We start from the raw sequence: 285,122 nt of genomic DNA, 5'->3' as shown, positions 1-285,122 counted from the left end.
TTGAAGTCTGTAACAGCAAGATACAAGGACAAGATACGTACAAACAGAATAGATCCATAGTTCAACTCAACTAAAACCTTCTCAGCTGACAAAATTGTCTGCAAAAGGAAAAATGGGTATGGAAAGCTTCATAAAAGAACAGACCAATTTTGAGTTACATGCCAGCAAATGTTGAATAAAACCAATTTTAAACCATAGTTATTTTTATATTTCCTCTAAATAAAAATGTCATTTATTAAAAAAAAAAAACCCAAACCCAACCCCAAAATTGCAAAGTTTCCAAAATACTGTGACAGTTTTACGATACATGAAAAATGTTTAGATTAAACCAGATAACTCGAGACAAGTCTTACACAGTGAGACTTTTTTATGTCTAACATTTAGCCTGCCAGATAAAAACCACATTTTTTGTTGCACACAGTTAAAAGGAACTCAGAGTGATTAGGTTTGGGCTGTTTGATTATATTTAGGGAAGTATTTCTGCTAGCAGTGCAAGAAAATTAGTCTTTAAATCAAAGTTTGCAATGCTAATGTTGCAGTATTTTGGGGTATTTGGATTGGTTTAGTACGACCAGCTAAATATATTATTTACAAAACTATTTAAATTTATAATCTGAGTTTTCACTTGCTGCAATTTCTTCAAATGATGTTAATATGAAATACTTATGTCGTAGGAGTTTGAGGCCTTTGCCTGCATCTGTGCTTGAAGGGCTTACTGAATTCATAGATGTTCCACAGTTACTTCACCATGCTTGCTTTCTCTATTTGATTCTTGACTCAATTCTATGACACTCTTCAAATAAGCTCAGAAATTATTAGTCTCTTTGGTCTTTGTTTAAATGAATATCTGTAGTCAATTAACTGAATGTGACAAAATTAAAAGGATAAAGATATTGATGATAACTCGTGCAAAGTGAAATCTCCCAAAGAGCAGCGCTTTCACAGGGTGTGCACATTTAGAAAGAAGGTGTAAGACAGCTGTAATGACCAAATAAAGCAGGATTTATTTGTGCTGTAATGCATGGGAGTGAAAGTGAAAAAAATCATCTTCAGCCTGACCTCTGCAACACAACAGGGTTTGACTATTCTTTTGAAAGAACAGCTGCATTAGAAGCCCTTCAAGAAGGAAATCGTTCAAGAACAGATGAAATGGATTGATGCTAGAGCATTCTCTCATTATGTACCACCAGCACATCCCTCCACATGCAAAAACAGTGACTTCAGTTAGGCATGGAACAGATTGTTCAGCTCATCTTCAGTAATAACATTATTTAGCTGCTAATGAATTTAAGGAAAAAGAAAAAAGAAAAAACTTCTGATGTCTGTGCAGCACATCACCAGTAATTGTAAGAAATTATATGTACTGCATGAAAACAGCTATAGGAGCAGTAATAAGATCAGGCTTTTTTATCTAAAATGATGTTACAGATAAAGCTACATCACAGGCCTAGTCTCAGGCACTACAGACTGTCAGTCTACATGACTTTCACATATGTCTGTTATGTTAGCAGTTTCCCTCAGACAGCTGTCTTCATATCTGAAGAATATTAATTTATTTCCAAGCCCTTATTAAAAGTACTGCATGTGTTTCTAACCAAACCTTTGGGTCTTCTGTAAAAGCTTCTGTTGTGGCAGGATTTTCCTACTAAACCATTGAAAAGTAGAGCTCTCTCTTTATTTTGGGCATCCTGTGCCTTCCATCCTGAAGATCACATCAGGAGCAGGGCTTGCTATGAACCACACCGGACTCTGTACACATCCAGACCCTGAGGCTTCAACTGCACTCCTGTACCTCAGTTCTTGTGGCGAGTGTAAGACAACAGAAGCTGCCTTTGCAGCAGTTTTGTTACAAGGGAGAGCTGTGTCCCCAGAGGACAGAAGTGAATTTGTTTGATGCTTAGAACATAAACCAGAGAAGGCACTCAGCATCAGCCATAAATCCCAAACCTTCACGAGAACGCTGGATAACCTGCTAAGTCTCTCTGATCCCTCTTCCAAACCACAAGAAGTAGGAGCAGGATGTGCAAGTCATATGCTGTCTATATTAAGACCAACATAGAGTTTTGTTTACAGGAGCCAGGCTGGGTGATCTTTGCTCTGTAGATGCTCTTAAAAGCTTCATAACTTATTTATGAGGAGAAAAGAAGTAAAACTTGTGCGTTTACATCACATCCCTGCGTGTTTCCAAGAAAGGCCTAAGGGCAAGTACTTTCATTTCAGCCAGCATATAAAGCTTATTCTTTTGTGGTTTTATTTCCCAAGGTTGATTTTGTAAAATGAACCTGCTTGAATTTTAAAGAATGGATTCTGGTAGAAATATTTTTAAAGACCTATTTAAAATGAGAGACATAAGGCAACAAGGTATGAGCAGCCTTGTCCTATGTAGCAGACTTTAAACTGTAACGGGAGGCCACCAAGCAAAGACAAAAATTTGGTACTACTGTGATCAATCAACTCCACTGTGCTGCCTCATTACCAGAGGTTAAAAACCCCACAGCAGACCTAAAGAATTAGAGCAAGGAAATCATGCCTACCCAGTCATTTTCTGATCACACCCTGAAATACTCTGAATTCTTACAGGCAATCTGCATTTGAGCTTTGAGAATACCTGAAGACATGCAGCAGTACGGAAACAAAACTGTAACTAAAATTCCTCTGTGCTTCAGGAAATACCTGCACAGGCCACACTTTTCTCTCTACAGTATCCCCTTTCATATTTATATGAATGCTTTTGCTATTCCTTCCCTTGTTTTCTTCTCAGGAATCTCTTATTCAATTGTCCTTTCCCTCTTGTTTTATTGCCAGTGCTCTTTCAAAAATGCAGCAACTGATAAAAATCTCTCTTCACTGCCCTCTTTTCTCAATGCATTTTGAGCCTGATTAGGAGTGTCTTATGAAAAAATTGTTGCATAACTGACAAGGATGAGTTTTACAGCTCATGGCTGTATTTTAAGTTACAGGTCTATCACAGAAGTTTAATTCTAAATTAGTAGGTCAGGCCAAAAAATATATCCCCCAATCAAAATCTAGAAGATGAAAAAAAGCTGATTCACACCTGAAGCTGTGTGAAGTGAAAAAATTCCAGTACTGGGCACTGGAAATATCTTTTGATAACATATATTATAATTTCTAATATTTTGATTAGAAAAATAAACTGATATTTACCTCAGTCATAATAAAGACTATTTAGTAACTTGAAGGCATCCTATTAACAAATGAAAAAAAACTGTATGAATGACAAGTTTCTTACTCTCTATATTACCTTCTGTAGTCAGAAGGAAGTGTAGCTGATCCCTTACCAAACATGAGTCCACTGACTTAAATTAATTTGGCCCATGAACATGAGCTACAACTTCTTATTTCATTCTGTAAGCCTGTAAATGAAATTTGAATTTTAGACAATGAACTTTAGGAAGCCTATTTCCTGATTCTATCTAGTACATCTCCATTGTAGTAGGGATTGGCTTCATTCCGTCATACACTTTCAAAAAACGTGACTGTAGAGCACACAGGATCCAGTGTACAGTGCCTGGTTTAGCTGGAGCTACACAGAGAAATTCAGAAGTATTCTCTTATTCCCAAATTAAAGGACAGCACTTCATGTGAGTAACAGTGAAGAGGAATACCTGGACCAGAGAAGACAAACAGATTAATGGCACTGAGAATGAAAAAAATATTCTTGATATTGACCAGAGAGGCAACACACCTAATACAGAATTTAGATCTAGATTCCAGAATTTAAAGTTTGATTCTAAGCAGTTTTCCACTTTTTTTTTTTCCCCCCCAATTTATATTGCAGTTAATCCATGACATCTGTACCTGTTTTGTATGGCAGTCTTCTATTAGAATAATCTGCTTCTGGACATTGTACAGGAATCAGTCCAAAATGAACCATCAGGACAACCAATGCCATTCTCCAGTGGCCTCCCCTGACATTTGACCTGCCCTGCAATCACCAGCTCCTATGGGCAGTTAGAATGGGAATTAGCATCTAGCTAAGATTTAGGGATTTAGGTCTAAGGTTTTGTTTGATTTCAATATGCACTTCTATGTTTTGCTTCCCTATTTCACTTTGTGAAAATTGGATCAACCAGCTGAATGAGATTGATCAGATATGGTAGGAGGACAACTGCAATTTCCAATGTCTTGGATCAAAGACCAACACTGGACTGAGAACCAAATGCCATGTCTAGATGGATGAAAGGGGATACCATAAAAAAGTGATACAGGAAGGCAGCAAACACAGAGCTGTACTAACAAACCAGTGAAAGTGCAGCTGCATTCTTAATGTGAGAGGCAACTTATCAGTTTACCAAATTCAAAACACAAGGCTGCTGAGAGCAGCAGAGGGCCTTGTAGAAGCTGCTCCCCACTGCCCTTCAAGCAGCCAGGTTGCATTTTCCATGTGGACAAATGCAAACTCCCAGAACAGAGTAAGGAATCTGAGTTTCTTCTCTGGAAGATATTAACCCTAAATAAAAATGGAACCTTCCAGTAGGCTAATACAACTCTATAAATAAAAGGAAACTTCACAAGATTTTAGGAGGTGCTGAAACATTTGTTTTGAAGTTTTATTACAAAAATATATTTGCAAACATACAAAATTTTGGATGAAAAAAATGCTCATTCTTAAACATTTATGCAATAACTTAATAACTGCGAACATACATAGGTGCTATAAAACCCACACCATACCAAAAACGTTAATGATGCAGTATCTACATTTTTTGACTTACAATTATTCAGGTTTCCAGAAATCTTTCCTTGAAGCCCCCCCTTCCCCATGGTCTTCATATTGAAAGAACATGCAAATGGCTACAACTGGTGCATACGCAGAAGTGATAAAACTCAGAAATTACTAAAAGCACATAATGCACATAAAAGAACCTAACTAACCATATGCCCATACACTGAATAGATAAAAATAAATACACCACCAAATCAGAGATACTGCAATTTTTCCAACTGGAAGTGAAAGGAAGATATTGCATCTTAACATTTTCATAACATTGCCAGACAAACATGAGGTGATACATATTGCACACATTCCTCTTGTTAAGATATGCTGTACAAAGCAACCCAAATACCTGGCAAAAAAGGTGGCTGATTTGCTTAGAATACTTTTAAAAACCAAGAAGTCCCAAATTAAAGTTTGCTTTCCAAAACATTGCAGAAATTCTATCAGTGACTACACATGGCATAAATGGATTTCAGAAATAAATCAAAATGAAGCAATTATAAATGCAAGCAAAAATGATACATCCAGCAGCGAGTGTTTAAATATTGAGTACTTATACACAGAATTACACATTTTATATTAAATCAGGATGAATCACTTGACCTTTTTTATCACTCATTCTGCAAATCTTGTTTAATTTGGAAAGATATTCTCCTTCTAAAGTTAATAACTGTTAGGCACCTTTCATATAAACTTTGCATTGTTAAATAACAGATAAAGTCTAACTACAAAACTGAGAATTTTGATTTTCCTGAACATTTCAGCAGCTATAGGTTTTAAAACTGTCTTCGATTAGGGAAAAAGTAAAAACCCAAACTCAAACCTAAAGTAACTTAATGTGAGCCACAAAAAACATGCTTAGATAATAATCAGAGGAGTGTAGTCTGAACTAATAATCTTTTGATTCCCAGAAAGAATAGATAAAATCCCCATTAAGCCAGCATTTAAAAAAACAAAAAAAAACCAACAACTTTAAAATGGTCACAATCATTTTCTGTGATGCCCCAAGGTAACTTGCTACACACTGGTTATGCCTACATGCAGATAACACAAGTCAAGCACTTTAACAAGCTGGTCATTTCAAACTTATACAAAAATTAAAAAAAAATTAGGGAAAAAGGTTTTTAAATACAGAGTCCACATTAAAAAAAAAAAAAATCAGCTTTTACACTGTAATTTAGCTTGTGTTTTACAATGAGCTTTTTTACTAAAGGAGTTGATCTGTTAGAGCCACTCCCTGGCACTTGTCACACCTCTGCACTGGGGGGTTCCTGTGTCTGCTGGCCCCAGGCAGAGGCTGGAACAAACACATGCTGTGAAGTTCAAGGTATAGAGTCTGCTGTGGACTCTGCAATTCTAACTCTGGTTCTCTGCCAGTTCATTTGGAAAGTTTGGGCAGGGAAGTAAACCATCAACCTGTTGCTACAAGGACACTGCAAAACCAAAGAGAACTAAGGATCTGCCAACTGCTTGTTTCCAGCTGCACAGGAACCCTCATAAGGATATTGAAAGTATTATTACTTTTGTATATGGCTGAAGAACTCAAAATACAACTCCTTCCTATCATTTCTACAGATCTTTGGATATGACTGTGTTTAGCAAACAGTACCAACATGCATTATCAGCTTCCAACATCTCTGTTCGTCCAAACCTTTATCAAATCTTTCACTGAAGAAAGCAGAAGCTGTCCATGAGAAGTGAGAAGTTACAGACACCATCTTTGCTAAATCTAGGTAAGAGCCACCCTCTATTTGGCTTAGACTATCCATTTTTGTTCAGAGGAACTGCTCCCTGGTTTGTCCCTTTCAGTGAAACTTTTCCTAAAAAGCCCAACATAAAATCAGTTTAGACCTTGAATCTAACTTGAGTCTCACTGTTCATGTGCATACACAGGATTGTAACTCCAGAATTTATGGAAGAAGTTCCTATCTTCCTTAAGAAGGCTGAGTTTGTATTGCTGAGTTTAGATGCTACCATTAAATCAAATACATTTCTTGATGAATGCACATCAGCATCTTTCCCTGAATCTTGAACCTTTTTCTAACAATACACTATATATTTTAATTGGAAACGCTGAACTCAAAGGCTGAGAAGAGCTTTTCAGAAGGTGGGTAGTGCTAAACAAAATAGATTTTCCAAAAAAAGCTAAGAAAAAAAGCTACAATAGTTCAAATACATAAAAATATTTGAATGTATGTAAATATTTTTTGTATCTAAAACATCCTGATTTGTGAACAAGTCACAATTAAAGCTCAATTACTAGTTTCCAATGAAATGGCCATGCACCTTGACTATGTCAACATTAACTAATCCTTAGGAGACCTACACTTACATATATGTTGTAAGGAGCCAAACAATATTTTTCTTCATATTTCAATAGTGCTTGAGGGAAAAGAATGAAGCAGTGCATCACAACTCACTACAGATTATCTTTTTACTCAGTAACCCAACACTTTTCTACTGAAAAAGCATCTTTTAAAACTACTATTGCCGGAAAATGTTGGGACCTGAACCCAGATTAATTACCTTTGCATGCCTTTAAGAAATAAATACAACCCATGGGTAAACCAACACAGCAGCATAAGAAAGTATAATTAAAACTTTTCTGATTTCAAATGGGAAAGGACCCAGTTAAATTCTGAGTGAATAGTGACTTACTAAATCACATATACAAAGCAGTAACATTTTAATTAGATTAGCTTCAGACTATGAAGTGTACACTAATTATTTGGGGAGAGGGCAACAGAAGAAAAGCATGCATTTGTTTCCCATCTGCATAGCTTTAAACACTGCAGTTCCAACACAACTGAGGAGTGAAAGCCATCTATGGTGTGGTCCATCCTTAAGCTAAACGGAAACAAAAATGTTTAAATTTTATCAAACACTGCTGAACAGGAAGAGAGTCTTCCAGTGGTGGTCTCCTAACTATAAATTTAAAATGAGAACTTCAACATGCAACTCATTTGCTGCTTAAAAAAAAAAGTACAAATCACTGAGGATTTTGCGTATTTCAAATTTTGCCTCTTTAGAGAAAATGGTCTTACCCACTTGGGTGTTTTATGTCAGTAACATAAAACAGAAACAAATAAGATTAATGAAATATTGCAAGGATGAATTTACATGCATTAGCTAGAGACTGCCAATGAACTGAGCTAATCACATTTTTAGACTTTTCGTTAAAGATTTAGCTCCAATGGCCTGGCTTCCAGACCCTTTCCCTCCCCACACCTACCAGCTTAATCACAAGGCATTTTGCTCTCATTTTCCTTAGTCCTTCAAAATGGAACTAAGTTCCCACCACTGAATTTGGTTCTGGTGTGCTGTAGTGTATTATAGTGTGCATTTGCTGGTTGAAATAGTTTTGAGTCTGTAATCCTTGAACAATGAATACAGCCAGGAATGAGAGCCAGAGCAAACATTTGCACATTCACTTAATGCTAATGAGAGCTCAAATGCAACTTAAGTCCCCTCCCCAATAAAAAAAAGGTTTGCTGGTGATGATCACAGTGAAAACCTAGATCATTCTGAGAACATTACTTTCATAAGTATTTAAGGAATAATCTTTCCTAACAGGTTCAAATTCAAGACATTGAAAACTAAATGTTCTTTTACAAAAATATTAGTTTTATAGATGAGGCATAATTGTTTCTAAAATGAACATATTTTAAGTAGATTCAGCTTCAATTATAGCTTAATGTTGTCTGTACTCTTGGTGAGGACTTGCAAGTAGACTTCATGGATAGTGCTGAGAAAACGAGAATCATTCTGCAGGATAAACAGAAACAAATGAGAAACATTAGTGAAAAGATGCCAAAAGAAGTTTAATTTAATGTCACTTTAGTTGTGATAAGGCTTCCTTGCAGCTGGCAAGGGAAGGAGCTGTGTGCCTGCACAGAAAGTGCTTTTGGAACACAGGCTGTGAACCATGAATCTGGGCAGCAGCTGAAGGCATCACCAGGCACTCTGGATGCTCAGACACACAGACAGGGTCACTGTGTCAGCCTGGCCACATTTTGCTTCCCTCCAGAGCCCAAACCATAGTCTTAGGCACAAAGAATCCCATTTTGTGTACAGCTCCCAGATCAAGTCTGCCTGACTGTCAGATGTGATGCTGTTTGCCAGGCAGAGCAGCCTGAATGGGGATGCAAAGAATTCCCAAGTCAAAGCATGACTGGGAAGTGAATTGGTTTCATCTATGGACAATATTTACAGATATTCTTGAGTCTAATTTCTTCAAATGACAAGTTACAAAACTGGTATATCATCAGCTTGAGAGTGTAACACTCTCTTGACAAGTCCTGAACAGCAATTGGTATCATGCTTAGAGTGCTGTGTGAGTACTCCCATGCTGCAGGATGTGTCTATTTTGGTCTTCATTCAGCTCTCTCTCTCTCTGTAAAGACTGGAGACAAATATCCCTGTCAGATCTCTAAAATCACCACTCAGAATATCAGCAGGTGAGCTCAGTTCCAAGATTAGTTTAAGTCTTTAATTAGAAAACCCATACACACCAGTAGAAGAAAAGGTTATGTAAAATGGAACAGATAAATCAGGCAACCTAATGATGGGATCTGGTAATGACCTTTTTGGTCCTAACAACTTGGTCACTGGGAAGATGCTGTTTGTTATTTTTACACTTGTATTTTGGGTATAAGCTCTACTAGCACCAGTATGGAGTGAGCAAGAGAATCCTGAGCTAAGAAATAACTGTCATTCATGGCAACTTCACCATGACATTAGAGGTCAAAATCATCTTAATGCACAGCTGCTCCCAACATCACAGATTTAATTAAACAGAACTTTTTAGTCCCTAAAAATAGCAGAGCTAAAACTTGGCAATTTCCATTTCAAAGAAACACACTAAAAGTAAAGATGAGGAAAGGTTCTAGGGAACTGAAAACAGGAAATCCTTCCTTGAGGAAGTGGAACACTTCAAAAGACAGCAAAATCAACTCCCACCCCATACCAGCTTCTACTACTGCAAGTTATTCCTCACTTGTCTACAAATTCATATGGATGTGAAAGGACACACCAACCAAAAGGAGCAAGCTGTGCCATACTCTGTGTACAGTGTGGAGTAATCTGCCCCTTCCAACAGAAAAGAACATCTTTTGTAATCTTTCAGGGCAAAAGGAGTTACAGGGGTACAGAATTTGTCAGCGCTGCCTTCTGTGCTTGGAACCCCATCCCTCAGAAACTCTGAGCTCTGTATAGACACTACCTTTATTAGATGTATCAGTGCTTCTTGAAGCTGAGACCTACTGAGAACAGTAGGAGGTGTAGTCTGAATTTCTGTTGTTCCAAGTGTTAAAGGCGAAGAAGAACTGGCTTTATTCTCCACTTCAGTAACTTTTGTAGCTGATTGCTGAAACACACTTGGAGACAAGAGCACTGAAGGTGTTACTGTCGTTGTGGCTGTAACAAACTGTGGAGGTGCAACCTGTAAAAACAGAAAATTAATAAGCACTGTGTTCAGTAAGAGGGAATGACGCTGTAAAGGCTGGAGAGATAAGCATAAAGCAAATGAAATAAATTGCAGCCACAATTATTCAGTCAGATATTGCAGAATAGCTGCTCTTAATCAAGAAATATCTACCTATGAAGATCAGTATTAGTACCAATAGTACTTCTCATTTTCAGAGCTGAAGAAGGTAGCAGCCTTAAATATTCTTGTATGCAGACTCCTTCCTACTCATGTGGTTGCTACCTTCCAGAATTTTTAGAAGAGAACACATACAAGGAAAGTTGAGCTTTTCACCTAAGAAACCAAAGGAGCCTGTAGCTGTGTGCAAATTATTTTTCGTCAGAGTTTTCAGAAAGATCAGTCCTGCTTCCGGCACCCCCCCAATTCTATGGTCTCCCACAAATACTTTACTTCAAATTTGAAGTGCATCTCAAACGTATTTAAAGAAACTGCTGAATTATAACTAAAGCATTGGAATACACTGAAATATTCTTGTTCTGTTTTCCCTTGGGGAGATGTAGGATGGAAATATTTTGAGGACCATCTTCCCAGCTCATCATTCCACAGGTCTGTCTCCATTTTGCTACAAAAATGCACAAACTGCCTTTACTACTTTTTCTTTTAAACATAAATTGCACATTTATAGGACTATTACATTTGCATCAACTGGACAAAAATAAACATCCTCTTTGAGTAACTCTGCCATCTCCTGATAACTGCAATTGCTACTCAGGCTGATAATCTGTGTCTTGCTCAGGCTTCCAGGATGACCAATGTGATGAAAAAAAAAGAAAATAAATAAGCCCATCTCATTCCAAAGAAAAGCAACACTAAATTTGTAAAGACATTTGATATGTCAGCAGAAAGAGATGCCCTTGGATAACCAACAAACTTCAGAGGAAAAAGCCCTCCAAAGCCATCTAAAGTTAATGTGTATAAAATAACATCAACAACAGCAGAACTAGAAAATTGATCTTCTTGTAGTCAAAACTGTGAAGACTCACAGCGTGGGATTTCAGCTGAAGACAATGTGTTTAAACTGACAGTTTACTATACAACATGCACATGCTTCTTAAAATTCCCAAATCCATATAAAAATGCTTTTAATTAGGTAATTATTTACTAACTGGGTCATGAACAGACTGTAGAGCTTATTTTATAGCAGCCCAGTAGCTAAAACAGCATCTTACTTCAAGTAGGGCCATTTTTTTTGCCTTCACAATCAGACCTGGGCATGCTACTAAAGCTGCTTTCATGGAGAGCAAGTTTGACAAGAATGAGGCAAGAGATCTGAAAAAGGAGTGGGTGCATAAGGGAAAAGCAGAAATAAAATACAGATGGTGTCCTAAAATGAATACATAACAAAAAGGTAATTAAAACCAGCTCTTGAACACTTGACTATTATCAAGTTATTTTGTAACTGTAACCCGAAACTTAATATTGACATTATTTTAAACTGTTATTCAAGGCAGTTCTAAGAAGTTAAAACCTGCTTTTAGCTCGCTAAAATTTGCTATCACAAATTTTGCAGTAGCAATTACTGGTTATTCTTTTTCTCCATCTTCTTTTTTTTCTGCTTTGTATCAGTTCATAAGATACAAGGTTTCTCAAGAAAACTGAGACACAGCAAGGCAAGGATTGCATTTTAAGCCTCTGGGGTGCTTAAGGTTGGGCCAAAGCTAATGTACCCTACTACAATACTATGGCATTAGTACTCCTGCTTGCAACATAAAAAATCCCAGTTCAAATGGTGCAAATTCAGTGCAGGGCTGCAAATCCAAAATGTGTTTTCATTTCTGCATTAGAGCCAACAGTAAGAGTGACTGTACAAGAGCAGTGCATTGACAGCAACTCCCCCTTCCTCCAGTACTGTTTCATAACAGCTCCTTCAATATGGGCAGTGACTATTTGAGATATCAACTGGGTGCTGCAGCTGGGTTCCTTCCCCCTAAGAAAACCTCTGAGACTGATTAGCAGAGGTACTTATCCACTTACTTGACTTGCTTTAGACAAAGTTTTCGGCTGTGGAAATACTTCTGCTTCCTTGTTTTGTTGAACATTCTGAGTTAAGAAAAAAAAAAAAAAAGCAAAATTCACAGGTTACCATCCACAGCTCAGTTTCCAGAGGTGGTTCTCTGTTTTTAAGAAAGCCACAAAAATGCAAATTTCAAGATTTTAGATACAATTCAATCAATTTTGTAAAACTGATATAATCAATGGGAAGCTGGAAAAAGAGAAAAATCCGAATTGATGTTTTATGCTTTCAATATTATGGCAAACCTATAAAGCCATATCTCCATGTAGCCCATAGGTACCCATAGAAGAAGTGGGCCAAAACGTAAGGAGTACAAAACACTCAAAGCAAAATAATCAGAAAAAGGCAATGTTAATTGTATTGTAGACTTCCACACATCATCTCTCATCACAGTGCTTCAGCCCGCAACCTTCCATCCATTCTCAGATCCCCAGCTCTGAGCAGTACTTTTCTGACACAAGATGCAATCTTTAGGACTTATTCACCCACTAACAGCAGCAGTTTGAAACACCTCTCCTTAGAGACAGGTCTGTCACTGACAGTAGATGCTAATGATACAAAACTAATGGAACTGGATTTCTAATTTCAATCAATACCACACAGTGCAAATCCTCCATTATTTTCAAATGGCTAATATATAACAGCACAATTTTCAAGGGAAAAAACACAAGTAGTCTAAAGCTTCATGGATATCAAAGCCCACAGAATACCTGAAGGGGAGAGATTATCTTGCTGTTCAAGGCTGATGGCTTACTGTGAGATTCTTTGAAGCTTTCTGGTGTTGCAAGTTGGCCAACCGAGGCAGAGATGTTTGGTGTTAAGGGACTCTTAGTGAGAGACTGCTGCTGTGTTTGGTCATGCTGTGGGGTCAACCTGAGTTTCTGGAGAAGATCAACACTTGTATGAGATGCATTTGAGACAGTCCCTGTGTTTGCTGCAGTCAAGGGTGCTATGAGCTGGCTTTGGCCAGCCATTAGATTCTGTGGAGCGTGGTTCACTTCAGATGGCGGCTGATTCACCAGTGGGGATATGGGCTTGGCAGCTTGCTGCATAACTTGCATTATACTGTTGCTTTGTTTGAGGCCAGGAAGCATCTGAGCAGGGGCAGCTTCCATTGTCGAGGCTGAATTAAGAACAGGGCTTAAACGAACTGAATAGCTTGAAGCGTTTTTCAGATCAGGCTGGGAAACTGAAGCTGGAGGTATTATCATAGGTGTCAAACAGTCCTGCTGGCTGGCACTGGGCTTAACGCTCGGACTTTCACATTTCCCCAGGGATTGTTGCATTACTGGTGACTGGTCAAAGGAAAAAGGCAAAAGCAAACTGTGCTGCTCTCTGGCAGATGCCTCTGTCTGCAGCTTCTCCATTCTCTCTGGAGTGGGATATGGAGCTGCAGGCTGTTCCTTTTGGACAGAGGTTCCAAACAGTTCCTCCAAAGTCAGATGCTTCTGCCTTGACTGAAATGGCTAAAAAGAAAGGAGAAGAAAATTTCAGTTTAGAACTAGACACAGCACTGTGCAGCTCACACAGTCTATTATATTTTCAAGGAAGTTAGGAGAGACAACTAGGTCAAATGCATGTAGAATACAGTTTGGATACCAAGGGTGCCCTATTCATAGGAATTTTAAAATTAATTTAATTTGTGAGGAACATCCTGGCTGTGTATGGCTTTTCCTTATGGCCATCTCAGGACAGTCTCCACAGTAGCAGTCAGGAAGGGGGATGGCTATGGATTCTGTCAGGAACATGGCACCTGCTATCATGCATCAGCCCTAACTACACAAGGCACTTTAGGGAAGTGGAGGGAAAAACATACATGTTGGAAAAATCCTCAGAGAATTTACAGAATTGGAAATAGTTAAAAATGCTCTTAAAGATGGGAAAGGAACATGAAATGCAGAAACTGCACAACTGAACTAGCAATACATGCCTAGACAGTTTTCCTAGCCCTAGTGCAGTAGATGTTACAACAGGTAAGAGAATTTCTATAAACCTAAATATGTATCTCCTTGAAAAGTGTGTTATATGTACACAGATACATCTACCAGCCCTTTAGTCTCTCCCAAAAAATTACATCTAGCCTACACCACTGATATTGTTAGAAAAACATGGTTTTAAGAATATATTTTGCTGAAAATATTTTAAAATGTGTTTCAGTAAAGAGAAAAGAAACAGCTATTAACACCAGTGATCTCAAAATTTTCTTTTTTTTTTTTTTTTTTGAGGTTGCACAGAATCAGAAGTTATGTAAAACAGCTGGACTGAAATACAACATTCTGTTCAGAAGACTGAATGGCCTGAAGCACAATTCCAGTGTTATTCTGATGGTATGTCTAAACAAAGATGCTACTTCACAATGACAACCACTGCACCATGACATTGCTCTGCTGGCTTTGATTTCCCCAGCACAGAGAACAGGACAGCACAGCAGCCAAGGCACAGCAGCACAGGTGCCACAAATAGCCCAACAAGAGCCCCTTGAGCTTGAAGTCACACTGTCTTTTACCCAGGTTCCTCATCTCTACTGTCACTGTTATTCAATTTTAGCTAGTTAAAGACAGGTACCCTTTCATTTTGGGGCTGAGACATGCTTTAGTTTATAAATCTTGTTAGTTATGTTAGGAATATTTTCCTAGAAAGTTGTTCTTACTTTTTTCCACTGATTCTACTGTTCTGGAGACCCATCCTTCAACCATAAAGATTCCATTAAGAGAAAAATCACTGTTCCAGATCATTTCAAACTCAGCTGTTCACTTCAGTATAGTTAATTGACCAGCCTTCCTTTATTAATACATTACAATAGTCAAGTAATAAACTGAAATCTCTACCATGCCCTGATCCAAGTCAGACTGGACAGTCTCAAACATCAAGTTACTTTCCAGCATGGAGTATAAAACACCTCTTTTGCTTGTCTGGCTGAGGTGTACCTTGAGCATTTCATCAACCCAGTGTGTTTATGAAGACCTTTATCACAAGAGGCTGCATAAAGGCCACAAGATCACTTTATTTCACAGAAATAGAATGCTGCTGCTCAGAGGGTTTCTCCAGAAATGATTTCAGATAAATTAAGCTTTGTAGTCCCAGCTCTGCTTATCCATGGTTCAATACCAGTGGTCTGGTTCAGTTTTGCAGACTGCTGGCACAGAAGCATTTCATGATACAAATTATTTTAATTTTGAATTGCTAAGATACAACACTTAACTACACAATATCATACAGGAGACATTTATTTTTATTCCCAAATGTGTGGTATCTTTACCATGAAATGAAGTTAATCAACATGCAAGTGTGACATTTTGGAGGGAATTTAGCAATCTCACTGTACTTATCATATGCACACTATTTTTTTATTTCAATGGCCATCTGTTTTAATTAGATGAAAAATGTATATTTTTATAGTTGAAACAGAATGTTTTTCCAGTAGTCTCTCAGTTGTCCATGTTACTAAAAATGTGACTCAGAACCAACACATTTGAGATATATTTGAACCCAGTTAACTGGCTTTATAGAACTATCACTTATGTTACCCAATTAATCTTTTCCAATACCTCTGCAGTACTATTTTAAATAGCACAACAGAAGTAAAAATATGACATTTTACATGTTCTACTTTAATTACTTCAGAGCAATTTGTTAGAATCTTATCTTTCCAGTTTTTCCTTTACTAGTTGATTGGTTCCTGTTCTGCAATTCCATGCACTGTCAGGTGGAGCATTTCAGCTGATTTTGGACAGTCTACATGGAATGACCCAAAGAAAATATGTGCTTTGAAAGCAAAGCCTCAGGCAGCCCTGGTGCCAGGTCTCCAGACATGGCATGCAGCAAACAGAGCTGGCTGCCAGGGGTCACTCCATCATTGACCCAAAAACAGAGGACCTGCTCAGGGGCTGGAAGGGCTGGGATAGAAATAATCCCAGCAAACTTCCCCCCCTCATTTTAGTTCATTAACTGTTACTACCCTACCCCTAAATCAGTTTCCTGCCCGCCAGCCCCAGCTCTAACCTAAACTAGGAACTACAATTACTCCTCCAAACTGTGTATTTTATTTACAAGTACTAAGTGCCACATTTGCCCACATTTTCCTAGGGAATTCCACTTCTCGGGCACAGTGATTCATCGCATCAGAAGCACCCCAGTGAAGCACGGCAGGGAGAGGAGTTTTCCATGGGGCACTTCCGAGGAGCACCAGCAGTGTCTGTCCCGTGCCCACTGGGTGGCACTGCAAGCAGGCCCACGGCACCTCCTTGCTACAGGCAATTCAGGTACTGCACTGTTCACTTACTTTTTTCTCTAAATTTATCTCTACAAAGTCTTGTGTGAAGCCCCAGCTTCCTTGTGCAGGACCACAGCTGTGGCTCTGAAGCACAGACAACCCTTCAGTAAATGTCTGAGACAGAAGACCAGGGCTTGAGTTCCTGAGTGAAAGACCTGACCACCAGGCATGGTCAGCTGTTCTTGCTTCCTGTCTGTCCAAGTAATCCCACACATTATCACAGACTGACTTCTTCTAGAAGCCAAGATGGCCCATTTAAACATGGATATTCACATTAGTGTGGACACAGCCTCTTATTTTTAAAATGCTAAATCAAAAGACAGAACTTAGGATTCTAAAAGTCTTCAAACTCATTTTTTAGAGATAATACATTGGGCAAACACTGAAAGCATCTTAAGAAAAAAAATCAATTTTACCAAAACAAAGTACTACATGAAAAAAAAACCCCTCAATTAGGGTTGGATGAAACATACCTGCTCTTGCACTTGTAATGAAGGTTTCGGTTCTGAAGGCTCTGTGCTTTCTGGCTTTGGAGGATTTGAATTCTGTTGCATTCCAGAACTCGATACAATACTTAGGTCACTAATCTGATTCTGAGGAGGGGAAAAAAATGAAAAAAAAAATTAATATCAATACATGAGTTTCAGTCTACATTTACCCACTATACAGTCCTGTTTACATGACACTTGGGACTGAAATACGGATGATGTACAAAGCACTGATTTTTGTAAGACACAGTGGAATTCACAAATCTTAGGAAATAAAAATCATACCAAGACATCCAGAATCTGGTATGCAGTCATAAAAGTTTTACTCTTTATTATTATAAGAAAAGCAACAAGAAAATACAACTGATTTTATACTTTTTCACCAAGAACAAAAATGATACATTAAAGAAAAGGTAGGCTTTTCACATCCTGTATCTGCATTGGCTGCTAACAGAGAAGTCTGCTACACTTCATTCAATCAGGACCCAAACTACAACTGCTTAGAAAAAAAAAAAATCCTGTCAAAAAGCACTCTAAGTGGATGGAAAGACAGCTAGTCACTGATTTACTTCCACCAGATTTAACCAACCATGTACATTTATCTTCAGGCATTAATTTGGTTTTCTGTGAACAAGACAAAACCAGGCAAGAGAGTTGCATTATAACACAGTATGTTTCAGATGGATCTGATTTTCATCTTTAATAAACATAAAAAAACCCAAATACAGATATTCTATTACTGTTAAAATCACCAGAAAAACCCAGACTGTAGAATAATCCACCTTTCAATGGGTAAACTACACCTGATGCATATGATAGAGCTCAACCATTGGTACAACACAGGGTGATTGCTCTGGTATCTTACTCAAAGCAGTAAAATATGGGTTAAACTTTTTAGCAATGGATTAAAAAGCAACCTTTATTCTGAACTTTATTCTTTTGTTTTCAAATCCTAATTGAAAGCAATAAATACAAAATCAAGCTTATATATTGCCATTTAAGGACACAGGAGAGAAGCAGACTCTCGCATCTTTCTGACTTTTAGCCACTAACTTAAAGGTCAAAACTCCTTGTGCCTGAAAGGCTGGAGGCCTTTTAGTTATAAAATCAGGAAAGGCAGAGTCTTCTTTTCACTAGAGGATAAGCTGCAGTATGTTTCCCTGCTCAAACTGAAATACAAACACAAAACGACACTATAAAAGCATCCATTCACTTCATTTAAAACAAAAATCTGAGTTCATTCATTTTCACATATGGGCTTGATGTAGTGTGTACTTGAAGGATTAAGCTGATTTGGAATCCTAGATTAAAGCACTCAGACCTTCATAAATCTCTTTTTCACTCCCTCTGCCCCCTTCTCATGCTGACACTCTGCCAATCTCATGTGGGCTGCACACAAGGATTACTGTATGATCCATCTGGAATGTACCAGCAGATAAGTACTTTCTGCTCCTAAATACAAATTCATGCATAAATATCAAGTGCCATACAATTATTTAAAAAAAATAAGTCAGTAAAGGTCTCTCAAGAAGGCATCTTCCAAACAAGTTGGTTATTTCATCACATTAATATTGGCACACATTGGCTACATGAGCTCCAAAATGTGCCAGGGGTTTGTTGCTAAAGCTGAGTCGGTCAACAGAACATTCTCCAAAGAAGTTTGCTTGAAACGTGACCAACATTGTTCAGATCTGCTTTTCTGACAACTGCACAGCGCTACAATCACCACAGGCTCTTGTGGGATCACCACGGACAGGATCATTTATGGTTCATGTACACACAAAAAGGAAATGAAGTAATTATTCCAGTTTCCCTGGTGTTCTAAAAATATCAAGAAACAAACACACACATACACAACAATAAGAAGAAATAAAGATACAAACCCCCCAGTTTTAAAGTAGCTCTGCTGTAGCCCATGCCCTGCCTATTTCACTGCTGTACTACTGGCACCACAGATGGCGTCTGTCCATTAAAATATCTTTATCTGTTCCTGTTCATCAGAATTTCACTTGTCTACAGAGCTTCATCCATGATGTTTAGGAACTTTGTTTCTAGCAAAAGCTTTTCAGTACTCTCATATGTAGAAGATCTGAAAATTAGAAGAGAAGCTGGAATATCCCAAGTCATCCAAAAGCCATCTGTTGGAAATATGCATTATCCAATACTGCAAGGACAAAGAGAGAGAAAGGCTTCATCACACCCAGGAGGGTACTACCAAAGAAGTGCATTCCTGTGGTATGGGTTTTTTCCCTTCTTTGCAAAAAGACTTCGATTTCTTCAAATCTGTTTTGATTGATACAACACTGAAAGATGAATCATACTGTGATGTTTCCTTCTGTGATCTCACAAAAGCTGCAACCTGCACAATGCTGGCCTTCATACAGAGACACCTTCTCCCCAAACAGCACTGACACATATTTGGAATTAATTTTGTTTTCATCTGTATTTTAAAGCATTGAAAGAATGTAGGAGTGATATCCAGGAATGAGTATCTAGCCTGGGTCAAAGACAATGTATTGTTCATCACATTGCCCTGACCTCAGTACATCAGACAGTGACAGGTTAAGTTGGCTCATACAAGGTTTAGTCTACATGCTTACTCTCTTCTCCTCACCCCACACTGTATTGTAACCATCCAGAATCTCACAAAGATTCAGTTTCAAGTACTCAAAGGAACTCTGCAGCACAAGCAACTCCTGGAAGGAATCAAGCACTGTACTAATGAGCTCCCTCTTCTCCCAGCAGCACAGGCACAGAAGCCACACCATGGTTCTGCAATGCAATACTCACACATTGCTTTACTATGGCACATTCCTGTATTATTACTTGGGGGAAGAGGCATGTTCAGAATCTCTGCTTCCATTTTTGGATCTCCCACACATTACCTTTATATTCACCCTGCATGTATGAATTTGGTCCTCATGACTATATAAAGTAATTCTTTCCTAAGAGAACTAACATTCCTCATTATGTAATCTCGTGGATTTAGCACTGGCAAAGGATAACAGGCTTTTCCTTCTGAGATGAATTATTTTATTAAAGGGAGAAACAGTAGACAGGACACAAGTAATAAACTGGAGAACAGAAAGACAAAGAAACAGTATTGTTACACTTAGTCTACAGCTAGTAACAAATATACTTCATAAAGTCTACAAATGAACTGAATGCCTCAGTCTCTAATACCACAGTTCATCTTTTGAGACTAAGAAGAGACAGATGCTGTTTGGTATCATTTTTATGTGCTATTCCCAGAGACAAGATTTTCTCACAGCAGGAGAAACCATTATAAAATGGGCCCACCCTGCTACACTTCAAGTTGGATCTAACGATCAGGATTCAATCCATCTTGCCTGAAATCACAGAATGCTTCCTAGTACAGTGTTCCTGAGGGAGGGAACAACAAATCACTCTGAAAACAAGGCTGCTGGAACTATTGCAGACACTGCCCACCCTTTAAACAAAGCACAGCTGATGTGCTAAAAACTCGTTTCCAGAAAAGAGACATTTACTTACTCGTTCATATTCATCCTTGGCTTTACTAAGCATCTCTAGGATGTCAATGGGCCTGTTTTCATTGCAGCCATTGGTCCTGCTGGGACTTTTTCTGTCCTGGGAAACTTGCTGCGACCTCTGAGCTTCTTGTTCAACCACTCTGTAAATGGAAAGGAGAAACAGGATTTAAAAATTTAACTAGAGTTAACATCTTGCAAAAAGCAGTAAAGAAAAAAGTACTCCCAGCACATTAACCCATTTTTCTGCCTGAATAAAAGCCTAACACATAGCTGACCAAAGTTACACAAGTTTTCATTTGCACAAGGTTCATACAAGACAAACTGTCAAATGGTCTGCACGATTTATCTCCTATTCACAGAGCACTGGTCTGTCTCTCTCAAAGTTTGCCTACAGTAAACACTACTCCTATAAAACTCTCATGTTTAGACTTTTTTTAGAGTGAGAGATGTGGACATCCAAGCATGTGATACACAAAAAGCACATGTTTTACACCATAGACTAAGACACAATTTCTACTCTTTACTTCCTAACATGCATTTTTCCATATTTAGGCAAGTCAAGCCATGTCATTCAACAAAATCTATTACCAAACAGTTCTAGTTCAGGATGAGGCCTACCATTATGCAAGAGGGGCAGTAGGAAAGAAGAGAGCTGGCTCACACCAGATGTCTCTGGAATCAGTCTGCAAGAGGACTTAGAGCAAGTCACCCCCCACACCCCCACCTAAGGCTCCGGAAAGAACAGCAAACCATTTCCTCTTCAAGCTGCCCTGCAGTCATTCCAATTACCTGCATTACCTCTGGCCTCTGATTCATTCACCATTTCTACTCCACCCCTTCCTGCCTCAAGTATCCAAAACCTTCAATCTGAAGGACAGGTAAGAGATGTAAGAAGCTGATGTGTACCTGGTGATTTCATCAATAAAAGTAAAAGCAGCATATACTCCTAATCCATACGCAGTTCACAAGATATACATGGCTGTGCAATGCGCTGAAGCTTATCCTCTTGAAATAAACACACACCAGCCTGTAATCCCTTCTTTTTTAAGCCTCCATTAATCAAATATGTTAAGAAAAAACAAGCACTGTAAACAGGGCAGAACTCTGGAGCTAGCATGTCACTTGAGAACTCTCATGCTGTGGAACTGATGGCTGAGGGGGGAGCCAAGAGGTGCCATCACAACAATCACAGAAAGTGTCAATCATTCCAGCCTCCAGTTTCTTTGGGTCAGTTAGGATTCAGGACAAACTCTAGATTTTACAGACTATAATTATTTATATGTACCTCTACGTTTACATTTCTGAGGAAGAAATAGTTCAAGTTTTGGAAGTTTCTTCCCAGCTTTCTAGCTACCAAGCTTCTTTACTTCACTAGAGTGTAGCTGAAAAAGGGTTAGATTTGGCTTTTAATAATTCAATGTTGCTTTCACAGTTTTTCATCATACAAGCTGGTTATTTAACCAGCTCCTGATTACTTCCAGCCTTCTCTGTAAGCAGCAGTCACCTGGCAAGGTAACTCACAATAGGGAGGCCAATGTAACCCTGATAATTTCTGAGAGCTGCAGCATGTGCTCGTTTGGATGAAGCAGCTCAATACTCCACAAGTGTTTCTATGGTGACACCCTGAGAGAACATTTTGTTCTAGCATCTCACGTGGTCACCAGTCCTGGCTTAGGACTTCTCTAAACTCAACTCCAAAACTAATGATGAGAAAGCAAAGCATTCTGATTCTCTTATCTTGCTCTAAGTGCCAGCATAATTGTATAAGAAAAAAAGAAACAATTCAGTTAAAGGGAAAATTCTGGGCAAAGTGAAATCACCCATGATGCCTGGCAGGCAAAGCAAACGCTTCACTCTTGAGACTTTCATTTTGCCTTAATTAGTTGGCCCAAAAGGTTTCAATAAAACATCCTCTCCTGAAAACAGTACTTATTGAACTCACAGCAAAACACCTTCAAGGAGTGCTGGCAATTCACAGAAATTTTTCTTAAAAATTTCTGAAAAACAGTTCATAATATTTTTCTCTTGTTCATTATGAAGTGTTTGTTACATTTTTAAAGTTTAAAGTTCACTTTCTTTTTGAAGGATAACAAATTCCCTTCCCATCTAGTTAATTGTCTAATAGCTCAAACTCCATCTTCTGTCTTGTGCATGTTGCATTTCAACATTTCATGGTGCTGATGGAAGACAATGTGAAACTGTATCCCCAGAACTCTGAGATTCTTTCCCAATTCTAGTCTGCTTCCTGTATCTCAGAAGCCACTTCGGGTCTGACTATTGAAACAGGGTAAAACAAGCTTACAATCTAAACTGAAAATAACTCCCCATACAAACTGACAGGTCAGAATGCAATAGTTTTCTCAAATATTTGAAGCCCTCCAGTTTCTGTTCTACTTCTCCTAGAAAGGCCATCCCTCAAGCAATCAGCTTGACACAAATTAATTGTTTCTGAAATCAGGAGTTTGACTCCCATGAAATGTTTTAATTTCAGAAAATTCTAGAATTATTAAAAAAACCCCAAAAAAACTGTAAATCAAATACCTAAATACCCTTCCTGGCGGGGAAAAAAAGTCAACTACTGCAAATCTGTACTCTGAACATGCTCCATGTGCAATCCAGAATTAAATCTTTTTTAAGCAAGGCCTGCTGTTTCTTTCCACTATATCAGATAGTGGAAGAGGCACACATTCCTTCAGGGACACAGTAGCTGCTCTGACAGTTTGTTGAAGAATATCTGGAGTTACAGCATTGAAAATACACCTGGAACAACCTCACAGAAGGGCAGGGGAGGGAGAGAATGTGAGAAGTGAAGTCTGTGATTACAAAGCCTAATTTACTTTTCTTTTCAAAGATAAGCCACCAAAATACAAATGGATGGCCTCCAATCTTGTTAACTCAGTCTGGCACAATAAGGTCAAGTTAAATGTAGGGAAGAGAATGTAAATCTCCTTGAAACCTTTTATGGCTATGTTTTTAAAGTGCTGAAGTATTATAAAAGCAGCACTCTTTCTGATCAGTGATTAAGAAAAACTCCACCTTAACAAAAGAGTGCAAATCCAAATTTCCACCTCTAAGACAAAAAAACTACAGAACAAAATTAATATTCTTGGAAGAAAATGTAAATATTGCAATCCAGCCAAAGGAGTAAATGTGCTTTATGGACTGCTGTGCCATTGCTAGACTGGTCTGTTACCTGACCACACTTTTTAAGACCCCTGAAGTATCCGTAGCCCAACATTTGTGCTACAGTGACCAGACCAGTTCAAATGGACTCAAGGTTTGCTGTCTAAAGTTAGATCTGCACTGCAGCTGTGTGTGACAGAATAAGAGTAAGGTAGAGTTGGACAGGTTCAGCCCTCTCTCACACTTCAAACATTAACTAATGCTTTTAGATTAGAAGAGAAAGCCATGTCCCTCTGAGGCTCTGTTTATAAAGAGGAGAGACAGTAGCTGTTCTGTTATTTGTTTTGGTAACAACATCCAAGAGTCAGTTTCACACAACTGTTTTCCATTAATCCTTATAGTTAATCCTTAGATACAGACAAACCAAATAACAGTAAGAAATCTAACATAACTAGGAAGAAAAAAATAAAAGTGGGAAATGGGGTTAGCAGGGTGAGAAAAAAGGAAAAATAATTTAGAAAGAGATCTTGAAACCAGTCTGTAATTTGTGTTTTCTCTCACTGCTTCTGTGTGAAAATAATAATTTAAAAAAACCCCACCAAAATAATCCACACCAAACCCCCTACACTAAGAAATCAGAATTCAGCTTAAAATATCTACACTGTGACTAGTTTTTATATAATTAAACATTATATATTTCCATGTAATTAAATTGTGCAAGTATTCAGGATGGCCTGACTGGCAAGCCCTGACATGCTGCTGAAGGCATGCAAGAGATAAGAGGCTTCAGGAAAGCAGTGTGATAGCAAAGAGGAGCAAAGCAGAGAATGAGGGATGAGAAGATAGCCTGGGTAGTACACATACACTCTGCATTTCAGCAAGAGGAACTATCCAAAAATCCAGAAATTAGCAACACCAAGCTCTTATTATTTCACATTTTTGCTTACACTCCTAAACCCACTATAATTCTAGAAAATTCTACCCAGTTCTCCTACTAGTCTTTAATCACTTCTGTCAGGAATAACACCCAAGGCTTATAAAACCAAAACAAACCAGAAACTCCAAGAAAAAAACAGCTCACCACAAAACAAGCAACAACCCCCAACCTTAGTTTATTTCATTACACTCTCTGCATTAGAAAATCTTTTGCCAGCACCCCTATACAAAACAGAATATAAAATAACACACAGTGCACACAGTTGCTTTCTTTGGAGAATGCCAACTAATACTTCAACTATTTTTTTTTAAATTATTTAACTGAAAAATTTAATGCTGCAGGTTTTTTTAAAAAGAAACCTGTAATTTTCATTAGTTAAAAAAAAACTTGTATGAGCAAGAATGTTGTATTCCTCCATTTTCAGGAGAGGAAAAAACCAAACACACTTAATCTCTAAAAGGCTTACAGAATAATAAGGGCCCAGTACTTACTTAGCCATGAGCTTTGCTATTCGATGACAGTCATTCTTGTCATAAAACCAAATACTGTAAATTGACACTAGAAAACAAGAAAAAAAAAGCAAGTTTAAGACAAAAAAAGTAATTAAATCAACAGCAAAAAACCAGGAGTCCATCAGATCTGCAACATACACATTTCTATCAGTTTTCACTGAAATACTGTGTGTCATCACCTATTATTTATGAAGTAATCAGAAACAGCACATGTGCAAACACAAATACAACTTCAGTCAGATTAAATGGAAGAACTATAGAATCTTTATACTGTTTGTAAATAAAAGTGGCAGGAAAATGTTTTAACCTTAAGGTGCCTTCTCACTACAGTTGCAACCTCCCCTTTTGAATTGACTTTATCATTTAAGCTAGGCCAAGGAATACCCATTTTAAAAAAACACTGATTTTTATATTTGTCAAATTCAAAGACCAGCATCAGCATTTGAATTATAGCATGACAGTTCAGTCAGAGCCTCTCTGAGGTTCCCTCTCCAGAAGGAAGCAGTACCAAAGCTCCCACCACACAGTCACATTCATGGAACAGCTTAAAACTACACTCACAGTGACCCCTGCTCTTTGAAGGTACCAAGGACAAAGCAATGAGAGCAAAAGGGTTCCAGCTCAGCAAGACAGCCTCATTCTAGTTTCAGAATAAGTAAAATTCCATTGAAAGTTTGTAGAGTTGGAGCTTGACCAATGAGGCTCCATCAGAGGGAGAAACTTTGTCAGGAGTGCCACGAGCTGCTCCTTCCCCAGCAACCCTCCCAAGGGCCTTTTCCCCACACAGCAGCTCCTCTCCCCACTGCCTCCAGCTCCACCAACATCACAAAGCTCCACAACTCTTTTCAGAATTATTCTGAATCCAGCCCACGATGCAGATTACTTTAAATCTTAGTTCACCTGTGAAGTTCGTCAATGCATAAAGTGCTAGAACATCAAAGGCAATTGGACACTTTACACAAGTTGCCATTAAAGTACTTTAATTTCTGGAAAAATGCTTTCAGCCTTTTAAAACTCATCTTTATAACTGCAGTTCATGTGAATGATTTTATGTAGTTGAAATCATTGATTATAAATACACTTACAGTGAAGGAAAGGACTGTTTGAAAAAAATTACATAACCATTTCCCGTTACAGGTAGATTTTTATTTCACAGTGAAATCATTTTTCTTTCTTTACTCACTTTTTTTCCTCCACAAGATACTCAAAAACCTTAAGCAAAGCCCACACAAAATAATGTCAAGCCATGGCAAAGAGGGCAATTATTTACCAAACTATTTCTGGCCCTTCAACTTATCCCAGGTGTACTCTGTTGGGCCAAAATCCTCAAGAAGTCAGGTACACATCCAATTTCTAGAAGAATATCCTATGACAAACTGAAATTCTTGACTTTCTTTCTTTTATTAAACAACAGCTGTATTAATCTGAGTGTTTGTATCTTTAGAGGTTCCAGTTTAAGTAATACATAACAAAGCTTTTCAAGTCATTAACAAAGAAATCAATGCACAAAAGACATAAGCCAATAAAAAAGCACTTCACACGTGTGGCCAATGCTTATGAAATGCTTCTGTTAAACTTTGCAGTTTAATACAACTGGATTTTCTGCTGCATAGAAACCTACAAAGTTTCCAGACTGCTACATGACTGAAGAAGTAGCTCATACTTTAGCACTGAAGAAAAGACTTCATTATCAGACAAACTGCTGAGAGGAGAAAGCCTCTTCAAAAGCATACTGGCTGAAGAAATGAAAATATGGCACTCATAATAACATTTAAATGGGACAAATGATAAAAGTCACAGTAAATTCTGCCAGAAACAGGCCTAGACAAGACCACAAGTAGATCCAAATCTCAGTTTGGTGTAGAGAATGAGGCTTTTTTCCACTTTGTACTACTGGCAAGCAATCACAGGGAGTCACTGCAAAACAATTTTACACAGTATCACGAAGATGCAAAGCAGATTACAAAAAAAAACTTGGGCATTAATGTAGGTACAGTCCACAGGCTGGAGTGTTCACCTTCCTCTTCCCAAGAGCCCTCCTGTGCTGCCAGTTCAGCTCCCTTCCTCAGAAGTGTGTGTCCCAACAGCATTACTATTACTATTTAATATATATTTTCCTATACACTTCCTTCCATGCATGCAGCTTCAATTCAGAACATCCTTATAGCAAACACAGAGTTGGTTCTTACCAGCTCTTCTAAAATATCTGATTTTTTGCTACACCTGGCATAAATATTAGCTGAATATTCCTATGTCTGACAACACCTTTCTACTGCAGTTTTGCAAGAGTTTCACCCAACAGAAGCCGCTGAATTTTTCCACCCAGCTTTTCTACACTGAATGCTGGGCAGCATTCAGTACTTTGTCATCATCAGCAGCAATTCTTTCAGTAGGATTCACACTGCATTTTGACACCCCTGGAATAATGAGTAACCCATACCACAGACAAATCAGGTTTCATAAAATTAAAAGAAGTCATCCATTTTTGTAACCTATGTTCTTCTCTGACATATGTAGTTTTTGTTAGAAACACTGACCCATATTTATCTAAACACAACATTCAACTTCTCTCCAAACTTGTCTGAATCAATCCTTAAAACCTGATTAAAACTGAAATGGGAAACCAAAGAGCTTTTGAGAGAACAGAAGGATTACGGAAGACTTCCTGCTCAAGCCTAACAGCTGAATAATACCAAAAGGAAGGTCTTGGACTCTTCTATAATCTGGATTAAGAGTGGGAATAGCCAAGTGCCACTGCGAGATGAAAGCCTCATCCTTGGCAACATAAAATGAAGCTGTATCCCCAAATTGCAGGTTCACCTCAGCACTCATTTTAAGTAAGCAGCAAGAGGCAGTGTCCTCACCCTCTCATTCCCACAACTTTGTTAACCCATTGTACCCCAAGGAGCCCCTCTCCCTCATGTCGACTGGGTACATTCTAGTCCAGAGTAGATCCTTGATCCCATTTCTGCATCAGCTTCACAAAAGGCCATTGGAGCATAAGAGAGCACAAACAAGAAGCTTGGGACACACAGCAAAGGAAAACTTACAATGGAACTGTGTGCCAGAGGAAGTGCACAGGGACTCATCAGCACTGCCAGTTTCAGCAATTCCAGACACTGTCTCTCCCTTCCCCCAGGCAGTTTAGCCATTTGTACAAATACATCCCCAACACACTCAAAGAGATGATTTGCTTAAAACTTCCCTTAACTATCTGGAAGAGGTGGTAGAAGGGAGACAAAAGTTTTATTTTACAGGTCCAATTTAGATGTTGCCACACAATGAAGCAGAACAACTGGAAGTGGAGTTTTTCAAACTCTTGAATGAAAAGGAGTCGTACTTTGAAACCCCTCCTATAATGTAACCGTGGAAAACAACCCCATCTCACTTCCAAGAAGAAAAGCACATATATACATCATTGTACACCTCAAAGAGAGTTTGAGGCAAAATTACATAAAGCTCTTTCTCTTAAAGCTCATATTTCTTCTACTAGCAATGTCAGGTGAAACGCCACCTCTCCTCAGTCAGTCACCTCTGTATCACTGACATTCTTCATATTTATTTCCTACATGTAGATATTAGCCTGCCACAGAGACTTACAAACCATTAGAATGAATGGGAAAAGTTCCTCCCTTTCCTGTTGTTTTTAATACCTAAAGGCATTTCACAAACACATCACACAGCACAATCCCAGAAGCAGGAGCATGGAGTAATTCAGCAGGGGCCAAGCAGCACCCAAGCTCAGGAACACTTTAACTGCCACCTGAGTATTATATGGAGGGAGAGGGATTGCTTCTTTGCAACCTGAACCACAGAAGAAAACCTCTTGTAGTTAGAGTGCCATCTTTCAGGTCAAACAATGTATTTTTAGAACTTCTTTACAGTTTTCAGTCATTCCTCCCCTCCCCCAGCTTGCATTGCTTCTTCTGCTATGAAGAAAAGGCTCCTTTCTTATCTCAGACTAAACCACTGGGTTAATGTGCTTGCTGGAGAGCCAGGCAGCCTCAGCAATCACAGATATGTTACACTTAATGGAACATGTGTGATAAGAGACTTTCCTTACCAGCTTTGAAACCAGTCAGGAGCTCTTTGAAACACTTCTAATGCAACTCATTTCTCTTTTGCTGTTCAGGATACAAGTTGTTTTCATCAACAACACAAGACCAGAAGACAGCACTTTGTAACTGAGTTTTCCACTTATATGTATTAACCTCTCCAAAATCTATTATTTTTGTATTACTAACTCTTACCTTGGACAGGAATAAGAAGCAAGGAAAAAACCACACCACCACAAAAACCCCACACCAAACAAGGATCATTTATTTTAATACCCAACTTTTATGCTAAACATCTGTCTTTTCTGTATCATGGAAATCAGCCTGCCTGACCTCCCAAGTGAACTGGCTTGGATTAAAAACCCTTTTTATCAAGACCAACACCACCGATACAAGGGAAAAGTTATAAATGAGAAAGGCTCAGAGGAATCTTTCCTGCAGACTTCAGGAGGTAAGTTCAATAGTGCTTAAAACTTTGACTAATTTTCCTTAATTATTAAGCAAACTATTAACTAACAGCTCCAGATTCTCACGTTACAGACTGAAAGGAAGCACTGAACTTCAGACTAGACTGTTATTACTGTTACTGGCTGAACTGTATGCGTTTTTTAAAATAGAGTTTAACATGCTTTCCACAAAACATAGACAAGAGAAAACAAGTTTATGTTCATTAAAAAAAAAAAAAAAGTCAATGGGATTCAGTATTTAATTAATAAATAATCTGAGCTCTCTAAAGAATGTGCATGTGTCCAGAGGGAGAGTTCAACAAGGATCAAATATACCCAGCAATACCTATTCCAGACTAAGAAATAATAATGGCACATTAAGTATGGAGTATAATCTCAGAATTGTTACCTTTTAAGAGTAATTCTAATTTTAAAATATGTTACTGTAAGTCAAACAATCTCTTTTCAATTTGGTAATTTCTTGATCTGTTCATGTTTGGTGATTATTTGCTTTCCTTAATTCTTTATAACAGTGAAAACAAGAATACCTTTTTTCTATTTACCACTGCAAGTGGTATAATGTCTCACAGTTTCTTAGTTACATTCTTATCATCTTTGTTTTAGGGTCTTATGCCCAACAAATAAATGGTTTAAGTTTTGAGGCAGCATTATATCCAACTTTTTGCATTTGGTATTCTTTTGGGGTTGGAACCACATTATGTAGCCAGAATAATTTTGAGAACAAAAATTCTGGAGTGAGGAAAGATTTCCCCATTAAAAGCTGAAATATGAAAATGGTAGGATTGGGATTGGGGGGAACCTCACAGAATAATAACAAACTCCAAATGTCTTCCATTGCACTCAGAGAACAGGAAAAGGCAGATATAGGAAAGGTACTGTATCTGCTCTCCTTCCAGAATGCCCATGGAAGTTTGCTTCCTCCCTCACTCTGCCAAAAATGGGAGGATTCCCCCCAAGAGCTGTGAAAATCAGTAATTTCCCATAAGAATAAAATGGCAATTACCCAGTCTTGGTCTGAGAGTATGAAAATGCCTCTGTGCAATTGGATAAAGTATCTCATGTCTACAGCTTTACAAAGTTCTGATATACAGCAAACCAACAATGTCTTTGTATAGTAAGAGTGTTTGAAGAAATCAAACTACAAAAGAACAGTAAAACCCTACCAAAATATTAAGATCTAGTACAACAGGCAAATCATTCTTACAGCCTCCAGCCAAGCAAAACCAATGTTTGTAGAGTGCTTGCAAAGTTCCTCACATAAGTCATCAGCAGCTCTGCAGAGAATGGAGCAGGTTACTTGCTGTCCCAGAACAGCTCTTGTGCTGCTGAAGACAGAAATGCCAGAGGTCTGATCTACTGCACAGAACAGACTTGGCCTCATTTTTAAGTCAAGACAGAATCCCAGAACAAAGTGAAAATATGAAGTTTGTAAAACAGTAGTACCACATTGAATAAAAATATTGTTGACATGGAACCTTCCCCAAATGCATGATGACATAATTTTGCTTTGATCATCTTCTACTGCTTCTACCATGCCCTGGTGAAGTGCTAATCTCTATTTGTTACTCATCCTGTTACAGTGTAACTACAGAGGCACAAAGTACTTATTCATCTCTGCCAAACAGCACTATTAACATGATTTTAGGTTTTTACTGGATAGTCTGAGCCATCACCCCTTTGTAAGCTAAGGAAACAGAATCAGCAGTTCAATCACTCACAAAGGGTTTCTAATGATGACAGGAGATTTCTTCAAGGACGCAGTAAAAGCCACCCTACGAGACACAGCGTTGTGTAAGAGGAAGCTTTTCCTTACACAAACTAGCAGTCCATCTTCTTTCAGTCACTAAGGGATCTCAGAAGAACTTCACCTTAAGCCATTAGAGACACATGACATTAAGCCCTTGGAAATACACATTACAGTAACCACTGGCTTAAACCTCTGATTTGAATTAGTTCCAAAAATGCAAAGGTTTTTCATGCCAGCAGGCAACTAAGCGGAAGTGGAGATCCTTCCGCATGAAGAGAACTCGGACAAGAATCCCCTGATCCACCCAGACAAACAAAACACACACGTGTTGAAATCTGCCTGCAAATCCAAATTTGCCTGCAAATTCACAAATATTGTGCAAATAGAGACAAACAGCTTTTCACACAATTAAATCATATAATTTGTTTTCTAACTCTTTCAGAGGACAGAAAATTTAGAAAACCTTATATAAGGAAAATAATCCAAAACAAAACAGCTTAATGCAAAATGTAAGGGAGTAAGTGATGTGGAAATTATAAGGAATAAAAAGCTTAGATGCCATTTTCAATGCTTTTAAGCTTGTATTTGAACAAAGTGAACACTCTCAGAGGGCAAGAAAACTCATCTGCAGTTTATTTGTGGCACTGAGAAGATAACTCATGACATTGGACATCTTCCATCTGCAATCACTGGAGACAGGATGGGGTAATGAAAGAAATGATAGTTTCTGACCAAAGTATTTTAACATGTCAATGGCACAGAAATAAGAGGAAAAAAATACTGCTGATTACTTCAGAATCAATTCCCACATCAGGTCCGTATGTTTTTCCTTGCTGACCTTTGTATGATTTCCTCCCTTCCTTGTACTATTCTGTCATCTCTATCCTAAACCCATGAGCTTTCCACAGATCTTACACTTGTGTCCCACAGGAAAAGGAGAGCTTTTATCAAGGAAAACAACTGGCTTCAGGGGTTTCTAACGAACTCACAACAGCACAACTCACAACCTTCTCTGATTACAACTACCTGAAAGGACGTTGTAGCAAGGTGGTGCTCGGCCTCTTCTCCCAATTAAGAAGTAATGGGACAAGAGTAAATGGCCTCAATTTGTGCCACTGGAGGTTTAGATTGGGTATTAGGAAGTTTCTTCACGGAAGGGTTGTCAAGCCCTGGAACAGTGCCCAGGGCAGTGGTGGAGCCACCATCCCTGGAGGTATTTAAAGGATGTGTGGATGTGGCACTGAGGGATGTGGGTTAGTGGTGGACTGCACAGTGCTGGGTTAATGGTTTGGTGTGATGATCTTAAAGATATTTTCCAAACTAAATGATTCTGTGATTCTTTCTCTGAATGATCCTCTAGTCACTGGCAGACACCATGGTGATTCCACAGCAGCTCCTGTTTCCTTATGCCATCAGCAGTGCCAACGAATGAACCAACTTCTTGCTTCCCTTATGTCACCAACCTCAGAGCTGCAATTCTTTCCTGACACCTTAAGGTCCATCTTATCCCTACTGCCTCCATCTACAGCTCCCCTTCTTTGCAAACCAAGCAATCTGCTTAAACACCCAACTCATTACATTATTTTTACCAATCTGTTGCCAGTCACTTCCCTAACCTCCTAGACTTTTGAATTTGCTGATGAGTTTTGACTTTTTCCTCTTCGTGACACTTATGGAAGGAAGATTGCTAAGATTATGAAACGACGGAGACCATCTGCCTTAGGCTGTTCTTTGTCACCAGGATGGAATCTATCCTGCTTCTTACAGATCCCAGAGGTCTTCCATGGGGAAAAAAGGAAGGGATTAACATTTGACTGGTCTATTAGGTACCCCAAGGCACAGCAAAAGCAGTGTTCCCTAAGGGGACATTCTGATGGAGGAGGGAAATAGGTTTAGGTTAAACCTATCAGATCATTAATTAAAGACCAGAGCACGTTGGTAGTATATTTGCTTTTTACTGAAAGCAGGCAATGATGATAATATAATAGAACAGATATTTAAGTAAACTTAGCATTGTAGACAGAAAACATCATCAGATATTTCACTGGAACCTGCCCCATTACATTATATTTGAAACAGACATCACAGTAATCAGAAGTGATCTAGGTTATAAAACTGAACCTGAAGTTATTTGGATTAGAGAAAGTTATACTCACAGCTGGCATTTCTGTAGAGAAGAAAAGGTTCATGGAGCTGAAACTCCAAATCTTTATTTACTGGCTCAACCAGGTTGTGCATATTCAGTCGATTCACTATCGTAAAACCATGATAAGGAGAAGCTGACCTATTGTGTCAATTAAAACAAAACCAAGGATTAATATCTTCATCAACAAAAGCAATTTTCTGAAACCAAGTTATGATTCATCTTCAAATTTCCATAGCTTTATTATGTGAAGCTTTAGCAGTCCTGCAGCTCTCAAAGTTGTTTTTCTATGCCATTTCTTGGCATGCCACCTAATTTCAATTTCAAACTACACTTACCTCAAAGCAGGATTAGGATTAACATTACAGTTCTACACTGTTAAACTGCTGAATCAAAGATATGCCTCTGAAAAATCTATTAAAAAAAAACTAGGGCAGGTCCACCATTAAAATGCAAATACATTCAATACTTGACATAAGATCATTTTGAGGCATTTCACATTTTTTTTATTAGAGGAGAAAAACCAAACCACTTCCACAGCACCATTACCTTACTGTAAATAGACATGACAATAAAAAAGAGCTGCTATCTTAAATAGCATGAAGTACACTTACAGGGGGAACCATAAACACTAATTTCCTCCTAAAGGGATACTCTGCAAATAAGGACTTAACCCAGTGTCCTGAAAGTAAATTATTCAGAATTGTATTGCTTAGTGAAGCAATTTTTATTTATCTAGATTTTCTCTGGACACCAAGTGGAAAAAGAGAACACTGAGCAAGCATTGAAAGTTCAAGATAGTTTTAGATCTGTTTTCTCTTGCTGCATGAATGTCCTGCCAGCAATCAACCGTGCCTGTAAATTGGTGTATAATCAACAACAATGAAGGCAGGCTAAAAATCAGACACAATTAGCTGGTAAATACAAAGATTTCTGTAACAGTGTGGCCATCTTTGCCTAACGATTGACAACAAAAGTCTGTCAAGAGCTTCCAAGGACAGGGTAAACAACCATTACCATCACAAGTGAGTCTCTTAATGCACCTCACAGAACTTGTTTGAAATCATCAGCTAGTGACACCGAAAGCTTTTGCTTTGGTTTTTGTTGTGATTTTTTTAAAGTTTGGTTCACTTTCTTACACTAAGTATTTCCAAGCTGGAACTGAAGTAGCAGGAAGTGGTTACTCAAATCCCTACATAGTGCCAGGATAAAATATTGTAATGACCAAAATATGACAGTCTGCTTCAGGATGGCTTAAGTCCGCATTATTTCTATTTCTATTTCTTACCTTCAACAAATTGTTACTTCATTTAGGTTTTTTAATTTAAATTCCTATAATTTAAAACTTGAACTTATGATTGATTTTATGTGCTGGTTCTCCTCCTCACCCCTTTTGCCTGTCCTAGAGAACTGGAAATTTCTTCCATGGTTTTGAGAGGAAATCAAATAGCCCTCAAAACCAGACACTACAAAATCTCCAGCTTCTGGGCAACTTCATCCATTTACAAAAATTTATGCCATATTCCAGAAGTAAATTAAAACATATTATTTAATTTCTCATCTCTATGGTTTTCACAATCAGCTTCATGGATTTTAGGAGACAAAGGGAGACTTGGCATTTAACAAACTCAATGCACTAACAAATGCTACTGGATTAATAAAATAAGCTCAATAAACCAGTTTTTGATGTGGGTACACATGTAGCATTCAGGTTTTACGCTTTCTCAGCAATACTTTTAGGGGCTTTTGACAGAGTTATTTACCCCTGTGCAGAGTTTATTCTTTTTTTAATGAGCACACAGCAGTTAACAGCTGGACAAACAAAAAATGATGAGTATGAAAACTCTGCAGGAAGCCATCTGGAGCTTTTTTTCTTAAGGAAAGAAAACAAACATCACCACCACTATATCCCCCCTCCCCAAAAAAACCAGCCCTTACCTTTTATACACAAATAAGGTCCCTTCTATGTCGGTTTTCTCCTACAAAAAGAACAAATGCACTTCAGGGATGAGCTTGTTCACACAGGTAGGTTTGGACAGTGTTTTAATTACAGACTTACAATATCCTTATCTTTCCATAAGGTTTGACATCACAGGCCTAAAAATATCATCTGCTATTTTCAGAAACTACCAATTTTTTTTTTAAATTTTATTAGAAAAATTAGGAAGTTAAACTCGCTTCCAAAAGACTTTGCTCTCTCTCTCTATTTGCCGATGTGTGTATTTGTGGAACACACAGTGTTCCACAGCCTTCTGCTGAACCTGACGGGGCAGACTCCAAATATCGGAGAGGCTGTGTTCCATTCTACTCCAAGGACAGCACCAGCAGCGCAGCACGGCAGGGCTGTGGGCCATGGCTCCGTGTGAGACTCCGGCTTCCAGAGCACCCCTCACCACGGGCGTGTGCGAGGAAAGCTGGGGCAGCTCCAGGGCTGCCCGTGACAGCGCGGAGCTCCCCGTATTCCCGTTTTTATGGCTCCGTGACCAACCCGGCGGCCAAGCCAAAGCTGTGCTTTAATGCAGTGACAAACACTCACGTCTCTTAAATCCCCCCCTTCCCGAATTAGGGCTCTGTGCAACAGGCGCGAGCGACAACAACAAAGTACGATTAAAAAAGAGAAAAAGCCAATGGCCACCAGCAGCCAAAGCGCCCCCAGGCCCAGCGCTGCCCCGCTCCGAGGGGGAACGGCGCCGCCTCCCCGAGCGCACACTCGGCCTCTGCCTCTTCCTCCTCCTCTTCCTCCTCCTCTCCCTCTTCCTCCTCCTCCTCCTCTTTGTTTCTGGCCCCTCTATTCTTCTCTCTCCTCTCCCCCAGCACAAGCGGGGGGAACGCGCCCAAGCCCCAAACTCCCTCTGTGCGAGCGCAGCCCCGCGCGGGCCCCGTGCGGACGCGCCGGGCCGGGCGGCTGCCGGGGCTCGGGCACGGCCGGGCCAGCCCCGCCGGACTCACCCACTCGTTGTCCTTGGGGCTGAAGCTGTAGAGCGCGACCTGGCCGGTCACGTCGGCGATGCCGGTGATGAAGGGGTCGTGCCGCCGCAGGGCCGCCAGGCTCATCTCCTGCCCCGCTCTGCCCGCCGCCTCCATCTTGGATCCGGGCAGCCCCGCCCGCGGAACGGCAACAGCCGCGCTGGTGCAGCGGCGCGCCCGGCCCCGCCGCCGGCCGGAGCGCCCGGCCCGCGCCTGCAGTTCCGCCACCGGCAGGGCCTACGCTCCGCCCCGCCGGGTCCTTCCCGGGCCCTTCGTCTCAGCTCGGGACCGCGGCCCCTTCCCCGGTCCCCGCTCTCCCCCCGCAGCTCGGGCGACTGAGCGCTTGCAGGGCCGTGGGCCCTTGGCGGAGCCCCGGGGCCGTGGGCCTTGGGCAGGGCCGCGCCCCGGCCGGCACGCGTGGGCACGGCTGAGGCTGAGGGCCGGCCCTCGCATCTTGTTTTTATTTATTTACCCCATTAGTAACCCAAAGGCTCCGGAGTTTACTGCAGGCTGCTTTGGGAAGCGCGATGAGCTGTGTCACAGGCTCAGGAATTGTCTTGCAGCACTTGGAGGGTGATGCTGTTTGCTCCCGTGTCTGTCATTTTCTGGTGTGTCAGTATTCACAGTCTGCAGTGGGATATGGAATTTTCAATATTTTAGAAGAATTTGGGGATTAAATATTTTTTTCAGGTAGAGTAATCATCCACAGGTACATTTTTCAGGTAAAGGCACAGAGGACAGTAAACTGTCGTATGTAAAGTAGAGTGTGTGTAGTATGTATCTAGGTTGGCTGAAACAAGAGCAAAGTAACATGCAGGGTGTTTTCCTGCAGTTTCTTTAATTGGTGGTGATTTTAGTGGTAGGAAAGTACAGAATATTCATCAGAACTAAGGTATTAATTACTTCCAATATAAGATCGCTTGGGTTGAAGTGCCTTTGTAGCATTTTGTGCAATGTGACAGGGAAAAGCCAGGTTTGTAAATTTCTAAACAAAACCTTGTTCATGGCAAGCTCCTGACCCTCCTGAGAATTTCAAGAATGCGTGCTATGCTGTGTTTTACCACAGGTCATGTTGTTCTTTGTTGCAGGTGGACAAACTTCTGATTTTAATACAGCTTAACAGGATAGCTGTCCCATGATGGCTGACATTTAATGCACAAACCATAAACAAGGACCCAGCAGTTGTGTGGTTCCACAAAAAGTCTCTCTGTTAAGAAGTGGAAATATCAAGTTCCAGTCAAATACATATTTTTAAATATGTATTTAAAAATACAGAACAATAATGCCTGTTTCGGTGTCAAACAGTTCTAGTGTAAAGTAAAAATGCATTTCTTAGGAAAAAAGTAATCTAGACAGAAAACTTCATCCCAGTAACTCACCCTTGAACCCCAGAGCATAAACATCAGTAAAAAACCTAAACAAAAGTCATATGGAGTGTTTTAGAGCTCCATGAATTGTCCACATCTTTCTAATGGTTTCACCACAGAAGAACCTAATCCATAAAATTTGGGTTTTCCCTAGTTCTGTAGGGTTTGCTATTAAAGGCAATACTTTAGTGTAAAACTTCTCATTGTTCACTAACAGTTTAAATTAGAGAAAGACAATAAGAGGAAATGAAAGTTTGAAAATTATTTTATAGAGCAACAACATTCTAAGAACTCAAACAGAAAATTACAAAAACTTTTTCTAAATGGCATCTTAAACGTCTTGCCCCTTTCTGCAAGATTACTGTAAAGAAAAGGTATCTTTCAAATTTAAAAACTTACTGGCAAAGGAAATTTTCTGCTGTGTGAGATCTCAGTTGTGAAAACTCCTTGGCTTCATCTTGCATTAAAAGTGAATCACAAGGAGCAGCAAGAAGGGGAAGCAGTGCTTTCTGCTTATGGATTGTTTTCCTCCTTCATCTGCTAGTTCCAGTTCTGCATTTCAGTGAATTTATTCTCCCTGCCTGTCTTCACCGTTGTTGCATTGGAATAAAATATTTTGTATCAGAAGGGATGCACAGCCTGTCCTCAGCCTTGCAGCACAAAAAGTGTGTGTGCAGGCAGAGTCTCGGGGTACGCTGGGGGGTTGCAGCTGCTCGGGTGTGTGCTGGGGGTGTTGTGGGGTGCAAATCTCCCCAGGCCTCTCCACAGCTGTGCTGGGGAAATGTTCCTCTCTCACTCCCTGCTCCTGGTTCTTGCACAGAGCCAGGCACAAGTGGGATGATGCACAGGATGCCCTTTTCCTGTTTGCTCTGTGAGTGGGACACATTCCATTTGTGTTTCAGCTAGTGAAGAGAACATCATGCTTTATAGTTCACTTATTCTGCTGAGGCTTTGTAGGACAGATATGATAATTTATTACCCTAAGTACTGTTGTCTACTTAGTCTATGTAAATATTAAGGTAGATGAAGTAATAAAGACCCTCTTTTTCTCTTTCATGGCTGGGTCTCTGTTGCTCTGCTGTTGGCAGTTCTGTTATACAAATGTATGTATACATTTCTGTTATAAATGTTATGTATATAAATGTTATATATATGTTTCTGGCCCCTCTTTTTACACAGTAGATTACTGATGTATTCCCACAGTTTATTTGGGCTGCAGTCACTCCTTTAAACTTCCCACAGAAAAAATCTTAGTTCTTCAGTACTTTTCTTTTCCCCTTGTTGGCTGAATATCCTCAGCAAAAGATTTATTGCTGCAGTTCAGATGAGGGAGAAGTGCAGCCAGTGCTCCCAGTCAGTGCATTTCCTGTTATTATTCCAGGCTGAATTAGGGTCCAGGGAGTCCTGCAAATCTGAGTGACTCACAGAGCTTGTATTTTATCTTTACAGTTTTCCACTCAAAACAATTGCCAGATATTCCTGGTTTCATGAGCTCTTTTGCAAATGACACACTTCTGTTGGTTTGTTTGCAAATGCTTTCCTTGTTTTGTAATGGGAGGCAATTTCTGGGCTATTGATTAATAATTGCATTGTTATCTATACCCTAAATTTCAGGATAATGGCTGTAATTCTACAGACTGTTTATTTGGGCTGTTCTGGATAGGACGAAATGTGCTGGTCATAACTTCCTTAATAACTAAATGAACTTTTATTTTGCATTTTAATTATTAAAAAAAAAAAAAAAAAGGGCAGGAGATGCTTGAATTTCTGAAGTGCTGACATTTTATTTGAAAAACTCTTTGATTTCACAGGTGGCATTACTTGAGCATTTTCCTCATTTGTGTAAATATGGTATAAACTGCTCAGGGTCTATAGTTACCTTCCCTGGCAGTTTTTCTTCTCTTTGGAGGGCCAAGTGGATCAGCAGCCTTCCCTGGGAGTTCCAGCTTGCACTGTGCTCTCTCTGCACCAATGCTGCAGCCACAGGTACCTTATTGCATATTCATGGTGGCAGATACTTGTTTTTACCTGTGCAAAATCTTCTTCCTCTTTCAGGGAAAAGTTTTCCAAATTGCTACATATTAACAGTGCCATAGGGCAGCAGTGTTAATCAAACAATTAAAATTGGTGGGATAGGGTGGTGTGTAAAGGGACTCCAGGTTTAGCAGGATCATCACATGGGAGTGACAAGGTTTAGGAAGATTGTTCTGGGACTCCTGACTTACCCAGCTGTAGGTAGGGATTTTTTTCCTGTTTCCATGCTCTGTAGAAAACAGAGGTAACACAGAACTGCTTTTCATAGCATCTGAGTTTCTCTGCTCTTGCAATACTGAAATGTGAATTTAACTAGAAGTTTCTTTCTTTGTAATGAAATAATTGCAGTAATGATTCTGTAAAGGAATGCATAACTTTCATTTTTCTTCTTTTTTTCCCTCCTTGTACAATTGGAAAAATCTTCTAGAAAGTGTGAAGCATGAAACATTAAAAAACCAGCACTTTCTGAAATAATGTATCTTAATAATGTACAAGAAAAATGACAAAAAAAGCTGCCATCTGTGTGTCCACTGACATTTTGGATATGAGTATAACCAACAGTTATGGTCCTTCCAAGAGATTCTGAAATAATATTGAAAGAAACAGAGAAAAGTCATTAAATTACAGTTACAATTCAATAAAATGAAGAATGAAAATACTCAATTTGATTTATACAGTAAAGCTACTCCCACAACAGTGTAAGAGGGTGAAATAGGTCACAGGCAGCCCTCCTTACATTGCTCAATAACATTAGAAGGCTTAATCATTTATGGATTATCTCCTAGAAACAATGATCTGGTGCAGACAGGTAATCCAATCTCCTCTATCTTTCTAACCTGGTTTGCCATTTCATAGGAGATTGTGGAAGGGTGGCAAGTTTTTCTAGGAAGACATTGCCTACCAGCTTGAAACATGTAAATTGCTGGAATTTGCATCAAAATATGACAGCTCTTCTCTGATGAAGGTAGGTAGTGAAATTAGACAGGTAAATTTTTTTTTTTTTTTAACTAGGGCACAGAGGTTCAGCTCCAAATTGTATCGTGTTCACCCTTAGTTAGAATCTGTCACTGACAGAGGAAAGAGAGAAGTTTATCATTGACATAAATCAGAATGAGAGAGAAAATGGTATTCCTGGGACTCTGAATTTTGTGTAATATCCAGCAATGTGTTTTTTCTGAGTAAATTTGTAGAAAAATTTAAATACAACTTATTTTTGAATGCAAGCCTTTCAGTGCTGGCAGCCTCTGTAAGTCCATTGGATGCAGGTGTGCAGCCTGACTTTTACTGATTAATGTGCATAATGTGATACACTGGGCTTTGAACAAACATCTTTAGCTACTTCTGGGATATTTTATCTGGCTGTAGCCTCAAGGCCTGATGTTGAATATATTAGGCTGTGCTAATTTCATTGCTGAAAATGAGCTCCATTGCAAATACTCATTGGTCAAAATATTGCAGTAGCAAAAGTGCACCATCAGTGATTTTCAAATGCTTATTTGATTTTGCACATAGTTGCTATTTTATTGCTATAATAATGTTAGGGAAAAAAATTCAATTACTATTACAAGCAGAGTAAGCTGTTCCCCTAGGTCTCCTTGTACAGTTAAAAAAAAAAAAAATTAGATTAGCAAGGTCCTGCTCTGTACAGAACTGAGAAATACATCAGGAATAATAGTGCATCGTGGTAGTAACCCTGAGCCTTGAGAAAGCTACTTTAGTAGAACTATGTTAGTTTTTAACTCAGTCAATTTTTAATTACTGACTGATTTACCTTAAATATACTGTGTCAGCTTTATGGTATTATTGTCTACTTATATTTTTGTCTTCTTAAAAGATCCTTTTTTTCCTGAGCCACATTTGATGGCGCCATGTTGCTGGCCCTTTAAATACTGGGACTGTCACATAAATTTTAAAATGTAGGTTTCTATGCTGCTTTATCTCTGAAGCCTTGCTGTAAAATAGCAAGTCAGTATTCCTTTAAAATATTTTAATAAATATTATTTTTATTTGTCAATATTTTTCATTTACTATTTTGTTTTAATATTTTATTTTAATATTTAATTAAAATGTTTTGTCTTCTTGCAAAATATGCCCATATCAGAGCAATCATCTCCAAAATAGGTTAGATGAATTTTTTATGAGCAAATGTGTATTTTTCAATAGACTTTTCTTGATGTGGTACTGTGGTGCTAATAAGGAAGATACAACACGATTCTGAGAGTAAATGGCTCCTAGAGCTTTTCAGACATGACTGAAAACAAATAAAATGTAAAACAGCCCTGTGGTTTGGGCTGCTTTTGATGCTTGTTGGGTTTTCCATGTCAGAGGAATGGGAATCAGCAAACCTGCATTCATTTCAGAGGTTATTAAACCACTGCAGCTCTCTCCACCTTCATTTTCCCAGCCATAAAATGAGTGCAATGTATTTACTCATCATCTTAAATTTAATTGGAATACTTTCTGAAGAGCAGTAGAAGCAGTAGGCATTCTGGTGGTATTTCACTCATGCAGGGAAGGGCTGGTGGGATGCTGAAGGATCACAGAACCTCTCTGGAAGGTGAGGACAGCAGCTGCATTGGGTGCTGTCACCAGGACAAAGGAGCAGCTTTGGGTGTCCTGGAGCCCCTCAGTGTCAGCCAACACCTCCTGTGGGTCTCATCTTCTGTGGGCTGAAAACAGGAACAGCCACAGGTGTAGTGAGAGCCTGGAGCACAGCATCCCTTAATTCCTGCTGTGAGCACAGGGATGTTTGTTCTTTGCTTTGGCAGCTTTCTGCAGGTTGTGTCTTGTCCAAGAGTATTCAGAGACACAAACCATGAGGACTGAACGTGTGTCATGTGCTAAATTGTGCCTCTGTCAGTTGCAGTCAAGAATCCATAATGTGCTCCTGCTTTGAAATGGAGTTCTGAGGTAGAGCCACCCATTCTGGATGGCCTTCTGCAAGGGGTGAGGAGGACAGGTGGGAGAGGTGGGGAGGAGTCACTGTTACATCATGACTAAGGAAATAAACTGGATGAGATCCTCACCTCTTTTTGGCCTCTTTCCTCCAATTTAGTTCTGGCTGATGGAGAATTCCTTTGCTGCAGTCACCCAGAAAAGAGCCATAAAGTTGTGTGATGATCACCAGGGGAGCCCTGTGGATAAGATGTGTGAGGAGTGGCACAGGAAGGGCATTTCAGGGGAAAGCATTCACACACAGTGCTGTGGAAATTTGCAACTAAACTGGAACAAAGCTTAGCTAAGACACAGCTGGAGCTCAGGCCTGAAGGGCTGTGGTGGGAGTGCAATTGCAGCTTTTTAATTTTGGGACCTCGTGTCCCTTGACATTGGTGTTAGAAAATAAATGATCTAATAGTAATGAAGTATTAAAGAACAAAAGCATCAGCATCTTATTTAATTAATTTCAAGTGGGTTGTATGCAGTTGCATGTGTAAAGAGAAACGGCTGTTTCCTACAGAATCTTCTACAAAATCCTGTGCACAAATTACCTGAATTTTCATTTGGAAAATAAGTATAAACTGGGAGATTAATCTACAAATTAGGTTGCTTGCTTTGGTGTGTTTTCAAAGGAAAAAAAAACCAAACCAATAGTTGTGTGTTGAAACCATCCCTTGTATTCAGACAATAATTTTTTTCCCAGTGCTCCATCACAATAAAATTACTTTTGCATGTGGAATTAGTGCATGGAAATGCTGAATATAAAGAGCTTGTGTAGGCGTGATAGATTTTGTCAGGTAAGGATTGGCAAGCTGATGAACAGCTCTCCAATAGATTGTAATAATCTCAAATAATTATTTCAAGACCTCTTGAGTACCAGTTTTCATTTCAGGCTGTAATAGGTTATTTCAAGACTCTCATGGTCAGTACAACTAGTTCTCATTTTCAGAATTACTACCTCATCTAAAATCTGTACAAACCATGTGATTTTCAAAACAATTAAATGTAACAGACTTTGAGAGCTGCAGTGTAAACAATGCACATATGCACCAACAGCTGAAGGACCACATCTCCTCTTGCTTTTTCCTTCTGCTGTGACGCCTTCCAGAGTTGGCAGGTTGAGCTGGGCTCTGCAGTCCCGCGGTGACACAGTGCCTGCCTGCCTGCCCAGCTCCTGCTCTGCCCCCGAGTGCAGTCTGTGGCTGCTGACAGCTGGCACAGAAATCAGGGATGGGGAGGTGAGGCTCACCATGCTGGCCTTTCCCTGGCCCTGCGTGCACCTGTCATTGCTCAGACACAGACAGGGCGTTGTTACACAGTTTGACACTTCCATGACAAAATAGCCCTGTCAGCCAGGAGAACAGAATTCCACAAGTGATGAGCTGTCCCACAGCGCAGGAGTGGCCAGAGTCCACCATTTCTCCAACAGAAAAAGACTCAAAATCAGCTACCAAAACAAAGAACAAAACATTGCCTCTGTAAAGTGTTTTCACTCTGAGATAAAACTGGAATCCTTTACTGGATTAAGAAAAATTCTGATCAGCTCTGTTTTCATGATGGATTAGTTCTGTGAGTGATCAGGGGGTGCTGTGTCTGGGAGGTAAGCTGGGTACAGAGGAGACTGGTAGTGCTCCTGCAGAGCATGCAAAGGGAGCTGAGGGAAAGGCTCTTCCTCCTGCCCTTGGCAGCAAAAGTGTCCACACAGGAGCAGCAGGGGAGCTCAGGCTGAGGGGAAGGTCTAGGAGACAAAACCACGCATGTCTTTGTAAGGAGTTTGTGTGGGAAGGGGACTGTTTGACTGGTCATATCATGGGCATATATTTTGGTAAGATTCTCTCTTTATGTTCTGTTTTGGTGTTTGGTTTTTTTTTTGACTTGTTCTTAAATTCCAGCTGCAGTGGGGGCTGGCCAAGCAGGCTGTCTAAACCTTTAAGATTTAGCACTTCAGGGCCACTGTGTGATTCATGAGCTCCTGTGACACAAGAGCCAGGCAATGCTGTTGGCTTACAAACAGCTGTTGGCAATGCTTAAGTTAAAAGGGTTATTCTTGTTCCTTTATAAAATCCCCCTAATATTGTGTAATATCTGGATTTTTACTTTTATCCAGCCTCAGACATTTCCTTCATAGGCTCTTGTCTACTTCATGGTGCTTCTTTAGTGGCCACACTTCTGCCAAGTGCTGTCTGTGGCTTGATGGCACCAAGCCAACTGCTGAGATGATTGAAGGGTAGTAACTATTTATTTGAGTTTAAACAATTAAAGGCTCAGTAAGGGAAATCCACTGCAAGTGAAAGATGGTAACTGAAACACTGACTTTACCAGAAAAGCATGTCTGCCAGAATAGGGACACTTTGTCCAACACTTTGAGAAAGAAAAAAATAAATGAGTAACAATGAAGATAATTGTACAATGGTATTTTATTACCATCATGTCAGAATAATAGAGAGACTTATTAAACTTACTTCAATCCCCATCAGTTCTTTATAACCTTGAAAAAAAATCATAGAGGAACATAAGGAAATTGTCTGTATTCTGTTTCTTTAAGCTGATTTTTCATATGGATCTCTAGTTGGAATTTAATTATTAATGTTTGCAAAAACATATTCTGGTCTATGGGCTATTTGCAAACTGTTCACTGAGATTATTATTTAAGATTTCTCTTAATTGTAGATTTAAGCAGAATTGTGCTGGTTTTTGAAATGCTCCCAAAACCATCAAGTGCTCTCCAGAGGATGTGCTAATGAAGCATATAATGGGACATTAGGATGAATTTTTTATTTTAATTTATTCATAAGAAGGTTATTTTTTATACTTTTGTTACCTGTGTCTCATTAGAAATAAGCTCACAATAGAAAATGTTTGCCTTGTAAAATTATCAGAGGTGAATGTCTTTCTTATCTGAATGTAGGCAAGGGGATACATTAGCAGCAGGACATCTGTTATAATCAGCAAAAAGGCAATAGAGGAAAATGGCAACTGAAATGTAGATCCTGTAACAAGATCTTCTGTTAGTTCAGGGATTTTTGAGGCTTCTGTAGTCTCTGTGGGACCCTTTTTTTAAAAAAATATACTTCATCTGGAATCGCCTTTGTTTGCATTTCCACTGAGCTTATGCAAAACAGGAACTTTGCAAATCTGTATAACTTAATTTTTCCAATGGAAACTGCAGATAAATTGTGGCTATCATGGGCTTCACTCATCTGTGTAATCCAGGGGAGCTGTTCCCAGCTTTAGTCTGGATGTGGCTGCCTCAGAGTGACCTCAATGATGGCTGAGAAGGACTGGTGGCTGGGCTGACCCTTTCAGCAAGTCCACAGCCCAGGAATGTTCCCAGTGCTAGCACCAGTGCTGTTTAGGGAGCATCCAAATCTGTTCACTGACTACTCAGTGGCTGAGGTGTGTGGCTATTTGAAAACACTCATTTTGTGACCTTTGGCTTGCATCCAGGACCTATTTCAGTCCTAACCTTTGGCTTGTATCTTGGTTTCTGGCTTGGGCTCTTGACCTTTGGTATTTAGCCTGACTGCTGACCTTTGAGTGCCAGATCACCTCTTGTCCTAGCCTTGGATTCCAGTTTTGGATATTAGCTCTAACAGCTTCTTGCAACTTGGCACTTAAATCTTATACGTGCTTTTGAAATTTTCCCCTTAGGGCACCAATTGTACTTCTTACATTTCTTTTTCAGCCTTTATTTAAAACTCTTGTAATCCGAACAGCTCGATTCTAAATGCATCCCTTCCCTCATGGGTCATTAAATGGAGGATGCAGAGCTGTCTGGACACTCTTCCAGGAATCCCTGATTCCTGCTCACCATGGGGAGTCTCTTGGTTTCCTTTGTGCTCACCCTTGTGTGATGTGCAGGTGGGTGGGTGCCCACCAGCACAGCCTCAGCCCCAGCTGGCCTTGGCAAGTCTGCCTGATGGCTGGGCATCCAAAAAGCCAAAAGGAGTGCAAGCCTGATAAATCCCAGCATCCTGTTTGCTACAAATCTGTTGTTGAGATACCAACCTGGAAATTTCACCAAATGTGTAAGAATAAAAATCTCTCATAAATTAATATTGCATCAGCCAATTTCCTCCTAAAACATGATATGTGAAATGACAGCAAAATCATGTCTAAGGAAGATAAACAAAACCCCAAGGTCCCTATGGTATTTTCAGTAAAAGCATCACAAGGTTCTGTTGCTTTTGGAGGTCAGATGGCAAGCTCCATGTTCACAGTTGTGACTACATGCTCATGTGAGTTTGTTTCCCTGGCTTTGCAGGGACTGTTTGCATGAATAACCACTCCTGCAGAGTGAATAAAGGCATTTGCAATCTGGTCCCAGCTGGAAACTTATTTCTGACGCCAGTTCACTCTCTTCATAAAGCACAGATTCTTTATTTTATCTTGTTCTGTGTTTAGTTCACATAATTTCAAATCTTTAGGTTGATTGATATGCCATTCCAAATCGCTTCCTACTGGAAGAGATGTATATTTTATAGTTCTTGATTCTTTCCCAACACATATTTGGAATAGACATGTTCTTGTCTGGGAGGAGAAGGGTAATTGCTGCGTGCCTGGATATCAGTTAATTAGCAGTCTCCTCACCAGTGGACGCCTGGCTAAATTCACTCTTTTGCTGAGTAATTTATTAAATGACTACAAGACTATTCAGGCAGCCCAACAGTATTTTATAACAAAGCACTAATTACTTGGTATATTTAATACTAAAAGAGATGTGAGGTGAGGAAATACTCAGAATATATTCTCAATTGCTTACCAACCTTTGTCTCACACCTTTCTCTTGGAGCACAGAGCTCAGAGAATTAGACCCAGTCATTCCTCAAGTGAGGATGTAGGCATAATTTTACAGGACTTATTGACTATCCTTTTCTTCTCAGTTAATGCAGTCTTGGCCTTGTTTGGAATGCAGAAGAACATTTTAAACAGGAATCCCTGTCATAGCCTCAGCAAGGCTGCTTAGATAGGGAGAATCAGCTCTGCTGAGTGCTGACACTTGTGCAGAGGCTGGGGAAGTGGACAGAGGAGGTGCCAGATAAACCCAGTGCTGGGCTGCCCTGTCACATCTCGTGTGGTGCTGCTGTCCATTAACGTGCCACCAGCTCGGGGACAGCACTGGGCTCAGCCCACATCACTCGGCAGCTGTCAGGTGGATGAGACAAGCTGGCTGGGGAATGCACCGAGATAATCACAGGAAGGTGAATCTCACACGCATGCTGCACTGAGTGCTCCGAGCAAAGGAGGCTTTATTCTGCAGCAGAGAGCAGATGGACTCTGTGACTGTTCTCTGGGTTTCTGGGGGAGAATTCAATACATATGGTCTGGAATCAACACCTCATTTGTCAGCTCTAGTCACACCATTACACCCTCCCACCACCCCCTAATTTTTGCTGTTGTTTTACAAACAGAACATCTCCTGGTAGCAGGTATGTGTTAAGGCAGCATTCTGAAATTTGCCAGCTCTTTATCCCTTTTGCTGAACCCCTGCTGGAATCCAAAAGCCCAATTTCTTTTCTTCTTTTCCTGCAGGGTACAAGCAGCTGTTATTTTGAAAAGAGAGGCTCTGTACCATAGTCATTCTTCTCAGCAATTTGTAAAAAAAGCACAGGCTTTTTGTTACTTTTAATGTCTTATCAGATGATTTCTGTTTTGATCTATAAAACCTACTACCGTATAAATAGTGAAAATGGAAGGTCGGCAGATTTGAGGGTTGAGTCCGACTCTGTTTTAAGACTAGTTCTGGCAACACATCTAAGACATCTTAGTACATAAAAGGTATGCACAGGTGTTTCCTAGGTATTACTGAGAGTCAGTTTTAATGCTGGGATTTGCTGAGTGGGGAGGAAGCACACTCCTATTTTTGGGTACTCCTTTCCACTACATGCTTCCTTCAAAACTCAGCACTTTAATAAGTGTTAAAACATTATTCTACACAGCATCATAGTTCATCTGTTGCAGGTTTTTGTTTTTGTTTTCCTTCAGGGAAACCAAGTTTTGACTCCACATTTTAGTGTACTGAATAGTTTAATATCCTGCAGATTAATTTGAAGAGACCCCTCATTAAAAGTAATTGTAATAAAACTGGGGACCTGTCTTGCTAACTCTAGTTTACATGTATATGCCTGTATTTCATGGTATGGTCATAGAAAAGCATGAAAAACCATCAATTTTTTATTTTTAAAAATAATTTACTTTTTATTTTCTTAAAGAACTTTGCTGCTACATTTTGAATTTCTGTTAAATCATGGAGCTTTGTTTTCTATGAAATGTGTAGGGTACAAAGAAAGAAACTATCATTTTAGATCTTCATCTATAATAGGCAAAGACCTAAATGATATATTTTGATGTCTGTTAGTTCTTCCTTGACTAAACACCTGCCCCTTCTTTAGAGGTGTTTGTGTTGGGGAAGTTTTGCTGTTGTTTCATCCAAAAATATTAGAATATTAAAGCAGTAAACAGCACAGAAAAGGAATTTTTCATAATGAAGAAAACTAACTCACACCAGGACCAAAATGTGTTAAAGAGCAACATTCAGACTGTCATATCGACTGACATGGCACTGTCCTCTTGTTACAGACCAGAAATCTGGGTCTGTAAAAAGGCGTGGGCAACACAGACCTGATCGTCTTTGGGCTTTAGCAGGTTGGACCTTGAGTCAGTTCAGAACATTTTTCATATGAGCAGCAAAACTGAACTGGTCTTAATAGTAAAGGAGAAGCAGGACCCCATGGTCCCATAAACACATTTTAAAAAATTTATTTAAAGGAGTAGTCAGTTTTTGAGGCAGAAGGGGTTTAATAATTAATGGTATTTTAAAATTATGATGATTCCTTTCTTATTTTATATAAACCTCCTTACTAAAATGTTATTAAATGTTCTTTAGAATGCTTTCATTAAAATTAAATGGTTGAGTGGAATTAGATAAAGGGTTACACTGAATAATTCAGCAGTCTTTCAGATAGAGGGTCCAGTTTGCTTTTTGGGAAGGTCTGGAGGATTGTTCATCACTTTTGTAGCTCCTGTACCTCACTGACCATGGAAGTTGCTGTATTTTGTTTTTGCAAAAGAAGCTGAAGTTTTATTTCATCCTGAGTTGTTCACACTGACTGGATGCACACATTCAGGTGTTTCAGCAGTGTATATAAAGATCATTACTTTGAGAGAAGCAAGTTTTATGGATTCCTTATATTTGATGTTGCACAGGACTTGTACCATGCATAGTAGACTTTGTAACTCAGTTTTAATTCAGATATTTTAGAAAGCACACCTATAGCTTGAGAGACAGAAAAGTCATTGAAGCTTTCCTTGTCCTTTGCTCTCAGGCTTTGATTTCTCCCTTGCATTTCTCATTATTCATTAATACTGACATGCTGACTGATAAATTTTATGATGCACAGACACTCCATATGTATGAGAAAGACCTGTCAAAGCCTAGGAGGCTTTTTTTTTTCTACACTGAATTGATTATCTTCAAAGTCCTGGCCCATATCTATTTTTAATTTTTTTTTTCAACAAGATCTTTCTATTTGTCAGGGGATCAAAGATGCCTTTAAACCAGCCTGTGTCCACAGCTGAGGAATCAGCCTTAAGAAGGTGTTGGTTTAGGATGTCCTACAGGGTTGGACATGTGAGAGGTTTTACAACTGCACAACCTCCACACTGATGGCAGAGGTTAAATTGCCTTTAATCTCTACATATATACTAGTGATGGGTCGTTCTGGCTCCTAATTTTTTCATTTTAGTTCCTGTCTACTACATAGATTGTACACTTAGAACTAATCTAATGATCTTTAGGAAGACATTAATATAATTTTTCAACTAGACGAACAATTGCAAAACTATAATGAAATATTCCATTTTGCCTCATCCATTTGTGGACAAGTATCTGTATTTCAGCCTGGCTCAGAGGCACTTGCTCTGCTCTGTCACTCCATGCACAAGCAGCTGGAATGGCTCCATCCCTGCATTCTGCATGAAAGTGGCTCCTTTTCCTCTTGCCACAGGTGGGCTTTTGTTCCTTGGCACAGGAACAAAACAGTGGCTGCAGCATCCACCATAACGTCATTTTGCTGCTGTTAAAGTCCCTGCATGTACCAGGATGGCTTTCCCTGCTGTGAGTCTGGGTGCATTGCAGGAAAAGCTGATGATGCCTTTCACCAGAGGATTCCCACCTTGCAGAGCTGGGGATGAGTGCTCTCCATGACCTTGCTTCTCTCAAATCCCTTTTGCACTGTTTTGAAACTGCACTGAGACCAACCAAGTGGAAGTTCCAACATCACTTCCAGCTCAGGCAGAGAGCATGCTGACCTTGCCCAGACTTCATGCTTGAATGTCTTCTGTTCTCTCAGAATTCCAATAAAAAATCTGGGGTTGGGAGAGCAGTACAGCAATAGGTACTGCATAATTTGACACATGTTTCTGACTGGCTGGAGGTCATTTAAGGCTTTGAAATTATGCAAAAAAAAAAAAAAAAAAAGGTGATGTGGAAGCTGTCTTTGGAATAAAAGCAACCTTTAGATGTCTTTAGCAGTTCACAAAGATTAATCTTGTAAAAAATAGTGTTTGTTTATATCTTTTCAAGAGTGTTATTGTAATGACTTTTTCTGTCAACATAAAATATTGAGTTTAGAAAATGCCCACTGCTTAAAAAGCCACATTGGCTTTTTAACATCTTTAAACTTCATATTCTATGAATTTGGTGCAGGTACCAAATGGTACCAGCTGTTTCTATTCTCTTTTTTTCCTCTCTCCCTGAATATGGATCACAGATGCAGATTGCATGATTTATAAAATATGTGCAAGTGCAGACACGTTCCTTAAAGTCAGGACAGCTTCAGTGATTCCATCTTATTTTACTGCTTCTTTGAAAGCTGATAAAATTTAAAATTTCCAGTAAGCTGTAGAAAAAAGATTTTTTACTCTTGAAAAATACCTTATTCAAAATCTGTCAAGAAGAATTTGATATGGAAACAATTCAGAATGTTTTAAAAAGGAAATTGAACACCATAGTTCTATTTTTTCTTGTGCAAACCCTTAGGTGTATGGGCTATAGTATTTCAATATTACTGTAAAAATATTTCAACGGGACCTGGCTGATATTTCCAAATTAAAAGACTGTAATCTACATTTCACTGAACATTTTTGGGTTTCGATATTTTTTTATCCACTAATGATGGAAATAAACTTTGAAATGCCTGAATTTCCCAAAAGATATTTCTCTAACTAAGTGTGTTTTGCCACACTGCTCCCTGAAGTAGGATCTGTGTCCTTATTACACAGCGTGCTTCCTCTTGCGGTCTTGATGATCAAAGCACGAGAGCTGCCAGATGAGCAGAAATGTGTAGCATGTAAGACCTGTGTATCAGTAACACACTGGCTGAAATAAAAGGAAATCAAGACCCAAAAAATCATGTTTCTTTTCACCTTAAAACTAAATCAAGCCAATGTTAATTAAACTTCAGAGACAGTAGTAGCTTCAGAAAATAATGGCTTTTCTGGGATTTTTATCAGCAGAAACCCCTTGGCTTCCAAATACATAGCACAGAACTGTTTTTACAGTTCCAAGGGATTATTTAAAGAAAAAAAGAAGTTGCATCAAGATTTTTAGTCTCACTGAAGTCCATGAGCATTGGATTAGGTCCTTAGATCCGGTTATGTAAACATTTCTGTAACATTTTTAGACTGCAATGTTTGGCCTGTTACTACAGAGTGCTGCAGTGCTTTTCATAGCTTGATGCTTTAATACTTACACTTGAAGAGCTTATCATTTATTTTCTACCTGACACATCCACTTCCCATGTTAGCATACACACTGGTATTCAGGAGTATCACTCTTTCCTTTCTGTACTCACTGAAATATGTGAAACAGCTGCCTGAGGTCTGACAAAATGTTGCTGGATATCAATGATTTCTGACCCACAGGAGAGGAGAAGTTATTCTTTGCATTTCTTATTGCAGCTATTTCTGATTTACCCGTGGGTAAGAACAGGTTTTTATAACCCATTGTCTTTGCTCCTTGTGAGGTGATAAATATGATAAATAAATAAACCACTCATGTGAACACTGTTTTGAAGACTTTCAACTTTTTCTCTCCTTTTCTTATTTTTTGTAAATTTTATCCTTGTATTGCTTTATCTTTGTATAAATCACAAAGTCTATGTTAGGCCCAAAAATGTTTAACCTCCTGTAAAACCTGGCTTCAGGTGTTGGTTTGGACTTCAGTGGCACAGGAGAGTTATGCTTTGCAGAGGAGACCTGGGAGCAGAGGATTAGGAAATACCTGGGTTTGATTCAGGGAGCTCTGTGGTCAGACACACAATGAAGATGGTAACCAGTGATGGCAATCCTGCTTGAGGGGAGGAAGGACCTCAGGTTTAAAAAGTTCTGACTCTTCTCCCATTAATTCTGCATGCTGCACTCACATTTTACCTAATTTTTCAAAAGATGTATCTCACTGTTAACTGGTTAGTGTTAACCAAAGGGAGCAGATTGATTTAAAAAGAGTGAATAATAGATAGCTTGTATCAGGAGTGCTGAAAGATTGCACACTGAACAAAGTGAAACATGGCCATTGTTCATTCATTCTACTCTCCTGTGCCATCTGTTCTGCCAGTGCAGTGACACGCTAAATCATTGCAGCTCAACAGCATCAGCGTTTTGCACAAAGGCAAAAGACTGAGAGTACCAGGAAAATGCTTTTGAATGTGTGACCTGTATCTTATGCAAGCAGTGTGCCCTTCCCTGACAGCGCAGGCAAGCAGGAGAGTGGTGCTCCACCTCTTTTCTGTGATAAATGACAATACATTTTATATTATACCAGGCATGCATGACCTGACAAACTTAGGACAGATTGGTGGTTCTTAGGCACCAGCACTGTAAATTATTACAGTGCCTTTGCTACCAAATTAAACTCGTGTTGTGTGGGCAGATGTTTGTTTTAACATTGCTTTTAGTACTCTGTTTCTTACAGCCATCAGAGCTCTCCTAAGATGAGCACAGTGTCGTTTTTACATGTTCAGCAATAGCACTGCTCTAAGAATGATGCACTAGACTTTCTCAAGCACTTGAATGTTTATTATGAAGGATGCACAGCTGCCCTCCTTCAAAAGCTTCTGGGAGAATATCACAGTCCAAACCTTCACTCATTTAGGAAGTCAAGGAAGATGTGACCCTAATGAAGTCAGTGGGATTAGATGACCTATATAATTGTTATCTTACAGTGTTTTTATAACTAATTCTGAACAGGGGAAAGAAGCATGCTCTTTTTTGACTTACTGGAATTCTTCAAATCCTCATAAAAAATTACTGAGATAATAATAGCAATCATATGTTGTATAGATAGTGCAGTTCATCTCTAAGTGCTTTTTAAAGATAAGAAGCATCTTCATTGATGCTGAAACAAAATTAAGGAGTCTTGTGATAAGTCCCACAGCACCAACTGACAAAGATGGGGAATGATTAAACCATCCAATGCACTAAGTCTGTGCAACAGTAACTTTATCTTTGTTGTTCTTTTAATCAACCCAACTTAAAAAAAAAATTAGTAACTAACACGGTAATCTGTTTACAGTTAGCATTAGCTATCTCTGTTACTGCAAGAAGTGGTCCTAAGTCTCTCTGACCTCTGTCATAGCTTAGTTCTGGTCTCAGTTCTTTACTCTGGCTCATTGTGTATCCACATGGGTATCAGGTGGACAAAGGAGCTGAGGGGAATTGAGAGGTGAGTAATTCATGCCAATAATGTAAGGGTTACTACTGGAGTATAAGAGGTAATTTGGTCTCATGCTTAGTCCTCTTTTTTTCTTGTATTTTGGACATTTGGACTGTTGGAGCAACAATCTCAATGCTGAAAGGAGGCAGAGAGGAAGGTACTCTGAAGTGCTTGAGAGCAATTACTGATGTTAGTGGACTTGGCACCCCAAACCAGTCCAAACAGGCACATTTTCCTACATTCCCAAAGTGAAGTCTGATCTCTTCTGTTCAGATGTAATATTTGTCTGTGGTCTGCCTTTCCTTTCTAACTTATTTATTTCCCTTGTGCTGAAGCATAAATTTAACTGAAATTACTCTACTAATACTTACCCTTCTGGACTCATTGTAGTTTTGTAACAATATGTGTCACTGAGCCTGCAGTACAATCCCGTCTCTGTGACACCATCTTAATGAGAAGAGATAGTTTTCCTGGCTTAATTTCTTGCATCATGCTTTGTAAGAAACTGTTTTTTCCTGACATGTAAAGGTATCTTAGGATCTTAGGATGCTGTCCTTGAAACCTTTGCTTTCCTTTTTGCTGTGTTCTTATTGTGTCTGTCTGGGCTTTAAGTTTTATGCTCTGCCAAATTTCAGCCTGGAGTGACAGCAGAGGAATGAGCATTATAATGAAAGTGCTGACAAACCCTTAGCTGTAATGACGTGAATGGTGCAGCTATCATTTGAGTTTGCTGTGTTCTTTACTTTAAATCTTTAATGCTATTTTCTCCTTTTATCCCGTGTTGAGCAGTGGGATTACTCAAGTGGTTTATGGCTTAGAAGTTGTGCAGTTAAGTGAGTTGTTCAGTGGGGTGGAAGGATCTCTCTCTGGGGGCTACCTTCTTTTTAGAGGTGTGGAAAAGTTTAAGGTTTGAGAAGGAAAAACAATGTCAGCAAGATGGCCAATACTGTTGTGCCATTCCAGCACTGCCATCAACTTTGACTGCTGTGATCACTCCCTCTAACACCTTATTTTATATTCACTGGCTGAGGTAAGGCCCTGGACCTTTGAGGTGGGAGAAACAGCACATTTTGTATTGTAAATTGGAAAAGAATGAAGATCAAAGAGTGAGGAAAATTTAGCTCATAGTAAGGAAGTGTTAGTTGATGTTGTAGGCTTTAATATTTTAGCCTGTAAGTAATTTGAAGCTGGATGTCTGCATTCCTGTGTGAGCAGATGTTGTCCAAAACATTTCTGACATTACACAGAACAAATAATGTATGGACTGGATATGAATCTGTACTGCAGCACCCATTCCCTGTCTGCGTGTACCTGATGTTGCTGCAATGGAAGTAACAATCCTGTGGAGTTTTCCTTTGATTGCAGTGAAAGCAGAAACAAATTTTTAAGATGCCTTTTGGATTATATGTCTAGCTTTTCTAAAATGGCAGAAGTTGTTTCATCTTGAATAGGCCCTGCTGTTTTACACTAGACAAGGATTTGGCTCCGGGAATCGCCTCTGCCTGATTCCAGTCAGCTGCAATTAGCATGTGGGTGGATGTGTGGCTCTCTTCTGCCATGTGACCAGGTAATGCTAAAGAAGAGGGAACTATAATCCCTTTAGCTCCACCATACATCTCCCCATACTGCCTGAGATTAACTGAGGGGTAATTTGAACAAAGTAAAAATGGTATGCAAATATTTAAAAAGATAAAACAAGATGTATGTGCAGAGGGATTTTAGCAGCCCACAGACATCCACTGATATGAGCCTCATAAAGCTCAGCCCTATTTCTCCATCAGGGAAATGAAATCTGCATCTTTGGATGTGGAGAAGACTTGACTGTGCAAGGCCATGAGCATTCTATTCCAAAATGGTTCTGCTCTGAGCAGGGGATAGGACCAGGTGACTTCAGAGGTCCTTTTCAGCTGATATTGCTCTACCAGTCTGGTCTGTTGAAGGGAAGATTTGTGGTGAAATAATTGTCCTTTCTTTTGTGACTCTGACTCAACTACTGAACCAGTGCTTGTTTAGACCTGCCTACAGGGAATTGATAGCTCTGGCAGAATCATTGAGGCAGACCCTTCAAGTGTGTTATACTAGCAACGAATTAACTCATTGCTGTCAGCAAAGTTAGGGTACCAGCTTTCCTTTGATCTCCTGTGCTTCCCTGTCACTGTGAGATCTGTATTTCTCTCATCCTTTATTACAATCTTTGAATCAACATGCTTATGTCTCAAAAGTTCACCTGCTTTGTCTGAAATCCTCCCACTTTTCCTTTGCTTTACTGTATGGAAATGATGTTGATTCACAAAGAGAGGATTGTGCATCATACCTACGTTTGCTCTTATTTTCTTTTCTGCTTTTCACACACAACAGCATTGTATCAGGGCCCTTGCACCTACTTCTCAGGCTCCCTGGAGTGTGTATGTCTTGCGGGGCTCCTGGAGCTGTGCTAATAGAAGTGCAGCCCTGGGGAGCACTGCTGCAAGCTGCTGTCCCTGAGAAACAGCACAAACTCTTCAGATCATTCTCTAACTCCCCTTGCTCTTTCAAGATTCCACTGCCTAAAGAAGGCACACAGACACATTGTCCCTACAACTGTGTGTAACACTTGATTTCTTGAGCTGACAGCTACCACCACTTACTCATTAACAGTCTTTTGAGGGACAATGCTAACAAGTGTGAGAACAGCAGCAGTGGGAGTGATATCATTATTCTCTGAGTCAGGTTTGATTTACAAAGGTAAAAAATCATCAGGAGAAGCTTCTGAGAATCAGAATTGCAAACTAGACGATAACAGCCTTCTCTGGGTTATGCCTCCATCACTCTTCAGTTAAAACAGATTTCTGGGCTCTTCGTTGACAACATTCTGCTGATCATAAGCATATGGGCAAAAGAAAATTTATGGGAAAACCCCCAAGTAACCTCCCTGCTTTATTTGGCTTTACCATCATTGTACTCTGGGGCAGATCACAGCAGATGAAGGAAAGTCAGAAATTTGGGAAGTTTATTCTTACCAAGACCTGTCTGTGATAGCAACAAAACTTGTTTTGTCTCTCAGTGCCTCATCTTATCTCCATGTAAAATGCAGTGGTTTTGATTAATATTAAAAAGGAGGATTAGAAGCTTAATCCATTCATCTTTGTACATTATTTTGAAACATTTAGAAGAAGACATGGGAGTCCAAAGGTTTGCTGGTTAAGAGCCTGCTGTGCTGGGTGGCAATGGTAGTAAAATCTAAGTGTGGGTCTTTTTGAATGATTTTCTGGACTCTTGGTTTGCAGTGTGACATGAAGAATTCATAAAGAGTCCTTGGCAGAAGTTATACAGCACCTCCAGAATAGATAGATGATCTCAGTGACTCCAGAGATGAGAATACACACAGGAGGCAGATACACTTTTTCTTGAGTGTGCAACCAAAGTTATGCAATGATTTGAGTGTTGAGCATTATTCTGATTTCATTCTGATTGCACTTTGAGACACAGATATGATCTGGTGCATTAAAAAATACTGATTTGTTGAGTGTCTAGTAAATGTTAAGAAAACTTCCAAAAATACCAGCATAACTATAAGTATAATAAATTCTAGACTTTTTGGCCCTTGTACTGCTTTTCCACATAGCTTATGGGAAGTGGAAAGCTTTAGAAAACCAAATATATATATATATATTGCTCAAGAAGTAATGCAATTTTTCACCCCTGCACACAGAGCCAACATTAGACAGTAGGATATTCTGGTATTTATGGCAATGTGTCAATCTGTGTTGGTTATACAGACACCAAATTTGTGGCTTAGCCAGACAGCCATGGAAAGAATTGCTCTGCAAAGAGACAGCCAGGTATGTGGCTGTGCTCTCAGCCACCTCTGCCCAGTGACCTTTTACTGGCGGCCTCCTTTTCACTGGATGCTAAGGGAAAACTACAAATTCATTTTCAGAGGGACTGTGGCAAAGGCCTGTGGGAGACAACAGTCCCTTCCCCTGCCTCCCGTTCTCAGGGCTCACTTACCGACTTGATTAACTGCTGCTGAAACTTGTCCCAGCTACTTTAGCTCATTTCCCTTTCCCCCCACTTAAATGTATGTGTTAAATCATCAGCAAGCCTGCATTCTATTCTAAGAATTACTTTCCTGCAGATTTCCCTATGGAGAACTCGCATGTATCTTGCAGGGAGAAGAAGTGTGTTGATGTCTGACACATTGCATTTCCTTCTATATTTGCCCTTCGTTCATGTACAGCAAGAGGATATCCTCAAAATTGTTGAGGATATTTGTTGGTTGTCACTCTTATTTGTGCATGAACATGCACATACAGCCTTATGCAGGGACATGGAAACTTTGAATTTTAAAACAGTGAGAAAAGGTTTTATATCCTTGTTTATCCTCTAGGCACTGTGCTCTCACTTCTCTTGATACTGATGGGAAACAGGTTATTAATGGGCTGCTTCAATAGACTTGTTAAAAGATTTTCTTTATAATAAAAGGAAAAACCCAACCTTTTTGAAATCCCATCATTGAATGAAATTACATCACTGATTTAGTCTTTCTTTTCTGTATGACTAAACATCTCATTTTTATACAGAATAAAAATTCTTGTCAAGAAAAATTGGTCACAGTTCAGATGTTTTCTAACAAGACATCAGCTGCATCATTAGGATGGTTTTTCTCTAAGCTGAGCATCAGCTTATATGAGAAAGAAGGGATTTGCTGAGCTCCACATTCTTCTTCCCTCTCTGATCTGCATATCGTGCTCCATTGCTGTGGTACATTAATTCTCTTGTGACCCAGCCATTCATAAACTAGCTCTCTTATCATCACTGCAGAGAGCACAGAATTGCAAACTTCACTGAGGGGAAGATCTTGTAGGTCAGCCCACACCAATTCCTCACCATTCTGAGATTGAGCTGTGCTTGTGAAGGGATGGGGGGAACTAGTGGCACTCAGGTTCCACATTATTCTGGTGGCAGAGCTGGAAACCTGGACAACTACCACTGAGATACTTTCCACCTCTGAAAGGCTCAGAGGCTCTTCTGTGTTCCCATGGAAGACCTGATATCCATCTGTTTAGAGGTCTTTAAAGTGCAGAAAGACAGAAGAAGGATCCTTATTGGTCAGAACATTTAATTCTGACAAGTATATATTTGGCATGTGAGAAACAAGTTAAATATTTGTTCTGTATAGTTTGAAATTAAATACATTAGTATTATCCCAAATGTTCTGAAGTTAAATACAGTTTTGTGGCAAATGTGGTCTTCAGGATCTTTTTCTGGTTTCTAAGAATCAGTCTTGTACAAATTCCATTTGTTTAATTTTCAAGCCCAGTCTTGCTTATACTTTTTTCCCTGCATAAAGCCTTGTGACACAGTGACAGATACATTCCTGTGTTTACAGACACTCACCCTTCTCAGATGCAGGCAGATGAAGGTAATTTTGTAATTTTTTAGAGGTGAATCTTCACACAACTATTTATGTTCTGAAATATAATCCCCCTAGTTTTTATGTTTAGAAGGTCATTTAATAAATTGTTTGTTGATCTTGTCTGCTCCTACAATTATTAGATCCACTGTTGTACTGTGCACTGTATGTGGTGTGCAAGAGTTTGGGATGCTGTGTTGGGTTCACACATACCATATGGAAATTTCAGCCCAACTTTAAGGGAATAAACCCATGTAATTGTCCTAATGATGCCATAATTTCATGTAAAATTCTTAGTGCTTTCTGTTTGAGAAAATGTAAAAGCTTCAGCTCTGGTTATATCTTTTACACCCATTTGATAGTATTCTGACTGAAAACCCTGCAGAACATGATGGTTCAGCTTTCAAGTCACTCTTGTGCTCCTGGGCCATAAAAGTGAAAATGTATTTTGACAGTGCCATTCAAACTGTACCCTGACTCACAAATGCCAGTTGGCAAACATCTGCTTCATTTCTCTGAGGAACTGTGCTTTACTACTGAGTGTTAGTGGGTGGCCATACAATATATCCTGTGAGCAGCCAAAACCAAAAAAGACTATTTCATACTTTCATTTCTTACATGCAGTGAACATCTCAGTGCCAGTGTTCATAATGATGGGTTGTGGTCACTGCTACTGAAGTGAGAGCCCATCTCCTGGCAAATACAATTCTTTAAAAGTTTTGCATTTTCTTGATTATAAACAGCAGCTTTATTCAGGTCAGGCTTTATTTAATCAGCTGAGCTCAAGGAACATTTTGAGATATTCCTCCCAGGCAGTTAAGAAAAGTTGAATTCATATTACTTCTGCACAGGTTTGTACATTGTATTTCCATCCCAGACTGATGTGCAGGGTGAGCTCCAAGGCAAATGTTCATTGGAATTTTAAAGCTAGTTCAGAATCCAGTTCATAAAGAGGATAAATGGAAATGGCCAGTTCTGAAACTGGCTTCACTGGTGTCAGAGCTAATCCTAAATTTGTGCATGAACTCCTAGTTCAGATAAAACCCTATAGGAGCTAAACTAAGTAAGAACATTAAATTTCTTTAGGAAAGGCTTCTCTTTATGGGTGTGAAGGAAAGTTCAGAGAACCAAATGGAAGAAATAATTTTCTCATGGTAACTAAGCACCAGAATCACACACACACACTGAGCTGCCAATTGTAGCTGCTGTTCTGGATGCAGTTTAAGCAACCATGACTAGAGAGGACTTGAGGGGCAGGAAAAATAAATAGTTATTTAACTTTTCTGAAAGCATTTAATAGCTAACAAAAGTTCAGTCATCTATGTGCCTTTATATGAGAGAAATTTTTCTGTTGTGATCTGGCTGCATGGTAATGTGGGTTATTATCTCCCTCTCACTCATATTGTCAAATACACATAAACTGAATGAGAGTCTTGTTTAGTGAGAAAGAATAGAAAAAGAGGATGAAAAACACATAGACAACATCTACTTTAAAAACAACCTAAAATTATTGGATACTCACAATAGATACTAATTAACAGCTGATGGAGAATTTAAACCCTGCAATTTGGTGTTAATTCCCAGATTTACATAAGCACTAGGAAACAACTGGTGAAGTATCCAGATGACAGAAACTGCTTGGTGGGATATTCCTGTGTTTGAAAAATGTGAAAAATACACCACAACAATTCTGAGATTAAAGGCATAGTAGACTGAGCAGACCTATTTTGGCTTCCGCTTTGTTAACCCTCTTTACACTGATTGACTCCTTATCATCTATAAAACTATTTTTTGAAAAAAGGAGTGTTTATGGTGTGAAAAATTACCAGAAAGGGACAGAAACCTGAGGAATACTTTAACCACATTTTATTGCTCCTGCACATATTTAACTGCTTTTAGTCTAAGACTGTTTCTAAAGTTTTATTACTTCAGGTTTTCAGTACTGGATAACATTTATGGGAAGTGATGTGAAGTTCAATAGTTGCTTCTTTTTTTCACAGATTTTTATTGAATTGTTCAGCAAAATGCTTCTTTTTAGAAGATGCCTTCAGGAAAATGTCTTTTACTTCCTCTGCAAAAGCATATTGCTGTGAACACTAAAATATGAGTTTGGAAATGAGAGTAGGTAGCAGAGTAGGTAGTAGAAGATGAAGTAGCATTGCTGCTGTTTTGGGAACAGGAAAAAGGTGTGATCACAAAGCAACAATTTGCTACTTTTTTGAAATCAATTCACTACATTCTCTGGCTGTTTCAGGAGTAAAGGGAATTCAACATGTTACATATGAAGAAGCTATTTCTAGTTAGTTTTGCACCAGTGTGTGGTCATAATTTTGGTGAAAATGGTATTTGACTATTATTTTAAGAAAAGTATAATATGTATAATAAATACATAGTGTGTAATCTTTTGAAAATCTATTTAACCTAGCTCTGCATTAATGTGGACAGATGTATCAGTTTGTGTCTTCAGCACTGTGAGTGAAGTGGCCAATTCAAGCACCATTGAAGAATGTCCCAGATCACTGTGATAGGACACCTTTCTCTCTCTTTCAGCACCTTTTTCAATTGTAAATCCCAAATCACAGATGCAGGCAGTGTCCAGCAAAGCCATGAGCCTTTAGCTGCAGGCACCTGCAAAAATCCAGTTTATACTCTGACTTCCAGAACTGGGAACAAATTCCTTCTGAGACACCTGCCCCAGGTGAATTAGACAGTCACAGTGAATTTAGAAGAACCTTAAAGACAGTATTTCAGTAAAAAAGGAGACAGAGTAAATAAAGTATAGTGCAGAGTAAATACTCTATAAATAAACTGTGCATTAATAAAGTGCAAAATGTGCAAACCTACCAAAGTCAGAAGCGTTTTGTAATGGGCTGCTGCTAGGAAGGAAAGCTCTCCCAGCTGAGTGCTCTGGAGGTCTGTGAGAAATACCTCCTCCCAGCAAAGCTCTTATTATCTCCTCACAAATGTAAATGTGCTTTAACCTCACAGAGCACACAGGCACGGGTACTTTGTCACTTGCAGTCAGGTTTACTTGTGCTAATGCTCAATAATTCTTTTGCTTCTTGCCTCTGATGCCTTGTGGCTCTTCTGCTTCCTCCTGGCTTAGCTGAGTGGAACTCTGTCTGTCTGAGCTGTCCTTCCTGCAGTCACTCTGGGAGCTCCTACAGCCACATTTCCTACAGTGGAAATTGCTTCAGGTGGTTTCTTACGTGGCTTCATGTGCTTGGCTTTTGTAGTGGATATCTGTGGTTAGACCAGAGCTGCACAGGCTGAGGCAAATATTTGATTGCTTGAAATGATTTAATGTAGACATTAAAGAGGAACAGTTCTCTTCAAGAACTGACCTCCTTTTTTTCCTTAGATGTTTTTGAATACCTTCCATAAAATCTTACAAGATCTAGGATTTGTGCTTTCTAGAAGATAAATATATCTACTTATAATGAAACAAGATTTCTGTTGAGATACTGATGCATTAATATAGGTCTAGACATCTGTCAGACTTACTGCATTACCTATACTGATTTTTTTTCTTCTCATTTTCCTTCTTAATTCATAATGTTACTAAGGTTATTTAGTTCTTAAAACTCAGAATACAAAGAAGAAGAAATTTCAAGGTTTTTTAGAAAACAGCACAATCCTACCTGCCCACAAATAGCCTTTTTTGCCTATAGTAATAGCATTTGAATGTGTGATACTTGATACATGAACCATTAATTTGTGCCTTGGAAAGATATTGAAAGAATGATCTCCACTTAACAGTGATTCTACATGAGATTATATAAAATGTAGATTTTGTGAGACTGTTGTGACTGTCTGTTTTGAACTATGTAATTTTATGAATGAGTCATTGTAGTATGTCCAGTGGCAATGACTGAGAGAGAACTGAGCTTTTAGGAAAATAGTCAGTGATGCAAAGTCCTTTGCAGGCCCACAGTTTGCACTTCCTGCCTAAGGGACATCAGACAATGTTTAATCCATTGTGTGACACACTGATATCATCCTGCCTTAATTACCAAAAGGACATGTCAAATACCAGAGAGAAATCAAAATATCATTTTACCAAGACACCTCTTAGTCTCAAAGGGTAAAAGCTGGCTAGGTGGTCTGAAAGATTTATTTTCCATTGGCCTATGCTAAATTGTATAAATCATGTTGCCTCCTTAGTTTTACTTAAAAACTCCATTGCTGCCTTTCTTATTATTTTGCTCAGGATTGCGGTCAGGCTGACAGACATAAAATTACCTTGGTCCTTCCATTTACACTGTTTGGCACGACTTAGCTTTTTTTTTTTCCTCTAAAGCTGAATTTTAATATTAATTTCTCCTTCCAAGCTGGGAGTCTGTCCTTGGAAAATTTAAAAATAATATCTGATACGGTGTTGTTCACATCCTGAAACCACAAGCATATGTAATTGAGATATAAAATGGTTTTCTATATAATTAGGCTTTACATCTAAAAGGAAATACCTGCAGCAGTAGAGAATGACTTAAAATATTATTTTCTTTTGGCAAGAATTAACTTGTGTGCAGTTAGAATTTGAATACTTATTCTCTTGAGCTGCTTAATCCAGTGGCCAGTGAACAAAGGATGATTTTGCAGCACTGGAATTCCTGCACACAGGAGTGCAAGTTAGGGTGATGGGTTGTATTATTGCATAAAGGTTTATTTAGAGGTCAAATGATGACAAGTTAAAACATGTTAAAACATCTTGCTAGTTATTAAGCAATTTGCAAAAGCAAATTAGTGCTCATGAGAACTCAAAACCATCATGGGTTGATTATGAAAATTCAGAAGGTCCTTCAAGGGAGCATTCTGGTTTATCAACATATGCATTGCATTTTTAAATATAAAAGAAGTGAAAGACTACTGAGGACTTTTCTGAAATGGCCACATTCATTCTTTATTGCACATGCAAAAAAAAAAAAAAAAAAAATCAAATGTTAATTTTAGTAGTGCTTTGATTAAAATACACTGGCATAGTGAGAATGTCTTTATAGTGAATAAAATCTTTATACTATTAAAAAAGCAGAAGGAAAAGCAGGACTTAGGAAGCTTCTAAAATTAATATGCTGTCTCTTAGATTTCTCTGTAGAATTCCAGAGAGTTACTACTTTAATACTTTACATCCCATGCTAAATAGTAGGCTATGATTAAAACTGAGCTCTAATGTTTCTCATGGCTGCAATTTCATTGCAGAAGTACTATGAGTAAAAGTCTGTTTCTCCAATAAAAAGTATTACTTTATTCAGCACAGTGTGTTTTACTGAAGATTTGGTGGTTTATCTTAACAAACTTGATTCTACTTCTGTGCCCATTTTAATGTCTTTAAAGACATTAAAAGTTTCTTTGGTAGTATCACATATTTTTTCACTTTTAGTCTATCATAGAGGTATTCTTTCCTCTTTCCACGAAAAACTATTTAATATTAAAAGATGCCATTTTAATCTCATTAAATAATAAATTTTGACATGATTTATTGTATTACAATTACTTGTAATAGTGATTATATTGAAAACCGTAGGATCAAGGTGTATTTTATAGTGTGTAGAATCTATCATGACAAATCTTACGGAACATATTCTTTATAACATAAACATAGTTATAACTTATAACATAGTCTTATAAATAAGACTATTAAAAATATGAATCTGAATTCCACCTGCCTCTTCACTGCACTATGACTGAGTTGCTACCTAACATCAGTGAGTTGTCTTTCATTTAATCTTCATTGCACTGCTGGAATAGTTCCTGCAGCAGCAAGTCCTGACACTATTGAAATTAGCAGCAGAGCTCCCTCTGCTTTCAGTAATTCCATGATTTTATCCTAAATGCATAACCTTTCCTGATGCTGATAAAATCAATACAAGGCAATGAAAGCTGCTGTGGAGGGATGCCCACAAATGATCAGATTGATGGTAATTAAACCAGACGATTGCTGCTGTGCTTATGTGCGATGCAAACCTACAGAAACCTTGTTCCTTGGTTTCATAAGCAGGTCCAGAAGCCTCTGTGCTGGCTGTCATTGCAGGGGCAGTTCTGGCCCAGGGAAGAGGAGCCTTCAGTGGCATTTTGCCTGCTTGCCCCAGCAAAGCACTTGGCTCCAAGCTCTGCACTGCCTGGGAGTGCTCTGTAAAGCAATTAGCTAACTAGCCTTGTTCTTCCAGCTATGCTGACATCAGCAGTGCTGCTGGTGGCCAAGGAGTTTTGGCATGGATGTCTTTGATGTAATGTCATCAAGTCGAGCATCCATAGTGGCTTCAGCACAGCCTGAAGCCCAGGAGAGTGGAGGCTCCCAGGGAAGGTCAGGCAGGAGGTAAGAAGCATGTCCAGACTTTTATATTAGGCAGCATTCAATGACATAAAGGTGTCAAGGTTGTTTGAATGTGCACTCAGAAAATGGGGTAGGTGTAGAGAAAAAGAAATGCAGCTTGCATAGTGGTGAGTTTATTTAGTGTGGAAAACCTGGGCAGAAGTATTCTGAATCTGATTAAGAGAATGGTTGGAGAAAATGTATTTTGGAACCCTTTTTTGGCAGTTCTTAGGCTTCAGACATTACTTCAACAACCTCTCCACAGCAGAAAATGTGTGAATTAATAAAAGAAGCTACACAGTGTTACTGCATGCTCAGGTGTGGAGAAGCCAGGAAAGCACCAGCTTCTCTTTTTCTCTGGTTGACTAAGTTACTTACTTGATACAAAGGATTTAATTAAACTAACTTTAAGTTACAAAAACCATTTTATATTCTTTAATTTTGTCTGATATCATGTGAATCTAAGAGGGTCAGTGACTTCCTTCCTTCCTGCTGCTAAATCTAAGGCCAGTGATCTGAGGGCCTGCTGACCTTTTATATAAAAAGCAAGTAGAATACAAGATAAATACCGTGTTGTGAAGAACTTTCAGCTTTAGGGTTATTTTATGGTGCTGAAATAGGGCTCATGACAGATCCTGAAGCACCCATTCTTTCAGATCTGCTGTCACATTTTCATAAGATTCCCACTGAAAATATGGGTACTGCTGCTCTGCTTTGGTTCTGCCTAAGTAGTGAACCACTGGTTTCTGTGGGAAAAGAGACAGAAATCAGGGGAAGATTGCAAACTGTTGCCTCAGATTGACTTCACTACAAAGTAAAGTTGGAAAATGAAATTTGAAACATCCTATATTTGCAAAGGATGTCCTGTTGTGGATTGCTATGGAAGGCTTTTTATTTCTCCTAATGCCATACCTGGTTACTGATCTTCTGCTTTAATATCAGTAGGATCAATGGGCACTCAGGTTATAATGAGTCATCTCTGCTTTCCCTGCCCTTTCAAATTCTGTTTCTGAAGGCTGGAGTAACATTCACTTACTTTTTGTGTTCAGCCCGAGTTCTTTCTGCAAAATCACCATTGAAGGGTCACTGTTGTTTGACATTTTAAGTATATTTGTTGCAAATAATCTATTCTCACAGCTTCCTTGTGTTACTGGTTATTCTAGATGGCACAAAGGTTATAACTTATTTTATTCTTCTTAAAATCTTATTTATTCAGTGTCCTCTGCAAGCTGTGTTCTGTTTTCTGGCATTTCACTTCTCTTAACTGCATAGATATTGAATAGAAGTGGGCATTTACATTTCTTGCTTTATCTTATTGTTTTGTTAACTCCTGTCATGCACGGGTTCTGTTAACAGTTCAGGAGCTGTTTCCCTGTTGATCTTCATATCACTTCAGTATTTTGAGATCCTTTACTGCTTTTCTTTGCAGTCTTCTCACTTTGTCAATTCTGGCAGTCTTACACAGTGCTGTTGTTGGGTTTGGGGTTTTTTTGCATCCTTTCAGTTCCAGTTCATAATTCTCTTAATCCTCTTCAGATTTCATGTTCTTTTATCTGTCATATACCCTCTATTTTTCCTCAAGAACTCTTTTGACATTCTTAGTCATCCACATCAGTCTCATCCTTCTTTTATGCTTAGAATAGCTGATCTTTCTCATGCTCTTGCAATCCCTTGCCCTCCCTTCCTTGCCCCAGCTCCTACTTTGTCCATTATTTAGCACTGGATATGGCTGGATTGAAAGAAATACCAGATCTCATGGAAGTCAATGATATTGAGTGTCTGCCTATTTCGGGGAAGCATTGATGTTTGGCTTCAGTGGTTCTGAGTCAGCCTTTGCCCCCAGGCCACTGCTGCATTGCTGGCTCATTTGCACAGCAGAGAAGGTGGTGCTTGGTGATGCAACAGGCACAGGCTGAAAAGATCCAGATTCTGCTTGCCAAAAGGTAAATCTGTATATAAGCAGGATGCTTAGGCAGAGGTAAAAAAATAAACTGCTGCGTTTTTCAGATTATGTGCTGTATTTCTAGGAAGCCAAATCCCATCCTTCTGCAGAGTGTGTCAGCTAATGCACTATGAAATGTGGCATCTGGTTTTATAGTGGGCACCTCTCCATCAGAGGCAAGATCAAATCCATTTTCTGTGCACACATTCCAACCCCAAACTTTCTTTTTTCAATGTAATTTAATTAGTGTTTCTGATGAAGTTGTAACATTGCAATATTGTATCTGAAAACAAAATTATATTTGAAGGATGGAGAAAAAGAATAATTCACATGGATCTACAGGGTAGATTTTTGACAAAAATTCAACCTAATAAGGGAGCTTTCCTGTCTGTTTTTGTATAGCTTTGTTCTCTATGTTTTCTATGTAGCCAAACAGCTTATTATTCTAAAAAATATGTTCACAACCACCCTTTTTGGAAGCCCCTGTTATATTTGCTCTCTCCAGAGTTCTGAAGCTCTCCCTCCCGGGCATCGCAGCACCAGGTCTCACTGCCACAAATGAGGAGCAGTTGAATGCCTCGTTTTAATCAGCTGCTCCCTGGCTGGAGTGAGTGTCCCTGTGGGGGTGGATTCGAGCTCTGTGTTCCTGGGTCCCTCCTGCAGAGTGTTCCCATGTGAGATCCACAGTTCAGGAATATGGGCAGGGGGGAAGGCAGCATTAGCCACCTTTTCTTGTGCCACGTACTGAAAGCAGTATAAGATCTGCAGTCCTCCTTTTTTCTTTTTCTTTTTTTTTTTTTAACTTCTTGTCAAAACTGCCTGAAATATTTTTGAGCTCTTCTTATTCCTTTCCTCTCTAAAAGAAAACTTTCAGCTACAATTTGTTCTTCAATTAGAGCTGCTCTGTGGAGACATGGCACGGATGGAGAGAGGTACTTTATGTATGTCTTCACATTCTGGCAGTCCAGGACTACGTCTAGGGGCTGGTCCAATATCTGACATGCTTTAATTTACCTTGCAGTGTATGCCTGACTGCAAGATGCTAAGAAACTGTATTGTTAGCCAGGGATCTCCTTGGCAAAGGTCACAGCCATTTGGATTTCCATTGAGAACACAGTGTACTGAGGGCTAAAGCAGTTCTGAGGTTCCTCTGAGACACAAAAATTTCAAAAATAGTGATGCTTGAGACAAAGCCTTTCCTATAATTTTTGAAAGAACTGTGGTTTTCTCTTTCAACTTTGTTTATACCTTGAATTCTTAAATATATTTGTGCTTGAATTAGTGAAAGACTGTGTAAGACACAAAATACAGCTGTAACCTGCCCACACTGTGTGACTCTAGAATGGGATTATGATATGATAGGGTTATAGTTTATATTGCTAAGTACTATATTAGCTATATTAGCTCTCAGGGGGCTGAAAATGCTGGAAATTATTTCACTGTCATCAAGTGTTATTTAACCCACTGTATTGTACACAAACTAGGTCAAAATGTGCTGCAGCTTTGCAGAGCCCGTAAACCTAAATCAACTTACCTAAATTGAACCTTTAAGGGAAATTCACCATTTGGTTTGTTTACAATTTTCTAAATTCAGTATGAGGCAAGAGGAAGCAGTCTGTATCTTTAAAGAATTAAAATATGCCCGTAAATAAGCTCAGTCACTTGCCTTTGTAGAGAACAAAACAAAACCCCCTCATCTACTAAATCGGCTGGAAGCTGAAAATAAATGTTGAGATTTTACTCAGTGTTGGTTTTGTTTGTGGTTTGGTTTCTTTTTTTTTTTTTTTTTTTAACTGTGTATTTATATGGAACAGCAAGCACAGATTATGCCTTAGTAATTTTTATGGATTCGGCATCTGTCCCTTTGCTTTTATTCACATATTTTCACAGCCATAATCTCTAGTTTCTTATTTGATGATGCAAACCTTTCAGACGTAGAAATGAAATAATAAAAAAAAGATAAAAATCTTACTGATTCTAGTGAGAGTCATTTTCAGGAATAATCCCTTTATTAGACAGGAAATAAAGACCCCAGGGAAAAAAAAAAAAAGAAAAAGAAAAAAGGCAACATGTATATTAAATGACTGAAGATACTAGTGTCCAATGTTTGCATAGCTAGGTTCCTGCACAAAGAAATGCTTGGAGAATTCTCTAAAATAACAAACTAGAAAAGCCCCAAGACATAATCCACCTGATCCTAAGTTTTATTTTGCATGCATAAGAGAGCTCTGTTGTGTTTGAAATTGCAGAGTGAGTTGACAGGTCTGTCAGCTGTCTCAAGCTGATATCCGTGGTGGGGTACACCCCCTTCCCTGGGAAGTGGCACCCTACCTTGAGACCCCAGTCCCACAGCCATTGAAAGGAGCCTTACACATAAGTTCAAAGCTGTAAGTGAACTGCATCAACAAGCCAACTGTGTGAGGCAGGTGATTAAAATATTGAGATTTGGCTGCACTTGCTGATTTTCAATTAGCTTCAAGGGCATGCAGAAGAAAGCAAAAGTGTGACTGAATTTGTTAGTTGTTTTAGAAATATTAATACGATGCAAACCTGGAATATTTCCATGGAATTAAACACATCACAGCACATCCTCATTTGATGTGCTTGGGCAGTGATGTCTCTGATGACAGAAAAATCCCCAAACTCTCTAAAGTGACAAAGTGCATTTCACAAACCCCTTTTGGTAATTGCACCTGCTAAATGAAACACATAAAGAGAGAATCCATAGTGTGCTGAAGGAATTTTGTTATTTGCATCTCCTCTATTACTGATTGAAAGCTCCTCTGTTGCCCTGTCTACTACTAACGTGATCCCTCAGTGCTTTTCTATAGGGATTTGTTTCCCTAGTCTATTAAGCTGGTCTTTGTGTTGTCAAGAGCCACAACAGTAAAGTCTCATGATATGATGGGATATTTACTTTGCTTCCTCATTTGTGCTTTTGTCCTTTCAAGCTCTTTGAACTCCAGTGAAAGCACCGTTGTGAGAGGTTTGACCTAACATGGTCCTGTGTTTTGTTGAATGTCGCCGTAAAGCCAGGAAGAAGACTTCTTGGTAGGGTAGAACTCTGGACATCCTACAGCATTTGGAGAGACAGGGAATGGAATTTTTGAATAATGTATAACTCATACATGTGTTTAGATACTCATGAAAACAAAGACTGATCATTTATTGCAGGTCTTAATGTTAAAGCCAAAGATGGAACCTTTGCGTTACAGTCTCCGTTCTACCTGGTGAGACACTTGAAAAATTATTGTCGTATCATTTAGCATTGAGATTACACCACACTTCCTAAATTATTTAACTGCAATCTTTTACTCCTGTGAGTAATGCAGCTCATTGGATCAATTTGTAAGACTGACAGATTTGAAAGAAAAATTACATTAAACGCTTGCTCTAGATCTGAAATCTAGACTTGTGTTCCTCTTCGGTAGCGTTGTATATTTGCCTCCCCCATTCTCTAATGCAGTTACTGTCTCTCCCCTCATTCTCTGGGCCCGTCATCTTCTCATATCTGTGGTTCCTGTTTCAAGGTGGGGGGCCAATGCCAACAAAGAGACATGACTGCATTTCCCCCAGTAGGTACCAGTTAGCACAGAGAGAAAGCTTTCTTCTTACAGTTGTTAATTCCTACTTTAAAACCAGTTTGTGCTTATTTCTAGACCTACTCATTGTGAAACAGGTATGGGCAAATCCTGTGTGCTTTTGCTGCAGTAGAAAATTGCCTTCCAACAAAATAAGTTTGAAATACATTTTATGTCATTTCCATTGCTGGATACATAAATTAATTAATGGTTTGAAAAGATAAATATGAGAGTATTTACCTTTCATTTCTGGCTGTAAGTGCTGGCTGTCCCGCATACGGCGTAGCGTGTATTCCTGCAAAAGGCAGAGTGGATCATGTGAAACTGTGTCATGACACAGCCCCAGAATGAAGTAGGACATTTCTTGACCTTGGTGTGCTCAACCATGCAGCTGTAGTCTTCTTATGACAAGAAATGTCTCCCAAAGTGATGTTTAAAGTCAGTTTGGGAAAGGTTCTACAGAGAAATTTGCTAAATTCAAGTTTCCTCTATCTGCCAAGAGAGAAAGATTTTTTTGAAGCCCAGGTAATGTGTGATGTTTAGTAACTGAAGAATTTGATTAGTAACCTGAGAATTTGATTCCTGTGTTCTGCTAAGGGTTAAAACACGCGAATTTTTACACATTCCCTAATATCTGTGTCAGTTTGTTAATATTTCATACAGAGCTAATAAATTTTACTTATTCTGGCAAAAACACTTCCAGGTAGCGCAGCAGATAGAGCTGGTTTAAAACTGCAAAGCAAGTTTACATTTGAAAGGGCTCATTTGGGCTTTCGGAGGAGAAATCAAAGCGTTCTGTAGGAAGCGCAGGGAATGTGCCCTGAAGCGTGCGCTCCTTTGGGCTGGGCTCCGCTCGGGCAGCGCCTGGAGCAGCTCCGGGGGGCGGCGGGAGCGGCTCTGGGGCCGGAATTCCCGCTGGGGACAGGGGGAGCGGCCCCGGGGATGGAATTCCCGCTGGGGACAGGGGGAGCGGCCCCGGGGCCGGAATTCCCGCTGGGGGCGGCGGGAGCGGCCGCCCCCGCTGGCGGAGCCTCCCCCGGCCCCGCCGAGGGCTGCAGCTGCCCGGCTGCTGTCTCCTCAGGCGCCGGGGGAGAGCCCCCACACGGATGTGTTTGCTTGTCTAAAGTCTGTGCAGTTTTTAGCAGTCTTCCAGCCTCCGGTGCGGGGTTTTGAAACTCCATCACAAGCCACCAGCAGAACATTCTGAAAAAAACCCGGAGTGTGGCTTGTATTTATAAAAGTTATTTGTTTGCATGAGGCACATGTGCTGATACTGTGAGTCATCCATCCATTTTGCTGTGACATTTTCAAGCACAATTATGTGTAGTGGAATTTTTTTTTGGTAGCTGGCTATGTTGCCCATCTGTGAAATCATCATTCTACCGAGCACTAAAAATAGAGATGAAACTCTTGAGAGAAAATTTTGAATCTACTTAAATGACAGTTTGAAATGTGTTCCTGCAGTCAACAGTTTAAATATTTTCTATCCTAAATATGGATACTCTAAATTTAAGGTGATGTAGTCCTGCTGTCACCACTTCAATTCACCTTGCTAGCACAGTAATAGAGCTGGAAATAATTTCTGGCTGGAAACCCGGTCTGGTGCCCACCAAAGCCAAATCACTTGGGCCCCAAAGGAGCAGGACTGGCACAGACATGCGAGAGCACTGGAAGGTGGATAACGCACGGAGTGAAAGTATTTATTAATAGCAGGGGATCCCTGGAGAAAAATGTGAGGACAATCCATGACTGTAGATCAGAGGGGAACAAGGAGAAGATGATTTTTTTCATTTTTGATGGCTAGGAAATGAAGCTTTGAGATAAAGAACAACAGAATATCCAGCAACTTTTAATTAGTTGTATTTTCAGTCAAAGAAAGTTGGCGAAAAAATATGGTAAACACTGAAAATAGTGAGGAACTGCAGCTAGAAGAGAGAGCTGCTGGAAGAATATAAACTGTGTTGCTGAGTAATAGCATCCTAATTGAAGCCACACAAAGCCAAAGAATCTAATTAGTCAGGAAAATACATTTCATTACATTCTTAGTAATTTGTTTTGAAAAAGTCCAACTGGATTTTAAATTTGACAGATTTCATTGTGTTCAGAGCAGATTACACTGTTTATACTTGCATATAGAGATAATGAAAAATATAGTTGCAGACTATATGTCTTTTATAGACATATATAAAAGAAATGTTTAATTCAAAATCATGTTTGCAGTTATTCCTTGCTATCTGGGTACCATTCTGTGAACTTCTGCAGAGGGGATGGACAAAATAAATTGGGCTTTTGTTGAGTTGGTAAGCAATACTGGAGAGCATCACCCAATTCTTTAATCCACTTGAAGCTTCAGCTCAGTCAAACAAATGAAAAGAGCATTGTTCATGCATCCTGCTGCCTTCCCTCCTTCTTTCCCTTCTCCCTCATCCCTCTCACTCTCCCTGTCTTTGTACAAGTTTTCACAATGAGATTTTTTTTCCACAAAACATAGAGCTAAATCTCCATCCAGACTGAAGTAGTGTTACTTCATTTATATTCACCTTTCAAAAATTTGTATTTCTAGTGAACTTACATGCAAATGATTACATGGCAAGACCTCAGTGTGGTAGGTTTCTTGTATCTGGAATTTTTTTTTTCAAGTGCTAAATAGGAAAGAAGAAAATAAAAAATTATGCTTAGTGTCAGGATACCTTGGTCATGCAAATTAGTAAAAAACCCAATGATGCAAAACCATAAAAGACTATTCTTGCAGAGGACATATAAAAATTCAGTGTTATATCCTCTTGAAAGTTCTTTTACTTATTAAATCTCAAGTGTGGATAAGGTCAATAACACAGACAATTAAGCCTCCCTCTCATCATTTTTATCCTATGGTGGATTAATGTATTTTAAAATCCATTTATGTACATTTTTATCTACTTTTGAGATCCAAGTTAATGGGTTTTCAGAAGTCTGTACTTTTTATATTTTTCTATGTAAACTACATCCACAATAACAATGTGCTATTTTAAGTTCTTTAAAGAGTCACCCTTACTCACAGTGACATCAGAAAGGTGATATTCACCGATCTGGCATAAACAATATAAAGACATATTTAAATTTCACCATGGTCTTTTTTAAATAAAAATTTGAACTAGATCTTCAAATTCAAACTGTAGCTCCATCATACTTTAGATGAGAAGAATGAAAATATAAATCTTTAGACAATAAGAGAGCCTGCACCTGAAAATATATACAAAATTAAAAGAAAATGCATAACATGGACAAGAATGAATGCTCCAAATCCTTGTTTGCAACATAGCCACGTTTCCTTAAAATATTCCTCCCATGAATAAGGATAGTAATAGTTTAGTATATATTAGCATAGTAATAACTTCGGCTGGACTATTAGAATTAATAATGGATTAACCTGCATGAGTGAGAATCTCTCCCTTGTTAAGGATGAGGCTACTTCTGCAGCTTCCCATTTTTTATAAAATTACATATTTGTTACGTAAGTTCCTCCCACATGCATTGCAACTGGATTTGGTTTTGCTTCCTGCAGTGATCTCCTTCACAGTATTGCTGTGCTCCATGAGTTCACTGTGGCAGAAGTTTTGGTTAAGCAGGTTTATCCTTCTGCACAGCACCCTGAAATTCTTAATGGGCTCTCTGTGATATCCCTTAGTTTCTTCATCTGCCTCTTTCCCTTAAGCAGAATAAACCCCTGAGAAGTAGTTAATGTTATCAAGAAGGGAATGATGGTAGTTTAGTTGGAAATCTGCAATAAATGTATTATAATATTGGATGTATCTAGTCCCTGCTCTACCAATCTATATCATATAAATGAAGTACACTGAGTATGTTGTGGCACAGAGGGATGACAGATGGGGACATCCATATTTCTTTCTTTTCTGGACAATGGTTATTTCCATTCAAAATGTCATCACTTGTTATAGTAGCTGAGACATATTCTAAAACATCTACAGAATGCTGGCCATTTCATTCAGGAGTGAGTAACCAATATCAAAGTGACAGAAAAATGAAGCAATCTTAGGGAAACAACTGGACACCAGTTTCTAGAAGAAGGGAAAACCATTCATAGAAGAATTGATGGCTTCAGTAATTACCACTTTCGTAACTAAAGACTGTCAGTGTTCCTGAATACTTCCTCAAAAGTTTCTAAACAGACTTGTTTTTCCTTTTTAGCTCTAATTTTGATTTGAAAAGGTAGTAGGTAATTTGATCTAGCAATAAAGGGACAGTTAGCTTTTGAAATATGCACAATTATATGCTTACAAGTTTGGACCAACTGTGAAATTTTTTCTGTTTCATGGTTTTATTGATTTTGAGGAGCATTTGATAGCTTTCAGTACATATTGCTGTGGTCATTATAAGGATTGGGGGTTAGAAAATAGACATTGGTGAGGCCAAAATCAGGAAATTTATGAAAACATTTGCAAGGGAAGCAGTTTTTTGGGGGATGTTTTGTTTATGTTAGACCCAGACCTTAGTAGATGTGAATTTCTCAGTAGTGCCTCAGTGCTTAAATTAATGAACCTAATTAAAAAAAAAAATGGGATGCTGGAGTCCAGCTTTGCCAAGATACTTCTTAGGTACTTGGGTTAAGCACTGACTCCTGCTAAGCACATGAGGTGACTTCTTCAGTGCGTGCAGTGGTTGTTAGGCAACTAATCTTGATTTAGATACTTTTGAAAAAATCTACCAAGCATTTTTGACACCTCAATATCTGACTGTTGAGAGTAGAACTGCTAGTTAATCTCTGAACATGTAAGGCAAGTACCTAAGTACGTTAAGACTGTTTAAACTGGAAACACCTGAACTATGATGACACCTGTGAAGAGGGTGTGGTGCCTTCCCAAATCAACCAAACCTGCAACAGCTGAGCCAGTCAGGTCAGAAAACTGGAAAAGAGGTCAAGGTCAAGAAGCATCTGTGGAAGGCTGTTCTCTAAATCAGCCTTGCTGCTATTTTTTTTTTTTATTTTTAAATTCTTTAATTAACAAAGGTAAAGCCAAAAAGGATAGGCTTTACCTAAAGGAGAGCTTCTTATAAAGCTGCTGGCTGGGCATTCTTCACTGGATCCCTGGAGAATATCAGCAGTATTAAGGTTTTATTGCTCTTCTTCTAATTACTGTCTGTAGATGTTATATATTATTAATTAGATGGAGATAGTTGTGGATGAAGAATGGATGAAAGAGTGTGTAGGCACATGAGTAAGAAAGTGGCAGAGGAAAGGTGTAGTAGAAATAGTTTAATGGAAAACTTTTCTTAATACTTTTTGTCAAAGATAAGGGTTCACACCCACCGAGTTTGACTGTGGCTTGAAATACTCCTTAAAAATATGTGGAAACGTTCATTGCAGAGAAAACAAACTATAGTTTTGAAGCATCAGTTCTGTTTCAAATTGGAATTTATGTCTATAGTTCTTATCGGACTTCATTAATCACTTTTTGTGGTGATTGAAGCGCTGCCTTGCTGTAAGGAAAGGTGGATGTCCCGAGTTTGCTCCTTTGTGGTAGCAGCTCACGGTCCCTCCAGGCACGGCACTTCTGGGGCAGCTTCACCAATGAGACAAAACCTAAATGAGTGTTCGAGGGCTCTGCAATGGAAGATAACGCCAAAATGGTTTTTTTTCCCAAGTCAATTTATTTATTTGGCTAAACTTTGAAGATCCTATGTTCGCTTGAAGTCAGAATGACGGCATTTCAACAGGTCAGCGGAGAGCTCGGCGTTGGGATAACTCGGGAGTTTTCCTGGAGGTGAGGGCAGAGGGTGCGGGCAGGGACGGAGCGGGCGGGGAGCCTTGAGCCGCCAGGAGCGGGGACACGGTGCCCGGAGCGCGGGAGGGGGGGACGCTAGAGCCGCTGCCGCCGAGGTCGGTGCCCCGGGCGTTGTCGCTGTCCCTGCCCTGGGCAGGAGGCTGCGGAAGGACGGAGGCTCGGGCCGGGGCAGGCGCGGCGGTGATGGGGTTAAGGCGGCGGCGGGCGCGGGTCTGCTGGCGGTGCCGGAGCTCCGGGCGAGCGGAGCGGCCCCGCGCCCCCGCCCGGCCGCAGCAGCAGGTGTCGGTGACGGCGGCGGCAGCAGCGAGGGAGTTAAAGCCCGCGGCGGCGGGAGGAGGGGGACTGCGAGCGAGCGAGCGGGCGGCGGCAGCGGGAGGAGGGGGCCGAGGCGGAGCAGGCGGCGGCGGGAGGAGGGGGACCGGGGAGCAGGCAGCAGCGGCAGGAGGGGACCGAGGAGCCGGCGGCGGCAGCAGCAGCCGGGTTGCTAGGGATGGAGAGATCCCGTGTCACCCGGATGTGAGTGTCATGTTGGCCCAAACTCTGAGGGATTTGGCAGCGGCGAAGCAGCAGCGGCAGGAGGAGGAGGAGCAGCAGCAGCCCCTCGCACGTCTCTAGTCACTACCATGGGGGTCGGGTAGCGGGTAGCGCAGGGGCAGCGCGCACCTGGCTCGGGGTGGGGTTGGGGGGCGTCTCTGCCCTTTTTTGTTTTTTCATTTTCCTCTCACACGCTGGAGAAAGTGAGAAAAATGCACCAGCAGCCGCAGCCCGAGCAGCACCCTGAAGGTAAGAGCCGGGGCGCCCACCAAGGGCAGCGGCGTGCTTGGGGCTGAGGGGAGGGTGGGGGCGGGGGAGGATTTATGAGGGATTTGGGAGTCGGGGATTGGGGGGGATTAGGGAAGGGGTTGAGAATGGGGTCGGTTTGGGATGGGAAAGGAACGAGCGGCTGTGTTCGAGGAGGGACCGTGAAGGGCAGGGGATGAGGCGAAGGCGGGACAAGGTGCTGCCCTCGGCGTGTGACCAACGTGCGAGTGCGTTTATGCGCGTTGGTCCCTTGTCCTGGGGCCATTAACATCAGCTGCGGGATGACACGGCTGGGGCTGCGTTTGCCTCATCCAAGTGTAACTGGGGCTGAACCTGCCCAGAGTTGCGGCTCCCGGAGGCTGCCCCGCTCCGGGCGGGAGGGCGGCGGGGCCGAGGGCAGGGCGGCGGGCGAGATGCGCTCGGCCCCTGCCCGGCGGAGCGCACGGGGGCGAGACGCGGGGCTCCGCGCCGCTAATCCGCTCCGCCGACGGGCTCCGGCGCTGCCACAGCCCCCGCTGTTGTTTATAAATGATTCCTCTCTCCTCAATCAGCAGCAAGTTTGTGTTGCCCCCGAGGAACGCAGTCACCCGGGCTTTGTTTCCCTTTCAAGCATCCATTTAAAAAGACGATGGCTATATAGATAGATGAGTAGGTGGGTGGTTTATTTGCGCCGAGCCACGTTTCATGGCATCCCGAAGGGCAGGCGGAAGGCGGGGGAGATGGCTGTGCCATTGCATTTATATCTGGGGGAGGAAAAAAAAAAAAAAAAAAAAAAAAGAGGGGGCGGGAGGGGAAGCAGGGATGCTTTGGGAAAATGTTGGAGGCAGATGTGCCACCTTTGCCCCCGCGGCGGCTCTGCCCCCCGCGTCACCCAGCTGTTGATGCGCCGCCGCTGGCCAGCGCTCGCCGCGCCAGTGCCGCTCCCCGCGGCAGCTCCGTGGGGGCCCCGCCGTGACCCCCCCACTCCCCGCCGCCATCCCGGGGAGCCATCTTAGGGCTCCCGCGCCCCCGGAGCGGGGGCCGCCGCCGGCCTCGGCCGCGTCCAGGCGCGTTCGCGGCGCTGCCGTGGTCTGTGCCCCCCGTCCGGAGCAGGGGGGCTGTGCTTTCCCTGCCTCTCCGCTGCTTGACGGGGAGCGATTTTTCCTCCCCTGCCTGAGTAGATCCGTTTCACAGTCATCTCTCTTGCCAGCCCGAATTCCCAGCACGTATATTGTGCCGTTCCTCCATTTTTTTCCCCACCCAGGCATCAAGTTTTGAATCGCACTCAGGAGCCTCTCCTTCCTACAGGTGCATGTAGGAGTAGACTGTTGCGCTAGTCAAAGAGCTCGCGAGGAAGGATCCTTGCGAGGAGGTGGTGTTTTGCCTCTTTGCTGTCATCTGCATAAAGAGCACTCAATTATTATTTGGAAGGTGCAGTTTATTTTTTATATTCTCATGAAGAAGCAAAACCAAACACCATCCTTTTACAGAACCGGAGCTTATCCTTTTACAGTGGGTTCGTGGTTGTGATTCCTTGTGCACAAGACAGCAGAGCTTTATGAGCGTGTTTATCACAGACAGTATTGGATCTTCGCTTGTGGGAGGCATCCACGCATTTTTCTTTGAGAATGCAAAGCAGGGCAAGATTTAACTTGCTTACAGAACTTCCCCCTCTACCTTGCTGCTTATTCTTAATTGAACAATGTGTAAGAATTTGGAACGACTATTCTTTTAACCAAAATAAATTGGGAGAGTAGTAAATGTGAAGGTGTTACGGCAAACTTGATCTTAAAGGGTAGGTATGGTTTAGTGAATAAACACGAGGACAGGAGGGCTTCCATCCAGTTAGAGAAAGACACTGTAAGTGGAAGAATCAAAATGACAAGTGTTTGAGTCTCAATACTTACATCAATCTTGAAGTTGTAAACCTGATTCCTGAGCATATTTCCTACTGTTCAATTGCATATACCACAGCACAAGTGTATGCATATGTATCTGTGCATGTAATGCAAACATCACACTGCCAGGAGCTCATAGAGCAATCTTTTTAGATTACACCATTTTAGTGTAAAGCAATTATAACAGAGTACTTTTTTCTTTTGTCCCACAGAGGTGAACTATGCAAGTAGCACCAGGATTCCTCTCCCTGGTGACGGACCAGCTATTCAGTCAAACAGTTCAGCACCATCCAAGCAAACTGTTCTATCTTGGCAAGCTGCAATCGATGCTGCTAGACAAGCAAAGGCTGCCCAAAACATGAGTACCACCACAGCCCAGCCTGTAGGATCTCTGTCCCAAAGAAAACGCCAGCAATATGCCAAGAGCAAAAAACAGGGTAATACATCCAATAGTCGGCCACCCCGTGCCCTTTTCTGTTTATCCCTCAACAATCCAATACGAAGAGCCTGCATTAGTCTAGTAGAATGGAAGTATCCTTTGTTGCAGTTTGCTTTTTGAATGATTTTCTTACATTTTCTGATCATATAAAGGTGATTGTTTTACAGGATCTCTTAGAGCATCACAACTTACATGTTACATCACTTGTATGTGTGGGTAACTGTCATTAATGTCAATGGGAGTTAATTTGGCTTCAGTTGCTGTTAAAGATAGTCTCTTGTGTCATATTGACACAGAATATCATTTACTGAAGTAGGCAGCTCAAAGTCAGAGGAGAGCTCATAGCTGTTCCTTTTTTTCTGGGAGAAGTTGGGGGAACATTTTCAAGCTAACATTACATTCCAGCAAATCTCTGCATTGCATTTTTTTGCCTTTCCAAATAAGGAAGAATGGATGGGAATGTATTTAGCCATCCAGTATTAGGGAGATGTCCAAAGATGTCAACCCTATATCTTCCATATTGCAATTTGGGGTACTGCCATTAGGGCAAATGAGTCAGATGTAGAAATCTTTTTAAAAGGTTGTTTTCCCGGTACTAAAAGAAGGGAAGATTTTTACTTAAGCCAAGGAAATGTTCTAAGTACGCACAAGTGTCTGAAATATAATAATCTTCTGAGCCTGTACAACTTATGTCTACCACCAAAAATATTTGGAAGCACATACAGCTAGATGGGAGAGCAGAGATACTGCCTTGTATTCGTGATGATCTGTGTGATGGGGAGAATGGCTTTTCCTTCAGTTCAGTGGTTATGGTGTGGAAGTATGTGCATTTCTCTGCCAGAACCGATAGCATGTTGGTTTGCTATATTATTTAATTACCAACAGAAGCTTTGAAATAGGAAATAGTTTTGCTGGGGTATAAGGAGAAAAATGTTAGCCTATTAGCCATGGCAACATCCCTGTAATGGGAAACAGCTGTTCAAGACAGTAGATTACTGAAGTAAAACTCAATTTGTTACTATAAACAGAACAGCCAACCTGGCAATAAGAGCTGTTACTCATTTATGGGGTTGGTGTTTCTCAAATCTTTGTACAAAATTCAATTGCAAATTAAAGATAGTGAAATGGCTTCTTCTTTCATTTAAACTGGTAGAAGTCCAACTAATTTCAGTAAATTGGCCTCTCCTTGGCTAAGGTCAGGTAAATGAAATTACTATGGATCTGGAGTGGAATAACTCAGCGAGAATTTGTCCCAGCAGCACCACATCATAAAACAAGATTGTCAGTCTTGTGATGGTATCAATTGCTCTCTCCAGTCTGGAAAATGCTGTTGTAACTTTATTTTGTACACAATGTAGCAGCTGTTCATGTTGATCTGCTTTGTAGACATAAAAGTGGCCCACAAGGTGACAAAGTTTTAATAGGCCAGCAAACAAAGTGTAACACATCTTATAGGACATATGGGCTTTGCAGGACATTTTTCACCCCCCCTATTTTTTCTCAGGGAACTTTTTAAACTAGCAAAAATATGCTTTTGAATATATTTAGTACTCTTACCCCAGTCTTTTATTGGACTCTTATGGAAACATATCCAGAAGTTGTGCATCAAAGGATGCCAAAAATTGTAGCTGAGGTCCAAGTACTTCTTTTCCAAGCTCCCACAGATAGGCTCATCTCAGTACCTCCATGTTTCTGGTAACTGAGAATAATAAAATACCTCATGAAAAGGAAAATCAATGACAAACAGAAGGATGAGCTTCATATGCATGAATTTTAAGAAAAGGAAGAATTTTTTTCTGGAAGACAGAAGGTATCTCCACGTTCCCACTGCTGTTTTCCAGCCCTAATATAGAAAGCAGAGCTTTCAGTCCAGGCTGTTGTCCTTGTGAAAGTCTGTAGCCTCTCTCTGTGTGGCTGCCAAGCCAGCCATGATATACTTTTTTCTACTCAACTCACCTAAACTTGCATCTGTCTTGGCCAAAGCCAGGATTCAAGAAGACAACTGCCAGAGACATGGAGTGCCACAGAACTTTCCTGTGTCAATTGTACAGATTTCTAGCTCTCCTGTAAGAGAACAGTTGTGGTTTTCTGGGAATCTTTCTCATATCCTATTATGAGCTGTATTTCCAGTGGTTTTCCTCCTTTGGACAAGTGTATATTTATGAAACCTTTATATGAGGACAGAACAGTTCCATGAGTATTCCTTGCCCATTATGATGGCCTGCATGTAGATTTAAGAGTGGATAATTATATTCATCTTTGGAATTTAATGTAAAGTACTCTGTGACAGCATGAGTAATAGTTTTCAGTCTTTTCAAAAGGAAGAGGACGTTGAAGGATCATTGTGATGGAAAATAATATGGTATATATAGTGCTATAACTAAAGGTGATGGAGTGTTTGTCAGAGTTATCAGTCAAAAGATTGCCTTAAAGCAAAGACTTGCTTTACCATTGTTGATGCTGGAATGGAGAACTAGACTTAAAAGTTTGCAGATACTCATAAGTCATGAGTTCCTTAACAAGATTTTCCAGACCATTTGACATATTTATACTACTGTCTATTTTTGCCAATTGTGTGGCCTTAGCTGTTTACATCCCATTCCCAGAAGATGATTCTAATTCAACTAATCATAATTTGGTAAGTAATCTTGAATTTTTATTTTTTGTTTGCTGTGCTTTTAACATGATTAACTGCTAGTATTTGAGATTGCACCAAATATAGGTAATTTCAGTAAAAAAAAAAATTGGTTTACAGTGATATATAAAAGGTATATGGAATTGCTTTGTGGTTTCCCCCCCCCCCCCCCCCCCAGTATTAAGTGTTACTTTGTCATATGTTCAAAATTAGGTTTTTAATCAGTAAAATTCTTTGAAAAGAAATGTGCATTAATATGCTGTGTATGTCCATATATCTGTGTGGCAAAAAAGTTCTAATTTGTTTCCCTTGCTTATATTGATTACATATATTTACTAGCTGTTACTGTTTCTGACACTTGTTTCAGACTTGAAGGTTTACTGCCTTTCCTAGTGTACTTGTCTACTCTGTTTGCAGTTTTTAATGGTGTTATTTGGCTGTTTATTTTACTGGGTATTTTAATGTTTAATGAGAGGATGGTGGGAGATTTTGCATTAATACATTTTAAAGGGATAGAAACATCAGTGTGAATTTTCAAAACAATCAGTGCTGGTATAAATGATCTTTCAAAAAAGGGATGGTATTGCAGTAAGTGGTGTGTAGAGATGTATTTCTTTGGTTGAAAATAATATACTATGGTTGTACTTGAAAAGTTAAAATGGAAACTCATTTTTAAAAATTCTCTAAAACTTACAAAGGCTGTCACTCAAGGGTAATATTGAATTACATTGCAATGCTTTTATTGTTTATATTAAACTCCTTCTTGAAATGGTGGAATGGTCCTGTGCAGTCATAATCTGCATGTGACTCTTTGGATGGGAAAGGATGTTCATGAAATAAAGAATTTGGTACCAAGAAGTAGATAATTTTGTATTAATTTACTTGGAAAATTAGAGTTGATATGAGGTCTTCTATTTTATGGACATGTTTGTGTAATTTGTGGTGTGTATATGTTTATTTTTCTGAAAATAATAATTTTGTGCAGATGACTTTTTTTAAATTGCAATTAAGTAAATATGGACAATAAAAATTGCTGATGAAAGGCAGAATAATTCAGGTCAGTGTAAAGAAAGGGTTATGCAGCTGTGTATCCAGCCAACCTACAGACTTTCTTTTTTTTTCCCCTGAGAAATTCAGGGCACAAATCTTCATAGCTGTCAGTCCACCCTGAGATCTGCTAATAACTAATTTCAGAAAGCATTACAGGAAAAGGGTAAAGTAGTTACTTGTGTCAGAGGCTAATCATTTTGAAAAATGTTTCTAGCATTAGTTTTGTTAGGTTACTGTCTGGTGTTTCTGACCCAATTTCAGTTCTACCATGTGCTGATATTTAGAAAGACAATGGACATTTTCATCCCTGATGATTTATTTTTTTATTTGATGTGGCCAGGCTAGTCTAAAGAATAATAATTGAGGTCTTTTTTTTTTTTCTTTTAGTAAGAGATTCTTAAACCTTATCTATTTTAAGTAGAAGGGCACTTGAACCCCTCCAATTATATGTATATAAAGTTTAATTGGCCATTAAATGATCTCAAATTGTCATTTAAATGTGCATCCTGTTTATCCTGAAGTTGAGTCATTCCACTAAGTTTGCTCAAAGGGCAGAATTTATACTGGCTATGTATTTTGAGCTGCTGGGACAGATTTAAACTCGATAAGGGAGCACACAGACACAACCTGTGTTCAATCTAATAAAATGAATAGTTCTGGAATGAGCAGCATTGGCTCTTCCTATGATTGGGGTTCTCCACCATGAAATATGTTACCTGGTGGTCTGGGGCCATGTCTCTCCTCTGGTGTTTCACTGACAATTTTCCTTGGTTAGTGTGGATTCAAGTGCACTATGAGGGAATATAGTGGAAGAGCTGAGTGAGAAATCTTCAGGCTTGCTTGGGAGCCTGCTGGATCCTGTGTTTCCTGCTGCTTGAGGTGCTTGTGTCAATAAGTGTTGGAGAGAGGACTGTCTTACAGTGGGAGTAGGGATTATTCTGTCAGTACTGTTCAGACCTTTCGTCTGGTTTGTGAACAGACCAAATATTAATCATCATTGAACCCTATAGGTTTGGCAGGATTTTGGCTCCCTGCATGCAGACCTGAGCCCTGCACTCTGATCTTGCTAGGAGACCCCACTTTGGCTCTAATTCAAGTTCATCTTCATACATTTTAGTTTGCATATGGATATTATATCTAGCTTGGTTCTCTCAATGTTGCTGCATTAAATTGAATAGATGAATTGCTTTCCATCAGCTAGCTGAACTGGCTCCTTTTCTTAAAAATTTGTAAACAGAAAAATGAACTATTTATACACGTGGGTTTTTTCTATGGAAACGAAATAGACATAATTTGTAATCAGCCTCAGGAAAAACCAGTGGAACACCGGTAAATGGGAACTAGAAATGTAAACTTGTCCATTTTTGGTTGGGCTCATGAGAAGGTAAATATGTGAGAATTTGAGCAGACCAAGTGTTCATTCTTTATGACTTAAGAAGTTTGTCAATGCAAGGATGTATGTGCAGAGCAGGTGGTCACTCCTCTCTGTGGTGGGAGGTTAGAAGGCAGAGGCTGTATGATGGAGTTTCCAAGACTTGTAAAAGAAACCTGAGAGGGTTTCTGAGTCTGTCTTTGCCTGTGGCTGAGCCAGGGAACCACTGACCCTGTATCAACCACCCAAACTCTGGTTGTGAGTGAGCCATGTTCTCCCTTTCCCATTGATGCTTCCATGTGTGGTACCTAACCAACACAAAGTCACTTATATGCTGCAGTAGTAATGGCAAAATGAATTTTATAACCAAATATATAACAAACATTGCAAGAAACAGGTATATGTGTCTTAAGACAAATAGTAAATCAAATGCATACTTATGTAATTTTTAAAAATAGGCTGTATCTTAGGTATAATTTATTCTTGGAAATGAATCTATCTTTAATCCTGAATATCTTAAGATAAAGGTCTGTGAGAGGGTTCCAAACCCTTCCTTTTGGAACAGTAGACTATTTATAGAAAACTGATATGCAAGGATGGTTTTACTGTGTGTTTCTGTGTTGGTCACTTGTCTTTGATTTGCAAGTTGTGATTGCTGATGTTTTTGTGACAGAGCCAGCAGCATGCTATGTGATATTTATGATAATTTAGGGAAGAAAGAAAAGGTTTTTTCAGTATATTGGTGACTGCATTAAGCAGATGGTAATAATAAGCAATGATGTTGTAGGAATAGGAGTCCCTTTCATTATTAGGGTTTTTTTTAATATGTCTTTTTGTGTTCTGAATGCACAAGTTCTGGTTTGTGTTTGGCCTTTTTGCCTGTCTCTGGGATCAAGGGTGCACTACAGTTACCTCCTTGCTCAGTGGATTCATGGTCATGCTTATCCTCTGTCAGGCTAGAGGTGTGAGTAGTGAGTGATACAAAATATTCAAACAATGCATTCAAACAAAGCAGAAGTCAGAATCAGATTCAGATTGGGCTGTGCTTGCCCACTTGCCAAGTGTTACAGCCCCGTGTTCTGTGGGAAATTTTGTGTAATCCTTTGCCTAAAACACCTTGATGTGTCTCTGATATGTGCCAGGAGAGGCAGGAGGAAGGGATCCTCTTTTCTGTTTTTAACTGGAGTAGTTCTCTCATGGCCGTGTGTATTGCATGGACTGCAGTACAGAGTGATGCACTTAAGCCTGAATTCTGCTTCATTAATAATGAGTCCCCAATCACTGAATGTACTGACACAAGTGGGCCCTCTCCTTCTCCAAGTAGATGGGTGAAACTATTATGGAACTGAGAAGTTTTCTGTTAGTGCAGAGCAGGGGCAATGTACTTTGGGACGAAGTTCTGCTTCACAATTTAAGGTAGTTTATTTCATCTGCCTTCAGAAGTTTCAGGTGATCTGAACTTTCCATGCTTGATTGAGCTCTTCTTTTTGGAATTGTTTCTTGTCTGAGCTTGATAAGAAGCAGTTTCTAGCAGAAAGGGCTTTCTGTATATATGTTTTATTTCTGTTTCTGTCTTTTCCTTTATTCCTCATCTGTGCTATCTTATTTCCCTTAATGTCTTTTGTCTTTTACTTCCCACTCATTCCTTTCTTGTTATCTTTTGCCTCTACCCTCTGGCTTCTCTCTGTGTTTTCTCTTCTGTTTGTCCTCTTGTGCAGCATGCTTTTCTCTATCTCCTTCTCCCACCTCAATTTGTCTTCCCGGTGTCACCCTGCTGTCCCATGTTCTGTTCCGTGCTTTGCCTCCTGCTGCCTTTCTTATTGCCCAACTTGCACTGGACTTCTTCCTTTATTGTGTGCAGGCAGACCAGCAAAATACAAGTCTGGATTTTGGCCGTGGTCAAGACACTGTTGGTTATTCTTTTTCTTTCCTTCTTTTTAATAAGTAATTATGAACAGTCAGAAGGCACCCATCCATCCAGAGTTGCTGACAATGGCACCCCTGAAGTTTGAGTTGAATTTTTGGTTGCACTGCATCTCTTGTGACTAGACCCCCAAGGTTTGTGTGGTGACACTCTTCTACTTGAGAAGAGATTGACAGCAGAGGCAGGGGTGGGAGACCCAGCTGTGTAAATGACAGCAAATTGGCAAAGTCCCATGAGTGAAGAACTTGCCTCTAGTGCACAAAGGGCCCCTAATGTTAATTACAAGTCTCTGTACCCCGATAACAGGATTCTTCAGCGGTGTCTGAGTGCCACAGTCTGTGGGGAAGCCTCTGACATGTGCTGAAAGCTGTCTCAGCCTGTGCTTGCAGAGCAGGACAGTGCTGATGGCCCTGGATGCCTCCTCTTTATCCCAAGGGCTGGGAGAGCCGTAGTGGGGGACACTGCTAGAGAAAGGAAATGCTTGTGTCCTACTTTCAGGCCAAGATTTCCTCTGTAAGTAGCTTTACGTGGCTCTTTGAGTCCCTTCAGCAGGAGGAAAGCCAGTGTTGTGCCTTCAAACTAGGGCACAGCAGGAGAGTACTCTGAGAAGAACCGGCTGAACTCTTGACTTCGAGGTGTCAAGCTTCCTGTCCTTATCTCATTAGCAACTCCATGACTCATTCAGTTCTGGGGCCACATGACTAATTAATCCATCCATTGAAAAGGTTGTTGGTTTTTACCTGGCACCCAGTTGTCCTTTATAAGGAGATTATCTGAAAATATTGTTGTAGAATTGTATAAATTTTAACCTAATTTAGTAAATAATGCTGAAGATTTTTTGTATAATTGCTAAGTTTTCAATGTTGTATCTTAGAAGGATTTCTGTGTTTATCTACTGTCTTTGCCATGTTTACTTTTTCAGCTCAAGGGTCTTTAAGGCCTGGCTCTCTTTCCACTCACTTAGAAAAATCTTCCAATCTAAATAACTTTTTGATACTGTGTTTCTGATATTTTTCTATCTTTGGATTCTTAGCTAATGTGCTCTCTTAATGTCTCTGTTAGCTGGCATAAAAATCACCCAAGTAAACTTTTGAGGAAAGATGTGAGATAATTTGGACTCTACTGAAAATACTTCATTTTGCTTGGGAAAACATGGTAGAGACCATATAATGACTTATGTATACTTAGCCAAGCTACCCATACTAAAGATACCAGATTAATTTGTTGTAAGAGAAAATATCGTTAGGTTTTATCTGAAAAAGAGTCAAAAGTATAGGATCTAATTGTAACTGATATACCATAGGAATTTTATATTGTGCATTGATTTAAGTCAGTGGATATTTGCATGTCTGTGGATGAATAGGAGGTGCCCGTGAGAAAGTCATTAGCTCAATTTTGAAAAAAAATAATATCCTCACACACGAAAATTAGGAGACTTGGGTCAGTTTTTTTGTCTATATGCAATTGCTCTGAGGAATAGTTCTGATAATGTTTTTTTGCTATTTTTCATGTACATTGATACCCTGACATGTATTTTCTTGTTCAAAAACCCATGAAATAACTATTTAACTACAAGAACAACATGCTTTATCTCTCTGAAAATTAATAATAAAGTTATTTCATGGTTATTAGGTGAAAGAAAGTGCATCAGTAACCTTTGCACATTTGCAAGAATTTCTCAATAGATGACATTTCTGCAAGGGGATTATAAAAAATCATTGTAATTCAGTACTCATCCCCTCATCCCCGTTTTCAATTTCAAGTCTTTGTTTAATATTACTGTCAGCCCAAAACTTCAATAATATGCATTAACTAATTATTATGGATTACTTTAATTTTTCAATGCAGATTTTGAATTTAGGAATTTTTTTTCCCTTTGTATTGTAATGTACACCTCTGCAAAACAGGTGAAAATTCTGAGTTAGTGATTTAGTCCCACTTTATCCTGCAGTAAGTTCTGTGCACTGTCTGTGCTGCACTACCCCAGTAATATGACATGGCTCTTGAATTTCTCTGGTGAATGTAATTGCATGTGTCAAGTCCATCTCTAGCTGTGAATGAAACAGAAATTTTATTTCACTCTGGTGTAGGAAGAGGGACATTCCCAAGGGAAAGCTGTGACCGGGATGACTGGCAATTTCCAACTGGCAGAAAGGTCATTTGGGTTTGTAGAGGTGTGGGAATTACATAGTCAAGTCCTTGTTCCTCTTTAGTTTGTTTTGTGTATCCCAGTACAACTTAATCCATGCTGAAGTAGCTGGATCCTAAATACCTGTTTGGATTATGAGGGTATGGGAAAATCTGCAATTTGGTGTTACAGATGTCAGGTAATGACATTACAAAACTTTTTTTTTTTTTTTTTAATATGCAAGAGGGAGTTTCTTGGTTGTCCAGACCAGAAGGTCTTACAAAAAGACGTACTTAATCATTCCCATTTGAAAGGAAATGTTTTTTCCATGTTCAAAGTTGCAAGCTTGTTCCTGTGGGGAATTCCTACTAAGGGCTTGTCTCTCCATAAAGAGGTTTGCTGGTAGTGCACTGCTGGCAAGCTGCCTGGGGAGAGAGCATACACCAGAAAGAGTTCTTTTTTCATTATAGCCTAAAGTCAGTCTCCCAAACAGAATAGTGCTGCACTGGTAGAGAAAACTGTTTTTTTTGTGTTTCTTTATGTGGAGGGCAGTGATTCCCCACTCTTTTTCCCTTACTCCCTGCTTGATGAAGATATGCCTGTGAAATATTTAAGTACAGACTGATTGTAATAAAAGTAAACCTGTTAATTTAAAAACATAGAACAATCATATTAGTTACTGTATCATTTGAGTGGTCAGTGGGGAAAGTAGATTTAGTATTAAAATAGCTGAAATTGAAATGTAAATTGAGCATTTAAGATGAGTGGGAGAAGTTTGTACTTTACATGCACACTGTTTGAATAGAGTAAAAGTAGATTTTGAAATACTCTGAAAAAACCCATGAAAAATCCTGGTGATAAAACTATTTTACTGACTTTATGTAAAGCATGTGAATTACTTGTTTACCACAATATTGACTATGTAAACCTAACAAAATACTAGTTATGGTTTTGTTCCTTGACAAAAGCTGCTATGCTAAAGGAAACCCTGCAAGTTATTTCTGGAAGTTTTACTCAAAAACTGAACACCATAGAACTGAGAATCTTTCCATGTTGCCATGTATTAATGCCACACCAAATGCAGATTGCCATAAATATTTCTTGGATTTTTTTTCTGTAAACCCTGTTTTAAAACTCTAGGTGATGCAGAGTATGGGTGTTTACTTTCTTTTAAAAAGAGGTTCAGATCAGATGTATCTTAGGCTGTCAGAACTGTGTGTGTTTTTATGGTTTGTACGTGAATGCTGTGTCTTGAAATACCAGCGTTGGGATCCACGGTTTTTGCAATGCTGGTCAGGATGGCTTGCTTAATCTGAGCAGAACTGGAATAATTCTGTGTGCTTTTAGAAAGCTGGTCCCTGATTATTTCAAAAGATTCATGTAGCTGTTAAATCAACTGAAATGCAGTTTCTAATCTGGTGAGCTTTAATGACAAACTGTTTTTGGTCATGGTTAATTGAATGTGTGATTTGGTTTACTATTCATTTTGCAAGAACTCAGGTTTGTTTATCCTTCTGTCATGCACCAAAACCTGTATTTTGCTGGGCCATCTGTAAGAATAGGGCCACAAAGAAAGGTTAAATGAATGCACAGTGATAGTGGGAGAATATTAATTACGATGGAAGTGATTTTTTTTTTTTTGGTCATTGTGTAATCATTTGTGATAACATTTTCATTTAATGAATTGCAAATTGAATATCATTGTGTTTCCCCCTCCCTCCACTGCCTTCTTCAGAAGAGATTGAGGCTGAGTGTTGTTTCTGCTTGTAGAGGATTCACTTGGTAAAACCAATTAGCCACTTACAACTGTTTGTGATTCTTTTCATGGTTATTTTTATGAAGGACAGGGCTTTAGAGTTCCTTTTGTTTTTTGAAGAATCCTTTGATCAAACAGTGTGGTATTTCTCAGAAATGAAGGTGCTTGTCTTCAGCATTTGAAGCAAACTTAATCTAAAGATTTGAAATGTATGCTCGTAATTCTGTGATTTTTCAATAAGTCAGCATGGCTGACCATGATGCATAATTTGACTTTTCAATGTTTTTAGGGATTAATTAAACTTTGAAATGATAAGCAGATTGAGTTGCATGGATTTGTTTAGTTATGAATCAAGGTTTCCCCCCTCCCCTTCTTAAAAGGTATTGTGCCAGTATATTTTTTGTTTAGATGCATGGCTAGAAGTTTGGGCAGTGTCTAAGTCTGTTGCTGTTACAATTTCTTTCACCCTGATCATTATTCAAGGGAGTAGAGAGCTGTTACCAGTTTGCAATCTTGTAGAATTCTACCTTTGGGTGATGCTGTCATTAAGGACCTGAATCTAGCTATTTGTTAGTGTGGTAAATCAGATAACACAAGCCATGGTCTCTGGGTTGGTAAAGTGAAAGCATCACAATAGACAAAGAGCCTGCAGAAGCTCAGAATTTAGTCTTCATATTTATTTTTGGTGAAAATTTCCAGTAACTGAGACACATAAAATATTAGTTTGAGGGAAATAGTTCAGCTCAAAGGTTCATTTGCCCACTTGTTTTAGTAGTGCTTGTCTCTTGTGATACAAACCAGGTGATATGTTTGGTTTAATCACACCTGACAGCTTATGTATGTTGTGCTGAACTACCAGCCAGCATTTCAGTAAAATCTTCTGGGAGATCCAATGGCACAAAGGAGACCACAGAGCTGCTTACATTTGCTCAGCATAAAGGAAATCTCTTTACAGTGTAAGAATATGAGCATGAGAAGTGTTTGTTAATAAGGTTCAGTAGTTTAATAATTATACTTTTCTGGGTTGCTGACGGTGGCTGCAGAGTGCAGCAGCCTCCAGCAAGACGGCATCTTCTGCAGCTCAGCTAATCAGACAAATGCAGCCCTTCCAAGGAACTGAGTAGCAAATACCCCAAAGCTCTGTTATGTTTATCAGACATTTTGTTAGTGCAGTTTTCACTCTGTTGGATTTATTATGATGCCATTATTTATTTTTTCATGTATTCATCCAGAATCCTTTAAAACACATACCAATGATGTGTGGCATTAACGTTATTCATAATGAAATTATATTTAAGTGATTATATGCTTATCTTCATCACAAGAATACTTAGTAGTTCAGAGTTCAAGTAACTTTATCTCATAATGTATTTCTTGCTATATATATATTCTTCACATAATAATAGAAAAGGAAAAATCTGACCGAAAGCAATCCCCAAAATTATGTCCATCTTGTATGTTTATTAAAATAAGGTCTCAAAATCTCCTGACAAGACTGACTTCAGAAAAACGAAATGAAAAATTCAGTGATAAAAAGGAACGATGTTTAACTGAACTGTACCTACAAGTCTCGTGGTATTAAATGATGCTTCCTAGTTTGAAAGCTAGAGATGAATAGTTCCAGGTACAAAGTCTGTGACTGGCTCTGTTGGTGCAGTTGGTGTGCCTCAGCTGCTCTAATTCTCAAGGCACAACGTGGACCAGAAAGATTTTCTCCATTCTAGTACCAAGTTAAATGGTACTTAAAATGTTTTGCATTTTTTCCGAAGTATAATTAAACAATCTCATTGAAGTGAAAGTCACTAAACCGTGTTTTTGGCAAAGGCCATGTTGTTTGCTGGCCCTTGCTGCAGCTGTGTCTGAGTGGTCACGGGGGCGTTGGTGCAAGCCCACCTGGAGCCGGGCACGTGTGCCATCTGCATTCCTAATGCCATAAGAAGACCTTACCCTGAACTCAGGAACTTGCTGCAGGCTTTGCAGCCTTAACACCCACAGTTAATGCAGATTGAGCCCAGGTAGGCTGAGCATGCACAGACCTGGCCTGTCAGCACGGGTTAGACTTGTGACTTTATTAAAGGACTTGGTCTCCTGTTGTGAGACTGCTTCCCACATCTCTGTTTTCCCTAAGCACTGCATGGCTCAGAGTGTGTATCAGTGTGGATGAAAAATGCATGGGCTGCTGATTTAGCTTCAGCTTCTGAGAGCATCTGATTTCAACCAACCAAAGCAGAAACAAACATTTCCAAGTTATTTTTACATGACTTTTGAGAATAGGGAGAGGAACTTTGTGTTTCCTCTTTTCCCCACATGCAGGTCACTTGTCATCCCAATACTCAAAAAATGGCAGGCTGAAGGGATCAGGCTTTATTAATTTTCATACTTACAGAACTGGTTGTTTTCTTTAAAAGGAGCACTGAACTATGTGGGCTAAGAAAGTCAACTAGTTTGGTGCTAAAAGGGAAAGGGTAAGAGAACATAGGCAAGAGTTTAGCCAAGAACTTCAGGCATGAGCATTGAATGTTTTAGTTTGCCCTGAACTTCTTGGTATTCTTGGACAGCATATTTATCTTTTTAGAATTTTAGTTTCCTGCCTATAAAATAGCTTTCTGCTTTAAAAGGTTGTAGAAAGAAAAAGTAATTTTGAGGCTGTGAAGAATCCAGATATGGTAAATAGGGTTTGTGTAGACAGTGGAATGATATCTAGGGAATTCTCTTAAAACAGTTACTTTGTCTTTATCTGGAAATGGTTTGGCTGACGTTCTGGTGAATGCTTTCTGGAGAATTTTGTTGTTAGAGGCTATATTTTAAATTTGAGTACGTAGAGTGTTTGGCAGCAAATTTTGGCGAAGAAAAAGTGATTGGGTAGTGGCAATATGGGAACAGAAGGAACAGCTACTGTTCCCATAGTGATACAGCAGAAGCAGTGACATTTAGGTAAACAGCAGTAGGACAGGAAATTTGGGGGAGTTAATGTTAGATGTCTCAGAAGATACAGTAAGCTTCCAGGCAGTGCTTCATGTGTATCTGGAAATGCTAATGTTAAGCCTCTATTTGCTATATTGGTGGCAAAAGCACCCCTCAGCATTTAGTTGGGAAGTTCAGTGATTCCTTGAACAGGTGAACTGTCAATGAAGCCAAGGCAGATCACGCCCCATTCAGCAGAGATTGCACATGACAAAAGAAAGGGTGATAATCTGAGTAGTCAAAATTATGAAAGCTGTCCAACTGGTGGGAATGGTACCACTGAAGGTGTTTTTGAATTGCAAGATTCTGTTTTCAGAAATGTTTGAATACTGCATTTCATCACTTAGCAATAAAAAGATAGAATCACAATCTTGGCTTAGGTTGGAAGTGACCTTAAAGATGGTTTAGTCCCAGTGTTCCTTGCAGTAGATCAGAGCCCTATCCTGCCTGTCCTTAAACACTTCCAGGGATGGAGACTAAATAGTAACGTTATCTTATTTGATATATTGCTTTGTAAAATACTACTAAAGCCATTAAATACTTCACCGTTGTATTTCACAACCACAAAATAATGAAATGCTGCTGATTTTGCTTTTACAGAAGCATGAAACTTCGGATGTTCTTAGTCAAACATTTCACTTCTAGTAAATAACAAAGTTGGCATGTAGGTAATTCAGTCTTTGGATTTGGGATCTTGGGAGCTCAGAAATTTTTTTTAGGAGATGGATATTTGTCATGTGAAGAGGACTTACTCTTTAGAAGAGATTATTAAATTTTTCAACCCGCTGTGTAAACAACATTTTTGCAGAATGGGGAAGAAAAAGTGTAAGCCCACAGAAATCTTACTTAAAACTTCAGACTATTAAAATGCAAGTCAGCGTATCCATTTTATCCCACAAAGCACAAAAGTATTTAGGATCAGACTCTTGTTTCCCATATGAAATTTTGAAGAATTTGTGTTTGAGATGCATGGCTATTATTAAGCAGCAATCTCAGAGTAAGTCCCTGGCAAGTGTGAAGGACAAATTAAGGTGCCAGAGGTCCAGGTACCAAGGCTGTTTTCCACTGAGTTATTTATTCATTTCCTTCTGCCACTTTTCCTCATTTTTCACGGGAAGAAAGCTGGTAGTAGAGGCCCTAAGTTGATGTTTTCACATAATAATATACTTTTAAACCTTGATAAATAGTGGGAAGCTTATCTGTTCTTCTGAGAACTAGATCTTGAGTGATATGAACTGAAAGGTAACCTCATCATTAAAGGGTTTGGGTGTCTCTCCATGGTCATGGTGTGCACACTTAGTCTCTGTAATTACAGAGTAGGATGCTGATGCCTGCTCCTTGCTAAACTATTAGAGAGGTCACTAATAATAGAGATGCTTTGGTTTCTTGGGCAAGGGCAGATTCATGGGCTCACATTTGTCTGCAGGAGGCATTTCCTCAGCTGACAGGCAGCATTCAGAGTGCCAGGCACTCCAGTGCAGGGTCAGTGCTGAGCAGGGGGACCCTGGAACATCAGCTATTCCTGCACTGCACAACTTGGAACCCCCTTGCAGTGCCTGAAGAGAGGAAATCTATATATAGATTATAACAGCACATCCTAGCCTTTCTCCTCCAAAACTTTGGAAGAGTAACCATGAAAAATAAAGTCTGTGAGTTTCAAGTCCATGGTTTACTGTTCACAGAGTCAGTTCAGGATTTTCCCTATCAAGCTCTGACTGTATTTTAGAAAGGAGTTGCAAAACTGCAAATGCTGCCTTGCTTTTACTTGCTGTGACTTCAGTCATGAATAGTGCATATTAGAGTCCTACTGGAATGAAAGGAAATCCTTGAAGTTGAATCCTTGGATTTGAATGTTGCTCTGCAAATTTAAGTTTGTGGTGGAATATTTATTTCCTGGAAAATTGAAAAGGGGTAATTAGAAGCCTTTATCTTGACTTAGACAGGGAAGTTAAAAGGGCTTATCATGATCATTCTATCTAGAAGACAAAACTAATTTTTTAAATCCTAAAATTGTATGTCCTTATGAAAAGACCAATTTATATTTATTTCTCTTAATGTATTGAATTGATTAGAAATGACTAGGTGGTGCTCTGAGACAACCCCAATTGGAAGATGAATCATCTTAATGCTACTTTTTCATGGCTGCTCATATTTTAAGTGAATGCATTTTACTTGCAGATTAGAGGTGTTAACCATGAGCACTAAAAATATAATGACTTAGCTAATGAGTGATAAACTGCTGTGGTCTTATGATCACATGAAAATACTGGACTCCCAGGGAGCAGAGAAGTTTTCAGCTTTCAGACTGTAATTAATTAAATGTTAGAATTGTTATAACTCTGAGTAGGATGTAGAGTCTCAAGGGATTGTAGATTTTTTTTTTAAGCCAAGCCTAGAGTGTAGATATCATACACGGAACCTACCTGTCTAAGTACCTAGTGTTGTAATTTAAATACTGTACCTGTTTTCAAATCAGAAGCAGCTTATCTAACTTAGTATGTTGCTATATCCATCATAGACACTTTTTCTAGCATCTAGTGAACTCTTTCCTGAGGCTAAAGACTGGAGACAAAAGGCTGTGGTTCCCAGAAACTGATTGAAGAATTCACTCATCTTTGAAAGCCTATAAATAAGTACATGTTACAGCAAATTTGTACAAAAACCAGAGGCAAAAATCAGAGTTGGTTAATTTTTTTATAAATGCCACGACTTCATAATGGAATTTACTCTGTCAGTAGCTGTTAGGTTGATAAACATTCTTGAGAATTGATTCCCTCATTTGTAAGTTAGCCATGTGTTGCGTGTATCTTCACTCCACCAAAATAGTTGGATTCTGGCACATTTTATTCTAAAGCTTTTCCCAATACAGTTTTTCTTCCCATACTAAAAGATTTTTATAAGCAGTGATATTTTGATGATGAAAATAATAACACTTGAAAAGACGTTAAAATTGGTGATTGATTTCCCACAACTTCAGAAATAGTTGGATGCTGCCACAGGCGATGATTTCTTGATAATTTGGTGCTATATCTATGCAAGCATGCTCTGCATGAGTTAAGAAAAATAGCACATATTTTAGCTTTGAGTTGCTAGCTGTGGTTTTGTATAAGCTGTAACAAGCAGTAAAATGTGTGCTCTGTGGTTTGCAGTGACCTTCATTGTTGGATAAATCGCAGAAAAAAATAAAAATCAAAGACATGCTTAGAAATTCTTTGTTTGAGGGCTAAATCTGGCCTGTATTCTGCTGTCCTAATTGTGCATAGGGATTGGAGACCTTTTCAGCTTGGGCAGACACAGATTTTCCAAAGGGGACAAGCAAAGCACTCAGGTTTTTTTCGATTTTACAATACTCTGTGTGTGTATATGTATGCCTAAAACAGAGCAATGTGCTTGTTCTGAGCTGTAGATTTCTACTCTGCATATATGGGTTTTATGTAAATTTGAAAAGCATTCACACCTCTGAAAAGATAGAGAAGGTTATTTTTATCAATAACTTAAGCACTGTAATTATTTGGAAGCTAAATATCAAGAATTATCTGTGCCCCAAAATTAACTTGGGCATGCTAGAAGCAACTTTTGTTTTATCAAGATTTTCCTTAGTGTAGGAACAGCAAATTATGGCAGCTGTACTGAATGTGTAGGATCAGCCCCTTGATCCTGGCTCTAGCACTGGCCAGTAGAGGATGTCTAGGGAACAAAATAAGCGGCCAGTACGGGATCCAGTAAGCCTCAGCCCCAGAAGTTCAAGCAAGAGGTAGGGCCTTTGTGTTCAGTGGTCTTAGATGAGGCAGTTCACATCACACTTAATAATTCACACCATACTTTGTTTAAATGCTTTGACAGAACGTAATCTGGTCATTGTCCTTCATTGTTATAATTTTGATTCTACAGATGCTTCAGCAGAGACAAATATTCTAACATCTTGCCTTTAAAAAAGCCTTCTGATGTGGAGCAGGCTCCAACTCACCTGCAATTTTTTGTTACTCTCTCCTTTAACAAGCTACTTTAGCTTTTTATATCACTGTAGTAGATATTTTTCTTTTCTGTCAGGAAGTGAAACTTAAGAATGCAGTGATTGCTGTGAAGGTATTGTTCAAAAACAATGTTTTGAATCAGAAAACATCATGACACAATGACTTTTTGACTCCTTGGGAAGATGATCAGAGGTGCTGTCATATACAGTGTCACACTGTATATGGAGTATTACACCAGATTGAGTCTGACCCAATATTTACCAAGTAGTGATCTGGGTTACCAGAATGTTGTTGGGCTTTTTTCCTGCCTGTGAAGCATTTCTAGTTTCATTTAGTGTGTACTGGATAGATACTATTTATTCAGGATCAGATACTATTTTTCGATGGACTATTTTCTGTTAAGAGATGCCTTGTAAAAACTGTATTCAGTAGTCTGTTTTGTCTGTTTATTATTTTGGCAAATAAACTTTGAAGTTCAAAGTAGTCAAAGTTTTCTTTGTCAGGTGATGAACAGAAGCCAACAACAAATTTGATCCCTATACCAATCTCATTTTCCTCCCTCCGCTACACCTCAAATTTAAGTTACATTTTGGATACTACAACTAGCCTCTAACACTTCATGTTCTGTGCTGCTGAGCTTCTGAATTGTAGTGGTGTTTCTTGTATAATGGAAAGGTTGGTAAGAAAGGTGCATTTTGAAGAAGTGTAGCAGCTGTGATAATGATATATCTGCTTTTGTACCACAAATAAACAGAATATGCATGTGGAACTTAAAACATCATTTAAGGCTGTGTCAGCTGTGCCTTTCAGATCTTACACTGCCACAAGTTTCTCATTTTGATTTAAACATTTCATTGCAGCATTTCTGAGTAATTTCTTTGGTAGAAGTTAAAGCCAGCAGGTGTTGGACATATTCTAGTAATGACTTCAAGTAAATCAGCTTATCTGCAGATATTTAAACATAATTTCTGTACATTATTGGCAATAACACATTACATATTGCCTAGATATAATGCTGGCTCAGAACACTGTTGCTAAGTGTACTGTTGCATGCAGTATTTCTCATTAAAGTGTATCACAGTATTATAAATATCTTTCTAGTTTATGTCTTAGTAATAGAAACATATTCTGCATCATGCCACCATAAATTTATTCACATTCTCTGGTGTTTTCTGTGAAGGAAGGCAGCCAGTAGTGATGAAGTAAACTATAGAATATCCAAACAATTTTCTCAAATCAAAATGTGTGGTAGACACAACTCTCTCTTGCTTTATTTTCTTGTCCCAAGGTTTTAGTCTTAATTTTGTTTCTTAATTGACTGATTTATAGTTTTCTTGAAAACAATTTTCTATTGCCAGATTACTGAGTTAAGATGTATGTACAAAAGAAATCAAGAACCTTCTTAGTGTTGAAAGATGGTGAAAGAAGCTGCTGATTCAGCTGAAGTAGGAGGAAAACACAGTTGGACTGAAATTGGTCAACAGTAGGCAGCAGCAACATAATCAAGTGTTACACTGTCTTCATTACCTGATGAATGCTGAATTAGTCAATGAAGTGAGCATGGAAGTATCTAGGAGAAAATAAGATATTGTACTTAAACAGCAGAAAACAAGTTCAATTGAAATTACCTAGTGCCAAAATGTGTTTGCTTGTTTTGTTTGGAAAGCTCTCTTCGCTCTTTATTTCCTAAAAATAAAAATCTTTGTAGAAGTCTTGAAGGCAGGAAAGGGACATTATTTCAACACTGATTCATGAAACTCCTTTTTCCCCAGTCCTGTAAGAGATGATGATGACAACAATAGCATCACACTTGTGTTTTCCAGTGGGATTGGTTAAAGTCTCTTTATGAGGTGCAAATTGATGGAATGTTTATAATTATTCATCAGAAGAGGTTTGGGATCATGTTCAGGCATGTTTTACATTATGATGATGCTACATTTGCTAGTAGGAGCACTTCATTCAAGGAGGAATGGAAATTCTTCTGGGGGGCAGCCTTCATTATCAGGGCCTTCTTTTGGCCAAATGTTGTCTGTCTGCAGTGCTGCATTGGTTTTAATAAATATCCAGCCAAGCTAGGAAAAGAGGCATTGTCCTCTTAGTGATACAGATGACTCCACTCTAACTCTTCTCCTGGCTTGTCCAGCAGTTATGTTAGCCTTCAGTTCTCCTAGATGCTAAGAAGGGGTGGACTGATAATTTATTTCTTCTGAGAGTTCTCTTTTATGCAGAACCTTCCAGTTAACTGATTGAGAAAGGCAGCTGCAATAAAGCAGAGAAGCTGGATAACAAACAAGGATAACAAACATACAGCCTGAGAGCATGCCTCTGTAAAATTATTAACTTCAAAGTCTTCCAAACTCTAGGAGCTAAAGCTGTGGGATTTTTTTTGGCAGTTGGTGCACACCTCCAGGAGTTCTTTCCCTTGCCTTAATTGTTTAATGCAACTCAAATTTTAAGTGGGAGATTATTCTACTCTTTTGGAAAGAGCTCTCTTCAGCTGCTGCTGCTGAAGTATGTAGTAATCAGTACAGTAAAGAGGAAGCTATGTTACAGGAATTTCTTTTTCCATTAGATGCTTTTGGATCACTGATAAGAACTTCCACAAGTTCCCAAAGGAGACTCTGTCTCCAAGTGGTGCAGATTCCGAAGTAAGGAGCCATCTCATGAGCAGCTACATTGCTCATGCAAGGTCAGCAGGCTCAGTGAGGAGTGTCTGTCATAGATCCTCTCAGCTGAGCTTGGTGGCTTTTTCTGTAAATGTACTTCTTTCTAAATGCACATCCCTTAGGAGGCAGGACAGGGGTCAGGGAGCTCCCTGGGTCTGTTTGCTGTGCCCACACTGTCAGTGCAGGACTTTAGCACAACATTATTGGTATAATGCAGTTTAAAAGGCAGTTTCTATGCAGGATGCCTACACATTTCAGTTGCTCTGTGGGGGTCTCCCTGGGAAAGGCCCCAAAATGAGCTCTCACAGGGCAGGGTGGGAGGCTGGTCATGCTTTTCCTGTTCTACACAGGTCACAGCCTTCCATCTGGAGACAGGTGAGCAAGCTGGGAGCCTGATGGTGTGGTGCTCTCCTTCAGCACCATCTCATGTCCTCCTGTGGTGGGGATAAGAAGGTTGGGCTCAGCTGTTAAATGGAGTCTGAGAGAATCAGGGATGCTTGCTGCATTTGTGCTGGCAGCCTACCGTGATAGTGATGCTTGCTGGGATAAGCATTTTGCAAAACAGCCATCAATAATCTTTACAGCGTGATGGACTGCTAAGGATGGGACCTCATTTTGACCAGAAACAGTGAAACTGTGGCAGGCAGGTTGGAACTAGGTGGTCTTAAAGGCCCTTTCCAACCCAAACCATTCTATGATTCTGTGGAGGTGCAGGAAAATGAGGGAATACATTCTGGAAGTCGTACGGCATTTTTCAGTCATATAAATCAGCGTGTTTGATAGCACTTTCTTATTTCTATTCTGTGTTTTTATGTTTTCTGTCAGCCTCCAAAATGCAGGTTAGTGCAACTTTTGAAGTTGATACTGTAATTTTTATACAGTACAACTCATCCTCTTTTTTTGAAGTAGAAAGTTATTCTGTGCTGAAGGCTGATGTCTGTAATAGTTTGTGTTCTTGTGAGAAAAGCCTTTTCATTTAGCTCATCAGTCAGCTGTACCTCTCATTTTTATCTTCAGATGGAGACAACAGCTGGGAGAGGCACGCTCTGGGTTGCTTTCACTGCTGAAAGCTTTCACTGCTAAATACTTCAAAAATCATTAAAGAGAGAGCTCTTTCATGCTGAGGAAAAGTCCTGCGTTGTTTCCTGTCTTCCATAAAAGTGTAGAAGGTTTAGTGTGTCTCATTAGCATTAGTTATCTGTTGCAAGTGTGCTGACTCCCTCTGGAAGAATAAAGCAGCAGTTTTTAGTGTTTTCTCAGCTACCATAATGTCATTTTATCCCTTGTTTTGCACAGTGAGCTTGGACTCAAACTCTGTACATGTATCCAGTTTTGTCTGGGGTGCAGAGGGGGAAGGAAGTAGCCAAGTCCTTAGTGGATGCTTTGTGAGGAATTAGTATTAAGGTCATATGCACTAAACCCCCTGGTGAATATAGAATTCATTTATCTGAAATTGTAGTCCCAAAGCTTCTCTTTTTGGACCAGAACAATTTCAAAATTTTAGTTTAGGTCAGAATTTTGGCCCATATGAAGAGTTTCTGGATAGCTTGTAAAGAAATATCTTTACAAGCTATCTGTTTTAATGTCTGTTTTGTGGTGTCACAATCTGTTAAAGGCTGGGTTGTACAAAGTCAAGATGCTTATATGTGTTCTGTGATTCTTTATTTGGGTCTTTTCCTAAAATTAGATTTTTAATACCACCTTTAATCAACACTAGTGTCACGGAGCTTGCTTGCTACTTCAGTTGCTTTATGGAACATTCCTAGACAAAAATGTGTTGTGATATAAGAATTTATTTTTCATATTTTAGACAATGACTACATACAGCAAATTAGGTCAATAATATGTTGAATTCAACGTGGAATTTAGTAATTTGCAAAAGGGAGCTCATGGCTGGCAGTTCATAAAACAAGTGCTTTTATGTTGTAATCCATTCTAAAATTATATGATTGAGGATTTAAAAAGTCACTAGTAAATGCATATTTGAAGCATTAATTTCTGTCTTAGTGGTATAGTCTTCAATCTGCAAGCTGATTTCAGCTGTCCAGCTGTGACAAGGATGTGGTTCATCACCTTTCAGTAGGTGAGGTGTCAATGACATGCAAATTTTCAGTGAGTTTCAATACCTGAACCTGCAGTGAGGGTAAGGGGGGATAGAAGGATATTGAAATGTGGGTACTCGATTGACAGTGGAGACAGTGCACAGGAATGGTGTTGTATCATTTTATCTGTCTTTTATTAAGAATCTTGCCAGACTTGAGGTGCAAATGCTTTCTGATTATAGTGTTGCATTTGCTTTTAGACTTTTAGGATTTCAGGATTATGTAATTGTAGATTTCAGGTGTTGAGCTGTGCCATGTAGGGTGGATTTGTGTACTTGTAAGTTACGGGTCCCAGTTTTTGTTTTACTCACTGGCATTTCCTAGCTATTGTTTGATATTTGATTTCTTCCTGACTGGTGATATTTATATAAATTATGGTACTCCTCTCCTCAAGTTTGAAACTAGTAATGATTGTTTGGCTGAAAAAGCAGTTCACTTGCTAATGCAACAAAGCTGTGAGAATGGGAGCCCTTCTGTGTCTTTGGAGAGTGACACTTCTGGCAAAGTGGAGGCTGGGACTAAGAAGGGCCAGCAGGAGAACTCTACTGCCTGTACAGCCAAGGAATCTCATGTGCAGAGTCTCAAGGACATTAAAAATGCTTAAAAATGGTTCACATTAGGTTTCCTTGCAGAACAGAGCCGTGATAAGGGTGATAAGGAATTTAGGGGTGAATGAGGTGAGGCTGACACAGTTATTTGTGAATGAATTCAGAGCAAGCTCAATGTATTGCTTCCAACCTAACATTCTTACTAAAGCTAGATTTGTGCCTGGGTACTTGGTGAGAACTGTTTTTAATATTCTTGGGTTTGAAAGTCAAGTATTTAATAAACTTGGATATTTTGTTCAGTTCCTGGGCAATGTCCCAGTTCATGACGCTGTTGAAACGAAAATGTTTTTAATGAGTAGTGTTGACAGCCACAGCAGAGATCTTAATATTGATAGTATTTAAGTATTAATCAGGAACATGGCATGTAGTGGGAAGTAACTATGTTCTTATATAAACTTTGTTACTTTGATATGACAAGAGGTTGTTTCTTTTGAAGATAAAAGACCTGGATTGATTCCATTTGTAGTCATATGAACTAGGAATTTGCTCATGAGATGTCTATATACAAAAATATTTTCCTCTTGTCTGAATTAAGTATTTGTTGGTGTTGGCTTTATTAACCATTGTAATTCAATTTAAAAGGCCCAGATGTGCCTGCATAGATTACTTTGCATAAATATCACATTTGTGCTATTAAGCATTTATGGGGACAGTGAAGTGACTCTTCTGACTTCACTGGTTGATGTGAAGTTACTTCAACAGTGAGGAAAGGGAGGTACCCTTCAGGAGAGTAAATGGATATTATACCAGTAAAGTTTCCATACATGGGTGATTCAGGAATGCAATCTGAAGAGTTTCATAGCTGAGAAACCAGGGATGTGGAAGGATTTTGATTAGCAGTGAGGAGGACTACTTACTAAATTTCTGGCTTCCTGTTTTGATTTTGGCCAATTAAATGACCATATATTGAATCAATTGTTCTTCTGGGGCTGAGGAGGAAAGCACAGAAAGAAAAAACCAAACAAACATTAAATTTTGGAAAACCCTAAACATTTCCAAAACATTCAGAATTGTTGAAAAGGTTAGGACTTATTTGCATTATGAATATTATAAATACAAGTGTTACATAAAGCATTTATGATTGCATATTCAGGAGAATGGCCCTATGGAAGGCCTTACTTCTTTTTCTGAAATCCAAATGCTTCTAAAATGTAACATGACCTTTAGCTGGAAAAGTAGAATAACATCAGCAAAGGTGGGATAAATGTCTTTTGTATAAACTCATGGAGATGTTTTAGAAACCTGTTAAGACTGATGCTCAGATTTGAAGTCAAATTTAATTATACATATGAAATGTTATAAGTAGTTTTAAAAATGTATTGAATTATGTTAGAAACCAGATTCATCATTAGATCTTGTCTCCTCTTCCCTGCTGGAGGGAACTTGTTCTCCTGTCTCCCAGAGCTGTCACTGTGGTTCTTCCCTACCCTCATGTTTCAAAGTGAGTTAATTGAAATAGTTTTAATGATAAGCCTCACTTCTTTTTCTAAACTAAGCAGTGATGAAGAGCTGAGAATGATAGCCTGAATGGGGTTCTCCTTTCTGCTCTTCAGATGGATCCAGATGTTTGCCCACAATTTCATTTCCAAGTTTGACGTACAATATTGGCAGCTTTTCCCCTCTGTGAGGGACTCCACAATCAGAATCTCCCTCCTTTTGTGGAAGCACAGGAGGGGAGTGGGGCTGAGAGCTTTGTCATCACACAGCAGCAGGCACTGGACCAAATTAGGCAGAAGTACTTGAGCAAGGGGCTTGCATGAAATTTCACATGGTGGATTGCAATCTACAGTCTTCCAATACATTTACACTGGCATTTGAGTGCTGGTCCTTCAGTTGTGGAGTGATGCAGTTTTGGAATGAGTAAAGAAAAAGAACTAAGACTCTGGAAATGGAAACCTGGGTTTTCTTGTTTGTTTTTGTTTTGCCCTCTGTGGACTGGTTGTTTTGTGGATAAATGGCACTTACATTAGCACATGGCCAAAATGTTAATTGTACTAGTTCAGGTAATTCAGAATTAGTGTCTCCTTTTATGCCTCAATGCATTTTCAGAGTAGAAGCCTTAATACATACATGAGCATGCAGCATTTGGTAACAAGACATTATTATCAATTTGTTAAGCGCACAGATGGTACCTTTAATGCCATACAAGGCATGAAGAGACATGTTGCCAAGTTCTTATTTTAGTTATACTGATTGTGACTATAATTCTGCAGTTCTAGAATGATATCTGAATTTAGTCCTGGCTTTGGGAGGAAAAAATAAACATAGCAGCTGAAAAATAGTGTCTTTTTTCCCCCACACCCAAGACCCAATGCACACAGATGATTTAATTACTGAATTTAATTTATCCTGTAGTGAAAATTACTTGAAGCATACATGCAATGAAGTGAGTTCGAGTCTCCTTTTTTGGGGGGCTTAATTTTAATTTTGCTTTATTTCTGCATTATTAAGCATGTGAGATTTTCAGTTAGGAGCAGCTTCTCTATTTTGGTGTTTTTAAAGGTAAGCTGACAAATGCCTATAACAGCCTGCATACTTCCATGTGACACGTGTGGATGTCATTTAAAGCATGTTGTGTCAAGCTGCTGTTACCTCAAAGAGCAGAGTGCTCTGCCAGTAACAGAGCATCTGCTCTCTGTTGACATTGTCAGAGGTCGAGGTCAGTAATGGTATTATGATCTCCTGTATCCTTAGCAAAGAGCAGGGCAAAGCTTTTCTGTCTCTAACGTGTTTTGTGAGCTGTGTTTGCCACCACTATCACTGACGTGTCTGATTATAAAAAACTGCTGTTTGTAGTTTCCTTAGGTGAATTTGCACATTGGTTTTACTGTGCTCTCAGAGATTTGAGCTCCTAGTATTGCAGTCTGATCATAAAATAGAAAAGGTGTTGTCAGACACACTTCTGGTGAGTTGGATGTCTTTGATCATCAGGATAACTTTCTCATCTTTGTAGCCTGGGCCTTGGGAATGGAGATCTGTGCTCTCAAAGGTTCTATCACAAAGGTGACAGCGTTGGGTACTGCAGAGGAGCACTTGGGAGGGCTTAGATGGCATCAGAGAGCTGCTGGGGGTGACGGGAAATACAGGTTTCAGAGTACCCAGGAGATCCTTGCACAGCTCATGAATAACATGTGGTGCAGCTATCTGTCCTGACAGTTTTAAGGCAATAAACTTGATTTGCTTCAGAGAAATGCAGAGGTTAATAGAGCAGTTGAGTCCTAGATACTCTCAGATTCCTTACTTGAATATGGAGGTACAATGTGGGCAGTGTGAGTAGAGCCTCGTGTGCAGCAGGAAGGGGATGTGATCAACAGTTGCTGTTCTTGTCTTGTTTTAGTGACATTTTGCTGATGCAGCAAAGATGTGCCCAAAGCAAATCACACAGAAAAAAAGTACTTTGCTGGTCTTGTTTTGCCGATGCTTCTAGAGGAAAGGAAACCTAAAAGATATTTCTGTTCCAGTGAAAGCATGGTTAGTAATACTGTACCAGAAATAAGTGTGCTTTGTATCCTCTATGAAAAGCGTCAGAAACTAAATTGTCCTTCCTAATGAGAAATTGTCACTGGTCTCTGCTTTGGTCTAACAGAATTCTAAGTGATTTAATGATAAACCAGAAGAGTTTTTCATTGTCATGGTGTATTTAATTAAACAGATTTAGGAAAAAATAGGACGCAAGTTTTGCGCTTAATTAAAATGTTAATTTGTAATTACAGGAGGCACATATGACCTTAAGTTATTGTGTAATAATCTGTTTCTTGTCAGATCTTGCATCTAAATGGTGTAGTAGCAGTAACATTTCTTGTTAGAGTGGTTTTGGTAATCAAAAGAAGCTCCAGTTTGGTTTTTTGGTAATCAAAGGAGCTCTAGCAGTGCTCTTTGTTAGGTAGCAAGGCACAGACTCTCTGAAACACTACCAAAACATAATTTGTGTCCTGCAAGCTGATCTGGCCACAGCAACCCCTTTCCTTGGTGAGCTGCTGGTGAGCTGTAAGTTTTGCTGGTTTGCCTGGAGAATGGAGACGTGCCCACACAACATGGGCTCACTCCCAGCCGTGTAAGCAAGGTGCACAGAGCTGGAAGGTGTTACCAGGGACCTCTTAAATACCTTGGATAATTGGGTCTTATTGATTACTCTTCATGTCCCTCTGTGCTAGGTAAATATTTTATTAAATTTGCAATGTGCATACTGAGGTACTGGGGGTGTCAGGCTTTGGGTACTTTGTGTGTTTATGCTGCTGAAACTTTTGCTGACTGGCAAGGCAGGGGCAGTTCTCCCCTGGGACTGCAGAGCTCAGGCTTACTTGGTATTGCATGTGTGAACCAGGGGCTGTTTGATGGTTTCTTTTCATTCTAGGATCTGCTTGGGGATCATTTTTACAAGTTTGCTTGTACTTTTAGATCCTGCTCTTTCTTCAGTGCTCTGCAAGCTCTGTAAAGCACACAAAAAATACACTGTATTTTCTATATACTCTTTGCTCTCCATTACCCTCAAATTGAATTGTCCCACTCCAAACTAGGCATGGCTACCTGCTGTTAGAAACAGTTGTTAGAGCTAAACCAAGTGGAAGGAAAGCATCAGGTGGCAAAGACAAGTTTTGGTCCAGACTCTGCACATTGGGTACAGAGCCTGTGCCCTGTCCTTGGCAATTCTGTGTTTAAAGGGCTACAAATGTCTTTGTGGTGTGACAGAGAAGTCAAAGTGATCCTGAAAAGTTGGTATTTGAGAATGGATTGCAATCATAAGAGTAATGTAATTTTTTTTTGTGGATGCAAACCTGTACAGCTTCCAAAATGCTCTTCCAGAGATGTGGTTGTGAGGAGCTGTGTGAGTTACTTTGGCAGCAGATGGTTTCCCAAAACTCTCATTTATCAGAAACTGTTTGGGACTAGTGAGGGGTGTGCATGCTCTGAGGAGCACAACTTGCAGTTGTGTTACAAATGTACAACCTCCTTCCATGTTACATAAATTCTTTTTCTGCTTGGAGTTATACTCTAGAAATGCAGTGCCTGTATGTGAACTGCAAAGAAAAGTTGAGAACCACTGCAGTGAGGTTGTCACAGCTGCTCCCAGATGTGCTGTGGGACGTGCAGGTGATAACACTGCATTTTGGGTCGGTGCCTTTGGGGACAGTTAACTACAGGGAGGAAAAAAGGACCAGTGCTTTGTACTGACCACTGCTGCTGTGGTGATACAGGAGTGTCTACATGTGGAGGCTGATTAGAGAATGGCCTTCAGCAAGTGTAGCTTGCAGAAGATAATCCTATTTCTTACTCTGTATCTTTGTTCTGTTTCCTCAGATTTGCAGGCATATCTTCATGGCAAACTGCATGCTGCTCTGAGGGAAATATTTTCTACCACAGCAGTGCAAATGCAATGATTAAAACCTCTTAGTTAACTATTTAAATATTAACTGGGAGCCAACTGCTAATACAGTGAAATGTGGCATGTTCAGCTGTTCTCTTTCAATACAGGTTTTAGAGTACTCAGGAGATCCTTGCACAGCTGATGGCTAACATGTGGTGCAGGTATCTGTCCTGACAGTTTTAAGACAGTAACCTTGATGTTCTTCAGAGAAATGCAGAGATTAATAGAACAGTTGAGTCTTAGGAACTCTCAGATTCCTTACTTGAATATGCAGTTAATTTCAAAGCAGCAATGTTATTCTTGAATAACTTCATAGCTTCTAAGTGTTGCTGCAATAGTTTTCTAAATCAACATTGTGAACAGTTATAGTTTTTTAATGTGATAATCAGATTCTTCATCTTATAAAGAAACTAAAATGCACATAAAATGACAGAAAACAGCAATTTTGATGTTCACTGCTCACACAGGATGAATTTTCAGTTCTCTAACAAAAGTCAAAGAAATTAAGATGAGAAACCAGAGTTCTTATGTGCAGTTGTTTCATTTATCAGGTTCTGTTTACTTCTTTGTTAATGTCATCAGAGGCTTGGATGCCACATGGAGCAGAAGGACTACACCCAAGACAAAATAAATGTTGTCCTCTCATCTGTTGACTGCCCTCATGATTATTTGCAGGATCAAATACTGTGGTTTTGTCCTTATGAAATGTGTTGTACATCCACAGTGTAAGAGCTGCACTGTATGAAAATTCTCATAAATGAAATGAGGTTACAGGATTTCTTTCTTTAAGGAAGTAAATTATTTAGCCCTGTTCCTTATACAGGTATTCCTTGGCTAGGAGTGGTTCTTGTCTGAACTCAGTCTTCTTTCAGTGTCACAGAGAAAAAAAGAAGAATATGAGCTTGGGAAGAGATGCTTCCTAAGTCCATTCTCAAAAGCAGTGTCTTTTCTCTAGCAGGAGCAATGGAAAAATTGGTCACTAATAAAAGTCCATCTTACTGCACCAGATTAATCAGGAGCACAAAAATGTGGAAACTGAAACTTTGCAGGAAGAAAGAGGAAATCTGTGTGTGTGCTGTGCATGACTGCAGACTGAATAAATACTGAAAAAACTAAAACTTGAAAAATTTCACAGTTTGAATAAAAATATAGTACCTAGTGTTTATAAACACAGTTCCCTAATTTGTCTTCTATGACCATACCAGGTCTATAATTCCCCTCCATAGAAGATTTCCATGCTATTGCAGTAATAGGGGGTGAAAATACTGAAATATTTTAAGAGTGGTGGAAAGTTTGTTAGTACACTCATTGAACCTGCTTTATATTGCTGAAGAATTGTGAGATATCATTTTTTTTACATAGTATAACCAAATGGATTAATGTTTAATATTTTTCAAAAATGCCATTAATTAGTAGCATTATCCTTTAGGATTTTTTAAATGTCTATTTACACTTTTAGTGAAAAACAAACCAAGTCATTGTTTTGTTCAACTGGAATAAAGGTACAGATTAATAAACTTGGATTAACTATTACTGTGGTTATTGCCAAATAAATATGCTAGACTTGTTTATGCCCGTGGCTTTAGTTCAAATTTAAGTGTATTCTAAAATGACTTGGAAACTACTGGGTACCTATATTTAAAGTCTCTATTGGAATTTCTATATCAGAAGGAATGAATCATCTTGAGTAACTTGTGTTCAAGTAATGTGATCCATACAGTTTTTGCTGACTGTGGACCAAGATATTAATATTGAAATGGTTATGGTTTATGCATTGTCACATGCTGTATCTTCTCAGGAGCTGGGAAGTGGTGCCTTTGAGTACTTGTTAGAGACTCTGCCTATAAAGTTCTGTACAATTACAGAAATCACATTAAAAGTAAAGTTGATTAGATTGGAAGGAGTGTCATAGCAGTCTGGCATGGTGATTCACTGGCAGAACACATTTTTTCTGGAATTTAAATTTTTTCTTCTTTAACCTTTTGGTCAGGCTATCTTTTTAAGGAAATGAATTGCACCTCATGTAAGGTCAGAAACCCCTGAAAAACTGGAGTTCCCTTCTGTATGACACTAAACTTGTATATGAAAGTGCTACAACTTTATATTTTCCCAAATCTTCTGACATTTTTTTCTTACATACAGTTATGAATTGCAAAAACCCAAATGACTCATCATTGTGACTTGAAAAGCAAGCGATCCATTTCTGTTTTCTATTTTGGCCGGGTCTGTCAGCTCAGTTAATGCTGTGTCTGATATAGAAGTCCAAAGAAGGAATTAGGAAGAATTTAAAAGAGAAAAAGAAGTCTGTGATTGAAAAAAAAAAAAAAAGAGTAGTAAGGAAATTATTGCATTTCTACATAGCAAATAAGCAATTCTTAAGGAAGTTTGAGGAGTTCAAAGACAGCAGCTGTTGCAGCAGTTTAGATTTTTCTCAATGGAATGTACTCTTTTAACTGGGTTTTCTGTTTGTTGCGGTGCTGTTGTTTGGGTTTTTGTTTGTTTATGGTTTTGCAAGCCAGTCACCAGGAATGCAATTATATAATCCTAGTTTAATCACAGGCTACTGTAAAATTGAAAGAATATTTTGCTTGTGAATCCAAACATATCTGCCTCATTGGCAAAGACATGATTTTCCAGGAAGACTTTCAGGTTTTGTAGTAGCACAGGTCACAAAAATGTGTAAAACTGTCATTCCTTCTGCAATAACTTTGAATGATTCAATATTTTGGAATGGACTCTTTTAACATGTACTAGGAGAATAAGAAGCGTGAATCTCTTGGTTTTGTTCATGCCTGAAAATCAGAATCTCTGAATTCTGGTCACATCACATGGTTATGGGAGAAAACACTTTTATATCTTAAACAGAAAAAATAATTTAAGGCAGGGCCTTATAGGTTTTAAGGCATTACTAAGCTTCTGATTAGGACACTGTGATACAAGTGGCAACTATTAATAATACTTAATCTAATAGAAAGATGATACATTGCTATCCTAGAAAAAAGATTATGCATGACACGTGCATCTTTCTTGTTATGGACAGAATCCTTTTTCTGATTTCTAAATGCACTTGAAAAGCCACATTTTGGGACACTTTGAACTTTTTGTTTCTGTATATTTGAAAATAAATAGCTAAGAAGTTGCAGGAGCATCATCTAGATACTTTTTAAAGACTCTCAGGGTTTTTTGATTAAAATTGCTTTATCTAGTGACATGGTAAATCAAAGATAGTTTAAATATATTCTGTCTGAATTACTTTGCATTTCTCCTTCAGTAGGTACAGTGTAGAAGTTTGCCTTGTGGAGGATTAGAAGGAAGACAATGAATGCCAAAGTCACATGCCCTGGGAACTCGTTAGCTTTCCTGCAATCTTGTAATCAGAGCTCCATAGAAAGAAAACTTCCCTGTGCATGTACTAATCTAGGAAGCAGGCCCATATTAATTATGTAAGGGAAGTTGCTTTAGATGCAGTTTTCAAATGTTACTTTGTTACAGATGACTCTTTGCTCTTGAAGTGTTATTACGTTTACTAATTGCTGAAGAACTCTAAATTATTCTTATCAAAAATAGGTCACTTACTTTGTTTTCTAGCAGCAGTATTAGGTTTATATTTTGACATCTCGTTGTACGTTTTTGGTCTAGCCCAGATTAGGAGAAATCTTTGAATTGATCTGCTTACTGTCCCTTAGGTTTTCTAAGCTACTTTTGTGCTTCCATGTGTATAAAATTTTTGGATTGTAGTCAAATGAGTAGAACATATGACCAAATCAGGAATTTGGTAGAAAAGGTACATTTATGTTGAATTGTGAGGTAGATGTGTATTTTGATAGATAAATTACTAATGTGGGAATAATATGTTCCGTATTCAATTGCAAGTTTATTTTTATTTCACCATTTATTGATTCAGAATATTTTGTTAGGTCACAGTTTAAGATACCTGGTTTTACTTACTATACTGTATTAATTTGAATTTAGATCAGAGATGGTCAGGAAAAGGTTCCACCCATCCAAGAATTCTCTTCAGCATTGTGTTAACCAATTTTGCAAGCAAGCTCCCAAATTTGAAATGTTAGTGCTCAAGAATGCTCTCTTAACTTTGCTTAATTGCTCTACACTTTATTTTGGAGTCAGCACTATGGGTATTGTAGCAAGAGTTGAACCAAGAAAATTCTGCACCTGGACTGGCCATTTTTAATGCCTTTGTCTTTTCTCTGTGCATGAAAACAGCTAAAGCAGGAGTATGGCTATTCCTGCTGGAGAAGGAGTTTAAATATTAACTCGTGTGTACAAAATCTATCAAGTTGAGCTGGTAGAGGAACTTTATCCTGGCTTTTATCATGATTTGTTTTATGACCTCCACTGTAAATTGCATCTCTGTAGAATAACAAATGCTCCTAATTAGAATTGCTAGAACTGCTTTTATTAAATAAGACAGCTTCTATAGGACTTTGCTTAGTCATCAGAACCTGTATTCAAATGTAAATGGATACAGAAGTACAGTCAATGAGCACACATTGGCATGAATATGGATTTCAGCCACTTTTATTCTAAATACTCAGTTATTGTGGTGTTCATTTAAATTGAGGTGTCTGAAAAGTTTTCTGGCATGAATAATGACAGAATATTGATCCAGAGAAACAACAAGAACAGGTTGTCATATAGAGTTCACAACAGTGTACTTGGATCTTGACAGCTTTCTTTTTCATTGACATTTTATTGTAGGGATACTAGAGAGAAAAAGTTCTCAAACTTGTTTATAACATTTTGAAATGAAAAGAACAATACAGTCAAAAATCTTGACTTTTGTTTTTCAGTTGTTCCCCACATGTTTTTTTGCCATGTTTTGTTTGAAGCATTGTGAATATCAGAATACGTCAAATAAAACATTCATATATCTGTTGAATCCAATGTAAATATTCCATATCCCTTCCAAATAAAGAAATGTTGATATATTTGAAGAAACTAATTAAAAAAAAAGTATTTTATTACAAATATTGTGGAATGCTCTTGGAAACTCAGGGAAGACTTTAATAATGGATTTTTTTTAGTCATCTTGGCAGTTGTGATAGAGGAGCTCATTGAAAGTGTGCTGGCCTGTTGGACCCTCACTTGTGGCTAGGCTCATTAAGAGGTCTTAATGCAGAATTCTTAAATTAGATTTTTGTGTAGGAATGTACTTCTAACATATCAGTAGTTTGTTCATTAAATATTGTGAGCAATGTTTCTGAAAAGAAGAAAAAACAATTTTTAAAGTGGTTGCTGATTTAGGTATCTGAAATGGAGGCATTTGTGAAAATTGAGTTGGAAATCAAAATGTTACTCATTAAATACAAAATTTATTGCACTGAGTTATTAAAAGAGAGGGGAAAGCATTTGCCTTCTGGGCTTGGGCAGAAGTAAAAGGCAGAGTGGCTGCCTAACATCATTCTGTATCTGCCCTTGTGGTTCCCAGAAAATCCTGTTTGGTCTTATTCCGGCTAACCTGACGGTTAAAGTTGATCCTGTAAGGGAAGTGTCCAGTTTCCATCATTCTGCCTCCAATGGGCAGGTTCTAACCATTCTTTGGGGCCATTTGGCATTAACTGGAGAGGTTTGGAATATTTCTGCTGGCATTTTTATTCACTAGCCTTACACACAAGGTACTAGGCTCACAGTCCTGTGGACTTGTGTGAGCCAAGGTCAAAAAAATTTCTCCCCCAAACTGGCCTTTGCTTGGTCTCCTTCCCAAAGGGAGCAGTACCTACTCCTGCCAATTTTTCTCATTCATTATATGCAGCAAATGAGTTGGGATAAGTGGGTTCTTTAGCAAAATTTAATTAAGTTCATGTCCCACACACATTCTAACGTCCTTCCAAAATGAGAACCAGTATTTCAAGCCTTCTTGTGATGTGTATCCCGCTGGAAGTAATGAAAGTCTTTCTGCACACAATGCAACCTTTTAAAACTTGGGCTATGATTCAGCTGTTCTTGCATTAAATAGTACTTACTCAAGGTGTAATTCTATTTGTTTTGATTATTAGATGGTTATTGTAACACTTGATCAGAATGACTCCACTTTTAATTGGTCTCCAAGGACGTGATGATGTGACTCATCTTCATGCTGAACTATTTTTAGTAAATATTTATATTCTTATGTAGTACTGAAAGGAAATGGACCCCAGTATGTTGACAGAGGAAGGAGTCCTTTCTCTGGAGGTGTTCTAAAGTGTAGATTATATAGTATCATTTTTTTTTGACATGACTATCCGGAGATGAGAATTTTCTAGACCACATTATCATTGGATGTGACCAGGGATGTGACAGTCGGACATAAATGTAATCAAAGAAATTTCAGATTCCTGTTTAGTTTCAGGTACACATTCTTTGCTCACTGGTGATTTTCAGGGATATTTTATATATATATATATATATATATACACACATCTATGGCTGTATATTTGCAGAAATATGAGAGGTGACTTGTTCAGCTTCTTAGAATCAAGTTAGAGGATGAAAAATGTAACAGTGCTGAGACAGAATTTGTTGAGTATGCAGTTTTGAGGTTTTTGGGAATGTTGATATCATTCAGTGAATACTGGCCTAACATAGGTGGTGGCAGGAGTGTATCTCTCTGCACTGCCATTATGCAGACAAAGCACAGGTTTTTGAGGGCTTTTTTTCCCACTTTAGTGTTGCAGTGACTTGTTCTGGTGCTCTTCCGGCCGTGGAAATTTTCACTTCTGTCATCAGGTTGTAAATTAAAATTCATATAACAGGTAATGAAAGAATATTCAGCATTTACCTACATTCCATTCTGTACAGTTGAGGAGCTTTTCTCCTGTGTAAGATTTTGATCTCAGTATTCCCAAATAAGGTAGTAATATTTCAAAATTGGAAGGAAGTCATGCTGTAAAACGTACTCACAGAAATAGTAAAGTTGTCAACAGCAGCTTCTAAAATACATCCTTGTTAAATATTTTAGGATTCCATCGTGTTCTCGATCATTTCCTTAGAAGGGACTGTGATCACAGTGGAGAATGTGTTACTTTTCTTTGAGCAACGTGTCTGTAGTCAACAAGAAATAGTTTGGGGCTCATGACCTTCTAAAGACCTGCCAGAATTCTCGTTAGAAAGTTATTCCATGGCTGTAAGGAGGGAAATAGGAATCCTGCTGTATGAGAAGAGAAGCCTCTGGAAGCAGAAGGTGATTTACATGGACTGTGTTCTTCCTGACAGGACTTTGTTAGCCTGCTGTATTTTAAGCAATAAACTTTTAAAAATGCTACAAATAATTTCTGGGGACAGGTGATTTCCATATTTCTTGCAGAATTCACTGTTGGACAAAGCTTCCAGAGAATTTGTTTTATATCCACTGCACCAAGCTGTCAGGAAGGTGATTTGATCACATTTGTGAGCAGATCTTTGTGGTTATTTGCACTTGGGTGTTCATTATAGGAAGAAGAAACAGTACTAGACACTTAGTGTTTTAATGGTGCAGACATATAGAGAAATTAATTCTGATCAATTTTGAATTTTATATTTGTGTTTTCAGGGCAGTCGTTTTACTCAAAATATCTGCACTCAAGGAATTAAAAAAAATCATATAGCTATAAGAACTTCGCTAAACTGTAGTAAAGATTAATAAAAGTTGATCTAGTAAAAAAAGCATCTCTATTTAAATAATATTCAACAAATGAAGCTATATTTTCTTAAGGCCATTTGACATAAATATTGATGTATTAGTATAAGCTGTTAAAATGAGTCTCCAGTCTCCTTAGCATGAATCTAGTGAAGTTTCAACAGTTTTTGCTAGTTTCAAGAAGTAAGATCAGTACTGTATAACCAAGATGCAAGTGATTTCTTGGTGTTTCAAGAATGTGGTTATTTCATGGTGCATTTGAAGAAACTTGTTACAGCAAAATACTCTAGTGCAAAATTTGTTTGTAAAGAGAACATGCAGCATTTGTCACTAGTTGGCTTTTTTTGGGATTCTGTGGTGTGGTTTTGAGTATACTGAGTATGAAGCATAGAAGTGTGTGCTTGAGTAAAGTGAACTTTTGCTGAGCTCTTCGTTATGAGATTAGAGAAATACCTGTAGGAGCAAAGAGAACCTGAAGGACTTCTGGGGAACAAAAGAAAGACAATTCAAAGGAAAAATAATTTGGTCAAAGTCTTGTATTTTTTAATTTTTGCTTTCCAACTGGGCTATAAAAATCTTTGTCATGTTTTCTTAAGCATTAAAAAAGCATTTAAAATTCTTCCTAAAAATGTTCACTTTCCCCTGTTAAAACCAGGTTCTCTTAAACAAGACTTTCCCTGCACTTACTGAAACAAGCTGGGTTAATCTCTGCAGTCCCAAAGAAAATCATTGCTATGAAAGCAATTTGCATGTCTCTTTCCTCTTTGAGTACTCCTGCATTTAATTTCCTTGCAATTGGTGCTAATCCAATTTGTTCCCATTATACTTTAGATCTCGTGATGTTTAGAGCAAATTACTGCCTGCAAAATTATGGTAGACTCACTCAGTTCTTCCAAACTTACTTCTGTGTAGGCTGACTTAGTTGTGACTACTGTTAACTGTGTTCATTCATTACATTTTGTTTTGCTAATCAGATTTTTTTCTTCCTAGTCTAGTTAGTTATATTTGTATCCTCTTTAATGTTAATTGCGTTACCTCTCATTTTATCATGCAGCTCTTTGCTAATCTTGTAATTCTTTCCACTTTTGTTTTTAGGTAGGTTATTGTGCATTGTGTTTTAGAGTTCTGGAGGTCATTTTAGGATCTGTCAATGCCTACTTATCATAGAACTGAAAGAGTCCTGGATAGGCCATGAAAATTTTGGGCTGGATTATTGCATTGTTTTTGTCCAAGTTGTAAACCTTTTGGATATAGCAAAACTTAATATCTTAATGCAGGATGGGGAAGCTGTACAAAGTTTGAGATGTGAGGTGAAAACTTTGAGCAATAGCACCACAGCAGTATGGGAGAGGTGACAGGAGATGCCCCTTGTGCATCTGACCAGTCTGCAAGTCCGGATGGGATGGTCTTTGCTGCTCAAAGAGGGCAGAAGAAATTCTACACTCTTGGAATTGAAGAAAATCTTTGTTTAGGGGCCAGTCAGAGCTTTTGACCCATCCCTTTAGTGAATGGCATGAGTCTCTGGTATTCACTCTTAATACTTTAACACAGTTGAGCTTTTCTCCTGACAAGTTTACATAGGATCTCAGCCAAGAAATAGCAGATTTGGCAAGAGGTATGTTTGGAGGACAAAATGGAGTTACTAAACTTATTAAGGGACACTTATTTATTCATAGATTTTTTTCTTTCCTCTAGGTTGCTTGAAGGGCACTGCTTTTTGGCCCTGAGGAAGGGAGAAGATTTTATTAATTGAGCTGAATTGTTCTTGTTTTTATAGCAATAAAGTTGTCTGATTATAAAACATTTCCCTGGGTTTCTTTTGGCAGTCATTATTTCAGGCTGGCAAAAGGCTTTTGTTATGTGAGGTCAGATAATGATGATTTCTGCTTGAGCTTTTAGCTGTGTTGCTGTTATTAGTAACTTCCATGGTCCCTTCTTCAAATTCCTGGAAGATGAAGTCTGGTATCAAGCTGAATTTGCTTTCTTCTTTTCTTCTTCTGCTGAAGTTACTTAGAGGATCCAGCTCTTGATACTTCTTCAGCAATTTCCCTGATAAAAATGTTAAATATGCCTCCTGTTTTTATTTTCTTGTGTAATTTAATATTTTGTATGGACTCTTACTCTTTGCAAACTCCTCCTTTATTTTTATTTTTAAAAAAATTTTCCCCTGAAGATGGATTATATAAGATTTTAGCTTGATGAGCAGTTTTCAGTCTCTTTGCTTAGTTGAGCACTGCCTTCATCCTCCAGTGCATGTTTTTCTGCTTGGACTGTGCTGAACTAACTGTACAGTGTGAGGGGAGACAGATCAATGAAAAAAGCTGTGTGAAAATGACCCCTCCCCATGGTTTTTAATAAACCTTTTTACTTAACTGGGTCAACACATGCCCAGTATATTCTCATGTAGTTGAAATGGTTTTGTCTTTGTGAGAAAGAGTGAAAAGATGGAAGTGGAAAAATGCTTTGTTTAATTCAGTACTCCTGCTGGAAAAAAAAGGGTTGTCAGTGTTCTTCCCCACGTTTTTTATCCTGTCACAGGCTGAATGTACAGCCATTAAGTATTTCATTGTATGTAGAACTAATGTAAAATGAGGACCTGTGGAAATCTTAGCCTCCAAGTCAAAGTCCAGCAAATAGAGTTTGGTTTGGGGGCTGAAAGTGCTAAATGCAACGTGCACATGGTGTAGCACTCCCAACTTGTGCAGCTCATGCAGCTCTTTGAAATTTGGTAAATGTTTCTTTCAGCTGATAAGCTTTTCAGTGACCCTTCATCCATGGCAGGTATTGCCTCCTTGCTCTCCTAGGGATCTGACATGCTCCAGAAGTCGAACTTTCTAATAAGCTCCAGGTTGAGTAATTGAAGATATACATTATCATGTCCATGTCTGATGTGAATCAAATTTTTACTGCTGTCTGAACTGGCATGGATATGCTGTAAATGTACAGCCTCAGCTCCCAGATTTTCCCTGGGTTTGGATTCTCTGAGTAGAATTTTAAGAGAAGAACATGGGGCCTTTTTGGTTTAGATCTCCCAGCTGCGGGTTTCTGGAGCTTGAATGAATGCATGTGAAAATGTTACAAAAATATTCCCCAAAACTACAGTAAAGGGGAGAGGATCCCTGCTTAACACATTGGGGTTTTCTTGCTGTGTGATTTTAGAATCAATGTAAGAACATCCAGTCTACAGAAAGTTAAGGATGTAGTCTCATTGTATGCAGTACTATTGAGGGGTGGAAAGTCTTAAAATTTTTTAAAGTCTTAAACATTTTTAAATGTTATAAGGGCTTTATGAATTTTTTAAATGCACTTTTTGGTAAGCTGAAGTAGCTGAGGTTAGGTAGGACACAAAAAGCTAGCACAGTTTTTTACAGTGAAAAGTTGAAATATGTTGTATTTAGGTCTGATCCCATAATAATAAATAGTCTCTTGCAAATTATATGCTAAAAAATTGAATTTCTGCATAGCTGATGAATAGAGAAGCTGCTTGCTTAAAACTTTCATGTAAGGCCAGTACAACATTCATCTTGTTGGTATCTAACCATCTGCATTCTTCATGGAAAGTGAATTTATTGCTTGAAGCAGGCTGAACTTCCTTATCTACAAAATGATACTATCCAGGCAGTCTTCATGCAAGTTGTCAGATGCTTCATTGTGAGCCTCAAGTACTGCAGTTACTGTTATCTACTAAGAACTTGGTCTGGTTGGGCAAGTGATTGAAGACAGATATAAGGATGGATTCTGAAGAACTTGACCTAAACTTTTATTAAATTGACATTTTCCAAGTAGACACAGTGTAAGGATTACATGGTTCCTGCCATGTAATCCAGAATTTAGGGCAGATCTCACTCAGTGTACCAAAAGGATTCAATTCTTTTTTTGAATTCCTCAGTTATCATGCTTCATAGAAGAACAGAAAATAGACAGTTATGATTTACAAAGTTATTTCCTTTTTTAAGTGTGGGTATGATCCTTTATTCCATTTGAGTTGAAATTTATTATTTAGTCCTTTACCTGCACTGAATCTGGGTATTTGCACAGCTAAATGCAGTATCTAAACTTCAGTGTATATATTAATATTTTAATTTTAGTTAATGTTTGCTAAGTAGAAAAAACTTCACCCACAGTTCAGTCAGTAGATTGAGGTTGGCTTTTCCACAATTTCTGCCAAACAGATTGTCCAGCTGTTTGTTTTGCAGGCACTCCTTGCAGGATTTGCTGTGAGTGTGGTGGTTGGTTATACTGGAGCTGCAGAAGAACATCCAAAGAATCCAGTTTCAACCCTTATGCATCTAAATGGAGTTTATAAAAATGATTGAAAGGTGGTTGGATCTATATCCTGTTTTAACCTTCTTTTCACCTATGTTTTAATGTTTTAATCCTCTACTAATCTTTTCTTACATGAACTTTGTGTTTGTGTTTATCCTAAACTGAACACAAACAGGATTTTCAGACTTTTTGTCCATTTAGTGCTGAAAATCAGACTTCATGCAAATCTCTATGAATAGAGTGTTAGTGATGAAATTTTAATATTAACAGCATCTGGGGTGGGGAAGATTTATTTTTGTGTTTTGTTTTTAAAGAGCAAAGATAGTAGAAAGCAAAAATAAAGGAAATAGAATTTTTTAAAAGAAATATTCATCAACATTATATTGGTCTGGCAAGGAGGTATTATCAAGATTAATATCAGGGCAGGAATAATTTAGATATAAATAAAAACAGCTCTGTATTTTCAATTTCAGTTTCTCACCTCTGCCTGCTTCCTCTGGCTCTTTATGTGAGGGTACAGCAAACATATGGAAAAGTTTTTGATGGATGTATATTTGCAATGTCTTCCTTGCAGTCTGCAATAGTTGGCCAGCATAAACATGTCACAAAACACAGCCAGGTCATATTGACCTACTTTGTTTTTGAAGGGCAGGAGAATGCTCTCCTATCCTTGTACTGTGCTTTAGATGGATTTGGGAACAAGCCCGGCTGAGGGGCTTGGCTTGAAATCTCCCTTTCTCCCCACTTTTCAGCACAAGCTGCTGTGAGGAGTCACTGCTGCTTACAAGAGCTGGAAAGTGTTGCACCTTCTGTTCCCCACAGTGCCAGTCGTTTGTGCATTACCTGTATACAGACTGTAGTGCATGTAATTACATCTATTACTTGTATACAGACTGTAGTACACGCAATTACTTATATAACCTGTATACAGACTGTAGTACATGCAATTACTTATATAACCTGTACCCAGACTGTAGTACATGTAATTACATCTATTACCTGTATACAGACTGTATTACATGTAATTACATTTATTACCTGTATACAGACAGTATTACATGCAATTATATATATTACCTGCATATAGACTGTATTACATGTAAGCAGACTGCATTCTGTGCATATGTGTAGTCCATAATATACAGGCTGTGTATTATGTATTTTTTCTAAGTTAGCATTAAAATATGAAAGCAAACGAAATGCAGGTAGAATTTGCAGAGAGCAGCCTGTCAGCTGGCCCAGCTGCAGAGAGAGGTGTTGGGCTGGGTTCCTCTCTCATTTGCAGTCTGATTTCGTCCCTGCCATGTAAGCAGTGCTGGAGTTTGTGTTTGTGCATATGGTTCTTGGGTGCTGGAATAGAGGTCCTGGACACCAGAATGCTGTCATGGATCAGACTGCTTGATTTGCCAGTACCAGGTTTTATGGTGCTTGTTGGGTCCAGCTGGTGTTCACTGCAGCCAGAGGTTTGATTACAGGATAGGCTGGGTGGATTTAAACCTCACTGGCTTGGGCAGGAAGATCAGTGCAGCTGCAGAGTCAGTGACTTGCCTCTCAGGCTGCAGGTTATCAGCCTGTGCTGCTGTCTTGCTCCTACAATTTTAAGGTTGTTTCTCAGCTAGATCCATTTGATACTAATCTGCCTTTTGGTCTTATGGTCACTTTGCTATTCATAAGATAAACACATCTGTATGCATCTTTCCCTGATGCATTTTATAATATACATGTGTATTAATTATTTTTGATTCCATAGAACCAATTAAAAATGTGATCAAAGCTAAAGGGAGTTTAGAAATAAAATACCTGTTGTCATAGACAGCCTAAAGTAATGTCACACCAAGTGAGCACAAAGTAATTATTCTCTAGATTAGAGCAAGCACTCTTAGGAATGTGTATAAGCAATTATGGTGTATTTTTACTTCCCTGTTTGTGGAGTTTGGTGAAACTTGGAGGTGTAGGGAAACTAGGGAGATGAAGGCTTAGTATCAGTTTGTCTTCAGTTTTCTGTCCTGAGCATGCCAAGTGAATTTTCTTGTGCCATTACTGTACTAATATTTTGCTGCCTGACTTCAGATTTGGCTTCTGGTGTCTCAGGTCCTCTGAGGAAGCAGAGCTCTGCTTGGCCAGGGTGGGGGTATTGGTCTGGAGAATACCCTGGGTCACTCAGAAGCTAAATTAACCTATCGTGGCCTTTTCTTGAGACTTTTTATGCTTTTCCAGAGTGGAAGAATAAATAGTGTCTGAAGACATAATTTTTCAGAATTAAAATATGTCCTGTAATTTAATTTTATTTGATAACACATCTGTGCTGCCCTTTATTATGTAATGAACCAAAATCTAATTGAGGCATAAAATGTCATTAGTCCTCCAGTATCCTTGTTTAGCAGATGGGATAATAGATTAATAATTGATGATCTAACTTCTTTTACCTGGGCTAAGTATTATCAGAATGATTCTGTCTGAAGTAGGTTTATTATTTTTGGGAAAGCAAGTTAAGGTGAAAGGGTGCACATTCAAGAGAGAGGGAAGGAACAAGTGACAGCATTTAAAATGACCTGCGCCAGTACATGCAGTAAAAACCAGAAAAATAAACAGCTACAGAGCATAACCCCTGATTAATCATACTTCTAGAAGACTGCAAGCAAAGGTTAAGAAAATTATTATTTCTTTCAGTGTGAAGTATTTTTTTAAAGAAATGTCAAGTGTTTAATAATCACACGAGCTGACTGCCTGACTAACGTCTCTCTGCTCCTCTCATGGCTTGTTGCTGTCACAGAATTGAAATGACAAAGTGTGTAGCCCCAAGACCTAATCCAACCATATTTTGTAGCAGTAGTAAAAAGGCTTTACATTTGTTCAACATATTTCATCCAAAGAAAACATTACTACAGCTGGATGCTTTCCAGATTCTGGGTTCAGACCTACTCCTTTTGACTTAAAAGACAATGCTGTTTAACTCTGGACATGAGAAATACTTGACAACACAGGCATCAAGGTTTATGTAACAAGGGAAAAGATGACTTTATGTGAACCTACCACAATAATGCTTTTCTCCTCCAAGAAAAAGGATATATTTTAAGCATCCCTATGGAAAGGGCTCCCCACACATGAAATATTAAGAAGCTCTATGTGCTTATATAGAAATGATAAATGCTTCAGGTGCCCTACTGAAATGGAAGTCTGCGGAGCTTCAAAAACTAATGTAATGGATTTCAGTCAGAAGTGATTGGAGAAACTAGTGTTGATTCTTTGGTGGAGCTCAAGTGGTGACAATTTTGACCCTAAAGTGAGGATTTGAAGGCATGGGGTTTGCAGAGATTCATAGAAACAGACACATAAGAAATTCATATTTTAAAGTTACGTAACAGATTTATGTGCATACTTCGTCACAGTGTGGAAATTGCTTTCTGACAGAGGGCAAATTAATCATCCTCTTGTGGATCAATTCAAATAAATAGGTGCAGAGGAAGGATAATAGCATGACTGTGTAGAATAAACTTATTTCATAAGAGGGAACTAACAGCATGACATTTTTCAGCTTGGAAAATTGAAGAATGCGAGAGAATTTCAGTGGGGGAACATGAGGGGGAGAGGAAAGCTGCTCTAGCTAAAGGGTAGTGCTGGCACAAGAACAACTGGGTATCAACTAGCTGTGGGTAAAGTTACATTAGTGATTAGAAGAGCTTTCTAAATGCCAGAGGGGTGAGATATGGGAACAGACTTCCAGTAGGAGTGAACAGGACATTCATTTTGGCAGGATTTGGCCCCACAACTTCACATCGCAGGGCTGTCAAATCTGCTGGAAAAGAGTGCAGCAAATAATGAAGAAATAAAGTAGGAAAAGGGAAAATGTGAATTCCTTGCATATTGTCTTGATTTACCCTCAATCCTAATAAAGTATTAGACTGTATACTCCTTGTGAAATTATTGTGCAAAAATGAGCTTTAGAATATCTGCAAAACCATGTTCAGCATTTAGGCAGACTGGTTAATAGTGCTGCTGCTTCTTTTCAACAAAAACTTTGAAATTAGTGATTGATGATTTATTGAAGTACAGGAAGAGTCCTAAGCAAATAATAGACCTGCTTTGAGTAGCTGTATTTCATAGGACTCAATAGGAGTGCATGTTTTATTTCCTAAATTTATTTTTTCTGACTTATTCTTTATAGAAGAGAAAAGAGAATATTTCTAAAGCAAAATCACTTCCCTGGTTAGAAAAGCCTATAGTTATTTAATTATGTATACTTTTTGTGGTGCTGAGGTATTAATGGTAATGGTGATTTATTGGAATATAGTTTCACTATGACTTTTGAAGCTATTTTCCTAAGTGATACTATATTGGAAAAACATAGATTAATGACAACCTTGGAAACTAGGAACAAAAGAAGTGCTGAAATGCTTTTCTACAGAGAAAGAAACTGATGGAACTATGATGCAGTTAAGGCTGGACGGGGAACTAGTTGAAATGTAAATCATGTTTTTATCCTTGTTGACATGTTTGGTACAACAAGCACCATCGAGGCCATGGTAGATACTGGCGCAGGACAAATATTACACAATAGTGGGGTAATAATGCAACATGAAGTGCTTACCTGTTTGGAAGAACAACCTAGAATAATTTCTGAGAAATTTTAGTGATGTTGCTAAAAAGATAACACTTAATTGTAGGTAAGAAGAATAAGCATGATATGACTTTTTTTATTGCAGTGAGGTCATGCATTTGTTGTTTTGGTGTTTCAGGTCATTCAGCAAACTTTTACTGCAGGGCTCACAGCAATGTTTTGTGTATCTCCACACCAAATGCTATTGTAGGAAATTACACAATTGCTGGATGCCTCACCAAAATTAAATGACATTGTCAAACAACAGAAAAATTGGTCTCTGAAAGAATCAATTTTATTTATGCCTGAATAGTTGTGTTCTGTGATAGATAGTGAGTCTGGAGTCTTTCAACATCGATTCTTCAAAAATTCATATACTCATCTAATTTCTTTGGTTTCAGTAGCATTATTACTGAGTTATACCAAAGGAAATCAAACAACTGATTTTCTTGTGGCTTTATGATTAATTTCAAATAATTGTAACTTCAAGGCTAATTTGTCTTTCAAAAAATAGTTATTCTAAGCTATTATAGAAATGAATCTGTCCTCCTGTTTTTATGTTCTTCACTTTTTAATACAATATTCTGAGAGTCATCAGTGAAACTTTTTATCATTAATATTATCAGTTGTTGTTGTTGTGAGTAAATGAAAATTTATATTTTGTGTTCTCTTAAGGGTCTGTTAGAAAAAACCCAAACTCTAAGCTTTTACTTCTGAGTTAAGATACCACTGAATTTTTCAAGGAGAAAACCCAGATTCTTGGTCAACCCAACCAAAACAAAACAAGGAAACTTAGATTATTGTTTGGTCAACAAGCACGTCGTACTCTTGCCAGTGAGTTTTTACATTGCACTTCTTCTTCAACATCTTTCATCTTTTAACTGTAATTCAGGATAAACTAATCATGCAGATTAAAAGCTTTCCACTTTTTGTAAGCTGTGTTAATTATGGAGTGCACATGCATTCAGTGCATTCAAGGGCCTTCTTCAGGTGTGTAGCTTTGTTAAATAGGGATCAAAAGATTTTGACTTGCACACTATAACGCCCCAAATAACTGGTTAATATTTATAAAGGAAATGGTGTCCTAGTTGAATTATCAGTTTTGAAATATACAGTCAGGTTGAGAATGGAGGTCATTCCCTGGCATGTCAGTATGGAATGTAACCATTCCAAAATAAGTACATGGCTTACTGTGGGGCTTTATGATTCCTAAATCATAATATATGTAAGTATTAGGAAGAAATTAATGCATGTAGTCCAGGGGGTCATTATGGAGTGTGTTGTATTTTACTTACTTTTTTTAGAATATGGCCTATATGTATTTATAATTTAAGAATTGTTCCAAAATAGCCAGATTTCAGGTCATAATTTTTTTCAGGTCAAATCTGTACAATTTTTGGAGATCAGGGTAATTCTAATTATTGTTGGATACTTTTCTGTGGGATGACTTTATCACCATGCACGAGGCAGAATTTGTTGCTGGTGTTTTTGCCTGTTTTTAGCTTAAAAATCCAATAAACCCCAAACAAACCACAAAACCAGCCAAACATAAAAAAGTTCAGATACTTAAAAAGGATGTGAACTAAGCCATGTAATATGGCTGAATTTCCCTGAAGGAGGAGGAAGGTGTCAGTTACGATTAATGTGAACAACATTTATGGCCCTGGAGATGTGACCTCTCGTTACAGTAAATGTGACAGCACGAATTACTTTCAATTACAGTGAACTACATTCAGCTACATTAGTTCTGACACACCTCACTAGGAGAATGTTGCTGTGGTAGCTTTAACCAAAATAAAAAAAAGGCAAAACTTCTGAGTGCAAATGTGTGTGTCACTTGAGCAGAGCCATTGGGTTCTGACTGCGACGTATTCTTGCCTCAGGTTTTGCACACTTCTATTACTTCATTTGTTATTTCCACTGGCACTTTCACGTTTATGCCTTGGGTGCTGGAGAGTATGAAAACCACCTTTTAAATATGCAGTGTATAATAAATGTAAATGCAGAATTATTTTAAAAAAAAAAAGATTAGGTGAATTATCCTTTTTATTTTCATCTGGTAGTAACCTGCACAATTACTTGGAATGGTAAGTGGGGCCTACTAATCTGTCAGCATGTCCAACATGTCCCATTTTGTATGGCATAACTACCTTTTAATCTTTATTAACACTATGAATTTATTTGTACAAATTAAATATATCATATCACTGGATATTTATCACTTGACAGAAAGCAGTTCTTATAATGTCACTACTTTTTCCTTCAAGGTTCAATTATCATGCTTCAGTTTCTACCTCTAAGCTTTCACAAAAAATAAAAAATGCCCAGGGCTGAAGTCAACCTTTCACTTTTGCTACAGAGGAGATGCCATCTATTTCACGCTGTGCTAAGTATTCCATCGAAACACGAGTAAAACAGTGCCTTTGGCAAACCATAAATTAGAAATAGCACTAAGCAAAGGAAATAGCTTTAATTAAAGCATTTTGTTGCACTTTGAGGACTTGATTTGCAGAGTATTGGGCATTTTTCTTGTGCAGAGATGCAGACCCTCTTTCCAAATTTGAGGCATTGGTGCTGGAATCAGAGTAGAAAACTTCTGCCGTCAAATTGTCAGTTTGCAGAAGGAAACAAAAAATGGTGGTTGCTGACTCCAAAGTGATTCTGAATTAAGCCTGTGGAGTGTAAATTCCTGTTAGTCCTCCTTGCATGTTAAGGACTAATTTTCAGACCTTAATTTTTCCAATATTTTCACTGGCCATTCAGTGTGTTGTAGTGAATTGTGAACATATTTGTGTTTCAGTGGTTATTTTAAAAACCAGTATGCAGTGTAACGTGACTCCAATATGTCATCAACTCCCAGGCCATCAAGGTACAAAGATTTGTATTTTATTTGCACTCACTGAAGTAGAATCAAATAATTTTTAGAGCTGTCTTCAAATCATTGAAACAGTGGGAGACTAATAGAATTTTCAGTTCAGCTCTTCTGGCTGTGAAATATCTTTACTTAGGCAATCAAATTACCTTGAATCCTCTGTCCAGTTTTGGCCCTTTCATTTCAAAAGGAGATTGAGGCATTGGAGTTTGTCCAGAGAAGGTCATTGAAGCTGGGGAAGGGTCTAGAAAGTCCTGCAAGGAGCAGCTGAGCTTGTTTACTCTGGAGAAAAGGAGGCTCAGGGGTCCTTACCACTCTCTGCAACTCCCTTAGAAGAGACTCCTCTTTTGTCCTCTACCAAATCTCAAGAGAAGAGACAAGATGAAATGGCCATTTAATTATGTCAGGGAAGGTTCAGATTAAATATTAAGGGAAAAAGATCACTGAAAGAGTGGTTAGGTTTGGAAGAGGCTACTCAGGGAGGTGGTGGAGTCACCATCTCTCCAAGTGTTCAAGAGGCATCTGCAAGTGGCACTTGGGGATGTGGTTCAGGGCTGGTTATGGTGGTGGTGGGTTGATATTTGAAACAGGTGATCTTGAAGGTCTCTCCCAAACTTGATGATTCCGTGAACTTCAGTAAATGTGTGGTTTTTAAATTCTGTGCATATAACTGAAAGAGACAAAAAACATTTTTCATTTTTGGCTCTTGGTCTCTGGCATTTTTATCTGATCTAAGCATTTTTTTTTTCCTTATCTATTTGAGGATAGTAGAGACTTGGGTTCTTTAGGAGAGAAAGCCTCATTTTTCCAAAAGGGAAGTAATGGCTCTTGTTTAATGTAATTACTTTGAAGAACACCATTTGTAAATGTGCTTTAGGGGCTATTCCATTGAATAGATGGTGAAAAATCACAGGGACTATGGCATTCTGTGTCAGCTGGAAAGCAATTTTATAGGTGGAAGAAAAGCAAGTGTTGGTGTACTCAAACTGTCTTATAGTGATAACAGAAGTGAACTTGAAGCAGTGACAGAGCACTTAGGAATATATTGTTGTGGACAGTGAGTTCTCTGGAAATCAAAACTGATATTCCAGATAGGGGAATAAATTAAAACAGGCTTAGATGCAGTTCAGATGGGAATAATAACAAAATAATCTTCTTGATCAAGTGCTCTGTGTGGAGAAGTGGAAAATGAAATAAGACATTCAGAACCTAAATACATCTCCTGGGATGCCAAATGGTATGGGAATGAAAGGAAGAAAATGATTTTGCATTGTAACTTAGAGAGTACAAAGATGCACTTAGAAGCATTTGCAGAATCTGGAATTGTAATTGTAGCAGGCACTGGAGGGACCCTAAATTATGTTGGCTACATTCAACAAGATAGAGGGAAAACTGATTCATCCATGAAGAAACAAGAAATGTGGCTTTAGGGCAGGCAAACTCATATTTTACTTTCTATCAGGAGTTGAAGATTTTTATCACTAAGGTTTGATCTGCAGATCAGAGGAAATGAACAAAAATATTTTCAACTTTATTCAGGTATTTCTGTTGTTTCTACTGTGGCGAGATTTCCTGATAATTTAGCAGTGGATGTCAGTAGTATTTAATTGGTTTTCTTTATTTCAGTATTGGTAGGTTTAGGGTTACTTTGAATGCTTTTCTGGCATGGTTAGAATGGTAACTTAGCAGTGGATGTCAGTAGTATTCCACGGTTTTCTTTATTTCAGTATGGGTAGGTTTAGGGTTACTTTGAATGCTTTTCTGCTATGGTTAGAATGAAGAAAATAAGAAAGCTTTATGGTGATACTATTAGTAGAAACCAGCCAAATGCTTGAATTTTTATTGAATTTTCCTAAGAGTGGATCAATGTTGTACCTGAGCACTGCTGAAATTAAAGCTGGTATATCATGGGTCTTGTTTGTAGGCTGGATACAAATTGTTGGTTTAGCTGTGCTATTTTTTGAATTTTTCTTGCAACTCATCTGTATTTATAGAGAGCCATTCCACCTTTTAATATTTCTTGTCCATGAGCTCTATATTTGCAGTGGAGCAAAGAGCTTCTGTTGAACATGTCATAGCAAAAGAGCACATTTCCCTTGTATTTTCTCTACAGATCCTCATTTTCTTTGTTATGGAACTGCCAGAGCAATCTAACCCTCAGAAGTGTGATGAAAATGTTTCTATGTTCATTTAGCCTCGTGTTCAAGATGAAAGAACTTAGAAGGCTTTCCTTTCATAATTATCCAAACACTCAGTGGATACACAGAATGTGAATCTTCCTGCATTTTGTTGCTGCAGGGAAATATCAATTTCTACAGCCACATTATATTTCACATATCTGGAATTTACTATGACATATTATTCCAAAACAAAGTCTTTTGTTAGTGTGTTATTTGATTTTTGACTATGAAATAAAATTTTTATTAAAGAGATACCTCAAGCATTTGGCTCAAAAGCTACCACAGGAGAAGAAAGCTGCAAAGGAGAACTTTTCAGCAACTGAGACACTCAAGAATAAAGTTGTGCTTTAATATTTTCATGACTACTGCAGACCATTCTCCTGTCAGTTTGGATAAATGCATTTTTTTTTGGTTCCTCACATTGTTGTTCTGAGCAGTGTCTACCAGGAATATTCTATCCTGCCTTCTCTTTCAGTTGAAAATGTATTTCATCAGCACCATTGCTGTTGACATTTCTGTAGTTTATGGCTTCTAGTGCTCTGGCAGGTTGTGTGCTCATAAATAATACAGTCTTTCTAGATTTGTTGGAGTGATTTTTAGTGCAATACTTTGTTTTACCTGTTAACAAATATATAGAGTAAATCAAAGTGTATCCAAGGAGTTAAGAAATTCTTTCTAAAAGGAAAGAATTGTGAAGAGGTAATAGAGTGTGCAGCATGTAGTTCTCAGAAAGGCATTAGATATTTCACACTGGAATTTATTTAGCAATCATACCTTTCTCTCAGTGTAGAATCATCATTTCCACATCATGTATTGCATTCAGTGTCTTCTGTATGAAATTCTAGTGCTGAGCTGATGTTAGAGTGTGTTAAGAAGAAAGTCAGAACTAAATACAGATTTCTCCAAAGATATTTCTTAACATTGTTGTACCACTGTAAGGGATTCACATTCTCTAGTACTTTTTAAACCCCTTGAAAATTTTAAAAATATTTTACTTCTGTAGCCAGTCCTGGCACAGATACCCAATCCTGGTACTGGAAGTTGACCATTCTCCAAAGGTTGAATAAAACATTCTTGATGCTGCTGCTTTGCAAGGGGCAATAATAGACCACAAGTGTAGGACGTAGCTCCCAGATTCACCTCCGGTTTGGGGCTCTTCTGTTTCAAACTTGGAAGGATGATTAGAAAAATTCCAATGAAGTATCAGGCCTAACCATGTTCTCCCTTTGTATTCACCTCAAGGTCAGACCAGAACATGGGGTAATATAGTGTGTTTGAGTTTTTGAAAACCTTATTGGTGGGTGTTTGTTAAACTATTTCCACTGTAATAAAAAAAAACCCAAACAAAAACCCAACAAAGAAACCCTGCAAAACCAGAGAAAAGAAACAAACTCAAACCAAACCCCACCAAACTAAATTATTAAGCCTTACATGTGCAAGTTTCTACCCTACTAAAGGTATTTAGGAAAACAAATTGTCTTCTTGGGTATGTTCTTAACAAATCATTCTCTAGCTCTTAAACTGACAAAAGCAAAGAGCTGATGGAGTCATATATCTGGCAGATTAATGAGTAAAGCATTGTGATAAAATTATTCTATCAGTTTTGTCCAGTTCTTTCGTAATGAAAATGGAAATTAGATTTGCAATCAGATGAATAAATCAAGGAAAAAAAAAAAAAAAACACCTACTCAAGGAATGTCATTTTTCTGTTTCCTGGCTGACACTGCCAGTGCAGAACAGAACTACAGACCCAATCTGTTCTCCATATTGTTTTAATTTTAGATTTTTTTTTTTTTAATGGAAAGTCCTTGACATTCTTAAAACACAGCAGTGCATCATTATAGAGCTGTGAATGAATAAGTAACACACAAAAAACCCGACCTGTTTGGTCTTCTCCCTTTCTTTTCGCTTGGGATGCCATATTCCTTCAGAGCCACTCGGAATTGTCGATCTCTTGGGACAGACTCTTGCTTTGGCAAGCTCATCTCAGAAAAGCTGAGTGCAAAGTGACCAGGACTGGGGTGAGGCCACTCCTGTGCATTTCAGGATTGTGTTGGTCAAAGAAGGAATTACATGGGTTGGAAAACCAGGGAAAAAATGGACATTGTTTGTGGGTAGGTTTAAATCCAGGCTATTGCAGCATCACCAGAATGGTTAAGTTTTTATGACAGCTGAAAGTTTTTATGGCAGCATTTTAAGAAGCATACAAATGGTATCAATATGTGCTTTTTAAGTATGATTAGCAAAAAAATACAGGAAGACCTCACACATTTTTTTCATCTGTTTCATAACAAAATGCCAAAATAATTACAGTTTAATTTGAGTGGTGAGATTTTGGTCTGTAGTTTTTCTCTTATAAGGAAAAATATTTTTTTTAGCTTTTGGAAGTAATTTTTTTTTTTTTTTCACTTACCTTGCACTTAATTCAGTAAAGGATTTAATGCTGTCAGTGCTCCTCTGTTTTCTACTTTTGGGTTTCTGCTTGGTGAATGAATGAATTTAGAAGGATTATAAAATTCTCTTGATTTTTGAAATTTCAGAATTTTAGTATGTTCACTAAGCTATCTGAGACCTACTACTCATACCCTGCCTTCTGGCCAAAACCTGGTGTCTTATAAGTAAATAAAATTGATAGTAGCTATCAAAATATATTTGACATTAATGCTGTTTTATGACTATATGTAGATTTGATTCACCACTTGACACTAATTCTATTCAACTATGAAAGGAAAATTGTGAGACCGTATGCCAGTATACACAAATATTCTCTTCTACTTTCTGTGCTGGCCTTGTTTTCCTGAAAATCATCAGTTAGATGGGGGCAGAAAGACACCCAAGTAAATTGGATTTTATTCCAGGTATATTCTTTGTTGCTTAGTTGGCCAGTTTACATTTGTGCAATTCTTTGGAATACTGTGCTCAGTCTTCAAGTGGTTTTAGGACTGAAGCTCATGTGTTTCTGCTGGCATTCCCACAACCTGCCTTTCACACCTTGCAAGATTGCAGTCATTGCCAAGTGATTGGTTTGTTTGTGGGCCCTTTCTTGATAATTTTTAGTGGATGGTCAATTTGCAGGAGTTCAGTTTTGCTTTTAGTTATTTATGATCAAATTTTCAAAAGCCCACCATTTGTCTCATTTCTTCACAGCAATAGGAAGCAGAAGGGTTGTCTGTGCCTCTACGAGGGTGTGCCAGGCAGTGCCAATAGTGGATTTAATAATTATGTACACACAGAGTAGATGTCTGTTTTCCCCAGCTGTTGCTCAGCAGAGCTCTGCATTACCTGTCCCAGAGCAGAGCTCTGCCTAAATATAAAGGAGGAAAAACCAGAAAAGACATTGGATTTTTTTTTTTAATTTATGGACTGAAAATACTTAATGTGTACTAAATTGAACTTTTACATGAATAAAACAAATGTGGCTCCACACAGAAGCCTGCAATCTCTATGAAAAATTGTAATTTGGATGCAACATTTTTCTCTCTGTACAAGTGCTTATTTACAGAACAGAGGTGTTTACATCTCCATTATTGTGTTACAAAATAAAGTGCAAAATACATATGAGAAGCAATCACACTCAAAGATGAAATGCAGGTCTACAGTGCATTTAGAGGAAGTGATCTCAGGAAATAATGAAAAAAATACTCAGTGTTAAATATGCTCTGCTTATTCATCTACCTCTGGCTGCCAGAACCTGCCAGATGAAAGTAAAACTAAATCTGTCTTTGAAGCTTGAGGTACTATTTCAGTGATGCAAGTTATTCAAGTGCTGCTTCCGACTACATTGATAAAAAGGGACTTAAAGAAACTTAACTGCAGTTCATTTTAATTACACCTCAGTGTTTAGCTTGCACATCCATTTTGCTCCTTTGCTGTGCTCAGTGTTTGAGATGTTCTTATTGCATGTTCTGTTCCTGCAAACACAAATGCCTGCTTGAGATCTGGAGGGTGCAGCTGTTGTTAATGGTGAATCTTCAGTTCAAAAACGATGAAAGGATTTTGTGTTCTCTTTGAAAACAGTAAAAATGTTGTGAGTGAGAGTTGTTGCTTGGCAGTGGTACTAGGAATGTGAAATCCTGTTTATTTAATATTGAACTGGTGTAAGACTGTTCTTGCTGTGTAACATCTACTTATTTCTACTCCTAAGTATGAAACTAAGTGTGGAGTTTGTACTTGGTGTTGACTTTCAAGTACCAGCCTTGCCATGAGATGCACCAGAAATGCCAGAGCATCTGGATCTGCAGCAATGTGATGGTGTCCTGTAAAGCCCCTCAAAAGACTGGAGATGTTTCTGGGCCTAATGCCAAATTCCTGCCCAGCCTTGCCCTGGGTTTTACATGTATTCAATGTATTCAAACATAAAAGGTCTCATGTACATGAAATGTGCTCTTGAAGTACAGAAACAAGGTCTGTTGCCCAGGCCTATATTAAAGGCAAAGTAGAGAGCAGTGGTTGTATTCCCTCCAGTGGGTCGGGACTGATGAGGATGCTGAAACATGGTTTACTTGGATTGATCAGGACAAGAATCCTTAAAATATGTTTTTTAAACTTGCTGTCCTTGTTTGTTATGTATCTAAAGGCGCAGTTAATCCAATAGTTATCACTGAATTGTTGAGTGATAAATAATTCCAATTTTTCTAATGAATAGAGAGCAATTTCCATGTCTAATCTTGATACTACATGACTTTGTTTCTGCTTTTAAAGTTGATGAAATAAAGGCAAGTATATAGATTTCTTTTTGCCAGGTGTATGGATTCCATTTGTGTTTCATTTTTTGTACTGGGAAACTACTATAACATTTTTTCACATGTGGGAATAAATAAGTTTACTTTCCTGTTGTTAATTGTTACTGTGCTGCATGTCACAGATGATTTTCAGAGAAATACAGGTATATCATATATATACAAGTATACAATATATATATATATATATACAAAGTGAAAAATTTTATCATTGTATTTTAAAATTCAAAACTCAATTTACTTTTCTGTCTTGTTGATAGAGTGTTTTCCCAGTGCCAAAACTTGAAAAAAATTGCTGATTGTCAAAAAGATAAATGCTTTTGTTGTGTTGTCCAAGCATCAGTCACACAACTTATTAAACAGCATGTGATTTTTTTCTTGTTTTTGTTCCCTAAATCAATAATCTCAAAGTATCTTGTGTCTAAGCTTCAGAAAGTTGATCAGTCTGCTTAATTTACTTAAACTGAGTCACTTTATCTGCTAAGCAGTTTTTTTTACTCTAATGCATGTTTGTTAGTCTAGATGCAAAAATGTATTTCTTCACTTAAGACATAATTCCCATCTCTGATCCTAAGGGAATAGAAATTTTAGTATAGTAAGACTTAATTACCTAGCATAATAGATTAAGGTTTTGCAAATTAATGACTTCCTATTTTGAAACAGTTATCTTGCGAAACATCTTAACATAAATGCAGAATTTTGGTGTGTCACCTTCTGACATGTAACAGTAGCTTTGCATATTTCTTTCAGAGATTTTGAAAATATGAAGATAATAAATGATGACTAATGTACACCATCTGGCTAGGGTGGGGGAAAAAAGATTTCCTGAGCAACAGGGTTTCTGCTAAGCTGATTTACTTAAAATAAGAAAGCAAATGCTTGCTTTTCTTTTCTTTTTTTTCCTTTTTTTTTTTTTTTTTTTTTTTTTTTGAGAAAATGATGAGGATCTAATGATTCCACCTAAACTTATAGGGTAAGGGTGGCCTTTATTTTGTGCTCCATCATCAATATCAATATCAAAGGCAAACTCCATGGATTCCATGAGAAAGGCAGTTTACCTTATCTCAGTCTGTTGCATCATATATTCAGAAAAAGATTGCTGAGGCTTGAAGATTTCGAGCAGCATTAACCACAGTGTCAGACAGCCGTGCTGGAATCAGCTGCCTGTGAGGAGAGATGACCTAGCTTTATCAAATCAGTGAACAAACAACTATTAATCTATACAGCCTCAGGATTAGATCCTTCAGAATGCAGACATATTGTTGTGCTTCATAGCTTCTTTAGGTTTACAGCTGTCACTTTTTTCTGCTAATTTTATGATGCAGTGTAGAACTAAATGCAATAATAGATATTAGAAATTACATGTAAATTCTGCAATAATCTCTGCAGTTTCTCAGAACCAAAACTGCCCTCTTGGTTTCTTTTAATAGAGATTTTCTTTTGCAAGCACTCAATACATACACTTAGGTATTTCCTTATTATTTTGTTTAGTTGTCTACTTTTTTGGTGTACCTACTGCCATTTTGAATGAAGTTAAGTGTTCATTTAAAGATATCAACTAATTTGAACAAAATATGATTTCACCACTGTGGAGAAAAGAGAGCAGATAAGTGTGTGCATGATATCCTGCTAAAACTGCAGTCTTGAGTCTATATTTTGAATTTATCTCTTACTTTTTTAGTTTTATTTTCGCAAACCACCCCTGCCTCTACAACTCTTTAATGAATACTGAAAATTGGATGTTATTTACTCTTGAGTAGTGGTTGCCTAAGCTCTGGACATACAAGATGATGTGTGGCTTACAGATGTATCAGGGTTGCAGAGGCAAAAATTGATGTCCATAGTAACCAGCAAGAAATTATGCAAGTGTGAGAAGAGTCTACCAGAACCTTCCTGAGGGTGAGCAGGTTGTTAACTCTGCAGTTTGTGTGAGAACATCTGTTGGGTGCCTACTTATTAAAGAGCCAAAGTCTGTGAAGAAAGCACAGCCTGTACTTTGTGTGTTAACTATGGGACCAAGTCATTCATCTGGCCTCTGTGGAAGACACAGGTTGTGCTTTAAAAATAAATAAATAAATAGGGTGTGTGAGAGCATGAATGGGAGAAAAGCAGGAAGGGAGGGAAAATGAAACAGTGAAGTTGTGGAATTTATCTGATTTAAATGAGCACAAATTTAAATTGGTATGTGACTTCCATCTCCTTTCTCAGCCCATATTGGTATGGGATTATTTAAGCCAGGGTGGAGCACTTCCCATTTTTCCTTGCTGAGTTTCATGTGTCTTCTGTTGGTGCAGCTCTCGAGGTTTCTTATGGTCCATCTGCAAAGTGACACACACTGACCTTGAGCCCACCGGTGGGTTTAAAAATGAGATTGTCCTACATTACATATGGCTCTAATGGAATGTTTGCAATGCTGTCTAGGAAATAAGAAACACTCCTGCTTCCATAAAAGAGATGAGATAAACAGGATTGAGACCAATACTATTTTTCAAGGATGGATGGGAAATGATAGGGGAGAGTTGTTCAGATTTGAACTGTCCCATTAAAATGAGCTGCAGGGCTGTGTGACATTAACAAAGTTCTGTAACTTCAGCACTGGGGCTCCTGTTTAGCCCAGAAAGCAGAAGAGCATTGGAATATTTTTGAAGGGGAGCAGTGAAGAGCAAAGATGGTTTTTAGGATGGAACTGGTACTCTAATGGATGGAGTTAAATTACATGGTTGCCTATAAAACTCTGGACATAGGGACCCATGAGTTTATTTTGCCTCAAAAGGACCCATCTAGTCCTGGATCCTGTGTTCCTTTTAAGTAAAGAAACTATTGATATTTGGCATATATGAAACATATATTTTGTCTCACTTTTTCTTTAACTAGTATGATTTTGATCTATATTTTGCCCATGGCAAATGACAACAGTAATATTTTTCTCTTCCTTATGTTTTCCTACATTATTTATCTTCCTATAACTTAGCTGCAAATTTAGTTGTATGCAGGGAGACAGAAATAGCTGTTATGGTGGAATGTGTATGTGGTAGGATTTGTTGTATTTAAGCATTTCTGAGTGTGTTTCTCAGGAATGCTGGTAATTCATATTATTATCATCTCAGTATTGCTCTCTAGCCAAAGAGATCTGATGGATTTTGGTGCACAAGACATTCACATTTCTTGTGTGAGGACACTTCACTCTTGTTATCTAGCACCTGACCTGGCTGACTGGTGATAAATCAATGGGTAAGTGGAAGGGACAATTTTGAAAGGAATATTAGGAAGTTTGAGGAGAAGGAGGTTTTACTGGAGCTTCCATTGGTTTCACTGGGTGGAAGATCTCACCCAAAATGGAAGATAGCTGAGGAGCCTTGGATGAAGCTTCACCGTGTCCATGAAGTGTACTCAAAAGAGGGGAAAAGGCAGGGGTACAGGACTGAGCTGAGCAGGAGGTGAGATCCAGGAATCCTGGCTTTGCAGTGAGAGTGCCTGACGTGCCCCAGTGATCCCAGGGAGCTGCTTGCTGCAGGTGAAGGTCTGGAGAGGAGTTTACTGACCAGCCTGGACCCCTGTTAACTCACCAGTGTCAGATTTATAAATGGAAATACCACATCCTACACGTAACCATCCTAAATGGCCTCTTTGGCAGGAAAAGGAATCTAGCTGCCCAAATTAAAGATTTGCACATAAGAATATCAGGATCTTTGTTTAAGTTGCAAATGATTAAGGTTTGGTTTTATCTTTGGTTGTGTATGAAAGTGCCAAGCTGTGTGATGAAAAAGGAATGTGTATTTTTCTGTGTAACAAAAAAGGATAATGTATTTTTGCATGTAATGTTGGTGTTCTATTTGAGTAATGATAGTAGAAGACGGTAATCCTGACTGAGCAGTTACAGTCATGTAATTAACCTTATATGTGATAAATGGGCAACATCATGTGTTCCTGAACAAGTTTGAAAAATGAATCATACTCTTTGTGCATTTTATTCTTGGCTGTAATATTTGAGTAGCAAAAGAAAACTAAACAAAATGTTATAGAAAATAATAAAATGATCACGTCTGAAGGTAAAAAGAACAGTTGTTCTGTTTTGATAGCGGTGACTTCTTCAATTGGCCAAGTCAAGCATGCTAATAATATTTTTGGGGGTTTCTTCTTTCTAGAGTATCTAGCTACCTAAGAAAAGATATTCAGTATATAGCTCTGAAATAAAAGTTTTGGTAAAATGCAGAAACTGATAACATTTTAAAAACCCATTAAATCTGATGTTGGAATTTCAATGATACGAGGTGGTGGTACAGTACCATAAAATTTCTTCAAACACAATAGGGTATTTTAAAGAAATTCTGATGGTGTGGAAGGGAGAATAAGCCAATGCAAGCTTCCATATCAAGATAAAAAAGTTGTGTAAAAGTGTAAAGTGTGTGCAAGACAGTGTAAAATTAAATATTCAACAATTAAAACTTTTTTAATAGTGAAAGGAAGTATACCACTGCTTACTTTCAAGGATATTTCCAGGGCTCTGTTCTACAGCATTTTCTGGTTATAATGAGTGCAGAGAATCCTATTGACCTGGATGGGACTCTGTTTAAGCAAAGGTACAGTATGTTTGCACGTTTGCAGAAACAGCTTTTTTTCCTCACAGAATGTGAAAACAAAAAAAATCTTGTGCAATTATGTAATTATAACCTTGTCAGTACAGTTATCATTAAGTGTTATGCAATTAAAACCTGTGAAATAAACTGCCATGAAGATATTTCCTTAGTCCTGATCAGTACCCACTTGTTGCAAATTGTCAACAGTAAAAAGAGCTGTTACATTCATTGGCTTTCATTGTACTTTTTTTTTGTCTTCCACAGGAAAAAGTAGAATATGCCTTCCTGATAATTTTTACAGTTGAAACATTTTTGAAGATTATAGCATATGGATTATTATTACACCCCAATGCATATGTTAGAAATGGATGGAATTTATTGGATTTTGTAATAGTAATAGTAGGGTAAGTAGCTTATCTTCCATTATAAAAATATTTAAACTTTTCTTTACAGTGTGGTAGGTATAGGCCTGTTTGGCTGTGAGTAGCAGCCTATGCTGGATTTCTTTATTTGGAGTAAAAGAATGAACTGAGTGAAAAAATGTTAAAAAGTTCTAAAATTTTCAGTGCTATCCATGGTTATAGACTGCATTGCATTTATAAGTTCCCAGGGAATTCTGAGTCCTGCTGGAGATTTCCAGAGTTGTTTTTCAGAAGCTTTTCCATCTGATTTTCTCAGGGTAAACTCCTGGTGTCTTTCCATATGTTGATCTCTTAAGGGCTGCACGTTGTTATTTAATGTATTTGTTTAACCCTTCTCTGCAGTCATGTGGAGTTCATCTGTTTCACAAAGACCTCTGGGAGGCCCCACATCTTTCAAAGTGGAGAACAGTTGTTGGGGAGACAGAATTAACAGTGCTTCCTTGATATTTCCAAAATCTGAGTACAATTGGGTGCTGCATGTCAGCCCCCAGATACAGATATGATTTTGATTTGCCTGGGGTTGAATGTATGTAAAAATGCTTTTTTTTTTTTTTTTTTTTTTTTCCCCCCGAGGGGGGGGAAGGGATTGCTTGGGCCTTATGCAGGTTCAGAGGAGTGGAACTTACATTATGCAATTATTGAGAAATGATTTTTGTGTCACCAACTCGATGTCAGTGCTTGTGCTACTTCATTAGATCCTGCCTTCAGCTATCTAGGGAATGAATCTTGAGATTTATATTCACCAATTTCCTAAATGTTATGGAGATTATGTTAAACAACTCTTTAACCTGTACTGTCAATTAATTTTGCTAAAAGTATACATTATCTAGAACATGGAGAGCATTATTCATGTTTAACTTTGTATGTTGTAGCAAACATTACCTTGGCTTGCAGTATGCAATTCTAATTTCATTTTAAAATTCAAACCATATCAAGGGTTGCCTGTATTTGAAAAGGCTCAGAAATTAGAGTGTGTGCTGCTTTTAACTTGTCACTGCATTAAGGGAAAGAAAGAATTGCTAAGTACAGGAATTTGTGGTGAAGCATTGTTAAATCTGGGGAAATACTGTGAATATAAGAATGCCTGATTTGTAGCTATTTGATCATAAGATACTAAATGTTACTGAGAAGGTTGTATTTGGGCCAGTCCTTTGGCATGCAGGCAGCTTTGGTCCAGGACTAAAATTTGTGTATAAATAGATCCTTCATCTTTTGGTCCAGGTATATTTGTGTATAAATTTGTGTATAAATAGATCCTTCATCAGGTCAGGTCATTCTCAACAGATTGGTCCCTGTGCCTGAAGGGGAAGCTTGGTGGGCAGGTTGGAGACTGCCACACACGAGCTCTGCTCCCTTGCCAAGCACTCACTTGAATAGACCTCTTCCTTTTTGTCAAGTGACCACAGAGTTACAGTAACCCTGGAGCAGTCTAATTAACATGACCTCTATCTTTGGCTGTGTCCTAAATACATGATAACTAAAAAATTTTCCACTAATTCCTAAAACACTCATTATTGGAGGCTAAATGGAGTTAGGTCAAACGCTCACACTGAATTTGTTGAAAATACGAATGAAAAAGGACTACATCTTATCAAATGCCTAAAATATCACACTAAGTCCTAAGTCAAATCCAAAAGTTTGGAATATAAACTCTTGTGCAGGTTGTCAGCAGCCTACCTGTAAGACAAGGTGGACCTTTCCTAACATGTCACACACTGACAAAATTGTGAGCAAGATTTTTGCTCTTTCAGTAAGAGAACAACCTGCATGATTTAGCAAGCAGGAGTCCCATTTATTTAATTAATACATAGTAATGCAGTGAAAAATTGATTTTCATATATAACCCAAGGTGGATATGGAATCACTTCTGGATTGATTCTATTTGACTAGCTTCAATGGGAAATTTCATTAGGTATTCTAATAGCTTGAAAGAGCTGCCATGATGTCCTATATTGAATGTATTGAAATTTGCTTTCTCAGCAGGAACTGTAGCCAGTCCAATTCCATTAATCTTAATTATACCTAAAGAAATCTCTACAAGCAAAAGAGAAACACATATAGAGTTGTTTTTGAAATCTTTAAACTCTGGTAAACTGTAGAGGAATATTAATGTAAATTTCAATAAAGAAGATCAATAGTTCTATATCTTAATGGCTTTTTAGGAATGACATATGTCCTGGTTTCAGCTGGACAACATAAAATGACAGAGCTGTAGACAGAGCTGTGAATGTGATGCTTTCTACTCTTTGTCAGTTCTCTCTGTAACCCATCAGAGTATGAATTACTCTGAGTAGTCTGCTTACCTGCATGGTCTCTCACGTAATTTCCATTGATTTCTGTGGAAGAATAAGGTCCCAGCAGAGAAAGCTTTCACAGCACCTGCCTATGCCCTTTAATTTCCTGAATGTTGTATGAACTGACAGGCTGAAAGGTTCTCTGAATTCAGGACTTGATTCAGAAGCCTTTCTAATAAGGTCTGTCTTTAGAGCACAAATAGTCACTCTTAAAATCACTGAGGTGCTGGTTTTCCTGCAATTATGCTTCCATTAAATTCTAGGGCTGAATCAGGACCTGGTATTGGATGTCTGGATTTGTGGAAGAGTTTGTGGGCTGCTGATGTTCCCTGTAACATCTGTAGAGTCTTTGGGGCTGAGTTTTTCTCTGGAGCAGAGCAAAGCAGTCTAGGGATGGGTATTGACTGATGTGGGTCAGCTGCTTACTGGGGGAGGGTAAAGCCTTCAATAATCTAGTTTAGGCACCCTATTAAATAATATATGATTTCAGGCAACTATCCAGTGTGACAGAATTCTAAACCAGAGTTGTGAAAAATTTTCATGCCCAAACCAAAACCCTGCACATTTCAGGCATCCTTTACAAGTGTGAAACATTTCTCATGATTGCAAAACTCTATTAACTTGATAATCCTTTCAGCAGAAGTGCAGCTCTGCAACTATTGAGCTACAGTCTCTGTGCAAAGGATAACACAGTTTGTGTGGTCTAGTGGCAGTCTAGAAACCCGTGCATCTGAGGTGGAGCTCCAAACTAAAATAAACCTAAGATTAATTTGGATTTCAAGAGCATGCATCACTTTAAATTGCTGCTAAAAGTGGGAAAACAAAATAAAAGTCGTGTCTTGCAAACTGTTGTAATGAATGACTAATTCATTTCTGCAGGGAAAAAATACAATATAATAAATGAGCCATCTGGGAATATATTTTTTCTCAGAGGTATTATGTGTAAGAAACAAATCTTTTTGGTGTTACTAAATGGTGAACTCTAATTATTTTAAAAATATTTAGTTTCTGCTGAGTGTATATAGAATATTGTACTGCTGTGCCATGTGAAGTTCATATATTCCACCAAAATTAAACCAGATGGTTTTAGTTATTATCTATTTCTTCTTCTAAAGGGAAGATTAATTCTCCAAATGTTAAAGCTAAAATGTTTGAACAAAAGTGGCAAAGTAGCTTCATTTATTTAAAAATAGCAAACTGTGTATATAAGCTGAATGCTAAATTATTGGAAACTGTGTGATCCTCATTCTCTAGAGGGATTATAAAGTCTTGCACTTCTTAGGTCTGTCTGTCATGATTTAACGTGTAAGTATACCTCTCAGTTTGACATCTGAACAGCTTTGCAGAATGATCTGCAGTTCAGCTAATTTCCAAAGTAATATCTTTGGCTGCGTGGTAAACGGATAGTGGTGACCTTACCTTTCATCTCATTTTCTAGATTATTTAGTGTAATATTGGAACAATTAACCAAAGAAACAGACGGTGGCAGCCACTCAGGTGGCAAACCTGGTGGCTTTGATGTCAAAGCCCTAAGAGCCTTTCGTGTACTGCGACCTCTCCGACTCGTATCAGGAGTGCCCAGTAAGCTCTGCTCTCTATTTCATTGCAATCAGGGATGGGACTGCTCTCACCATTGAACTGTCTTCTTCCAGGCACTACAGAAATGAGATGGGATGAAGCTGGGTTTTTGTTATCTGGCTGTGTATATAAAGTGAATTTCAAGATGAGTGATACCCTATTTCAAGCTGAACAAGGGATTGTGATTTCAGTCAGTGTATGATCTCCTTACACAGTTCAATAAGCAGACAGGGGAATACACTTCTTTTTTAGAAGCTTTGTATAAAAGTAAATTGCATGTTAAAATGCAAATACATCAGAAAATAAAATTGAGTTTTTTTGGTTTTTTTTTTTTTAATTCTAAACTTCTGCATCTGAAAGTGTAGGTGGTCTTAAAATAGTTTATATGTTGGTAAGTGTATGCCAGAGCACATTACACATTTTGTGTTTCCTGCCCCCTCCAATGCACATGAATGCCTTCTGTTTATCTCAGCAGAGCTAACAGACAAATTAGGAAACTTAAAAGTAGAACAATATTGTTTAAGAAAGCAATTTAATTTTCTGATATTCCCTGTTTTCTTTGAATGCTTTATTAATTATTGAAGCTATTTGGGCTATACGAGGTTCACGACTTCCAGTTCAGTTCTTTCCAAGGCATTCAAAGGAAGAAAGCTAATTCTGTGTTTAATATATTGTGGACTGTTACATGGAAATGACTGACTTTTGGTAAAAGGGCTTCAGTGAGGACAGAAGCAGTCCTATGAAATGTCAGTGAGGAAGTCTATCAAATTAAAGAAAAGGCATTTTTTATTCTCATTGGTACTGTGGCAGCTTCATTAGTCTGGGGTTAGATCATTTTGGTAAAGCCAAAAGGTGGATAAATATTTAATTGCAAAAAAATAAAATAGAGCAGTTTTGAAAGGGATAAATGATGAATAAGTTTGTTCAGATTAAAAATGAGTTTTCCCAGTTGACTATATTTTTCTCCCAGAGTAAGAAGACTGTTTTACAATTGACTGAGTGCACATTTTCTCAGAACTTGCCACAAAGTTTTTGTTTTGGCACTGAACTTCAAGGTCATATAAAATGACTTGCAGGCACACACTGACTAAGTGCCCTTCCTTTAGAAAAACCCCCACAGATTCTTGTGACACATTTCAAGCACTGACTTCTATGATATAAACTTAATTTACAGAGGAACTAATTAAACAGAAAGTTTTAGATTTTCATGAAGATTTTTATGTTAATGAAACATTTTGTGGTTCTGGGTAATAAATGTTTTAAAAAAATCTGATTTTCTCTGTGTGTCTGTATCATTAAATCCTAATAATGTGTAATTATATGAAATTTGATAGAGTAAGACACAGAAATATGGTTCATATCTTGCATCCTCTTTTTTTTTTTTTTTTTTAGGTTTACAAGTTGTCCTGAACTCCATTATAAAAGCCATGGTTCCCCTCCTCCATATTGCCCTTTTGGTATTGTTTGTAATCATAATCTATGCTATTATAGGATTGGAACTTTTTATTGGAAAAATGCACAAATCTTGTTTTCTTATTGATTCAGGTAAGTCTTTAAACTGTTGATTAAATAAGGGTTTGATGATGTTTTCTTTTTAATCTGTGAGATTTCAGTTTGAAGTAGAACTAGGGGCCAAAGCACTTAAGCTGTTGTTTACCTCAGTTTACACTGGTTCACAATTTTAGGTACAGTGCATTAAATGAAAAAATCCTCAATACCAAAGTCACCAAAAAAATCAAACTAGTTAGAGACTAGACCGTGCTCTGAATAGGTTTTCATTTCTGATATGTGTAGCTTAAATATCAGTAGTGAAGAAAATAAGGGTGACTACCTATAAGGGACAAATCCAGCTTGTGGCAGTGTGGTGGTGGCAGTTCTGAAATGAGTGAAGACAGAAAACAGTGCTCTTCCATCCAGGTGAGATAATGAAATGGAAGTGCGAGTTGTGGGAGAACTTTGAAAGGGTGAAACCATCTTACCTGATGGTTAAAGGTGCTTTTCTTTGAGCTAAGGAATGAAGACAGCTCTGTATAGGAATTAGATCCTTTTTTCCTTAGTGGTCCATGTGTTGGTGTGAAGTGCCATGAAGTGAAGTAGCAGCAGAGAAGAGGAAAGGAAAAATCAGCATGAGGACCTTCTAAATGATGTATTGTTACATTGTGCTTCTTCCCACTGCTTAATTATTTTTATTAACCTATTCTTGAGGTTGTAAGGTCCAGATCTGAGTGAGAAAGCTCTAAAAGCTCCAAAGCTCTGATGTGCTGCCTTTCTCATCTTGAAATCCAGAGTTATCTCACATCAGCGTTGGTATTTCCTCACGGGAAGTGGTCACTCATGAAAGCTTGTGGACTCAGAGCTGTGATTTCTTTGCTCCTTTTCCAGATATACTAGTTGAAGATGATCCAGCACCTTGTGCATTCTCAGGGAATGGCCGTCAGTGCGTCATGAACGGCACCGAATGTAAGGGTGGATGGGTTGGACCCAACGGAGGCATAACCAACTTTGACAACTTTGCATTTGCAATGCTGACTGTGTTCCAGTGTATAACCATGGAGGGCTGGACTGATGTGCTGTACTGGGTGAGTTCATAAATCAGTGAGCTTTGTGTGCTTTTAAACAAGCTTCTCTGTTCTAGTGGGCATTGAGCTGTGTTTCACAGCACCATCAACAGGAAATCTTGGTGAGTTTTGTAGGAGACAAGCTCAGCTGCATACTTGTTTCAGTCACAGCCTGTTACTGGATTCCTCAGGCTAAAAGGATATTTTAGAAACAATTTATTCATTGCTTATTTGAGGTTTTTTTTTTGCCTGTTCCATTTGGATAAATGTAAAAGTACATTTATGTCCTTCGGACTAGCATTTTTTTGTGTGAGCCTACAGATATTAAGTATGTCTTCACTGATTAGGCTTAAGAGTTCTCTTTTTGCAGTATTTGTGCAGAATTTTTCACAATGTTAACATAAATTAGAACAAAGCAAGCTCTCAACTGACACTGCTTGCCATGGGGACTGAAAATCATATTAACCATTCAGAAACTACAGATTTGCAGGAAGTATGGCCCTGATATCATCTCCATGGAAGCAGCAAAAGGTATTCAAAAACTCACTAAATCCTCACATTTAAATGCTCCTTTGGTGTAAGGTATGGTGCTTCCAGAGCCTTGCAACATCTACAGTCAGCTGGACACAGACTGGGAAACTGAAGGATAGAGGAAAATGAACAGACAGATTTTCCTACAGCTGCTGAACATCATTGAGAACACTCTGTACTCCGTGGTACTCAGCAGTGAGTCTTTGCAGCTATTAGGACCTTATTAAAAACCACAATTCTAACAGTTCAGATGTTAGAAAATATGTATGGAAGAATGAACACAATTACTGGTAAGGATCATTGTTAGCAAGCTGTTAAAAAGGATTATCTCAGGGAGTATCTTAGTGGAACTTTAGGTGTTGTTGCTGAGAACAGCTCTCTTTGTGAGTGTGTTGGTCAGGCCAAGTGGGATTATCTACTAATAGTGCATTGGTTGTGGAGTACTGGATGCATTTAAAAATGTGGTATTACCTAGTTAATGACCACATGATTTTATGTGAAATCAAGGTGAAATAATCTGTTGCTAAAACAAATAACACAGAGTGTAGTCTCAGATAAAACCTGTGATACTGAAGTATAGAATATGGACATGTTTTTAAGACAATATCACTCTTAAAGATAATTAAGATGTTAAAATGATATTCCTTTAGGATTGAAAGACAAAAAAAAAAAAGGCAGCTATGGATATCTTCTTCCACTGTCTGTTATCAGTTACAAAACTAGCTAGAAACACACAAACCTTCAAAACTAATGAGTAGCAATCATGTATGGCTACATATAGGCTATTGCATCATTTCCCATTGTAAAGGATTTTCAGTTTCTTGGAGTTTGCATTCCAGCTCTCCCTAATTTACCAGGAGACTATGTGAATGTAGAATTAGTATGTGCTTTATGGTTTGTGTTCATGGTGATGGCAATTATTTTAATTCTTCCTGAAAAGGAAAGGTGTGCCATGGTTATCTAGAAAAAAATTACACCTTTCATATCTTTTAAGGCAAAAGTATGCCCACATTTCAGGAGCTGATAATTCCTCCACCTTTTCTCAAAGGAAATGAATATAAAAGATTTGGAGAGTTTCTGTTTTTGGAACACAATTGTTACAGAACATATAGAAACAACTTGAGTGTCTCAGAATTAAATATTTTTTCCCCTGGGATTTGATGCCCTAATTAATCTGCTGCCCTTTAGAAACCTTTGCAGAGTCTCCAGTGACAGCAGAAAAAATTAAAATCATTGAGATAGGATGTTGAATATTTTCATGATCAGACAAAATGAAAAGTATAAGAAAATTATAAATGATTGATAACTGCATGAGTTGTTTTTGCTTCTTCCTCTGTAAAGAGTTTCCAATGTAGAAAGTATTTGCAGGTACACAGGTGTCATTTCTCATTTTATTACAAATGATACTGGGATCATTAGACAGTGAAGCAAATATTTATTGACCTAGTGAAATAGAATCGGAATCAGATATTCAGGTGGCTTTGGAATCTATCTTAACTGATGCCTATATAATTAAATTATAGCTTCAGATCCTTTCTATCTTATAGACCAACAAGTTACCCATTGTCAAACTGAAATTACTTGCTGAGGACAAGAGGAATAACAGTTTATATGTTTGAATATTATCACTGCATCAAGCTGAAGTAGATTTAGCTAAAAATTGGAAAAGATTTAATTTCATTTGAAAATTGTAAAAGCATTAGGGGAATACCAAATTGTAATAAAAGAATCTGAGGAAGCCATTTTAGCTCGATGTGCATGGGGTTTGTGGATTGCTTTTTGCTTAGAATTCTGTTATTAATACACAGACTGAATGAGTTTTATACAAAACAAATAAAACCAAACCCACAAATATTAGAAACTTTACAAAATTCTCATTTTTCATTTGGTCACTATGTGAACAGTGAAATGAACTTATGTATGCTTCTCTTGCTAGCTGGTGTAATGTGAGTGGGTGAAATCTGTGCAATATTTTGCATCGTGTTAAGTGGCATTCTGTCAGCAAGGATGACAGCTGAAAATGACAGCTTCCAACAGCCCTCACTGGCACAGCTTGTTATCACCTGGTTAATGACAGTAAACTGCTCTGAAAATTCTCCAAGCACCAATAATGATTTTTCTCTTGTGCATAACTTTTGTGAGTCGAGGCCTTGATTCTGCTGCTGCTGGGCACCCTTCAGGTCATGGTGGCCCACGTGGGCATCCTGCTGCTCACCAGTTTGCATCCCATCCCATCCCATCCCAATCATCTCCTACTGCATTTTAGTGTCTTAATCTGGCCTCTTCTCTCTAACTCACGTACAACTCACTGAATAGCAGGCATTGCATGGTTTATAAAAAAAACCAAACAATTGTGACTCCTTAGTGCCAGAGGTTTGAATTGAGAGGTTAGGGGGTGTTGTCCTTGTTCTCAGCAGCCAGTGCAGCACATGTGCTCCCAAATTGTGTTTGTGGCTGCTCATCTGTGTATGTTCTCCATTTCTATTGGGACCATGTTCATGGTCCTTTCTGTTTGCTCTGGAGCCCTCACTGGAGGTTTATGCTTTTAGTTCTGGATCCTGGTGCAGTCCTTGTTATCAGCCAAGTGGCAGCCCCTGTGTGCCCAAGTTTTTAATGCTCTGGCTCACATTCTAAAGCTGAGAGTGTAGTACACTCTGCCTCATTTCCAAAGTGTGCTAGCAAGCTCTCAGGAATTGCAGAACTTGAATCTGCATTTGCATATCTGGCTCCAGATTTTTCGCATGTCTTTGAAACATCTCAATGTATAATCTCTTAATGGCAAACATGTATTTTGTAAATTGCTTTTTATTTTTAGCTGCTTCACTTGATACCTGGGAGCACAGATAACAAGTAGTGACACTTGTTATCTTGCCAGCAAAACCCCCAATTTTCCCATGAGCACCAAAATGATCACATTTAATTATTCTTGTTTTCACCATAGTGAAGTTATCTTGACTTACTACACTTGAATAATCCAATTGTAGCTTGAATGAGAGATGGTCAGTGTCTCTGAGAAGCAAAGTACTTCATGAGATGGGCTGCCAGCACAGTTGCTTCAAAGATGGGACAAGTGTATTAGTGGCTACCGAATTTTACTAGGTCAATTTTATGGCCAGATACTGCATCACTAACTCCAATTTTAAAGCTCCCCAGTTCTCTAATACCTGTCTAGCACTGTTCAGATTGATCTGAAGATTTCTGACATTGAAGCACTCGAGCTAAAATTGCTGAATAATGGTACACTGATGTCTTAGATGGTTTTGCCTATTAATACACCTACTGATATGTTAAAAAGATATTCTCAAAAGGATTCTTGTTTAAAATACTCAGATCATTACTTGAAACGTCTAGGCAATCTAAAATATACCTAAAACTCATATAGGGTTTAAGGAAAGGGATGGCAGGTTTTTTAAAATATACCTTTTACTGATATGTCAACTTTAAAAAACTGTTAGTACTTTTTGCTAATAACATATATTATCATCAAAGAAATTCTTCATTGTTCCTCTGCTTTTGTAACAAAAAAGGGTGCAGTTGAGAACCTCTTTCCTGTTTAAGAAATTGAGCTTTAAATCCCCCAATATACTCCTTGAAACATCTTAGAACATCTGAAAAATTCCCTTATTTCTGTAACACAGACTGTTCAGGCTGCACTTCACTTCTGTGTAGGTCTACATGCACTTTTGCATATGTGCCTGCACAGCCAGTGTATTAATGTCAATCAGATCAGGTCAGGAGCTCAATCTCTACTCCTGACACCTTTTAGAGTTCTTCTATTCAAGTTTATTTAAGGGTAGGCTCAGATACAGTGTACTGGAAATCAGCTGATGTGCAGCCAGAGATATTTCCTAAACACAAGTGTTTTACAAATACATTATCACACAAGAAAACCCCTTGGCTTGTGCACAAAATGTATTAATAGGCTAGAAACAAAAAACTGCAAAATATGTTTCAAGTATTACCAAAACTGTCATCAGAGTGCTGACAAGGAGTCTCCTAAAAATACCCTTCCAAAAATATGACCAAGAGTCAAATAAGCAATAATAGTCTAGAACTTTGAATTGAATGATTTAATAAGCTAGTGGGAATCAGCTACTTAGGGTGATTTAAGCCATGTTAGTCCCATTCCACCTGCAGAAAGGGAGGCATGTTCCACCATCCAAACAATATTTGTCAGCAATGAATTTCAGCTTATTGTCTGAGAGAAGTCAAAGAATGCTTCACAGCTTTTTTTTCCATTTGTAAATCAGTTGCAAATATTTAGCAATGTTAAAAAACTGTGAGGAAACATGCCTGAAAAATCTTAAATAATACTTATTCCTGCCTTTTCCTCTTATGTACCTAGGGAAGGATTAGTGCTGTTCTGCTGGCATTGCTCAGCACCACTCACAGGTCATCTGAGGGAGGCTCTGGAGTGAAACAAGTCAGCTCATCCCCAAAGGCATCCATGTGCTGCCTGCACAGAGCTCCCAGCCTTCCATGACTACATGGCAGAAAGTTAACACATGATGTACAGCTGGAGACACAGTGGTAGAAATTTTGACTGACAGCATTAATATACTGCATAAATCTCCCTAAAGAGCCAGGGATTGCAGGCAGAATTTTTTCTGTTTGAGTGTTAACTACTTGAATCAGGTTTCATGTTAAAATCAAGATTAACCCCCCTCCTTGCCTTTTACATAATGATGTGTACTAATTGCCTTTTTATATTCTCTTGTTATTAAAAGCTCTGAATCATCCAGTTTTGGATTGCAAAAAGACAGGACTTAATTTCAGAAAGAGAAAAAAGGGAATGATCAAATTCAGACATGTAAACAGAACTACCAAGCCAAGGAATGTACAGATTAAAAGTTTGCATTAGGATCAAAAAGGATGTGACTTATATGTATCACACACACACACACACACACACACGTGTATATATATATATATATATATATATGATTATAGTATAATTTTTTTCCAATTAGCATCTTAACACAATGACCCCACTGGAGGAGGATTTTAAACTAACTCACAGGGAAATATCTTTCCCGTGAGGTGAACTTGATTGGCTTTGACAGGATATCTGGTATCTCAGCCTCAGCTGACTGCTGACCTGTACTGCAGTCATAGCGTGGAACTAATTTCTTGTCACAGATCATTGCAAATACTAAGAAGAACCTCTTATTTCTCCCCAGAAATTTTAAATAAAAAAACTGGGTCAAAACTGGATGGGAAATAGAGGCTAAACTTGGGGTAGTGCTAAGAATTCCACTAGTCTATCAGCTAGAGATTTTTTCAAAAACTTTGCCGCAAGAAGCCAACAATTATTTTATAACAACCCTAGTTCCCAGTCTGTCCCAGGGTAACAATTTAGTAGATAAATGTAGACCTACCTGAGTATTGAGGTTTTGCTTGTTGGTGCTACATAAAGTAAGGTAGCAATGTTATATAATCTATCTAAAGAGTAAATGCATTGTACTTTTATTTTTTGTGTCCAGTATATGGCAAATATTAAACACATCCAATTTTTTTATAATGTATGGTGTATATATATAGATGGAATAGCAGATCCCAAAAGAAAGAAGGTGTTTAGTACAGAGCACCTGTGTAGATATTATAACTTCTCATTTTCATACATGATAGCTAATCATTTAAAAAATAAACACATTGTTGATCACATTTATTATTTAATTTTAGTAGTTTTTTGAGCCCTTAGATTTAACAAGCCAAATCTATGCATTGATTTTATAAATTTTTTGTGAAATTAGTTTGGGCAATACAGGTAAGTACGTACAAGCACTAACAAATTCTTAATCTGAAATTAACGTACTGCTACTCATTAGAGGAGTCCAACACTTGGATTTTGTTATATCTGGAATACAGTCTTGTTAAACCTGGTAGTGCTCAACAGCAAACCTTCTCTGGGTCACTGTTTTGTAGAGGCAGCACTGTTCATGTTCTGTCCATCTGCTCTGCAGATTAAGCAGGGATGCATAATTATCTGAAAAAGATAAAACAATTTCTTAACAGTCACGTTTGACATCTTGGCTTTCCTTGGAACAATTAACTTGATTTCTGCCCAGCCCCTCCTCCCAGTTAATGACAGTAAGCTGATTAATGGAATGCCACAGACAGGAATTAGCTAAAATAGTATTAGATACAATTCAGTGTCTGAATGAAAGACCTGCATCTAAACTCATTTCCAAACAGTCATAGTAAACATTTATAAACAATCTTGTTTCGAAGAGTAAATGCTTTATGGGAATACAAAAATTTTATAATTCATTTGCTAAGATTGGATGAAACCAACAGAAGGAAGAAAATGAGGTCTGTTCAGCTTGCTCAAATTCATTAAGCTGAAGCAGCGTCTTCCAAGTTGAGGTTTATCTTGAGAGGATCACTTATATGTGTCCTGTATGCAATTGCACAGTACAATTTACATGCAGAAGACAGAGTCCAAATTTAAGAGGTAATTAAGCAATTATGAGGCTCTCTAGGTCCTGTGACAATTTTACACTGCTCAATGGGATCTCTTTCTCTGTAGGCCTGTCTTGCTGCCTGTGCCGTGGAACTCTCATTTTCCAGGTGTTGCTGAGCTGAATCCTTAACAAAGGGTGATCTCAGTGCATCTCCATGTTCTGTGTCAGAAGCACAACAAAGTGCTGAGTCCAGCCAGGACAGTGCCTGGGAAATCAGTGCTTTGACTCCAGAACACGGAATATAAAATTCCATGCTTTTATAAATCAACCTGGAGGGTGCTGTGCTTCAAGCACAGCCAGTTTTAAGTCAGCTTAACTGACTTCAGCCAAACTTAACTCCAATTCAGCCAAGAATATCTCAGGACACAACCTTTGAAGCCAGGCAGCTTTGAAGACCTCTCTGGTGTGCTCTTCACTGGGTAGAATAAATAGCCTGATCTGGGGTTTTGTGAACCTCCTTTCCAGGCTTCCAAGAATGCAGGGATAGTCCCACTTCATAAAATACTGATGTCTGCAGAAGTTTTACACCTGTCAAGAGCCTGAGTTTGTCAGTCTGAACAATTTTTAAGCTGATGAGGCAGATTACAGTTAGCACAAAGTAAACCCACCAGTTGGGTGGGTTTGTGTCTGTTGGCATGTTATGAAAAGAGGAAGGTAAAATTAAAACCCAAGGAAGCTAAGAAATTCAACAAATTTAAGAGAGTTTGAAACACTGTGGAAAATCAAAATAGGTTCGTGTATCAGTACATTGTATCTCTAATGCTACAAATGCAGAGTTAGAGGTTTTATCATTAACCCCAGAGAGAACTCATATTGATTGCAAATTGAGTTTCTGACAATTTTTCAATAAAAGAATACCAGGTGTACAGAAAAGTTAAGATCTTGATTTGCATGCAATTGCATACGAGGATTTTACTCACAATTACCATAGATAGGTATAAATAATATTTTAATGATTTCTAATTGATGTCTTAGGTTGAAGTTTGCCATCTGCTGCTGTGTAATACAAAGGGTTATACCTGCAGTAAATGTGACTTTTCCCCCTTTTTCACTTCAGTCTTGGTCTCTGATAATTTATGCTGTGTTACAATGATAGTTGACTCCCACTGCAGCACAGCTCACAAGATCCAAATGCCACTTGAAGCAATTTCAGACTGTATCAAGTTTGTCCAGTCAGCTCAAGATAATGCTTCAAGATTGCAGACTCACCAACATATATGGATAAACATAAAGAGCCAAATAAATAATGTGTGGTGCAAATCCACTGTTATGGTGAAGCAGAACGAAGGGATTTGAAGAAACCTTTGTCCTTCATATTGTCCATTATCTCATCTGCCCTCTAGTTGATGTGATGGACAAACTGCTGAGAACTGGCATTGAAATAGTAAGACTACACTTTTAAAAAGACAAAGGGCAAGAAGGATGGTGCTTGGTGGTGTCCTTGCCATAGGTGTTTGGAAGGCTAAAAGCCTCATGGCCTCAAAAAGACAGAAAGAGTCCATTGAGAGCCATTGAATATGACACCTCCTTTGGCGTCCTGAGCCACAGGGCAGGAGACTCTTGCAAGACAAGAGCTTTTGCTGAGGATTTCAGATGTGAGATCTCCTTGAACTCCTGGTGTTACTTTAGCACATCTTCTGAAATTTGTGACTTTAACTCATTCTGCACTTTGGGTGAGAAGTCAGCATGAATCCCTTCAAATGACTATATCTTGGTTTTCAGGATGGAGATTTTCCTATTCTCATATATTAACCAAGCTCTGTCTCTGTTTTTAATCAGAAGGCAAATCTATTCCTTTAATCTTTCTTTAATTGGAAGTTCTGGAAAATGCCATTTGACATGCATGAGATGAGGAGCAAAGTTTTCCAAAAGGAGACGACTTCTTTCTGTACTTTGATCTCCTGTATTAATGCAATCTGAAATATTATTTCATGAATAGAAATTACAATGCATTACTTGATTAGGGTTTAATTGTATCTAGAATTACATGGTGAAGTTGTTGAGTAGTTTTTCGGAATTCAATCTTAGATTTGTTCCAAGGTGTTCTGCTAGGTTCAGGTGTTCCTGAGTTAAGGAATGCTTTTGAAATAGTTCAGCATCTGCCCAAAGTGAAGCATTTATTCTAGTACTGGTTAGCTGCAGTTGCCAATTTTTGCTTCACAAAGCGTTAGTCCTAGATAGATTAGCCTAAAATATTGGGCTTGAAATCCAGCTGCATAAATGAGAAAGAATTTTTAAAAAATGTTTTATTCACATTAAAAAGTGAATACAAATCCCAGCTGCTCATACTAACAGAACCTCTGGGACAGAGCATGAGAGTTTCAGCTTTGCTCCTGGGTAACTAAGTTAAGAGTGCCTGGCTGCCTGAAAATGTTCTTTTTATGAGCAAAAGCAGAGCATGGAGTTGTGTTGCAGTGACTGCCAGAGCTCTGTTTTTTGAGCTCTGCTCAAAGTAAAATTGCAAATATTAATCTCTCAGGTTTTTCAAAATGATACATAGCAGAAAAATGTTGGCACCAATACCAGATGAATTTATGTCTACACTCTGAGCTCTGGTGACTTGGAAACAACTGTCTGCTAATTGTATAGTTGTTAGATGTAAAATGCATTCAGATGTATTTGAAATTTAATTAAAATGTTTGCTCTGATCAAATTGCTAGAAAAACACTTGACCTGTATGGTATGAGTCAGGGCTGTGAAGCAAACTAATATCTAACGTAATAAAATAATTATGAGTATACTTTAAAAAAAAAAAAAACATTGAGTAAATAGTACTCTTAAAACATAAGGTCAGATGCCTATGCTTGAAAGAAAGGGATCATCCTGAATCCTGCAAAGGGCAGCATCCACTGGGATGAAGCAGAAATTCAGTCTGGGCAATGGGGATGTTCTACTCATTAACTTTGGGGCTTCATTGCTGAAACCTCTCAAATGCAGGGGAATCGCTTTGACAGAATGGGTGTCGGTGATAAAACCCAAAACTTCACAGCCACTGTCCTTAACAGAGGCCTCTGATGTGCCAAGGGTTGCTGAATGCTTTGCCCAGGAAAGTAGTAGGTAGGTGTAATGGCAGCATTGTGAAAGACTTTCCCATATGAATATTGCAGAACTGAACGATGAAAGCTTGGGATCTCTTGAAGGTAATGAAGCCAATCTTGCTGAATGGCTATAACCCTTGTTTATTTTAATTTCTCCAAAATACAGTTTTATTGGAAGAGGAAAAATCCCAAATCCAATATGTATTTTCAAATTTTCTTTCTTTTTTTTGTAGCAAGCGTAATTATAAGTTACTTTTCAGTACCTTAGTTCAATTAAAAAAGCATTTTAAAGGATGATACACAGACTCTTTTAAAAGGTGCATGAAGAAGCTGTGTAAACTTGTCTCCTTTGGTTGCTTGGGAGGTTAGTTTACTTTAGTAAGCATAAACTGATGCTATCACAGATCACCATGGAAGAGAAGTGCCTGTGGGCCTTAACCTGCAAAGACTTAATGCTTCTGTCTAACCATCCACAGGGCACCCTTGCAGAAACTGAGATTATAATGTTTAATTAAAAGACAGGGCAAAAAATAAAAGTAGTAATTTTGGAAAATGTTTGTTCCCATCTTTAGTGGGTTATTGCAACAGAGATGTTAAGGAGAGGTGTCAAACTTGACTGTCACTAGAGCTCAAAGCCAAATCACAAATTTCAGATACAACAAACATAATGGTGTTTCTCATAATGGTCTTCTTCTCTCACGGAAGAGAAAGCAGATTTGCAATTAGATTGTTCTACGGTGCCATACATAATTTTATTGTCTGCTGAATTTTTATGGCTAGAAAACATCTTAAGAAGAATCCAATACAAAAGCCAGAATAATTCCTCTTTAAGAAGAGCTATTTCCAAGAAGCTTCACATCCAAATTATTTTTGTGACTTATCAAAATGTGTTTTTGCCCCTGAATCCTACACAAAAAAACCAATTTTCCCTGTTTTAAAATATCTGTTTTTCTGAATAGGCCTTTTTAGATCTCCCTGGGTATGTTTCACAAGTCCATCTTTTGATAGGTATGATGAGTAGCAAGTGGAAAACCTTGTGTGAGTCTATAAGGATTGTATTGGAAGCTCAGTGACTTCAACCTTACTTAAAAAAAAATCCTCAACAACGTTTTAAATTTCATTCAACCTTGATCTGGATATAACTCATGTTCAGAAATTTTCCTGGAATGTTTCCATGTTTCCATTGTGTTTCTAAAATTTGTTTTCCAATTTTTGTTTTCCTAAAATTGTGTTCCTGCTTTTTACACAGACTCATTTATTTATTTTTGAACTGATTTAAAATGTCTCTCTGTATTTGCCTGCTTTATTTCAGGAAACATTGTGGGAATTCTGTATTACAAAAAGTGCTTGTATGGTTGAGATACACATTGCCTTTATTTTCTCAAATAATGATTCATGTAGATAGTATATACTTGAACTTAAAATCCTAATATTTCAATATACTTTGTGGTCATCATCTTAATTGGAGGTCTGAAGTTTAGTTCATGTTCTCAGCTTAAATAATTTTTCCTGTTATTATTAATATTCCTTATTCTATAATATTCCTGCAGGGAAAAAGATCAGAATTGTTGCAGTGCTCCATTTATGTTTGATAATATTTCTGATCCAAATGCTAGTTTCACTCAGCATTTTGTTTTAGGGTTTGTGTTGGAAATGCAAAGTGAATGTGGCCAGTGCCTTCTTTGCTCTCATTGTTCTTCTTTGATTTCTGAAGGAATGCATACCATGTTATCTAATCTGAATGATCAAATTCTCCTCTCTCTGACTCTTCATTGCTGTTAATATAGTGATCTACTCTATAAGATCATCTTATTTCTTGCAGATGAATGATGCAATGGGATTTGAATTGCCATGGGTGTATTTTGTCAGTCTCGTCATCTTTGGGTCATTTTTCGTACTAAATCTTGTTCTTGGTGTATTGAGCGGGTAAGCATACACCTTTTTCATCATGAAGGCAGAGTCCTGAATTCAGTTGCCATGAACACACAGGTTATCTCATACAGGTGAGACTTCAGTTGGGATGATATCCTTTAATGAACTTCTATTGCTTCCTCCTCTAATTGCACCCCAAAAAGTTTTCTTGTAGCTCTCCTATAAATAACATACACCAAAATTGGAGCTTAGACCTATCAGTACCTATTCTTCATGTCCTTTTGGTAAAGTTATGAAAAAGACTAAAAATTCCCATGCACTCATTTGGATGTTATTTCAATTAATCCTCTAAAGCCTCACATCTACAATAAAATTTGGGTAAGTAAATTGAAACAATTGTTCATTCGCTTTTTAAAGATCTGGATAGGCCATAAATTTTGTGTTGCACCTACGTGATCTGGCAGCTGCAAAAAGGACTCTGCTGTTTAATGAATGACTGAATCATAACTTGTTTCCTTGCGTTTTACAGGTAAATGATGCAATAGGATGTGAGTGGCCATGGATCTATTTTGTTAGTCTTATCATCCTTGGCTCATTTTTCGTACTTAACCTGGTTCTTGGTGTACTTAGTGGGTAAGCAGTTGAGTTAACATTGTGTATGCTACTGCTACTTGTAAGATGGCCTCTGCATTGACTCCAGCTTCTCAGCAATGGCTTTTTTGCATGCACTTGAGATTCTTATGTCATCCTACTGGTGTTTGCTCTTTGGACTGAACTGTGTGATTCGAGTGCCTGTATCTGTCTTGACATCACGTTCACCATGCTTGCCAAAAATATTCATTCAGTGAGGCACTAATCTCCTTATTCTAATATTCCTGCAGAGAAAAAGATTTTGTGCACAGAGATGGGCGGTGAACCTGTACAAATATCCTCCCCTGCTGTTATATACAAGTGTCTTTTTCTGAAAGACCAACATTTGCTTTTCTTCAAATAGTCATAGTGCAGTTGGAGTGTTATTTATGTTTAACAGTTGCATATTTTGCTCAAAATATGGCAAAATATTTTTAATAAGTGCTTCAAGACCTGCCTTACAGAGTGTGGTTGCCGCACCCTGACAGTGTTCAGTGGTTCTTGGGTTGTAGAGCTGTGAGCTGCTGTGACAACCTGCACCAGGAGCTGATAATTTTATCAATAATAATGTATCAATTTAATATAGCTGTCAGTGGGAGGTTGCCACAGCTTTTTGTTGGTTTGTGCACTCCAGGCTCCAGCCAAGAACTAAAGCCATGTCAGTTCATGTATCATGTGCTTTAAAACTGTAGTTTATGGCAGGAGTTTACCAGATTTTCTTTTTATAAAGTTCTCTTACATGAAGTTGCAACCCTATTTCCTTTGCCATGTCCTGATTTCTGACACACTTGAGCTTGGGAAACTCCAGTCTATGGTAAAGATATTTTTTGACAAACATATAAAAGATCCAGCTATCATGCAAGTGCTGAAAAGAAAATGATTATGGTTGTGTGCATAGAGTTTTAGTTATACAGCAAACAATATTGTTCTGGCAATCTCAGGCCAGTTGTGCCACCTTTGTCAGCCAACAGAAACATTTCCCTAGCGTGGAAAGCAGCCTGACAGTGCAGGTGAAGGTGTCATCAGGATGCTGAGAGTGCCTGCAGCCCTGCTCATGGTTTTGCCACATTGTTCCTGAAATAAATGATGAAATGATTATTATATTCCTGGAAAGCAGATAAGCAAGCAAGATTTCCAGGTGTTGTTGTAACTTCATTACAAGAGCACTTTTCTTTGATGAGTAGTTTTACAATATGCTTTTAAAAATATTTAGCCATTTATCTGTGGAAGATTGCTGTTGCACACAGGAAACTAGGGAAAGTATAGTTTTACCTGCTGCTAGACTTGCTTTATAAAGCAGATGCTTAAAAGAAAAATGGCAATGCTAAAACAACACTGCTGATTTTTAGATTTAATCTTGTCCTTCCAAGGACAAATGTGTAAATGTGTAAATTGTTGCAAAATGAAGGGCCCAGCTTTCAGCCACACTGGAAAAAGAAATAAGAAGGAGAAGGACAGATAAATGATGGTGGTTACAGTGTAATTTATTTCTTCTTTTGATGCTGTTACCTAACGTTGCTGTGTGACCGGCCTTTCCACTGAAGTCATTACAGGATTAGGCTCTCACAGTTCCTTCTCTGGCTCTTAAGAACATCACAAGCACCAATTAATTTTCTTCCTGTCCTGTGAAGATGTCTGGTAACAGATAATGAATATTCCTGTTTTTCCTTCCATGACTTGAATTGTTATTAGTTTCAGATTTTTCTGGCTTTTTTTTTTTTTTTTTTTTTTTTTTTTTTTATTTTAAGGGTAAATTCTGAAGGGAAAGCGACACCAAATTTGGTGTTTTGTTGCACATATTTATTTCTTTTCCTGAAGTCATGGAAATTTAGAGATACTTTCATGAATCAGATGAACATTTGATTTAATAACCTTAAAATACTGTGTGAAGTTTTCAACATTATGATACATATATTTTTGGAACATGGAATAGTTTTTTAGCTGCCATTCCAATACAGGGAAGAGGTATACCCTTGTCCTTGGGTTCCTTTCTGCAGACAAGAAATCACCACTGATTTCTAGGTTTTCTGTGATCCATAGAGCTCTAATGCTCCTCACAACCCTTGCTGCCTTCACTTGGATTTTCAATGCACAGAAATGGCAGTGAAAAGTGGGATGTGAAATCTCCTTATATTCATCAAGCCATTAATTGCTAAATTTATTTTCTGCCATGGTGTCAGCCAGGGTCAATTGAGTGCTCAGGGTGCTTGGTGAATTGTCTGAATCCATGTTTGCCCTAAATACATGAAAGAGCCTTCCTGAAACTCCCATTTTTTGTTTTCTTTCTGAAGACAATGACACTGGAGAGCTGAGACGCGTGATGTATAAATATCACCAAGGACTGACATTGAAAGTGCAAGGAGAAAGTCAAAGGAGATGCTCCTAAAAGATACCAATCATAGCAAACTGATTTTTGGTAGAGAAGTGAAGAGAATGTCCTGGCATACTTGTTTGAAACTCTGACAAACAAGGGCCAGTGTGGAGTACTGTTACTCTGATTTATTTGAAGCAGTATATGACAGTTGTATATAAACAATTTTCCCCATAGTTTCTCTTTAGAGCTATGAGTTTAGTCTAAATTTTTTGGATAAATTTGATGTACTAGTAAAATCCAATGGATGTTTTTGTGTTTCTTAGTAGAAAGATATTTTTCATTCTGAGCCAAGCATTGAGTATATAACACATAAATTTTTTTTGGTTTTATTTAAAAGTTATTAGCTTTTATGTTTTATACTCTTCAAACCACAACACAAAAACTTGGTTTATGATAAATCCACAGATAAAAGTTAAATTTTACTAAACCAATCAAATATGAAGAATGCAAATATTATGCCAACTTACTTGAAAAGCATGGCTCTGCATACAGATTTTGAAAGTGGAATCTGAATGCTTAATACCTTTTCTGTATGAAAGTGTCACTTCCTTTATATCAGGTTATGCCGTGTACATTTTAATCTGTTTGCTGTTTTTGATCTGTTTGTTGTTGTAAAATATTCAGTTCTTCTCTTTGCACTCCTTTGTTATTCTGTGACCATCTGCCCCTTTGTAGTTCTGTAATGCCTCTTGTGCACTGCATGTTTGATGTATTTAGATACTGCAAAATGGATGAGAATGATGGTTTGGCAGATCTTTTGTTTTACATCTAGCTTTTTCTGAAGGTGAGTATTTCCTGGTGATCTGTGTCAGTCTTGCTTGCAGAAGGTGACATTCTTAAAATGCAGTTCATATTTTTAATATCAGTAGTGTAAATGAACAGAAATAATGTGTGTATGGAATCTGCATGTGGTGAATATTGTGATTTCTGCATGGAAGCTGACTGTGGAGATTTTTTTTCCTAAGTAATTCTCTTGAATAACAAGGATGGAGAGAATTCATAGGCTTGAGTTAATTCAGCTTTTTCAAAAAACTCTAAAAAACTCTTTATACTTTTACCTTTTTTACTTTAGAAGTATTCACATTACTCTAAAAGTGAATTCTCTGAAGGCATGAAATACTAGGCACAGAAACTGGGAGCTCAGGACAGGCCTGCTCCAGATATTCCAGTGTAAAAGACCAGAACATATCATGGCTATTGGTGCAAAAGAGTGAGCTGAAATTGAAAGTTAGAAATTATAAGGTTAAGTTAGAAAGTTAACAAACAAAGATCAGGATTGAGATACTCATCCATCCTGAAAGTGTAAAAAGTTAAAAAAAAAACCAAAAAAACCAACCCAAGAAGTTAAAACAGGCATGTCAGTAATTCAGAATGTATTAAACTGGTTTGCTATGAACAGAGGAAATAAATTATTTACCAAGAGGCATGGCTTTTAATGATGCATGATAATCTATTCCTGAAGATTGTCCTTATCATTAGGAGATGGGTTCTGCTGATGGCATTTTCTGCTCAAGGCATTAGTATTTCTTTGGGTAGTCACAGGAACAAATAAAACCTTTCAAACACACTCTAATAAATCTATAAGTTGAATTTATTGCCTTGCAAAAGGACACCAAAACATAAGCTTGACATGTCCTTACATCCTCCTATGTGTGATCTTGCAGGTTACTAAGGGAATGTTAATTTTTTCAATTTGTTTTCCCCAGTAATATTTGCAATGCATATACATAGTGATTCTAAAAGCTAAGGAAGTGTACTCCTCCACCCCAATCTCCCAGCAATATTTGTCAATTAATGATATATAAAATATGTCGGTGCAGATAAGCTTATACACCTAAGAAATGTTGTCTACAGTATATATGGAAAAAAATAATAGAAAAAGACATTTGAATAATGATTCACCAAATAGAAAATGGCAGTAAACTGTCATCCATAGCCTTTCAGCAAAAGGAAAATGAACTGGTTTTGGCAGTGTTCCTTTTCACAGCAGCAGGAATGCCTAGTGAAAAATATAAAATAAAAAATATTGCTGAAAATTTAACTCCTACCCATAGATAAACTGAATATACATTGAAAACTAGGAGAGGGACTCTAGCTGTAGATTTCAAGAAGTTATAAGCTGAAGCAGGCTCATTTAATTTCTGTGTCCTGGTGAAAGTAAAACTTCCCTATTGAAAGGAAATGTTATATTTGATCTATCAGTTGAATATACTAACAATAATTAATCAGCAAATACTTTCAGCTGTATACAGCAGTAAATAACTGATTGCTTTAGACAGAAACCACTAAAGTCAGGTCTGTAGTCTTGAATAAGAGCTTGGAGGGACCTGATTTTATTTCAGTCCTGTCTGAACTCACCACACCAAGATTTTTTAGGGATTAGTGCTGTGGGGTGCTTGCTGGGGAGCCCCAGGCAGGGAACAACCCACAGAGAGGGCACGAACCGATGTGGGGTGATGGCACCTTTGGTTCTGGGCTCACTCCTGCCCCTTCTTTTGCCAAGAAATCCAGAGAGTCCTGAGGCAAATGGGGCTTGACCCAGGAGAGGAGGGGCACATCTTAATATGCAGATCTAATTAACAATGATCTGAAACACCAGATCTCAGTTTTGGTGCTCTATCAAATGGTTCTCTGCCTGCCTGTTCCTGCTGATGATCCCAGAGCACTCCTGGGCACAGCAAGGCTGGATAGGCCCTTGTTCCACAGAGCTGCTGCTGGAGCTGTTGAATGCACATTTCAGTAATTGCTAACCAACTGCATCGACATAGCCATGGGTAGGTAACACCAGTCTGCATTTCCCCATCAAGGGCCCAATGCTCCTTGCTCAAAAAAAATTCCTGGTAGGACTTATTTGGTTTTGCCCTACAGTAGTAATTCTAGTGTTCAGCCTGTGAGGTTTTTTCCCCACTCAAAGAAGGGGTGACAATGATGTATACAAATCTCCTGTAATTAAAGATGTGATGTTACTTAACCTTTTTTATGTCTCTTCACATCTGTTGCACTTTACACCCAGCTGTGAGCTGCTGTCTGTGCTTAGATGTACACTTGAAGTAGTTTTAGTTCTCTGACTTGATTCTGCTGATTTGTTGGTTGGTATGGTTACCACAGTGTGAAACCTCTCCTGCAAGTCTGGTGGCCAACACTGTACTCGTGTGAGTACATTTTTGTTATTATATGACTGTTCTCTGTGAATAAATGAGTCTGGGATGTCTAGGTGGCAGTTCTACATATAGAATTAGCTTAACACTTTCCATGTACCAGACCCTGTGTGCAGTGAGCTCTGTATGCAGAGGATTCACTCTCCCTCCCACTGCATTTGCAGTGACACAAAAGGGCAGGAATACGGCTAGCAAAGGATTTGTGGCCTGGTTTTTGCTCTGATATCAAAAGCACCTGTTTGTTTCCCATCGCCAATGCCTAGAGACACACAGGAGTTTCAGCAAAACTCATGCTGCTGCACAGGCCCCCTGATAAATGTCCCTGGCCTTTAGCATGGGAAAGCTTTCAGCTGGTAGGAGGCTGGTAGAGGTGTCTCTAGTTATTATATCTGTGAGTATACAGAGAGAAGGGAGAGTATACCAAAAGCATTTCAACAAATTGCCTTAGGATTTTTGGTTAATATGACCCTGCCTGTAAATGAAGGTGTGAGAACCAGGGAGATGTAATTGAGTCCCAGCAGGCACTCCCTGCTGCCACTTCCACCTTGTTGCATCGAGCCATTCCCGACTGATGCATACCAGCAGGGGTTATTTCACTCTGCTGAAGAAAGAAAAATCTGGCATGATTACCCCAGACTGCTGAAGCATGAATTCAAGCTCTGCATTTTATATGCTTCTGCCTCAACAACCATTGATGATGATGGTGTTGTGCCTGAACAGAGAAATGAGATCATCTTTCTGCTAGGAGAAAATGAATTTTTGGGCAACAGAAATAAACCCTGAATTTTATATAGTAGGTTAGTTATCACTAAAAGTAAATGAGATTATGTAAATTAGTCTCCATAAAATGCTTTATTTTGCAAGTGATGTCTCTACTGTGCTGCAGATGCACAAAATACTTTCAAATATCAGATCCAGCTCATTTTATCAAATCACAATGAAATACGTGTTTCAAAGTTAGCTCTTAGCACAGGCATTTGTGAAACCAAATATTTACAGAGCTTAAGTCCTCTTACTGCAATTAATGTGCAGTTTCTTGAGCCTGTCAGCTTCAGAGGCTGCTGGCCTGAGTGCTGGGTTGATGACAGGGAGGCCAGTTCAGTCTGACCACGTCAGTCCCTATGTTGCCTGCAGAGCTGAAAGATTTTCTTCTCTGCCCTGGACCCACCCTTCCCACTCCACAGACATGAAATGCTGCACAAGCAGCTCTCTTAGTTCTCCTTCCAGGAGATCAGCCAATGTCTATGTATCTTTACCTAAATATTCAAGTATCTTTTTGTCCAGATGTCTTTGTCAGAAGCTTAAAACAGCCAACATCTTCCCCTCTTCTCACCCTCATCACCTTTTTCAAATTACTTATTTCTTGGCCAAAGAAAAGAGACACTTTTGTTTTGCCAACAGGAAATTCGTTACTTTCCAGTTCTATTAAATTCTTCTTTCTTATTTATGGCATTCCCCTAAAAGTAGTATGTACATATGTGTCTGAGGAATGTCCCTTCATTGTGGATGTGATAGAAAAAAAAATACCATAGAGCCAGATTCTTCCCTCCCGTGAAGAAAATATCCTTCTCATGTTTTATAGTTCCTTATACAGAGTCAAGTTTTAAAAATAAAATTGAAATTTTTAAATATCACAGAAATAAGCACCCTTGCATCTCCCCCTACTGATAAATGGCAGCAGCCTGTAGCAAGGCAGCATCTGACTTCTGTGCAGTATTAAAGGGAAAGGTCAGAATCAGCTGTGTATATTAAAACTAGTTTTAATTCTCTGCATACAGCTGCTTTAATGTGAAGTTAAAGAGCAGTTCAGCCATGGGTGAAGTTCTGTTCAAAGTATCAGCCTTGCCAGCTGATTAGTTAAAAAATTATTTCATTCACTTCACTCTATATAATAACAGCAACTTTTGTTTTACTTCACCCTCACGCATGACATCTCGGTTGAATTAATGAGAAATACCTGAAGGACTTTAAATGAAAAACACATGAATTCTTCGTAAAAGCCAGCAAGGCTTGTTACTTCTCATTTCCTACTCTGCCATGATAGCTCTTTCTCCAGAGATCCTGCCTGGGGGAAGTGAGTCACGGGTGCACTGCCTCAGTCAGGTGTAAAGGACAGTCTCTAATCCTCTCTCTGAGAGAAGCTTAAACCCGGTATTCCTTAACCCAAACAGTTCCTTATTGATTGTGAAATTACTCTGGTTATTTTTAAGAGTGATTATCTTTCAGAGAGATCTTCAGAGCTCTCTCTTTCACTGGCATTTTTGTGAGGAGATGGCTTCTTGCAGGATCTCGTCCTGGATGGGAGGTGAAGGGTAGCAAATGCAAAGCAAGCACTGGCATTCTTCAGCTTCATTACAGTGCCATCAGATGGAACAGGATGATCCCCGTGTGCCAAGCTGAAATGCTGTTGAATTAAGTCCTCAGCTGTAAAAGATGTAGTGCCTGCCTCTTGGCATTTGCAGCAGAAAGCTGTGTAACTTCTGTAACATAACATCAGAAAACCCTCCAGCATCTCTATAGTTGTATGTAAACAGCTCAACACTTAAATTTACTGATGTAATCTAAATACTAAATTTTTTTCTCTGACATGTTTAAAGACTGAAAAAGCTAGTAAAAATAAATAAGAAGCCCCCTGGAGAGATTATGCTTTTGCAATTCTAAACAAACAGTGTATGTCATCAAACTGTAATATTATTTTGAAAAACGGAGACTTTCTGTTATTCTGTTCTACTTTCTTAGGGCAATATTTTTATTGCTAATTGTTTCACCTTAAAATATTTTTGTCTTATGCTAATTTTATAATATTTTCCACTTGAAAAAGGGTATTATTGAGTAGTTCAATAAATTTCCCCTTAAGAGCATATTAACAAGGGAATATCTTGAAGCGAACTTTTCCAATAAATAAACGACTTGCAAATTCATGGTAAATGAAATTGCTCAGCCTTTTCTTAAAGTTTAACTTAAGCCCTCTTTTAAGATTAATGTGAGTAGCAATAGGACAAGGGGTAAACTGCTTAAAACTGAATGGAGGCAGTTTATATCAATACTGGGTAGAAATTCTTCCTGTGAGGGTGGTGAGGCCCGGGTACACATTGCCCACAGAAGCTGTGGCTGCCACATCTCTGCAAGTGTCCAAGGCCAGGTTGAACAGGGCTTGGAGCAACCTGGGCTAGTGGAAGGTGTCCCTGCCCACTGCAGGAATATGGAATGGGATGAGCTTTGAGGTCCTTCCCAGCCCAAACCCTTCAATGATTAACATGTTAGTCAGAACAAGCTTAACTTTAAATACTGAATTGTATTTAGAATGCAGTACTTAATATGCAGTCCAAAAGATCCTTGCCTGCCCCTAACACTACATATTGATACTCCGATAAATTGGAATGTGTTGGTCCTTGTAGCAGAGGGGGTTTCTCATTTGGAGCTGTGGATCACACCAAAAGTTGTAATAATGTTGGCATGTGAGATGTTGTGGGGGGAGAATATATTTGTTAGTTGTCTTGAGTCATATGCCATTCAGGGAATCTTAGATTTATGGGGTAGTTCACATTGAAAAAGACCTTAGGAGGTAATTTTATCCAATCTCCTCATCCAAGAGCATGATTTCATTATTTTTATTATCATTCCATGATAATTCAGGGATTGATCCTAATCATGAACTAAACTGGATAGACAGTCCAATACACTGTCTTGAGATTTGGAGCAGTGAGATATAGAGGATTAAGTTTCTGTTTCTGATCTGCGAGGACTTCTAAGTTTTGTTGCAGGGAACAAATTTGCAACAGCACAGGAGTGTCTGTGTGATATTGTTAAGGGAGAGCCCAGTAGTGGGGTTCTGTATGTTTGAACATGGCCAATGAACTGTGGCTGGGAGAGAAAGTATGTTAGAATGGGCTACCAGAATTTTCTTTTCACTAAAATGTAATACTTAGATGTGAAATTGCTTCATTATTGGAAGCTAGTTTCTATTTGTAGATAAAAGAAATTTTGAGATCTGTATAGAAGAGCAGTAATTAAATTAGAAGAATAGACTCTTCCCTTATGAGGAGTGTCAGAAATACTGCTTAATTTTTGATTAAATCATAAAAGCTCTGAAAGTTGGGATGTAAGGTGGTAGTGATTTGCCATGACTTCTTTGCACCTCTACCTTGTTTTCAAAGCAGCACTCCAATCTTTGGTGTATTTTCTATGTCACTGTGCTAATCTGCAGCGTCAAGACTTTGATCCAAATACCAGAGGGTTTGTCAATCAGTTGTTTTTTTCTACTTTATCTGCATTTGATAGAGAATTTTCCAAAGAAAGAGAAAAAGCCAAGGCCCGAGGGGACTTTCAGAAGCTACGTGAAAAACAACAGCTTGAAGAAGACCTGAAGGGATATTTAGACTGGATTACCCAGGCAGAGGACATTGACCCTGAGAATGATGAAGAGGCTGATGAAGAAGGCAAGAGGAACAGTACGTATTCCTTCCTCTCTACTCTGTGGGGACAGTTTGGCTCCTCCTGGGGGTGTTACACTGCAGGGAAGGCAGCCTGGCCAGTGCTTTCCCTCTCCCAGTTTGCAGAAGTGCTCCTTAGCAGAGCAGTCGTCTGTTAATATGGAGATGCTGAGTCACGGAAGGTAATTTGGAATCTTACAACAAAATTCTGCTTGGGGTGTCCATGTATGAATCACTGTCTGCATTCAGTCACTACTGAGACTTATAAACTTTGCTTTATTTGTGTTCTGGAAAGAGTTAGTACAGAGAGGCCATGTGCCACTAAGTCTCATTGTAAATCCTTAGAATGTGTTTTTCTGTGGGTGCCTGCAAGGGAAATAATAATGATATAAAAAGCTTAAAAATATGGCCAAAGTTACAGTCAAGAAATAACCTTGTGCTAATACTGTGGATTTTTTGTTGTTGTTGTTGAAATAGGAAAATGACATTCTGGGTCTTTCTTTTTGATATTCAGAATACAATAGGGAAGGTGTTTTACTGCTTGTCTTAACTGGATGTGCAATAAATGAAATCTTGTGGGATTTTCACTTGACACTAAGAAATATAATTTATGATGTATTTATTTGACAGTAGGCTATTAAAACCAGGTAATTTATCCTGTAGTGATCCTCTTGTACTTCCAACCTGAGTCCTAAGGGATAAGAAAAAGTTAATTTCATGATACTGTAAAAAATATAAAAGTTATAATTGATTTTTATATATCTGAAAATTCTAGTAACAGCAGTATTTTAGTGTCATAATTTAGCAGGGGTTATTTTAGCCTCTTTGTCATGATTGCAGAGTAGCAGTTAAAATTTTCGTGAGAAGTTTTAGAGTGGTACACAAATGAGAACACAGATTCAGGATGTGGTTACTGATGTAACACTAGGTTTAAGATTAAAGTCCAAATTTCAGTATATATTATCATGCTTGTTATTAATGTTATGCTCTGGAAAGTCATGGTATGCGTTCATTTAGATACCATATTGTATTTAAAGAGTAAAAGGTTTGTCAAACACAACTCAGAGTAGTATTTTCTGTGTTTAAATGATACATTATTGCCATTGCTTTTCTTCTAGTGTGGCTAATTTATTGTGAACTGTTCTTTTAAGTCACAGTACTTTCCAGGTGCAGTAAGTGACAAAAATGTGGTTTGATATTACAGTATCTGTTTTTCAACTTCTCTCTGTATTGCAGAGATAGTAGTAGTTTTTAAAAATCTTTGAGTTTCAGAATTTTATTAGTCCATTAGTTCACAATAACAGCAGAGTATGGGAGTATGGAACTGTGTTATTGGCTGGAAGAACACTGATTTTGTGAGAGGCTGCAAGGGATACTGTGGGTTGGTGTTGATTCCAGCACCACTGAAAAGGAATAATTTATGTCTATTGGAAAATGTGTTGCACAAATAGAATTTTTATCTAGAACAGAGCAAAAAAAGCCAGAATTCACTATACTTAGTTATTGCTACTAATGTGTGGAAGGAGTGCATAAACTGTGGGTTTGAGTACTAGTATAAAATCCTAAGCCTGAGATGTAAAAATGGCACATTTTATGGAGTAAATACACTTTGTACAAGGCTGCTGTGTAGAATTGTAGGTGATGCTGAGTTTGCATAGGGTGTTGGATGACTGGGCTGTCAGCCGTGGTGCCAGTGGACTGGGTTTACAGGTGAAATCCAGGGAACATTTTTTGTCCTGTTCAAATTGAATGTTTCTTAATAGGCTGCAAAAAAACCCTCATTTGCTCTGGTATTCCTTAAACAGCTTTGAGGTCATACAGATAAAAAAATACTTTGCACATCTACTGAGTTTGAAAGGACTTTCAAGTCTAAACTGTTAATTTAGGTATGGCTTTAGGCAAAGTTAAAGATTGTAGGAGACTTGCAGAGTGAAAATAGAAGGAAAGTAATTAAAATCTTTAAGAGAAATGCCAAGAATTTAATTTCAGGCAAACATGTATGCTTTTGTGTAGAAATTTACAGTGGATAGGCAATCTCCTAGCAGTCCTGGATTTATGCACATGTCCTTAAATGTGGCTTGGTATTTCAATGTTAATATCAACTGCAACAGCCTGTAAAGGAGGAAGGGTTGCCAAGTTGCTCCACCTCCTTGCATTTCAGATATTTTTAGGTAATAAATTTAGTTGAAATATATTGGTGATGTTTTTTTCTTGAGCCATCTTGGAAGCATGAAGTAGAGATGGGTCCCAAGATAGTCAGAATAATGATTTTTAGGCTTCTAGGCAACTGTGTCCCTGCTTTGAAAATCTAAACCTTTGGGTGATCCAGATTACTGCTGGTTTATGGAGATGGATGATCACAATGGTGCTCTTCAGTGATGTAGAAGAGCTCTGGGTTCAGGATACACAAGATTTCTGTGGCAGGCAAAGATAGAGATTTCAAAGATGGTTAAGTCGGTGATTAATAGTTTCTCACGTAATCGTTTAAAATTGTAGTGGAGGTTCCTGCAATGCCCCCCCAGCATTTGAAAATTTCTAATCAGAGAAGTCATTAAGTAATTTATTTATAAACCCTATGCATTTGTACATCTCTGTTGCTGATAATGGGCAGGTATTCATTGCTGTTGAATAACAGAATACCTTTTAATTACTAGAATTGTAAACATGCCTTTAGTGAAAGTTGGAAGTCTTTATTATGAACCAATAGCTGATTATCCTGAAGCCAATGAAAAAAAACAAAACTTCCATTGCCTTCAAAGCACTGCGAATTTAGCTCAGAATGCGAGGAGCCGTGAGAGGTGAGGGGTTTAGCTGTGATCAGTTGTGCTGCCGGTGATGTCAGTCTGTTTTGCCTAACCTTGCCTGTGTTGTGTGTACGGACACGTTTTTGTTTTTTGCGTTGCGACTGCTGCCACCTCCCGCGTCACTGCTGGGATTACATGTGCTTCCCCAGGGCTTACACTGGCTGACTTAATGGAAGACAAGAAGAAAAGCAGGCTTAGCTGCTTTGGCCGTTCTTCCAATAAACATGGTAAAACGTGCTCGGATTTGCAGTTGAACTCTTCTTTTGTGCCCATACTGCATTGGATGTGGTAGCTTTCGGGAGCACAGACTGTTTGCATTTCTGTAACCGAGGCACAGCCCTCTAGCATGGAACCCCTGGTGCATGCAGACCTTCCTCCTGGTTGAAGTGCATGTTTGAAATAGAGGTGCTGCTCTACCTCCCTAAAGCAGAGTGTTTAATCCATTCAACATTTCCACTGAAGTGTCTTTGTCTGTGGCTGTTCTTGAAGAATAGGTTTTCTTTTTCAGAAGTCAGGTAACCCAGATCAAAAATATATTTTAAATTTAGGCATGAAGAAAGTAATAAAAGTATTTTACAAGTTTTATAATGCACCATAGTGTAAGCTTAGAACAGCATGATGATAACAATTACTGTTGACTTTTGATACTTGTGATACAGAATCTAACAAAGCACAACAAGCTTTTTCTGTATCTCCTTTTGCTGTTGATGGTTTTGTTTCTGTAATTTGCTTCATTCACTTTTCCCACCCACACTGGAGATGGACAGGAAGTTTAGAGTATGATAATTATTTTCAAATCTGCCTGTTTTAATACTGGCAAATGTTCTGTTTTGACATGAGCACAGTTGATGTAGTTAGAGATCTAGTTTTAGTCCTGTCTGCAACTAAGTTATTTGACCAACTGGATTTCTTGCTGTCCTAACAATTCTTCTTGTGGCCCAGAATGAGGCTGAAACTCTCATCCAGTTACTTTAGTGAATGCAGAATTCTAAGTCAGAAATTGTTGGGGCCTGATAGACTAATTTTGTACAAACACTGAGTCTGCTTGAAATTGTTTGTGCAGCTGTTACATATAGAATACATATCACTGTCTGACAGCTCACTCAGCTCTGCATGCTGAAACAGTTTTCCTGTAAAAATTGTGAGAAGACACTTGCAATTTTACTTGGAACTATGTATTTTGACACAGCCCTTAAACGAGCAGGTTCAGGTTCTGATGTCTGTCAGGACCAGCCTGGCACTGCCTGGCACCTGCTGTCACCTGCTGGCAGTGGCTGCCGTGCCGCGGCTGGGGCCTGACCTTGCAAGCCAAAGGCATTCCCAAACTCATGGGCACTGACTTGGATTCCTCTGCCTCGCAGGGCAAGTGCCCCTTTTGTGAGTAGGGTTTTTCCAAAGTACAAATTGATGGCCTAAGTTTATTGCTTCCTGAGATGATTGTGCTCATCTGAGGAGTAGAAGCTTAGACTGCTTCTGGATTAAAAACACCACACTGAATATTTTTCTTTGTATTCCCTCTACCTGTATGTCCATTAAAAGCAACATATGTGTAGAATATGCAACATTCCCAAGGTTCTCAGTGTCATCCTTCAGCCTACAAGTGGTTGGTTGAGTGATGCTACTTTAACAAAACCCAATTTATTTGCTCTCCTTCCACTGCTATGCAGCCAGCCTTATATTGCTTTTCCATGGGCTGCCTATAAAAAGAGAGAGGCCATAAGAATGATCTACAGCAACATTAAATCTGCACTATGAAAAAAGATATCTTGCTACACTATCATGAAGGATGTCTTCCAAGCAGACTCTCCTTAAACTGAATTTACCCTGAGTAGCTTCACAGTCACAGGAGATAGTGCCACTTCTTTCTGAAGTGTTTTCTGGGTATACAGCAGACTTGGGAAAATTTGAGATGAATTTGCAAAGATAATGTTGCCACTTTGGGGATTTTTTTTTCCACTATGTTTTGCTGTTTGACTACCTCAAAGATTTGGTAAAAAGAATTCAGAAAATTTATGTACTAATTTGAGAAAGAATTAGGAAAATTTTGGAAACAGCAATTCAAGGAATTGGTTGGCTGTTACTAGCAAACAGAGCATGAAATTTTTTTAAGAGTGATCTAAAATTTTGCCAGTTTAATATAATGCCAAGATTCTCTGCAGTAGCCAGTACTGATGAGCTGTGCAGATCACTCCACTTCTGCAGCACTTTTCCTTCAGCACATGTAACCACAAGGGTGCCCAACATGCACCAGTGTGAAAATGCACAGTTGAAGTTGAAGCAGGTTAAAATTTTAGCCATTTACATTAGAGAGGAAAACATTTCCAACAATAATACTTGTAACCACAATTCAGTAATTCAGGCTGTAATTTAGCCTGCTTCTGGATTCTACAGTGACACGAAATTGTATTTCAGGATTATGGAACTTATTTCTTCTAATTCTAGCTGGCAAGGGCACACCATTGCTGATAGACAGTGGCTTGCTCTTCACTGTGTATTAGTTATGTTACATCCTGGAGTCGAGTTGGAAATCCCTGCTCCAAAGTCTGAAAACTCCATAGAGTACCTTGTGAATACAATGGATTGTTTTTCTCATGTTATATTCTTATCCACAGAAGCAAAATGTAGTAGTTGATGTATTTGACCTCTTTTCTATCCACTCAGGAAAGTACTAAGCTGCATGCTGTATGGGTTGCTTATATTGTCTAATGCAAGCATTCTTTTGTTTGAAACCAGTTAGCTTGATTGAAGAGATTATTAGATCTCAAAATCTAGATAATCTTTCCAGAATACCAGTAAAATAAGGGCAAAAGGTGAACAAATAAAAGACAAAATTTGGCATCTTCCTTTCAATACTGGGGTGCCAGTTTACAGATCTCAGAGCTGAGATCAGTCTCTCAAAATTCTCTCAAAATTGTGAGCTGTGTTTGCCTCATGGACACCACCTGCCCTTATGGAGCTGTGGCCATGGAACTGAGTTGTTTTGGGACCTGGCAGGTTGCTTGCATTAGCAGAGTGGATGTGGACATGCAGTGCTGCTCTTTTCTTCTGGCTAAAGACCTGATTACTTGCTGGCATTGCTGGAGCTGGACTTCCACATGGTGCCTTTCTCAGTGCTTTTGTCAAGTTTCAATTTTGACATATAAATTACAGTATAATGGCAGCTGAGTTTCTAATGTGAATTGGTTCTCTTTTTTTCCCTCTTTTGTTTGTAATACAGCACCTGCAAGTCACTGATAGAGATGCAGCAAGAGCCCTGTGGTGTCGGAAACAGTAACATTCAGATGTATTTAATAATTAGCAGAACTGACATTCACTTCAATAGGAACAAAGATATTTTTACTTTTTTTATTCTTCAAATAATTGTGTTCAAAAGGGGCTGGTATTTCTTATTGTGGGCTAACACATAAAGTCAGGGTAGACTTGAGTTAGAATTACAGTACTTCACTTTTACATGCACTTGCATTACTTACATTAAATGTAGCTTTTTTTGTCACTCAGTGGAATGACAGTTTATGAAGAATTGGATTCTAGGTACCTTTTTTTTTCAGGGGACAGAAGGGTTGATAAATTTGAAATATAAGTGTGGGACACATTGCACATATGCAATAATCATGGAAGTAGGCCTAGCTGTGTTTTCCTGGCAGCTCTTATTTTGACCTCAGCACTCTTATTTTGCAGCTGCTCATCACAAGTGCTGAAATGTTCATCATTAGCTGACTGTAATGCTGTGATTTCTAACAGTAGTCAAGTCACCTGGTGCAAGGCAACCAGTTCAGTTCTTTACCGGACAGGGTATACTTATATATACTTATAGTTATTTCAAATTACACTGGCATTTTAAAATAAAAATTCTTAGTTCTGAAGCCCTGAGACTGTGATTGAAATAATTTTGTGATTGCTTTTTCTTTGACCCTTTGAAATTTTAATAGTTGAATTTGAACGTGAGAGATTGTTTTCTTTACTTTTGAGTGAAAAATTCCTTGTGAACTCTGACTGTAAGCTGTGAAGTTCTTACAGGACTAGCAAAATTCATTGTTTTAAAACTGATTTGTAAAGGGAAGCATAATATTAGAATTGAGACACTTGCAGGTGCTAACCAGAGACTTATAATATATAAAGTCATTACAGTAATATTTTAAAAGAATCATCAGAACAGAAGAACCTTGTGAAAGAAGGTTTTGCTGTGCTTACTGCCTGAAGTGCTTTGTTTATTCAAACACCTGCATGGACATTTTGGATCTTTCTTTGTTATGCCACTCTGTTTAGCATTCCATGTAACAGTGACTTGCTTCTGGGGACAGATTCTCAGCTCTTGCAAAGGGTAGCTGAGTACCTGGCCTGCACAGACCTGTCAGTCTCCAGCTTGGATGGGACTGATGGGCACAGGAACCAAACCAGCCCTTCCCACTCCCCTCTGCCTTCATGTCGGTGTTGAGGCAGTGTAGAGGCAGTGAAGAGAGACTGTTCCTAACACTTATCACTTTGTACCTGATTTGTACAAAAATCAGAAAATTCAGGGTCTGATTCTTAAATCTCATATCATCCTTTAGGCTACCAAAATAGTGAGATTTCCCTGTCAGAAGCTGGCAGTGTATTGCCCTCAGTACTGTCAGTTCACAGACATTGGCTTAAACCCTTCCCAACAAACCAAATCAAATAAACCAACCAAGCAATCCATCAGAACAGTGGAAGGTACACACCAGAATACCTTAGAATGCTCTGTGTTACTTTTGTTCTTGCTCTTCTATAGTAATTTCAGTGCATCTTGCACCTCTCTTATGTTTCTTACTTTAAATGGTATTTCTACTGTATAGATCAGCAACATTAATTTACCCTTCACTTGTTCCTGAGGTTTTCCTTTCATGCTCACTTTGCAGTGCTCTCCTCTAGGAAGTACTGAGATCTTTGGCTGTTCATCATTTCCTAACACCTTTTGACATAAGGTGTCCTCCCTCTATATTTCAGCTGATTTGCAGAAAAATGGTGATAACCCAGCTGAAAATGAGTTTTGTCTAAAAAAAACATCAGCTACAATTGCTAACCACTCACACTGCACTATATGTGCAGTAATTCACTCTGTGGCAAATGTACTTTTCCCCTTTTTATTAAAACAACCGGCTACAATTGCTAACCACTCAGTAATGATCCACTATATGTGCAGTAATTCACTCTGTGGCAAATGTACTTTTCCCCTTTTTATTGGTGATAATTCTCATCATGCTTTGAAGGACCATTCTCCCATTCCCCTGCTCCTGCCTGCTGCTCACACTGTATCTGCAGGCACATTTACCTTCTGGCATCTTGCCTCAATAATTAAGAATGTCAGTAAAAGCAAAGAGTGGTCAGTGTGACCATGGTGTGATTGTTCCTGCTTTCAGAAGTTTGATGATATTTCTTGGAATCAGCGAGCTTTTAACAGCACTTCAATTGTAAAGCACCTCCAAAGTGTTAACAGAACACTTCTCAAAGTGAAAAATTTCAGAATCTAGCTCAGGTTAATTTCTTTGCTGGGGTAGCATACTCTTTGTACAAACTTCCTCCACTTTATACTCTGCAGTGAATTGTAAGCTATTACCTTGAAAAAGAAAAACCAAAAAAAGCCACCATTCTCTCTGGAATTCTGCGTGCTTCCTTTCGGTGAGAGAGGAGGACTGATGAAGTGTCCGACTTCATCTACAACTCCTCAGATCTTCCAAGCTCTTAGCAGAGCTGGAGGCACTCTTGCCACAGGCCAGGAGATGCCAGCTGTGCCATGCCTTGCGTGGTGCTGGCTCTGAGGCACTTTTGTGTCCCCACAGCGAGCATGCCCACCAGCGAGACCGAGTCGGTGAACACGGAGAACGTCAGCGGGGAAGGGGAGAGCCCGGCGTGCTGCGGGAGCTTGTGGTGAGTGCGCACCAAATGCTGAGCTCCCACCCCATCAGCTCAGAGGACCTCAGCGTTCCAAAGGGTCCTTCTTTCCCCAATGTTTGTTTAGCCAAAAGTGCCTTGAAATAGCCAGGCTTTGTATGGCACTTGCAGGGGGTTGGTATTAGACCAATTATAAGAGTATTAAAGCGCTCCTAAAATTCTCAGGTTAAGATGGTATAAAGCAATTCAACTCAGCTTGGAGTGGAATTGTGATTTCCTGAAAGATTTTATAAAATACTATTTTTGTCCAAAATTATAAGAAAAGAAAGGAAGTTTCTAATGACATGTACAACCAAATATTTTCTGTTAAATTGTGCATTACCTGGAGAATAACTCAATATATGGAAGTATGTCTATAACCCATGGTGTTCAGTATTTATTTGCTCAGATTTTCATGACTTCCAGGCAGATTCTACATGTTTATTCAAGGTTTATTTACTGAGTTTTAAAGGAGATTTCCTTTCTTTCCCTAAGAAAATTTGTAAGTCTTTAGAAATGGTATTTCAGAAAATAAATAACAGACAAAAGATTTTCAGCATTCACAATGCATTTTGTTAAAAGTTTGTTTTATGTATGTGTAATGCCAATGCAAAATTCTAAAGGAAATGAATTTGTTAATTACATTTTCCCCATTCTTAAAAATGTATTTTCCTTTTCTTCTAGTCAAACCATCTCAAAATCCAAGTTCAGGTCAGTATTTTCCTCTTATAATCACACTGTAAGGTAAATGCAAAAATCTTGGTCCAATTCTCACTCTTCTGGGCTGATCCTCACTCCAGCTTCTGGAATGTTACTCTGCAATGTCAGTACGCTGAGTCTGAGCACAAAGTAAGTCAGGCCATAACTTATCAAGGATATTGTTTTGAAAGTAATGTCAAAATGCCTTGGGATCAAAATAGAAAATGCTTTTTGTGGCAAGCTCGCCTACCTGCTGCACTACAAGTCAAAACAGAAGTTAATCTTTGGGAGTATGCCTTTACTTGTATCAAGCTAATGGAGAAATTTACTGCTCTTCTCCTTTTTGAATTTTTCTTTTATCTCTGTAGTCTGTTTAAGTATGCCTCTGTTATTCATACACATTCATGTATGTACCAGTTAGCTACACTTTACTGTCACTTGTTCCACACATCTTTTTTGGGGAAAACAAAAAAATAGCCCCATTGGCTTCAGAAAGCTTGGAGTTATGCAGTTTGAGCCTGCTTGTGAGTCTTGTAAGTGAGATATCCCACCATCATTGTTCTTGTCTCATGGACTTCAATGACAGGGTGTTCTGTAAGTGTAAAAACAGTTTGACCTACCCAGGGAGTGAGGCATCCTGCTGATGGCCATGGACACAGCCCTTAGAGCAGGGGATTGGCAAGATAAGAATGTTCTTGAATTCCACGTTGATTTATGGCAGGACAGGATATTTTTCCTTTATATGGTCAGAATGCTGTAAAGGCTTGAAATGTCTTTGTACTGATATCTGAAACCAGTATTGATTTCCTTTGCTACAAGTACAAATTTAAGGTGCACAAAGAAAACTTAGTTAATGCTTGAACAGAGTTCCCAGAAGCAAAGCAGAGAAATCTAGTTTTATGAGTACAAAGATATGTCCTCACTTGTCAATCCAGCTCATATCTAGGTACAGCCTCAGCTCGTCACTCTTATTTATTTCACGGACTTTTGCCCACTGACACAATTTCAGTGCACATCAGTAGAAATCTCTAGGAATTCCTAAAGAAGGTTTCTGATGTTATAGGGTCAATTTCTAAAAGGTAACCTCAGCATTCCTATTTTGTTTAATCCTGCCAGAATTCTCTTTGTGGTTTAACTCAAAGCCTACATTTTTAGACTGAATTTAATTTGAATTCTGAGTTGATTCATTGACTTTTCTTTATTGCTATTAAGTGTATGGGGCCTTAGAAAGATAGATATACTTTGTTACCCAATGAAATGTTAAATGCAGCTTAATCGAATTATGTCACAGGCAATTGGAGTCTCCAAATGTTGTGGTTTACATTTAGAAATCTATAGGGAAATATAAAAAAAGGAATAACTTGTTAGCATTCCCTAATCTGCAAATAGTAATGATTTACATAGTTATTGAAGTATTATAAACATATTTTTGAAAATACACCTGCTCACACACACACAATTGAACTTATTTTCAATGGAGAAGAAAACCACACTCTTCTTAGGCTCATATGTGTTTTCCATATAATAATAAATTTATTTTTATTTGAACTTTCAGTCGACGCTGGCGTCGTTGGAACCGCTTTAACAGAAGAAAATGTAGGGCTGCAGTAAAATCTGTCACATTTTATTGGCTTGTTATTGTCTTGGTCTTTTTGAACACGTTAACTATCTCATCAGAGCATTACAATCAACCTGACTGGCTGACCCAGATCCAAGGTACAGTCAAAAATTATTTGTCCTGGTCTTGACTATGGGTAGTTGTGTCCTATCAGTGGCTACTTTTGTACTTTGCCATTTTGTTGTTTGCTGTCTGAAGGATATTCAGCCCAGCCAGAGGGAGATAAAAGAAATGACTGAATGTGGTCTTTGATTTCCATAGCTGTAACACAGCTGAGTAATGCAGCAGCACAGACCTGACAATGCTAAATTGTAAATAACTGTACTTTTATCATAAAACTGTGCTTGAAAGATGAGGAGGAAGTGGGAACTGGCACAGCAGGACTTGCTGTGGGCTGGTTGCTTAAGTTACAGTGTGGACTCAAGCTGTGAGCTGAGGAACCATGAACTGCACAACAGATTGGAAAGATGAATAGTTTATAGCTGGCAGGAAGCTTTACATCCTTGTGTAACTTTTGCCACTTAAGCATCAAATACAATCAGACATAAAAAAAAAAGCAGTGCTTCCTTTTTAAGCAAAAAGCTGCAAACTCATATAGAAAGTATGGTACTAATATGTTAAAGTAAAAATGGAATCTATGAGGCAATTCAGAATCTTTTTTTCTTTAATATTTTGTTCCAGATATCGCAAATAAAGTTCTTCTGGCTTTATTCACCTGTGAAATGTTAGTAAAGATGTACAGCTTGGGCCTACAGGCCTATTTTGTTTCTCTCTTTAACCGCTTTGATTGCTTCGTTGTTTGTGGTGGCATTGTTGAAACCATTTTGGTGGAGTTGGAAATTATGTCACCCCTTGGAATTTCAGTGTTTCGCTGTGTTCGTCTCCTGCGTATTTTTAAAGTAACAAGGTAAGATTATCTAATACTGCTAATTCTAAGGATAGCTGAAGAGTGATCAGCAATTGTTTTGTAATACTTCATCATGCACTGCTCTTTTACTGTTTTGTTTGGGGTTTTTTGGTGTGTGTTAACACACGCATTTTAATTTATAGGCACTGGGCATCCCTGAGCAACTTGGTAGCATCCTTGTTAAACTCAATGAAGTCCATTGCTTCACTGTTGCTTCTGCTTTTCCTCTTCATCATAATCTTCTCGTTGCTTGGAATGCAGCTGTTTGGAGGCAAATTTAATTTTGATGAAACTCAAACAAAACGGAGCACCTTCGATAATTTTCCACAAGCCCTTTTAACTGTATTCCAGGTAACTTTCTTTCATCCCGTATGAGACATTTTACCTTTGATCAACAAAACTGTTTAAGTGATCATGTTGCCTGAAAATGAAATCATGAATACTATTTATTCAGTTTACTTTAAGTAGCATTCTGCTCATTAAATTCAGTACTCTGGTAACTTTGCACCATTTGTACCATTCGTTTCATATCTTCTTTGATTTATCTATGCAACATAGCTGTGTGTTACTTCACAGAGTTAAATCTCCTTTGTCCATCAAACACATGACTAGAAGAAGAGGTGGAGCGTTATATTTATTTTGATCAAATTATTTTCTTTAATTTCATTAGCTGTGTAACATTTCAGCTATTCTCCAGCAAGAGAAAAATAATAAGTCTTTGCAGAGTGCATATTTACATTGGGGTCATATCACTATAACAAAAATAAGCATTAATTTCTTTAGAGAACAGGTTTTATTAAAATCTTAAGGCAGACTTGTCTGCTACTAGTGAAATGGTAGGGACATACTTAGAGTTTACTTTTCACTCATTTGTGATGCTTTTTTAAAACTAATTTTTCCTGATTTGGATGCTGGCATTAGGCTATTTGGTTTCATCTTGCTCGCCATTTTCACACTTGGCTGTGTACATTACCACAGTATTTGGTTTCAGCCATTGTAGGTGAGAGTTAAAGCTGACCCTGCAGGATTCACCTTGGTGTCAACTTCCTGTCACTTGGGTGGAACTCTCATCTGGTGGCTGCCCAGAGCAAGCAGAAAATCTTTCCATTTAATTTCAAGATAAGGAAATACTAATGAGAAATTTCCTTATAGGGAAAAGTGTTCACATTTGACTTGACATTGCCCCTACAAAAACTTAGGGCTTTACTTTCCAGTTCAGCTGAGTTAAATTTTATTCAGATTTTAGGCTGTCTCATTTTCAAAGGAATGGAGATTCCTTCAGTTTTAGAAGGCATTCAGGAGTAACCAACCTGTTGGGTGCTGACCAGCAATGAAAATTAGTTGGATATGTTTAGCTCTACAAAAATGAATTTTAGAAAATGGTGTGCATTTAATTTTCTTAAACAACCATTTAATTACTTGGAAAGAGAATGAGTGTTACATGTTTTCTCAGGATGGAACTGATAATTTTGAAGAAATATATGAAGTGTCCCTAAAGCCTGCATTGCAATACTCAGAATTTTTATTGTAGTACAGTTTTCTGGCCAGTATTTAAAAAAAGAAGAAAAAAGGAACCTTAAAACATATACTGACTTTATTTTTAAGTGATGGACATTTTTTGACATTGCTACGTAAGTGGCATTACTGAAAACCAGGGCTCTTACTTTGGCATGCCAAGATCAATAAAATTTCAATAGAATTTAATTTTCATTATTTTTGCCTTTGAAGTTCAGTCATATAAATGCATAGCATAAAATAAAAGCTGTTAGAGTTAAACCCAAGCTTTCAAGAGAGATTTAAATGGGAATTTTAAAACAGTGTGTGAAAAGAACATGGTATTGCTTTATGCATACAGAAGGTTAGTTGTGTTGTGTGGTCAGAGGAAATGTATTTCTCTGTTCACTTTTGATGCTGAGTTGCTACTAATCTAAAATCTGCTCCTTAGATCCTAACAGGGGAAGACTGGAATGCTGTCATGTATGATGGCATAATGGCATACGGTGGTCCCTCATCCTCAGGCATGATTGTCTGTATATATTTCATTATCCTCTTCATCTGTGGTAACTGTATCCTTTACCCTGGGTGGAAACATCTCTGAGTGGGGCTGTGTGCCAGGGGCATCCACAAAATCCCTGTGGGAGGGGGGAAATGGTCACGGGCAAGGGCTCTCTGCACGTGCCGAGTCCTGAAAAGAGACCTTCCCTTGTTCCTGAGGAACCAGGCAGTGATCTCCAGGCCCTCTCTGGCCACCACCACGGCAGAAAGCAGAGAATGTTTTCTTTCTTCCTTCCTTCTTTGGGAGCAGTTTGTGATGGCTGGCAGTGCAGGGCTGGAGCTCTGGCACGGGCTGAGGGTGAGCCAGGGACCCTCTGCAGGGCAGGGACCAGGGCACACACCCTGGGACAAAGTCTGCAACATTCCCCTTCCCTGCCTTCAGTGATCTGGAAATGCTTCCTTGGCCCCATGTAGAAACAAACTTCTGCCACTCTCAGAAGTTCTTAAAAGGTCAGGAGGTGATGAAAGGGCAAAAACATTGTATTTTCTGCACTATATGGTATTTGTATCAGTATTTGTGGTTAACTGATATGGACTGAAGAACTGAGTTTGATTGTTGTAGACATGAAAGACAGTGCATTATAAAAATGAATTTTTCAAAATGCCTGAGCAGTCTTCACATATAATAGACAATTTCATATTTGGACTTGCTCAGGCTAGTGTGAAGTTGAATTTCATTTATTTAAAAAAATACCTCAAGCATTCTGCTATTTTAAAACCTGTGACCCTAATGGATCCCTGCTCATTTTACAGCCAGTATCAGTCTGATCCATTAAATGGGTGTTATTTGCACTACACTCCAGCATCACAATCCTCCACGCTGTAGGTTGGGAACATGTGTTTTATATCTCTCACATTGTCAGTGTTTATGCTGATAATAAACCACACAAGTGTGGTAAGGCATAATGTCCTTAAAATGATTTGAAATAGATATCTTGCTAAATGTCTTCTTGGCCATTGCTGTGGATAACTTGGCAGATGCTGAAAGTCTAAATACAGCTCAGAAAGAAGAAGCTGAAGAAAAGGAAAGGAAAAAGAATGCGAGGTAAAATAGATGGGCATGTTGAACCAGCAGGAGGGGGAAGAAGGAGGGTACTGAATTCTTCCATGAGGCTTTTTTTTATATGAATGTCTTTACCAACTTCAAAATGTGCTGGACTCAGGGGAAAAAAAAAAGGGTTTGTCTAGACACTAAAATAATAGACAAACAGTATAATTTTAGATAAAAATTTGGGTAGTAATTGGGGTGAATTAAGAATGTAATGATAAACCAACTGATATTTAAACATTGCAACAGTAGGATTTATTGTGCAATTAGCACAAGAATTTATCTGTTGTTGCCAGTGCACAGCTCCCTGTGGAATCAGTTCTCTAAGCCTTATATAGACAAGTAGAAAACCTTCTTTTGAAATCAGTGCAAGCCTGTTGAAGTCAATGAAAGTTGTTTGCATGAGTCCAAGGGCACAGTTTATCCCTCTAGAAAGGAGTAATGATCATGCATTGAATGTTTTAGGGATTAGCCTCTGGAATTATATTCAAAATAATAATATTTTAAATGGATCATTGCATTCAAATGCAGTAGATTTTATTGCTCTGACATCTACAGTTGTACAAAATATTTGAAGTATTTTATTATAAGGCTTTCAGCTTTTCATAGAATTGGTATAGTTCACTTAAAATTGTCTGTCTTTACATGGCATGCTTTGTAATTGTTACTGTATTGTTTTATAGAAAGGAGAGCCTGGAAAATAAAAAAACTGAGAAGTCAGAAGGTGACCAAAAGAAGCCCAAGGATAGTAAGGTGTTTATCCTAAAACCTGTCTCTTTTCTAAGAAACAATTTTACTGATTTTGCCAGGGAATACTTTGTATTGTGCATTGTACAATTCTTTGTATGAGCCCATCATCCCTACATTTTTTTCCAGACGAAGAAAACTTAGTTCTGATGCTTTGCATCCTCACAGTGTCTCTTAAACCAGAAAAATCCTTTTGGTTCCAGGAAATCCTGAGAGAACAAAATAATTAATGTTAGAAAAATGTGATTTTATTCTTAGGATCTCTGTAGGTGTTTTGCTTGTAAGTCCAATGAGATCAGTGAATGATAAACTCTTAGGATGTTCAAACATTCTTGGTAGATCTTATTGAAGTGTGTTATTTCTATTCTTATTGTGATTTACACAGCCAGAGAAATATGGATACTATAGAAAAATAATTTTTGAAAAATAAGTTCTAAAACATCAGCTCTCCTATGTTCTCAGTTACTCTGCTTCAGAAAACTCATTTCTCTGACTTCAGAGACTTATTTGGTTTGCTTTCTGTGGCCTTTGTACTCTATATTAAAATTTATTTTTCTTCCTGTGCATCCCTTTCAATGCCGTAGGTGACAATTGGTGAATATGGAGAAGGAGAGGAAGAGGATAAAGATCCCTATCCCCCCTGTGATGTACCAGGTATGTGAATACTAGCTAGAAACAGATTTAACTGTGTTTGCTAAAATATCCTAAACTTCCTCTTGGTGAACTTTAAATCAATTCCTTTGAAGCCAGTGAAGTTGTGCTCTCTTATCAGTGGATAAGTGGGCCTAAGCATTATCTTTTTCTGCAGCTTCCTAGGCAGTACAAGCAGCATTTGACAGTTAATATTGTGAGCCTCAGGACTGTTTTGGTAACACTATCTCGATGGGAGAGCAAATTCTAAACTTCTCTGAAACATTTGGCAAAAGTGGACATTCCGGGGCTGATGATGTTTGGTCATTTTTTTCTTGGCTCAGCGAACATACTTATCTGAAAATCAGTTCTGCCTGATTGTCTGGATGCATGGCACAGAAACCTGTCCTGAATTTTGAGCACACGGTGCTCACCCAGTGCCCAGAGCTCAGCACTCAGCTCAGGCATGGACAGGCTGCCAGGGCTGAGCTGAACTGGGACTCCAGAGGAGTCCCCAGGTGAGGCTGCTCAGGACCTCAAAGCCTGTTAATGCACTCCTACACACACCCACATATGCACAACACCTTGTGTCAGAGCTTGTGACAATATTTGGATGTTCACATATTGGTTTATAGGTTTTTTAGAGTCATGCTATGAATGTATATTTCCTATAAGCCATGTGTATTCTCATACAAGCTGTGCTTTTGTATTGTTATGAACTAAACCTTGACATTTTTTAGTTTATAGTAAAAAGAATGTTTAATCTAAAGTAGGTGAAGATGAAGAAGATGAGGAGGATGAGCCAGAAGTACCAGCAGGCCCACGTCCCCGTAGGATATCAGAACTCAACATGAAGGAGAAGATAACACCTATCCCTGAAGGGAGTGCCTTCTTCATCTTCAGCAGCACCAACCCGTAAATATGATTTGAAAAATATTGGTTTGGACATCAAGGTGTAGCAGTGAAGTAACAGACCTCCTTCTAGGGAGACCAGGAGTAGAAATCTAGTGTCTTCAACAGCAAAGAGATTGGATTCCCTCCTAAAATTTTCTGATTGACTTGGTAAATGAGAAGAATTTGAAAAATATGTTATTTTTCTTCCCACTGTTGAAGAGAATAGCATTTTGTACATGTAGTCTGAGTTCTCACATGTCTGCAAAGTAGCCTTTGAGGTGTTTTATCTATGTACTATGATAGTCACTGAATAGAAAAGATCTGAACATCTGCATGAGACAGAATTTCTAGTAACCCTAGTAACCTTTGTGGAGGAGAAACCAGAAAAAGAGAAAAGCAGGAGAAAGGTTGCACATGTTCCTCTTAAGGTAACAGCATTTCCCAGATTCAAACAAGCATCAAAGATAAAGACAAATTATTTCAAAAAATCAAGAACTAGTAATAGTTGGATTTTGGGGAGGCAGTGGAATCTTTCACCACTTTAGTCCAACTCCAGAGCATTTGGAGTTCTACCCTGGTGAAGACATCAAGCTGGACTAGTCAGTAGAAGTCCTTACTTAATATTTATTTGGCATGGGAGAATGCTGCCTTTCAGTGATAGAGGCCATCATGTTTAGAAGAAGATCAAGATAAAATGTTTTGGATGCAAAATCATTAAGTTTGTTGAACATTTCAAATTACTTTCGGCTTCAGCTAACACTATGTATTCTTGGTCTGAAATGGCCAATTTGCTTAACTAAGATACACCACACTCCAATCATCAACTTAATAAAAGGAGAAAAAATTTTAGCCAAGAACCTTCTGAGTCTTCATCAGAATTTAGACAACTTCAGTGTTAGTTATGAACCTGATCCTGCCTTTTTGTCAGTTTAATCCCAGACCTGCTCTGTATTTGTGATTCCTTTGGGCTCAGTGACTCTAAGCACATGCACAGTTACACTTCACGTCATGTGGAGCCTTCCACACCCACTTCTCCTGTGATTCTGTAAGAAAATCTTCATGGAGATTCTGATTTGAGTCCTAAGTAGCACAAGGAGATCTGCAGCCTAAGCTGCATCTCTCAAGATGGGTAATTTTGACAACTTCAGTGAGAATCAAATTGAACTGGGGATCTGAAATGATTTATTATCTAGCCTTTATCTTTCTGACCTGTGATTGCATGTGCACAGTGCCACAAGCACTGGAACTTGTGGTGTTCATAACCCAATAGAAACCAACCCCTCCCAGAGAGCTTTAAGTGCACCTTCACTAGGGGTGAATTGGATTTTGAATTTATTTACGTTCTAAGGAATCAGAGCGATGGCTTCAGGAGTTTTATTGCTTCTAGCTGCTGATTGTTGCTCTGTTCCATCAGCGCTGGCAGAGTAACAGAAAACATGTTGTGTATTAACCATCTGCTAAATTCTGTGTGCAAAAGTGGTGTATTTCTGTATCTCCTCTTTAGAATTCGAGTGGGATGCCACAGACTTATCAATCACCACATCTTTACCAATCTCATCCTTGTCTTCATCATGCTGAGCAGTGTTTCCTTAGCAGCAGAAGATCCAATTCGCAGCCACTCTTTTCGAAATAATGTAAGCCTTTCATTTTTGTCTGAAGATAAATATACCCTCACAGATACAATCCTTTGGCCTAGTGCCTGGTTTTTAATTTTCATGTTAAAAAACATTCCTTCTTGTTTTTCAAGCTATGCATTTATATTCCTTTTGCTCTAAGAAGCCTGTATCTTTAAATTGACTTTATTGATGGAACATCAGGAGTATTAGAAGTATTTATTATTTACATAATGCTTTTTCTGTGACTATAAATATATCAGGATAAAATATTCTCAAGCTAAATAGAATATCTATAATTTTCATATTTTTTCCTGCTTTGCAGCTGGAGTACCTGGTGTGCAATTCCTGAATCACTCTTACTGCCTCACAGTGTTTGATGCTGATTTATAAATGCCAGTTAAAGTTATCACTGTTTATCATGTTTGCAACAGACTCTGATGTGTCCTCTCTTCAGTGGCTCTGTTATGTGGCCTTGGGGCACTTGGATGATCCCTCTGTTAGTGAGTGTAGGGACTCAGGAGGGTGTTACCTCCTCTCTCAGGGAAGCTCGTGTGGCCACTCTGAGGGGTTTGAGTTATCCCCACGTTGGACTCAAAGATATTTGGATTCTTGACTGGCTGCATCAGAAACGAAACAAATCTCACTTTCCTCTAAACACACATGTAAGAGGAGGATCAGAGCATTCCCAGCTCTTGCCTTGACTCATAGAAAAATGCCATTTTAGCCTAAAAAGCATTAATTTCAGTAATGTGTCTCTGTTAATCAATAAAATTGTATTTTATGTGGGTACTAAACACCTGTGTTCTCCCAAAACAAATTCTTGAATTTGTTTAAGCACATTTTAAGTGCTTAATCTAGTGGAAGACTTAACTGTTACTCAAAAGCACAATTATCAGACAGAGAAACTAAAATAAATCCACTCTCCATGGAGAGTCCATGACCATGGACTTTTTTAGCCTTGTTGCACTTGGTTCAGCTGTGTAGCAAGAGTCTCACATTCTTGTGAGTTGGGTTTGCTTTGGGTTAGGTAGGAAATAGCTGAGATGGTGCAGCTGGGTAGTGGTCAATGGGGACTTTGGGGATGCTTTGACAGAACTTCCACCCCTCTCCTGTTTTTGGTACAAAGTGATTTGTAGAGATGGTCAAAGAGTCAGAGAAACTCTTCTGCATCCTGCAGGACAGGTGGCCCTGCTGAGGCTGCAGAGGTTGTATCTCTCTGGTTCTTGGTGGTGTTGGTGCAACCTCTGAAATTCTTCTTTTGGCTTTGGCATTCTCTGAACACTTTTCCAGTAAATTTAGTAAAAACCAAAAAGATAAAACTTTCTCCAGAGGTAAAGAGAGGCCAAAGCACAAAGACACTCTTCATGCACTATTCAGCAGAGCAGTGTACTTCCCCTATCTACAAGGCTGGACCAATGTAATCCTATAAATAAATCACACTAATGGGTAGGAAAAAGAGAGAGCTGGTGGAGAATACTGAAATTGTTATTATGGAAATGACTTCAAGGGCTGATAATTGTATTTTTAACTAGAGGAGCATTAGGAAAATGTAAGTGGAAAGTGGTGGTAACTGAAAAGATTATTTCTGTTTGGGACACAGACAAAGTGAGAGATTTCAGAGAGGTGTTGCCCTCTGAATGTAAGTATTCTCATATGCCCCAGGCCAGCATAATTTTCTTTTTACTGCCTTGAGGGTTCACATTCCCTCCATCAGCCAGGTCAGCAACAGAATGAAACTTTGTAAGCTGAAATGCCTTTAAATATTTTTTCTATTTTATTTTAAGTCTGGGGTGAATTTGTTACTCATTAATCGTTGTCATATGGCTTTAACATTTGCCTATTTTTTCAGCCACACCAAGGGACAGAAGGATGGGATATTCAACGGAATATGGGCAAAAAATTATTTGTTCTTATTTCTTTGTGTGTTGTCTTTTTATTTCTCCTTCCCACTTGGTTAGTTGCTGAACTGCAGGAAGGATTTTTCAGTGCACAACTCTTGGTTAGGTGGATTGCTGGATCCTTGAGACTAAACCCTCAGCCTCCTGCAGTTCACTGATCTAGGTGTTAGTGATGTGGCCACAGCTCTGGGTGGTTCTGAAATACTTGTTCTTGTCCTGTTGACAGCAGTGAGGGCAATCCCACAGCCACAATCCTCTTAGAAACTTCATATTACTCTGCAACTCTTGTGGGTTCTTTTAGATTTCCTACAAATAAGTCACTGCTGCATCTTCCCACTTCAAGGAAAAGGGGTTGTGGTGTTGATTTTAAGTGAATAGTTATTCATTAATTTGCTTTGTGACACTCTGCACAAGCCTGTACAGGAGCAATATAATGTAGCAGAATGTGGGGTGATCTGCACTCTAGAAGCAGCCACTGAAGTTTTATTTTGTGATGCAATACTTTGGTAAAAAACACAGACATTATTAATAAGTATTTATTATTTGTTTAAGATTCTGTATCTCTGCTAAATGCTGAAGAAAGTATCTGTGAAAGCTGGTAGAGGAAAAGTCTGAATTCAAAGAAATTGTTGCCTATTGGGTTCTGTCAATTATTGAGGAGTGAAATCTAATACCTGAGCACAGTGGCGTCTGTTCAATTTTTAAGCAAACAAAAATGGTTGCACATTAGCTGGAATTTTAAACTACTCTGTCTCCACCTATCTACTTAGATTAATTCAGGTGTTGTGTATGTGGTCTAAGTTGTGAAAATTATTAAGAGATGGATTTCTTACTGTGGCACGTATTATACCTTGCAGATACTTGGTTACTTTGACTATGCTTTCACAGCCATCTTTACTGTTGAAATCCTGTTAAAGGTAATGCATTGTTAATTGATCCTTGTTAGCCCAAAAGCAGCTTTAGCAATAATGTTTGTAACTTTTTGTTTACCTTCCAGATCCTAGGGTATGCAGATTATGTCTTCACTAGTATGTTTACATTTGAGATCATTTTGAAGGTAACAGGTTTTTAAAGGAAGCTTGTTTAAAAGGATTTTCCTTGTGTGTCACCTGCCAAGAAAAGGCCCTTGAAGTGTTCTTTGCCTTTTCTCTAAGCTATCAAAGCTAAACTTTTTTAAACTAGAGGATTTTTTTATTTGACAGTTCCTCATAGTTTTGATTGGTTATTTTTTTACCATTGGGTGCATGAAGAAGCTGATTTTTTATCATTACATCAGTTTAATAATTCATTTTTTGCCCTTTTTAAACTTACAGTTGTCAGAAAAGGGAAAAATAAATCACTGCGCATGAGCTTTTCCTTCTCCTTGCTCTGGCATTTCTGAAAGAGAAAATCAGTCTTATAAGGAGGGAGCATGTAATTTCTCATTTATTTTGCTAAACTATATCCACAGAGCTAAAATAGTAGATAACTATTTTCTTGCAATAGGACTTGCAAGATATCTTGCATTTATCTATCTATACACTAAAATACTTTGCATTTATTTTGGGCATACATTTAAATTCACAGACAGGCATAATTATGCTTGCTTAAATGTATTACCCATGCATGAGCCAAAATTTGGCATTTTAATGTATAGTTTGTGTACTGATTATTAAGGATATCTATTGGGGTTACTCAGATTTTCAATGTACAAGATTTACTGTGGTAAAGAAGATAAATAACCAAAAATTGTATTCACATGAAACAAAGTGCTGGACAAGGAAGTAAAATTTTTCATTGGAAATTGGCAAAATGTTTTTTCAGATATTCACACATGATTCATAAATGTTTCATGCTGTGCTTATTCTCACCTCAAGTTTTTGGTTGAGTAACCCTGATTTATACACTTAAAAATTGCTGGCACACTAAGAATCTGTACCTAAACTATGCATTTCCAGTTGAGGATTAAGCTTAACAAGATCTCTTCTCCCAGCTTTTGCTCATATTGCTGTGCATACTCTTCACAACGCAATTTGATTATTACTAATTGGTGCAATATTTGGGCTGTTTACAAGATAAGCTGTTCTGTAAGTAATAGACTATTTTTATGCTTGTGAATTTTCTCCCAGGCTTAATGTTTATCCCCTTATTTCACATTTTCAGCAGGGAGAAGCTTGCTATAGAATTGATTATTCTTATTTGTAGCACACTAAAATAAATATCCAGGGGTTTTGCTGCTAGAGAAGGCCAAACTAAAGGAGAGAACAGAGCATTGAAGAGAGCTGTAGCATTAAATCAGGCTAGCTCCCAACTCTGAATTTGAGAAGCCATAAAAATATTTTACCATTGTATCTGTGGCAGAAGAGAGGCAGTAAACTTCCACATGCTCTGAGCAGCAGGTTCTCAGCTCCTGCAGTTCCATTTGTGTTTCTCTAGGAGGCAGAGGAATTAGAAAGGGCAGGATAAAGAGGCATAACTGGCTGTGTTAAGAAAAGCAACATGCCTGCAAACTGCAAGAGATTTTGGCACTGAGCAATTTATGAGTTATCCAAGGGAAGCAGGAACTCTGGAGCTTGGGCTGCTGGAATCTGGAATTGTGAAGATGACAAGGAAACAAGAAGCTACATCACAACCAAAAATGTTGATGCTTCTGACTGTGGTTTCTCCAGGAAGCTCTGTAGTGCACTCACATGTAAAGGAAAATAAACTTAGCACACAGATGTGCTGGACAGTCAGGAGCTGACACAGACACCGTGCCTGCTTTGCTAACACATCTGAGACTCTGGCTTTGCTTGCTTGTGCCTGGGGCCTCCATGTCCTCTGCTGTGCTTCCCACAGTGTCCCAGCTGTGCAGAAGGAGAGTGCTCTGCAAGGAGAAAATTCAAAGCTAGACCTGCAGGAACGATAATATTCCTTAATTTCCAGGAAAAAAAAAAAAAAAACCAAAAAACCAAACCAAAACCAAAACAAACAAACAAAACAACAACAACACAAACAAGCAACCCCCCCCCAAAAAAAAAACCCAAAACAAAAACAAACCTGAAATTAGGATAAGCAGTGGCAATATTATCACCTGTAGTGAAGAAAGTTGTACAAAAGCAAGCATTAAACCAGAATAACTCTCAGCATGTAAGAAGTCTCCCTGTGCTCTTACTGCTCTCAAAAAAGGATTTCCACATTGCACAGTGTTGAGGGTATGAATGAGGATGTGAATAGCAGAAAAGCTGCAACATCACTTTAAATCATTTGAGAATTCTCCCTGCATGCCACTGAAATGCAGTTTATCATGCTGTTTGGACAACTTGGGAAAGGTGAAAACATCTGAGCAAAGGTCAGGTTAGGGATCTGTGCTTTCTACCTCCCCCTACTGTGCTGATCCCACACCATTTAAACTTACTAGAGAGTTGTAGCAAATTCTTCCACTGGGATTTGTGGTGATTGAAATATCAGTCTCCATGTGAAGATGGGGAGATTTGTACCTCACCTGCACTTTAATGTCAGTTATTCACCTAATTTTTATAGGTGAATACCTGACATTATATTTCATGTAGTACCCGAAACTCTGTGTGCTGCTCTCATCATATACAGTGTAATGGTAGTTGTAGATAGATGTTAGTTTGATATTCAGGGCTGTTTTTGTGCTCAACTCCCACTGATTTTGATGAGTTTAGGTGTGCTCTGTACAGCTGTAAGTAATTTAATGGTAATTTTATAGTGTAACTATACTATATGTCTCATGCCATTGGCATAGGTTAAAGCTTTAGCATTTTTATTTTTCTAGCTTTTGGGAATATTTATTATTTTGATGACCAAAAAGTGGGTTTAACAACAGAATAAGGAGATTAATTAATTTTTGCTTCCCAAAAAATACATCTTTCCTTTGCAGAGGTCCAGCCTTTCTGGTGGTGGTGGTTTGCCATCAGAAGGCCTGGAAATGTCTGCAGTCTGAACAGGGATGCAGTGCACTGAGCTGCCCATTGCCTGTAGCTCTGCTCTACTTTGGGAACTGTCTTGAAAGCTGTAGTAACCTGCTGTGAGGGGAAGGGAAATAAAATCTCTTCCCTACTCCTCCAGGAACAGACTAGAGAGTAAAGGGATTAAAATGCACAGTCAGCATGGGATGTTCGCTAGATGGCATCAAATTTTCTTACCTGTGGAAAACAAGGAATAGCTCAGTTTTCAGGCTCTGTAAGAGGGTCTTGAGGCTGAAGAAATTAGACTCATGTGACAGAGCTGACTACGAGGTGTTTTTCAGAGGTATCCTTGTTTTTGTTATGAGTTTTTAGTTTCAGTGTTTCAGACTTAATCCATAACTATGAGGAGACTTGTGCAATATTCTCCTCAGCTGGTGAGTCTGTGCATCTAATGGTTTAATTGGATTCCTCTGTGCATTTTTTAACTGGTACTTACAGTTATGGTAGGAAGTCTAATTCATGGATTTAGGAGTCAAATGCAGCTTTGTGATACCCAAAACCATCTGCCTGCTGCAGCCGTAATTAATGGAGCCTCTATCACTGGCTCTTAAGGAAACCTGCAAATGATGCACACACGATCCACTCTGTAAGCTTTTTTCATTTAAATATAGGGACAGAAAACAAAAAAAATTAGAGAATGTCCAAAAGGAAGAGCAATGTTTGATATTTCCAACAGAACAGCAAAATTTAGGGACCTCTGATTACACAGAATACAAACCATCTCTTGGTTATCAGGTTATTCCAAGATAGCCACTCATGTCTGCCATAAGCCAGAGCTAAATAGGATTGTAGTGCTGCCTTAGGACAGCCTTGTCCTGCTTCTGGACCAGCTTTGGCTCTCAGGTATTTGGAGTACAATTTCAGCTCCTTCGGTTCTTAAGAGAGTATGAGTAATTAGGAGGCAGAATTTGGACCCTACAGTGTAGTAAACATGGAAATCTCAAATGGTTTTTTTGTAGAAATTTTTCTAACAGGGGCCAAATTAATTCAGGGTAATCAGCTCAGCCTCATCTGTTCTTACACAAATTAAACATTTGTTGACATGAGAAACAATTAGCATATTTGTTGATATTGCTTGAGCAGAATTTTCCTGATTTGAATGAAAGATTTAATACATGTAGAGGGATTGTTTTGTATCTCAAAGGATTTTAGAAAGTGAGATAGTATTGTATGCATTCACATTCCAGGCAAGTGTCTTGTAAACAGCCTAAATGTGAATTTGAATGAATTGAAATACAGACTAAGTGTGTAACAATTCTATTTTTAGATGACAGCTTTTGGAGCATTCCTTCATAAAGGGTCCTTCTGCAGGAATTATTTTAATTTGCTGGATTTGCTGGTTGTGGGCGTTTCTCTGGTATCATTTGGGATTCAGTAAGTACTACGCTTACAACGTGAATGGTTTATTTTTGCTCTGGGGTTTCACACTGAAATCAGTGTTCCAGCTCCTTTTGTTCCCCCACGGTGTGTGGGTGTGCAGTGCCAGTGCTCAGGGATGGGCTGGCAAGAGGGAGTGCTTCTCATGGGGAGTGTTGTAATTCATTACTAATATGGGTTGGAAACAAATTACTACTTTCCACAATTGCCAGGAGAGCGAGGAGGAGCCCCATGACATTGGTATTGGTTCAGCAGGGATTTCCTGGGGCTGCAGGAGGTTTAAATCCCTTCTCTTGAGCCATTGTCACACCTGTAATCTGATTTTATGGGCTTGGTCTTTCAGTGTTGATGTGTGGGGTATGGAATTAGACTGTTTGAGGGGGGAGAAGCTGTGCTTTAATCAGCTTGTAAGTGGTAGTGGAGAGGTTTTTTTTGTTTTGTTTTGTCAGACTAAACACAGTAAAAGAATCTACATGTACTTCTTGATTCATTGGGTGGTTTTTCCATATTAAAAATTATCTGTGAAAGCCTTAGTGACTCAAAGGGAGCAGGGCAGGGTGTCAGGCAGCTGCTGCCCACTCTGAACCCTGCTGGTACCAGACCTCCTCCTGCACAAACTTTCAGTTTCATGTGGTGCTCCTTAAAACACTCTGCACTCTTATTTCCTCAAAATGCAGTCCTAGCCACTTAAATAGAGAGAATCAAAGTCATTTGAGATCTTTTGATCTCAGGTTAGTTGGAAATTGAAGGATTCATTGGTCTACAGGATTTACACTGTGTCTTCAAAAGAGCTTGTCAGCAGTGGAAAATACTGTGGGGAATATTTTGCTCCATTATGGACTTAGATGAGCTTCTAAGCTGTTAATTCCACATTTGCTCCAGAAATCAAAATGATTCTTATGGTATTTATGAGATAGATAATATCTTCTAATAATAAAGAACCCCTTGTATACATATCTTGAGAGTTCTAGTTGGAGGGTTTTTTTCCAAATTTCCCATTTCAGGAATTTGCAAGGATATTGTTATTCTGTAATGCAATCAGTTACCTTAACAGTAACAGTATGGTTTTTTTTTCTCCCTTTCTTCTAGATCAAGTGCTATCTCAGTTGTGAAGATTCTCAGAGTCTTAAGAGTCTTGAGGCCTCTAAGGGCAATAAACAGAGCAAAAGGACTTAAGGTGTTTATTTTTATTTTTAAGTTATACTTCTGGTGGCCTGATCCTCCAGTCCTGCCTCAGGTTAAAAATTCTTGCTCAAGAGAAATTTTCTGCAGAAGTCCACCAAGCAAGAAATCAGCTATTGATTCTTAAACATGTCTGGTGTTAGCCAGCCCAGGCTCTGCCCACAGTTGCTGCAGTTTGTGTGTGCAGGAGCTGCCACTGAGAGCAGATTTGGACTGTGATGAGCCAACCTGTCCGTGCATTTCAGTTGTTTATCCACAGTGCCTATGTAATTTCTGGTCAGTTGATATTGATGGGTCTGTGTCAACAGACTTGCAGACAAATTTAGAAAACAAGTCAAATTACAGTGTTAGGTATAATGCTGGCAACAGAAAAATAGTAATTTTAAAAAAGAATGCAGAAATTACTTTTATGATACGTGGTCTGTGACAAATTGCATTGAAACCTATTTTTTTCTCTCTTCCCAGCATGTTGTTCAATGTGTCTTTGTGGCTATTAGAACTATTGGTAATATCATGATTGTTACAACTCTGCTGCAATTCATGTTTGCTTGTATTGGGGTGCAGCTGTTTAAGGTAAGACACTCTCAGAACTTATAGTCCATCAAGAAAAGAAAAGCTGAACTGAATTCTTGATGCTTTGCTGCTGGGACTGGGCTGGTCCCGTCCTGAGCCAGTCATAGTATAAAAGCATTTATTTTGCATATTCTGCATTTTGTCATTGCTTTTTGTTTTTATGTGTAGGGAAAATTCTACAAGTGCACTGATGAGGCCAAACAGAACCCCGAGGAATGCCGGTGAGGAGATCTTTGGTCTAAGAGTGTGCCTCAGTTTGTTCTGAGTAACAAACTGTGCAGGGGCAGGCACTGTGCATGGGTCAGGCTGTTTAGGGTTGTGTCAATTGGAATTGTCATCTTAATCCCACCAGAAAACACAGGTTAGCAAGGAAATAAACCAAAGCTGAGGAGGCAATGTCAGAAACAGCTTTGAATAGTGCATTGAGTCACCCTGGGGTCACTTCAGCATTTCACTAATGGCAGTTTCTTTCCCACAGAGGGATTTACATCGTTTATAAGGACGGAGATGTCGACAGTCCCATGGTCAAAGAGAGGGTCTGGCAAAACAGTGATTTCAACTTTGATAATGTCCTGTCTGCTATGATGGCCCTTTTCACAGTCTCCACCTTTGAAGGCTGGCCAGCGTGAGTGGGTTCTCCGTGTTTGCACAGCGTTGTTTCCAGAGTTGCATTTTCCAGAACAATTCACTATCATTTACCAGACATTTTTGGGCAGTAAATCAGTTTTAAGTGGTGGTGTAAAAAGGGAGGAAATAAAGAAACCTATTATCCTGAATCTGGGGATTTATCCAGTATTTCAGGAAAAATAAGAAAAGGTGAACTTTTTTGTATTGTTTGATTCCCAGTCTTGCTACGTTTGCTATAAGGATCTTCTCCTCAGCTCTAATGGAAGTAACAATTCTAGATGCCTATCCACCAATGGCCCTTATATAAGGCTGATTTGAAAGTTTTAGGCCTTCAAGTAAACCTTTTACTAAAAAATCAGACAGCAGTACACTCAGGAAAATCTAGAAAGTGCTAACTGCCACTCACTATTTCCCTAAATGAGAAAATTTTATTTGGGGAAATAAATAAATAAATGAAAAATACAAAAGTTGGGTCATTAACTTAATGCTTTCAGAAAAAAAAATATGACAAAATGTGCTGTGATTCTTCTGGCTTCTGTATTCTTGCAAGCACTATCAGTAAATATAAGAAGATATCAGTGAACATCAGACCATTTCTGAAACCTGTCCTCTGAGTCTGCGTATTTTACTATTTTGTCATTTTAATGGTAATAAAGATAAAATTTTGTTTGTTTTTCAGGCTGCTGTACAAAGCCATTGATTCAAATGGCGAGAATGTAGGACCTGTATACAACTATAGAGTGGAGATCTCCATCTTTTTCATCATCTATATCATCATTATTGCTTTCTTTATGATGAACATATTTGTTGGTTTTGTGATTGTTACATTCCAAGAACAGGGAGAACAGGAGTACAAGAACTGTGAGCTGGACAAAAATCAGGTTAAAATAAATAATGAATTCTTAAGTTTTGAAAGTAGCTTTTTTTGTTTATGCATGAAGAGCTTCCTTTCTGCTTTGGGGCAGAAGAGGGCACCAAACACATAGCTCAGTATTTATTAATTTTTTTTACTATCTGAGTATTTATTTAATTGGTTATTCAGGTTGTTGTACCTTTCTGTGAGCCCAACCCATGAGTGTTTTTGTTGTGAAAGGTGTCTACTAAGCTTGCTGGCTTACTAGCATCTTGTTTTTTTTGGTGTCACATTAATAAGAATGCAGCCAGGTTATCCTGAGTCAGAGACAGGTTTTACACTAAGAACTGGAAAATAATTTTGTGTTCCAAATAATCTGAAAGTGTCCAAAGTTCAAGTTTTCAAAATGTTCCACTTCTCACCCCCATTTATTTAGAAATTCATTGGTGATATTCAGGTTAAAATTACAAAAATCTGTCCCCATTTACTGTTTAATCCTTTGACTGAGAAACTCCTAAGTGGCAATTTTTTGGTTATTTTTGGCTGATTTTGTTTAAAGAAAGCCAATCATGAGACTGTAGCAAGGATTTCTTTCTGCACCATGTGCCCTGTTAGTCAGGGCCTGTAAGAAATCATTCAGACACAAGTAGCCCTGAAGATTTTGGGCACTAATAGATTATAAGATGAATCCATTTTGTTCCTACATATGTGAGTTTGTTGGGCAATTTACCTGAGCTATTAGAAGTAACACCTCCTCAGTATTTATTTTGCTGATTCTAGGGTTTTATGCTAGGCAGACCCATTGGTGGTTGACAAGGGAGTAAAGACAAAACATGGTTTAGAGATGACTTAATAGTCCTGCTATGTACTGTATCCATATTAGTGTATAAAGGCAAAACCCTCCAGAATTTCCATGAGCATTATTTGATTTTTGCATGTGGATATGATTAGATACAGTTGTAAATAATCGAGCAAGGATTGGTGAGCTCCTTCTGCACTTTATTAATGCTTAATAATAAAAGGTCCTAAATCAAGTAGACAGACAGATTTTGAGTGTTACATTTAACAGCTTTCACTTAATGATTGTATTCCCAGTTGATGATCTGCTGGGTTATATCTGACAGTTTTTGCTGTGTTTGCTTTTCAGCGGCAGTGTGTAGAGTATGCCCTGAAGGCTCGTCCTCTCCGCAGATATATTCCAAAAAATCCTTACCAGTACAAGTTCTGGTATGTGGTGAATTCTACTGGATTTGAATACATCATGTTTGTCCTCATCATGCTGAACACCCTTTGCTTGGCTATGCAGGTAGGAAAAGCAGGAACTCTCTTGAAGCTGTTGACATAAATTGAGGGGAAGGATATGGGTGCTATAATGACTTTAAATGAGGGCAACCTGTATTTTTTTATGAAGTAGAATTTTAAAGAAAGCACTTCTGATCACAGTACTTTTCTGTGACATGTTCTAGTTATTTCCTTCTTTCCCTAATATTTCAGATTTTGTTAAGAAAAAGCATGGTTTGAATTCAGTTTACAAAATCATTCTGCTTTTTTCAGTACAGTTGCATACACTGTCCTCTTAAAAATATGCCTCCTACACACTGTTATTTTGTGACTACCATACTTCAGGCTTTCTAAGCAGGTGTGACACAAGCCTGTGTAATTTTAAAACCTTGCATATAAAACGTGGGAAAATGTTGTTATCTAATATTCCTCTTTTGAGGGAACAAGTTTCTCTCTGGAGATTCCCTTAGGATGTTGAGGAATGACAGTTTTGTTCTGCTCAGTGCCTAAACAGGATAGATTTAAACAGTTCCATGCTTGACCAGGGATACTCAGCTAATCTTCACAAATTTTACTAGAAAATGTTTTCCTATGCTGCCTTTTCGTCAACTTTGTCTTAGGCTGCCTTGCTCTCACTTCACATTTTAAAGCCTTCACTTTTGTAAGTGTTTTATTTTTCATTCACAGCACTATGGACAGTCTAAGCTATTTAATGATGCCATGGACATTATGAATATGGTTTTCACAGGAGTGTTCACTGTTGAAATGGTTTTGAAACTGATTGCATTCAAACCCAAGGTAAGTTTAAGATATGCTTTAATTAGGTCATCACCACAGGAATTAAGTATGAGTTTCACACTTGTTGTATATTATTCAAAGAACAAAAGGAACCAACATTTCCCATTTTTATCTATCAGAGAAATGATAATAGAAATGTAACACCAGGAAATGAAATGCAGATATCAGAAAAGAGTCTAATGAAGTGGTTGATGAGATCTGAAATGTTTTGAGGTAATAAAAATGTCCCTTTCTAAATCAGATAAATAATTTCCTGTTAGAAGCATTACCACATCTCCTGTTCTGGGTACTACATTCATTACTTGACACTAATTTAATCTCCAGTAAAGACCTGTATCCAGTATAATTTCCCATTCTAAAATGCAAAATAGTTTCTTTACTTTATAAAATACAGCCAAGTATTACAAACATACGCATAAATAATTCACATATGCAATAGCCTTTTTAGATTTTTATGTTTTCAGTTATATATACATAATATTTAGTAGAAGGCCCCACACTGAGTGGTTGATTCCTTGTTTTAAAGGGACACTGTCAATATGAATGATGCAGGCACATTTTCAAAAGTAGATTTGCAAGAGAAACTGGTAACTATAATTGAAAAAAAGATAAAACTATCCTGTGGCAGCTAATGCAGCCTTTTTGTTCAGTTCTCATAATGCATTTATGAAGTGCAGAAGTGAATGATGAACAAACAGACTAAATTTGTTTTTAGTACAATGAAATGAATGTTTATTCTGGGCTATGTAAATGAGTAAAACGTGTTACACTTGCTACACTTGGAATTTGAAAAAAGCCAGATGAGCCTTTTGAGGTTTACTGCTCTAACCATCCAAGGCTGGTACATTTTCTTTCCCATTGCCCTTCTTTCAAAGCAGCCAGGATATCTTCCCAGGGGCTGGCAGAGCTGTGCCCTTTGCTGGCGTGAAGCAGCCCTGGCTCTGTGCAGCCCCGTCCTTGCTCTGAGCTGTGCTCCCAGCACGGCTGCCCGCAGCCCAGGCTGCAGCAGCTGGACAGCAGCTTTCCAGACTTCCAAAACTATTTATTCAGCTTGAATTTAATACTGAGCTTAGCTATAGAGCCTGAGCTACTTGGTTTAAAGCCAGCTTTATTTGCCTGCAGAAGTGAAGGAATGATCCATCTCTTGAGATCTGGTGTTGAGATGTGAACTGTGGAGTTCGGGGTGAATGTTTACCCGCTCTCCCGTGGTCTCGCTCTGCACTGTCCAGTCCATTGTACATTTCTAATGAATTTATTTGTATTTTTGTGTCAGCTATCTTATTTAAATGCTAAGGGTTTCACATTAAAAATAGCACATTATGAGGCCCCAGAGGAGATAGCTCAGCTGTGTGGACCACAGTGTCATGAGTATGCTGGTTGTGTTTCCTGATCTGTATTTCCTGTTCTATATCCTTGTTTTGCACAGAGGACTTTGCTGCATTTTATCATCTGCTTTTTGAAAGAAGATTGTGAATCCTTGTATGGTTCTCCATGCACTTGTGACTGTAGTCAGAAATAGCAGCTAATGCCAAACACAGTGGTCTGATCATGAGTGTACAAATCACAGTGCTCCATTTGTACTGTGGGCTTCCTACTTGTTAGCAAATGCAATGTGTTAAAACTGGTCTCTAAGACTCTGTACAATTTGAGTTTTAATTCTGTTGCAACATGCTTTCTATCAGACTGGATGCTTTCACTGTGAGACATCCCTGGATCTGAACCCTGAGAGTTTGAAGGGCAGACACTGCCAGTGGAAGGGTCTCTTTTCCTGAATTTTGGTCCCCCATAGGTGCAGAAGAGCTTAAAATTTTAATTAGCAGGACAAAGTTTAAAGACCATGATGATAATCAGACTTTTGGGAGAGACTAATGAGCAGGAAGGGAATAAAGTATATTTAAGGTTGTTCCTGTTATTCTTTGCAGATTGTTACTTTTTAAATTATCAGATACTCTTCAACAAAACCAATTGGCAACATATATTACATAGCTCATTAATAATCAAAAGTCAGATAGCAGCCTTAAGCAGAATTTTAATATCTTTAATCTAAATTTCAAAATAGATGCATGTTTAAAACAACAATTAATTGCTTTAACTCATATTAAAGTTTAATAATAGTAGGAACAATCTGAAACCAAACTTAATGCTTTGCTTTAGGGTCCATGAAGAAAGACTGATAAATTTCTTCTATGTCTGTGTCACTGGAGGGTGGGTCTCTTAGGCTAGTCTGACAGAATAAAGTTTTATTTATTAATTTTGTGCCTTTAAAAAGTTATTTCAGAGATGTTCAAAGCATCAAATAAAAACTCCATTTAATTCTGTAAAAATAAGAATAGGTAAAAACCTGTTAGTTTTTATCTTATCTGCTTGACAGTGTCCCCTTAATATGCAGACAAAAGTCCTGTGAAAACGGTGATCTTTTGGTTTTGCTGGTCATATAAACTTAAGGCTACTATAAATTATTGATGCTCTTCCTATGATATTGTGTTGTGTAAAACCAAGGCACTGCAGACTGCCTTGCAGTTCTGAAATACATAAAACCTGGAGAAGTGCAATAGTAAAGGTGAGGCTGAGTGTCTGGCACACTTGACTGGGAGATTGGATCACACAAGGCTTTGCAGAATGAGGCCCTAAATTTTCCAAGAGAGTAGTAAAAGAACTAAAATATTTATGTGGTAGATATATGGAAACATATTTTGTTGCTAATTCTCTATGCCTACCTATTCCCCAGGATTTGTGACTTTGTCCTTCGGCATTTGTCAATGAGCAAATTTTTCATAATATAAGCTAAAAGAACAGGTCTTTTTCCTCCCATTTGCTAAAATCTGTTACTCAGCATGGTTCAGTGCCATTGAAAACAAAATATAGCAATGGAATAAAAAATAATCCATCCACACATACCATATGTACAGCCTCCTGGTAGCCAGTTGTTGCTTAAACTTGTAATGATTTTCCATGTCGTTTTACATCAGATTTTTGTAAGAAAAAAGGAAAGATGGCTAGTAAGTGAATTGATCTTGGGTCCTTGCAGTGGTGAAAACAACTTATTTGCATGATGTTTATTTGCTGTGACTTGTCCATTCCTCCCTTTTCCAAAACCATCTTTATTTTCTCTTAGTTTTTTGTTTATTTGTATGCTTTTGCTTTACATATTAGTTTGAACAATATTTGTCTATACTGATGGAAAAGGTTTCATAAAATAAAGAAATAAATGTGTAAATTATTTTAGCTGTAAAGTGTTTTAGCTGTTTTGAATCAAAACGTGATTTTTTTATTTCAGTGCTTTATCTTGTAGCATGTCTAGTAAAGTAACTTTTTCTATAGCTGAAATTATCCTTTATTTAGAGGACCTTTTTTGGTTCCCATTGTAGAGGAAGATGGATAGCACAGTTCAGGATCGTGCTGACTATGTGTTTGCTGTTTGCCAATAGTCTCTTATTTTGTATATATACAGCTAAAAATATTGCTATTCTAAAATCAAGGAAGATACTTAGAAATAAGGAATGTGAATGATCAGGAAGAACATGATGAGAGCAGCTCCCTTTCTTTGGTTGGCAGCTGCTAATCTCGTTAGGATTATAAATTTCAGTATTATTGGGGTGATTCAGTGTGATTCTTAGTAAAACTTTGGGAATGGCTTGTTCCCATGAGCAGGAAGAGTAAGGAGGGAGCAGCAGGGAATTGTGCAAGAGCTCTTTGGAGTGGAGGCATTTCTTCAGGAGGCCAAAACCAAGAGCACTGGATTTTGCTCTGAAACTGGAATTGCAGGTTGATCCCAAAGAACCAGAGAAGTGCAAAGGGCTGTAGAGGTAACAATACTCTGATCTATTTTCCTCTTTCAGCTCCTTCCTTAGACAAAGGAATGGTGGTAGCAATTTGTGTTTTAAAAGAGTAGCATTAGAAACATAATGAGTCTTTCCTGGCCCTGCTTCCTCTCCAAGAGTGTGGAGCTGTTTTCTACTGTAGCAGCTCTCTCATAGTCTCCAAGAGGACATTTCCACTCAAAATAAGCCTTTCTTCAAATATTAATGTACTCAAGTGCATTACTTTGAAATGTCAAATTACTAGAAATTTTAACAGTTTAAAATCTTGAGAAAAATATCAGTCCAATTCTAAAATCGGTATTGGAACCGATTTTTCTTTTCTCTGCTAACAACTCATGTCATAACCTAAACTACTCAGCTAAAACATTATCTTAGAGCAAACAGTGTAATAAAAATTGTAACTAGATATAAGGTTAGATTAGCACGTTGTAATTTAAAACTTCTTGCTAAATGTATTATTTTAGAGCTTCAATAGTGGCTGAAAAGTTAGTATTTAAAATTAATTACCAAGAAATGTACGCGTGCAAAATGTACATTCCAGCTTTTCTCATGTAATGCACTTTTCTTAGTCATGCTAGACTGATACTTTAATGTATCTGAATGAGGTAAAGGGCAAGTTCAGTAAGAATTTTTGCAGTTTTGGATTTCTATGATAACTAGGAAAAAGCCACATATTGCAGAAACCTCTGGTCTCCATAGTTATCTTAACTATTGTAATACATCTTGATTTGTTCCACACTGGAACCTACCTGGAGGATTCTTCTGAAGTACCTCTTTGCTCAAACATGCTGCTTTATGGCCACAGTCAGCTAATTGCATTATAGACCTTTATAACTCTTTGCAGCCATGTCCCAGGAACAGACATGTGGGGAATATATTTAAAGGCATAAAACATCAGAAGGGTGATGAAGAAATTGATGAAAATGAGTTTTCAGATGCTGGATTGGCTGCACCAACCAAAAGCATTAAGAAATTGTTCAGGTTGCTGTGGTTCACTGGCTTCACTGGCTACAGAATCACCCTCTGACTGCAAATGTGGGATGAGTTCCTATATTAGACCTAGTTTATGAATAGAAGATTAAGTCAGTTCTCTAATCTTTATGCACAGTTTCACATTAATAACTGTGCATGTTTAGCCAGTGATGAGATGTGACCCTTTGAATATTTTTACCAAGCACTTAGATAAGACTATCACAAAATCCTTGATGATAAGGAGGTTTCAATTGGCTTGGTCTTGCAGATATATAATGAAAGGGGTCTTGTTGTCGTCATTAGGGTATATATGTTAGAATTCTTCAGCCTTGCTAGAAGCCCAAAACCAGTTTTGGATGCTGGCTTGCTTGCCAACATCGTGCTTATCTGGTGGTGTGTTCTGCATGTGTAGAGTGTGTGTGTGTCTGTGTGTGTGTCTGTACATGTATATATATAACTATATATATACACACACATGCACATTTATGTTGCTTTTCCTTCAGTAGGCAATATTGTTTGGTTTTGTTTTGTTTTCTCATTAGACCACAGGTTTTGTTTAACTAATTTCTGTTTATGCAAAACTAAACAGAAGTATGCAAATATTTGACATTTCATGTGTAATCACAAACGTTTGCACCCTGCCTGCTCTGTTCAGGGCTATTTTAGTGATGCCTGGAATACGTTTGACTCCCTCATCGTTATTGGCAGCATAGTAGACGTCGTTCTCAGTGAAGCTGATGTGAGTATATCCCAGCTTACTTTCCCCAGTCCCTACTTCTCTTTCTCTGTCTCCCCACTATTTCCATCATCTGGACAAGTCACAGATTTTGATCTGATGTTTCTAAAGTTTTGAGTACAGACCAGTCATAGGTCAATTATGTTGATATGGGAAATAAATAGCCTTTTTTTTCTACCAATCTTTTTTAGCTATGAAAGGGAAAGTTTAGATTGTATAGTGGTACATCAGAGAAGCCTAGAGTGTTTCTGTGTTATAACGCTGTCCTTTTCTTCTCTTTTTCTGTTTGTGTTTTTCTCTTGCTCTCTTTCTGCTGAATGCTTGTCCTAACAGCACTATTTCACTGATGCATGGAACACTTTTGATGCCTTAATTGTTGTTGGTAGCGTCGTTGATATTGCTATAACAGAAGTTAATGTAAGTAGCAACTGTTCATGCACTAAAAAGTAATTGCTGTCATCAAGAAATACAGAAAATGTAAACTTAATCCCATAAAAGTCCTTTTTATAAACGTATGTTTAAGCCTGGAATCAAAGACCAAAACACTGTTACAGATGTTTGTACAAGCTGCTGTTATTTATTTATATACTTATATAGTTGCACACAGCACAGTGAGACAATAAAAATTGTTTTTCTATATATGCACAGAAAATATTTTAAAAAAAGGATTTAAGCTTATGTTACTATCTTTCTTGAAGCCCATTGCTTTTTGTAGGTAACTTGACCAATATAATTCAAGATTCTGTAAGTTTTCAGTGGCTTGGTTTAACAAATGATGATTACTTTTTCTGTGGGAGGTTTGGGTTTGGAGGCCATTCATATCTCATGAGGTTGCAGAAGAAGGCCACATAGAAAGTCAGGTTTTCCATGCTGTGGAAAATAGAATGTTTATTTTTTCCCAGTCCTTTTGTCTTTCATATCCTGCAGTAAGTGCTTGGAAGTTTGAATTACTCTTAAAGTACTTGGAAAGCTCCATCATTTACTAAAATTTTTTCTGATGATCGTTGCACATAATAGGCGTTTGGGCAACAGATTCACCTTGAAGTTGCTTCCTGGTCTTGTGTTAAACTGTGAGAATCTCATGACTGACTGACTTTTTTGGAAAGAAAATGGAGGAGTGATGAGAGAACATGGGAGCAGAGGAACTTTATCCTGACCTTTAGATTTCAGTCTGGTTTTTCTCAGTTCTGTGGGGATGGATCTTTCTGTGAACTGAAGGAACTTGAGCTGACAGGGAGGGTCAGTCAGCCCAGAACTGCTGTGCCCTTTGAGACTTTTCTTTAAGCATAATTATTCTTCATGGAGTTTATTTGTAAAAGCTGCCTCTGATTTATTTTGATTGGGTTTTTTCCCCTGTTTTGTTTGCTTTAGGGGTTATTTTATTTCCCCAGAGAAATTTTGCATTTAGACTTACAGCTGAAGTATTTGCATTTACCCACGATTTCCATTCACAGTAGTACTGGTGTAGGTGAGCACAGTATTTGAGTAGAGTAAAAAGTAAAAAGAATAGCTTTCCCTCATAACTGCAAAAGGTATTTGATTGTGAAGAGGTTGAGGGATAGCTCAGAGGTGCTTCCACGACCAAAGCAGATTTGTCTGTATTCAGCAGAGCGTGGGCAGTGCTCGTTGGGCAGCACTCCTTGTAACTCTAACTGAGCTCTCAGCTGTGAAGAACTCTGGGATTTAGCAATTCTCACAGCTGTCTTGAAAATATTCTGGAGACCAAATAATGATGTCCAAGATAAGTACACACCACAGTCAACAACCAGCAATGCCATTTCTTAGTTTTCATGTTATTCTCACAAGAGGAAAAAAATGCTCATCTTTGATTTCTTTTACTTTTGCACAGCAGACTCTCTGTGTACTAAGCATTGTCTGTTTCTGGTCTTGCCACTTTTTTGTGCTTTGTTTGTGCAAGTCAAGAATGTATTGTGATTTCTGTATATTTCTGGCCTTGATTTCCCATTTTCAACATGAAACACTTACTTAATGTTGCAGAGTGTTCAGGGAAATTTCTTAGATTTTTACTTCTATTGTTTTGATTCTACTGAACTATTCCTACTGGAGTAGTTTAGTGTAAATTTTGGTCATCCAAATCCAGTATTTCAGAATCTTTTCCTCAGTATTTTTTCAGCATTCTGAATCATGCCATTCCACCTGTACTTGTTATCTAAGGCTGGCAGTGATCTTGGGAAAGCTACATCTCCACTGAGATGCTAATGAGACTTAGCTTTCAATGGGATTTCAAGCATGATTGAAACAGCACCTGTGAAAATTCCCACGATAGAAACTCTTTAAGCTGAGAGAGCTCAGCCTTGTTTGAGTAGGGTAAATCACCAGCACTGACAGAAAATCAGTCTTGTCACAGTTCTAATGGCAGGGGCAGGACCATCTAGATTGAGCAGTGCAAGGCAGACATGAGTGTGAATATTTCATGTTCTCAGTGTGAGCTGAACATTGCTGGGGGATCACAGATGGGATTGCCCCGTGCTGTGGAAACAGCTCAGCATCATCCTGACAGTGCACCTGGGGATGCTTAGACCCTGTGCAAAGGCCAGTGAGCTCTTCCAGCCCACAACAAGCTTGCATCTGACCCAGTTTTTACAGGAGAATGGATTGGACTGTCTAGGTACACACTGCCTCGATTTCACTATTAAATACTGGAAAATAAATGTAATCTCTTTTATTTTGTTAATTTTTTTAACCTTTTATAAGAATATATATGCTTCCCTGAGGCTGATTCTTCTGATCCAGTAACCTGCTATTCTCACATAATCTGGGAAATTACTATAGTTTGAATATTTCTGGTGCCTGTGGAATTCAGTCTTTAACGTATTAAGCAATTTACAGGATTGCTCAGCATTCCCAAGGACTGGATCAGTGACCAACTCAAGAAATGAACCACCTCAGAGCAACATATATTTTGGAAATAAAATATTATCTGTGATTATCTTTTTAATTTATTCTTTCATTTAATATCCCTTCCTTCACCCTCCTTCTTTTATGAACCTAATTGGTTTTCATGTTCATTTTATTTTTAGAAATTATTAGAGGCAAGTATATATAAGTAAATATACATGTGGTATAGCAATAAAAAAATTAAAATCACTACTAAAACCTATATAATTACTTCTGGGTTCTGTGGCCTTTTGTTTTCAGAAACTTTCACATGTCATGCAAGATCGTGTGTGGTCATAGAAATGGTTATTTTTCAATTAAAAATGCAGAGTAATGATTGGCAGGCACAAAGTGTGGTCAGTCCAATCTGGGAGAGGGACATATATAACTTATGATAATGAGAGAGAAATAAATTGGAAATAAAATCTTAATGAATAATTAAAAGGAAATAACATACAAGTTTCAATCTGGCCTGATTGCATAAAAATTACCTTATTTGTCAGCTCAGAAGCCATTTGGATGACCAACACTGAATGACTTAGAAGCATGATCACATTGTTGCCGTAGTGTTTGTGAAAGTTTTAATTCACATTTTTTATTTAAGTTTCTTTTGCCGTTCATGTGCTGCCAAAATGTTGAGAAAATAATGGAGAGTTGCCTTTCCTCATCTTTTATGTAAATTATTAATGCCATCTTTATGGGACTGATTTTATTCTTGACATTAAAAAAACCCTTCAGGTTTTCTGCTGAAATAGGACTTAAAGGAACAGCATTTATGTCTTCCTCCTGAGCCCCTCAGGAAAACCTGCCTGTCTTGAATCTTGGTCTTGTGCTTGTGTGGAGGAGTGGAGTAAAGCCTCATGTCTGCCTCCTGTAAGAGATTCAGGATCCAACTTTGAACAAGAGCAGTCCAATTTAGTTTGAGTGCCACTTTTTGCACCCCTATCATATGTTAGAGCTTGGGTGTTGGTGCTAGTAGTTTGTATTTTTGGATACTGTTGATATATTTTGTAAACTTTTGCAAACATTTCTCTTTAGGCTTAAGGGTAGGTCATAAAAATATGTTCTCATACAGCTTTGCTTTCATTAGTGTGAAGTGTTAATGCAATATCAAACCTCTGCAGTGTTGTAATATCTAATTTGGATGTAGAAATAATTTTTTATTAGTTATCATATCATAACATATTAATTGTGACTTTAGAACTTAAATATGTATTTTACAGGGAAGAGGCACTTATAAAAATATTTGCAGGGGTTTCTCACATTGACTTAAAATTTTGATTAATTGATGTCTATGGGCATTTGGTTCATGTTGAACAGGGAATATAGAGAGTACAGATAAGACCACAAAGAAAATTTCTTGCTCACATCTGAATTGCAGTAACTATTCTCTGAACAAATCGTGTGTGTTTATGCACATGGACTCACAGCACACATTTCTGCAGATATTTTGGCAACCTGAATGTTTTGCTATGAATGCTATTTTCATCACATGTGTTTGTCATTCAGATGCTTCCTTCTTTAGTTATGGTGATGAGGACATTATCATCACGTGTCATTTATTCTGACATACTCTTGGACCCTTTGGCACAATATGTAAAAAAGAAGCTTTTGACCAGCACCATTTACTAACATCACTGGTTTTCACCATGTTTATTTTTTGTTTAAGCACAGAGTTTGCTTCCAAGGCATGATCCAATCTGTTTCGCACTGTTCACAGTTTGACACTGAAGTTCTTTTTAGTCAGGATGTTTATTTTTAACATTTGTTGCAAACATTTGTGTAACAAGGAGTTCCTGTTTAGGAAATGTGCTAAATTTTTCATAAGCAGCATTAGTACTTGACCAAAATTGGTAGCAGGTTGCAAACATTTTCATCAGTGAGTCAGAAGTTTAGGTTGATCATTGGTTATATTTTTTTGAGGATTGGGATGGTCTGAGGAAGAAAACTGTTGTGTTGCACTTCAATTAAGTAAAAAAGAAAAATCATATATCACTGCCTATTTGAAGTGTTTAAGGATTGGCTCAAATTGACTCCACGGCTGTGAAGTGCTTTGCTGACCTGGGCTCTGAGTGTGGCTGACAGAACAGGCAGAGCCGCGAGGGAGTGTCCGTGCTCGTTCCCCTCGCTGCAGGGTGTCTGTCAGCCAAGCAGGGAGAGCAGAAACTGTCCATTTATTCCAGATGTGACCATTGCCAGACTTGTAGCAGACAGAAGCACACCTGCCATCTTAGGAATCACACAGTCCCAGTTTTTGGGGGACAAAAAAATCGTGGTAATGACCAGCCAGTCCCAAAGCGTTTGGGACCAAGTGGCATTGGAATGATTGGTAGAAAATGAGGGGAAAGAGGAGGCTGGAGGTAGATTGTCTGACCACGGGTAATTTTATTTACCTTCTCGTCTGCAGATACCATCCCTCTGCTCAGCCTGTCCCCCTCAGTCCCTAGTCTATTCTAATACTTCCCTACATGTAAAAAATCAAAATGTGCCACCCTCTTACGTGTGTGTGTGCACAAGATGTCACTGGTGCTGCGAATCAGGCTGTGTGCTTGGGGACTGTCTGGTTTTCCCTTATCTGTGGGAAGCAGACACTCTGTTTTTGTCAGTCTGTCTGTTACTGTTGCTGAAGATTGTCTTATCTTTATCTCAGTTTCCCAGATCTGAGCATTGCTTCATGCTGGATGGACACACGTAACCATTAACTAACTTTGTCTCCCAGATGAGCATTTCCTTTATAAAAAAGTATGAATAATGGTTTTTTTTTTTTGTGATATATCACTATACGAGCTTCATTAAAATTGCTATTAGTAAAATAAACTAAGCTGCTTTGTTATCAGAGGTAAATGCCAGAGAGAGTAAAAAATTAGATACACCCTTTAATGTCAAACCCAAAACACTTGCCCAGTGGTGAATACTTTCAGCTTCAGCAGGAACAACTTCTCTTGTATCAGTTGTTCATGCTCTTACTTTGTTTCTAGATTTATTTTCCCCTCGGCATTATTGAACAATTTGCTTTTTGTGAAGAGGGTGTTTTTATTTTTCATCACTGGCCTGCACTTTCCAGTGTCCATAATTTGTAATCTCTTGGATATGACATCCCAACACTCCCCAGCAGCATCAGATCAGCCATCAGAGCCAGGCAATTAGGACCTCTTAGTCCAAAGAAGCTGAGGAAGAGGGATTTGTGAGGGGGGTGTGCATTGGGCAGTCCTGGGCATACACCACTGTGCAAACACAAATCCCTTCAGTGACCTCCTGACAAAAAATAAAATGAGGGATTGTTATTCCAGAGCAACTCCAGTAGAACTGATCACATAGTTTGGGTAATCTGACCTCTGCATTTTTAAAAGTGAGAACTAAGTGATTACTAAGAGGGTTATATTTAGAAAACGTTGTTTTTACTGACTTTTCCTTTAGAGATTTTTTTGTTCATAACCAAGTCATAATGCAAACTCATTAATTTTGCATTTGGAAAAGTGATTAAATAAAACATGAAGTTTTATTTAGTATCCTTTTTCTGGTGTTATCTATCCCATTATATATTGCCATCCTAATACTGATGCTAACTTATTTGGGGCCCCCTCCTGCTCCCATAAAACACAGAGGGAAAAATTCCCAAATGCCAACCCCGAAATTTTATTTCATTTTTTTTGGTGTCAATTTGTGATGATACTGTAATTTAATCTGATCTCTACCTGTCAAATACTATGTTCAGTTTTTGATCACACAAAATACCAAAGCAAATTAAGTAATTTGCTCACTATTTAAGAGAGTATCAAGCTCAACCTGACTCAGTCACCAGAGATTAATATGACATTTCAGGCTTCATCTGCAGAACGTGTAATTAAACCCTTTTTCTTTAAACTTCAGATCAAAAAGATTTTTTTTTTCTGTGCTAAAACGTCAGTAGCAGTGTGGGTCTGTGTGCACTGGTGCAGGCTTGGGATTCATTTAGTTAGGCAGCTTTGCAGGATTGCTTCCATGATCTGTGATATTTTGACATTTATGGTGTTTGTGATAATGACGTTTTCCTTGATTATATTTTGATGATTTTATTTCAAAGTGTTGAAATATACAGAGAATTTCTAATGAAGCAGTTGTCTTTCCTTAGCAGCAGATTTTCCATCTATTTTATATAAGTTCTTAGAAAGTTTAGATGTTACAGTCAGTTTTACAAATACTCTGCTTGTTTAATAAGGAGATCTGGGTTTTGGTTAATTTAATGCATAAATTTAGTAATAATCCTTTATACAGTTAAAAATTGCTTTGTTTCAGAATATATTGATATCCTGGCAGGGCAGTAATGTGTCCATATATAAATTGCACATAGTTGAGCAAACCCTTATCATTACCTTATTTTCCCCTAGTGTTGCCTTTATATCAAAGAAAAAAGTAATAGGGAACACAATTAGTATTTTAATAATGATCCAAAATTTTTTAAAAGTGCTACCTCTTGTTGCTTTTCTTTATCATAATAAGTTTGCATAATACATTTTCAACAGAAGCAGCTCCTTTCTTTGCCCTTCCTTCTCCTCAAGTTTTATCTAGAGTACCAGCAGCCTGTGAGCTCTGAGTAGGTGAAGTGTGGCACTGAGTGTGGCTGGTGCCTGCACAGCGTGCTGGAGCAGCTCTGGGGTGTGGGCACTGTGCTCATTGCTGCTCTGAGTGACAGGAATTGTTGAAAGGTGCCTCTTTAAAAGGAGGATATTTTAGGCAAGAGGGCAAGACTCATCACTAGGATCTAACATCCATAATCCCATTTTTCCTAGTGCTATAAATGTTTTTAAAGACACTCCAATTTTGGAAGAAGCTGCTGCGAGTTTGCTATTGCACAAGCAAGCACAGAACGTTGGTCCTTTAAGCTTTGCTGCCTGCTCTGCAAAGTGTGTGACCATTTAGGCTCCCAGGAAAGCTTCTTCGAAAGCAGAGAGAATAAGAGGAGAAAAGTGAGATGTTCCTGACAGCACACAGAGTCTGGCTCTGTGAACAAGGAGTTGTGCTCTGCTCCCTGTCGCTCCTGAGGGCTGCACAGATCTGTTCCAAAAGGATGGATCAAACCCTGATCCCTTTCTCCATGCCTGATGCTGTTCCCTCAGCTCAGGTGTGGGGAGAGAGTTCAAGAGCTGCCTCCCATGCCCTGCTGGGGCAGGCTCAGCCCCCGGGACATGGGGCTAAGGATGTTTTCGTGTCCCTGTGTCCTTGTTGGGAACTGCAGCGCCCAGAGCTCATCACTGTCACCTCCCGTGGATTCCCCTTGCTGTAGGGCAGCTCCTGCTGTGATATCAAACACAACTGCCTGACTCTGGTTAGATTCCAGTGATGGAGTCATTAATCTTCAAAAAAAAGGCAGAGCAGAAAAGGACCTTGAAAGACTAGTTTGGCCCCAAAGCTTTGTTCCTGAGTTTTGGGTGGGCTTCCTGCTATGATTTCATGCAACCTGTGAAAATAATGGCTAACTTTTTTTGGCCTACATAGGAGCAAATATTTTATTTTGTATTTTCTTTCCATTTTATCTTTTAAGCATGTTTTATACCAACAGATTTATTATGAGTCAGCAACAGTGTTTTAGCCAACATGAACAGACAAGAGGATGGTTTAATAAGGGAATTAATGTTTTGTTCAGGACATATATTGAGTTGAAATATGTTAATTTTAATTTAGAAATTAAAAAAATGTTCTTAATTTTGTTTATGGTTAAGCTAACCTTTTAGATATTTTATTTGATTTTAATATTTAATGTTCTTAATTTCTTAAAGCCAAAGCCAACTGAAACAGTCACAACTGATGAGTCTGGGGTAAGATCAGTAAAGTGACCCCAGTGGTTTTACCTATACTTGAGTTTATTCTTTTTACCATGTCTTTTTTCCACCAAGTTTTTCTGTATTTTTCATTCCTGTCTGACTGCAAAGGTGTTATGCAGTGGTTTGCATTCATTGTCAGTGTTCTATTGGAGTCTATTACAAACAAACCCAATATGATCCTATTAACAAACCAGAAAACTTGGAAATGCATGTGCTGTGTGAAGCATTTCTACAGGTCCTGTGTTTTCAGCATGTAATTTTTCCTTTCATATCATGGTTATCAAGGTGAACAGGCTCTCGAGATACATTTCCAAATCTTACCTCTTCCACCTTTGCATTTTATGTTGTTTTTCTGGAAGTGTTGCATGTTTGAGTTTGTATTTGGTTTGACTTCTCCTGATGCTCTTCAGAACTCTGAGGACAGCGCTCGGATCTCCATCACTTTTTTCCGTCTCTTCCGTGTGATGAGGTTGGTGAAGCTGCTGAGCAGAGGAGAAGGAATCAGAACATTACTCTGGACATTTATCAAGTCATTTCAGGTTAGCACAAGTTATTTAAATTTGCTTTATAATTACAGCTATTTATACACCAAATTTTATAAAGCAATACCCTGTAGAATGCAAAAATATTTTTTAAGTTAATGTTATCAATAATGGCATATTTAAATATATTTGCATACCAATGCCAAAATTATTTTAACCAATTCCTTCTGGGAGCCTGAGGGTCATTCTTTGTCATTTAATATTAGCTGTTACTGTGAGGTTTCGATGGTACTTCTGGAAAAATATTTGGCATATTTAAAAGAGATGGGATAGGTTTGACATACATAAATCTTATGCTTCCACATATTTTTATTAGATGACTGGAAAAGAAGAATTTAACACATAAATTAAACCAATTTCATAAGTGAAATAGGTACTTGAATCATTGCTCCTGGAAATTGATGAATGTGAAGTTAATGGAACTCTGTATAGAAAAAAGTATCTTTGTGTTGTCAGAATCAGTAATGAAAGTAAAATTAAAAACATAAAAGATGATCCTTCCCTCTGGATTGCAGGCAGAAGTAATTTAAAATACAATGAAGCTGGTATACATTGCATGCAGCAAAGTATTAAGAGCGACAGGTAATAACATTTTAAGCACTTGCATAGGAGGAAAAACCTTGGAAAAGTCTGTGTTGAACAGAGAAATTACTTTTGCAAATTGAAATATAAATGATGGTGTGAGATTATTAAAAGACAATGCACCTGTCCCTTTCTAGGCTCTGCCTTACGTTGCCCTTCTGATAGCCATGCTGTTCTTCATCTATGCTGTCATTGGAATGCAGGTAATTAGAGATTATTTTTAGCACTAAACAATAGTACAGATCTGTTTGAGACTTGTTTCTTAAGTTGCTCATGGAAACATTCCTTTGATAGTGGTGCTATGTATAAGGCAGAGCTTTCAGAGAATTTCCTTGATCAGGAAATTTCAAAAGGCAAGAGAAAAGAACTTGGTGTGTTGCTTTTTTCCCCCTGTGCACTTATATATATACTGAAAAATCCACAGTGTAATGAAAGTGGTTTTGTGGCATTTCATGCATCCTGAAGGAAGTTTAGATTGCAAGGCCTAAAGCCTCTTACAGCACAGGTCACTGGATGAGAGTCAAAATTCTGGTTTGTTGTAGGTGTTTGGAAAAGTGGCCATGAGGGACAACAATCAAATAAACAGAAACAACAATTTTCAGACTTTCCCCCAAGCTGTGCTTCTTCTCTTCAGGTGAGCAAACCTTAACTCTCACTCAGTACATCCCATTTCACTGATGTATGAAAAATGTGCAAAATGTGCTTGCAAGGGAGAATCAGCTCAGCTCAACGAGCACCTCCTGTTTGTGGCTGTGTGCTGAGTGTCCTTTGGCACAGAGTGTTCGAGGAGGTGATACAGAACTCCTCACAGCTCCTGGGAAACTCCTCCTTTGGGCAGCATTCAGGCAGAGCCCAAACCTGCAGCCCAGACATCAACCTGCCTGAGCATGGGGAAAGCTGCAGAAGACTCTGCCCTGACTGGTGGTATCTTTAGAAGTGCAGCTTGTGTGATAACTTGAAGAAATTAAAAATTATTGCAAACATAAAGAAATAAACTGTTTACATTTGCTGAAGGGAGTGTAACTTGCAGAAGGGAAATTCCAGATGAGCCGTAGGAGCCTTCCTGATGGTGAAGGCAGCTAAATCTTCACAGTGGTGGGGTGGGGATTAGGGGATTTCCATGACTGGAGAATTTAAAAAGAAGGCAAACATTTGCCAGGAGTGTTTCAAAATGTCCTGGAGCAAGGAGAGAGCGACATGGGGCAGGGATGCCTCTAAAGGTGACAACCTTGAGCTGTCTCTTGCCTGAGATTCTGTAATTCAGCTCCTGTGCATTGTTACTGACCTGGCCGGAAAAACTGGCAGGACATTCCTGGCACCAGAGGCATCACCCACTGAGAAGTAAGTCACTTTATGCCTTTGACACCAGGTAAACAGCTAAAGATGTCATAATTATGTAATTGTCATTTAAAAATTTGAAATTGTGGGACTGCACACAGGCTTTATGCAAATGTGAAAAAAAAAAACAATAGCAGAAATTAGAGAGAGGCATTTCTTCCAACACAGGGGAAAGTTCATCTTTTACAAATATGTACTTTGAAATATTATGACTGATTTTCATATGCAACACTGCTTTTGTACACAGTAATGCCACTACAATAAGTATTTAACTTGTAAATCACAGTTTGGGGTTACAGTTTTTAAATTCAAGCCTTAGTACATTACTCTACCTTTTAAAATGTGTCTGCAATGTCAGATTATGCTTGTCAGTTCTAAAACTTGCTCTGTACTTTTCTTAATTAGTTTCTTCTCTGAAACGTTCATAGTCTGTCTTCACGTTTGTGCTTGTGTACAATGTGTACAGAATGTAACAAATGAATTAATTTTGAATCCATCTTGATCAAATAATGCTGCATTTATCTTTGTGGTGTTATGAAGGTGTGCAACTGGAGAAGCCTGGCAGGAAATCATGCTGGCATGTTTGCCTGGAAAGCGCTGTGATCCCGAATCTGATTATAATCCTGGGGAAGAATACACATGTGGAAGCAATTTTGCCATCATTTATTTTATCAGTTTTTACATGCTCTGTGCATTTTTGGTGAGTTTAGCTTGTGCTTATTAACAGCAATGAGCTTTGACGTTTTGGGTTTCTTCTGAATGAATAGTGTTGAGAGAAGGACTGAATATCCCACATCCAAAATATTTTGGCAAGGTTATGTTTTCCCATACAGAGTTTTAAATACTATATTTCCTACCAATTTTTCACAGTGAGAGTGGTGAAACACTGGCACAGGTTGCCCAGAGGAGTGGTTCAAGATCCCCATCCCTGGGAATATCCAAAGTTAGGTTGGACAGAGCCCTGAGCAGCCTGATCCAGCTGAAGATGTCCTTGCTTATTGCAGGGAATTGGTGTGGATGACCTTTAGAGGTCCTTACCAACCCAAACTATTCCATGATTCTAAATCCCCATGGGTGAGGCTTTCTTCTGACTGCACGTGTGCAGGGTGGTTGGCTGCACGTTTGAAAGCTGAGTTAGCGTCTTTTCAGAGCTGCTATTTCATGCATTTCTCATTAAATATTCATTAATAATGGAGCTGCAATTCCTATGACTGAGCAGTACTGCTGTTTGTTTTGTTTAAACTTAGCAGAATTTGGATTTGCATCTCTACAAGTGTCCTCATGTTTGGCGCATGAGAAGTGAACAATAACTTTTCCCCCTAATCTCTGGCAGAAATGGATTATTTGCTGTGAAATAATCATTGAAATATGTTTTTCCTCATTGCAGGTGTCTGGTATAAGCTGATTGATTTGTTCTGTTCACAGTAATTGTTTCCTTGCTAAAGGAGAGTGGTCCAACAAAATTCTGTGAACTGATGTAAACATGTGTTCTGTTGCTTTGTGTCACTTTCTGTGTTAACAAAATGAATTGTCATGGAATTGAATCCTATTCCTGAGATACACACAGTGTCATAATGTGTGTATTGGATCCATTCTTCAATTTGAGGTAGTGGGATCTGATAAATTCAGGACGAGAAACAAAACTGTGTTGTAGCCTATGTCAAAAAATTGAGTACTCTAAAATACCATGTTCTTCTTATGTCATTATTTGATGGACTTCCATTTAGTTAAATGCAAATATTTTCAGTGACATTTGATGATATTTGCCAAAAACTATTGATTTACTTGAGTTCTTAAGCTACTACACAATAAATTGATAAAAAGTCAAAATAATCAAGGAAAATTGTTCTTAATTATTTTATTCTTTTTTTTTCTAGATTATAAACTTATTTGTGGCTGTCATTATGGATAATTTTGATTATTTGACACGTGACTGGTCTATTCTGGGCCCCCATCATTTGGATGAATTCAAAAGAATATGGTCAGAATATGACCCTGAAGCAAAGTAAGTTAGATCATTTCTCTGATGTTATTTATTTGGTAAAAACAAGCAGAGCAGGGTGTATATTTTGGGAGTGGATGTTTGTTCACTGGTGTGTGTTGTTCCAGGGGAAGGATAAAGCACCTCGACGTGGTGACGTTGCTGAGACGGATTCAGCCACCGCTCGGTTTTGGCAAGTTGTGCCCTCACCGAGTGGCCTGCAAGGTGGGTTCCACCTGATTTTGTCTGGCTGCAACATGGTAGACCAGGCTGGAGTGAATAACAGTGTGTAACAATATGTAGCAGCAAGTGATAAGAAAGAAAATTAATGGGAATTTAAAATGATATAGAATCTTTCAGGCAAAATGTGTAATTTTGATGAGGATTAATGGCATTTTAATGTAAAAGTTGAAGAGCAATTCAAAGGAGCTGAATGAGTTACATTATTTGATGGCTTCAGAATTATGGCTATTGAGATTTTAGCAGTTTCATTGGGAATAAGATCAAACCTATTAATTGAATGATTGCTTACAAAGTACTGCCATTTGGATTCCTTGTATATCTGTTTTATAAAAAGGTAAAGTTGACATGTAAACCTCTGGGCTGGAATTCAATGCCACAAGGCATACTTAAAGCAAACCTCTATCTGTCTATATGCTAACATCAATTATTCATTGAGCAATGCCTTTGAACTAGAATAGAAGAAAATCCAAGTCAGACATTAGGAAAAGATTTTGATAGCTGAAATTGTGTCCTTTTGGCAGTCAGGGTCACAGCACTGCTGCTCTAGAAGGAGAACTCTGGTGCAGGGTTGGACTGAACCAAAGAGAAAAGCCCCTTTGACAGCAGTTCAGAGTAGCTGGCATAAGCTGGCAGAGCATCACCTGAGGAATGAATGGGCTGGGACAATTCAGACCTGCTGCTCTGGTTCTTTATGGAGCGTGAGGAGCCCCTGGGGAGCCTGGGACACAATGCAGCTGGAGTGCATGCCCTCAAAGAACTGCTTTTCTCCTTAGTACTGGCACAGTGGGACTCAGTCAAAAACTGGGCTTCAGTGTTTGAAAGTTAGCTCATTAAACAGCTCGAGAAATCTTCTGTACAGTTTTAACTTTTGTATAAGCATACATGTCATTAAAAAGAAGCAATATTGTTCTTAATTACCGCATATTATACACAGGAGGATGGAAAACTCAACTTTGTTTTGAAGAACTTATATAATTTATAATCCTCTCAGTAATACTATTCTTTGAACACATCAGCTTTTCAAAAATTAACATTACAGGAGGGTTTTTTTTCAAAGAAAACAGCATCAACATTTGTTTTCCTTTTCTCATTTTCAGAGGTTAGTAGCCATGAATATGCCACTCAACAGTGATGGGACTGTCATGTTCAACGCTACTTTATTTGCTTTGGTTAGGACTGCTCTAAAGATAAAAACAGAAGGTAAGGTTCTTCACTGTAAAGCCTTCACTGCCCTTGTCAGAAAGCACAGTGAGGAAAAGTTACAATTTATTTCTTTTGTTGGATGTGAGTAGGGCTGCCTTGGTCTCATGGATCTGGTTTGCTTTTGGGTCATGGATTGTATTCACTGTTGCTAAGAATGATTTGCTAGAAAATGAAAGGAAAGGGATAGTGAGGCCAGAGCCCAAGATACCTCAGAAATTATTCTGTGGTTTTGTCTGGTCAGATAAAAATGTGCAGCACTGGCATAGCAGGAGTTCTACTGCCAGAAATGAATGAATTTCCCTTCCTGCCCAAATAAGGTGCTCCTTCCTCACTACTTTTTTGTTCAGTGCCTTGCATCCCACAGTGGTGCAACTTTTGCACACTTGAAAGCAACATTCCCAGTCTGGTTGAAGCCAGTTCTGACTGGGTTGAATATATTTCTCTCATTTACATTAAAGAGGGAAAGGTTTTTAAAGATAGTGGGATGTTTCAAAGATCTTTCTACTTGTATACATTTTTTGATTTTTTTTGCCATCTTTTACTGCTTTTGCTTCTGCGTTCTGCTGGCAATTTCAAACTCTGATTAAGGCCCCTCAGGCATTGCTGTGTGAGCAATGCAAGAGATGAAATACTGTTCAGTACTCAGTTGTTTGAACCTTCAAGCCTGTACAACTGAGTAATTACTGTGATTAAGTAAAGGCTCAGCTTTGCTTCAAGGAAGAAGTGGCTTGTAAAGAAAAAGTCATCACTTTCTGGACAATTTAAGCAGGAGTGACAGAGTGAGGCCAAGGTCTGAAAGTCACCTTTGATCTCTGCACTGCTCCAGAGCTGGATTTGAAAGCACCAGGAATTTGCTGTCTTATGCCCTTTTTTCTGTTTAGTTGTGGCATTGTCTGCTACATCACATAGCATAGGCTTGCCCCAAAGGATCTCTATCAGAGTCTTTAATTGTATGCAGCTAATTAATAACCAAAGGATCATTCACTGCAGCTGAATGCCATAATTACCATCCTCTGTTTCACCATTCCTTGCCACAGGTAACCTGGAGCAAGCCAATGAAGAACTCAGAGCAGTCATAAAGAAAATATGGAAGAAAACGAGCATGAAGTTACTTGACCAAGTTGTCCCTCCCGCTGGCGGTCAGTCTGATAAACTCTGCCATGTGCTGTTCTCTGTGCATGTTGGTCCTTCTAGAGTGTCAGGAACCAAAGAAACAAAACTGCTAAATTTTGCAATTATAATGTGATTTAAGGACGACAAAAAAATAGCAAAATAAATATTGAGACGATGATATTCTATTGCAATAGACAGTATATAGAGGACTGATAAGTGAAACTTAGATCAAAATGAGAGAGGAAGGAAAATGTTATGCTTATTTTCTTGCTTGAAAAAAATACCTTATTAGACCTAAATATAGTCTTGATTTTAATTCATTCAGCAAAATAAACTAGCTTGATTTCAACGCATTGAGCAAAACACCATGTTTTGTACTATGCTACATTTAGCTTATTTGCTTGTATATGTTGAATACTTCTGGGAGGAAAAAGAATTGATTGCCAGCTTAAATTTTTTTTTGCTAAATTAATAAAGCGAGAAGCTAAATTATCTCAGTTACACTAGTTTAAACCAGAGCCATTCCACAGATGATGGAAATGGTTCAGATTTATGCTGATAAGACTGAGATATGAATGTGGCCCATTTAAAGAGATATCTGAATTCTAATGACACCAAATATTTGTGAGAACTACAAGGCACATTTATTAAATGTTCTTACGTGCCATAAAATGACATGTCAGTATCTCTCTTTGTAAATATATATATTCTGATATATATATTTAGCCTTTTTCAATATATACATTTTTATTAATTCGCTGTAGTGTAGGTTTAGGTGACTGTTTTCTACTTGCTTTTTCAAGTTTTAAAGGTGCAGGATCTGTCTCCCTGTCACTCATACCCAGGGTGTGTTTACCCAGACGTCCAATCCTCAGATCCAGTGTAATCCCCTGGTGTTTCTTGAAGTTTACTGTACCTTCCCAGGTTATGGCAGCTCCCAGGGCCGCTCAGACTCCAGCCCCTGGATGGGGATGGCCCCAGAAGGGGATGACCCAAGAATAGGATGGCCCCAGAAGGGGATGCTCAGTGCCAGGAGGAGGAGGAGCACTGCCTGCACTGCTCTTGGCATCACCCAGGAGCAGCAGAAGCAGCTCTGTGGCTGGAGGAGCCAGCCTGTTGGTGGGGTGGCTGCTGGATAATAGTGGGGATGAAGCCAAAAATCTGGCTAAATTGACTCTCCAAAGGGGAACTGATACTGCACATTTAAAACAACTTTTGTGTTCTACTCTGTTGTTTTTAGCCTTACACCTAAGTGCTTGCATGGCATAGATGAATCGCTTTGTTATTGTTGTAACTATGTGCTTGAGCTTTTTCTGCAGCCTCTGTTCCTTTCAACTATGAGTCTTTCCGAATATTCTGAAGCAATTCTGTTTTAGGGTGGTGGCATGGAATTAGTGTTGCCTCTTGCCAACTTTATTCCCCTACATTTTTATTGAAATAGAGACGCATGCTTCAGAATAGCGAGCTCTGCCTGCCTAAATCAATCTGACAAAGAACCTGTACAGATTACATTCCTAGAACTAATCTCACCTAGCGATTCACTCTTAACTTCAGCTTCATTTCATTGCTGAGTATAAGCTGTGTATTCATTTTCAGCTATACTAAAATTCATTGCTAAATGTTTATTCTGCAAATGTAGCTCTTCAGTGTAGCTGGAAGGCTGAAAACCTGGATGTGCTCAGTTGATAGGAAATAGGATGGCTTTGGCAACCCAGTATAAACGAGAATGTATTGGGAATTCCTGCAGATTTAAGAGTTTTCAATTCCAGTTTACTTTGTTCCTCTGTAGATCTTGTTATGATTTACCTGAAAATATTGTAAACCACCTAGAAAAAAAGAGGAATACAGCTATTTTACATTCATATGCCATAGGAGTGTAAAATAGCTTAGTGTACAGTAGAAATTGGTTTTGATGTTTAATATTCAATGGAAAATTGTCTATGAATTAACACCAGTGACAACTGATACTAACAGTTTTCCAAGAGATGGAAGATTCTCTTCAATATAAAACAAAAATGTTCAAGTTCAATATGTTAGAATCACTTGCACTTAAAATTATTGAGAGGTGCAGTTTATAGCAGTTTGCTCCAGTATTACTTGTGCTGATATTACTGAATGCTGGGTCCTTTGTATGCCATGGCCATGTCTCCAAAACACTTATTTGCAGAGCAGAATGAAAAGAATCCATATAGCAGGTGTTTTTTCCCCTCTTGGATTATAAATAGATGCACTGGAGATAAACAGTTAATTCTTAGTACTGATTAAATAACTTCTTATTATAACTCAGTGAGACTGTTAATAGTTAGCAAGATATTTTCAGTACAGGAAGGTGAAACTGCTTTGCAAAAACATAGAATGTCAGTCAAATGTCTGATGAATGAATGAGACTAGAGAGTAAGAGAAATACATAAAACTCACTAAGGACTCACCTATATTCTCTAAACTTCCCAGTGTCCACCTGCAAATCCATTTAATCCTGCCTAGTACCTTTTGCCCCTTCAAGAGCTTCCTTTTGAAATGATTACTACTGCTGCCACTAATTGTAATTAGCGATTTGTCTGTTCTGTGGTCAGTTATGCTTAGCTGCCTTCCTATAGCTGTCTGTATCTGGCTGTATGTGTGTGAGTCAGAAAAGAGAGCCAAGGATGGCTCCCCTTGGCCGGGAGCAGCTCCTGTGTGCTCGTGTCTGCAGTCCGCCTGGCTGTGCCTGTGACATGCACGAGCGCCGTGGGGACACAGACAGCCTTTGGCACAGCCCAGCAAGCTGGCAGTGCATTGGCCTGATGTGCTTATGAGCAACTGGTCCAGAGTGATCAGTAAGGGCCCTTCGTTTCTGCATCCTGCTGTTTCTCAGGTGCTGCCATCCCAGGCACAGTCAGTGGCGGGGCAGTGTCGCAGCCTGGCGTGAGACACGCTGAGTGCCACCCCAGCAGTGTGTGCTGTATCCAGTCTGTCACTTCTGTGTGCTTGTTCTTTCGGGGAGCCATTTGCTAACTCCTTCCTTAAAAGTTCTGTTCAAGCGCTTGGAACTTAGTATGAAGGATGGGGAAAGGCTTATGTGGGGAGTGAAACCAGAGCTATGTCGCAAATCAGTGGATTTGTCTAAACTAGGGGAGGGAAAGTCTACATTACAGGCTGTGTAAGAGATCTCATCCTAATACAATGAGCCATTAGTCTCCTGAAGAGCTGCAAAGGGAGATTACAGGTGAACATCAAAGCAAATGTTCACAGAAAGTTTATTAATGAGATTCATGGAGTCAATGAAAAAGGTTTTTATTGCTGAGATGGAATCCATAGATGGTGAGCTTTTCATGTGAAGTGTTTCTGATATTTCCTGCTAGTTCCTCCTTTCCTAGGAGGAGCTGGGGGGCTCTGACCCTTGAGGGGTCGTCAGAGTTTGGCAGAGCAGGCTCTTTAATATGCTCAGATACTTCCTGCAACAGACTGGTCTCCCAACCAGTATCTCTTGAAGCAATTGTTATAACTATTTTTGTTTTGATGTATTTAAAGACAAACTGCTGAGAGAAGACAATCTGGGTGCATTTTCACTGTACTTAAAGCCTTTTGTACTTTCTCACATGCATACAGCCCATTTCAGACATTATAATGAGAGGAGCTGATTTTGCAGGGTAGACGTTTCATTTTGAGATAAATTTTATCAGAGAGGTAAAAATAAATTTAAAAAGTATTGTCCATGGAATGGATCCCTCACCCTCTTTGATGAAAGCAAGTCACTAAAAGAAGTCAATTTCAATTACAAAAACCAGTCATTACAGGTAAAAATAGTGCTACAAATACTATCCTTAGTGAGATACATTGGCACATATTATTGATAAGATACGTGGACACTTTATTTTAATCAAATGTTAAAAAAACCCCCATAATTTCTAATAGAGGTGTGTTAAAATGTGTCTGGGCTTGTTGGATTTTCATGTTCAGTCAAGTCATGACTGGACAGAAAACCAGCTGATGCCTAAACCACACCAGCCCCTCTTTATGTGCAGCAAGAACCAGAAATCCTATTGCCAAAATCTACACCTGGATACTGAAAAGCACGGGGAGATTGAACAGTACAGCAGGAAGGGAAATGGAACTTCATATCAGATAACTCTAGGGTAAAAAAATTGTGTGACAACAAAAGCAATGTTTTTGAATAGAAAACTATTTCTAGTTTTCTGGCAAGCATTAGTCACTGAGAGATCAAACTTGCCCAGCTGAACGATTCAATGGACTCATGAACAGCCCCATTCATTCTTAACCTGCTATGAGCCAGGAGATTTTGGTGTCCTCACAAGGCACCTGCCTTTGGAAACTTTCAAATTTGGATTTTGTTCTCAACAGTGACTCTGTAAAAATGCTGCATTTTACTGCCCTGGCTGTTTGCCTGTTGTTTGAATTGTACAAAATTCACTGATGGAAGTTATTTTCATTCCTTTCAGCATTACAGAACTGACACAATACATACACTGACAAGAAAACGTGATTCATCAGTGACAAAAAAAGGCAGAGTCACTCTTGTGAACATCAATTATGTCAGACATAGTAGAGTTCATTAAATCTATTTACTCTAAGTAACTAAAGCCAGTACTCCAGCTTCTATGCATATACAAACATGTTTATGGTTTTGGTAGAAACTTAAAGTACACAAGTCTTGGTAAAGTATTGAATTTTCTCTTTCATTCGGATGAGTTCACTTAACTGACTGAACCAAAGCTGCTTGCTGAAACATTGCTTTTGAGCCCCTGACAGGCTCCACTGGTGGAAGCGTAGTACCTGTTGCACCCATCACATTTCCCCCAAATCAGATGTGAGTGTACAGGCTATTGATAAATGTGCTGACTTGGGAGAGATCTGTCTGGTCTGTTCATTTAGATGATGAGGTAACCGTGGGGAAGTTCTATGCCACCTTCCTGATACAGGACTACTTTAGGAAATTCAAGAAACGCAAAGAACAAGGACTGGTGGGGAAATATCCTGCGAAGAACACCACGATTGCTCTGCAGGTGATTTTTTTATGTTTTTAACTAACCATTTTGTGAGCTTACTTGAAATAGCAGGTAGATGAATATTGATGATTGTGCAGTGCTGCCAGGATTTTATTTAGCTGGGACACTTTTGGCCCTTATTCATCAGAAAAGTAAAAGCTAATCCTGCTGTTCTGTCTATAACAAGGTAAGTGCAAAAACTTATTCTCTATGGATTACTCAAACAGTGGCAATAGTTATGGAATTTCTTAGCAAGTCTAGCAGGTAAACCAGTCTAAAGTTGTTGGTTGTATATTGGATAAATAAAGCTCTGAGCTATCATTTGTGTTCTTTGTTTCGCTTTAATTGTTCGATTTCTTGTGTACCCAAAATGCTACAAGCTAATTCTCAGGGAACTTCCTACTGTGCATTACCTCATAGTAAATAGGTTTTTATACAGTATCATTTTTATTAATTCTCATTTTTCCTTTTCCTTTTCCACTTACGAAATGGTGAAATATCTTCCTATTTTTTTATTATTTGCAAATTCTGAATTTTTCATCCATGAATTTCTTTCATAGGAAGTATTAACAATACTGCATTAATGTCACACACTTCTGTCTATCTCTTAAAACAAGCTATCACATGGAAACAAGGACTATAGATTTGGCCTTCTGTCTCTCAACAGGCCTGCAGCAAGCAGTCCATAGAGTACATGTGATCTAAAGAGCAAATTCTGACAACTTCTTTCCACTGGTACCTTTGTAGAATGAACTTTGAAACAGGCAAATGGAAAGCTGTTCTCAAATAATTCCAGACATCATACACTGCACATTTTTTATTGGATTGGTACTTTGTGAATTTCAGTTAATGATTAGCAGTTTGCTACAAGCTATAAATATACTTGTTTCTCATAGTTTTTTATTCTGATGCCAAAATTTAGGACTGTGTTTTGAAAATCCCTTTCTAAAAGAGGAGAACAGTGTTAACTTGATTCAGATACTGTTTATTAAAACCTTGTTGGTTTGTACTTCAGTTTAGCAAAATGACCTTTGCTGTGTTAAGTGAGTGATGTGTTTCATTCCCATTTCCTAAGAAAGTCTCTGCTGGCAGCTCTGACTGCCATTGTGTTCCAAATCACCACAAGTGTAAGAGATGCAACAAGCAGGGGAAGATTCACCACAGTCCTTGCTATGTGCTTGTGCTCACATGGCTTGCCAGGGATGTATGAACTGTATTTGCATACAGGAAAGAAGAGAAAATTATTGGTAATGGAACTGATAAAAAGGCTGTAAACAGTTGAGAGGGCAGTGAAAGGTGTTGGATTTTTAGGAAGGACTTTTCAGATTTCTTTATTGCAGAAGCATTTGAGCATAAGGAGGTCAAAGTTTTGAGCCTCAGTATTGCAGGTTTCCGCTTGTGTTTTTGAAATTGCACACAACAATGTAGAGAGAACCACTGAGCTGTCAAATGTGAGTGTGCTCTCTTGTTTATTGTCAGACTCTGCTTCCTGTTCAGTGACTGAGGGCAAGGTGGAACTGGAAAGAGTCAGCTCTTCCTCTCTCATTAGGCAAATATTTTTCAATTTAAAAAAATGACCATGAATCTCTACTAGAAATCTAGGATTTGAGGCATGAAGATTTTTTTTATGATTAAAACAATGGTATTAAGATGACCCAGGCCAGTAGATGGGAAGATTATTGCTTTTTTCCCATCTTCCTCTTTTCTGCTTTTGGCTTTCTAACAAATGAGTAGGAACTCAGCTTGATTGACCAGATGAAAATGGAAATACTGTTTCAAAGAGACCTGAAATCTGTGGTTGGAAAAAAAGCCCAGTCAGGCATATAAATGAATAATATAATTTTAAACTGGAATCTGCAGCATGTCAAATTCAAAGTCATAATGCTGTGTTTGTTAGAATAATTACTTATATGAGGATACAGCTTTAAAACAGAGCTGCATATCAAGCTGCAAAATCCTTAAGCAAACCAGCAGATAAAAGCAATTTCACCTGTTCCAATTTCTGTCAAAAGCCATATGAGCCATAAATGCTCTTGTGCTTTTGCTGATACCTGTGACTTTCTCTTGGGGTGAAAGAACTGGTTAATTAGTGAAGAACATTGTTCTTAAGGATCTAATAAACCCCGCAGTTCCTGCATTATCTAGCCTGGCTTTCCTTATCTCCTCTCTCTTGCAAGAGAGGAAGAAAACAACCTGCTGTTCTCTTCAGCTATTTACAGTCCCTTCCTAACCTTTGAGTGAAGCAAGAGGTGAGTTACAGTTTATAATCCTGCTGATTCCTACAGTTGGCCATGTCACACTTTCCTGCCCTCAGAGAGTAAAAGCTCCTGTGAGACAGAAGGCTCCTGGTGACAGAATCCATTGTGTTTTAATTCAAAGGACAAGTGTTGGGCAAAACATTAATGGTGAGATTTTCCCTGTTTTATTGGACTGAAACAGCTTTTTAAAAAATATAATTTCTTAAAAATATAAATTCCTCTTTTATTCCTCAGGAGGCTGGGTTTTTCACAATAATTTCATTCAGTACTTTGGAAGATACTGAAGGGAAACCCTGTAACTGTCAAATGGCCTAAAGTCCTGTTTTTCCAAGGGAATTACACTTTTTTTTTTAACTACTCCTTTAGCTGTAATCTAGGATATTAAATTGGATGCCTTCATTTTAGCTAAAACTTTTAAAAACATGTACTTCTTTTGCTACTGTCTCTGATAGAATGACTTCTATGAACACAGGCAGGAAAGTGACGTGGAATAATTTAAGAACTTTTACATGCAATATAAAAAGGGTTTTTAAGACTGCAAAACAAAATCTCCACAGTATTACAACTAGAGTTCAAGGTCATAAAAATAATGTTTGCTGCAAGAAAAGCACTTCCAGAAAAAGTGTAGTATGAAAGACAGGGAGCCATCCACACTGTCTTCAGGTAGCTTTAGAGAATTGCATATCATAGAGTAAAATTCTGTGAGCTCAGAAAGTCCAGTCAGGCTTTCTGATGGCCTACAGTAGTTGTTTCAATTAGTTCTGTTTCACCAGGTGTGGGAATAAATCTTCCCTTGGAAGCCACATTACTTAGCTAAAGATCCAGTCTGTGCCCTCAGGAAGGAAGAATGACCAAGTGTAAAAATACTGTTCTTAGAAGACCTTATCTTCAGAGAGACACACAGAGCATTTCACTTCAGGGTGAATGAACACTAGAATATACAGAATAGGGACTTTATGTCATTAAGACTCAGGCATTTTAACACATGGAACTGAAACTTGCATCCTTTGCCCAAGTTTTGTTAGCTTATATGAACCCAAAACTTGTGAACTGTGTCACAAGAATGTCCCTGGCACCCCCTCATGTTTGGGGGCCAAAATCTCCACCCAACTCCAATAAAGGAAGCAGCTTCTTCTGACGCTGGATTTAAGATGTGTTTGGTGCAGGAGAAGAAACCATGGTAGTTTGGGTTGAGTTAGAAAATTAGAGCAGAGCTCCCTGCAGAAGTGGATTTGCTTTGTGCATGCCAGAGCATGCAGCCGGCAGGGATTCCTCTTCTATCTTCACAGTAACTTCATTCAGGGTGATTTTTATTCTGTAGAGCTCAGGTTTTCCTCAAGGGTGTAGCATTTGCTGTCAGCCTAACCCAGGCTGCTGTTTGGGTACGTGTCAGAGGGGAGGCAACAGCCTAGAAAGTGAAGAGGGGATGATTATCTGCTCATGCTTTTAAGTCAAGGAAGACTTTTTGTCATGGAGCTTCAATTATGTTAAGTCAAGGAAGTCTTTCTGCCATGAAGTTTCAAATCCCTCCTCACTCAGAAAAGGACACTTCAGATAATAACCAACAGCAATTTGTTTAAATTTGCATATTGGCACCAAACCCATCTTCAGAGCTGCAGTAACAGCATCCCTTGGAACCCCACAGTTTGTCTTCTGCAGACCCAGGGAATTCATGCCCTTATGAAGGTCAGACAAAAAGGGGCTCTGAAATGATGGGTGACCAGTTTGAGTCAGCTATTTATGCCATTTTTGTGGTGTTACACATGCCCTGAGGTCACCAACAAAAAGGATTTCAGTTGACTTTCTTGTGCTATTGACTGATACTTACGCAGTGACCACAAATATATTTTCTGGGTCAGAAAGGCATGTCTTTGTGTAGTGATGGAAACTTGTATTGAGCCAAACAGTGGTCACATTGCTAGTAAAATAGATGTTAAGTGAAGCATGAACAATTTTAATTACTTTCATCTAGCACAGAGAGGGAATGAACTAATTCTGCATTATTTTTCCTATGGAAAACACTTACTGTAACATCTGTATATAGATGTGTTAGATATGTAACACGTCTATATTTCATATTTATTTATGTGTAGCCCTCTTTTTTAATACACACAAATAAAAGTTAAATGGTATTTTTGTTCACATCCCAGGTACATAAAAGCACTGATTTATTGACCTGAGGCTGATTTTGGAAACATGTTTCAGATTAAACTAGTTATGCCTTTTTTTCCCCTGCAAATGTTACAACTACTATTAACCCTGCAGTAAACAGTGACAGAAGAAGGAAAAAGCCAAACCCTCTGGTAGGCATCAGCCGAGGGGTTAATTTGTTGCTCGAGTTCCATTTAATTGTGCTCCCATGTCCATGTGGTGCTCCCAGAAGGGCTCAGCTCTGGCAGCCTTTGTGCAGCTGCAGCGCTCAGCGCTGGGAGCGGCTCTGCCAGGATGGAGAACTCGGGGCAATCCAGGCTTGACTACTATGTCTCCTATGTCCACTGCTATAGTGTAGGTCATTCAGCTATTTTTCTGCATGCTTATTTCCTTTTTAAAGTAGTTCTGTCATTGTACTCTGTTCATGCTAACCTCAGTTTATTTTTATGTTGAAGTGTCAGGGTAGCTCTGAGGTTTTTGACTCTTTGTAGTTTTCTTTGCTCTAAAATAAGCAGATAGTAAAAACAAGTTCTTTACCTATCAATCTAATGGTTTACAGGAACGTTTTTAGAGTCATTCCAGGCTTCCAGGATTTTGCAGCTCTGAAAACTGAAGCATTTAGAATTAATGTTTGTGGTTTTTTCCATTTCTAGTGAGTTTATATAGCAATATACATAAATATACATCATTGTTCTAAAGCCTGTGAAGCAAAGTTTGTCAGTGTCTTCCAGTTCCTGGTACCACTCCAGGATGCCTCAAAAGAGGGACCACTGGGTATTTTACTGACTGGAAATAGTGTAGGTGACAAGGACATCATTTAAATAAGGGTAATGTGCTTGTGCTTCTTAAAAGAAGCTTAAACTGCATGTGTATGTAGGTTAGACCATACCTTAAAATGGTTGTGTGAATTTAGGTACAGGGAAAATGATTTTTTGTAGTTCCAATATTTATAAGCATTTGAGGGTTTTTTTCTGAAAGTCATGACTGGAGTCTTGCATTAGACACAGATTTCTTAATATAAGACATGTATTTAAAATGGTGTTAGTCTCTTATGCATACTGTAAATGTGGGAAGTTGATTTAAAATCTGTTTGGCATTTTTTAAAAGCAGTCTTTTCAAAATGTTTACATGTTTAACTTCCAAATGTTTTGATGGTTTGGTGTGAGTTGCCTTTCAAGCCTTTTAAGGCATATCTCTAAATAACCTGTCTGGGGTAGTTATTGGTCATATGATGTCTTTTCTCACTGAGGATGAGGAACTCCTACATTTCTGTTATTTCTGCTTTTGAAAACACATCCACGTCATCTCAGTGATGTGTCAGAGACAGGGGCATCAGTCATTGTCTCTTGAGATGCTCTTTAGGACCCAGCACTGGTGGATCAGTGCCTTGTGCCATCCAGAAAACATTGCAGGTGCTGTTGTGCCTCCCGAGCACAGCTGCACACAATTACCGTGTTCATCTGCAGTCATTCTGGGCATTGATGGGAAAGCCCAATTAAAGACATGCTTGGGTTTCTCAAGTAATTATGTTGCTCAGCACTGGATGTGTCACTGCTTTGCTGAGTAACCTTTGGACTGATACTTCTCATCTCTCTCTCACCTACAAGGAAAAAAGATGAAGCAAGGAAAGAATCAAAAATTAAATTTTGGTTAAACAATGTGTCTGAACAAGCAAACTTCTAGTGATATCTGTAAAACAGAGTTAAAGCCGTGCTCAAGGACTGTGAGGAAGCAATCCTTCTATAACACTCAAATTTTACTTTTTAAAAAAGTCATTATAGTCTGGTGCTTCAGGAATGTGGCACATCTTGAATCTCTGTATGTAATAAAATCTTATGAAGTTCTGTGTAGGGTAATAACCACCTCCTAAGAACTTTAGCAGTCCTAGTGAAAAAGAAACAAGCACACCTCTGGCAAGGGTAGACAATTCACTGTCCAGGCTCTCTTTTTTGAAGAGCCCCATCTGCACAGTTTTTGTTTTTATCTCTGATTTAAATGTAGCAGTTTTTAGAACCTCACAAATGGAGGACATGGAGTGCTCCCATTGCTCTCTTGTGTGTTGCATTGTCACCAGGGTTCTTGCTGGGCAGACTAAAAAGTGCAGTATTATGTAGGGAATGTGTGTCTGAAGGACACTTCTTCCCTGTAAACCAAAGAAGAGGTGTGGGGAAGGTCAGTTTGATATTTGTGTGCACTCTTTTGTTTTAGAGATCTTTGGTTTTGGTGATTGAATGTAAAGTCAAATGTTTGATCAGTCCATGGTGCCTCTTCAGTCTTTGCAGAGGACATTAAGTGTTCATGAAGGTTCAAATAAGGGATTTTCCTACTGACATAAAAGTACCAAATCCTGTGTTTTTATGTCAGTCCCAATTTAGCTGACTGATCTAATGAAGAATTGTCCTATCATTGAGAGATCAGCATGAGAATTTGTATCATTATGTGGTGCTCCCCATAAAATATTTCTTAGATTACTTATGATGCTGTTGGATTGCACCAGGTAAGATGAGACAGTAAGTGGGAGTAGTCATTTTCAGGAGAGAGTTCACAAAATTGTTGTAGGTCATTCATTAGAGCAAATAAACAGGAATATTTCAGTTCTGTAGACTGGTGTTGCTTGAGAGCTTCAGTGCTGGCTGTGAGTGAGTAAATCTGCTGGGTTTAGTATAATAAACATATACCTTTGCCTATGGTGATCCAGGTTTCTTTCTTCTGCTGCTGACTGTGTAAATGCAAGAGATCTGTTACTTGGAAGTGAGTTTTACTGGAGAGAGATGAGATGATAAAGGCTGCCTGCTTTCTCTGGAGTAAAGGAGAGGTAATTCACCAAGAAGTAAGCCAGAAGGCAGTTGGAAATGTAATGAAAATTAAATTACTATTCATGTGTTGCTGTCAAACACGTGGCTTTTCTCAGCTTCCAGGCATGTATTTGTGGGGCTTTGTCACGATTTGGCAGACAGAAGTATGAGCCAGTAGATTTTGTCAGAGTTAAATTTTGTCTGGTGCTGCTCTCTGACAGCACTGTGTTCACAGAAGGGCTCAGCTCGAAGGCAGCCTGGGCTGGCAGAAAACTCAGAGCTTTTGTGCAGTGGTAGAGCAGCACCCTCAGCCAGAGCTGAGAGATGGGCTCCTCCAGCATGAATAACTCTGGACAGTCAAGACTTTGCTGTGTCTCTTATTACGTGGATCTTATTATGTGTATCTTATTACTATGTGTTCAGTGTTAGTGTAGGTCTACTCAGGTGTTTTTCTGGATACTAATTACCTTATTTTAGCAGTTTTCAAATTGTATTCTGTTCATACTAAGCTCAGTTTATTTTTATGTTAAAATTCCATTTGAAATTTTTTGTTCTTTTTAATTCTTTTTGCTCTAAAGTCAGCAGGTAGTGAGTGTGAAATGCAAGTGGCTCTTCTAGCTAATGGTCAAATAACCAAAATATAATAGCAGTCCTCTAGTAAATAAATAATGCCTTTGTCTCTGTTAAATCAGTAGAAGCCTCTAGTCTTCCCCTTGAATAGGTGTACCTTAAAGTGTTAATTTTACTTTCCTTTAGCACCTTGCAAAATGATGACATTAGCAACCTTGCTGAGGTTCTGACTATGCAATTAGCATAAGAAGTGGGAGAAAGCACAATGTATTCATGAAATGAGTATTGTATATTAACTCACTAGTAAATGATTTTTAGAGCCTTGTTCAATTATAGCATAACTCTCAAAGTTCATCCCTGAGGAAGAAAACTGAATTGCCAAATAGATGTAGATAATTTGATTAGTCAGGCACCTTTTCCAGGAAGGGAAATACTGGAGTGAGTGAAACCTGAAGTGGAGCCTGTAGTAAATCTGCACCGTTAAGCTCAAAGCTTTTTGGTTCATCCCTTTCCAGGTTCTGATTACCCACACTGCATAAATGCCATTTTTCTCCCCAGCCAAGCAGCTGTTTCTGTTTTGAGCAGTTCTGAATGTGCTCCTGGGAGTTTGTGAGGAAACAGCATGAATGAGACCAAGCCATGTTTGGCATCCTCCAGGGTCTCTCATCTCCTTCTGCAGCTCTGAAATGCACAAAATTCTCTACACATCCTTGTGCTACCCCAGGGCAAGTAATGTGCAATGTCAGTGTTGTGCTGGGACAGCCCTCACATCTCCTTCAAAAATGCTAAAAAAGAATAAATCAGGTTTTTAGATCATAATCAAAAATTCAGCCAAGTGCTGTGCAGGATTTTTAATGGTGTGTAAGTGTAGTGGTAAAGGGTTAAACACACACATCTTGGGTTTTTCTGAACCTGAGCAGATAAAAGAAGTTGCTGGGAAGAACGAGATTGTGATTCTTGCTTAGGATCATAGCAGGCAGTTAAATCAGGAAGTTAAATCAGGAAGAATGTCTCCTTTTTGAAGCAAGGCCTGCACAAATCACTGAGTTCTCTCCCTGGGGTGTGACGTCTCTCTCCTCCCTGATGTGCAGGTCTGTCCTGGACAGTGTCAGCATTATCCCGTTTCCTAAATGTTGCTTGTGGTAGCAAACTTGAGAGGAATATGAACTGGTGTGCACTGAGTCTCTGCTGCTGTAACCCAATGGTTTTCTATCCTAAACGAAAGCTTTAAGCCAAAAATCTGCAAATCACAGTGCAGTGCAGATGAGCTGGAATTATTTCACTGCTTTCTTTTCCATCTGAGCTCTGCTAAAATTGCTGTTGCTATAGCAAGATCTCCTTGTGTTTCCTTTGTTGACACAGGCTACAAACATGTTTTGAACATTATATATACATCTCATTGAAATGCATTTTATTATAGTTCTTGCTGATTACTTACACTTTTTAATAAGATTAATTTTTCTTCTATAGGGGTCCATAAATCAGTGGTGTTTTAGTCAGTGTCTACACTGTGATAATAAAGACATGGTCACCTCAGTACTACCAGGGTGGTACTGGGATATATAAACTTTTTATTAATAACAGTTAAGGAACTTACAGCAGAATACATCCTCTGTGGATGTCAGGATACAAAAACTGTTAGTTGTCCTTTAAAATAATTTTAACACCAGTAATTAAAGAGCAAAAAAGGATTTGCATTCCTAATGTATTATGGTGTTGTCATTGATTTAGGCAGGACTAAGGACACTTCATGATATTGGCCCAGAAATACGTCGAGCTATATCCTGTGACTTGCAAGATGATGAACCAGAGGAAAACAATCCAGAGGAGGAGGAAGATGTTTATAAAGTAATGTCAGAACACAACCATGTGAATTGTTTTTTGTATGATATGAGAGTAAAGAATGACCTTGTCCTTGAATATGAAATAATATAGTAATACTTTTAAACCCCTCAAATCAGAAAATATAAATAAGTATATTTTATGTATAAATCTATAAAAATGGTAGTATTAGGACACTTGCATTTCCTCATAAATTTAGGAAGCAGTTCCTGCAGGGTGGTTCTCCTGCCCCTAATTCTTTCTCATTAATTCTTATTTTTTCTTAAGCAAATCCTACCATAAGGTATGAACCTTGCCATCTCAGATTTTGATAGTGGCAAGGTTGAAACTGGGTTTAACCTCTGCAGTGGTAGATAGGAAGAAGAGAATGAAATTCTATGCAAGCAAACCACAACAGACACAGAGGTGCATATTTTAAAATGAATACATGGGGTTACACAGAGATCAACTAAATAAAATGCCATTTTCAATCCCATGAGGGATATCAATAAGAATCAATCAGAAAAGAAATTAGGTTTCCTCTTTATCCTATTTAGTCCTAAATGATGAACATGTAAATTTGTTGTTATAATCAGAGACAGTCTGCAAACCATTTCTCAGCCAGCAAGAAAACGTATTTTTTCCCAAGCATTTCAGAAGAAGCAGATGTAAAATCATGCTTCTGCAGGAATTACAGCAGAAGCCCCATAGCTTGCTGCTGTCCTTCGCAAAAGGAGGATGTGGCACTGGAGACAGTGCCTCAGCTGCCATCAGTAGATGCATTTCTCTGCCAACCATCATTACCTCCTGTCTTCTCTAGATTGAGCTGCAACTCAGACTGCTGTCATCCAGGACCCACACCTGGCTAGACAGGGAGGCTCCCTAACCTGGGTCAGGTGTCCAAGAGAGCTGCATGTCATGGTCATAACTTAGCACCTCATCCTCTCTTTCACCATCCATCACACTCCCAGGGCTGATAAACAGAAACTCTTTCTTGTACCTCTGCGAGAAGAAAGAATGGAAGCACTGGAGCTGAATGTTCCCTACCTGGGATTTGCTTGCAAGCTGTTGCATGGCACTCCATCCTGTCTGAGTGACGCCTGCTGCAAACCCATGCCCTGGGAGAGCAGCACAGAACTCCACCAAGGCCTTCCCAAAAATTAAGCAAACACATCTCTTTCTGAGGAAGTTGGTGCATGTTCATTTATGGGAGTCTAGGTTTCTCCTGCGTAATAAAATGTGGAGAAAGCTGGATATGTCACTTTTATTTGTGTGGAAAAGAATAATGATCACAGCATACTGTTGATTTGACTCTGAAATACAATATTGTCATCACCACAATCACATCTCTGTCACTTCAGGAGATCCCATCTGAAGCATCATAAAATTAGAAAGAAAAATCACAGGTTACTTGAATTGCTACTTTTCTATGCATGTAGGAGAGAAAAGTAAGTTGTCACTGTCAAGAGTATGTTCTGTTAAGGTATCTGATATAATTTTTTCTTTCTCTTCCCCTAAAACAGAGGAATGGTGCCCTCTTTGGCAACCACATAAACCACATTAGCAGTGACAGACGAGATTCATTTCAGCAAATCAACACCACACACCGTCCCTTACACGTCCAGCGGCCTTCAATTCCCTCTGCAAGTGATACTGAGAAAAACATGTATCATCAGGCAGGAAACTCTGTGTACCACAACCATCACAATCACAACTCGGTAGGAAAGCACGTTCCAAACTCAACAAATGCCAATCTCAATAATGCCAACGTGTCCAAAGTCCATGGAAAACACACAAGTTTTGGGAATCGTGAGCACCGATCTGAGAACGGTTACCGTTCACACTCCAGGACTGACCACGAGAAGCGAAGAAGGCCAAGCAGTAGGAGGTAAACTTAAATACATCTTTGTTTATAAATAAATTTATGAATACGCTATAGGAAACTTAAGCTAAGTGAAATTAATATGAATCTTCATTTCTGTTGCCTACCGATGTTTGAGGTATATTTAAAATGTAGCTCTGATGATGCATAAAGCTTTTCTGTGGTTTGAAAGTAGCAGTTTTCTTTAAAGTGAGATCATTAGTTACAGCACAGACATTGTAATCTCCAAAGAATTTCTTTAAATGACTTGTTCTTAAAATATTTTTCTCATTTTTGTGGCCTACCTGGATAGAACACGCTACTATGAAACATATATTAGGTGAGTTGGTATTGTTCTGACATAACTGAAGAGGACAGTGAGTTTTTCTTCTTTATTTTTTTTCCTCTCCTTTTGTGTTTCTTTTCTAAGTTAACTGTATAACAATGCATATGCTTGGTAACTTAAGTGACAGTTTTAAAGTCTATTTATTTACTGCCTATTCTAAAAGAACAACATTTTGGTAAAGTTCAAAATTATTCAAGCCCTTTTGAAAGTCCAGGCAGGTTTCTGCAGTTTTCAACAGGCTAAAGATCACACCTGATTGTAGCCCTAGTTAAAAATTGACTTAACAAGACTGGAAAAACCACTGGCTTTGATAAATGTTAATGTGTACAGTTCCTTTTATAGGGAACCCAAAATCTTTCCTGGTTTTCTGTCTGAATATTTTCTAAGGCACTTTTTAAAATATAAGATGTATTGTTTTAACTGAAGTGCATTGGTAAATGGATGCTCAGTGGTGGTTTTAATGCCTAGATTTGCATACCCATTTCAGATTTCTTTTTGAATACCTCAGTGTATTCACTTCTTAATATTTGAGCCATTTGGCAAACTTCAGGCATTGGAGAGAGGCTGTGTTTTTCCAAATGACAATGTATATCATATAAAAATGTCTTGAATGTATTTTATTTCACTAAGCATCCTTTTATTATTTTTGTATTGTACCACAAGGAAATAAAGGAAGATGCATCATTGATGTTCTGAACTGCACTGCTGTAACACCACATCCTGAACTAGAGAGTTGTTAATGCTTGTCTTTTTCTTCTCCTCTTTGAAGAACATTAAAAGAACTATAAGAACATTATAAACAATATATAATTGATATAAATAGAATAAAAATTCCTATTTGGTGGCTGCTTCCAGGTCTGACACTGGTGATGGGCGCCGACCTACCATTCGCCGGGAAGAACACGAAGTGCAGGACTACTGCAATGATGATCATTATCTGGGAGAGCAGGAGTATTACAGTGGAGAAGAATATTATGAAGATGACAGTATGTTGTCAGGAAACAGGTGAGGATATTTATCAAATAAAAATATTTGTTAAACAAAATAGCGTGCAAAAATATTTTGCTATTTTAGGTACGTCGATGTAAAGGCTTCACTCAGCACATTCACCCTGCAAATTCTCTAATGAAATTTATACTCCACAACTGCTGAAATGGGAAATGATGAGGAGGAATGGAGAGTATTCAAAGATGGAATGTTATCCTTCTACTGACTACATTCAGTAGCATCTCAAAAATAATCTCCACTTCTGTCCATTTTTAAAAAAATTTTCAAGTCCAGCCCAGAAGTAGAGGAATTTGTTGCCATTTTATCTTAGATCCTTAAGTGGATATGCTCAAGTGCCAGACATGATTAATTCTCCTCCTTCTTCTCCTGCTATATGGGCTACATTCACCAGCTGAATTCTGACAAGATTGGCACCCTAATCTGCATCCCATGGATTTGCATGAAAGCTAAATTTTACAGAATTCTCAGGTCACTATTTTTTTTGTATGATAGTTAGCATCAGGTAGCACCCTTTCAAGATCTGATTTTAAACATGAGAATATCCAGAATGTAAGAGGCTTAAATCCATTCTGAGCTTCTGTGCTCTGCACCTTACCCAGGGTTCTCAAGACAACATGGCAGGAGTAGAAGAGAGTATTTATTTTATTTTTTAAAGCACTGTGCAACTGAGATCTTACATTTTTGCCTCTACTGGTAAGAAAAAATTCAGGGAAAATACAATATGTTTAAAAATTTAACCTGAGAATTGACCTGGTAGAGAAGTACATGCCCTCTCAAAATCCTACAGAAACTGAATTTTAAATCTGAGTTGTGCAATTGCAGAATGCAGTGTTTAATTCTCTTGCTGGAGAAAAAATAGACTTGAAAATCTTTTAGAAGGAAACTAATTTTGTAACTATTTACAAAAACTCACTGAAAGAATATTTTCTTTATTGTTTTTAAATGCAGGCATAGATATGATTACCACTGTAGATATCACTGCCATGACTCAGATTTTGAGAGACCAAAAGGTTACCATCACCCACATGGTTTTTTTGAGGAAGATGATTCACAGATCTGTTATGATACAAAAAGATCTCCTAGGAGACGGCTGCTACCTCCAACACCACCACGTAAGTACATTAAGGACAATTGGTTTGAAAATCTGAAATAATTCAAATGCATTCAGACAGATCCTACTTTAAAAAGGATTTTTTATAAAACTTGGATTTTAACCATCTTATTTCAGATTGACATTGGTACTTTATTCTGCTGTCTCAGGAACAATGCTTAAAATTCTGTGTTTCTTCTGAGGGAGATGTTTCAATTTATAGATGGAATTAGCATTGTCAACAGATTTTTTTCTGATTCTTTAATTTTCATTTCTTCTCTTCCTTATATTTAACCCTTGGTTTTTCCTTATCTCAAGAACAATATTGCTTTATATGCATTTCTACAAGATGTCATGCTTATCTTGGAATCCTGTCTTTGTATGTTCCAGGCCACACTGCAGAGATTAGCAGTGCTAATCCTCTGGTCAAACTAGGCACAGACTCAAAATTCTTGGGTTTGGTCTTTGACCTCTAAGTGCAAAAGCAAGCTCTTTTTAAGGCTTTTTCTTGTCTCAGAGATTCTCAAGTGTATTGAGATAATTTTATATCTGAGGTAGTCTCAGACTGTTTAAAGCTACAGAAAGCTGTGGTAAAAGGCAGCAGCAAAATATATTTTTATATAATAAAGGTATCATTCTCCAGCAATACTGCCAGTACTGGATCTACATTTTAGGCACTCATCTCCTTATAAGACTGGCAATGCTCTCTGCTTTTTGGCTTTCTGCCCTTAGGGGGCACAGGGGCAGAATAAGTCTTGCACCACAGAGAGTAAATTACTCAGCTGAACAACAGTGAAGGGTACAGAAAGCTGTGTCTGTCTTTCAGTAGCAGAAGGCAAATACATCAGATGAAGGAAAGGAGACCCCTATGTATCTTTGTACACTTTTCTCTGATAACAGAGGAATTTTAAGCCAAAGAAATAGATAGATGCTTTGTATATCCATTCCACAGATTGCAGGAGAAAAACTTTCATAAAAAAATTGTCCTGGGTCTGCCCATGAACGTGTTTTGAGTGGAGGGTTAAAGGTTTTCTCTAACTACAGACTTGGAGATAAAGTTTTAATGACAGTGTTTGGCAGTCATTTATTTAGAGGAAGTTATGCTTTTTATCTCATGTACAGGAAACTAGATTAAGGGACTAGATAAAATTGTTTGATATCCTAGGATAAGAAGACATAGTTCTGATCGAAGTTGCATAAGGGTAATTTAGGAAGTCCTTGACTTTCACCAATGTAATGTCATAAGAGCAATCAGTGTCAGACCTCCTGTCATAACCATTTATTTTATATTCAGGAAAAGATTTGAGAGATTTTAGCAGCTCAGTATCTGAGCAGATTTTAAAACAATCTCAAATCTCTTATTTGTAACTAGTGCATGGGCTGTTTGGCCTGGGGAGGAAGCCTTGATTGTTGCACATGAATAAAGAAAAAAGAAAAAAAAAAAAAGACATGCAGCATTGCACTAAACAGTTCCTGCTAGCATCTGAATCAGTCCAAGTGAACATAACATCCAGTGCCTTGGCTGAGTACTGCAGTCAGTAAATTGAGCTCTGTGTCAAGCTTTCTGGGTGTTTCTATACCAAACTCCTCACCACAGTATTTGAACAGCATCCAGAAGTGTACTGAGGAATGATTGAAATTTTCTTTCAGCCTCTTCTCTGCAGAGAAACATGTGCAAAGATATGCCTTGTTTTGGATGATGGGACTTTTTGGGTTGCTTATTATGCATTTTGGTATTGGGACATTTAGCGTATTAGGATCAGGAGCTGAGGCTTACATTCCTGTATTTGGATTTGCCATAGAAACAAGGGAGAGAGACAAAGTTTGCTTTAGTTGGACAGAAAGACCTCGTGGAGGTGCCTGTTTTAGTTCAGTGGCTCTTTGTTAGTATCCAGCATGAAGTGTCTGATGATAAATATGGGGTGCCATAAGTCCATGGCACTTAACTTGGTACAGCCAGGTTCTCTCCAGTGTCCCACTCCAGTGCTTGCAGCTGTGAGGGTGGATCTGGATTCCAGCTGCAGCTCAGCATCCAGGCTTTCTGAGCATTGAAGCTGGCACAGGGGAATGACACCCACGTGCTTCCCATCATTCTGTAGGCTTCCAACAAGATCAGCTGAAACATCTCCACATCAGCCAAACATCTTGATTCAGTTCAGATTTCCACTTTTTTTTTTCTACCATGAAAGTGCACATAACAGCAGAGACCGTGAATGATCGCTGTCCTAAGCAACAGAATAAACATCAGGAATTGACAGCCTGAGGGATATGGTTTTACATATTGCATATTGCTTCCAAGGAACTGGAGATTTTATATTTCCTGTGGGAAATCTGGTTTATTAGAATTGAGAACTTAAAGCCATGGGAGGAAAGAAGGAAGTCACACCAGGTTATGGCAAAACTCTGCAGTTGAGAGTCTGAGCCAGTCAGCTGCATCAGAGAAGCTTGTTTTCTGAAACAGCTGCTTCCAGTTTCACACCACAGCACCAGTTTTGTCATGTTAGGTGCTTCTGTGATTTCTGCCTTGGACTGCTTTTGCTTATGTGGTTAATCTGTCCTTTGTCTTATAACCCGCCACTTGCTTCTATTAGTGCAACTCGTTTCTTAATGGAGTTTTATTTGTATCATAGTTCACTCATCCTGGAATTCTGGAAATAATAGACTTTGAGGAAAAATACTTTGTTTTACTAATGAATTATGATTTTCCTGTAGCACATAGACGATCTTCCTTTAACTTCGAATGCCTCCGCCGACAAAGTAGCCAAGATGACATCCCACTCTCTCCTAATTTTCACCATCGCACGGCTTTGCCACTTCACTTAATGCAACAGCAGGTAAACTCAAACTCTTCCTTAACCAACAGTGAATTACATCTTTCCAGCCTCTACATTGCACTCCTGACTTTCACTGCTGTTTGAAGCAGCACTGGGGTATTCGTTGCTAGAGCCAAGGCTTCTCAAACATCGACCTTGTACAAAACACAGAATGATCTGCCTGCCCCTTGGACTCTGAGTGTTCACAAAGAGTCACCATGCCCTAAATTTTCACCAGGACTGCATTATACATCAGCTGTCTATTAATGTTTGCCTATCTCAACTCTGTTTGTGACAATTTGCAAGTACAAGTCAGACACCTTCTGAGGCTCAGTGCCCAGCTTGGAAAATGCTGACAGCTTTCTATCCTGTCCTGGACAGAAAGAATGTTTCTATACTTTGTTTTCTTTAATATATTGTATAATCAAAAATATTTTGTGATTATAAAATGGAAAAAATACCATTTTGTTGATCCAATTTACCAATTTCAGTCCTGTTCCTCTGTTATACATCAGAAAATGTTAACTTTGCTGCTGCCTGAGAAATTGGTTTGAGTTAACTGCTGAAGTGAGAGATTAGTATGACTGAGCATTTGAAATCACTAACTTCTAAAATGTTCCCTTTACCAGGTGATGGCTGTGGCAGGTCTGGACTCCAGCAAAGCTCATAAACACTCACCGAGCCGTTCAACGCGTTCCTGGGCCACCCCACCCGCCACGCCTCCCTACAGGGAGCGTTCCCCCTATTACACCCCTCTGATCCAGGTGGACAGGGCTGACTCCACAGAGCACATGAACGGCAGCCTGCCTTCCCTGCACAGGAGCTCCTGGTACACGGATGACCCTGACATTTCCTACAGGACGTTCACACCAGCCAGCCTGACCGTCCCCAACGACCTGCGGCACAAACACAGCGACAAGCAGCGCAGCGCAGACAGCCTGGTGGAGGCGGTGAGTGCCAGGAGCCAAGAGTGCCCCTCTGCGCGGGTTTGGGGCTAACTCTTCAGAGCACAGAATTAAGTCTGATGCCTCAGGTTTTAGCTTTTGTATTTTTTAGATTCTGTGCTGCTTTAGTGTGTACTTCTGAGCTTCATATTAGGAGATAGTCAGCTCTCTTCACAGAGTAGAGAGACAAAACAATTCCTTCTCTAGCTGGGGACCAAGGACAACCAGCCCATATCTCAAGCCCAAGAGCATAAACAACGTGGACTGAAGAGAGAAAAACAAGAAGGATGGGACTTCATAAGCTAAATCTATAATTGGATAATTAACTCCAATATGCTAATGGACCAAAACTTATAAAAGGGAGAGACCTTACGACTGGTCGTCCATTTTGTGACCATTTTTGGTTCATCTTGGTGTGTAGCCCTGGCTGGGCTCTGGTGTTGCCCAAGGTGGATTCATTGCAGCCTTCTAATAAATACCTACTTTATTCTTTAGCTCTGTCTAGTCTCTGTTCGAGGTCAGCCTTCACAAGGCATCAAGTTTACATCACCTCTCTGAAAATGGATTTTTAGTTTTATAGCCACAAACTGATTTTAGGTAAAGAGGGGAATTCATTCATAACTGTTGTGTAGTAAAGGATTTCTACTGAATCCAGATCCTCACATTAGTAAGAGATTAATCAGAGAACTAAAGATACTTTACAATTTTGAAATGTAAGTTTTTTAGATGGGCATCAGTTCTGAACTATCCTTCCACAATGGCAATAAGGAAGAGAGGATGTATATGCCTGTTCTCTCTTTTGTTTCTATAGAAATAAACCCCCATTTTTGCAGTAATCTGAATAAAAGAACAAAAACTCCATAAATCAATGTATTAAATGCAGAGAGGAGAATAACAACTGCAAGGAATGATTTGTAGGTGTACTAAAGAATGCTAAGAATTCCGTTTTATATTAAAAAGATTTGAAGATACTGTGTACAGCATTTCTTAATCATAGTTAATGTTGTAGCTTCCATCCATCACTTCCTTTCCATTGCTATGAGCACATTTTGTTATGTTTTTGCAAATGGAAATTCAACATATTTTTTCCATGTTCTCTAAAGTACCGAGAACATATAAAATTCTGCATTTCAGACAATTGTCCTAACTGCACCATCTGAGATGTATCAACCATTGTGTTTAGTGTATCAGCCTGATGATTGATGTTCAGCAAAGACTACTGCCAGATCTGTAAGGAGAAGTGCCAGATGTACAGCAGCACTTACATTATCGCACATCGCGGTGTTCTTTGGAGGCTTTTCATTGTTGATTTCATTGTTATTTACCTGTACAGTCTGGCTGTGGGTTGCTCCAGTGATTCAGCATGGGGTTTCTAGTGCTTTCATCAATGAGCAATGCTATGATCTGTTCTGCAATTTCACTGATATTCTCACTCTCTCCCCTCCCTCTGCCAGGTACTTATATCTGAAGGCCTAGGAAGGTACGCAAAGGACCCTAAATTTGTTTCGGCTACAAAACACGAGATTGCTGATGCATGTGACATGACTATTGACGAGATGGAGAGTGCAGCAAGTAACCTTCTCAATGGGAATATCAGCAATGGGACCAATGGGGATATGTTTCCAATTTTAAGCAGACAAGATTATACAACACATTTTGTTATGCTTTTGCAAATGGAAATTCAACATATTTTTTCCATGTTCTCTAAAGTACCGAGAACATATAAAATTCTGCATTTCAGACAATTGTCCTAACTGCACCATCTGAGATGTATCAACCATTGTGTTTAGTGTATCAGCCTGATGATTGATGTTCAGCAAAGACTACTGCCAGATCTGTAAGGAGAAGTGCCAGATGTACAGCAGCACTTACATTATCGCACATCGCGGTGTTCTTTGGAGGCTTTTCATTGTTGATTTCATTGTTATTTACCTGTACAGTCTGGCTGTGGGTTGCTCCAGTGATTCAGCATGGGGTTTCTAGTGCTTTCATCAATGAGCAATGCTATGATCTGTTCTGCAATTTCACTGATATTCTCACTCTCTCCCCTCCCTCTGCCAGGTACTTATATCTGAAGGCCTAGGAAGGTACGCAAAGGACCCTAAATTTGTTTCGGCTACAAAACACGAGATTGCTGATGCATGTGACATGACTATTGACGAGATGGAGAGTGCAGCAAGTAACCTTCTCAATGGGAATATCAGCAATGGGACCAATGGGGATATGTTTCCAATTTTAAGCAGACAAGATTACGAACTCCAAGATTTTGGTCCTGGCTACAGCGACGAAGAGCCAGAAACGGGACGATACGAAGAAGACTTAGCTGATGAAATGATATGCATTACAAGCTTATAGTATTTAGCAAGGAAAATGTTCTAATAACAGAAAAAGTGCCTCATAGTTTCAAGATGCTAGGCACTAGCTGGAGTGAATAACCAATCCAAGTTTTGTACGAGTGATGTTGCACCTCAAGGAAGCCATAACTAATAAATTTATTATCTCCAGGTTGCCGAAATGTGAACAGAGCTGCAGTAGGTCAAGTCTCCTCCCACGGAATCTTCAGTTCCTCTGTAGGAATGAGGTTCTTTTGAAACCAAGCAGATTGTGACAATCAGTTTTTTGAGGGCTAGAGCAGGATTCTGAGGTGTGATATCTTGCCTGTCTTTCAACCTTGTGCTGCTGTCCTTCCTAGTAGAGCAGGATTTTGTCAGTGACAATGTCTCTATAGGTCTGGCACAGGATTGTGTGGGAAACAGCAACATGAGATGAGTGATGACAACCAATAATGTCATTACCTCAGTGCTCAAAGCATATCAGCTACCCATTGCATATCCATTCTACCATTGTTTTCAAACTTGCCTCCTGATTTCTTTTCTTAATGCTCTTCTAAAATACAATTTATCATGCTCTACATGTTAGAGATCGTTGGAAAAAGAAGTTATATAAAGAAAAATCCGTCATATGTAACATCAGTTTACATAGGAAAATATCATTCAGATGGTCTGTTTTATGACTATCATGTTAAGGGCAAAATATACTGGAATAATTGCATTCTTACTAATGCACTTGCAACCAGGTTATAGTAGAATTAGATAAGATAGTTTGCTAAAAATTATATAGTAGAAAATATTGTAAATTAATTGTAATATACAATGATTTGTATTTGTAAAGAGATGTTCTATATTTTGTAATTATTGTACCGTAATTGAACTGCAGCAATATTTATGGACCCTAATTATTGTAACTCTCCACAGAATTCTAGATAGAAGTATTTTTACTTGGAATATATAGATCTATAGCATAAATATTTAAATAGAGCCACCTCTCAGTGTAAATCTCTTTTTGGGATGAAGTGTCAAGTATGAACTTGGCAATAGATCAGATTTTTTAAAAATAATTAAGTCAAAAGAATCTCTCTGTGAAAGGGATGCACCACTGACTACTCAGTCTTATACTTGGAAAGGTTAAAAATTTAAAGTAATTCCCCCCCCCCCCTTTTTTTTTGACTGAAAAGTAAGCTCTAATTTTATTTTTGTAATAACCCCATGCAAAAAACCCAAAAACCTTGGCAAGTTTATGCCAGGGTGTTCCTGGTCATGAGACAATTAGTTTTCACAAAGTGTAATTTCCACATACCCTAAATTGACACAGAAAATATCTGAGGCAGAAAATACTTCACAGGTAAATAAAAATGCTTTACTTCAGTACTACTTTCTCTGCTTGGAAAGAGAAGAAATGTGATAGTATGATTCTACAAAGAACCAAAAACCTTGATATAAAAATTATATTATTTTATTGCCTCTACCTTTCTGTTGTTCTCTGTATACTATTTCAAAGATTTATTTTTATGCAATCAAGAGAGGGCTTCGATATTGTTCACAATGCAGTAAAACCCTGAAATGTCTTTGAGGCTGAAATGACCTTGGAGGATAATTAAAACACCCTGAAGCTACTGTCTATTTTGTTAGCACTGGATAACAATGACTTGTTCTAACAAGTTATCTTATCAGGTTTTACCTGTAGTTCCTATGCTAGATAGCAATCCAGTTCACATTTTTACAAATGTGATGTTTAAAACATGTCAATAAACATTTTGTACATAATGACAGTTTCCTATGAATAGCTTACAGACTTCCTCTGAAATCGTTCTTATTTCAAATGCCAGGATAAGAACTTAAAGGTTTGTAAATTATTTCTTGACCTACATCATTTTGTATTAAAAAAAATGCAAAATGTTCTTCAAAATAAAACTGTGTAATAATTTTATTATACCTGGGAGTCCTTTTACTAATATTTTTCCCCAAGAAGTTCCAAAGGTTAAATTCAATTTGCAATGTTATAAGAAGGGGAGGGAATGTGTGGAATACGTATCAGTCTGCAGTGTCACATCATGCAAGTGCTTTATGAATGGTTGCTATTAACCACAAAAAAATAAAACAATCAGAGTATTCATGTGGAAAAGGGATTACTACTTCTCCAGAGACAGACCTATGGAAATGATTAGGGAAATTTGAATAAAATACCCTCAAACATCTAAATAAATTTTCCATGCTGTCTTGGGAAGCTCTTGGGGAGGTTACCCAGCAGTACTCCCTTTGTTACACTTTCCCAGCTCACAGAAACAAAATCTGGGAGTCCAAAATGGAGCAATCCCTGTGAAGTAACAATGAGTAGATTGCAAAGTTCTACCTACTGTGGTAAAGCCACTTCTGATAACCACCTTCAAGGCAACAGACGTGAAACTTAAAAAAAAAAAAAAAAAAAAAAAAAAGGAAAACAGTATCAGAATTGTATTTTGTCCAGCATGGACATTTGATAGCACGTCAGGATCAGCAGATTGAGCAGAGTGACAGGATTTTTAATTAGTGATTTCTCCAAAGAGACAGAAAACAATATGCTGACCTCACTGTGCTTTCCTGCACTTTGTCCTCAGCCTTTAGTGGTGTGATGAGACACTCTTTAATGAAGATATGAAATTTTATGAGAGAACTGCTTGCAAAAATAAACAATGAAGGAAATTTAGTTGCAGACCATATTCTATACAGTTTTTGGCTTAGGGGAGAACATTTGTATGAGATTCAAAGAATACTTCTTTGGTTTTAATACAGAAATATTGGTAACAAGTAATCAATATATGCATAATTATGTGGTAATTGGCACCCTTAGAATGCTACCAATCATAGTAATTAGTACAAAAAATCTAGAAGTTCTCTCAACAATTAAATCATCTTTTATGAGACTCCAAATTTGTTTATATATGTATTTAATGAGAGAAAATACTAGTAAAGAATTAAGCACTGGTAAGTATTCTATAGTGAAGTAAATTCACTGAAAAATGATTCTATAACATATATTCATATTTGAACAGTGTCCTTTTTTGGAGTTTGGCTCACAGAAGAATTGAGACTAAAAATTCTAATAATGTAATAAGATATGCTTGTGTCCTCCATCTTCATTTTAACTATAATATAAAAAAAATTAATTACTTTTATTATTATTTGACTATATATGATATATATATTATATAATTAGTATATTTATGCTTTTATTATTCATCAAAATCCATTTTTATGCTTATTTATAGAGAATGCATATTCCAAGCCCACTTTTCCAGTGTTCCTACAATTGCCTAATTTGGTTGCAGAGTAATTGACAGCAGGCACTTGACAAGGATTTTAAGGTTGTGGTGTACAAAAATCTTACATTAATTGAATACAATGCAATTTTACAAAAACTGTTGTATTGTGCTGCTTTTAAAAGCACTTCTCATATTGAAATAACTTGAACTGAAATGTGTGTAAAAAAGAAATGGTTTTGGTCACTTTTCTTTCTTAATCTCATTGTTCCCAGCCAGAGACCTCCAACTGCCTGGAGCATCTGCAGCAAGCCATTTCCAAGGAGATGGAAATCTGGTGTTCTCTCTTGCAGTACCATTGCTGGTCCAAGCCATGCTGGCAGGTCTAGTAATTCTTGAATTAAACAGCTTTTACAGTTCACTGGTTTTGAACACATAATATATTATCTGCATATTTATAGAATTTATATCTGGGTAGAATTGGGAATACTCACACTGTATTATTTTGTTAAATAGGTAAAACTGTGGAATTACAACCTGTGTTCTGCAGTCCAGTAAGGTGTAAAAGATGGTTAATTGTAGCTGTGAGACTGCCAGTGCTCCACAGGATAGGTTAGAATAACCTAGACCTGTTCTAAGGACCCTTTAGCAGACTTGACTCTGCTGGAAGTCAGAACAATTTTTAATGGGAATTCAATATCAGCAACCAGGCACAACACAGGACAAATTAGTGGTAAATTGATGCTACTTAAAGATTTCCCCAGGGCAACAAACCCTTCAGCATGCATCACAGGAACCTCATGAGGGAGCCTCAGTGTTCTACAGCAGTGAGGCTGGAATTAGTAAAGCAGCTCACAGCAATGAAGATGTCCAAGTGTTTAGAAGAGGAGGAATCTGCAAGATGACTGTGGATGGTTAGAACTGCAAGAAAATATGATGTTTCAAAAGAAATGCCTGATTATCTGATTTCTCGGTGCAGCAATGTCTCCTAAGCATGACACATGGACACCTAACCTTGCTATTTACTCCTCTTTTTGGAGCCTGGCATAACAGCAGAGAGGTCTGTGCATGTTCAGTGGTGAGTTATGTAAGCCAGTGGCTAGTTAATCCTCTGCAGCTGCATAATAACAATTCCCACCTTGCATGCCTGGAGTGGAAAGCCACACTGTAAACCTGCAAATGCGGGAACTTCAGTGTCTCATCTTGCCAAACTGCCTCCCTTCTCAACTGCACAGGACTGTGGTAAGTCTCACCAGTATATATAACTTAAAATTTGTATTTTAAAACTTAATATTGTATTCCAAACGACACTAGAACTTACTGAATACCCTTAAAGAAAAATCTCACAAGCGCAAGTGCTGAGAAAGAATTATTTGCCATTAGGAGGTACACAATACACAGTCCATGCTTTTCTCAAACAGTTGCACCAGAGGAATTGTCTCCTTAACTCAGCTAATCAATCACCAATGACGCGAAATATTCTTGTTCTTCCCCTCATTTCAAAGGACTGCATCACATACATAGAAAGGGTTTACCTGTCTCCCTTTGGAGCAGAGTTCACTGCTGTTATCTTCCATCTTCCGTGGTTTTGTTTGTGTTTATGCAGATGCTCTAAGGAATGAAGTCCTTTCCTACAGCAGAGCTTCCAGTCAGTGCCTTACAGAGAGCAGCACCAGGTACAAATATCTGCCTTAAACATCTGCAGTTGTCCCTCCGGCCAACATCTGAGTCAGCAAGGTTTTCTACAGCCTGTCAAAACTGTGTAAAATTCCAATTTTTTGCTGAAAATATGTTTATTCTCTTTGCCACAAGTCTTGATCAATCTTAGGCTCCAGAAGATTTTACTTTATGATTTGACATCTGCTTAGTCAGAAGTTACTTTTGAATATTTAATAAATACAAAATAATCAATGGAATAAATTTCCTTCAGTGAGTTCAGCTTGTTTAGTTCTTTTTTAATCAGTACCTGAAAGTTAGTTTGACACCAAAAACAGCCATGAAAGCTCAAGTCTCTTAACTTACACATCTGAAAATTAAAAAAGCATAGATTTAAGTCCTAACTAGAATATAGCATTGGTTCACTGAATATGATATTTGCCTTCTAATTTAAAAAGACCTCTTCCCATATCATCAATATCTGACCTTATACCGTTATTTTGAGTAACATTTCATTTTAAATATAGTTTGGTTGTAATTTTTCTAAATAAAATTTGAGCGATAGCAAGGCAGCATTCAGAATATTTACTGATAAATAGCTTCTGCAAACAATCACCTGAGCAAAGACCAATCACTTTAAGGATGTTATACAAAGTGCAGATCTCTTCCTGCTAGAGTGGTAAAACTACATCAGCTTAAATTGTGAGCAGAATTCTACTAAGCATTTTGTGAAAAAAAACCCAACAAAGCAAAACAAAGAGAAATATCAATTTTCCAGTAGATTTTTATAAATTTCAACTCCAGTTCTGCATTTTTAGAAAAATAAGTTCTGATAAATACACTGTATGTCTTTTTCCTGAATGTTCTACAGTTAGAGGTTGCTGAGCTTAGTGAAATCTAACTTTGAGTGGGATTTGTAAACTGTGCATTCCTTTCATAAAAGAAATGTTTGTCATGTTTGACAAACTCTGAGCACATGCATGTTCCTCCCTTTCCTATGAATTCTGATACAAACTAATTCAGCTCTTGAATTTGAAATTGCATAAGTGCTTACATTTGTTTGACCATTCTCTGCAGGATCTGGTGATTACTGACTAGCTGTTTTCCTGGGTAACATTCTAATAGCAGTTAAAATTCTTCAAATAACATAATCATTTCAAAATAGCCCACATTAATCTCTTCCATTCCTCGTGCAGTCACATGGTATTTCTGGCTGATGTGTACAACCATCTTGTCATTTAGAAACAGCTTCTCTTCAACAGAAAATTTTAATTTACCACAGAAGGTCATATTTAACTAAATTTGTGATTCTTGGAGTGTTCTGCACAGGGCCAGGAGTTGGACTTAATGATCCTGATTGGTCCCATGAAATTCAGCATATTCTATGATTCTAAAAACTGAACTGAAACCAGCTGATTAAAAAAACCCAGTAGGTAGTCTAATACAAAAAAATTATTCAAATACATAGTTACTTTAATAGGATATGTTGTTTTTCATGATATTTATCACGTTGGCACATTCAGTATGAGATACCAACATGAGGATGAAAGCCTAAATAGCAAATGATATGAAAGGATAAGCATACTTATTTATCTCTGTGTTTCCAAGGTCTTGGGCTTATATACAGGAACATTTTTCTCCTGAAGTGATGGGAGGCCCTTAATTATATCTGCAGCTTTCTCTGCTATCATGATAGTTGGGGCATTCAAGTTTCCAGTGACAACACTGGGCATTATTGAAGCATCAACTACTCTCAAGTTTTCAACCCCAATTACTTTTGTCTGGGGATCCACTACAGCGGTGCTGTCTGAAGGCTGACCCATTTTACAGGTGCAGGAGGGGTGATAAGCAGTATCAGCCTTCTGCCTTATGAAAGCATCTATTTCTTCGTCAGACTGAACATGGTTTCCTGGTTGAATTTCAGGCCCACGAAATTTTTCAAAAGCTTTCTGAGCAAAGATCTCTCTGGTCAACTTGACACACTGGCGGAATTCCCAAACATCTCTTTCTGTATAGAGAGAAAATAAGAAAATTGTAAGTACACATTTAATTTACCAGTATATACAGAATACAAAACAGAAAAAAAGCAGAATTGTGGAAAAAAAGCTGAAAGGAAAGTCTCTCACTTCTTGCTGAAAGCCATGATAAAGCAGAATATTTTTTAAAGTCACAGATATTTACATCCAGTGTGAACAAAACTCTTGCTTATATTGCACAAGCCCAAAAGGAAAGATGTGAACTGTGAGGAATTACACTTTATCTTTCTGTGCCCACTGTCTAGGAAAAGAAAAATAGTCTCAGCACAAAGAAGCAAAAGAAATTATTCCTTCACAAGGAGAGGTGGTGACAAAACAAACAGCAAGACACAGCAGATACTGAGAATTCTGACTTCATCCCCAACAGGAAATTCTTTCTAGTTTACACAGTGGTTTGCACAATCACCTCTTTTCATACTAGTTGACTTTTATAAATGAGAAATAATTAACAATGTACCAACTAGCACTTCTGAATGGGTGTTGAGTAGGTACAAAAATCAGGTACTGAAACAGGCAGTAAATAAGCTGACAGAGCAAGGAGAGGCTGCAATTACCTGTTGACAGGTAGTTGGGCTCAATGATGGGGTGGTCCTTTGGGTCTGAACTCTTCAGCTTCAGCCAGCCCACACTTGTGCTCCTCATGGGTCCCACATGGACCTGCAAGACCCGACACAATCCCACCAGGTCTACTTCCAAATTCAGCATGGCTGGTGTTTTTTTGTTTTTTTTTTTTTGCAATTTAGACGGACTTTACAAATTCAGCAAATATAAACATTAACCAGAGATACTGGAAAATACCATTGAACGTTTTTCCATTTTATATAATTTATTTTGTAAATATGTAATTCCATTGCAGGGAGCAAATATGCCTGTCACATGAACTCACATGCTCTTTTCATTTAAAATACAACCATTCCAACTTAGTACTATCAGAGCACTCTAATACAATCAACAACTGGACCAGATTATTATGTCTCTGAAGAAAACAGACTAGCAAGGAAAAGCATGTACATTCAGTGACAGTTCTCCAGAATTAGTACTCAGTTTTGGATCAAGATGATAGTCTAAAAAAGGGCTTGGATGTGTGCCAGTGAGTAAATGAGTGTTTCCATATATTTTCACTTAAACTTTTGTCTAAACTGCAGTGGAACACTTTTGTTCCACTGCAAAATTATGTCCTAACCCACAGCACCAGGGCACTTCAGTAGAGTGAATACTTAATTCAGTCCTTCTTTCCCAGAGATAAAAACTAACATAAGTTTGGTGGCAATATCAAATAATAAGGCTGCGTTTTTTCCCCAATGAAGGAGGTTAAGCAGTCTACTTCATATTATACTGAACACAGTATTTTTCATTATATAGCCAAACTACCAACATTTATAATGGAGCATAAACCTCCTTGCTAATGGCTACAAAGTCTTACCAGAACATTCTCTTCTACTCACCTGGTAAGCTTCCATTGTGGAAGCAACCCGCCCGTGGTCAATCACCTGGGAGGGAAGAAAGTGGAACTGAATGTCGGGGTAAGGAACTCCCGGTTCACTCCGGATGAAACCACCAGATTCCAGGTGGGCAGTGGCTCCCTCACCTAGGGAGTGAAAAGGAGGGAGAAGATGCCATTAAAATACCTCCACAGAGCAACAAGTCCACTTGTTTTTAAGCTGTAGATGCACTACCATGAATAATTGATTTGTACAGCATCAGTCGCAAGGAATGCAAATCCATTATGGACAGCTTGTAGTTTAGGCACAGTGCACCACTTTCATCTGCTTTTTAATTCCTAGATAAATGCAAATATGCATAACTTTGGAAATCCCCCTGATCTGAGAATGGGATGTTACAGTTATCACTGTCAAGGCTCTGACTCCAGAAGCAGATTTGGATCCTAACAGGTGTGAAGGGAACTGGCTGCACATCCTGACATTCCTGCACTGCTCTCTCTGTGACGTGCACTCCAGTTATCCCATCAGTCACATGGAACAGGCAGAGCCATCCACAGTGCCTGCCTTGTAGGGAAAGATGAAAGCCCTGCAATGTGCCTTATGTTATTTTCATTTCTGTTTAAAACTGTAAGTTGGCCCTCAATATTTACTTGCATGGTAAAAAGCCACATATACCCAGAATAAGTTGCCAAATAATAACATAATTCAGCAAGTGATGTAGAGCTCAACTTTGGTCAAGCTATTTGACTGCCATCAAGGATTATATTTACAGATTCTTTTTAAGGTACAACTTATGACTGAGGTATTGTAAAATTCATGTGTCATTCTAAGGAAAGTCAATTCACATTTACTTGCAGGACAAAAGGATTCTGATCAGAGCAACAAACAAATTCTTTTGAGACAGTTATACAGAAGTGAGTTCAACAATATGTTTTTATTGATATCACATTGATTTAAAATAGAATATTTTCTCCATCTTTTTTTGCAATAGCTTTTCTTAGCAGCACTGATTTTTAAATGTAGAATTTTTCTTTGCATGTGATATAGGAATGTTAAAAGTGGTGTATAATAACCTCCTTCATTACCTAAGATATAAAAACTTTAAAATATTCTGGTATGGAAGAAAAGAAATAGTTCAAATCCATTTGCAAATTCCATTTATTTCTCAGAGCATAAAAAGGATTATATATTAAGGCTCCCAGCCTATAAAACTCAAGGATAAAAGGCTGTCATAATTCTAAATCAGTCAGTGGTAGAATGATTGCATGCTTTGCTTCATACCTGTAAATTTCCAAAGCCACTCGAGACCAATCCTCACCATGTTCAGTGGCTTTTGTGCACTATACAGAGTAATAGGTTTGGTGCACTTCTGCTGGACGTACACTTCTAAGTGATCTTGCAGGTTCTGGCCTACTCCTGCAGGGGGTAGAAAGGTGGGAATGAGAAGAAAGTGAGAGGAAAAAGAAAAAAAAGGCTATTTCATACAGAAAGATTACCCACCACACTTCAAGCAGAGAACATCTTAAGTGGGAATTAAACCAAGCTCTTACAAGGGCAGTGGTGACACAGACCAAGGCCATGAGTCACATCAGCCTTTTGCTCGTGTCAGAATAAGGTGTTACATAAACATAGCATAACTAGAATGAAAATAGAAAGTTAAATGGCAGATATATCAGTTGTTCTAAAATTTCCACTGCTTCTAAATACTGTGCTAACTTTAGCTTTGAGGAAAAGTTCATGTTATTTCTTCTATATTTGAATATTTATGACAGTGGGAGTTTACACCATGTGTAGTGGATCAAAACTAATAATGACAAGTGTGCTACTTAATTATAAAAATATGCCTTCAGAAAGGCATTTTTCACTGTCAAATGGGGTGAAGAAAGAGTAGGAGTTTGTTGCTTAGTTGTAAAATCAATGCATGTTTCCACTGATTTGTATAAAATCAATACATCTTTCCACTCGTTTGTAACAAATATGTTTTCAACGTGTGTTTCAGTCTACACAACCTGACATAAAGAAAACTATTTTGTGATTAATTTAATTTAGTGGTCATTCAATTGAATCCACAGGAAAATGAAAGAAGAAAGAAAAAAAAATTACCAGGAAGATGGCAAACAACAGGGATCCCCAGTTTTTTCAGATCATCTGCATTTCCAATTCCAGACAACATAAGCAGCTGGGGAGAATTTATGGCACCTGCACTTAAAATAACTTCCTTATTGGCAAAAACCTAAAAGGAAATGAGCACAAAAGCCCTAAGATTATAAAGCCTGAGCTGAATGTGAGCAACATCAGGGGCTGCTGCTTGGATATGCTGTTCTGATCCAGATTAGACAGCCTTCCCTCACATTTTCCTCATTTAAATGTATTCCTGTCTTGTCAGAATTTTCCACAGAGAGAAGCAATCAAGCTTTTGCTTTGATCATTCCTGTATTTATTCCCATCTTTACAATCCATTCAAAATGTATGGCACAGAAACATTCAGCTCCTGTCCTGCTTGCCAGGGGAAGAGTACCTGTGGCACTCAGATCAGGCAGCTAAGCTTCTCTGCCATTTTCAGTAACCCTTTATAAATTAAAACTGAAACTCCTAAGGAAGATTTGGAATTCACAGACATGGTAGCTCAAAAGTTATCAGGAGCTTATTTTTTTTTAATTCAACCAAGGCTAAGGTTTGATTTCTTAGCTCGTGGTAGTCCTCAAAAGCCCCCCCCACCCCCACCATTCACTAAAGCACTACTGATAAAATAGTAGCAGCTATAGATTGAATTTTGTTTTTCTGACAGTCTTTTCATCAAATGGTTTGGTCTGAGCCCTGAGCTGGCCATGACACAGGCTGCTAAATTATTCCTTTTCCTTTGACTTGGAGTTTTAACAGATTAGCAAGGAATGCCTGCTAACTTGGAATCCTGTCCTTTTGAATGACACCTCAGCTATACAGAGAGATGGCAAAATGTTGCTACAGTAACATCCAAGTGTAATAATAATAAAAAGCATTTCCACACTGTTTATCCAATATGGTCAACAGATGGCCAGTGCTGTAACCTTTTATTTGTTACTGCTTTGCTCTGGCAATCATTAGTATGTTAAGACTAATAAACACTGTATCAGAGTATGTTGAATCAATACTTAGAGCTTTTTGCATGTTAGACAAATTTATTTAGCTTATTTACATTTTCTATGGTACACACAGAACTTGTACCAGTTTGTTCAGAGCAACACTCAAATGATGCTTGCTCAGTCTAAAACCCCTGCAAGTCAGCACTGCAGTTATTCCTAGCCCACACAAAGTTTCCATAATGTCACAGTTAACATGCTAAGAGGAAAAAGTGACTTTGATACACTTTGGTTTGAGTTAGTCTATAATACATTAAAACATTTTCATCGTCTATATGACATATTAAGTATAAATACACTTTTCTGCTTAATTCTGGACTTAAAAACTCCAGGAATGTTCAGTCTACCTTTCCTAGTTTTACTGGAGACCTGGGAGATCTCTAGGACTTCAGTGTTAGACAAATAACAACTCATTGGCTGGTGAATACATTCTGAATAACTTTTGAATCAGGTTTGATGATCTTTTCATTTTGCTGATGACTGATGTAAAACAGATTATATCTAAAATAGACTGTAAAAACAAAAACACTTTAATGTAGTCAATTGCTTCATCTTGATGGTCATAATGCAATAAAATTATTAGTTCTTTCATCCTGACAGGTATAACATTTTCCAGAAAGTAAAAACAGACACTAATCCTGCAGTTTTGATGTTGGGGGAGGGAGGGGAGAGGGAATGAAGGAAGGGAAATACTTTGGAGGTGTATTTTTTACAATACATGATATAAACATATATTTTTCAGTATGTAGAATTCATGCTTATATTAGTATGTATGAAAATTCACAGCAACCAAAGAATTTTGCAATTAAATGATCCAGTATTCAGAAAGTCTTTGATCATGTGTAACTGGGTTTTCAAGACTTTCTTCAACAAAACTGATCTTGATGACGTCACAAGAACAGTAATTAGAGGTACTGTTTTCACAGAAATCTAATAGCTTATAAATTCAGTTAAAGGTTCTGCAACTTTTGTTTCATATTGGTAAAATGATTATCATTTGCAATCCACCTAGAAAGCAGCAGATTTGATCTGTGCTTTAGAAAATCAAAGAACAGATTATTTATACTGCATTTTAACTTCTGGCAGGTGCTCAGTCACAGAACTCATCTGCTGAGTTTTACAAGGGTTACTGAACTCAAACCACCAAGATCTGTACTCAGCTCTCTCTAGGATATTATTATTGCACTCTTTAATTGTTTTATAGTCCTTTGTGACCAAATATCTTAGGTTATTAGCACACAAACCCCTTTCAGGCAATATCCTGGTTATGGACTAATCCATAATCAGCTGTTAAGGGAAGTGAGGATGGTTTGGGTCTTACAGAAGTCAATGGATTGAAAGTCAATTGATAATATGAACAAATTATCCAGAGTTTTGTAATGACAATTCCTTCCTTTCACACAATCACATTTTCACTGGGTTTGGACTGAAACTGAGAAATATTCATTCCACAGCCAACCATAAGGCAAGATTTATCCCTTGAGCCATTCACATTTCAGTATCTGGCTTTTACAGATTTTCCTCTGCCAGAATTGTTTTTCAGAAACATCCCCATTGCAGCACTCTGGTCAATGTGCTGGGACAGGGCACGGTTGCACCACAGGCTCCAGTCTTGCACAACACTCTGTGGAACACCAAGTTATGGCCTGTCCCCTCAGCACTGGGAGATGGAAATGTGATGATGAAGTTAATCTCTAAATCAATACAACTGGAATATCACCTACTGTAAAATAACCAACAAGGAGTCATATATTGTATATAACCTAACCTCTAAAAAAAAGAGAACATTTTTAATAGACATTTTTTAAAAAATCTATAATTTAGCTTTGATTCATACCTTTCATACTGGAAATGGAAAATCTCTTACCTTTTTCCTCTGCCCATTTTTCACATACTCAATACCAATGCATTTTGTTCCTTGGAACAAGATTTGTGTTACAAATGTCTTCTCTGCAACTGAGAAATTTGGGCGTGATATGGCTGGGCGAAGATAAGCACTAGCTGTGCTCCATCTTTGACCTACAATGTATATTTATATTAAACATCAAAACAGTCATGCTCAGTATGCTTCAGATTTTGGCCAATAACCACCAGGATGCCTACAGAGAGAAAGTCTTCATAGAGTTTATAGAGTTCAAAGCAAATGTGATTTGATATAACAATTAAAGATATTATTTTAACATAACAAATTTCACAATGACATAATTTAACTGTGGATCAGGACTTTTCTACCAGTGCAACTTGCAATGAAGTATACAGAACTTCACCGTACAGAGAGCAAGCTGCTGAGAAATGCATAGGGTGTAAATGCAGAGTGCCATAGCTGGGTAGTAACCTAAACACTCAAATGGCATTCAGTGCAGATTGCATGTCCATATTTCAACATTACTTCTGGTCAGAAATAGAAATTACTCGAGGACCCCTTTCTGGTTTACCTTGGTGTACAGTCATGTCCATCCAGCCAAAGCCTTCCTGCTGGTAGCCGTTCATGTCATCTGTGAAGGGATACCCGGCTTGCTGGGCAGCCTCCAGGAACGCCTGATGGAGAGGATGGTTCGTCTTCCCTCTTGACACGTGCAGGGGGCCGTTCCCACCTCTGTACTGATCCGGCCCCAGTTCGTGTGTCTGTGCCTTCTTAAAATAGGGCAGGCAGTGCTCATAGTCCCAGCCCAGAGCCCCCTCCCTGCTCCAGCGGTTGTAGTCCTCGGCGTGCCCGCGGATGTAGACCATGGCATTGAGAGAGGAGGAGCCGCCCCACACCCTGCCGCGGGGCCAGTACATCACCCGGCCCTCCATGTGCCTCTGCGGAGCGGTGTGGTAGCACCAGTTGTACTTCTCATCGCACAGGTTGTAGGTTAAGGCAGCAGGCATGTGGATCTTCCACATCAGCCTTTTGCTGCCCAGCAGGGTGTCCTTGGGGCCCGCTTCCAAAAGCAGCACAGTGCTCTGCGGGTCTTCTGTCAGCCTGTTGGCCAGCACACAGCCTGCTGAGCCAGCTCCCACAATGATGTAATTATAAGAGTTTGCCTTTTCTGAGCTCAGCTGGGATGAGGCACGGGAAATTTTGAATTGTTCGTTGATGCCGAACGCGTTCTTTAACGCGTGTGCTTTAAACAGGCTTCCTGCCACTTTGCACATCACAGGACTGTGACATTTAAATCCTTTCGTTAAATATGACATCTTTACTGATAGTCACTCTTGCAGAATTTCTGACAAAAATCCAGTGTTTTACCCTAGGAAAAACCCCAAAAATACTAATTAAAATGTAAGCATTACTATCTCTAAAATGTCAGTCATTTTCAGGTGACAGTGGTATACTTTACCCATTTGGACTACCCAAAAACTTAACAACAATGGCAATAAACAGGTAAACATTATTATTATTTATTCATTCATTATTATTCATTTATTAATTATTATTATTTAGTCTTATTCTTCTTTTAGTGCAGTCTATGCAGCAGTCAAATATACTATCCTATATTATATGGAGTCTGATTTTGATTTGCTTCTGGTTCCTGATAGAGAGGAACATTTTCAAGTATTTGCCAAACCCAGAAGAGGAGGAAACTTTTGCATTCCTTGTAGTCTCTCTTTATCCACCTCTAATAGGCAAGACTTTAAGAACAACAACAATTTAATAAACTTCCCTGTGATTCTGTGACAGTGATATCACACAAGACAATTCACAAGGGAAATGATGGGTATGCTCACTGCACATTCTGCCAGAAAGTGTCTCCACAAAACAAATGTGTAACAAACTCATTTCCAGATATCCCTAAGGTGAAAACTGCTGGATTTGCAGCAGTGTCTCCTAACATAGGGAAAGGCAAGATCTGTTCATCTGCGCTTTTTTACCTTTCTTTCTATCTTGTGCCATTCTATCTTGCAGATCCTGCAAGAGTACAATCTAATGCCACCAGATCCTTAGGCTGAGTAAGAATGGCAGGTTTTTTACTTTCAGAGAAGCCTGTGAGCCTTGGAAGTACCACAGGTTTAGCTCTGTGTTGCACTGGTTTGGGCACAGGGACTCAGTGGCAGATTTTCTGTGTGTCAAAGGTACTGATCCTGCTAGCCAGCCTGAAGGGTTTCTCCTGCTCCCTCCCCCTGAAACCATTCCTTTTGGTCTAAACCATTAGTGAAATGGGGTGTCCTTGGACTGTAAATAACATTTCTCCCTGGCCCATGACTTCTGTCTAAGCTGTTGTCCTGTATTCTAGAGACAGCAACTTATCCAGAGTCCATTACACTTATCTCTTCCAGCACTGCCCAGCAGAGAGATAAGCAAGAATTCTCCTGAAATACACTGAATCCTCTGTAACAAAATTAGGTGTAAATTGCTGCTAGATGTTAAAATTTTCCATGTACAATTACAATTTTATACACATTCATTTGCAAAAGTATGTTCCTTTACTCTTGGGAAACAGATTGGAAGAAGCATAACTCTATGACTTTTCTTAAGAAAACTTGTAATAAACTTGTTTGGGGCTGTACAAACCCCAAAACTCCTGAATGAACAACCAACCATGGATAAAAATTAGTTCTGTAAAGGAAAAAAAAAAAAAAAGATGCTGGGGATGTCTGAAGCTAAAGTTCACACAGCTGATTCTCCTCACATGGATAACTTGAAATTGTTCCCAGCTGAAGATGGGGACATGTCAGGTGTTTGTTTTGGTTTTTTGCTTTTTTTTTTTTTTTTCAGGGGGAATCTTTTAAAGGGGTTTTTTTTGAAGAAAAAGGTTTTATCAGCTTCTTGGGATGCAGCAGAGGATGCAAAGGCAGAAAGGTTTTTTACTTGTTTTGGTTGTGAGGAAGAGGGTTATGGTTTTGCAATACCTGTGTTTTACCTGCAGAACTGGTGGGCCACAGAACTTTATTGATGCAGGAGCACCAGGTTGGCGAGGGGGTCGGTAGAATACAGGCCTGGGCTCTGATAATCTGGGAAAGACACTCTGTCCCAGTAGGGAACTACAGTTTTGTAGCCAACTCTTCTAAATGTTGCAGCAGTTTTCTTCACATTTTGTTGTTGTTTTACTTCAAATGGAAGATGACTGGCAGAATGACACCTGAGAGAACTTTTGTCTTGTAAAGAGAGCTGGGCGTGAAGTCAGTCAGCAATGTCCTGGCCATAACAGTCAAGTGACTTTGACAGTCGGTGTGTAGATGATTCACAAACCTTGGTGCTTTTGAGTTCTGAAGTGCAGAGGTCAAAAACTAAGTCAGTCTGATTTAATATAAATCTAGCACACGTTTTGACTGAATGGACTAAAACACTAGTTTCAATGGAGTAAAAGACTAGTTTCAATGCACAATTCTTTTTGCCATATAGATTCACATCCACTCTCTTTCAGTGGTCCCTCTGCATGAGCACTGTCCTACCCCATTTCTTCTAAACTGATCCTGAAACAAAGAGAGTGCCTGAAACACTTACTGCCTGTTCCGCTGACAGAGGAGAAACAGGAATATTCTCTTTGGCAGATGGAAATCATGACCCTCTCCCAGAGATGTCCACAGCACAGACAACACATAATGTAGCAGAGCAATGGGGCTTTGTCAGGATGTTACCACCAAATGCTGTCAGGCCTGACTGTAACAGGCAGGAGGAAGAGCTCCTCAGGCTAAAGCAGATCTTGCTTTTTGTTTGTTTGTTTTGCCCTGCTGCAGGTAGTGTAACAGGTTTAAATGTATCTGCTGCAGAATGTTTTGGGCTAACTTTCCCTTCGTTCCTGCTAGGGAGAAAGTTCACTCACTTTCAAAAACATTGTGGTAAGTTTCATTTCCAGGGCTGAAAGCGTTCAAGCCGACTTACCTCGCCGCTTCCTCCTGCGTGCACAAGCGTGTCTGTGAGCTCCGGCGGCTCCGGGGCTGCCCGCGACCCCGCTCTGGGGCTCCCGAACCGGACCGGGACCGCTCCCGCCCGGCCGCCCGAGCAGGAGGGAGAGGGGTCTGTCCGGTCCCGTCCGCAGGTCGGGGCACCCACAGGCCGCGTCTGTCTCAGCCCAGGCCGGGGAGGCCGCTCGCGTGTGGGGGCTGCCGCCGACCCTCGGCAGCCGCGCCCAGCCCGGCGGGCGGAGCGCGGGGTGGTCCCTGGGAGCGCGGGGCCCCGGCGGGAGGCGAGTGCGGGCTGCGGGGAGAGTCCGCGGGGAGGCAGGGCAGGAGCGCGGCTGGGACTGCCCCCCGGAACGCACCCTTTGGCCGCTGTGCAGCCTGTGCAAGAGCGGCTTCGCCGGAGCTGAAAGCGCCCAGAGGGGCAGCGGGCGAAGTCCTCGGCCTCGCCCATCCTGCCCGAGCCCTCGGGAGGCTGCGCTGCCCCGCCGGGACAGGGCTGCCAGCTCCGCCAGTGCCACCGGGACGGGGCTGCCAGGTCCGCCAGTGCCACCGGGACAGGGCTGCCAGCTCCGCCAGTGCCACCGGGACGGGGCTGCCACCTCCGCCAGTGCCACCAGGACAGGGCTGCCAGGTCCCCCAGGACGGGGCTGCCAGCTCCGCCAGTGCCACCGGGACGGGGCTGCCAGGTTCCCCCGGGACAGGGCTGCCAGCTCCGCCGCGGAGCTCCGGGGCGCGGGGCAGACCCAGCCCCGCTGAGCCGACCCCACCTCGCTCCTTCCCGGAGCGCTGCAACTTTTTCACCCCGCTCTTAGCAGGGCGGAAAAAACCGTTTCCCCCACTTTCGGCTGCGAAAACGCTTTCCCGTGTGAGCATTGGGAGCTGCATCGCGGCTGGGGATGAAACCCCAGGTGTCCCAGCTCCGTGCCCGTGCCTGCTCCGTCCCGGCGGTGACGGGAGGTATCTCTGTGTGGATGAGCGCTGGGCGCAGTGCTCGAAGGCAGCCCGTGAAAGCTGAGCTGGAACTTGCAGTTGAGGGCTTTCATTGCGATCCTTACCTGTGCAATGCGTGCTCCCAGGAGAAAGCCCTGGTTTGAAGTGAGAGCAGCAAACGCGCTGTCCCGCCGGGCCTGCCTGTGCTGACTGATTCGTTACCTCAGCAGTGACGATTTTGGGTTTGGTTGTATCACTGAAAAGTGTGAGTTCAATCATAGTTCTGAACAGTTTCCCACTGGGTAGGCGGAAGAACTAATAATTCCACGATATAACTCAGATAAGTTACTTCTCTATTGGCTTTGTCCTCTGAATATCTTCAGTATATGTGAATGTAGCGCATGTTCGTTGTAGACTAAGCTGGATTAAAATGTGCTGGTAATGAAAGTATCTCAAAATTCCCTGAGAACTGGCCAGGGATTGGTATTGTGTGAAGAGGCAGTGCTGCTCTGGGAAGGTAAACCCGGGAGTCTTGTTTATCCTTTCAGAATGCTCGTGGCAGAACAAAGCTGATATAATGAAGACAAACCAAGATTATTGTGACATCTTGTACTTTTTCCTGACATCATCTGAGGACAATGGTCTCTGCTGCAGTATCTTTGATATTGCTTGTAGATGCTGGTTTTTTTCCACATCCTTCCTCACCACTCTTCTCAGAATGTATTGCACCGTTAATAATTTTCTAGCTTAATTACTTGTTAATGTTTTTGTTCTTAATCAGATAAGTAGATAATGGACAGTCTCTGGGTGATTGGTTATTCACACTCAAGCACCACATTCCAAACTTCTGAATAATTATTCATTATTCATTAATGGGAAAGAGTAATTGTTCCCTGTGGAACTATGAGTGAATGTGTACTTGGTCATTAATCTTTGCAGTGATTAAGAATTCTTGAAACCAAGATGTGTGTTTGCAGTGTTGAAAAAATTTTGTACACTTTCAATGCTGTTATTTGGTAAGCAAATAAAAAGTCTATAGAAAACATGCACTAAATATGTATAAGAGTATAGAAGTTTCCTGAAGTAACAGAGCAATTTCAGCAGTTAAGTAGGGGTAGATGTAGAGCACAAAATTCTAAGTAAGTTCATTGTTTGGAATGTGAAAAAATAGAGGAGTTTCCACTTCATTGTAAGGGCTCCTGTCCAGTATTTCATGGGTTTGCAGACTAGAAATTGGTGATGATATCTCATCCCTTTGTTACCAACTAAATCATACACAAGACTTTTAAACAGAAATTTTGAGAATTCTGTGCAGGTGAATTTGCTGTTTTTGTAATGCATGGATACTTGAATATTTATCATTCTCAAGTCAGTATTCAAACTGAAATACTAGCTGCAAACTAAGCTGAAACTACTAATTGTTTCATGCTGCAATATTTATCAGGTATTTTCATCAGATTTTCCCCTGGATGTTTGCAATAATCTGGGAAAAATAAATGTTTTGGTAATACAGATGTTTGAATGTTAAAATCCTGTCAAGATGCAGATGATTTTGGTCTTAGATGACTTTATATATGCTGGCATTGGCAAATTTTGCCTTTCACTTTCCTCCTCTTAAATTTTATGCTTATCAGAGTAATGCTGCATCTCAGGAATTTGTTATTTTGTTGCTTTTGCTCAGGGTAAAACTCTAACCAAAAAGGACAAGAGGAGATGATGACACCTCAGGTTGCAGGGGGAGGTACATTCCAGGAACATGAGAGGAATTGGCAGGGAGCAGACTCAGACTGATATGCCTTGTTTCTTTCAAGGTAGGGAAGAAAATTAAGTAAATTAGGTAATCAACAACTCCAATATAGATGATGAATCATTTTGTGTTGCTTTTTAGCACACTTTCTATGTATGGGCATTGGAAATGATAATTTCAGTAAATCTGTGTGCTTTTTCTCTAAATTCTATTAAAATACATATAAACAAATGCATACATACCATACATTGGTATTATTATGATAACTGATAGCTTTTAGAGACTTGTTTCAAAGTGATTTTTTTTTCTCTTTTAGAGCTCCTCACAATCAAGTCAGTTGGGGGATGTGAGTGATTTCTCCTTGCTGCTGTACTTGTGACTGTGTCTCATTGCTGGGGCAGCTCATGCCATCTCACACAGAGGTAAGAGTTCTCACCTTTCTGAGTTCTCACCTTTTGTATTCTGCTGAGTATTGCTGCAAGCATCCTTTTAGCTACGATCATATAAAGGAGACTGCCTTTTAGGTATTGTTGCAATAGGAATGCTCTCAAGTTTGTTCAGGAAGCTCCAGCTTCACTATTTCAGTTCAAACCAGTCCTGTTGGTTTTGAAAGCAGCTGCCCAACCAAACCAGGTTTGGTTGGTGTTGCAGGGTGGTTGAGGAGTGCAGCCTCACTGCCCTCAGGTGGAATGAACTGGAAGCTGTGCTGGTTGTATAAAATTGCAGCTAGGTCTTTTGGGTGTATTATATTGATTTTTGTAAAATAAGGAAAAAAGTGGACTCTACAATAGATAATGAAAAACTAATAGGTTTTGATGGTAAGTACAGGGCAAGAAAAAAATACTCCACTTCCAAATTCTTTGTGTTTCCACTGAATAAAATAATTTATTACATAAGTAAAAACCAAACAGTGACTGTAGTTTTAGTTCTTCATTTCACTTTTACCCTAATGATCACTTATATAACAACTTCATCTCCTGGTAACATTAGAGTAGCAATCAGAATATTACATTAAACCCACAGCTGCACTCTTCAGCTGTTGCTTCTGTGTACATGTTTCTGGAATGAATCTTGGCTTGACATCTCTCACATAATATTTCATACCTTAAGTTCCTACATTGTGCAATTTTAATATACATTACCTGTATAATATACAGTTACTCTGGAGATGACAGTGGCACTCTGTATGCAGAATTCAATGCATACAATTTAAAAGACAAAGGGTAGCTGAAGTCAAATGAATTCAGTAAGTCTTTTGGTTTCTTACAACACGTCCAGAAAAATCTCAGTTGAAGTTAATATTAATAAAATACAAAAAATATGTATCAGCAGAAGATCAATTCATGTGCACTGGGAAAAAAAATGGCATTTGGGGAAAGGAATCTTCAGTGAAGTTCCTAGAGGTTCCTCTGTAAGCACCTCCATTACCACACAAAGGCAGCTCGCTCCCGTAACATCCTGACCCCAAAGCGCTGCCACTCCCTCTGGTATATCCACAGCTCCTGAGTTGTGTCCAGACAGGCCAAAACTGCCCCTCCCTTCCAGGCAATTAAACGTGGATCCATATCCTAAATTCAAAACACAGATGGCACACAGTCATTGGTCTCACTTTGCATCATTCTCCAAAGCTGTATCCTATTTTTCCAACACTATTCACTAGTTAGAATCTGGAGGGGTAGGGGAAGAAAAAAGTTTTACAGTATTATTCAGGAAAAAGTAGTGAGATAAAAATATTTAACTGATATTCAAGATGCTTTGAGAAGTCACTTTTTGTTTTAAAATGCTTTCTAAGCATATAATGAAAATCTTGCCTTCAGTAATGGAGGCTCTGAAATAGATGGAAGTATGTTTACAAGTTTTGCCTGATTAATGCCAAATGAAAATTAACCTCAATGCCTGTTTTTCTATTATCTTTATAGTACTAAAACATAAAAAAATCACAATTTCTTGCTGAGGAGACAGGTTACCTTCATGGGCCAGTACTGCTTCTTTACAAATAGGGCCTTGAGCTAATAAACACTTCAGTGACCTGCACCAGTCACACTCTTGCTATGCCTCTAACTCCCTGTCTCTAACCAGCCAGTGCTGTGTCATAGGCTGAAAGCTCCCTTAAATCTCAGACCTTCAACTACTCTGGGATTTCAAAAGAATTTTTTTCATTTAACCTTTCAATGATTTCAACCAATCACAGTTTACTAACTACTTGGCTATCAGTTTTAACAGTTACCTTAGGCCTTGTGATGACCTCAACATTTTCAACAACTCTTCTGAAAGAAGGTGGCATTTTGTTGAGAATTCGGTGTTGAAGAAACTCTTGAGCTTTATGAAACATAAGGCCTCCTCCCACTACTAAGATGGAGCTGTACATCTTCTTTTTTGTATCATCAGATGCTGGAATAAATGAATACACAGAAATATATCTGTTTCTTGAAGTGATTGTGGCCTGTATTACAATTAATTTAGTGCAAGTCAAACCAGATAGAAACTGATGTTTGCTTTAAAATTCTTCTTCTATTCCTTGGACACACAGGTCAAGAAACAGCAACAAAGATGCAAGCATAAGAAACAGTGTAGCTACTCTCCAGATGATAAAACCTAGGGACCCATCTTTCTTTGGTGAAATACAGGAGTTACATAAATCCACCCTGAGGTCTATTTCACAGACTTGTACAAATGTAATTCTTACCACAGCAGTCGATACTATGAAGGATGGCTTTGTCCAGGCCCAAGGCTTTCCCTTCAAACTGAGAAATAGCAGTTTTCCTGGACATGTGTGCACTTAAAGGTTCCTCTGAATCATTGCCAGGTATCATGCAGTCACCCTGGGAAGAGCCCAGCTCCACTTCTTGTGGGTACATCCTCTCTGAAATGTCTGAGGATTGGCCTCTCAATTCTCCCTCAAATGCACCAGGCTTTGACATAGATTTTCTGTCAGCTGTAGCTTTTGCAGACTTAAAAATGAGAAAACAAAAGCAAAAAGGTCACAGCAGGTTACAGAACAGTACAAAGACTTAACTAAGCACCATTGTTATTTCCCTTCACCTTTTTGCCCAGCAAGGTTAAGCCCTGCATTATTGCCTCATCTGATTTTCATTTTAATCCTCATGTTCTAAGTAAGGGCTCATTTTGAACTCCATCAGATTGCTCAATCCCATAATACAGGGATCCCTTCTTTGACTTTAAAAATGCACACTTCTAATTAAAGAATTGTTTAGGCACCTGTAACTACTTACTTTAAATGTATTCTTTAATATTTCTGACCAAGGTAACAAACTGATTTCTGAGATGAGCTAATGAGTCCTCATTTTATTCCCCAATTAAGTGACAGTTAATGAAAAATAAAACCAGCAATCACACACCTGCTCCTGCTTACTTTGTGTGGCCAGCAGATAATGCTCATCATGAGGGTCCTCAGGATCACCTTGTGACCTGTGCTGCAAAATTGTCATTTTTTGTCCAACAATTCCAAAAGTTGCTGGATAAAACAGAGCCATGGGTGCCTGAAGAGAGATTTGGCATGGTTTTACTACAGTAGTCCTTCTTATGGCCTTTACTACAGAAAAAAGAAAAGTCTTGTTCTATTTTTCTCACTATTCAAAATTAAATAGAGGTGTTTTTTTTCCAGGTAGTTTGTGAAATACTGAAGTGTCTTCTGTTTTTTACAATTAAAAAATATCCCAACAATTACACAAGTTTCTTTAGAGATTTAGCATTGTATGATAAACAAGTACTCAAATGTCATTTGTTACAAAATTGGAAAATTCAATGGTAAGCTGAAAAACTTGCAAAATTAACATTAATGCTTTGCACTTGAAGGATAATGATCATATTTAGATGAAGCAACAACCACTGTAGCTAAAGCTACTTAGAAAGTCTTGTGCATGCACCAGTGCTGCATTAGGCCCACTCATCCATATAGGAATTAATTTTATCTACAAGCAGTTTAAGAACAATCCATAAATCACATGGCTTTAGTAGCACTGCACTGATACAAACTGAGGCTCTAAGTCTGAATGCTCATTACATTTGTAATTTAATTTAAAAATCACCTGTAATTTCTCATCCCCTAACCGGAACTGGTACAATAAAGCTGGAGAATCCGGATGCCGAATTTGGAACTCGTGATCTTGTAATCCAGAAATATCCTAAGGTAAGAAACAATGGAAACAACAATAAAAAAATCTTTTGTATCTATCAAGCTGCATAATCTATTTAACTACCGAAAACAACGAAAAGTAACAAAACTGTCTCCTAACTATGGATTTTATTTACCTATTCTTGAGTTTTTTAGTCTTTTCCATGTAGTATGATGTGGCAGACAGCTTTCTACATGCCTAAGCCTCTACAATGAGGGTTTTGCAAGAAGAAGAGACCTGCTAGCAGATCTTACAGAACTGAAGTTGAAAACCAGCAAGTATGCAATTATTATCAGCTTCTTTCAGCAAGAAAAACAAAGAAATTATCTTTCTAAGGGTTGGGATTCCTTTCAGTTAGAGGAAAAATAAACCAAGTTATAAATATTTCAAGTCTAAAGCTTCTACAGCTTTTGCCATTATTCTCCTGAGTAAAATATTTACAATTAACTTGGACTCACAAAAAGGCTCCCCAGAGTAACACTCTGTAAAAGAAAAAAAAAATTACTTGGCTAACACACGATTTGCCCCCTCTCACCTGATCTAGATGACAAAACGTCTCCTTTAGGTGCTGAAGCAGCAGGCAATCCAACTTATTAGTTAACTGGCAGTCTCTGTATGGGAATCCTGCTCGTTGCATAAGCCAATAAAAACACCTTGACACATCAGATCCTCCATATGCAAGGCACAGCCTAAAGCACAGAGAAGAAAGAGATCTTTTTATGTAGTTACTGAAATACTGGCTGACTGCAGCAATAGTGAGAGGAATGCTAGGAAGATTTTAGCCACGCTGGAATCATGACTTCCACAGAGTTTGCAGAACACAGTATTAGTTCTGATCAGTTCTGCCTCTTTTCTTCCTTAAAGATAATTCTTTAAGGTTCATATTGTAACAGTTGTCCCTGTTAAAGGCCTCAGAGTAAGAAAACCCCAATATTTCTATAAATTTTGTCTCCTTTTAGAAGTCAAATCTTTCGTAAGCAAGTAAGTCCATGATTATAACAAATCTGCACACTCTGAGGTACCTGGTATTGCGATGGGAAACACCATCTTCTACACAGCAAACGCTTGTCTTCTGATCTCCCACATCCACAATGCATGCACTGCTTAAACCACTTCCAAAGGTAGCACAGACAGACTCCTGGTGTACAATAATTCCTAGCAACATGAGAAAAAATTATATTAAATTTATGCCAAATTTTAAATGTTGCTGACATTTAAAGGACATTTTAATGTCTTTTAAAGATCTACAAATAGCCTGACTCTCCACTGAAAGCCTGTATATTTAGTGAAGGTGGGGTGGGGGGTACTTATGAGACTTTTTTGTTGAATAAGGCTTTAAAAGTCCTGAAAAGAAGCTAAGAGCAGGGTCAAATGACCCTTTTTCTACAAGATTAAAGGTATTGTCTCCAAATAGCAAGTATTTTTTCAATCTGGTAGTGCAGGGTCTTGGCTACCAGATGTACTTGAAGTGCTTTCTGAAGTGTTTTCCTAATTTTTTTTCTGATTTTAATCAAGTAGCATTGTTATTAGCAATTCAGATATGGTCTTTAAGTAATTCTGAAATAAGGCCCAATTTGACCCTCTGTTTTCCCTACAATCCACCTTTACAGAGCACATTTGTGTCACAAGCCCATACTTAAACCTGGGAAGTACCAGAGATTCCAGTCTGTCCTTCTAGACAGTCCTGCATTTTAGAAATATTTAAGAAATGAGACTGCTGCTACTTTTAATCCAGCTGAATGAGAAGCCCACAGCTAGAATGCATAACAGCAAACAAAAAAACTTGTTTCAATATCAGCCAACCATTTTACCCCTTTAGAAGAGAAAGCAGTTATGTGATTGGCAAAAGATGAGGGTGCTAGGCCCAGGTAACCTGGGACTGATGTGCAAAATATGCCTTAAAAGAAAAAAACATCTTATTAATTAATGCAAGTACTTCCTTCACTATGGATTTTACCTGAGAAGCCCATCTTCATTAGGATCATATTTACCAGTTCTTTCACATGTTGTTTATTATAGATGTCTGGAATTAGTAAAATGCATCTGTAGTACTGAAGACAAGAACAGTAAATTAAAGCCAGCTCTAAATAAAGTTCGATATACAACTTATAAAAAAAAAATCAAAATTTTGGGAAAGGGGAAGGTTTTTAATACTTTAAAAAATATGTTCTAAATATGTGCCAAGAGTCTATAGCCATTAAAATGTGTAAAAGTACACCAGGCATGAGACAAACACCTACTTAACAAGGATAAGTAATTATACAAGTATCAGGCAGCCCTTCCCCAGGTGCCTCCTTTACAGTCAACAAAAAAACCCAAAGACTAAAACTATGAAATGTCTATCATGGGATTTCTAAACATCCTTGTTAGAGCTTCTATCAACAGCTTTTGTCTTAAAGACATGGACAAAATTCCAGATGAAGTCTTGGGTACCTAGCTCACCAGCAGAAAGAAGGTATTTACTAAGGAAAGCACCAGTAAGAGGCTACCAATACCAGCAAGTTGCTTCTCTTTTACAGTAACGTTTAGAGAAGTGGATACAGCACACACCACATAAATGTGCTGTTCACAGCTCACCTTTAGGTCTTTCAGAGGTATTTCCAGGTACTTTTGTATTGCATGTGACCATATAACTTCCAGGTCTGCCAGTACTGCAGTGAGGGAGCCACCAGGTCCTGAGTGGAGATTCAGCTGCCCCCTTCTAATGGGCCAATGTATGTTGTAAGCATCTAATGGATTAACATACAGCGCCTGAAAATGAGAGATTGCATTCTGGGCATTGCTTTTCCCAAAAAAAAATACTAACAAAATGAGTAACAACTGGGAAGAAGAGTATTTCAGAAGCACACACAAGACACGGCAGAGCTCAGACTGATGTCACAGCAATACAGCAGATTTCTTTGTAACAGAGCTTGATTATAAACCATTAAAATAAAAAGACAGCAAATACATAGTCTAAATTGTTTGAATGTTCTTACCCACAGACATCTAGTGAATATAAAGCTATATTTTTCCACTACACCATATTAGAAACTAAAATAACTTAAATACTTTGAAGCCCACAAATATCAAGTTACTCAGCAGCAATTCCATGTAGTGATACTTTTATCAGTTGCTTTCTTTTTCTCTGAATTATGCCATATGGGTAAAGTTCTCACCTACTCCCTGCAAAAACCCTGATTTATAGCAGCAAGGGATCCAAGATACTTGTTAAGCAAATGGGGGAACCCTCTTGTCTTGCTGAATGATAAAAAATACTCCGTTACTCCACAGTACAGTTTCTCAGTTTTGCTTGGTTAGCTTTACACATCTTTCAGTACACACTAACTCACAGCACACTGCAACTGATCAATGGCTGCATTAAAGCACACGAAGCCTCATTCAGCAGGAAAATCAATCTTACCTCTTCTCCTACCAAAAATTCAGGATGATTTGATGTGTTTGTCCACTTGGCCCCGGAGCTGTGATCCAAAATGGCAGGCCTCATCTGTCTGTTGTACGACCTGGCCTGAAATGTAACCAAACCAAATCCTGTTGATAAATATTTCACCGGTCACTTTTTATGCATGGAAGAAAAATGAAATATCCCTTTGAATCCAGCCCTTGAGAAAACACTTATAATCTTAACTTTCTCATGTTTTCAGAGTTAGGTAACACAATAGCACCTATGCATACTTGGTCTAGGAAGGGTATCTATTCTTGTCCTGAAGCACAGCATCTCACCCAGGACTGCATGAATGAACAATTTAATAAGACCTAAAGAATGAGTTACCTGATCAGGTGACACTGGTATGCGCCTCGCTCCATTTGACATCTTTTTGGACCATATTGCTTGGTCCACCATTTTAAGGCCATTTTGTCTCTGCTCAGTACTTTCAGGTTTCTAAGGAAAAACCCCAAATATGCAATGTAAATACTTTCAGACCACATTTACATACTGGTAATACTGAAGCTATTAGGAAATAATGAAATAATTTCTTATTAAATTTAGATAGAGGGTAGAAAGGACAGATGTTTGTACAATCCAAAACGGACCAATGCTCATTTTAAAAGAAACTATTTTTTATATTAGAGTTCCCAACACCTATTCAAGTCAACTTGAATCTTTTAACTGCTTTTAGTGGCTGCTGGACTTCATCTCTAATGATGTGCTCAAGCCATTATCTACTTAACTACAGACATATGAGATAGGAGCAAAAATGTTTAAACAGATCTCAATTATTTAACAGTGAGGTCTAATATTAGAGAGGTTAGTTTGATTTTTACAGATTCAGACTACAAATAAGATTATTACATATGTCTTTTGATCAGGCTGGACTAAAATGACTTGCTGTGTTACCCAAGTCACTAACTAGTAACCAACACATTCACAAACGGAGAAGTCTGATTCTAATCCTACAGTTGGCACTCCACCAGAAGAAATACTGAGTGTGGTACCAGACCATAGCACAGGGAAATCAACATGTACAAACCCTCAACCTATTAATTCATTAGTTTTAGTTCATTGCAAACAAATCAAATAAAACGCAGACTGGTCCAAGCCTACTGACTTCAGTAGGTGGCATCTACAGTCCTTAAAAGGGTGAAAAAAAAGTTTGACACGAGATGTATTCTCCTCTGGGAAACCATGAAGGATGAAAGGCACATATGCACTACACGAGAAACCAAACCGCCCCAGAGCAGGCGATGGCCACGCGGCTTTCGGCGAGGCGGGGCCGCGCTCACATTGAGGCCGTCCCTGAGGAGCCAGCTGTCCCTGTAGGCCGCCTGGCCCGGCTGCTTGTGCCGCCGCGCGATCACGTGCGGGATGCCCGCGGGCAGCGTGTCCGTGGCCCGCCCGAGCCGCAGGGTGGTCGAGCCGGGGTGGATCACCACGATGAAGTTGCTCTGTATTTGCTGAAAGCAAGCACAACGAGCACGGAGTCAGATCGAGCCCCCAGGACCACCTGGAGCCCTCCCGACGCTTCCACACCCCCTCCGCAGGCCTTTAAGAGGCAGAGCCCGGGCCGGGCCCGCCCCAGCGGGGAGGGAGCAGCGCCCGGCAGCCGCCGCCGCTCCGGGCCTCACCTCCTGCAGCGACTCGGGCACGGCGGCGGGGACGATGGGCCGCTTCACGCCGCGCTGCTCGCGTTCCCGGTCACGCTCCTTGTCCTTGCCGTTCTCCGCCTCGCCTTTCTCCGCCTGGGTCATGCTCCGGCCGGGCGGAAGCCGCGTCTGCCGGCCCCGAGCGGCGCCGAGCCCCGCGCGGGGCGGAAGCGGGCGGGCCCTGGCCCGGCCCCGCCCCTCAGCAGGTACCGGGGGGCCTCGGCGGCCCCTGCCGGGATGGCTCCGCTTGTAGCGGAGTGCGGGGCTCCCGCCCCGGCGCTGAGGAGCCCAGCAGCGGCACGGGGAGCGGGCGGAGCAGCCCTGCCGCTGCAGCGGGTCTGGTGGAGCACCAGCCAAACGCTCTCAGCTGGGCTGGTACGGCTGGAGCTTAAAATACTCTGCACAAAGGCTGTAGTACAGCTGGTGTACGCGGTAAGCTGCAAGGGGTAACGATGGGCAGCGAGCTCCTTTATAAACTGTGCAGAGAGGATGTTTGACTGGAGCAGGGGGAGGTGTGGTTTTTAAAGGTTGAAAGTTGCCGTTACACAGCCGAGTCTAAAAGAGAGCAATGTTGTGTTAGGTAGGCGTGGTATCTGCTGGAGTGGCTTGTTAATTGAGGGGCATTGTTGATTAATTTCCTGCTAAGGACTGTTAAGGAATACATTCAGGGCAAAAACAGTGAGAAACTCCCATCCTGAAAAGGGGTACATCAGATAAAAGACAGTTACTATTTGAAAGAAAATAACTACTTTGGGATAGCCTTCAGTATTTGAGTTGACCTCTTTTTTCTTCATGTAATAATAACAACACCTAATTTTATTGTAAAAAAACCTAAAATTTGTACAGTAAATGTTTTTACACATTTCAGTAAGTTTATAGGGGAGAAGGAAGTTCTTTCAAGAGGTGTTTCTGTTATAAACACCATTATGGACCTTAGTGAAGCAAGGGCTTTAAAACGAAGTAATTTGTTAACTGCATTTTTGAAATGCTTTTAGAGTATCATTAATAGAAGGAAAATACAACAGAGTGTTTGTTCTGAGAGAGCGAGTATAAAAGCTCTTAGGAAGTACTGCTTTGACTTTTGAGGGACCATCTCTATCAACTACAAATATGAATTTATATATATATAAGAAGGCTTATGGTACTTCAGATTTTTTCAGTTTTTAAAAATGATGAGAAAATCAGCCTTGTGACAAGCCAAATATAATTTACTTATAACTTTGCAACTACAGTAAAATGTTCAGAAACTATACAAAGACTTTAGACAGTAAACATGTATTTAATGAAACTGTGGTTCAGTTACACCGGATCCTTGAGGAAGGAGTTCCCAGTACAACTTCATTGATCTGCTCCTATCACAGAACAGTTTCCAGTCAGGCATACACATCCCCATTTGGTCCACCACTAAACTCTTCTTTTCATCTGGCTGATGTGTATGCTTGTGCCTGCCTCTTCAGCAGGCGTTTACCTAAAAGATAAAGCAGTAACAGTACATTTAAAAAGGCCTTTCTTTGTGAGATGAAATTAAGTAGAAAATTTAAAATAATATTGCTTTTAATTTACCTAAATGTGAGACATGCTAAAGACTTGCTAACTTTATTTCTCAGCAGGTTACAGTTAGCTGTGATTACCCAAAAGCCATCTCCATGGTCTTTGCTGGCCTTGTGTCTACTCAACAAGAAAAACCACAATATCCCAGGGTTTTTCTCCCACTTGGAAGAAGCTTATCCTTGTTCCAGTGAACTGAAATACTGGTGTCTGTGTTTCCTGGTATATGAACTTTTTCCTACAAGGTTTACAGGTATTAACTACCTGCATGGGTTGGTTTTTTTTTTTTTTCCTTGTAACTTTTATTATAGTAACAATGGGAGTGACTGATGAAAACAAAGATTGTTTACTTAAAGTAAATTAAACCATACTGTAAATACACTCAGTGTCAGCTGTAACTCCTAGCAGCCAAACTAATTATTAAACAGAATTAAATATCAGGCAGCTGTAAGAAATTTAAAACCTCTTTTACCTCTATTTTTAAGCAATTCTGATTTTTTCACTTTAATGGAATTCAAGATTGGTATGGCTGTGTCATTGTAATGGGGGAAAAAACCCCATTTTTATTGTCTTGTAACTTTATATTTTTCTTTCATTTCTGTTGAGAAATACCAACTTTAACCAAAACCCATCATGTCATATAACTATTAGAAATGCAAACAAAGCATCATTTTCTAACAATCTGATCTTTAAATTAGCAGCCAAAAAAGGTGAGAAGCTATAAATAACTTATCAGTTGTGCTCAAAAATCTTTGCCACACTTTGTCTATCAACTTTTGTGTAATTAAAAATAAAAGCCCACCATTCCTAAACCAAAATCCTTTTTAACATCCCTCCCCCCTACATTTTCTCCCCTTTACTGGAAGTATCTTTATTTCTTTTATTGTTGAATAATTTTGATTATTTTCCTGTTTTGGTAACTTCTGCACCAGGAAGTACAAAACACTCCATTCTACCTTAACCCTGAATTAACACTGCTATTTGAAAAAACCCCAAACCCTTCAAAGCAGGATGCAGCAGATTTGGAATTACCTTCCTCATCCACCTCCAGCCATTGGGGGTGGACTGGGGCCTCCACCCCAGTGATTTATTCGGCCCATCCGACGGCGAGGATTTGCTGGAGGCCTGAAAAGAAAGGAATTCTACATTAAACTTCTCAACAGGAAATACAATAACACTATCTCTAAATGTCAGTAGTGAGAAAGTCTGAACCTCTAAAAAAAGTTGAGTTTCACCTGGAAAGCTGTAAGAAAACCCCAACCCCACTATCACAAAAATCCTCTCCTGTTTCATTACTGCTGTGTGATGTGAGAAGGCCACAGATCAGTGATGCTTTTACACAGTCCTACAAAACACTTAGGCTGCAGTGTTCATAGAAATTACACCCCTGTAACAGTGTTTTGCTTTAGGTAATGTAATACAAGAAATGACTGCACTAATGCAAGTCAAATGCTGAGTACAAATATGTCTAAGAAAAGAAGTATTTTAACAAAGATATCTTTTCTCCTAGGCAGGCTTCAAAAATATTTTCAGAGAGTGTTAGTCTGTCTGTACTGCTATTGTAGCTGTCCAAAGCTGTGCATTGTTACCAACAATAGTGCAGACAACCGTTTTAGCCTTCCTGCACAACCCAATTCAATGCAATCACAACTGTAATCTACTCAGATTCCTTTCACTTCACCAAGACAGAGGAAAAAACCTGTGTGAATATGAAAAAAATACCCTCTTCCATCATGGTATCCTGAATAGGAGGAAGATGTGTAGCCTCTTCTTCTTAAATCTGGTTGAATAATGCTCTGGAAACTGAAAAATTAAAACAATGGTTAGGTGAATTGATAGCTAGATATAGTTTCTGAATATTTTGACTGGAAGATAAGAAATGGCCTGAAAAACAGTAAGTGGTTTTCAGGAGTATCTTCTCATGATCACTGTTGTTTAAATCCTGGCAATTTGTTTCCTACATATGAAACTAAAACCTGAAATAATTCCAAATTACAGTGAAGCTTAAACTATAAAATCTAGTTTTCTTGCTAATATGCAAGAAATGCATAAAGTATAAACTTATAACTGAAATCGCTAAGAACTGTTGAATATATCACATGAACTTTCTGTTTGGTAACTGGCTTTGATCCAAATTTGTGTTTACTGTGTGATTACTTTGACGTAGTCAGAATCTATTGTCACCAGTAGAAATTCTCCAAACAGCTTAATTATTTGATCAGCTAGTAGATGCTTTTTAACAAAAGTGTATATTTCATTTCTGCAGTATCAAAATAGATTAAATGTAAGAAAACTCATTTGAACTGCCAATAAGTTATAGTCACTTTCATGCACTTTTTGTTAAGTATACTGTGCTTAATAAACACAACCACATAGTTGTAGTAAAGCATTTATACATATGGAATGCTAGAGAGTAAATATATTTTTACTGTTGTGTTACTGATAGCATTGTGTAACTTCCACCCATGTCGAATCTAAAATGAAGCTCACCAAAAGAATTAACTTCTACTTACAACAGAACCACAAAATCTGCTATTGACCAGAAGAAATCTGTTATAGATGACAACCTCCAGGGAGCCCGACTCTGGTTATCCAAAACTTGTCCTGTAACATATCCAAATACAAGACATCCAGTGACGTTCAGTGTGTGACACTGAACAGGACATTACACAAAACCAGATCTGCTAAGTCCAGAGCTTGCAGCTGGGACGATGAAACTGCACTTCAAGTCAGCGAGTTTCATTTTCTGCAGGTTACTGCCCAAGTTCTTGAGCTAAAGGGGTCAGCACCGCCACAAGGGCTCCACGTCCAGAAAACCTACAGAAAGTACCAGCGCAGAGTCTGATTCCCCGTAAGCGGTTGAAGTGCTGCCGTGTGACGCTCCCGGAGTCTGCAGCATGCACTTGACTCCTCAAAGTCCCCAAATCCGCTTTAGAAGCAGGCCAGCTGGGCCGCAGGGCAGCGCGGGGTGACGCGACACCGGCAGCTGCCAGACCCTGCCCGGCTGTCCCGGCAGCGGCGGCGCTGGGGGCGGCGCTCCCAGCAGCGCAGCCCCGGTGCCCCCGGTCGGTGCCAGCCCCCGGCCCGGCCCCTCACCGTTGCAGACACACACCGCGGCTGCCGCGGCCCCCCGGGAGCCCCGGCCCCTCACCGTTCGAGATGTACACCATGGCTGCCCGCCGGCCCGGCCCCGGCCTCGCCCCTGCGCCTGCGCGGCCGCAGCGCGCATGGGCAGCGGGCGGTGACGGCGGCGTCCGCGGAGGAGAGGCGGCGGGGATGTGTCGGCGCTGGGCTCCCCGTTCCCTCACCTCAGGGCAAGGGCGTGCAGCCCTGAGCTTACCGGGGTCCCACTCAGGACCGCCTGTTATCGAGGGATCCCTGTCAGCAGCCCTGTTACTAACGAGTTTTCCCTCGGCACCCCGGATAACGGGGCATCCCGCTCTGTACCCGGGGTAACGAGGGGTCCCTCTGAGCAGCCGCTGTTATTAACCAGGCTCCTCCCAGTACCCCTGATAACGAGGGATCCCCTCACAGCCCCGGTACCGGGGCCCTCGGCAGCCGCTGTTATTAACGAGGGATCCCCTCACAGCCCCGGTACCGGGGTCCCTCGGCAGCCGCTGTTATTAACGACGGATCCCCTCAGAGTCTCGGTACCGGGGTCCCTCGGCAGCCGCTGTTATTAACGAGGGATCCCCTCACAGCCCCGGTACCGGGGCCCTTGGCAACTGCTGTTATTAACGACGGATCCCCTCAGAGTCTCGGTACCGGGGTCCCTCGGCAGCCGCGCCGGGGCCGGCCTGAGGCGGGCGGTGCTCAGACGGGACGGCTCCTCCCTCCGAGGGGGCGGGTCTGGTTCATCCGAAAATGGATTTTATTTTAAATAAAATAAATAATAATTTATCATTCTATTGCTGTTGGAGCTTCTCTGCCGCGTTTAGCGATAGTAACGGGCGTTGGAATAGTCTGTCGCGGTTTCATAAAAACGAAGTGTGCCTAGGCGCCTTCTGCAGTAATGATAGAAGTACGGCCAAGTGCAGAGATGATTTAACGTTTCGCTCCAAAGGGAACTTTTGTGCCCTGTATTTAATGACAAGTATGTGGTACATTATGTTCGTGGGAATGTTCAGCCCTAAGTCGGGCATTTGTTTTAATTTATTTTATTTTTTATAAAAACCTTGCCCTGCAAATATTGGCTAGCATTCCTTTTCTAGGAGAATACACACTTGTAGAATTGGGGGTAACTATATAGCTTTATAGGAAAATTTAATATAATACCTTCTCTCTCAGAGTTGTTAAGCTAAACTAGTAGAGAAGGGATGTTTAATTCTGATGTGAAACAGTGATAAAAAAAGGTAAAAACACTTTAATCTTCCTTTGCAACAGCTGCATTTTCGTAATGATGATGAGGTAAAGTCCTTTGCTAAGAGAGGAATAACAGAAGAGTGTTTTCTGAAGGTGAATTTGTAATACAGCGTCTCTGACAGTGCAGCTGTCCCCCAGTAAAGAAATTGTTTGCACCTGGCAGGTGTTTATAAATGTTCGATGTTTGTAAATGAACTCTTGCAAACAACTGAAAGCAATTGACAAAGAAAAGTGCCTGGAACATGTAGGCACACAGTTTGTGGTGATTGGAGTGGGGCTGGCCCAGCCCCATCCCCAGTGGCACAGCTGTGAGCAGCACTGACAGCAATGAGCCATGGAGTGCCCGGGGCACTGAGCAACCTCCAAAGGGAGCAGGGGGCACACAGGGGCAGGGAATCAACGTGAGGGGATAAAAGGTTGGGCTGAAGAACAAGAAGGGCAGACCCCTGCAGCCTTCTGAAGTGGTGGGATGTTACTCTGTAGGGCAGGCACTTGAAGCCTTCTGAAGAGGTATGGTGTTACTGTGTGTGGGCTGAAGCTTTCTGAAATTGTATGGGGATACTCTCTGTACGTGGTTCTCTGGACTATGACATATGCTGTGATGTTTGCTGCGACAGTAACAAGGTGTCGAAAGTAAATGTTTATCATTATTTTAAGAGGTGGCTAATCTGCAACTCAATAAAAGATGCAAAAGCATTTAGAAAATAGTGCTGCATAGTGCAAAAAAAATGGGCATAAACACAGGCAGTATGTTAAAATAATCCAGGGACACCACCTATGTACCTTTTGCTTTCCAAATGATAGAAAATTCCCAAACAACAAAGAAGATAATTAGTGAGTTCTTAATGTGCTGTGGAGTTTTTTTTTGTTTGTTTATTTTTTTGTTATTGTTGTTTTTGTTTTGGATTTTTTTTTTTTGGGGGGGACGGACTTTTTAATGTAAAATAAAATGTGAGCTAGTCCTGGGTTTTTTTGTAACAGAGCTAAATAATGTTTCAGTGCCCTAAGATTATATAGACAAAATGCAATCTCTCTCCATGAAATGTACTTTTGGTGGATGAAACTAAAGAACTTTTAAAAAATCCTTTTTAAATTGAGAGTACTCTGTGTGTGTGTGGGGGGGGGGGGGTACTCCTGACCATTTTATTTTTCCAAGAAGGGATGTCCAGCTGCTTAACAATGGCAAAATCAGCAACCATTGTATAAAATTATACACGAAAATGTCAGTGTTTGTAGCCTATGAAAACAAGACTCGAGCTGAGAGCAAAATGAATCTGTTTATTGCAGAATTAAGACAGTACTTGTACCATTAGTGTGGCAGTCTTTGTTCAGTCCTGTGCACACAGCTGGGTTGCAGGCTGTAGTACATCTGCTGGCCTGACTGTTTTTTTGTTTTCTCAAGGTTTGCAGGCTTTGAAGAAACAGGACACCTTTCCTGTTCTTATGTAGGGTATAATCCAAGTTCTTCCATACTTCCCAGGAATTTTCTGCAGTGTCAGGCTTTTTTTTTTTTTTTTACTAGTGTTTATATCTGTTTTTAAAGCACTAACATTTACATTATATATTAATTTATTTCCACATTTAACTTTTAGATGTGAAAATGTGACATTTATAAGCTAGGGTTAAAAAACAATGGTAGCATTGCATTATCAACCTGATTATGTCTGGGCCTGTCCTTGGGTGGGTAGAGAGGGGGAATGGGAGGAGCTCTCCCCGTTCAGCTCAGTTTGTCAGGGGTGCCATGAGCTGTGCTGGAGCCTCACTCCTGGGAATGCCACGGCCCCGTGTCCCACTCAGCCCCACCTTGGCTGCCACCTTTGGGGCTGGCAAGTTCAGAGGATCAAGGGGCTGTGCACCTGTGCTTAATGAACAGTGGCAGAGGCATTTTGAGTCAGCAGCAGAAATGCACACCAGCTGGGTATCCTTGTGAGGGTGGGTGCTGTGAGCAGAAGTATGTAAGAGCTAAAAGTTACCAGCAGTGCTGTTTGGAAGCTGGGGAGCTGTGATTATTTGACAGCAGGCAGGGAAATATTTGTGCAATGACACAAAGAGTAGTGTGGGCTGTACATTAGGAAAAACAATTGAAAAAGAATGTTTTTTATTTTTACTTTTTTTTTTTTTTAATGCCTTCTGAGCTCTCAGTGGGATACCTTCTGTTTTGAGATTGTTTGGGGTTTTTTTGCACTCTGTTCCAGGTGTAGATTTGTATATTTTGATTAGTTGTGAACTGCGTTTCATACCTACACCTAAGTAACTGTGTCTGAGCCGCATATTACTGTCCTTTAGCAATGTTTTCTATTTTTTTGTGAAAAGTAACAAAACCGTGGGTCAGCTATTTTGGTAGCATTTTCTATACTGAGGGATGACTTTTTAGTAATGGTGCAAGAGAACCTGAAAATGGCGTGCACAGAGTGGTGATACAGCATGAACAGAAACTTGACCCTGTCCTAAAGAGGATTTGCAATATACTGATCCCATTTAATAGCAGAAATAGAAAAGGCACTTTTTTTTTCTTCCTGGACTATAGTTATTTCACATAGTGATTATCATTTTGCACTAGCATACAATTAATATGGAAGCATTCAAAACTTAATTTGGACTTGAATTATTCATAAAAGAGCTGATTGTTATGTAGTATTTGTTTCATCCACACAAAATGAATACTGGATGTCTTAGAATGAGAAGTCTTTTATATTCCACATTACAAATGTAGACTGTTTATTGCAACATAAACATAACACTCAGCAGATATTTCACAGGACTTCATTTATTAACTGCTTTTATAAGAAAAATTTAAATAACTTGCTGTTTGTGGAAGACCTGATACTGCTTGGGACTAGAATATGTTGATTTAATGGCAGAATTTTAAATAGAATTTACCTGTTCAAGTAGCTTCAACTTTTGAATAATTGATTGAACACCCAATTTTTTTTCTTCTTTGGGGCTGCAGATAGAGA

General features: G+C 38.7%; 5 protein-coding genes across 6 annotated transcripts; 1 reads left to right on the top strand and 4 right to left on the bottom strand.

Moving 5' to 3' along the window:
* Nucleotides 1–4,557: 4,557 nt before the first annotated feature.
* Nucleotides 4,558–36,716, bottom strand: DCP1A (decapping mRNA 1A). The gene is made up of 10 exons (XM_041463867.1): nucleotides 36,444–36,716; nucleotides 35,433–35,473; nucleotides 33,508–33,635; nucleotides 25,062–25,128; nucleotides 20,512–20,650; nucleotides 16,984–17,103; nucleotides 12,948–13,703; nucleotides 12,198–12,263; nucleotides 9,960–10,178; nucleotides 4,558–8,503 (listed from the first exon to the last, which is right to left on the bottom strand). The coding sequence occupies exons 1-10, from the start codon at nucleotides 36,576–36,578 to the stop codon at nucleotides 8,423–8,425; spliced, it is 1,752 nt and encodes a 583-aa protein (XP_041319801.1). The 5' UTR covers nucleotides 36,579–36,716; the 3' UTR covers nucleotides 4,558–8,422.
* A 41,205-nt stretch (nucleotides 36,717–77,921) lies between these two features.
* On the top strand, nucleotides 77,922–248,972 carry CACNA1D (calcium voltage-gated channel subunit alpha1 D). Its single transcript, XM_041461251.1, has 50 exons — nucleotides 77,922–78,306; nucleotides 80,414–80,732; nucleotides 83,173–83,278; nucleotides 140,295–140,434; nucleotides 144,185–144,327; nucleotides 145,717–145,869; nucleotides 146,707–146,903; nucleotides 159,317–159,420; nucleotides 169,231–169,400; nucleotides 172,336–172,413; nucleotides 177,985–178,072; nucleotides 178,760–178,786; nucleotides 180,330–180,490; nucleotides 181,074–181,299; nucleotides 181,443–181,650; nucleotides 183,245–183,365; nucleotides 184,285–184,399; nucleotides 185,086–185,155; nucleotides 185,734–185,803; nucleotides 186,550–186,694; nucleotides 188,178–188,307; nucleotides 191,185–191,244; nucleotides 195,408–195,514; nucleotides 196,607–196,694; nucleotides 197,165–197,272; nucleotides 197,441–197,493; nucleotides 197,751–197,897; nucleotides 198,579–198,780; nucleotides 199,900–200,058; nucleotides 200,721–200,831; nucleotides 203,801–203,830; nucleotides 206,280–206,363; nucleotides 215,015–215,053; nucleotides 215,470–215,598; nucleotides 216,321–216,386; nucleotides 216,726–216,817; nucleotides 218,062–218,221; nucleotides 219,399–219,526; nucleotides 219,631–219,727; nucleotides 220,843–220,945; nucleotides 221,986–222,087; nucleotides 226,934–227,064; nucleotides 236,552–236,668; nucleotides 238,165–238,529; nucleotides 238,816–238,842; nucleotides 239,704–239,853; nucleotides 240,805–240,968; nucleotides 243,659–243,780; nucleotides 244,389–244,709; nucleotides 246,765–248,972. Exons 1-50 carry the CDS (start codon nucleotides 78,270–78,272, stop codon nucleotides 247,056–247,058), a joined length of 6,564 nt encoding a protein of 2,187 aa, XP_041317185.1. The 5' UTR covers nucleotides 77,922–78,269; the 3' UTR covers nucleotides 247,059–248,972.
* A 4,551-nt stretch (nucleotides 248,973–253,523) lies between these two features.
* Nucleotides 253,524–261,711, bottom strand: CHDH (choline dehydrogenase). The gene is made up of 7 exons (XM_041464568.1): nucleotides 260,967–261,711; nucleotides 260,399–260,550; nucleotides 257,516–257,645; nucleotides 256,694–256,828; nucleotides 255,416–255,558; nucleotides 254,525–254,627; nucleotides 253,524–253,942 (listed from the first exon to the last, which is right to left on the bottom strand). Exons 1-7 carry the CDS (start codon nucleotides 261,709–261,711, stop codon nucleotides 253,524–253,526), a joined length of 1,827 nt encoding a protein of 608 aa, XP_041320502.1.
* Nucleotides 261,712–267,893: 6,182 nt separating this feature from the next.
* Nucleotides 267,894–276,500, bottom strand: ACTR8 (actin related protein 8). The gene is made up of 13 exons (XM_041463629.1): nucleotides 276,238–276,500; nucleotides 275,896–276,066; nucleotides 274,943–275,053; nucleotides 274,574–274,678; nucleotides 273,748–273,921; nucleotides 273,128–273,221; nucleotides 272,193–272,325; nucleotides 271,706–271,859; nucleotides 271,084–271,179; nucleotides 270,394–270,534; nucleotides 269,721–269,985; nucleotides 269,262–269,425; nucleotides 267,894–268,602 (listed from the first exon to the last, which is right to left on the bottom strand). Exons 1-13 carry the CDS (start codon nucleotides 276,358–276,360, stop codon nucleotides 268,459–268,461), a joined length of 1,875 nt encoding a protein of 624 aa, XP_041319563.1. The 5' UTR covers nucleotides 276,361–276,500; the 3' UTR covers nucleotides 267,894–268,458.
* A 945-nt stretch (nucleotides 276,501–277,445) lies between these two features.
* SELENOK (selenoprotein K) lies at nucleotides 277,446–281,103 on the bottom strand. 2 transcript variants are annotated; one of them, XM_041463666.1, is made up of 5 exons: nucleotides 280,955–281,103; nucleotides 280,317–280,407; nucleotides 279,526–279,606; nucleotides 278,836–278,928; nucleotides 277,446–277,723 (listed from the first exon to the last, which is right to left on the bottom strand). In XM_041463666.1, exons 1-4 carry the CDS (start codon nucleotides 280,971–280,973, stop codon nucleotides 278,841–278,843), a joined length of 279 nt encoding a protein of 92 aa, XP_041319600.1. In that variant the 5' UTR covers nucleotides 280,974–281,103; the 3' UTR covers nucleotides 277,446–277,723; nucleotides 278,836–278,840. The 2 variants fall into 2 exon arrangements, with proteins under 2 accessions (XP_041319600.1, XP_041319591.1); XM_041463657.1 differs by lacking the exon at nucleotides 277,446–277,723 and having other exon boundaries at nucleotides 278,832–278,928.
* Nucleotides 281,104–285,122: the final 4,019 nt, after the last annotated feature.

This window comes from Pyrgilauda ruficollis, unplaced genomic scaffold, assembly GCF_017590135.1.
Source record: "Pyrgilauda ruficollis isolate IOZ18807 unplaced genomic scaffold, ASM1759013v1 scaffold10, whole genome shotgun sequence".
Classification (NCBI taxonomy): Eukaryota; Metazoa; Chordata; class Aves; order Passeriformes; family Passeridae; genus Pyrgilauda; species Pyrgilauda ruficollis.
The sequence above is the reverse complement of the archived record's forward strand: the minus strand, read 5'-3'. Positions and strand labels throughout refer to the sequence as shown.

Coding starts and splice junctions, on each gene's coding strand:
- SELENOK (XM_041463666.1), bottom strand. Junction 279,607..280,316: donor GCAGATTTTGTGGTTCTGTT/GTAAGTAGAAGT, acceptor TTAATTTTTCAG/TTTCCAGAGCATTATTCAAC. Junction 278,929..279,525: donor GGATACCATGATGGAAGAGG/GTATTTTTTTCA, acceptor CTTTCTTTTCAG/GCCTCCAGCAAATCCTCGCC.
- DCP1A (XM_041463867.1), bottom strand. CDS start 36,578: ATGGAGGCGGCGGGCAGAGCGGGGCAGGAGATGAGCCTGGCGGCCCTG. Junction 35,474..36,443: donor GCCCCAAGGACAACGAGTGG/GTGAGTCCGGCG, acceptor TTCTTTTTGTAG/GAGAAAACCGACATAGAAGG. Junction 17,104..20,511: donor CCAAGGATGAATATGAACGA/GTAAGTAAATGT, acceptor TCCCCTCCTCAG/AATCAGATTAGTGACCTAAG.
- ACTR8 (XM_041463629.1), bottom strand. CDS start 276,360: ATGACCCAGGCGGAGAAAGGCGAGGCGGAGAACGGCAAGGACAAGGAG. Junction 273,222..273,747: donor TACCTCTGAAAGACCTAAAG/GTGAGCTGTGAA, acceptor TCTTGTCTTCAG/TACTACAGATGCATTTTACT. Junction 272,326..273,127: donor AATGAAGATGGGCTTCTCAG/GTAAAATCCATA, acceptor TCATGTTGCTAG/GAATTATTGTACACCAGGAG.
- CACNA1D (XM_041461251.1), top strand. CDS start 78,270: ATGCACCAGCAGCCGCAGCCCGAGCAGCACCCTGAAG. Junction 178,073..178,759: donor GCGTGCTGCGGGAGCTTGTG/GTGAGTGCGCAC, acceptor CTTTTCTTCTAG/TCAAACCATCTCAAAATCCA. Junction 203,831..206,279: donor GAAAAAAGGAAAGATGGCTA/GTAAGTGAATTG, acceptor TGCTCTGTTCAG/GGCTATTTTAGTGATGCCTG.
- CHDH (XM_041464568.1), bottom strand. CDS start 261,711: ATGTCATATTTAACGAAAGGATTTAAATGTCACAGTCCTGTGATGTGC. Junction 256,829..257,515: donor TGTTGTTTGCCATCTTCCTG/GTAATTTTTTTT, acceptor TACCCCCTGCAG/GAGTAGGCCAGAACCTGCAA. Junction 254,628..255,415: donor CCACAATGGAAGCTTACCAG/GTGAGTAGAAGA, acceptor CGGGTCTTGCAG/GTCCATGTGGGACCCATGAG.